The 268,978-nt window shown below is 34.8% G+C and overlaps 48 protein-coding genes, 3 long non-coding RNA genes, 2 other non-coding genes and 16 pseudogenes across 89 annotated transcripts in view; 36 read left to right on the top strand and 33 right to left on the bottom strand.

Annotated features, from left to right (window-relative positions):
* The window catches only part of LOC104746288 (protein LATERAL BRANCHING OXIDOREDUCTASE 1-like), a 1,810-nt gene extending 1,289 nt beyond the window's left edge, over nt 1–521 (top strand). Inside the window, exons 2-3 of the mRNA XM_087488392.1 lie at nt 1–12; nt 111–521. The exon at nt 1–12 is cut by the window's left edge and continues 316 nt beyond it. Coding sequence (XP_087344518.1) covers nt 1–12; nt 111–374 — 276 coding nt within the window. The 3' untranslated portion in view covers nt 375–521. The remainder of the gene's footprint in view (nt 13–110) is intronic.
* Nucleotides 522–13,090: 12,569 nt separating this feature from the next.
* On the top strand, nt 13,091–14,588 carry LOC104746285 (protein LATERAL BRANCHING OXIDOREDUCTASE 1-like). The gene is made up of 3 exons (XM_010467731.3): nt 13,091–13,643; nt 13,754–14,081; nt 14,170–14,588. Exons 1-3 carry the CDS (start codon nt 13,168–13,170, stop codon nt 14,422–14,424), a joined length of 1,059 nt encoding a protein of 352 aa, XP_010466033.1. The 5' UTR covers nt 13,091–13,167; the 3' UTR covers nt 14,425–14,588.
* Nucleotides 14,589–17,144: 2,556 nt separating this feature from the next.
* Nucleotides 17,145–18,662, top strand: LOC104746284 (protein LATERAL BRANCHING OXIDOREDUCTASE 1-like). Its single transcript, XM_010467728.3, has 3 exons — nt 17,145–17,717; nt 17,828–18,155; nt 18,244–18,662. The coding sequence occupies exons 1-3, from the start codon at nt 17,242–17,244 to the stop codon at nt 18,496–18,498; spliced, it is 1,059 nt and encodes a 352-aa protein (XP_010466030.1). The 5' UTR covers nt 17,145–17,241; the 3' UTR covers nt 18,499–18,662.
* A 1,641-nt stretch (nt 18,663–20,303) lies between these two features.
* Nucleotides 20,304–23,830, top strand: LOC104746280 (B3 domain-containing transcription factor VRN1-like). The gene is made up of 5 exons (XM_010467725.3): nt 20,304–21,085; nt 22,218–22,665; nt 22,747–22,815; nt 22,900–23,099; nt 23,199–23,830. The coding sequence occupies exons 1-5, from the start codon at nt 21,026–21,028 to the stop codon at nt 23,445–23,447; spliced, it is 1,026 nt and encodes a 341-aa protein (XP_010466027.1). The 5' UTR covers nt 20,304–21,025; the 3' UTR covers nt 23,448–23,830.
* On the top strand, nt 23,489–25,727 carry LOC104746282 (pentatricopeptide repeat-containing protein At3g18970 pseudogene; annotated as a pseudogene). 2 transcript variants are annotated; one of them, XR_015582225.1, is made up of 3 exons: nt 23,489–24,066; nt 24,231–25,318; nt 25,404–25,727. The product of XR_015582225.1 is annotated as a pentatricopeptide repeat-containing protein At3g18970 pseudogene, transcript variant X2 (transcript). The 2 variants fall into 2 exon arrangements; XR_015582224.1 differs by having other exon boundaries at nt 23,773–25,318.
* Nucleotides 25,252–26,846, bottom strand: LOC104746283 (B3 domain-containing protein At3g18960-like). Its single transcript, XM_010467727.3, has 3 exons — nt 26,249–26,846; nt 25,572–25,998; nt 25,252–25,500 (listed from the first exon to the last, which is right to left on the bottom strand). The coding sequence occupies exons 1-3, from the start codon at nt 26,378–26,380 to the stop codon at nt 25,430–25,432; spliced, it is 630 nt and encodes a 209-aa protein (XP_010466029.2). The 5' UTR covers nt 26,381–26,846; the 3' UTR covers nt 25,252–25,429.
* On the bottom strand, nt 26,767–27,905 carry LOC104746279 (uncharacterized; annotated as a pseudogene).
* A 763-nt stretch (nt 27,906–28,668) lies between these two features.
* On the bottom strand, nt 28,669–28,754 carry TRNAY-GUA (transfer RNA tyrosine (anticodon GUA)). Its single transcript is given in 2 exon segments — nt 28,669–28,704; nt 28,718–28,754. It is a non-coding gene; the product is annotated as a tRNA-Tyr (tRNA).
* A 2,250-nt stretch (nt 28,755–31,004) lies between these two features.
* On the bottom strand, nt 31,005–33,220 carry LOC104746278 (protein JINGUBANG). Its single transcript, XM_010467723.3, has one exon. The coding sequence runs from the start codon at nt 32,795–32,797 to the stop codon at nt 31,352–31,354; it is 1,446 nt and encodes a 481-aa protein (XP_010466025.1). The 5' UTR covers nt 32,798–33,220; the 3' UTR covers nt 31,005–31,351.
* Nucleotides 33,221–39,021: 5,801 nt separating this feature from the next.
* On the top strand, nt 39,022–41,455 carry LOC104746276 (uncharacterized). The gene is made up of 7 exons (XM_010467721.3): nt 39,022–39,361; nt 39,650–39,815; nt 40,057–40,115; nt 40,292–40,410; nt 40,627–40,864; nt 40,972–41,095; nt 41,190–41,455. Exons 1-7 carry the CDS (start codon nt 39,302–39,304, stop codon nt 41,267–41,269), a joined length of 846 nt encoding a protein of 281 aa, XP_010466023.2. The 5' UTR covers nt 39,022–39,301; the 3' UTR covers nt 41,270–41,455.
* LOC147926436 (uncharacterized) lies at nt 41,386–44,214 on the bottom strand. Its single transcript, XR_015582223.1, has 2 exons — nt 42,755–44,214; nt 41,386–41,698 (listed from the first exon to the last, which is right to left on the bottom strand). It is a non-coding gene; the product is annotated as an uncharacterized LOC147926436 (long non-coding RNA).
* Nucleotides 42,833–44,744, top strand: LOC104746277 (RING-H2 finger protein ATL65). Its single transcript, XM_010467722.3, has 2 exons — nt 42,833–44,266; nt 44,479–44,744. The coding sequence occupies exon 1, from the start codon at nt 42,872–42,874 to the stop codon at nt 44,099–44,101; it is 1,230 nt and encodes a 409-aa protein (XP_010466024.1). The 5' UTR covers nt 42,833–42,871; the 3' UTR covers nt 44,102–44,266; nt 44,479–44,744.
* A 382-nt stretch (nt 44,745–45,126) lies between these two features.
* LOC109129329 (F-box protein ETP2 pseudogene) lies at nt 45,127–46,650 on the bottom strand (annotated as a pseudogene). Its single transcript, XR_015582221.1, has one exon. The product of XR_015582221.1 is annotated as an F-box protein ETP2 pseudogene (transcript).
* Nucleotides 46,651–47,189: 539 nt separating this feature from the next.
* Nucleotides 47,190–48,653, bottom strand: LOC104747945 (F-box protein ETP2 pseudogene; annotated as a pseudogene). Its single transcript, XR_015582222.1, has one exon. The product of XR_015582222.1 is annotated as an F-box protein ETP2 pseudogene (transcript).
* Nucleotides 48,654–48,816: 163 nt separating this feature from the next.
* LOC109129085 (mitochondrial import receptor subunit TOM6 homolog pseudogene) lies at nt 48,817–48,981 on the top strand (annotated as a pseudogene).
* Nucleotides 48,982–50,012: 1,031 nt separating this feature from the next.
* Nucleotides 50,013–52,953, bottom strand: LOC104746275 (uncharacterized). The gene is made up of 11 exons (XM_019237188.2): nt 52,582–52,953; nt 52,424–52,499; nt 52,244–52,336; nt 52,037–52,150; nt 51,605–51,940; nt 51,235–51,521; nt 51,049–51,148; nt 50,884–50,943; nt 50,703–50,789; nt 50,495–50,623; nt 50,013–50,404 (listed from the first exon to the last, which is right to left on the bottom strand). Exons 1-11 carry the CDS (start codon nt 52,620–52,622, stop codon nt 50,117–50,119), a joined length of 1,611 nt encoding a protein of 536 aa, XP_019092733.1. The 5' UTR covers nt 52,623–52,953; the 3' UTR covers nt 50,013–50,116.
* A 1,627-nt stretch (nt 52,954–54,580) lies between these two features.
* Nucleotides 54,581–59,078, bottom strand: LOC104746274 (protein TIC 62, chloroplastic). Its single transcript, XM_010467719.3, has 16 exons — nt 58,715–59,078; nt 58,368–58,485; nt 58,205–58,277; nt 58,069–58,114; nt 57,809–57,985; nt 57,642–57,723; nt 57,475–57,547; nt 57,263–57,373; nt 57,013–57,165; nt 56,787–56,914; nt 56,420–56,668; nt 55,940–56,227; nt 55,450–55,767; nt 55,195–55,341; nt 54,984–55,106; nt 54,581–54,890 (listed from the first exon to the last, which is right to left on the bottom strand). The coding sequence occupies exons 1-16, from the start codon at nt 58,896–58,898 to the stop codon at nt 54,833–54,835; spliced, it is 2,328 nt and encodes a 775-aa protein (XP_010466021.1). The 5' UTR covers nt 58,899–59,078; the 3' UTR covers nt 54,581–54,832.
* Nucleotides 59,079–59,333: 255 nt separating this feature from the next.
* Nucleotides 59,334–60,651, bottom strand: LOC104746273 (uncharacterized). The gene is made up of 3 exons (XM_010467718.3): nt 60,391–60,651; nt 59,992–60,163; nt 59,334–59,613 (listed from the first exon to the last, which is right to left on the bottom strand). The coding sequence occupies exons 1-2, from the start codon at nt 60,550–60,552 to the stop codon at nt 59,993–59,995; spliced, it is 333 nt and encodes a 110-aa protein (XP_010466020.1). The 5' UTR covers nt 60,553–60,651; the 3' UTR covers nt 59,334–59,613; nt 59,992.
* A 139-nt stretch (nt 60,652–60,790) lies between these two features.
* On the top strand, nt 60,791–61,757 carry LOC104746270 (transcription termination factor MTEF1, chloroplastic). Its single transcript, XM_010467716.3, has one exon. The coding sequence runs from the start codon at nt 60,791–60,793 to the stop codon at nt 61,646–61,648; it is 858 nt and encodes a 285-aa protein (XP_010466018.2). The 3' UTR covers nt 61,649–61,757.
* LOC104746272 (uncharacterized) lies at nt 61,722–68,449 on the bottom strand. Its single transcript, XM_087488389.1, has 22 exons — nt 68,225–68,449; nt 67,423–67,754; nt 66,991–67,094; nt 66,710–66,778; nt 66,450–66,510; nt 66,080–66,219; nt 65,480–65,669; nt 65,241–65,302; nt 64,952–65,040; nt 64,410–64,482; nt 64,268–64,327; nt 64,026–64,172; nt 63,893–63,931; nt 63,741–63,778; nt 63,577–63,663; nt 63,307–63,472; nt 63,048–63,125; nt 62,811–62,947; nt 62,508–62,584; nt 62,320–62,389; nt 62,059–62,124; nt 61,722–61,973 (listed from the first exon to the last, which is right to left on the bottom strand). The coding sequence occupies exons 1-22, from the start codon at nt 68,282–68,284 to the stop codon at nt 61,842–61,844; spliced, it is 2,277 nt and encodes a 758-aa protein (XP_087344515.1). The 5' UTR covers nt 68,285–68,449; the 3' UTR covers nt 61,722–61,841.
* A 113-nt stretch (nt 68,450–68,562) lies between these two features.
* Nucleotides 68,563–71,986, top strand: LOC104746269 (putative 1-acyl-sn-glycerol-3-phosphate acyltransferase 5). 2 transcript variants are annotated; one of them, XM_019237202.2, is made up of 4 exons: nt 68,563–68,779; nt 69,251–69,905; nt 69,986–70,116; nt 70,224–71,986. In XM_019237202.2, the coding sequence occupies exons 2-4, from the start codon at nt 69,352–69,354 to the stop codon at nt 70,664–70,666; spliced, it is 1,128 nt and encodes a 375-aa protein (XP_019092747.2). In that variant the 5' UTR covers nt 68,563–68,779; nt 69,251–69,351; the 3' UTR covers nt 70,667–71,986. The 2 variants fall into 2 exon arrangements, with proteins under 2 accessions (XP_019092747.2, XP_010466017.2); XM_010467715.3 differs by having other exon boundaries at nt 68,761–68,877.
* LOC104746268 (putative pentatricopeptide repeat-containing protein At3g18840 pseudogene) lies at nt 71,543–74,653 on the bottom strand (annotated as a pseudogene). The gene is made up of 2 exons (XR_015582220.1): nt 72,544–74,653; nt 71,543–72,013 (listed from the first exon to the last, which is right to left on the bottom strand). The product of XR_015582220.1 is annotated as a putative pentatricopeptide repeat-containing protein At3g18840 pseudogene (transcript).
* Nucleotides 74,654–74,809: 156 nt separating this feature from the next.
* Nucleotides 74,810–76,393, top strand: LOC104746267 (F-box/kelch-repeat protein At3g16740). 2 transcript variants are annotated; one of them, XM_010467713.3, is made up of 2 exons: nt 74,821–75,668; nt 75,808–76,393. In XM_010467713.3, exons 1-2 carry the CDS (start codon nt 74,977–74,979, stop codon nt 75,827–75,829), a joined length of 714 nt encoding a protein of 237 aa, XP_010466015.1. In that variant the 5' UTR covers nt 74,821–74,976; the 3' UTR covers nt 75,830–76,393. The 2 variants fall into 2 exon arrangements, with proteins under 2 accessions (XP_087344514.1, XP_010466015.1); XM_087488388.1 differs by having other exon boundaries at nt 74,810–76,393.
* A 2,310-nt stretch (nt 76,394–78,703) lies between these two features.
* LOC104746265 (uncharacterized) lies at nt 78,704–86,725 on the bottom strand. Of its 17 annotated transcripts, none has more exons than XM_087488379.1 (34): nt 86,365–86,725; nt 85,160–85,595; nt 84,984–85,083; nt 84,794–84,892; nt 84,638–84,709; nt 84,428–84,505; nt 84,250–84,333; nt 84,096–84,167; nt 83,860–83,905; nt 83,329–83,486; nt 83,121–83,201; nt 82,918–82,998; nt 82,686–82,793; nt 82,511–82,600; nt 82,326–82,418; nt 82,151–82,222; nt 81,979–82,068; nt 81,799–81,888; nt 81,622–81,711; nt 81,452–81,523; nt 81,320–81,370; nt 81,153–81,242; nt 80,975–81,064; nt 80,789–80,884; nt 80,566–80,598; nt 80,392–80,490; nt 80,247–80,297; nt 80,100–80,170; nt 79,907–80,024; nt 79,736–79,827; nt 79,544–79,643; nt 79,346–79,437; nt 79,098–79,266; nt 78,704–79,001 (listed from the first exon to the last, which is right to left on the bottom strand). In XM_087488379.1, the coding sequence occupies exons 2-33, from the start codon at nt 85,579–85,581 to the stop codon at nt 79,113–79,115; spliced, it is 3,135 nt and encodes a 1,044-aa protein (XP_087344505.1). In that variant the 5' UTR covers nt 85,582–85,595; nt 86,365–86,725; the 3' UTR covers nt 78,704–79,001; nt 79,098–79,112. The 17 variants fall into 17 exon arrangements, with proteins under 17 accessions (XP_087344505.1, XP_087344504.1, XP_087344510.1 ...); XM_087488378.1 differs by having other exon boundaries at nt 84,425–84,505; nt 86,365–86,703; XM_087488384.1 differs by having other exon boundaries at nt 81,153–81,221; nt 86,365–86,682.
* A 130-nt stretch (nt 86,726–86,855) lies between these two features.
* LOC104748308 (putative pentatricopeptide repeat-containing protein At3g18840 pseudogene) lies at nt 86,856–88,468 on the bottom strand (annotated as a pseudogene). Its single transcript, XR_015582901.1, has one exon. The product of XR_015582901.1 is annotated as a putative pentatricopeptide repeat-containing protein At3g18840 pseudogene (transcript).
* Nucleotides 88,469–90,493: 2,025 nt separating this feature from the next.
* Nucleotides 90,494–92,264, top strand: LOC104748307 (F-box/kelch-repeat protein At3g16740 pseudogene; annotated as a pseudogene). The gene has a single exon (XR_015582219.1). The product of XR_015582219.1 is annotated as an F-box/kelch-repeat protein At3g16740 pseudogene (transcript).
* Nucleotides 92,265–93,988: 1,724 nt separating this feature from the next.
* Nucleotides 93,989–95,196, top strand: LOC104746263 (putative F-box protein At3g17620 pseudogene; annotated as a pseudogene).
* A 4,499-nt stretch (nt 95,197–99,695) lies between these two features.
* LOC104746262 (polyol transporter 5) lies at nt 99,696–101,993 on the top strand. Its single transcript, XM_087488377.1, has 4 exons — nt 99,696–100,127; nt 100,220–100,566; nt 100,716–101,015; nt 101,096–101,993. The coding sequence occupies exons 1-4, from the start codon at nt 99,968–99,970 to the stop codon at nt 101,891–101,893; spliced, it is 1,605 nt and encodes a 534-aa protein (XP_087344503.1). The 5' UTR covers nt 99,696–99,967; the 3' UTR covers nt 101,894–101,993.
* Nucleotides 101,994–102,391: 398 nt separating this feature from the next.
* Nucleotides 102,392–104,634, bottom strand: LOC104746261 (ras-related protein RABG3f). Its single transcript, XM_010467695.3, has 6 exons — nt 104,410–104,634; nt 103,597–103,723; nt 103,192–103,338; nt 103,019–103,099; nt 102,784–102,929; nt 102,392–102,691 (listed from the first exon to the last, which is right to left on the bottom strand). The coding sequence occupies exons 1-6, from the start codon at nt 104,460–104,462 to the stop codon at nt 102,622–102,624; spliced, it is 624 nt and encodes a 207-aa protein (XP_010465997.1). The 5' UTR covers nt 104,463–104,634; the 3' UTR covers nt 102,392–102,621.
* Nucleotides 104,635–104,720: 86 nt separating this feature from the next.
* Nucleotides 104,721–104,794, top strand: TRNAT-AGU (transfer RNA threonine (anticodon AGU)). Its single transcript has one exon. It is a non-coding gene; the product is annotated as a tRNA-Thr (tRNA).
* Nucleotides 104,795–104,939: 145 nt separating this feature from the next.
* On the top strand, nt 104,940–108,102 carry LOC104746260 (putative proline-rich receptor-like protein kinase PERK6). The gene is made up of 7 exons (XM_010467693.2): nt 104,940–105,798; nt 106,057–106,722; nt 106,826–106,896; nt 106,983–107,059; nt 107,173–107,317; nt 107,405–107,566; nt 107,657–108,102. Exons 1-7 carry the CDS (start codon nt 105,180–105,182, stop codon nt 107,930–107,932), a joined length of 2,016 nt encoding a protein of 671 aa, XP_010465995.1. The 5' UTR covers nt 104,940–105,179; the 3' UTR covers nt 107,933–108,102.
* Nucleotides 108,103–108,359: 257 nt separating this feature from the next.
* Nucleotides 108,360–109,116, bottom strand: LOC104746259 (uncharacterized). The gene has a single exon (XM_010467692.3). The coding sequence runs from the start codon at nt 108,990–108,992 to the stop codon at nt 108,399–108,401; it is 594 nt and encodes a 197-aa protein (XP_010465994.1). The 5' UTR covers nt 108,993–109,116; the 3' UTR covers nt 108,360–108,398.
* A 1,344-nt stretch (nt 109,117–110,460) lies between these two features.
* On the bottom strand, nt 110,461–111,819 carry LOC104746258 (uncharacterized). Its single transcript, XM_010467691.2, has 2 exons — nt 110,623–111,819; nt 110,461–110,528 (listed from the first exon to the last, which is right to left on the bottom strand). Exon 1 carries the CDS (start codon nt 111,532–111,534, stop codon nt 110,632–110,634), a length of 903 nt encoding a protein of 300 aa, XP_010465993.2. The 5' UTR covers nt 111,535–111,819; the 3' UTR covers nt 110,461–110,528; nt 110,623–110,631.
* Nucleotides 111,820–112,416: 597 nt separating this feature from the next.
* On the bottom strand, nt 112,417–114,814 carry LOC104746256 (actin-2-like). Of its 2 annotated transcripts, XM_010467690.3 has the most exons (4): nt 114,453–114,814; nt 113,568–114,032; nt 112,861–113,474; nt 112,417–112,768 (listed from the first exon to the last, which is right to left on the bottom strand). In XM_010467690.3, the coding sequence occupies exons 2-4, from the start codon at nt 114,019–114,021 to the stop codon at nt 112,703–112,705; spliced, it is 1,134 nt and encodes a 377-aa protein (XP_010465992.2). In that variant the 5' UTR covers nt 114,022–114,032; nt 114,453–114,814; the 3' UTR covers nt 112,417–112,702. The 2 variants fall into 2 exon arrangements, with proteins under 2 accessions (XP_010465992.2, NP_001289901.1); NM_001302972.1 differs by lacking the exon at nt 114,453–114,814 and having other exon boundaries at nt 112,703–112,768; nt 113,568–114,021.
* A 3,060-nt stretch (nt 114,815–117,874) lies between these two features.
* LOC104746255 (uncharacterized) lies at nt 117,875–119,313 on the bottom strand. 2 transcript variants are annotated; one of them, XR_015582217.1, is made up of 4 exons: nt 119,133–119,313; nt 118,868–118,981; nt 118,360–118,478; nt 117,875–118,226 (listed from the first exon to the last, which is right to left on the bottom strand). It is a non-coding gene; the product is annotated as an uncharacterized LOC104746255 (long non-coding RNA). The 2 variants fall into 2 exon arrangements; XR_015582218.1 differs by lacking the exons at nt 118,868–118,981; nt 119,133–119,313 and adding an exon at nt 118,576–118,832.
* A 678-nt stretch (nt 119,314–119,991) lies between these two features.
* On the bottom strand, nt 119,992–120,917 carry LOC104746254 (RING-H2 finger protein ATL78 pseudogene; annotated as a pseudogene). The gene has a single exon (XR_015581583.1). The product of XR_015581583.1 is annotated as an RING-H2 finger protein ATL78 pseudogene (transcript).
* A 2,626-nt stretch (nt 120,918–123,543) lies between these two features.
* On the bottom strand, nt 123,544–124,455 carry LOC104746253 (RING-H2 finger protein ATL77-like). The gene has a single exon (XM_010467688.2). It carries the CDS (start codon nt 124,374–124,376, stop codon nt 123,687–123,689), a length of 690 nt encoding a protein of 229 aa, XP_010465990.1. The 5' UTR covers nt 124,377–124,455; the 3' UTR covers nt 123,544–123,686.
* A 3,174-nt stretch (nt 124,456–127,629) lies between these two features.
* Nucleotides 127,630–128,403, bottom strand: LOC104746248 (large ribosomal subunit protein eL30z). The gene is made up of 2 exons (XM_010467680.3): nt 128,093–128,403; nt 127,630–127,986 (listed from the first exon to the last, which is right to left on the bottom strand). Exons 1-2 carry the CDS (start codon nt 128,217–128,219, stop codon nt 127,775–127,777), a joined length of 339 nt encoding a protein of 112 aa, XP_010465982.1. The 5' UTR covers nt 128,220–128,403; the 3' UTR covers nt 127,630–127,774.
* A 919-nt stretch (nt 128,404–129,322) lies between these two features.
* On the top strand, nt 129,323–132,794 carry LOC104746249 (autophagy-related protein 13b). 2 transcript variants are annotated; one of them, XM_010467681.2, is made up of 4 exons: nt 129,323–129,757; nt 130,041–131,426; nt 131,516–131,697; nt 132,209–132,794. In XM_010467681.2, exons 2-4 carry the CDS (start codon nt 130,080–130,082, stop codon nt 132,573–132,575), a joined length of 1,896 nt encoding a protein of 631 aa, XP_010465983.1. In that variant the 5' UTR covers nt 129,323–129,757; nt 130,041–130,079; the 3' UTR covers nt 132,576–132,794. The 2 variants fall into 2 exon arrangements, with proteins under 2 accessions (XP_010465983.1, XP_087344501.1); XM_087488375.1 differs by having other exon boundaries at nt 129,337–129,757; nt 132,214–132,794.
* A 47-nt stretch (nt 132,795–132,841) lies between these two features.
* LOC104746250 (uncharacterized) lies at nt 132,842–134,415 on the top strand. The gene is made up of 2 exons (XM_010467682.3): nt 132,842–133,232; nt 133,954–134,415. The coding sequence occupies exons 1-2, from the start codon at nt 133,050–133,052 to the stop codon at nt 134,188–134,190; spliced, it is 420 nt and encodes a 139-aa protein (XP_010465984.1). The 5' UTR covers nt 132,842–133,049; the 3' UTR covers nt 134,191–134,415.
* A 118-nt stretch (nt 134,416–134,533) lies between these two features.
* LOC104746251 (putative serine/threonine-protein kinase WNK6) lies at nt 134,534–138,078 on the top strand. Its single transcript, XM_087488376.1, has 8 exons — nt 134,534–134,739; nt 135,316–135,407; nt 135,597–135,634; nt 135,813–136,040; nt 136,135–136,355; nt 136,498–136,655; nt 136,751–137,171; nt 137,254–138,078. The coding sequence occupies exons 2-8, from the start codon at nt 135,321–135,323 to the stop codon at nt 137,805–137,807; spliced, it is 1,707 nt and encodes a 568-aa protein (XP_087344502.1). The 5' UTR covers nt 134,534–134,739; nt 135,316–135,320; the 3' UTR covers nt 137,808–138,078.
* Nucleotides 138,079–138,120: 42 nt separating this feature from the next.
* LOC104746252 (large ribosomal subunit protein eL30z-like) lies at nt 138,121–138,829 on the bottom strand. Its single transcript, XM_010467685.3, has 2 exons — nt 138,581–138,829; nt 138,121–138,474 (listed from the first exon to the last, which is right to left on the bottom strand). The coding sequence occupies exons 1-2, from the start codon at nt 138,705–138,707 to the stop codon at nt 138,263–138,265; spliced, it is 339 nt and encodes a 112-aa protein (XP_010465987.1). The 5' UTR covers nt 138,708–138,829; the 3' UTR covers nt 138,121–138,262.
* LOC104746247 (protein TONSOKU-like) lies at nt 138,810–146,051 on the top strand. The gene is made up of 18 exons (XM_087488374.1): nt 138,810–139,367; nt 139,461–140,261; nt 140,771–140,947; nt 141,150–141,241; nt 141,548–141,646; nt 141,786–142,521; nt 142,643–142,772; nt 142,988–143,104; nt 143,335–143,435; nt 143,512–143,632; nt 143,743–143,855; nt 143,936–144,047; nt 144,176–144,280; nt 144,365–144,431; nt 144,517–144,637; nt 144,728–144,895; nt 145,078–145,195; nt 145,290–146,051. The coding sequence occupies exons 1-18, from the start codon at nt 138,999–139,001 to the stop codon at nt 145,823–145,825; spliced, it is 4,083 nt and encodes a 1,360-aa protein (XP_087344500.1). The 5' UTR covers nt 138,810–138,998; the 3' UTR covers nt 145,826–146,051.
* A 2,349-nt stretch (nt 146,052–148,400) lies between these two features.
* LOC109129215 (protein IDA-LIKE 4) lies at nt 148,401–149,298 on the bottom strand. Its single transcript, XM_019236954.2, has one exon. It carries the CDS (start codon nt 149,036–149,038, stop codon nt 148,760–148,762), a length of 279 nt encoding a protein of 92 aa, XP_019092499.2. The 5' UTR covers nt 149,039–149,298; the 3' UTR covers nt 148,401–148,759.
* Nucleotides 149,299–150,488: 1,190 nt separating this feature from the next.
* Nucleotides 150,489–151,406, top strand: LOC104761858 (uncharacterized protein At4g04775-like). The gene is made up of 2 exons (XM_010485002.3): nt 150,489–150,957; nt 151,058–151,406. Exons 1-2 carry the CDS (start codon nt 150,784–150,786, stop codon nt 151,355–151,357), a joined length of 474 nt encoding a protein of 157 aa, XP_010483304.1. The 5' UTR covers nt 150,489–150,783; the 3' UTR covers nt 151,358–151,406.
* A 9,909-nt stretch (nt 151,407–161,315) lies between these two features.
* LOC147926435 (uncharacterized) lies at nt 161,316–163,935 on the top strand. The gene is made up of 5 exons (XM_087487064.1): nt 161,316–161,802; nt 161,996–162,583; nt 162,784–163,014; nt 163,086–163,175; nt 163,252–163,935. Exons 1-5 carry the CDS (start codon nt 161,371–161,373, stop codon nt 163,933–163,935), a joined length of 2,025 nt encoding a protein of 674 aa, XP_087343190.1. The 5' UTR covers nt 161,316–161,370.
* Nucleotides 163,936–164,367: 432 nt separating this feature from the next.
* LOC104748305 (uncharacterized protein At4g04775 pseudogene) lies at nt 164,368–164,910 on the top strand (annotated as a pseudogene).
* A 327-nt stretch (nt 164,911–165,237) lies between these two features.
* Nucleotides 165,238–166,497, bottom strand: LOC104748304 (uncharacterized). Its single transcript, XM_087486747.1, has one exon. The coding sequence runs from the start codon at nt 166,495–166,497 to the stop codon at nt 165,238–165,240; it is 1,260 nt and encodes a 419-aa protein (XP_087342873.1).
* Nucleotides 166,498–171,456: 4,959 nt separating this feature from the next.
* LOC104746246 (U-box domain-containing protein 29) lies at nt 171,457–173,107 on the top strand. The gene has a single exon (XM_010467678.3). The coding sequence runs from the start codon at nt 171,679–171,681 to the stop codon at nt 172,945–172,947; it is 1,269 nt and encodes a 422-aa protein (XP_010465980.2). The 5' UTR covers nt 171,457–171,678; the 3' UTR covers nt 172,948–173,107.
* Nucleotides 173,108–174,918: 1,811 nt separating this feature from the next.
* On the bottom strand, nt 174,919–176,535 carry LOC104746245 (uncharacterized). Its single transcript, XR_002035408.2, has 5 exons — nt 176,326–176,535; nt 176,087–176,231; nt 175,890–175,993; nt 175,580–175,807; nt 174,919–175,156 (listed from the first exon to the last, which is right to left on the bottom strand). It is a non-coding gene; the product is annotated as an uncharacterized LOC104746245 (long non-coding RNA).
* Nucleotides 176,536–184,166: 7,631 nt separating this feature from the next.
* LOC147926434 (uncharacterized) lies at nt 184,167–186,254 on the bottom strand (annotated as a pseudogene).
* Nucleotides 186,255–196,912: 10,658 nt separating this feature from the next.
* LOC104748303 (MATH domain and coiled-coil domain-containing protein At2g42470-like) lies at nt 196,913–198,395 on the top strand. Its single transcript, XM_019237105.2, has 5 exons — nt 196,913–196,946; nt 197,125–197,230; nt 197,318–197,472; nt 197,575–197,774; nt 197,860–198,395. Exons 1-5 carry the CDS (start codon nt 196,913–196,915, stop codon nt 198,265–198,267), a joined length of 903 nt encoding a protein of 300 aa, XP_019092650.2. The 3' UTR covers nt 198,268–198,395.
* A 9,374-nt stretch (nt 198,396–207,769) lies between these two features.
* Nucleotides 207,770–208,841, top strand: LOC104746242 (protein MKS1 pseudogene; annotated as a pseudogene). The gene has a single exon (XR_015582386.1). The product of XR_015582386.1 is annotated as a protein MKS1 pseudogene (transcript).
* LOC104746243 (uridylate kinase PUMPKIN, chloroplastic) lies at nt 208,791–211,150 on the bottom strand. Of its 2 annotated transcripts, none has more exons than XM_010467677.3 (7): nt 210,776–211,150; nt 210,431–210,572; nt 210,306–210,359; nt 209,805–209,896; nt 209,413–209,639; nt 209,147–209,323; nt 208,791–209,058 (listed from the first exon to the last, which is right to left on the bottom strand). In XM_010467677.3, the coding sequence occupies exons 1-7, from the start codon at nt 210,994–210,996 to the stop codon at nt 208,943–208,945; spliced, it is 1,029 nt and encodes a 342-aa protein (XP_010465979.1). In that variant the 5' UTR covers nt 210,997–211,150; the 3' UTR covers nt 208,791–208,942. The 2 variants fall into 2 exon arrangements, with proteins under 2 accessions (XP_010465979.1, XP_087344893.1); XM_087488767.1 differs by having other exon boundaries at nt 210,431–210,569; nt 210,776–211,135.
* A 603-nt stretch (nt 211,151–211,753) lies between these two features.
* LOC104746241 (uncharacterized) lies at nt 211,754–214,727 on the top strand. Its single transcript, XM_010467675.3, has 5 exons — nt 211,754–212,633; nt 212,747–212,896; nt 213,003–213,125; nt 213,203–213,639; nt 213,806–214,727. The coding sequence occupies exons 1-5, from the start codon at nt 212,006–212,008 to the stop codon at nt 214,442–214,444; spliced, it is 1,977 nt and encodes a 658-aa protein (XP_010465977.1). The 5' UTR covers nt 211,754–212,005; the 3' UTR covers nt 214,445–214,727.
* A 1,618-nt stretch (nt 214,728–216,345) lies between these two features.
* Nucleotides 216,346–219,409, top strand: LOC104746240 (UDP-glucuronate:xylan alpha-glucuronosyltransferase 1-like). Its single transcript, XM_010467674.3, has 5 exons — nt 216,346–216,656; nt 216,733–216,969; nt 217,083–217,705; nt 217,801–218,573; nt 218,998–219,409. Exons 1-5 carry the CDS (start codon nt 216,580–216,582, stop codon nt 219,271–219,273), a joined length of 1,986 nt encoding a protein of 661 aa, XP_010465976.2. The 5' UTR covers nt 216,346–216,579; the 3' UTR covers nt 219,274–219,409.
* A 617-nt stretch (nt 219,410–220,026) lies between these two features.
* Nucleotides 220,027–221,229, top strand: LOC104748302 (agamous-like MADS-box protein AGL103 pseudogene; annotated as a pseudogene).
* A 525-nt stretch (nt 221,230–221,754) lies between these two features.
* Nucleotides 221,755–225,055, top strand: LOC104746239 (zinc finger CCCH domain-containing protein 38-like). The gene is made up of 4 exons (XM_010467673.3): nt 221,755–222,073; nt 222,423–222,711; nt 222,808–224,569; nt 224,668–225,055. Exons 2-4 carry the CDS (start codon nt 222,455–222,457, stop codon nt 224,695–224,697), a joined length of 2,049 nt encoding a protein of 682 aa, XP_010465975.2. The 5' UTR covers nt 221,755–222,073; nt 222,423–222,454; the 3' UTR covers nt 224,698–225,055.
* Nucleotides 225,056–229,348: 4,293 nt separating this feature from the next.
* On the bottom strand, nt 229,349–229,753 carry LOC109129084 (beta-glucuronosyltransferase GlcAT14C pseudogene; annotated as a pseudogene).
* A 2,248-nt stretch (nt 229,754–232,001) lies between these two features.
* On the bottom strand, nt 232,002–233,801 carry LOC104746237 (uncharacterized). The gene is made up of 5 exons (XM_087487063.1): nt 233,728–233,801; nt 232,834–233,102; nt 232,624–232,740; nt 232,432–232,517; nt 232,002–232,332 (listed from the first exon to the last, which is right to left on the bottom strand). Exons 1-5 carry the CDS (start codon nt 233,799–233,801, stop codon nt 232,291–232,293), a joined length of 588 nt encoding a protein of 195 aa, XP_087343189.1. The 3' UTR covers nt 232,002–232,290.
* On the top strand, nt 232,525–236,589 carry LOC104746238 (uracil-DNA glycosylase, mitochondrial). 2 transcript variants are annotated; one of them, XM_010467672.3, is made up of 9 exons: nt 232,525–233,208; nt 233,628–234,037; nt 234,137–234,871; nt 234,974–235,203; nt 235,292–235,450; nt 235,557–235,587; nt 235,689–235,824; nt 235,962–236,045; nt 236,153–236,589. In XM_010467672.3, the coding sequence occupies exons 3-9, from the start codon at nt 234,574–234,576 to the stop codon at nt 236,217–236,219; spliced, it is 1,005 nt and encodes a 334-aa protein (XP_010465974.2). In that variant the 5' UTR covers nt 232,525–233,208; nt 233,628–234,037; nt 234,137–234,573; the 3' UTR covers nt 236,220–236,589. The 2 variants fall into 2 exon arrangements, with proteins under 2 accessions (XP_010465974.2, XP_087345198.1); XM_087489072.1 differs by lacking the exon at nt 232,525–233,208 and having other exon boundaries at nt 233,601–234,037.
* LOC104746236 (protein S-acyltransferase 11-like) lies at nt 236,543–239,256 on the bottom strand. The gene is made up of 4 exons (XM_010467669.3): nt 238,716–239,256; nt 237,990–238,212; nt 237,601–237,899; nt 236,543–237,311 (listed from the first exon to the last, which is right to left on the bottom strand). Exons 1-4 carry the CDS (start codon nt 238,806–238,808, stop codon nt 236,814–236,816), a joined length of 1,113 nt encoding a protein of 370 aa, XP_010465971.2. The 5' UTR covers nt 238,809–239,256; the 3' UTR covers nt 236,543–236,813.
* Nucleotides 239,257–242,166: 2,910 nt separating this feature from the next.
* LOC104746235 (uncharacterized) lies at nt 242,167–246,592 on the top strand. Of its 2 annotated transcripts, none has more exons than XM_010467668.3 (20): nt 242,167–242,409; nt 242,506–242,551; nt 242,918–243,075; nt 243,200–243,325; nt 243,409–243,513; nt 243,603–243,674; nt 243,757–243,846; nt 243,939–244,073; nt 244,160–244,249; nt 244,347–244,442; nt 244,609–244,641; nt 244,718–244,828; nt 244,924–244,974; nt 245,073–245,152; nt 245,230–245,347; nt 245,422–245,510; nt 245,608–245,689; nt 245,789–245,880; nt 245,961–246,250; nt 246,348–246,592. In XM_010467668.3, the coding sequence occupies exons 1-20, from the start codon at nt 242,377–242,379 to the stop codon at nt 246,377–246,379; spliced, it is 1,929 nt and encodes a 642-aa protein (XP_010465970.2). In that variant the 5' UTR covers nt 242,167–242,376; the 3' UTR covers nt 246,380–246,592. The 2 variants fall into 2 exon arrangements, with proteins under 2 accessions (XP_010465970.2, XP_087344705.1); XM_087488579.1 differs by having other exon boundaries at nt 242,263–242,409; nt 243,939–244,042; nt 244,159–244,249.
* Nucleotides 246,593–247,293: 701 nt separating this feature from the next.
* On the top strand, nt 247,294–251,162 carry LOC104746234 (DEAD-box ATP-dependent RNA helicase 51). Its single transcript, XM_010467667.3, has 13 exons — nt 247,294–247,463; nt 247,788–248,158; nt 248,257–248,442; nt 248,689–248,874; nt 249,176–249,259; nt 249,485–249,526; nt 249,610–249,678; nt 249,758–250,057; nt 250,151–250,189; nt 250,283–250,387; nt 250,465–250,533; nt 250,632–250,757; nt 250,856–251,162. The coding sequence occupies exons 2-13, from the start codon at nt 247,814–247,816 to the stop codon at nt 251,003–251,005; spliced, it is 1,701 nt and encodes a 566-aa protein (XP_010465969.1). The 5' UTR covers nt 247,294–247,463; nt 247,788–247,813; the 3' UTR covers nt 251,006–251,162.
* A 66-nt stretch (nt 251,163–251,228) lies between these two features.
* Nucleotides 251,229–252,239, bottom strand: LOC104746233 (early nodulin-like protein 5). The gene is made up of 2 exons (XM_010467666.2): nt 251,963–252,239; nt 251,229–251,866 (listed from the first exon to the last, which is right to left on the bottom strand). The coding sequence occupies exons 1-2, from the start codon at nt 252,150–252,152 to the stop codon at nt 251,496–251,498; spliced, it is 561 nt and encodes a 186-aa protein (XP_010465968.1). The 5' UTR covers nt 252,153–252,239; the 3' UTR covers nt 251,229–251,495.
* A 2,261-nt stretch (nt 252,240–254,500) lies between these two features.
* LOC104746230 (single-stranded DNA-binding protein, mitochondrial) lies at nt 254,501–255,899 on the top strand. 2 transcript variants are annotated; one of them, XM_010467664.3, is made up of 4 exons: nt 254,501–254,867; nt 255,024–255,250; nt 255,430–255,530; nt 255,632–255,899. In XM_010467664.3, the coding sequence occupies exons 1-4, from the start codon at nt 254,622–254,624 to the stop codon at nt 255,709–255,711; spliced, it is 654 nt and encodes a 217-aa protein (XP_010465966.1). In that variant the 5' UTR covers nt 254,501–254,621; the 3' UTR covers nt 255,712–255,899. The 2 variants fall into 2 exon arrangements, 1 of the variants encoding a protein (XP_010465966.1); XR_015582303.1 differs by having other exon boundaries at nt 254,537–254,867; nt 255,435–255,530.
* A 164-nt stretch (nt 255,900–256,063) lies between these two features.
* LOC104746229 (oleosin G pseudogene) lies at nt 256,064–256,873 on the top strand (annotated as a pseudogene). The gene has a single exon (XR_015582304.1). The product of XR_015582304.1 is annotated as an oleosin G pseudogene (transcript).
* A 1,014-nt stretch (nt 256,874–257,887) lies between these two features.
* LOC104746228 (uncharacterized) lies at nt 257,888–258,922 on the bottom strand. The gene has a single exon (XM_010467661.2). The coding sequence runs from the start codon at nt 258,703–258,705 to the stop codon at nt 258,115–258,117; it is 591 nt and encodes a 196-aa protein (XP_010465963.1). The 5' UTR covers nt 258,706–258,922; the 3' UTR covers nt 257,888–258,114.
* Nucleotides 258,923–260,382: 1,460 nt separating this feature from the next.
* On the top strand, nt 260,383–261,974 carry LOC104746227 (uncharacterized). Of its 2 annotated transcripts, XM_010467660.3 has the most exons (4): nt 260,565–260,821; nt 260,891–260,948; nt 261,043–261,155; nt 261,573–261,974. In XM_010467660.3, exons 3-4 carry the CDS (start codon nt 261,050–261,052, stop codon nt 261,728–261,730), a joined length of 264 nt encoding a protein of 87 aa, XP_010465962.1. In that variant the 5' UTR covers nt 260,565–260,821; nt 260,891–260,948; nt 261,043–261,049; the 3' UTR covers nt 261,731–261,974. The 2 variants fall into 2 exon arrangements, with proteins under 2 accessions (XP_010465961.1, XP_010465962.1); XM_010467659.3 differs by lacking the exon at nt 260,891–260,948 and having other exon boundaries at nt 260,383–260,821.
* The last annotated feature ends 7,004 nt before the right edge of the window (nt 261,975–268,978 follow it).

Genomic DNA, 268,978 nt, shown 5'->3' with positions numbered 1-268,978 from the left:
ACCTGTATGGAGGTAATTAATTTCATATATACACAACATTACGAGATTCTAGCTATTATAATTAATGAGTATTACTATTACTATTACTAACAATAAAAATGATAACATAGGTATGGACGAATGATAAGTACTGGAGCGCAGAGCATAGAGTGGTGGTGAACACAACGAGAGAGAGATACTCCATACCATTCTTCTTGTTGTCTTCACATGATGTGGAAGTGAAGCCATTAGAAGAGCTTGTGAGTCCTGAAAACCCTCCAAGGTACAAAGGCTATAAATGGGGTAAGTTCTACGCCAGTAGGAACAGAAGCAATTTTCAAAGACAGGATATCGAAAACATTCAAACTGATGACTTCAAAGTTGTGAAAGAATAGACTATATGTCAATGGTTTTATCTTTTACCAATCATATTAATCAAATAATGTGTGTGAGTGTGGATTTGTGTCAGAACTTATAAATTGGATAACTTCTGTGTATTGGAAGTAGCAGGATTTGTATGTGATTAAGATTTCTTTTCTTCTTTTCTCATGCATTGGCAAAACAGGGAAAAAAACGAAGAAGATGACATTCGTGCATAATAAACCGGTAAAACAAATTATATTAATTGATTTGTGACTAGAGAACCACTGAACATGGTCAGAGGTCACGATTATTTTGGTAGCTAGTGTGACTAGTGAACCACTGAATGTAACTATGTACGTAAGTGTGGACCTCTTTTTATCTGTTCTGTGTTCACAAGTGAGAAATTCGAACTCAAATTCATAATTATGTCATTTATCATGTAGAGAATTTTCATATTAGCTTTCCACTACGACAAAGTCTAATAAATATATACAATTTATTTTGTCTAATGTAAATACTTGATATTTAAGCTACGGAAAACTTTTAAAAAAAAAAGGAAAATAATAAAAAACTCGATGAAGCACACGAACAACATTTAAACTTGGAAATAAATATCAACTTCTTTTTATTAAATTCCGACCAATTTGATGATTTCAGTTGATCATTTGATTCTTACATTCAAATTTGCTAAGAAACTGATAAAAGATCAACATCTGAGATTCCGAATTAATAAATTTCTCTGGTCCCAAGTTGGGACTAGTGTAATTTTGGACACTATTCGATAATATAATAAAATAATAATTTTTTTGAAATTCCTTTGTAAATATATGGTCCCATCAATAATATAAATTAATAATTATATAAAATTATCTAAATATATGTATATATCTACATATTAATTTTTATTAGAATTCATTTTTAATATCTTTACTATATAAAAATCTTTGAGTGATATCTTCAAAATATGATAATTGTTATTTTCATTGTAACTGATTTTATAAAAATATCAGTTATAAAGATTAAATCTTATTTTTAATATTTTTTTACCAAATTAGGAAAGTCTCTCTATAAGCTAATAATTATTAATTTATCGATAAATTAAAACCTCTATAAATTAATAAAATTTCATGGTCCCGACTTTATTAATTTATAGAGGTTTTACTGTATAGGTAACGTTTAAAAGATAAGGAAATCTTTCAATCTAATTAAAACAAGGACAAATTGCATCCTAGCACACTTTTCCAACATTTTATTGCATCCTAGCACACTTGTTGTCCACTAGGCACTTTCTCTATGTCTATTAACTATCATATCCTTTCACTATAACTCTATTTACAACAATGCCATCAAACTATACATCTCTCTCTAGTTATCCAATTCACATGTTTCTTTTTCATTATTTTCTCTCTCTTTCATTGTTTAAATAAATATATAATTTTTGTTAGTTGGAAAGTGTAGGCACAAAAATATATAATTTTTGTTAGAGAAAAGCAGAATTTTTTTCTAAATGAAATAAACAAAATGGTGTATTATGTCATACAAATTATGAACATGTGGACATGTTTAGATGGATAATTTTAGTTAACACTTGGTTATATAATTTTGGGGGTAGGTCAATTTCATGTTTTCTAGTAAAAGATCTTCAAATTTGGTTACATTTGTTAAAATTGCTATAAAATTAAATTTGTGATCATGGTTTATGATCTAAGATTAAGGTCTAAAGTTTAGGATTTAGGCTTTAGGGTTTAGACCCTAGGGTTTATGATTTAAGATTTAGGGTTTAGGGTTTAAGGTTTAGGGTTTAGGGTTCAGGGTTTAGGGTTTAAAGGTTTAGGGTTTGAGGTTTAGGGTTTAGGGTTTGATGTTTAGTATAGGTTAAAATTGCTATGAAATTAAATTTATGATTATTATTATGATCTAAGGTTAAGGATTATAGTTTAGGGTTTAGGGTTTAGGCTTTAGGGTTTAGGGTTTAGGGTTTAGGGACGTGTATAACTCATCGTCCATGTGGACTTGATTTTAGAGTAAGTATAGTATCCACATAATTAGACATTTTTAGTGGACGTGTATAACTTTAGTTTATAGACATAAAATAAGTATCCACATAAATAACAAATAAGTATCCACATAAATAGTTTTTGGTGGACGTGTATAACTCATCGTCCATGTGGACTTGATTTTAGAATAAGTATAGTATCCACATAATTAGACATTTTTAGTGGACGTGTATAACTTTAGTTTATGGACATAAAATAAGTATCCACATAAATAGTTTTTGGTGGACGTGTATAACTCATCGTCCATGTGGACTTGATTTTAAAATAAGTATAGTATCCACAAATAAGTATCCACATAATTAGACATTTTTAGCATCCACATAACAATTAACAAATATTCTATTATAATTGGATAATATATATTGTTTGATAGTTAACAATTATTATTTTACCAAAACACAAGTATAACTCATCTTCCATGTGAACTTGATTTTATGGATATAAAATATTTTATAGATTTGTCACAAATAATAAAAACCATTTCATTGAAACTATTAGTATCCACAAATAAGTATCCACATAATAAGACAGTTTTTGCATCCACATAATTATAGTATATATATTATAATTATTCACTTTAAATATAGTAAAATGGATCTTAAAATGTAGAAAAAATAAAATTATAATGAATCATAAAAACAAAATCAAAAATATATGTCATAATAATTAGATAAAATGATTACAAATAAAAAGAGAAAAAAAGTGAAGAAGGAAGAAGAAAGAATAAGAAGAAGAGAGAGATGCAAATTTTTTTTTGTTTTTTTTTTTCAACCATTCTAAGCCATTAGATCCAAACTAGTAATTGAAATCCAATGGTCTAGGATACCACCAATTACACATTCATCTCTAGCCGTCGGATCAAATTCTTAGTTAGAATCAGACGGACCTTAATACAACTATTTTTTTCTCTCTAGTTAAACATATGTTTACATGATCAGGGCTAAAATAGTCTAAAAATCACAAATGTTGGCCAAAAAGTGTCTCTTGGTCAGAAAGTGTGTCAAATGAACATACTTTTAGTAAAAGTGTGTCTCAGTGCAAATCTCCCTTAAAACAAACAAACATATGTGATTCTTCTTTCATTTTTATTTGATTTTATATTTAAATTATTATATAATATATTTAGTTAATAAAATTTATGATTTTTCTGCATATAATGTAATTTAAACTTTTTTAAACGGACATATATTGCTCAACTGATGAATAAAAAAATGTATAAAATATCTCAACCACATTGCCTAAGAAAACTAAGCAAAGATTCAAAGTCATACTATAAAAAAATGACCAAAATGATTTTGAATACGAATGGACATGAACTTTGATTTATCAGACATGGAAATTATACTATAAAGTCATACTATTAAAACCAATATAAATTGTTCATTCTATAATATATTCAAGCTTTAATAATATTATTCTTTAAAAAATATCTATTCAACTAAAATTTTGATTGTATAACGAGTAAAAATTTGAATATTTAAATTCAATTCCATATATTTCTTTTGTTGAATTGTATAATTTTATATATTATAATAAACTTTGTAAATAATTTAATTTAAAGTATTTAAAACTAATTTAATTTGATATTTTGAAGAATATCATAAGTATATGATAGATCAAAAATTTAAAATTATAAACACTCCAATTTGATTTGTTATAGCACGGATTAATAATATGTCACTATAATATAAAAAAATTTCAAGAAATATGATTTCTTGCTAGAGTACGGGTTGAAATTTCAAGAACTGTGATTTCTCAAATTAAATTAAAGTTTGGAATAATGTTGTTTGGTAGAGGCTTTCTCGGTCAAGATGATTTAATATTTGGTCCTAAAATTAATACGCAGTATATTATGGGTTAAGTCATAGAATTAACAATTATAATATAATATATAATTTTAAAAACTAAATAAATCAAATAAAAATTAATAAACAACAATTATTATTTTTTTAACAAATAACTTAACTCGCAGTGTACCGCGGGTCAAAATCAAATCTACTATACTATTTTACAAAATAGATATTATTTCATAAGTCTTATTTATAACATGATTTCATGACATAATATTTCTCAAAAGAAAAAAACTTTTAAAACAAATAAAACAATCACATATATAATAATTTAAATAAAAGTTACAAAATAAACAGAAAAAAATTTGAACTCATGCTCTAGCACGGATCTAATTCTAGTTGGGTTTTATAATGTAAACTATTATTAGTACTCTTCGTCTAAATCTACGTTCAGCAAGGCCTTAGTAAGATTCGATCGTGACTAACTTGTATGCGAACTCAGTTTAACTTATATGCGTCAGCTAACTTATATATATACGTTGGTCTGGCTAATTATATGCAAAACACGAGTTTCATGTTCAGTTTTTATATTAGCCATGCGCTTGAACTGAAGCAATACTATATAATATTACATGATGGGCGGACCCAAAATTATATTTTAAGAAGGTCAAAATATATATTAAAACCTAATAATATTTTTTTATAAAAAAATGTTTTTGTTTTTTAGTTTTTAACTAGTTAACTAGATTAGGACCCGCAGTACACCGCGGGACAAATTATTTATAACTAAAACATTTCAATTATAAGTTGTATTTGTTGGTTAAATATGTTATAACTATATAATAATTTTTAATTTTATGGTTTAAACCATATAATACCATAATATAATTTATTTTTTACATAATATTTATTTAATCAATATAATTAGATATGTCGATTCTCTGATACCGATAGTGTTAACAAAATAATGAAATGATGTTTTACCAGTGTCACACCAAATTAATGATATTTTAAATTTTGAGAAATATCGATAAAACCCGTCCAGCTATATAACCCTGTCCCGAGATATTTAACTCGCACTATAGCATATTAATTTTTAATATTTATTGTTTTGTATTATAAATATTAGATTGAGTTGATATATTATTTATTAAAAGTATAACCATGTACATTTTATAAGATTGACGCTTCTTATAAAGTTTAAATATTATAATACTTAGAATTCTTAAAATGGTTGTGTATTTCTTATATTTGAAGTTTCGTAAAAGTTTCAATATATTATTAATATTTTAAAGGTCTTCTAACTTTTTAAAAAGTTGAAATATTTATAATAGTTAAACTTTTTATAAAGTTTAAATATTTATAATATTTGAAACTTCATAAACGTTTAAATATTATTAATATTTTTAACATTTTAAGAACCGGAATAAACTAAATAAATTTTTTTTTAATTTTGAATGTCTGATAAATCAAGATTTCTACTAATTTATATTATGAATCATTTTGGTCTCTTTTATAGTATGACTCCGAACTATTGCCCATTTTTTTTAGGCGATGTGGAATATTGTACCCGTATTTTTATTTATCTATTGAGTAATATATGTCCGTTTTTAAAAATTTGTATTACGTCATATGCAGGAAAAAATTACAATTTTTCTTAACTAAATGTATTATAGAATAATTCAAGATTAATTAAATCTAAATTTAAATAAAAATGAAAGAGAAGCATATATTTATGTTTGGATAAGATAGAGAGATTTCTATATTTTTTAAATCTTACCTTTAATTAATTTTGAAAATTTTGGTAACTAATATTAAAGACAATGCATTAAATGCTAATTGTTTTCAAAATGATTTTTTGAGCAAAAACTGCTGCAAAAATACTAGTATAGATTTTTTTTAAAGAAACTTATACAAACAGGTGCAAATCAACAATCAAGATGGGATCAATAATCGTAGTAACTACATACTCCCTCTGTTTCATATTAAGTGTCATTTTAGACTGATTATTTTGTTATAAAATAAGTGTCACTTTATATTTCTAATGTAGATGTTTGGTAAATTTTCCAATTTTATCCCTACTAATTTAATGTATACACCAATAGAAAAAATTGATTAATATATTAATAAGGGGTAAAATAGAAAATTTAATGATTTTCTTAATATGTGTGAGAAACTCTAAAATGACACTTAATATGAAACCGAGGGAGTACTAAACAACTTTCCAAATTTAGGGGAATCAGCTGACGCCTTCAACTACACGTGGGTCCGCCATTCATCGGTCTAGTTTGAACTACGATGTTTAAATATCTTAAAAATTGCATACAACAATCATTAAGCAACCTACCCCACAATGACTATGAAAGATGTTTTATTTCACCATATCGTATTCTACAAAAACATCACAGCTTTAATTGACCCAGTGTTGCTTCTTGAAGACAAAAACAAAACAAAAACTAGATCACTAGCGTGGTAAACTATAAAAATAAACTAACGGTGTACAGAGGTTGTCTAGATACATTTAGAGATTTGTCTAACGGTCTACAGAGATTGTCTAGATACATTTAGAGATTTGTCTAGATACATTTTTCATGTGACGGCATTTCATTACTATAAAGGCAACACCAAACAAACCATCCACACCATCGACAAACAAAAAGAGGATTTACGTTTTTCAATTTCGGCACCACTCATATAACTGCGTCCAGATTCAGATTTAAAATCGTTTTGTCTTGTGGTCCTTCTCTCTTGACCACCTAACTATCGCTGCAAATTGTAGTTCTCTGTGTTCTAAGTTTAGTTATTGTTATACATACTCAGTTTCATTAATATGTATTTCTTGCTTAGTTGATCATACTTCTGTTTTAATAAATTCCAACATTATATTGTACCAAAAACAAATTTATTATTTTTACCAATTTCTTAGCTAGCTGAATTTGCTACAAATCATTTGCATCAAAATCGTTTCCTTGATTTTTTTTTTTTCAAGCATATACACATATATGTGATATAGCGACACTTATTTGTTTGTCAACACTAAATAGAAATAAATACAAAGAGCCCAGGAACAACATATAAAGTTGGAAATAAATTTTCAATGTATTCTTTGTAAGATCCCACCACTCTTATGATGTTAGTTGTGTGATTATTTGAATCTCCCGTTCAATTTTTTATGAAACTAATTTCCAAAATTCTGAATTGGTGTTGATACGTACCGAATATATGAGAAATTTTTTCACACAATGACAATAGAAAGGTGTTATGTCACCATATCTTAAAAGGATCTTAGCAAACTACGATGTTAGATACCTTTAAAAATGCATAGAGCAATCATTAAGCCACTTACCACACAATAACGATGAAAGATGTTTTTTTTTTGTCAAACAAGTTTTGCATTAAACTTAAACCTCAAAGAGCAGAATTCATACAAATGAAAACTTAAAGGGTTAACAAGATTACAAAGCATAGATAGATATTGATTCCATGAGTTTTTAAAGGAGGTGCAAGTTTTTGGGAGGCTAGCAAGACTTGAAAGATCTGTTGGGACCATGGTGGAAGTGCCTTTGAAAACATGCTCCGCAACTTCCTTGATCAGCAAGTGATCAACAATGGCTCTTACAAAATATGCATCGGAGCGTTGAGAAAAGAGGTACGATAGGGAACTGAGGGTGGCACAATTAATCAAAGATTGCTAGATATTCTGGCACAAATCTCCTAACAGGTGGTAAAGCTACCAAGACTCGTAAGAGGTAAATACAATGTCGTAACAGAGCAGGTGGGTCCTCCCTCGCATGAAGTCCTTGGCCATGGATGTTAAGGAGTCTCACATAAAGCTTGTAGCCGAGACTGCATTGTAGAAGAAGAAATAATCTGAGCTTACACATTAATGGCAGTTGAAAGGGGTAGAGGGATAAGGTTGTTCTGAGGTTAAGGCAAGTAAGATGCAAGCAAAGCCGTAACATAGCAGGTGGGTCTTCCCTCACATGAAGCTCATAGCCATGGAGGTTAAGGAGTCCCACACAAAGCTTGTAGTGGGCTTTGGCTTGAGACTTTATAAGCAACACTAGGTTAGTATTAAGAACCAAGTGGTAAAGGTAACGTTTAGGGATTTCAGTGATCTTTTGATACATACTATTAAGCTGATCTTGATAAAGTTGATGAACTACCCAACCTATAGAGGCTTTTACAACGCTATTACGGTTTCTATGGCCAGTAAAACTAGACGCAGAGGAAACTGGTAGGGTTGTACTCGATACTCTACTAGGGGGTCTAAAAAACTTCAAACTCAAATATGTAACAAAAACAAGCCAAGATACTCTATCTACCAGGATTCGCAAGTGTGATTTGGGCTCAAACCTGGATCGAGAAGACATAGAAGAATTAGATCTGGTTTGGTTTGTGGATTCAAACTGCAACGGATGAAACGGAAGATCGATGGGATTTAAGAGCAGACCCACAAACTGAAATGGCCAGAGATGCAGGAGGAGGTAAAGGGGTCGCCAGGGTTAAAGCTTTTCCCGTCAACATCTCGCTCAGTTTCGGCGTCAAGACAAAGCTCCCTTCAGACATCAACCAAGTAGAACACTTGGTGATTGGGGATGAGCCCAAGGAGAAAGGAGGTGATAAGGATGACTTCGAGTGGATCTGGTAAGATAGGCGGAAAGCAGGAACCATAGGGCGCCCAGAGATCTCAGATTTGTCGTCAAAATGCTAGGGTCTCGAGAGAATCACCTCACCAAGACGACCCACCAGATGAGCTGAAGGGGGGGGAGAGGAATTGAAGCTGTAGCATGGCCGGAGTAACTTGGCGAACCGGTGAACCTCCGGTGGCTTCGAAATCAGTCCAGAACAGAGTTTGGTAACAGAGGAGAGGACGGCGGTGGCGGAGTAGTGGTCCAGTGGCACCGATCTGATTTGATGCCGCCGGGAAGAGAAGTATTGAAGGTTGTGCCAGAGAGAAACGGCTAGGGCGAACACGTTTTTAACGATGAAAGGTGTTATGTCACCAAATCTTATCGTACAAAACATCATCACAACTTTAATTGACATAGTGTTGCTACTTGAAGAAACTAGATCATATTGGGTTGTGTCGTATGTTAAAGTGTGTATATGGGCTTTAGCCTTTGCGTATCTTTGACGGTATTGTAGAACCCTAAAGCTATGTGCATATAAACTGTTGTATGAGAAATTAATAAAGTTGAGGCATGCGCTACAGTCACTTTACCTCTGCCGCGTCCAGCTCCTCTTCCTCCCTGTCCACGACCACTACCTCTGCCTTGACCACGATTGCTTTACCAGTCAGGAAACCCAACATTTTGCCAGCAATCCCATTTTGTATGACTTGTTCTCCTGCAATGCGAACAAATCATTCTATTTCCTGATTTCAAAATCGATGGAGAGTCAAATTTATTGCCACCCTGATGATCAGATCTACTCACGTATCCAACAGCTTCAGTCGAAGCTTCTTTGACTGACAAGCCACCAAATCATGTGAATCCCAATGAGCAACAAAACCAATTACATCATGCACTTGTTCACGAACTCAAGCAGAGGACAGTTGTTGTTCCTCTTGGATGACTTTTGAATAAGCTTCCCCAAGAGAAGGCAATGGTTTTGTGCCAACCAAATTCATGCAAAGACCACCAAACTGGGCATCATCAAGCCCCAACAAAAACTGATGAAGCTTCTCTTTCTCTGTTTCTTTGGCATACTTATCGATCAAGCCACACGAATAACCTCCACAAGAACACACTAGAGGAGGAAAATAATTACGCAACTCATCCCACAAGGTACACAATTTACCATAATAATCCAAGACGTTTTATCCATCTTGTCGACACGATGCAAGTTAAGCCTTAAGCTGATGAACACAAACTTCGTTTCCTACGCTGCTTCAAATCTTCCCATAATTGATATGAGTTGGAGACAAAAGTTACAGTAGACTTGACCTTCGACTCGATGGACGAACGAATCCATCCCACAGTCATTGAGTTAATTGTTTTCCAGTTCTCATAATCAGGATCACCAATAGGAAGCTACACGATCGTACCGTTGATAAACCTTGTCTTGCGTTTTGCTTGGAGTGCATTCAACATCTCCTCAGCCCACTCATTATTATTGACTCCATTCAAAGTAACAGAAGAAATCGATGTTCCCGGATTGTCTGAACTGGACAACAAGTATGTTGACACCGCCACCGTTTGAACTGTATGTTCAATCATCTTCCCCGATGCTTTGGTCTCTGTTTCCACCATCGTTGAACAAGAGGAAAACCGAAGAAGAAAGAAAGAACTCTTAACTAAAGAGACAAAGAACAATTGAAACTATCGATAGAAAACAAAAATTAGGTTTTTTTTAGGTGTTTAGATATTTTGCTCTGCTACCATATAGAATTGGTTATCAACCTGCCTCAACTTTATTAATTCCTCATACAACAGTTTATATACACATTGCTTTAGGGTTTTACAATACCGCAAACTAAAGCCCATATACACAATTTAACATACGACACAGCCCAATAGATCACTAGCATGGTAAAATATAAAATTAGAAAAATAAACTTAATGGTGCTGGTGCAGAGATTTATCTAGATATTTTCAATTTTCATGTGACAGGATTTTTTACTATAAAGGCAACAACAAATGAACCATCGACAACACACTACAAACTAGATCAGTTTATTATTTGTAAGATCCTACCATTCTTATGGTTTCAGTTGTGATCATTTGATTATCTCGTTTAATTTTTCTACGAAGTTGATGATCTAATATCCGAAATTCCGAATTATTGTTGATACCAAACATATGAGAAAATTTTCATCAAGAACATCTTAAAAGGACCTTATCAAACTACGATATTAAGAGGAGGCATTGAACTTCATATTACAAAGGATTTTAGAGTATTTTTAAATCATTTGTTATTCAAGTGAGGATTTTTAAAAATATTATGAAAGCCTATGTTATTCAATTAGGATTTATGTAAAATCCTTTAAAATAATTGAGAATATGTTGTTATTCAATAAACAATTAATAAAACCAACTTTAAATCTTTTGTTATTCAGAATATCACAATTTTTTTTTAGAATGATTCTAGGAGAATTTCTTTTGTTTTTTAGTTGAGAAACACCCCTCTAAAAATCATTCCCTTTAAAGTAGAATTTTGAAGGATCTAAAAGAAAATAATAAAAAAACTGTCGGGGAAGAGATTGATCGATTTTTTTTGTAAACCTTTAATCAACATATACTTTTCTAGGAAATCAAGATTTGGAGAGAATGATTAACTGCAACAGTCCTGAAGCTTAATTCGTCTCTTCGCGTGAATCAAACCACCACCATCTCTGTAAGCTGGCTTCATTCGCCGCTTTGGATGCGTATTCTCTCTCGCTCTCACACGCTAATGAGAATTTTTTGTGAAGGACTTAGATACTCCTTTGGGTTTTGATTATTGCAAAGCCCTCAGAGATGGAACCCAAACCGACATATGGTGTTATACATCGCATCTGTCCATCATCATTCAAATAATATCCATACGCCACGGGGTCAATGATGTTACTCTCTTGTCCCTTCCCTTCTGCTAGCTTGAACACTGGCTTCTTGTATTTTTGTATTTTAGAGGAGAGTTTTGAACTTATAAATTTTTGTAATTTATAAAAGGCTCAGTTTTCTTTTTGATAGGAACTCTTAGAGTTGTGTTGATGTATGTGTCTTGGCTTGGATATATTTTTTTTATATACACACAATCAACAAGGAGGAAAAGACTGTTGAAACCAAGAGCAAAGAGCAAAAAGTTTCATCACAAAAGCTTCATAGAAAAGGTTCAAAGCGAAGAAAAAGGGGATCATGTTCTTGATCATACCTCCAACAATGGTTCTTGACATGGGAAAGAAAGATGCATCAGAGATGGAGCCTATAGAATATGGTTTGTAAAGATGTTGATGGTACTTACAGAGAAATCAAAGAATGATAAGAAGAAGATTTCAGGTGAGAATAAGATAGTTATATGTCTCAAGGTTGATTATGTCTTCTTCGTTTTATTTGGGTACAGACCTCGGAATTGAGCTCTAAAAGATGTTCTAGAAACGTTAAGAAATATCTTTCCAATGATAGAAATATCATCTACTGATTCCTTGTGGTTTGATGGGAAATTGATCTCAAAGTTGACTACTTGCAGGTTGCATAATTCTGGATCTGTTCTGGGAAAGTGGCTGTAACTTTTAAACTATACACCCAAATTGTTATCTGTTTTTTTTCCTGTGTCATACGACTGTTGTTGATATTTACACCAATTTTTATAATTTTTTGGGTTGGTTTGCTACTCCATTTGTGCTATGCATTAAAACTGATAAAAAAGCACAATTTTAGTTGAATGGTAAATTTGCTCCAAACTTAAATATATTATCATATGCAAGTTAGGTGACGTCGAAAAGATTGGAGTCAAATTCTCCTTTTATGTTGTGAAATATTCTAAAATCATTTAAAGTTTATAATAAAATCTTACAGCATCACATTTCATTTTTTTTCTTTAATATAAAAACTCTAAAGTAATCAAATCTTCTAAAAACTCATTCAAATCTTTCAAAATATTAAAGTCTTACAAAATCTTTTAAAAATCAAGTTCAATACCCTTCTAAATATCTTAAAAATTGCATACAGCAATAATTAAGCTACTTACCATACAATGAAAGGTGTAAATGTCACCATATCTTATCATACAAAGCTTCATATCACAGCTTTAATTGACCTAGTGTTGCTAAGACAAAACAAAAACAAAAACTAGATCATTAGCGCGTGGCAAAATATAAATCTACAAAAATAAACTAATGGTGTACAGAAATATGTCTAGATACATTTTTCATGTCACGGCTTTTTATTACTATAAAGGCAACAACAAGCAAACCATCCACAGCACACCGCAAACAAAACAAGAAAAGCGATATCTCCAAAAGCCTAAGCATCACCGCTAAAAAAAAAAAAACTGCCATGGGAGATCTCGGAGAAGCTTTTATCCAAGCTCCAGAACACAGACCCAACACACACCTCATTAACTCCGGTGATCTCATTTCCCCCGACGAGATCCCGACCATCGACCTCTCTTTCCTCGGACATCCAGATCATGACAAGACGGCCATCGCCAAGGAGATTGCAGAGGCATGCCAGAGATGGGGATTTTTCCAGGTGGTCAACCACGGCTTGCCTTCGGATTTAAGGCGTCGTGTAGATGAGACAATGGCTGAGTTTTTCAACCTAACGACGGAAGAGAAGAGGAAAGTGAAAAGAGACGAAGTGAATCCTATGGGTTACCATGACGAGGAACACACCAAGAACATTAGAGACTGGAAAGAGATTTTTGATTACTTTTTACAGGATTCGACGATAGCTCCGGCGACAACCGAGCCGGAAGATACTGATCTCAGAAAGCTCACCAACCAGTGGCCTCAAAACCCTTCTCAATTCAGGTGACCATCTTGATTGTTCATCACGATACCTAGAGTTTAGGGCCCATTGGGCCTCATAATAATTTATTATTTAATTATCCTGAAAAGTGAATTTTTATCGTGTGTGGTAGAGAGATATGCCAAGAATATGCAAGAGAAGTTGAGAAGTTAGCTTTTAAGCTCTTGGAACTTATCTCCATTAGTTTGGGTCTACCTGGTGATCGCTTAGCCGGCTTCTTCAATGACCAAACTAGTTTTGTGCGGTTTAACCATTACCCTCCTTGCCCGAACCCCGAGCTAGCATTAGGTGTTGGACGCCACAAAGACGCAGGAGCAATAACCGTCCTCGCCCAAGATAGTGTAGGTGGGTTACAAGTGAGTCGTAGATCCGATGGACAATGGTTCCCCGTGACACCGAACCCGGACGCTTTGATCATTAACATTGGCAATTGTATTCAGGTAAATAAACCAATACGATCAATATTAATTTGATGTATTATTCTAAGGAACCAATGATGAATGAATATAAAATTTTCTTGTGGTGTAGGTTTGGACAAATGATAAGTATTGGAGTGCAGAGCATAGAGTGGTGGTGAACTCAAGCAAAGAGAGGTTCTCAATACCCTTCTTCTTTTTCCCGTCACATGAAGTCAACATTGAACCATTGGAAGAGCTTATAAGTGAAGACAACCCGCCTTGTTACAAAATGTACAATTGGGGAAAGTTCTTTGTTTCAAGAAACAGAAGTGATTACAAGAAGCTCGAGGTTGAGAACATCCAGATTGATCACTTCAAGGCTTAGTTAAGCACATTAATAATATCTAAGTCGTATGTTAATTTCTCGTGGTTCTTTATATATATTTGGTCAATCAAGTTCAGATTTGTTTTTTTCTCTAAAACAAATATGCAGTTGTATCTTCCTAATAAATGTTTAATAAAAATGCAAGCGTGACTTTTCATGTTTAATATTAAATTGAAATTGGTTTATGAGGAACTGCCTCTATCAAAAACTGTATCATTTGCGATCATTTCATTCCAAAATATTAAGTCTCATGTTAGTCAATCAAGTTCAGATTTTTTTTTTTCTTCCTAATAAATGAATTTTTAATAAAAAAATGTAAGCGTGACTTTTCATGTTTAATATTAAATTGAAATTGTTTTGAAAGGAACTGTGTCTATCAAAAACTGTATCATTTGCGATCATTTCATTCCCAAATATTATTATTTTTGGTGAGAACATTTCCAAATATACATTGACCTACAATTTTGATAAATGAGAAACTAATTACGTACGTCTTTAGGCTATATTTGTATTAACAATTTCACATGTTTACAAATTGAATTGGAATTGGAGAAAACCTCTCATCAAATATTTTATCATTTGAGTTTGTTACAAAAATAATAAGATTGATTAGTGTACTGTATATGGGTGATTTACAGTTTTTATCCTATAGAACAAACGGATCTGAAAAAAAGTTGACATATGCGTTGTCAAAAGACAAAAATAAAAACACAAATATCCAAACGCATCAGCACAATCTCCTCCAGTCATTCCTTATTCGTTACAACTTTCAACTCTCGGTCCACTCACTATGGCGGGAACGAAATGAGAGAAAGCATAGTCAGCCGCCAACTTCTGCAACCAACCTCATCGCCTGGCTCGATAATCAAATTCGGGACAAGCTTTTAGTCATTCAACGAGAAGGTGATCGACGGTACGAAGCAGCCTACAGGCTTGGTTTGCATCACGAGCTCGTCTGTAAATTTATGCCATTTTAACCTCTAAATACCTTCTGAAACTTTTGCATCTAATGTAAGTAAACGTTATTTTTCTTGAATTAATTTAGCATTATGTTCAAAAAAGAAAAAATCGATCGTGACTGATTATGTATTCGTCAGTATAAACGTTGGTCTGGCTAATATATGCAAAACACGAGTTTCATGTTCAGTTTTTTTGATTAGCCATGCATTTGAACTGTGAAGCAATACTATATAATATAACATGGGGCGCATGTCATCGGTACAGTTTGAACTACGATGGTTAATACCTTAAAAATTAGGGAAGGGGGTCCTCTCATCCTCATTAAAAATTGCATAAATCAATCATTAAGCCACCTACCTCACAATGACGATGAAAGATGTTTTATGTCACCATATCTTACCCTACAAAAAAATCACAGCTTTAGTTGACCTTATTGCTACTTTGAAGACAAAAACAAAAACAAAGTCTAGATCGCTAGCGTGGTTAAGTCTAAAACTACAAAAATAAACTAATATTCTGCAGAGATTTGTCTAGATACATTTTCATTACAAACCATCCACCCCACAAACAAACAAAACGAAGATTTACGTACGTTTTTCAATTTCGGCACCAATCACAAAACTGCGTCCAGGTTCAGATTTAAAATTGTCACGTGGTCCTCCTCTCTTGACCACCTAACTAACGCTGCAAATTGTTGTTCTTTGTGTTCTAATTTTAGTTATTATTATACATACTCAGTTTCAATATCTATTTCTTTCTTAGTTGATCATACTTCTGTTTTAATAAAATCCAACATTAAGTAACTTTATTACTTTTAAGAATTTCTTAGCTCAATTTGCTACAAAACCCTTACAAATCATTTGCATCAAAATGGCTTTCTTTGAAAAGATTACTTTATTCCGAATTTTCTTTCAAGCATATATATATGTGATATAACGACCATTCTTATGATTTCAGTTGTGATCATTCGATTCTCCCGTTCAATTTTTCTAAGAAACTGATGAAACTAATATGCAAAATTCTGAATTATTGTTTGATACCGAACATATGATGTTGGGTACGGGTTTTACCCTGCCTTAAAAAGTCTCCTGCTCAGCTCACAGTCAGAGCTTCTAGAAGGGTTGACCAACCAAATAAAATCTATTGGGCCAGCAGAGCTTTTAGAAGGCCCGATAAAACGTTCGGCCCGCTAAGCGACGGTTGGAGTAAAAACGACTGCCACCTATACTTTGAGGTAGTACAATATCGATCCTGAGGTACGAAGATGGAACGTCCCATCAACTATAAATAAAGAGAGCTCTGAGCAAGAGAGGGACAAGTCAATTGGAGTAGGAATCAGGATACAGTCCCATTCTAATTCTAAGTACTAAAAGTCATATTAGCGAGCATATAGTTTTGTAACTGTTTTGTAACTAGCCGACCGGCTTTAAGTCGTAACATTGTTGTAATCTCGCTGATCTTCGATTATCTCAATAAAAGTCATTTGTATCGTCATGTTTCGTATTATTATTATCTTGTCAGTTTACTCGATCAACATATGAGAATTTTCATCAAGAACATCTTAAAAGGCCTTAGAAAACTACACCAAAACATCATCACAGCTTTAATTGACCTAGTGTTGGTAAGACAAAACAAAAACAAAAACAAAAACTAGATCACTAGCGCGTGGCAAAAATATAAAACTACAAAAATAAACTAATGGTCTACAGAAATATGTCTAGATACATTTTTCATGTCACGGCTTTTTATTACTATAAAGGCAACAACAAGCAAACCATCCACAGCACACCGCAAACAAAACAAGAAAAGCGATATCTCCAAAGCCTAAGCATCACCGCTAAAAAAAAAAAAACTGCCATGGGAGATCTCGGAGAAGCTTTTATCCAAGCTCCAGAACACAGACCCAACACACACCTCATTAACTCCGGTGATCTCATTTCCCCCGACGAGATCCCGACCATCGACCTCTCTTTCCTCGGACATCCAGATCATGACAAGACGGCCATCGCCAAGGAGATTGCAGAGGCATGCCAGAGATGGGGATTTTTCCAGGTGGTCAACCACGGCTTGCCTTCGGATTTAAGGCGTCGTGTAGATGAGACAATGGCTGAGTTTTTCAACCTAACGACGGAAGAGAAGAGGAAAGTGAAAAGAGACGAAGTGAATCCTATGGGTTACCATGACGAGGAACACACCAAGAACATTAGAGACTGGAAAGAGATTTTTGATTACTTTTTACAGGATTCGACGATAGCTCCGGCGACAACCGAGCCGGAAGATACTGATCTCAGAAAGCTCACCAACCAGTGGCCTCAAAACCCTTCTCAATTCAGGTGACCATCTTGATTGTTCATCACGATACCTAGAGTTTAGGGCCCATTGGGCCTCATAATAATTTATTATTTAATTATCCTGAAAAGTGAATTTTTATCGTGTGTGGTAGAGAGATATGCCAAGAATATGCAAGAGAAGTTGAGAAGTTAGCTTTTAAGCTCTTGGAACTTATCTCCATTAGTTTGGGTCTACCTGGTGATCGCTTAGCCGGCTTCTTCAATGACCAAACTAGTTTTGTGCGGTTTAACCATTACCCTCCTTGCCCGAACCCCGAGCTAGCATTAGGTGTTGGACGCCACAAAGACGCAGGAGCAATAACCGTCCTCGCCCAAGATAGTGTAGGTGGGTTACAAGTGAGTCGTAGATCCGATGGACAATGGTTCCCCGTGACACCGAACCCGGACGCTTTGATCATTAACATTGGCAATTGTATTCAGGTAAATAAACCAATACGATCAATATTAATTTGATGTATTATTCTAAGGAACCAATGATGAATGAATATAAAATTTTCTTGTGGTGTAGGTTTGGACAAATGATAAGTATTGGAGTGCAGAGCATAGAGTGGTGGTGAACTCAAGCAAAGAGAGGTTCTCAATACCCTTCTTCTTTTTCCCGTCACATGAAGTCAACATTGAACCATTGGAAGAGCTTATAAGTGAAGACAACCCGCCTTGTTACAAAATGTACAATTGGGGAAAGTTCTTTGTTTCAAGAAACAGAAGTGATTACAAGAAGCTCGAGGTTGAGAACATCCAGATTGATCACTTCAAGGCTTAGTTAAGCACATTAATAATATCTAAGTCGTATGTTAATTTCTCGTGGTTCTTTATATATATTTGGTCAATCAAGTTCAGATTTGTTTTTTTCTCTAAAACAAATATGCAGTTGTATCTTCCTAATAAATGTTTAATAAAAATGCAAGCGTGACTTTTCATGTTTAATATTAAATTGAAATTGGTTTATGAGGAACTGCCTCTATCAAAAACTGTATCATTTGCGATCATTTCATTCCAAAATATTATTTTTTTGGTGAGAACATTCCCGAATATACATTGACCTACAATTTTGATAAATGAGAAACTAATTACGTACGTCTTTAGGCTATATTTGTATTAATAATTTCACATGTTTACAAATTAAATTGGAATTGGAGAAAACCTCCCATCAAATATTTTATCATTTGAGTTTGTTACAAAAATAATAATAAGATTGATTAGTGTACTGTATATCGGTGATTTACTATTTTTATCCTATAGAACAAACGGATCTGAAAAAAAGTTGAGATATGCGTTGTCAAAAGACAAAACCAAAAACACAAATATCCAAACAAATCACGTGATATTGCCTCTAGCTAACTTGCCAGCTGCCACGGTAAAAAGAATTAGCAAAGTTTCAAAAATAACACTTTTAACCCACAAAATTAATACAAGAAGCTTTACACAGAGTGGTGATGAATACATGTGATGATTCAGATGAGATTTTCAATACCATTCTTCTCCCTTCCATCACAAGAAGCCATTGGAGGAGGTTTAAAAACCGACAAAACGTGCTTAGATACAAAGATTACTAAATTTGGGGTGAGGAACTTTGTCTTTCAAACATAACTGATTTCAAGAAGTGTTTAATTAGAGCGATAAATTGAGAGCTTAATTATTTTTCTATCCACATTCATACCGTAAAATAGTTTTATGTGTATGCAATTATGCATACACTGCAAATTAAATCTCATTCATTATACTTCCTCACCCCCAAATTTAGAGAGCGATACATACATTCATACCCTAAAAAAAAAAAAGAATCTCCTTCATTATACTTGAATGCTTTTGGACATGCATGCATGCGACATTGGATCTACTTTTTTGGTTTTTTTTTATAAGAAAACAGCGAGTTTCTTCCTAATTGTGGTAATTAATAATTAGGCATCAAGAATTTCTAATATGCACGCGAACTGGTGAAAAGAGGAATATTTTTACCACCACTTTTTAAGTTTTTTACATATATTCTACATTAAATATTCAGAAAATCTGTCAGAAGTCAGAACAAAGCAATGGGCCATTCAAAAATAACGCCGCGCGACCACCCGATGGGCAATGGCCAATAGTAAAGCCCAAACCAACTGTAAGTCAAAGTTTTCCTTTTTTTTGTTTCTTATTTTTTCTGTGTAACCCCGTTGCAAATATTTGCGAGACCATTACAGAGATTCATGGGAACAAAAAAAAAAAAAAAAAAAAAGACCGGAATCTACGAAAGCAACAACAACAAACACTGTTTAAACACAAATCACTATACCAACATGAATAACAAAGTAAGACGGAGCAAGCTTAAATTGGACTTAAAATTGAAACGAATGTTGATCTCCACGAAGCCCTAGGCCATCCCTTGATCCTTGAAATCTTAGATTGGGTAAATCTCACAGCTAAACATAGGTTAAAACTTCGTTTTGCTATGTAGGTAGCTAGGTACATATGTACATTATACATGTTAAAATCGTGTTGTGAGGAATATTATACATGTTAAAATCGTGTTGACTCCTCAGTCCTATATGTGTAATACACTAATACCACTCCAATTTTGGTCTTGACATTTTCAATGAGAGTTTTTTTTTTGTTTTTTTTTTTGCAGAATGAGGAAGTAACAGAATATCAAATCAAATCAAATAATGTACTAATTTCATAAGGCAATAATATATTGTTGTGTGATATTGCGTGCAATAAAAAAGAAACAAATATGAATTTTTTTATATCTGTTATTAAAAAAAAAAAAATGGTCGAAAAAGAGGAGTAGGTGGAGGGGCAAGTCGGCTTTTGATTTGTTAAAATTAAATTAAAAAAAAAAAAAACCACACGAGTGACCAACCGATTCGACTCACCGAGTCAACCGAGATAACACACAGATTCAGAGCGAGGTTTACAAGTTGTTTTTTTTTTTTTTTTTTCATCTTCTTGGCCTCTTGGGTTTGTTTGGTTGGGTCACTCCCCAGATCAGGTGTAAAAAAAAAAAGAGAAAAGAGAGAGACAGTAGTAGTGTTGTAACACCCCCCCTTTGACTAATATAATCAAAAAAAGCTTTTTTACACAACACAAACTCTCTTCAGATCTGAAAGAAAAAGGCTTCTCTCTCTCTCTCTCTCTCTCTCAGTCTCTGTCCTTTTATTCTCCGTCGTCGTTTCATGATCTGACTCTCTCTCTCTCTCTCTCTCTCTCTCTCTCTCTCTCTCTGGGAGTCGTCTCTTCTTCTTCTTCTTCTTCTTCTTCTTTTTTTCTTTTTTTTTTTTCTTACTTGGTCACTGTTGTTGTGTCTGAACATGCCACGCCCTTTCTTCCATAAATTGATTTTCTCATCTACTATCCAAGAAAAGCGTCTGGTAAACTACCCTACTCTCTCTACTCCTCCCCTCTTCCTATTTCTGGGATTTCAAAAAGTTTTGATTTTTGTGCGCAATTGAGATGTTTTCAAGGGTTGTGACACACACTTGTTTGATTTCTTGCAGTTTAGAATTGTCTTTGATTCTTGGTAGGAATAATCGAGTTAATGATTTGGTGCTGAAAAGTTCCATTTTTTTTAAGCTTGTATTGTGTTGTTATTGGTCAAATGTGAATTTGTGAATTTCGAATTCGGAAGTCTGCAAAGACAGTTTCTTTTATGATCATTGTTTGGGTTTTTTTGGGTGGAAAATTGGGGGTTGCAAGATCGTGAATGGCATATATATGTTCTCTGACAGCTAAATTGTGTCTAGTTTGGGAATGTTTTTTTTTTTTTTTTTTGAGTGATTTGACTTTTGAAGATGATTTGATTCTGTCAGATTGATGCCAATTTCCGAGTAATAAAAGCTGAGATCTGTTTATTATGGTTTCTCTAATTGTAATTCTATGTTTTTGTTTTACTCCTATTTTGACTGTCTTTCTCAGTTTGACTTGGGAGCTCTGAGATTGTTAGTTAGACTCCTTATTGGTAATAGAGTAATTGTGGCTTGTGAGTGAAATCCCTCAAACTGAGTGTAGTTGACTTGTTTTTTGAAGGTCTCTGTATTATGTATGTTTGTGTGTTTTAAAGTTATCTGCTTTATGTTCCCACCACATATGATACAGTGATTAGTCATCACTTATGCAGATTTCCCCCAAGAAAAGCTTGTGCATTGTTTTGAACAAACCCACTTACTGTTTAGCTCTCCATTTGACATCTAAGTGAATAATGCTTTCGATTAACACATGCATTTAACTTCACCCATAAGTTTAGAAGCATATGGTTAATGTACCATGTTACATGTGTGGTAATGGACTGTGTCTCCTTGTTCATGCCTTCTAAACTGATATATAGCCTGTTGGATTGTCTTTTTAAAATTAGATGAAACCGTCTTTTCTTCAGCAACTGTGTTTATTGGATGTTTTTTTCTGTCAAACATGTACATTTTGATTTTATGTTCTCGCAATATTTTGTGTCATTCTTGTGGACCATTATATGCTTCTTTATATCTCATACCGGTATGCTATGTGCAGAGAGTCCCAGATAAGTTTGTGAGTAAATTCAAGGATGAGCTATCGGTTGCTGTTGCACTCACAGTACCTGATGGTCATGTTTGGCGTGTAGGACTAAGGAAAGCTGACAACAAAATTTGGTTTCAAGATGGTTGGCAAGAGTTTGTTGACCGTTACTCCATTCGCATTGGTTACCTTTTGATTTTTAGATACGAAGGCAACTCTGCCTTCAGCGTCTACATTTTCAACTTATCACACTCTGAGATCAATTACCATTCCACCGGTCTCATGGATTCCGCTCACAACCACTTCAAACGCGCCCGTTTGTTTGAAGACCTTGAAGATGAAGATGCCGAGGTCATCTATCCTTCTTCCTTGTACCCTTCAACAGTTCCTGAGTCTACAGTACCAGCCAATAAAGGGTATACTAGTTCAGCCATCCAAAGCTTGTTCACTGGATCTGTTAAAGGTGATACTATGACCAACTGCTTGCCTTTATCTTTTGCGGATTGGATCACCCGTTGATGGTTGATATTTTCCTTTTCTCCAGCTGAGGAGTCAATGGCAACCCCAAAAGTTCCGAAAAAGAGAGGGAGGAAGAAGAAGAATGCTGATCCTGGTAAGCATTTCCCTCCTTTTAAATGCTTCAGAGGATTGACAGATTCTTCCTCATGATATGATCCTTCCTTTTTGATCCTTACAGAGGAAATAAACTCATCTGCTCCGCGGGATGATGACCCTGAGAACCGTTCAAAGTTCTACGAGAGTGCTTCTGCGAGAAAGAGAACCGTGACTGCGGAAGAAAGAGAGAGGGCTATTAATGCAGCCAAAACGTTCGAGCCAACAAACCCTTTCTTCAGAGTTGTCCTTCGACCATCTTATCTATACAGAGGATGCATCATGGTAATAAAAACATCATAGGAAAGACTTAATCTTATAGGTCTTCTCTGCTTACTGATCTCTAAAGAAGAAGTCTTATGTTTCTGTTTCTTTTTTAAACAGTATCTTCCTTCAGGGTTTGCTGAGAAGTACCTAAGTGGGATCTCAGGGTTCATCAAAGTCCAGCTCGCGGAGAAACAATGGCCTGTACGATGTCTCTACAAAGCTGGGAGAGCTAAATTCAGTCAAGGGTGGTACGAGTTTACTCTGGAGAACAACCTAGGAGAAGGAGACGTATGTGTGTTCGAACTGCTCAGAACCAGAGATTTCGTTCTGAAAGTAACTGCCTTTCGAGTCAGCGAGTACGTCTGAACAAAGTATCATGGTGTGATCATAATGCAGTGGGGGTTTCCAAGTACAATTTCGTGTAGGGTATCTTAATTTTAAAAAACAACTAAAAAAGCACTCTCTCTGTCTGTGTCATTGCGTCAGTGTCTCGTTATTTTTTTCTCGGGTTTACTTGTGTTTTCGATGTGGATAAGTTAAGTTGTTTTTTACCCCATTATATATAACCTCAAATTGTTTGAGTAGAACAAGTTAGGGTTTTAAGAAGTTTTTTAGAAGTTTGTAAATACCCTAATCTCCATCAATTTGGTATCTAAAACTTGTGACCATGATGATGATATGATGAAGATGGGTTTGTGTTTGTATTGTGGATTCTTCGAATTTTCTTTATCTCATTGCTTTTGTTTCTCCTTCGCTTTGCCTTGACCCATTACAGAACCAGAGTTTGGTGCTTATGAGCTCTGTTTTTCCCGGACCAAGATTCTTGTCCTTGCTGCATCAGAACTCGAAAACTCTGTTTCAGGCTAAGCAAATCCATGCTCAATTGGTAATCAATGGCTGCCAAGATAATTCTCTTCTCGGCAAACTTATAAGCCACTACTGTTCAAAGTCATCTACAGAAAGCTCAAAGCTTGCTCATTTACTGGTATTTCCTCGATTTGGTCATCCTGACAAGTTTCTCTTCAACACTTTGCTTAAATGTAGCAAACCAGAGGACTCGATTCAAATTTTTGCCAATTGGGCATCAAAAAGTTCGTTGCTTTATCTCAATGAGCGCACGTTTGTTTTCGTTTTGGGCGCTTGTGCTAGGTGGTCAGCTTCGTCGTCGGCGTTACGGGTTGGTAGAATTGTTCATGGTATGGTGAAAAAGCTTGGGTTTCTCGATGAATCTGAACTGATTGGAACCACTCTACTCCATTTCTACGCTAAGAATGGGGATTTACATTACGCGAGGAAGGTGTTTGATGAAATGCCTGAGAGAACCTCTGTTACATGGAACGCAATGATCGGTGGATATTGTTCACATAAGGACAAAGGGAATCATAATGCTAGAAAGGCTATGGTTTTGTTTCGGAGATTCACTTGGTGCGGTAATGGAGTTAGACCTACTGATACAACCGTGGTTTGTGTTCTTTCAGCCGTTTCTCAGATGGGTTTGCTCGAAATTGGTTGTTTGGTTCATGGTTACATAGAAAAACTCGGTTTCACTCCCCAAGTTGATGTCTTTATTGGTACTGGACTTGTCGACATGTACTCAAAGTGCGGCTGCTTAAACAGCGCATTCGCCGTGTTCGAGCTAATGAAAGTGAAGAATGTCTTGACATGGACTTCAATGGCAACAGGGCTAGCTCTCAATGGAAGTGGTTACGAAACACCGAATCTTCTAAACCGAATGGCTGAATCTGGGATTAAACCAAACGAAATCACTTTCACTAGCTTGCTATCGGCTTATCGTCATATAGGTCTTGTTCAAGAAGGAATCGAGTTGTTCAAAACCATGCAGACAAGATTTGGTGTCAAACCGGCCATTCAACACTATGGATGCATAGTAGATCTTCTTGGTAAAGCAGGGCGGATACAAGAAGCTTATGAGTTTGTTTTAGGTATGCCTATAAAACCTGACGCTATCTTGTTAAGAAGTCTCTGCAATGCCTGCAGTATTTATGGAGAGACTGTATTGGGTGAAGAGATTGGAAAGACTCTCCTCGAGATGGAACAAGAGGAGAATAAGAAGCTTTCGTTTTCAAGTTCTGAATGCGAAGATTATGTGGCTTTATCGAATGTGTTAGCTCATAAAGGGAAATGGGTAGAAGTAGAGAAGCTGAGGAACGAGATGAAAGAAAGAAGAATAAAAACAAGACCAGGTTACAGTTTTGTTTCAACATAGCTTGTTACAGGTCAGGATCAAAACACTACTTGTTGTGCGATTTTTAGTTTCATCAAGTCAATACTTTTAACATTACACAACAAATACACTTGCAGGTCTCGGTTCTGTTAAAAGCTCCCTGTTATCCCCTGAAGACTCTAATGTCTTCTTCTTCTTCCTTGGGCACATGGATTGAACTGATCACATCAACATCTACAACATAGATAGATATTCAGATCCTAATCTTCTTAATCATAATGGTATTAAGAACAAAGTCTTCTTACCGTGTAGAATCTTGTCAAACTCAATGTCACTTGGTCTCTTCTTGGGGTTGTGTTCTGTATCACCACCATTAACAGATTGATTATTCCCCCTTGTAACTTGAGTTCCAACAAACCTTTCGTCTGTAATATCGATTATATCATCGTCACTGTCACTGATATGAACTGCATCAAGTGGATATTCAATCTCGCAAGCCGAAACATTGAAGATTATTACACGGAAACTCGAAATCTCGTAGTATTGGAACAAGAGAAAGTGGCCTTCCTTGATGGAATGAGCCTCAGCAAACTCGCTCCAACCCTTATGGAACCAAATCTCTTGACCTATCCGTTTGAGCTTTATGGAACGTTTGAATCCCACAGGAGTTTTCAATGTAACAACATCAGGCAGGTTAGACCCTTGCAGCTTCACGAATGTTGGCGGTATCCTCTGCTTAAAGTTGAAAAAAAAACATTATCGACATTTCCAAAAACAGCTAAGCAACATGTCACTTGTCAGATCTGCATGTCTTAAGAACAGATAATCAAATTTAATATCCCTTCTAGATCTCTAAAACAAGAAGATGGAGACCTGTCTAGTGAAATCTGTTGATATTATCCCTAGAAATTAGCAAAGCAACAACGAATTGAACCAATAACAAAACATGCAAACAGTTACTTTTAGAGTGTTGATAAATTACCATCATGTCTTTCTTCATTGTTGAAGGTAAGACCAACTTGAAGAACGTCTTCACCGGCGACTCAGGATCTTGCGGTGGTCGGCGGTGAGAGGAGGAGGTGACTCTGGCCTTCGTTCTTCGGGTTGTAACCATTTTTTTTTATTTTCTTGCCCAATGAAGAGAAGGAGAGAAAGTGGAGAGCGAGGAGTGAGTGGGAGAGAGTTAAGCCGTAAAAGAGAAACCGAGAAGGCAGATAAGTTTTTTTGTCGTTATGTTAGTAAGATTTTATCTGACAAAGTGACTTTGTCACTTTAAAGTCTTTGTAGTTTTCAAAGACTCTTTTTCCTATGCAGCTCACTTCCCTCCACTCAAAATACTACTACTATTGGAACTTGAAAGGCTTTGAAGCTTTTTTAACTACAAGACGTAAAAGGTAAAATTTACCAAAGTATTGAAGTCACAGCACAAGCACAAGAAAGAAAATTCAGGTGAAAATCGGAAAGAAATTACACTAGTGAAACTGGAAAAACAGTATAACCTTTGTATACAAGGAAGGCTCGCTTTATACCATTGTATACTTCGTTGCTACATACAATACATAAAAAAGCTTGTCATAATCAAGATGGATACATGTTTGACAAAAAAAATAAAATCAAGATGGAAACATCAAATAGTAAAAGTTTACATACAGCTAACAAAATAGTATATTATCTAGATTATCATATTAAGATGTAAACGAGGCCAAATAGATTAATGCTGATGAAGGAATCGGCGAGGCTTCCACCGTTCCAAGACAGTAGAACGATCACCTCCTTGTCGAAAACTACGTTCATACTCTAACGATGACGACTGGCAATTGGGCAACACGGCGACTTTCTCCGAAAATTTTGAGACACAATACACATGTAAAGATCAATATTGCTGACAAAATCCAGCTAAACTCCAAATTTGCTAACGCTTGTGCCATAATTTCTGTACAAGGAGACTCATAAACAAGCGCACTGTGATCAAGACCAATACTATTGTTACTTGATGTATAGGTCACGCAACCTCTATGGACATGATTTGGAACCAAAAGCATGAACTCCATCCCCATGTTCAAGAACCAACATCCTTGAAACATGACCGAAACCGAGAATACAATAGACGCATAAAAAGATTTAGGGTAAAGTGTCGACACAAGAGCCGAAAAGAAGGAGACAAAGGCAGCGAGTTCAAGGAGGAAATAGTACTGGCTTTCAAGAACTAAGTGATCAGTGGAGTGAGAATCAAGAAGGAAGAGTACTTCTTGCATGAAAACCAAGGTTGCATGAACCCCAATAAAACCAGAATCTTCATCAGAAGGATTCAAAAAGTCAAAGATGAGAGTGGAAAATGCAAACATAACGAGTTGGAAGAACATTAAGACGTGGTTGATTTTTGGTTTGAAGGAGGATAATTTAAAGGAAGGGAAATATGGGTTTAATAGGTAAATGGATAAGAAGGAAACGATCATAATAAAGATGAGCTCAAGATGTCTAAGTTTTTTATTATAATAAGGGAAAGGGAACCAGAATCTTGAGGTGAAATTTGGGTTTGGGAAATTCAGAGAGTAAGATTGTATGGTATTGATTATATGCCAGAGACCGAGAATTGCAAGTGAGAGACCGGGCACGAAGTATCCTAAGAAGGTTCCCATGTTTTTCTGATAAAGCTTTGAATCTTTGTTTAAGCTTGTAGGTTTTTATGTTGGTGAATAATATGGTCGATGTTTGTCAAAGAATGTATTTATATATATCACAAGCAAAATGAAAGATTTGCGTGACATGATAAACTACCAGTCAAAAGCATAAAATAAAGTAACATGATACATACAATGTATGTAGTTTTAGATTCGCTATTTTCCATTAAACTTTTGATTATAAGTAAGTCTACTAAACCTAAACGCAATTAGTCTAATCGATCAAAATACTGTTTTCGTTAAATACTTTAATTAAGAGATCATATGTATATCAAATGTGTCAGTGTGGCTAACCTTTTATATATAGAAAAAGAAAGTATCTGATGAACCACTTCTTTTGGTGCAATGTCGACTGTAACTTTCACGAATCTAAAAATTTAAAGACAACACGACTCATCAAAATATGAGTATACCATTTTTTACGAAAGACACCACTATACAGCTTTAATTAAACCAGTTGATCAAAGAGTTTTGTATCACTTTACTTACCTTCATGATTTTAAGTAAAGCTTTTATCTTCCAAGTTCTAACTTTTTTTCATTTTTGCATAGCAAAATTTGATTATTCGATTAACAATAATTATTTTGTTTTTTTTAAATCTCGGAAAATTTTGGATTTTGTTTATAAACGGATGATCTAGGCTTTTTGAACATAAGCAAAATATGGGCTGGGTTTTATCTTTCTGAAGCCCATTTATGTGTTAAAAGGTTTAAAAAAAAATTCCGACCTGCCGGAATCGAACCAGCGACCTAAAGATTGTCTGCAAACTATTACAGTCTTCCGCTCTACCAACTGAGCTAAGGTCGGTTACATTAATCATGTTAACAAATTAATATAAATTAATATTTAATCAAAATTAAGAAACAACCAAAATGCTCTTCTCCTCACGCCTCGTCGTCTGAAGTGTTACGAACCAAAGTCTCAAAATTTATCCAAAGTAGATAATTCTATTACATGATTGTCTACTTTGTAAGCAAATTATGATTGTCTAATTCTGATAAATTATAAGCAAGTGAACGCTTTCTGACCTCTTTTGCGGATTTTATATGCAAATTATGTTATCTATCTATATATGCACATACAGTACTTTTATTACTCTTTAATTTAGCATCGTTGAAACGTATATACTAAACTCTGTTAGAGTAGATCGAGCTACCTATAATTCCATTGAGTGCTGGATGCGTGTGTGAACGTAAAATTAATTGAATCGAAAACGTGCTTTACAAATTATCTACATGCATGCCTACAGTTTAAGAGAAAATTTAATATTGAAAAAGAAAAGTGGAGTATATGAGTTATGATTACCTTAACAAGACCTATATATAATAGTCTACCATATGACAGTATTAATTTATAGCATAGAAAAATAAAATAGTCAAGATTATGGGCATAATCATTCTTAATTAACTAAAGTCAAATGGACAAGAAACTAGTGGGCCTTTGCCTAACTACGGTGGCGCACGGTAATTAACCTCGATGTTTGTTGTTGTAACCTTAATCATCAAGAGAAAACCACAGAGACCATACGGTCCATAACCTCAATTCAAATAGTTTTGAGATGTTGCGTTTAATTTCGATGCAGTTTGAACTGAATGTCAATGTGTCAAGGGTACCAAGTACATTATGCGAATATTAGTTTCCAATTTCATATCCAAAATTAAAGTGTAGCACTAATAAATAAAGAACCCATGAAATTATTGTTTGGGGTACGAATATTTCATCACAATCTTTCAGTCTTTTTTTTTTTTTTTATATGGTCCGATCCTAAGAAGTAAGAACAGAAAACAGACACTCAAAATGACCAATAAAATTTAAAAGCGAAAAACTGTAGACATCATTGTTGATATTACATAATCCATGTCTACAGAGCTTTTTAAAAAAAGCAAAGCATATATCTACTATAGAAAATTTAGGAACTTGTCATCCCAATGATCATTATGAATTTTACAATTTTACAAACTAACTCAAACTCTTTTAACTTAATTATAATTTGCTAGCTTGATAAGTATAATACTGGCGGTTCAAGATTTACCAGCTTTTCGTCCTAGTTTAATGAAAATATAAACAGAAGGGTGTCTATATACTTTTAGTATTCATAGATGCAATGCAACATATACGTATGTAGCTTTACATAGATTTGTATCACTTAAATCCAACGAAAGTGAGACTTTTTACATACGTTCATGAAGACAGCAATAAAATATTACATCTCCTCTTCATTTTTCCAATATAATGGCTACATCTTTTTTCAACAAACTGAACCAACAAATCAACCTAACATACGAACAATATATAAACCTTAAATTTATTTTTCGATTTTCTACTAGCGATCAGTTTAGAAATAATCCAAAAACGTATGAGATCTCATCTAGTGACCTATCTATTGTGGCACATAGTTTAGGTTTTGATGTGTTTAATGTATTCGTCTCATCGTCTGTTGTTTTTTTTTCTTTTCAAAAGCAACGATTATTGGTTATAGGGTTTAGTCTTTGATCATTGTATACTAATACTGTAGTGCCATTTATTAGCCACTAAATAATCGTCTTTTCAACATTCTCGTACGTTCGTTCGTGAAAATTTTGCAATAGATATATACTTACGAGTCATGACTAGTACTAGTGGTCATATTTTTCTGAGTATAATACAAATGCAACCAATCAATCATACGGCAGGACCGGCAGGTACAAACGGATTGTATTCCTACTTCTGTAAAAACAAAATTATGTTGTTTGATAATATCTAGAAACCAAGATCTATTAGATTCTTATGTTCTTAATTTGAAATTTATTAGAAACAAAAAGGGCGTGTTTAGATGTCAATACACATTCATATACATGTATAAATGTGTACCAAACTTCTTAGATCCCACGAAAATGAGACTTTTGACATAAGCTCGTGAAGCTTTATTAAATCCCAATTTTCAACTGACTTTCTTCCTTTTCAACAAAACTGAACTAACAAATCAACCTATAACGTACGTATTACTAATCTTCGATTCCAGTTTTTATAAGACAACAACATTTGTAAAATAATAACAAGGAAAAAAAAAGCTGAATATGTTTAAACGAATTCCATAAAATAATAAGTATATGAACAAAATGATTTAATACAATGAAACAATATTTTTCTGAAACGTAACTCAAAAATATGTGCAGTTACACTTACAAAAGAAAGATCGAATAAACTAATGGAACTTTCTATAAAAAAAAAACCATTTTAGATACTTTACAGGACGTGGCAGTTCCCTATTGGTTGTATGAACTGCTTCTTTTAGCCGGCCATAAAAACTCTGCCTTGACCACAACGGCACGAATCACATGGGCCGCGGAACATTCCCCTTTACCATAGTCCGCATCTCCACGCGCTCAAGCCGGCGCGTGCTCTCTCCTCCCTCAAAACACTTCTCAGCCGATAACCGTAGACGCCGTCTCCGTCACGCGCCACACTTTCACCGATTTATCCAAGCTCCCGCTATACACTATCCATCTCTGATCTCCTTTCTCAACTCCGTCGCCGTCTTCTTCGGCCTCTTCCACCGCCGTCAAACACTTAACAGGTCCCACGTGGTCCATCAACACCGAGAGACACGAGTGTGTCCCATCGACGTTTCTCCTCCACACACAAATGTTCTTATCCGCTCCCCCGCTTAAAACAAGACTCCCGGCGGCGGCGAGGCAGAGCACCGCCATACGATGGCCGCGTAGAGTCCCGCCGTGAGAAAGAAATTTCTGCCCTTCCCAGAAATTAACGCTGCCGTCAGAAGAACCGCAGTAAACAACAGCCGCCGTTAAGTTAACCGCTAACGCCGTTACAGCGTTCTCTTGCTTCATCAGCACATTAACCAAGAAATGCTTCGTCCCTTTGCCTTGAAGCCCACGTTTCCACACTTTCAAAGTTCCGTCGGCGGATCCGGTGAAAAGCAAATCGTCGAAACCAGCAGCCACCGTGTTGATGGCGTCGTCGTGAGCTTGAATCGATTCTAAACATTTCGAATCGGATAGTCTCCAGACTTTGAGAGTCTTGTCCCACGAACCGGAGTAGAGTAAACCGAGCTCTTCGTTCAAGCTAAGACACGAAACGGCGTCGTAGTGGCGGATCTTGAGAACATTTTTCCGGCGACGAACCTCGACGTAGTTCTTCGGGTTCACTGACTTTGTCAAAAACTCTTTCAACGTCGGCAAGCTTCCGACTCGTGAATAGCTTCCGGTTCTGCTTTTAGAACCTCTCCAAACCCGGATTTTACCGTCTTGATGACCGGTGAAAATCCGGTTATCTCCGGTTATTACAATAGCTTTAACCAATCCACTTGTTGATTTAAACCCGGTGAAGTCCTTGAGATCTTTCCAAACACGAATGTTCTTGGAATCGGATCCAGTGAATAAAAGATCTCCAGAAGCAGCCAACGAATAGACATGACCGTCTTGTCTAACGATCGTGCCGACCAAACCGTTGTCGGTACCATCATCATCCATGTTACGTCTCTGGTAGATCCAAGGAGACTTGTAGTACGGAGAGTAAGTTTGGTTCCACGGGGAGGGAGACATGGACGGAGTCGTTGTTGTGTCGGTGTAGTAAGGAGAGTAAGTTTGATTCCATGGAGATAAAACCTGATTAGGAGACGACTCGCCGCTAGTAGTCGAAGCATTGCTTTGACGTTGTTGGTAATAATGAACCTCCTTGTTCATGTTCATGTTGTTGTTGTTGCTAGTAGTGGGATTGATGGCATCAACATCAACACCATGGCTCCGTTGTTCTTCTTCTTCGGCTGCGGGATCGGAGTTTAAGAAGGCGGCGAAAGTGAGTCTCCGGTGATGACTACCACCACTGGTGGTTTCTGTAGCTATAACCATATTTTTCAAGATTACCCAAAATAATAATAAATCGAGCAGTTGGAAGGTTTTTTTATTTCTCTGTCAAGAAATTATGAGGTTTAAATTTCCTTGTCGTGTGGGAAAAAAGAAAGATTAGGAAAAAGTATATTATTTCTAGGATATTGAGAGAAAACTTTTAGTATGTGTTTGGTAAGAAAGATATAAAGAGTGGAGAAGGAGGACGTTGGGATGTATATATAGAGAGAAAAATAAAAAAATAAGGTTGTTGAACGGACGACGTGGGAAAGAATGACACGTGGCGTTTAAGACTGAAGACGTGACCGTCAGATACCGGGAGCGCCAGTTTTCACATTAGAGATCCGTGTATTAAGAAAGATTAATTAAGAAAACAATTGTAATTTATATGCAACTTTGGAAATTAAAGAAAAGTGTTGAATGAAAAGCTCAATGGACGGTCGTCGAAAAATAGAAAGAAAACTAAATGGACGGTCTCAAAACTGTATGTGTGCCTCAAATAAGGAGATGTGGTTTTTTTTGTTTGTTTTATCTATTGGTTTAATGTTTTAAGAGTAATTCATTTTACATGATTTTGAGCAATGTGAAAATAATTCAACATGAGATGCGTCCGTACGAAGATTCGGTTTTTTTCTTGTTTTTACGAGTTGGTTGAATATAAAGAAAATTAAGATAACGCGTGTGTGGCTGTGTTGGCGGCTGATCATCTTCACACGTTGCATATATAAACATTACGTGACGATTAAACTATTGTCCAAGCGGAGTTTTGATTTTTGTTACTTGGTTTCTATGTTTTGATTAGTTTTATTTCAGTTTCGACATGTGAAAGAAAAAAGTTTTCTTCCAGATGTTTTGACTTTTCTGACTCCTTCCTTTCCATGAAGGCATGAAACGATAAGGAACGTCTTTCTGGACTAGACCGATGGACCATATTTGCTTTTAATCCGCTTCGATTGAATTTATAAAACTTAATTAGCTAGGATAGTTGTGAAATTACTAAATTAATATAACGTCCATGTGGTATAAGATAATAGAAACTATATAAGATATCTTTAAGAATGTGTACGAGACCAACTTCAAGATTTGTCGGATACATGTATTATGTTATATCTTATGAATTGTTTGTAGAAAATTATTGTTGTTGTTAAATACTGTATTTTCTGTGAATACGGATCGACTGTTGGAAGACGAACATGATTCAACTTACTGTAATTTCTTCTTCTTTCCCAGCTTCCAAAATAACATTTCATATACTCTAACCAATGTGACTGGTCAAAAAGGTCGAAAAAATGGGAGGCGAAAAAGAGTTGGTCTAGTTTTGGATATGGTCAAGATGTGATATGAACTCCAATATTGGGTTTTAGTTTGAGTTAGAAAATGGTATATATATGTATGTATATATACATACCAAAATATCTTAACAAGGAAACAGAGAAATGTGATACTCGCTCTACGTAGTAAGGTTATAACGTGAATTCTGTACTTGCAATTGTGTGGATGACTTAGCTTAGATTCATGTGTATGCGCATTAGAGTTGTTTTTTTTTTTTTTTTTTGTCGTCTTCATTAGAGTTGGATTTCTTGAAGTACTTTTTTCTATCAATTTACTCGTCCTCTTTCAATTTATCCATCCTTAGAACACAAAATGGAACACGAGTACCATAAAATAGAGATATTAAAAAAAACGATATTTGGTCTACACCATATATATTTACATATTTTTCTTTTTCCATATTTACAACGTATATATTAGTGTTACATTTAAGAATAAAGAATGATTGAGTGGTCTTTATTTTAATTAATAAATTTGTTGAATATATTTGTATAAATTTGATGTTATTAGTTAACACATCACATATAAACTGATAATTATATAAATGTTTGTCTAATAATACAGCATCGTGAAAATTTTCCACAGGTACGGATCAAAACGCCGACAAAGAAGAGCACAAGTTGCAACACATTTTCTTTTGTGTATTTATTTTAAAATGAAGGAGGACAATCGAAATAAAATTTCATACAAGTTGATTGACTTTCATTACTATAAAGAAAAAATGACCTTTTCATGTCGATTGACTTTCATTACTAGTTAGAAAAAAAAGATAATTTGTAAAGTACAATTTTGGATAGCTATGGCTTAAGATCTTCTCTAATCATATATAGTATCAAGATGTTAATTTTTAAAAGCTTTGGATCATATCATGCCTAGACTTTAAAAAAAAAAAATTGCTGTTGATAAAAGTGTTCAATTCAGTATTATAGTTAAGTAATAAAATTATGTTCTTAAACAAATAGTGATTCCACACATATAAATTCTCTAATTTTAAAAATCATAAAATTCATTTATATTTAAATTCTAAATTCTGGTCTATCTTGAGTCTTGAGAATATATATAATTAAAACCCGTGGGATTCCAATATAAATTTATGTAAATAAAAAAACTGATCCGACCTCAAATGTCAAACCCTAATTAAATGAAAACGATTGTTGACAGCTAGCCGAGTTTTGACATTTTTAGGGTTTCGTATAAAATACTCGTTTACCTTTTCTCCCTATCTTAAAATTTGTTGGAACAAAACATTTGGGAATTGTCGATGGCCATGGACTCCAACTATGGAACGACGGCGTTTTAAGATCCGAAGCCATGGTCAGTTATCGAATCCTATAGCTTTTCACACTCACGCGACTATCGTACTTGCCAATGGACAATGGTCCACAAATGACATCTATGATCTATCCATTTCAGACGTATTTATTACGATATCAATACGACACAAATTCATATTTGTCTGATAATTAAACTGAATAATACGGGGTTGCTACTTGCTAAAGAAAACGAAATATAAGAGTGCAAAATAAGGTATGCTCATATTTAATAACATTTTGCACCCCAATAAGAAAGCATTGCCCAAAAACAAATTACCATACCTTTTTCACATTTAAAAAACTGAAATATCACTATATTTTTAAAAAATTCGTCAACTGTAGTATCAATATATATTTTGATCTATTACTATTTTTGCTGCTATCTATTGGTTGTATTTTACTGCTTTGCCTTCGTTCTAATTGTTATGATTTCTATTGACTTTTCCGAAAAAATTATGACCACTAGCTAGATGGTCTTAGTCTAGATCGACCTTAATGATTCTAAGTGATATTGTCACTTTCGGTAACCAGAACTAAGCTATCGTTTAATCAGACAAATTTTCATTTTTATTGTTCATTAGATAGGAGTAGTTTGCACTTTACACGCCGTTCATTTGAGACGACATGCATGCATTATTATGTGATAAGTTTTGAATTATTACACGATCAATCGTTGTCTGATGTAATTACATCTCCAAACACAAACAAAAAAAAATCGTTGTCTCAAATACCAATAGGAAATGGTACGTACATTTTAATTAACAAAAGAAAAAGGGAAAAATACCAATGCATGGTATGTACGCATGCCGGCACAAGTATGGCAAACGTACAAGCCCCATATATACCAATTACAGAAATGCTAATGATACTATAATAATTCCTACGCCATACATAATATCAAATATCATATTTGCAAAAAAAAAAAAAAGCGCCACTATATCCTTTGAAGTCCCACACATCACTACCAAAGCAATGAACAAAGAAACAAGTTTTTGTTACCCAACAAGCAAGGAGTTCTGAAATAATTATATAAAGGCGGAGAAAATTATTTTATGGGTGGCTTAACTGATCCCACTCGGCACTCGCTGCATGGTCCGAATAGAATCTGAGCTTTCTTCATATGATGAAAAATAAGATACATTATTTAAGAATAAAGTTAGACTCATGTAAACACAGTTTCTATACATGTACACGTTATAATTAAATTATAGCTCTCACGACGACATCATCGATTAATTAGTCACTAATACGATATAGGTACGGAAGTCAAAGATTTGGTAGATTGAAACGAGCTAATTTCACTTTTTTCGTTATAATATAACTTACGCTATGATTATATTTGACTTCATATTAGTGTCATTGAATTAGTACTATTAATCAAAAGTTAAATTGAAAACGTATGCAATATCAAATTTACTTCTTTATATATAGACGATGCATGATATAGTAGTACGTGAGATTTCCTAAGCATTTTCATTTTTTGGGATGTAAACAGAGAAAAATATCTCCATTTGTATCACTAAAGATCGTGATTCGTGTTACAGCAGGATCAACATAAAATAGACATTGTTCGGACAAGAAGTTTATACAATCTTTAAATAAAAAGAAATAACGATAAAGAAAATGTTTTGTTGACTTCGTGCCATATCGTAAAATTTGATACTTTTGTGCGCCATCGGTTATTAAAATCTTAGTTGTCTGTGTGCAGGTTTATAGTTTTCTACAAATATAGATGAAAAATAATTAATACTAACAGCGATGTGCCGATGTGTACTATAGTATAATGTTCAATGTATCTTTACGATATATGTATAATTATATTTTAAGTTATTTATCAACAATCGAAATGGTAGGTTTTGAAATGTAGAAAACGTCCACGCTGACTTTTGCAGAAGTGATCCATTTGTTTCGTTTATATGATAGCAAAATACTCATGTACACGTATTAGTAATTAGTAATACACGTAAAAGTGACATCACCATGTACATATGAAAACTAGTCCAAGTATATATTTGTTAGGTGAGTACTATATAATCGTATCGAGAAAAAATAATATATATGTAATCGCCTAAATTCATTCAATATTAATTCATCATGGACCGTTGCTGATTTTTATCTTTTGTACTCAGTTAAGTATCATTATAATATTTGCTTCTCTCAAACATTGTATCAGGATCATGCAACACATTTGGCCCTCTTCGACGGAGCAAAAGCGTGACCTGATATCTCTTTGAATAAACTAAACAAAATCACGATCTTTAGGGACACATCACCATGAATTAAGACTATCGCATAGACGTGTGTGATAACAAAAAGAAAGTTTTCTTAATTAGAAATTGGTGGCAACTTGTCCTGTGGGAAAGTTGTTAAAAGGTGAGGATCAGGGTTCGAGGAACGTCTGGCGCACTAATAACCTACTGGTGAATTGGGATATCCACAGTAATGGGTTAGCATCGATGTCCTGCAGGGCCAGCTTGGAGTCCGTTGGGACGGCTAGCAGTGGGCTAGCAGGGTCTACGGACGGTCCATTGGAGCAGCTAGTGGTGGACTAGTGGGGTTCGCGGGACGGGTTGTTACATAAGATTTTTATGTAACAACCCGTCCCGCGGATCCCACTAGCCCACCGCTAGCTGCCCCAATGGACCGTCCGTGGACCCTGCTAGCCCACTGCTAGCCGTCCCAACAGACCACAAGCTGGCCCTGCAGGGCATCGATCCTAACCCCTCACCGTGGCAAATGGAACTATTCATCCAACTCCACAGTAGGTTATTGGTGCGCCAGGCGTTCCTCGAACGTCCCCATCCTTTAACAACTTTCCCACAGGACAAGTTGCCATCAATTGGTGACAGCTTGTCCTGTGGAAAGGTTGTTAAAGGATGGGAAAGTTGTTAAAGGACGGGTTGTCACATAAAAATAACCTTTTGTTGGTTGAGTTTTTGTTTGGAATTTTAAGTTAAGCTAATTAATTGACTCTAAAACTAATCAGAATTTTCAAATAGAGGATAAGATTTGATTTCATAATATATATCATTGAATATGGACTAATTTGGTCGCCACCACTCCTTGACAGACCTCCGGGTGTCCTTCAATTTTTTAAAATCAACTCCATAAAAATCTATTTTTGTTACGTTCTACAACAATACATTGAAAGAGCACCTAAATGGTTTCTTCTCATATATTAAAAATCAACTTAATTCAGTTTAATCGTAATATAAGTTGTATAATTGGTTTTGATATGTCAATCTCATTGTAATTACCCGATTGGGTTTAATATTTTACTTGCGGAATCAGTTTTTAATCACGATTATAATGCAAGCCAAAAAGAGAGCGATCAAGGAACAGCGTGTACCCAAACGGAAGAGACAGCCAACATCACAAAGTCTTTGCATCTCGTTTTTTAAATGATTCACTCATTCATTTGATTTGAATTATCATCTTTTATTTTGTCATCATATATAGTATGATCTGGATCACTCCGGATAATAATTGTCTAATCAATCACTTTCAAAGTTTAAAATATGTGTCATATTACACGTTTTTGGTATTGTTCAACTATTTGTCACTGTAATGTTTTTTCTTGCTAATCTTATTCTTTGACTCACTCGATTTAACAGTGTTTAGTTTCGTCATTACTAGTTTGCATTAGTACTTCTATAGTCCATAAATATATTGAGTTTTAAACTTTTAAGGCCCAAAATAGGCCCAAATTAGTCACTGGCTTGCTCTTCAAGCTCGCCCAAAAGAGAAGAAGCGTTCTTAAACTTACTGAAGCACACAGATTCTTCCAAATTGATCTTAGAGAAACTTGCAATCAGATTCTGTAACCCACTCTGTTTTTTTTTGTGCCTTCTTCGATTCAAACATGGACTTTGTTGTTGAAGAAGGGAAGCGAGTAAACGAAGACTGCTCAACTTTGATTCTCGTAAGTTGTTGTTTCGTGTCCTTTGCTTTTCAGATTTCGATCTGTTCTCTGCTTACTGGGTCTGGGTATCTCTTCCTTTTGGGTAATTTAGCTTAAAAACTGTAGCTTTCTCGAGAAATTAAGCTGTAGTTGACGAGAATATAGAAATTAGAAAGTTCCCAACTTTCTTGGGAGCTTTGACATGAAGAAAAGGGTTTAGGGTTTAGGAAGCATTGATCTTTCTGATTAAAGCAATTGTCTTAGAGATTTCTCATTGAAGAAATTATTGTTTTTGTTTTCCCCAACCAGCCTGCATTGTCAATTGGGAATGTAGGGCAGCTCGCTGTTGATCTTCTAGTGTCATCTACTGATGCTGATAGAGTTGGTTATCTCGATGATACAAATCTGCTTCCTTGTGTTGGCAATGACGCTTATGGCCCTCTTCCTTGTGGCGAGATCGCTCTTCCTCTCGAGGGTTCGTTTTTCTCAAACTATCTGTTTCATTAATGTTTTGATTAGGATTTGTTGTAATGAGGGGAGGTTTGTTTCATTAGATGAAGTATCCTCTGGTTTATATGATTAAGGTGCTATTATAAGACATTAGTTGCTATTAAATTGTGTGATTCCTTGATCTATGCCACTTTATCTTGGTAGAATCAGCCCTTTATCATTGTGAAACCTCATTCTTTCCTCCCTTTGGGGTTTGTGTGTTTCAGTTTATGAGTCATCTTCAACCGCTACTACTCTTGCTCAGCAAAGGTCTCCAGTTGCAAAGGTATTTTTACATTTTTGGAAGCAGCTTTGCTTCCTTGTTATTTCCAGGGTCCTATTTGGTTATAGGATTGCATTCACTGATTGTTGAGTTGGGACAATGAAAAGCCAATTAGCTGGAGTGGAGCGAATTGGGAATTTAGTGAGTCATTTTAAACTTACAATGTTCATTTAAAACAGGGAATGATGATTAATTTTGCGGAGAATATAGCCAATTTTGCTGCTTCAAGTGGAAAGAAGCATGTTATTGTGCTATCCAGTTTAGACTTCCAAAGGCTGCATAACTTGGATATGTCTAGGTAAACTATAACGCCTCCTTTTATATGTTTTTGCTCTCATTTTTTTTTCATTTGGCTTCAATGCGAAAATTGACATGGATTTGTTCAATTAGCATCATAGGTAACCACAGATGTGATTGATAAATGAGCACCACTTGCACGCTTTTCTTTTGTCATAGTTACTAATAGTAATCTCTTCACAAGTTAATTCTAAGTCCTCTTTGGCAATTACTTTAGAGGCCCGCAGGTGTATTATCTGTCTAACGCGGGATCGGATGGAAGAGATGATCACTGTGAGAAACTCGGATTTGGAAGATTGAACGAGTATGATTCAGAAGGAAGATGTTGGAAGTACCTTAGCTCCGTCTTTGAGAAGAAGAGTGAAGACGAGTTGAGTTTCCCTTCAGAAGATGAACTCGAAGACATAGACTACTACCCAAGCTTGCCATTTGCAGCTCTTTTCTCAGCTTTTAAGGTGAAAAAAATGCCTCATAATGAAAAATTTATACATACGCAGACTCATTTTACATGATTGAAACACTTACATGGCCTGCGTGGGGTTTATCTTGTTTTTGGGGTTAGGCAAAAGGCTTGAAGGTGACATGCCTTCTATGTTACTGTTCTGAAGGAGACAACATTCCTGAAGCATTTATTCTAGCAGAGGCTGCATCTAAGCTTACTGGTCTGAGTCCTGACAAATTCCATGGTAAATAACAGCTCTCTTCTTTCAAGGTTAATAACGTCTCGAGCAATCAATGATGGAAGCGCATGAAACATACTATAAATTTTATTGTCTGCAGGGGAAGAGGGTGGGAAGTGGCGGATACCGTATTCCTGGAAGAGTATGTATGGAGGTCCTCCAGATATGTCCATGTTTTAAGACTGTTGTTGGAGCTCACAGAGTAACAGACACAGAGGTTGTAGTAGTAAAAGTATGATCCAACGAGAAGTTTATGAACATCTGATCAGAGAGACCTTTCTTTGTTTGTTCCTGGGTTTGTTTCATCATAAAATCTTGTACTGTATAACAAACTTAACAAATCAATACAATGCCTCTAGGAGACCATCAAGAGTCATAGAATAAGAGATCCCAATCAGATTCTGAATATATGAGTGACGAGAACTAGTACTACTATTCTTAAACGTTGTTGGGTGTTTTACAAGTGGAAGGCCCATTGGGATAACAAGACGATGATAAGACGCTAAACCAAAATCCGTACCGTGTCTTAAACTGTACATCAGTTGAACTCAAGACTTAGGCCGGAATGCATAATGTATCTGATGTGACCGGGGTTATTATGCGGTTTACCTGTGGATGCAAACAAATGTTATAATTTTGCATGAACAATAATGTAAAGAAGAAATATCTTCTCCGGGACTCAGAAAGGAAGTAGTTGAGCAATAAATTCTGGAGTCATTGTGTTTTTTTTTCTTTCTTTCTTATTGTACAGATAGGCCAAGGCAAGTACTTCTGACCGGTTTTTAATTGCACTTTTATTGCCACCACCCGAAATAATTATAGTATACGAGATGGAGTCTCATATATATATATATTTGTAAGTAATTCCTGACCAAGACAAAATACTTGGAAAAGTAATATTTGTTCAACTGATGATGAATGGGGACCTAACTTGTGTACATGTAATTTAAATCTGATAAGGGACTACTTCTTTTTCTGCTATTTTGAAGACTAGTAGTAGTAGTACAAAGTATATCTATAAAAATTACAGAGTCTGACTTTGACTATTATGAAATCTTGATTCTTGAACTTTTATCGTATTACTGTATTAGTAAACCTGAAAATTCAAATATGATGTCATAATCTTAAGGTCTAATAAGAAGGAAAAAAAACATTAGACTGAAGAAGTGAAGTAGAAATTTCCTTATAATCACCGGAAAATGGAAAAATACAAGTTCAGTGGATGATCACCCAATATGAACATATGGGAGATAAAAAGACTGAAAAAAGTCGCAAAAATCCACTTACTAATAAAAAAAAAAGTGCACAAAACCATTAGTATCAGAGTGGGTCACCACATCAAATCCACATTAAAATCAAACAACCCTAAAGCAGAGCACTATCCCTCCTTTCTCATTCTCTTTTTTTTTTAATCCTCTCATTCCATTTTGCTAATCTCTTCTTTCCTATCTAAAATTATGATAATACTATCTACAGTTACTTATCTATAGAACACTAATTACCCAAATTAGTGTACGATCCAAGGACTTCACGATTTGATTGCTTCCAAATTTGCAATTATTTGATTAATTATGACTCAGTTTTTGATCATCGTGTAATTTCTTTGAACCCAACAAAAAAAAAAAACACTGACGTGTAAATTTGAGTCTTCCCAATATGGTTTACCTTTTAGTCAACGCTTCTCTTTGTTTTTTGCTCCACCAAAGTCCCCAAATACTCATTTTACGTTTAAACCTTTCACTTGAAGCTCTGTTTTAGACTCTCTTTATTTCTTTAACCACCATGCGATTCGTCGCGGCACCGCCTCGTTCAGGCGATATTTCACCGTCTCCTTCACCATCCTCCGGTGTATCAGAGGAGATTCTTTCAAGTTCGTCGGATCCTCCTTTGGAGTTTAGTCCTCCATTGATCGCTATGGTTGTTGTTTTAGCCGCCGCTTTTCTTTTCGTGACCTACTCTCGTCTCATCTCCCGCCGTTTTCTCTCACCTCTTTTCCGTCGTTTTAGACGGTGGCGTTCCCGTCGGCGTCGTCTCCTTCACTTATCTTCAGCTTCCTCTGCTTCAACTTCATCATCCGATCTCCGATCTTTCTCCCCTTTCCCTTTCGACTCTTTTCATTACTCTTCTTACTCTCCCTACGGATTAGACGATTCCGTCATCAAAACGCTACCGTTATTTCTCTACTCCGCCGCGTCTTGCACCGGGAAAACCACGGTGGGGAAAACCTCCGCCGCTGATTGCGCCGTTTGTTTGTTGGAATTCGAGGATGGTGATTATTTACGAACACTTCCGTTATGCTTCCATGCTTTTCACCTTGAATGCATCGATGAATGGCTCCGATCTCACCCTAACTGTCCGTTATGCCGTACGGCGATTCTCGGATCCGCCGTCGTCGCGGCCGCCCCTGTGTCGCCGTTCGTTCCGTTGATGGCTCCACGGATTCGTCCGATCCTCGATGATGATGATGACGAGAGCAACGCGATCATCATCCGCGGCGAATTCACACCGTCGCGGAGCAATTGGAACACTGATACGGCGGTTACGACGACGAACGATCAGGAGATCACAGCGTCGATGGAAGAGCAATCATCACCGGCGATATCTCGGTTCCGTGAGCTGAAGAGATCGTACTCATTCGAATCTGAATCAGAGAGAGTAACGATGGATGAACCAGCGACGGTGTCTCCGTGGAGGTACCGGAGATCTACGTGGAACAAACGTCAATCACCGTTCGGTAACCTAATCTCGAAATCGAGAGTGTTCTCGTTCCGTTACTACAGAAGCACGAAGTCACCGTTCTTCCGGCGGAGATCATCGGCGGGAGTGTTTTTTCCGATATCGGAACGGATTACAGCGACGGGAAGCTCATCGCGGCGGACGAAATCGATGACGAGTCCGATGTTTTTCAGAACAGCACCGCACTCGTCGAGCCGGTTAAGATGTGGAGATCCAGAGGCACTGTTATCGCCGGAGAGATGGAGGAGGAGGGACACGTGTAGGGGAGAGATGTGAGATGAAAATTGGACGGTGGTGATGATGATAAAAAAAAAATTGAAGTGGAAGGAGAGAGAGCATTAATGGATTGTGGGGTTTAAAGCATTTAATGGAATTAAAATGCACGAAACAGAGAAGATAGAGAGAGTTTCAGAACTTGCTCTGCTCAGCTCACTCAGCAAGGTTCGTTTTTTTTTTTTTTTTTTTTTTTTTTGCTATAAATTAAATAAATAAATAACAGCCATACCTTTATTTCACCTCTCTTATTTAATGCTGCTAAAATACGGATTTCATTTATGAATTATATAACGTATGGTCATTGAAATATTTCAATAATGTATATATACTTTTGAATTTTCCTGACTACTATACACTTTGTTTTACTCTCTCCATAGTCCATAGACCAGAGACGCCAAAGACGATGAAGGTTTTGAAGCATGTTGCGACGACGTTTTGGCTGATTCGTTTTTTTTTTTTCTTCTTTCTCTTGGAGTTATCAAATGCATTAACTTCCAAAGCTGCCAAAGTTATTATAGAAACGAAGTCAACAAACCCATTTAAATTTCGTTTCTATACTAACTTTATTATATCGTCGGTGGCTTATTGTTTTTTGTTACCGGGACTTTATGTTCGCTTATATTAGCTGTCGATTTCTCTTCAATTTTTGTCCAAAATAACTGATACTAGTTTATTACATTTTTGATGAAATGACATAAACACTGAGAAGATCTGGAGCTAACATGAGTCCCTGTTGTTCAGTAAGATTTTAATATTATGGACTGTTTAGTATTGTTATTCGGTTTTTTTTTTAAGTAAGAATTACAGAACAAGGTTTAGGAGATCGCTGAACGTTACTTAAGGTCATTGTAGTCTTGCTGGTGCTTGATCTTAAGCTCATGTTACCTTACTCAGCGATATCTCTTCATCCTTGCCTCGCAAGTTACAATATACATACGAAACAAGCAAAGTTGTGGTTTCGAGTAATTTGGGGGCTGTTTTCTGGTCCAATATTTGCAACTTTTAAGGAGTGTATTTGTAAGATATTGAGAAAACACCAATTGGTGGTATATTTGCAAAATACCATGCTTGGCTTAATTGGTACAACTTGGAAGGTGAATTGGGTGAAAAAGAAAACTCAAAGAAGAGACCAGGTGAAAGAAAGCTTAGTACATGTTTTTTCTCTGTATCACCTTATCTCATTGAATTAGAAAAGCTTGAAACTGAAAGAACATGACCAAGACAACTTAAGAGAAACACAAACTCAAAGGAAAGAGATTACATGTAGACGGTGTTTTAGTTACCTCTTATCCTGTTTCCCTCCAGCTTGCTCGATTTGAACCAGACTTGGAACATAATTAAGAAGAGTTGGGCGACATCCATCAATTTCATTTACTCCCAGTTTCACATGAGTGACCACATTATCCTCCCCAACAATGTAGATCATGTCTCTGGATATGTCCACATCTACCTCCACGTCAATTGCGGTCTCACAACAAACGACGACTTTCTTCTCCTCCCCTAACAAGAAAGTTACATCATGCCAAATCTGAAGATCAGGGCTCAAATCCAATGCTAAGACCTTGCTCCAAGACACCACTGAGGTGGTCTCCTCATCAATCACATTTGACACCCATATCTCAGTCTTGGAACGTCTATCTCGCTGCAACAACACAGAAAGTTTCTCTTCTCTAACAACGGAAAGACTAGTAGCTTCAAAACGACGACTCTGATAAGGAAGAGGCACAGGCACAGATCTCTCCTTTGTAAAATCAAACTTGAGTAAAGATATGATCCGAGTCGTTTTTGTTACATCTCTGACGAACCAGTAAGCATTCCCCTTCAAAGACACGCTGAGTTCAGAGTATGCAGTGCTCCCCCCTGGAGCCATGTTATCATCATCATCAAGGCTCTTCCACGAGTCAGACTTAAAATCGTAGATATCAAAATACTTGGTACCACTATAAAAGCTCAACACCTTGTATCTCTTATTATTCCAGGATTTGTTGTTGCCATCTTGGTAGTAGCAGTACCCGAGTTCAAAGTTGCGGCGGCCTTCTTTGCGAAAAGCGCCGGTTCTGATCCACCTTGTTTCACCCATCAAAGGGTTCCAAACCAAGACTGTATATTCGTAGACTTCGGAGGTGCATAACAACAAGCCATCGCAGTGAAAGATTCGAGTTACATAAAATCGAGCTGCTGATGAGTTCTTAGAATCAGCAGGATCGATTAGCTCAGTTTTCAATTCTACAGATGGACTACTACTTCCATGGAGATTGATGCTAACCGGAAAAATGTTGTTGTCATTTCTCAACAAAAGAGGCATAAACTGTTTTGTGGAATTATCGAAATGCTTACTTGCGAATCTCCGATCATCTTTGATTAAAAGGTTCCATGCTTTGCAAGTAGATCGTAAGCGTTTCAGAGACGTTGCTGGAACGCGACAGAGTATCTCCTCTACCAAATCCGTCGGAAGCAGCTCCGGTACCGTCACTGCCATCTCTGAACCAAATCTAGGGTTTCCTCTCCTCCCCAATTTAGTAATATCGAACAGTGAGTGATATGGACTTGATAATAATCTAACAAAGCCCAGTTTAAAGCCCATATATTCGGTTGATTCACACAGTAAAGAAAACAGAACAAGGTTTAGACAAAGCCGTGGCACTCAAGGAATTGAAGAGCCATGTTGCTTTACTCGGCGCTTGTGTCGTTCTGATCCGTTCTGCTACATACGTCCTCTCTTATATCTCTGATTCCATGGAAGAGCTCAGATCGACCTCTAAGTTTCCATTCAACTTGTATTTAGTTTTTTCAGGTCAGTTAATTTTGCTGATTGTGTCTCTGACTCTCTTTCAAGTTTCAATTCGCATATTGAGTTTAATAATAAGTTAATTAGTAATTGCAATGTGATAACTTAAATGGATACGTATACTATGTGATGAGATCATGAGAGTTTAGTTTGAAAATTGAGTTGTAGAAAAAATCATCTTGTATGTTCTTGGCAGTTTCAAGTTTCCATCTTTGCATAGAAACCTTAGGCAACCAAAATTTTTCCCTGTTTCGTTTCCCATGAGATCATCGAAGTTCTTGTAATAGCTTATTCAACTTGTTTGAGTTCTAAACTTAATTGAATCTCATAACTGTAAAAATTGACACAATATAAAGTTCTTGGATTCAACTCTCACATCACATCAGATGAAAAAAAAAAGGAAAACAATAACCTCTGTTCATGACTCACGTTTTCTTCTCAGAGAAGTAACCCGAATCTGAAATCATGTGCGACCCAATCTATGGAGAATCTTCCATGCTTCTTGTTTCGACACTGCTGGATTCTGTCTCTTACAACACAAGAACACACACTCAAAGGAAAGAGATAACATGTAGACGGTGTTTTAGTTGCCTCCAGCTTGCTCGATTTGAACCAAACTTGGAACATAATTAAGAAGAGCTGGGCGACATTCATAATTTTTATATACTTTCAAATTCAAATTCAGATGAGTGACTACATTATCCTCCCCAACAATGTAGATCATGTCCACGTCTACCTCCACGTCAATTGCGGTCTCACAACAAATGACGACTTTCTTCTCCTCCCCTAACAAGAAAGATACATCATACCAAATGTGAAGATGAGGGCTCAAATCCAATACTAAGACCTTGCTCCAAGACACCACTTTGGTGGTCTCCTCATCAATCACATTTGACACCCATATCTCAGTCTTGGAATTTCTATCTCGCTGCGACAACATAGAAAGTTTCTCTTCTTTAACAAGCGAAAGACTAGTAGTCTCAAAACGACGAGTCTGTTCAGGAAGAGGCACAGATACAGATCTCTCCTTTGAAAAATCAAATGTGAGCAAGGATGTGATCCAAGTCGTTTCTTCTGTTACATCTCTAACTAACCAGTAAGTATTCCCCTTCAAAGACACGCAGAGTTCAGGAAATCCAATGTTCCCGCCTGTAGCCATGTTATCATCATCAAGAACCTTCCACGAGTCAGACCTAAAATCGTAGATTTCAAAATACTTGGTACCACGATAATAGCTCAAGACTTTGTATCTCCTCTTATTATTGCCGTAGTAGCAGTACCCGAGATCAAAGCTGCGGCCTTCTCTGCGAAATTTACCGGTTCTGATCCACCTGGTTTCACCCATCAAAGGGTTCCAAACCAAGACTCTAGATTCGTCGAATCGAGAGGAGCATAACAACAAGCCATCGCAGTGAAAGACTCGAGTTATATCGAATCGAGCTGCTGATGATTTCTTAGAAATAGGATCAATCAGCTCAGTTTTCAACTCTATAGATGGACTACCAATTCCATGGAGATTGATGCTAACCGGAAAAATCTTGTTGTCAGTTCTCACCAATAGAGGTATCAATTGTTTTGTGGATTTATCGATATGCTTACTTGCGAATCTCCGATCATCTTTGATTAAACGGTTCCACGCTTTGCATGTTGATCGTAATCGTTTCAGAGAGGTCGCGGGAACGCGACACAGTATCTCCTCTACCAAATCCTTTGGAAGCAGCTCCGGTATCGTCACTGCCATCTCTGAATTTGACCAAATCTAGGGTTTCCTCTCCTCCCCAATTTAGTAATATCGAACAGTTTGAGTGATAATAATCTAACAAGGCCCAATCTAAAGCCCATATGTTCGGTTGATTCCCAAAATAATATTACAGTAAGAAAAACAGAACAAGGTTTAAGGGTTTTGGAGAAGGGAACGCAGAGAGACATGTTTCCAGGAGTGTTCATGCAAAAGCCAGACAAAGCCGTGGCACTCAAGGAATTGAAGAGCCATGTTACTTTATTCGGCGCCTGTGTCGTTCTTGTCCGTTCTGCTACATACGTCCTCTCTTATTTCTCTGATTCCATGGAAGATCTCAAGATCAACCTTTAAGTTTCCATTCAACAATTTTTGGTTTTCAGGTCAGTTCTGAGTCTCGCTTTCAGTTCGCATGGTATCATACGAATATAAGATTTGATGATAGCATTCGATTGCTTAGTAATTGCAATGTGATAATTACTCCTACACATAGATAGATGAAATTTTTAGATGGATACGTCTACTATGTGATGAGATCAGATGATTGCTTGATACGTATACAATGTGATGAGATCATGAGAGTTTAGTTTAAAGATTGAGTTGTAGAAAGAATCATCCTGAATTTTCTTGGCAGCTTCAAGTTTCCATCTTTGCGTAGAAACCTTAGGCAACCAAATTTTCCCCCGTCTCGTTTCCCATGAGATCATATTGAGCATCGATGGTCTTGTAATAGCTTATTAGATTGAATATATGTGATAATTATCTCATCTGGAGCTAGTACTTAGAACTGTTAAAGCTTTCCTCTGGTGTTGAATATAATCAAAGCATGTATAACCTTGATTTTTCTCTGTTTCTTTTTTTTGTTTTTACCTTTTGTGTTGCTAGCTTGCTAAGCTTTGTTATTCCTCTTTGTGTAGCGGTTTCTTGATGTCCTGCGTTCATTTACATAATCTTGTTTAGAATTTGTTTTGCCAAAATGAGACATGGTAATAGAAAATATATTTTGTGTTCTCATGGATTGTGACTTCTGATCTTACTTAATTTAAACAATCTGATGATCAAACAATGGCAATGATTCTCATTGATTAATAGTTTTGAGTGGAAGAAGTCTAGTGGATAAATCAACAACAAGGTCACTAGCTTCTTCTTCCTCTGTGACTGTGAGGTGTGAGTCTTCTCACTATTAGTTTCAGCTCTCTAGTTTTGTTCTCTCCTATGTTCTTTGAATTTACAGTTAAGCCCCACACTCTGTAACAGGTGTTTTTTTTTTAACCCAAGGGAGTTAAGTCTTTGGAGTCTGACATTCTGTTCTGTCACAGTTCTTGGGTTCAATGATTCAACTTGTTTGAGTTCTAAACCTAATTTAAATCTGATAACTGGATAAATTGACACAATAGGAAGTTCTTCGATTCATCTCTCACATCACATTACATCACATCAGATGAAAAAAGGAAAACAAAAACCTCTGTTCATGACTCACATTTTCTTCTCAGAGAAGTAACCCGAATCTGAAATCATGTGCGATCCAGTCTATGGAGAATCTACCGTGTTTCTTGTTCCGACACTGCTGGATTCTATCTCTTGCTTCACAAGGCAAAAATTTACCGATCATGTCGAGAACACCGACGTTGCAAAGTCCAGTATCCTTGGCATATAATTCAACGAGCTTCGGCAAAAGAATCTTGTTGTCTTTGGAGATTCCTAGGTTTGATAATACATACTCTTCTCTACCATATTCTAGCTCCATCATCACGTTCTTGGGCGTATATATACGAACCTAAAAGAAGACTGTTGCTTTAAAACGTAATCTTTCAATATGAATAGCGTGTAATATAAGAAACGATGTTGAGTCAGGGGATTCGCTTACTGATGGATCTGACATGTTCCCTGAGCAAAGAGCAAGATGAAGAAGAGGCTCAGGGTGAGTTATAGCATAATCTCTTCCCAAATCTCCAGCTTTACCCTTTGATCTTGAAGCAAACAAGAACCTAAATACCTGCAAATACACATTAATCCTTATTAGCCCTTATCAAGTCAATTGGAAGTTGTAGAACCGAAACCAGTCTTGGACTTGCCTGTCCTGGACGAGAGACACGACAACCAAGGGTTGAAGTCTGAATGGTATCTAAGTTCAAGCTTCGACCTCCAACGTTGTACGCTGCCTTTATTACACAATATATTAACCCTAGTCATTGTTAATTTGACCTATGACTTGTGCCTCAAGTAAGTCTGCACTGTAAGTATGATCACCCCTACCTTCAGCAACCCAGATACCCTTTTCATGCTGTTTTTAGGGTTCCCATAGACAAGTAACGACTGCAAAAGAGAAACAACAAAAATCCAAAGTAGCTAATTAATGTCTATAGAGATTTATCAGCAAGATCGTGGTAAAAGAAGTTTAGTTCGAGAAAGTAACATTACATGCATAACCAGAGAGTTGTGAATGTTAATCCAGAAAGCTAGCTTTTCTTCATGATTTAACCTCCTTGGATTCACTCCTTCTAACTTATTAACAAGTGACCTAAACATTGTGAATTGATTAAATAACAGAGTTAACTTATATAAACCAAAAGAAATTGATATTGTAACAGCCTGAGATAGAAAAACCTGAAATGTTTCAAAGCAGGTTCAACTGCATTTAACTTCTCCGTGTCTCTACATATCGATTTCACCATTAATAATTTGTCGTAAGGTCGGCTAATGATCTTCAGAGGCTCTTTCCCGCGGAAAGGGCTGCTTGATTCTCGATCATCGTCGACTACTAGTGATTTTGGATCTGTGAGTTGACGAATTACTTCCGAGATGCACTTGACCATCTCTTCAGACAAACTATTCGGTGATTCATGAACGTTTTCAGAAACATATGTCCCGATCAACGCATTGATATCAGATTGCTGCAAGCGTGAAAATGTAAATCACCATCTAACTTAAGAATGTCAACCAAGAATTTTTAACTGTCTAACACAGTTTCGTTTACCTCAAGCATTGAGAAAGGAAGAGACCGATGATATGATGAGTCCATTGCTTGGGGAGACATTCTAAAGGAATAGCCTGAACAATGAGACAACGATGAGTGGCTCCGGAATATTCCAGAGTCATCTATAACTTTCTGAGGGCTGGAAACTGAGTTTTTGGGTGAATGAATGTGTTTAGAAGCCGCTAGAACATCCTCTGATCCCTCCTTCTCTTCTGATTCAAACTTGGATGTAATTTTGTTGTTGAATAGTCTCCGGTATAACAAAAGAAGATATGTTTCTAAGTACATCACTTGCTGCTCCAACCCCGCGATTTCCCTGACCAGTTTCTTTGCTTCCTAAATCAAGAATTCATAGAAGCATTCTCTTATTGTCTCAGAGAAGATATTCACACAGGGTAGTAACGCTTACTTGTCTTCTAAGATAACACAAACCTTGGGGATAGAGGAATCTTCATTTTTAGAATATTCTAAGAACAGTTTGCGTCGAAGGACTGTCTCCATTTCACGCCGTACTAATACTTCATCTTCTTGAAGCAACAAATCAATCTGCAGAGAGTATACAGTAAGAGATTTGAGATCTGTTTTGAATAATATTCTTAGAAAACTTAAGAAAATCTTGTGAGAAAACTTGATTAAAACCTCATCACTTGAGACTCTCCTGGCACTAGGATGTAATTTTCTGGACTTTAGAAGAGATTTTAGCTGCTCTATCTCTCTCTGCAAAAGTTCATCCTAAAAGAACAAATAAGAACTAATTAAGCTGATTTGATAAACATAGAGACTAAGAAAAAGATTTAAACCATTTTGAAGATTCCTTACCATGTGAAATTGGTTGATGTTGTAAAGGGCCTCACTTGATTTCTTGTTTTTGAGAGCTTTTCTTGGGACCGGATCACTGGAAAAAAAAACCCAAACTAGGTAAGAAGAGACAGAACCTTAAAGTTAATATAAACTTATGAAAGAAGAAGAGACAGAACCTTCGAGAACGTTTGTGATTCGAAGTTGTTGCCGACGTCATGAGTGTTTGACGAAGAGTCTTCTCTCTGCTTTGTGTGAAAAATCTTGAAATCCCCCGCCTAATGTATTTTAAAGAGTTTTGTGTTGTGTGACAAAAATCAGAAGTAAAAACTAAAAACCACTGGAAACAGAGTATTAAATGAGAGATATAAAAACAATTTAGATAGTGACAAAAGAAAAGTTACTGAAGAAGAAGAAGAAAGGAAAGGTTTAAAGAACAGAAGAAAATTGCAGTGAAAAGCACTATACCACGAATGGAATGAGACTACTCCCTAGAAATAAGAATCATATATACACAAAGTGTACAATATTTTTTTTCCCCAAGAAAGTTTGATTAAAAAATTGTGAAAAAATATATAACTGTGATATTTATAAATTTTCTATCTGTTCTTTTACCTAACATCTTTGTGTTACAATAAATGACTTTTTTTACAAGCAATACATATTTTTAGGATTTAGATCTTATATGTATCTAACTTGTTATTGGATGATAAAATCATCTGCATGGTCGTTAAGTTTGGTTATCTGATTATTTCATCATTAATAAACTAGTCCGATCTTGGAAAGAAAATGCATTTGATTGACACACTTTAATGAAATAATGTAAAGTATCCTAAAATAAAACAAAATATGTGTCTCTTTTTGGGGTATTTTGCATCAAAAGAAACAAACATTATGTAATTATTGGTTTGACATCGGGTCTGATGTTTTTTGTAAAGGCTACTTTTTCTATGGCAACATCACATACGGAGGACAGCTTACAAATCGAAGATTTACTGTTTCTCTTCGTGTTAGTTCTTAAATCGGATTCTCTTTACGCTAGCTAGATTCTAAATTTAAATTATTTGGAAGTTGGAACATCCATGGTTGTATTCGTACGCTAATCTTATGTTGTAGTGACAAAAATGATACAATATGTACTCATAGACTGCTGCTCATAGTACTTTCCGAGGGAGAGCTATTAACATTTGGAACAGTTAATTTATAAGGATATATATGTAGTAGATTTTTTTAAGGATATATATGTAGTTCCAATTTCCACGTTATTTATATGGGTTGCATACTAGTCAAGTGGACCATTATATTTTCTAAACCTCCACTAAAATTCAAATCATATAATCGCATTTCACGAGTATATAAAAAACATCTTTTGACAAAGCATTATCCGGAAAGAGTTACTAATGGTAAACAAGAAAAGGTATTTAGTGGATGTCTTTTGGTTAAAGAGATGGAGTGGCAAGCACCAAGGCACTTGATTGAAATGGTAAAGAAAGGCCTTAAAAGCGATGAAAGGTGAGAAGGTGCAAAAACCCTTTTTCTATAAGAAAGCTACCATACGTAACATGGAGAATTAGAGATTCATATTTAATAACTAAAGCCCGTACTTATATATAAAATATTTAGATAGTACTCATTATTCAATGCTCTTAACTGACTAGTCTTCAATTGCCAAGGACACAACACAAGTTTTTTGGCGATTGGATCAATCAAACATTATTTAAAGAAAAACATCTATACAAAATGTTGTTAGAGTTGGTTTTGTTTGGAAGTGTTCCATATATGTGACTAAACGTAAATTCCAAGTGTTTTCAGGGAAATAAATAAAGAGAATCCAAGAGAGATGATTTAGCTAATAGAAGATTCATTTTTGGGATTGTGCTTTTCGTTGTGACTTCCGAAATTTCTGTTCCGTAGTTTTCGCTCCAAGACATAAGCGACAACTCTTCTGTCTTCTCAGTTCTTGTCTCGATCGCCACAAGTTTCAACACAACTAAGAGACTATGACTAAGAGTATTGACACTTATTACCATGCAGAGTAATTTAGTATACATGCATGAATGGTTATTACCAGTAAACATACACTTCGAAAACTTCCCCAAATTTTTAATACTAAATCTGTATACAAACACAAAGTTGATTGAATAAGAATACAGAAGAAAGATATATGAAAACCTAAAGTAACGTTAAGAAATTTGGGTCATATAATATATGAGAAAAGGAAACAAATGGGTTACCACATATGATAGTTGGACAGGAGAAATAAAAGTAGAACTCATAAGGCATATTGTATTACTCTACAAATAAGCTCACTGATTCATACCTGCAAAACTGAATTGCCCCATCTCTCTCTCACTCACTGTTTAGAATCTGTAATTAACAACAAGAAGAAGAATCTCCAGGATTTAAGAGGCCAATTCTCGTTTCACATAACTAATGATTGATGACTGGAGATGGAAGTGGTGAAGTTGGAGGCTTCATGTCCTCGTACCTGCAAACATTTACGTCTCTCAGGTCACATAAGAAGAAGTAATTAAAATGGACACACTTAGAACCAGCAGGCTACTCTCTCTGTATCTCTTACATTGTGTAAGGTGATAAAGGTCTTGGCTTTGGCTGAGCTGGATTGTCTCCTGAAGCAAGGGAAGTGTCTACATTGCTAACAACAGGTACTGCTTCCGGTGCAGAAGAAGATGGAGTAGTGTTCCTGACAAAACAAAGCGAGAAAACCCTTAATATTGAAGTGATTGATTACTTAACTATACACACTTTAAATTTGGTATCTAGATACTTACACACTTCCATCAACTGTTTCCAGCATATCATTATTGCCTGCAGGCAACTCTGAGTTGTCTTCTGCATCTGCTGTTATCTCAGATGCTGCTTCCTTGGGACCGGTTGATGCAGGGGTTGGTGAGGTTGGTGGTTTCAGGTCAGCGTAGCTGCAAAACACAGTATAGATTCATTGAAGAAAAAACGGATCACAAGCAAATTAGATATATACATAGAGGATATACATAACAGATTAACAGAAGACGAAAAGTTGTTACACTGCATAAGGAGAAAGAGGCCTCATTTTTGGTGTGGCTGGTGTTGCTGTCTCGGTAACACTTGTTGCAACTGCTGTCTCAGGGGCACTAGTCGCAACTGCTGTCTCAGGGGGACTTGTCGCAACTGCTGTCTCAGGGGCACTTGTTGCAACTGCTGTCTCAGTGACACTTGGTGCAACTGCTGTCTCAGTGACACTTGGTGCAACTGTTGAGCTTTTATCAGTATCAGAATCGGCTGGACCAGGCAACAAAGAATCAGTTTTTCTGGTACCCGAAGCTTTAGGACAGGGTGATGAAGGTGGTTTCAGATTTTCATAGCTGCATCACACAAGACCAAGTAGAAAAAGCATCAAACTTTTGAAATTAGTACCTGCTCACACATTTATTACTCGGACTGTAATGATAGCAGTAGAAACTGCAAGCGCGCATAACCATTTTCAATCTAGTGGCTTTTGAGTAGAATAAAGCTGCAAAGTTAATAAGGTTTTACCAGGCATAAGGGGAAAGGGGCCTCTCTTTCTTTTCCTCAGCTTGCTTTACTTCTTCTTCTTCTTCTACAGCTTGCTTTACTTCTTCTACTGGGGCATTTGAGATACTATCTGGCACTACATTGGCCTCAACAGGAACCTGAGCTTCTACTGGGGCATTTGAGATACTATCTGGCACTAGATTGGCCTCAACAGGAACCTGAGTGGCATCCACCTCCTTAGATTTGGCAGGAGCGAGTGATTTGGTCGAACTTGGAATAGGAGATGTTGGAGGTTTCAAGTCTTCGTAACTATATTATATTCACAAAACAAAAGGGAACAACACAAGCCGAAAACAATCAATGTCATGTCAACAAGTCATTTTGAAATTTATACCTGCTCACACATTTATTACTCCGTGTGTAATGATAGCAATAGAAACTGTAGGTTCAATCTAGTGACACCTGAACAGAATAAAGCCGCAAAGTTTTTTAAGGTTTTACCAGGCATACGGGGAAAGGGGCCTCTCTTTCTTTTCCTCAGTTTGCTTTACTTCTTCTTCTTCTACAGCTTGCTTTACTTCTAATTCTTCTACAGCTTGCTTTACTTCTTCTTCCTCTTCTACTAGGACATTTGAGATACTATCTGGCACTAGATTGGCCTCAACAGGAACCTGAGTGGCATCTACCTCCTTCGATTTTGCTGTGGTCGAACTTGGAATAGGAGATGTTGGAGGTTTCAAGTCTTCATAGCTATATTATATTCACAAAACAAACAGGAACAATACAAGCCGAAAACAATCAATGTTATGTCAACAAGTCATTTTGGTTACATATTTGAATTTTCCCGTTGAGAAACAAGTTGTCTTACGCTGCATAAGGAGACAGCGGCCTAGGTTTCACATCTTTCTCTTTTGGAGGTGCTTCATCCTCCTTGGGAGCTGTTGGCTCTTGAGTGACAGGCTTAGTTGGTACTGGTTTGACCTCTTTGGCTGCAACCTGTCCACAAGGGTAATGAAGAGAAAAAAAGATAATCATCATATCAGAAGAGAGCGATGATCAAGATGAAAAACGAGAAGAAATATGCAATATATAACCTTTGGTGGAGGCACATAAGGACGTTTGGAAGGAATCTTTTCGAGAAGCTTTTCCATTGGAGTTAATGGAGCAGTTGTTTCAGCAACCACTTCCACAATCTTGGAGCAAGAAAGTTGAGGATTCTTTGCCATACAAGCGAGCAATTCTGCAACCTGTAGATCAATAACAAGGAAGCAGAAAACAAATCAAAGCCCTTCTTCATAATGTGGTCATATCACTGTGTCAGAGATAAGGGAAAAATATGAATACCTGTAGATTTGAGACCTGACCACCAAACAATGTATCGTCTAGAGAAAGAGTTAGATTATGAGTTTTTTTGTATGCATCGGTGGGCCTCTCCATTCCTCCAGGCCTGACTATCTGATAAAATAAGACGGAAAGACAAAAATTTCAGACATGATACAATAGAAAGAGTCTCTGAGATAAGAGGTTTGGTTTAAGATTATTTGTGAATCACTCACTGCGTAATTGAGACCACTTTCAATCAATGCTTCTTCAGCTTTTCTCTTCCAGCAAAGCACTCCCCAGAATAGGCTTCATATACGAGATGTTTAGAAGAAGTTATATATATACCAACAACATGCCATTAAGTAAGTGTGTAATGAATGAAAAACATTTACAGACTTACTTGAGAATCGCAGCGGGAAATCCAAATTTATTTGTCCCCAAGGATGTCACCAAAAGGAAGCTATTAACTTTTGCAGATTTTGCTGCTCATGATACCATAAGAGGCAATGATGAAACAAGATAGAGAGAATAGACAAATAAACCGCTTTGAGCTATATTTTTTCTTACCAGCATCAACAAGGTTTTTGGTGGCAAGGTAATCAATCCTGTAAGGGCCTGTAATATCAGAGATCTCTTTCTCGCTAGCACCAATACAGCATATAATCACCGATGCTTTTCCCAATGCAGGCTTTATTGAATCTTTCTTCTCCAAGTCACATTCCACAATTTCAAGCTTTTCTACAGCTGGGCTAAAGACACAGACACTGCCTGTTACTTTTTCTACAACAACATCATTTGCAAGTAAATCAAAAACATTCTGCTCTTACGTTGAGTTCCTTCATCAGTGTTCTGGAGCTTCATTTCCTTAACACTCTGCAAAGAGTTAAATTGCGTTATAAACATCACTAAACATGATGAATCAATTGACTGTAACATACATTTAAGTATTAATGTAAGTCATACTTGTACAAGACTTCCTGCTCTCTGAGCACTTCGAACTCCAGCTCTAACCCGAAATCCGAGCTTCAGTAGCTCTCTGAGTGAATAAGGACATTGGATAAGACTCTTTAACCAACCAGCATTGTGAATTATATTATTCAGACTTAAAGGAAGCAAAGAAACTAACCTCACAGTTCTAGAACCAACTTTACCAGTAGCACCGGCTACAAAGACAAGGTCTTCTTCTTTGGAATTTAAATTCGTAGGGCTTGCTTCTGTTACTGCAGAGCTTGCTCTTATGGGACCTTAGTTCAATAACAAACAGGAAAATGAGTAAGATCATCAATACCAGGTTTTGAAGGAGATCAAAAGGTCAAAAAGATGAGAACTTTGAAACCATCAGCAACAAACAACAAGAAAAAAAGAGATAAATTTAAGAGAAACATATCGAATCATAATCGAGCTAAACTTTCCCATCACAAACAAAGCTGCGGAAGAAAAAAAGCTTGAAAACTGAATTGCAGAGAGTAGTACCTGAAGCCGAAGCCCTGAGGCTAAGATCGAAAGACAACGACTTTCCAGAATCTGAGTGATTCTTTAAACCAGATAATCTGACAATCCGATTGGTCTTCCATCTTTGGAGATGAAACCCTTTTCTTGGAAGAGAATGTATTGTTGTGACGAGAGGTTGCCCACGGAGAAAACAAGTTCCTTCCATTGTTGGTTTTAAGTCTTTGTTCTTCTTCTTCGCTAGACACTAGCTAATTAGTATGCACATTAACTTGCATTTTTATTTCTCTTTCTCAACCGGACAGGAGGAAAGAAACAAATTTTATCTTCTGAATACAAAGAAGAAGAGACTCAGCAGCAAGAGTTCTTCTGCGTCTGCCACCGCATCCTGATATGATGGGACCCACATAACATTGCAAGAGACCAATCAAATAATCAATGTTTGATTGGGAGTATGCTGACATGGCATGGCTGATTCGGTTTGGTTTGGTCCAAATCCAAACCAGAATTTTATTTCATAAGACACATTTGGATTTGAATAATTCTGGCGTTGGATTCTTATATACATTGTGAACTTTCTCCAAATGTTTATATCCAATTAGATGTGGAAGTTTGATCTTTTTTAACTTCATTTATGAAAAGATTTGACTAACACAATCATCTCTATAAACTTGTTCTTTCTGAATTACAGCTTCTTTTCCTATAGAGTGAGAATTATTCATCAACCTTCAATAGAATATCTTCAACTTAAGATTCATTGATTACACAGCTAATCAGGATTTTAAATTCCGATCAACATCACCTACACTACAGGTCTCAGTTACCATATTCTCTGTTTATGATGCATGCTACTCTAGTATCAGCTACCAGTGTGTGAAACACATTTTTCGAGCCTGCCTGAGTTTTGCTCCTGAACTGCAAAACTGCAGCAAGAGGAACATAGATTTAAATCCTAACCAACCGAAAAGGTAAGGATATTAGAGACTACGATAGATGGACACGAAGATGCCTACCAAGCTATATAATTTCGTAGTGGGTATGACAAAGAAAATGTAGCAGCACAAAATGGGTTCCAAGAGCTTAAGAATGGAAGCTCAAGATGCCTAACAAGCTTAGACCGTAAGATACAGAACTATCAAATATCAAATGTGGATGATTTATTTCAGAAACACATCAAAGTCAATTTCTCACGCAGTTCGACAAAAACTAGCTAAAACGTACAAAAGAACACTACTCTGAACTAGCAAGTGAAACAAAATCTGATACAATTAACCACAAAAAGCAATAACTAAATCAATCACCTTAGGAAGAAGAAACAGGGGACTTCTCAGCAATGGAGGCTGAGGAGGAGGAGGAGTTGAGAGCAGCAGCAGCAGCAGCAGCCTGTGCAGAATAAATGCGTGCTTTCTTTATGATTTCTGAAACAATCCAATGCTTATGCTTGCTCAAAGGCCTTGAAGGATCCAATTTCACCTGTACCATTCAAGTTTCCTTTTTTTAAAACCAGCCTAATAACAAGGAAACACAAACAGGCAAGTCTACTTCCAAATGGTTTTGAGTCCAAACCAGTCCTAAGATGTAAAGATCGATAACAAAACGCAAAGCTTCCCTAAATCGAGCTCTTAATCAAATGTATCTCAAATTCACCACAATACAGCTAACAAATTTGAGAGTACAAGTCCAAAATGAAGGGAAATTACTCGATCGCCGATGTTACAGGAGTCCTTTTCATCGTGAGCCATGAACTTGGAAGTACGTTTGACATAACGATTGTAGAGCTTGTTGTGAAAGAGTCTATCGACGGCCACAACCACCGACTTTTGCATTTTGTTGGACACCACAGTGCCTATCACTGGCTTCATCTTTTTCTCCCAACGAGCTCTGGATTTGAGTCAGAGAGAAGACTCTCACACAACATCGAAGACAAGAGAGAAACGGTGAAAGAGCTTCTTCTTCTCTGGGTCTTAGGTTTTTTTTTTTTAATTGATGGGCTTTGATCTTAGCCCAATATACTAGCTAACCAAACCGGCCTCATACTGAACCGGTTTAAAAAATAATTTCTGGTTTATTAATTATAGAAATAGATAAAATCGAACCGGGATGAGAAGAAAGAGTGAAGAATCGGAGGATATGGCTGTTATTGCTTCACTTCATCTTCAACCTCTCCCCTCTTTCTCATCGTCGTCTTCTTCTCCTCCTTCTAGCTCTAAACCTCTCTATCTCAAATTCCAAACCTCGCACCGTGAAAACCTTAGACACCTCTCTTCTCTCGGAATCGTTCCACAGAATCCCCGACTCGCTCCTCCGGCTAATGATCTTCCCGTTATCCTCTCCGCCGTGAACTTCCTAAAATCGAGAGGAATCTCCGACGAAGATTTCCCGCGCCTCGTCTTCCTCTGCCCACAGCTCTTCTCTCCCACTTTCGACATTTCTAAACTCGTTCCCGTCTTCGATTTTCTCACCGGCGAGCTCGGAGCTTCAGCGGAAGAATCCAGGGGCTTAATCGTAAATTGCCCCAACATCCTCCTCTCCGACGTAGAGTATTGCTTGAGACCGACGCTTGTTTACCTAAAGGAGCTAGGGTTACGGAATCTGAACAAAGCGAGCAAGACGAACGCTCACGTGCTGAACACGAGAGTTGAGAAGCTAAGAGCTAAGATGAGATTCCTAAAGAGCATAGGGTTCGAACACGAGGAAGCAGCTAGAGTCTGTGGGAGAATCCCCGCGATATTTGGATACAGCGTTGAAGATAACTTGAGACCCAAGTTTGAGTTTCTGGTTTATGACATGGAAAGAGAATTGGAAGAGCTCAAGAAGTTTCCGCAGTACTTTGGTTTTAGCTTGGGGAAGAGGATAAAGCCAAGGCATTGGCATTTGAAGAAGAAGAACGTTAATGTTTCGCTTAGTAGAATGTTAATGTGGGGTGATCAAAAGTTCTACTCTAAATGGAAGCCATGATAGCAGAGTAGAGTTACTACTACTCTTCCCTTGTTTTCACATCTGTTAATATTCAAATCTGTATTCAGAAATCTGAAAGAAATAAAAGTGAATTGCATTTCAAGGAAAAGTGATTCTGAGTCATATGGAAAAATGTTGGGAGAATCAAAGAATATCTAAATCCTCGGGTTCCATCACAAACTCTCATTTAAAGTTACTGACGAATTACAAGATCGATATCGGCACCAACTTCTGCAATCTTGGCTTCCTTAGAGGCTTTTGCTGATTTCGCGATGCTCTCCACATCAAAGTCTATAGCTATCTTCTTCACGAGACCTTCAAGCATCTGTTGTTTCAGAAACACACACCGATCAATATTATGTTAATTAACAAGAAGATATATTACTCTCTACTTGTTTGCGGAAACTAACCAGTGACCCGATTGCTACCAAACTCCGGAACTTGGAATCGACATCTGAAGCTTCCTCTTCTGCAACCTGTATTAACTTAAATCTTTTAGTACAGAAATGATAGTAAACTATTTGGTACATTGGTCCCTCTCCCATTTTATTTTGATCTAAGAGATTTGTGCAAAGTACTATAGACAAACAAAACAGATGAGATTCAACTAATTGGCGAGATATGAACTGGTTATATGTAATGATGGTTAAAAGCACCAAGTTTAGACGCACCTGCAATGCTGCTGAAAGGACTTGAGCTTGACCTTCTTGATCCTTCTTCTCTATTAATAGCACTGCATAACTGAGGAAAAACAAAAACATAGATTACGGTCTGATCTTCTCACAGAGAGTATAATATAATTTAGCTACAATTTGGCATGAGTCTAAGTAGAACAAAAATTTACTAAGAGAGATCTTACTTGAGAAGCAATGTCGAATATGCCAACTGCAGATTCTTATTTGGGGATGAATAACAGTTTGAGAAGGCATCAAGAATCTGTATTGATGGACACCACATAAAATAAGATGAGTACCCATACCCATGGAACCACTTCTTTAATATAGTCATAATAAAACACACAAACACAGATGTCCTGGCACTATGACAGATGTATTCATTCAGCTATGGATACTAGACACAGGAACCAAAAACTCCTCCTCAAGATCATCACAGATTCTAATTATTATGATATAAAACCATATATAAATGAAATAGCACTTACTTGACTGTGATGCGTCTGTAGCCAGTAATGAAATGAAGAATTCTTGAATAGATTAACCAGGACACGAACAGTTGTTAAGAGATTTGCAGGAAGAGCTGAATTTTCTGTGACTTTCTTTATCAAATCCAAAAGCAGGTCTGATTGAATAATAGTAACAGAAAGATACAAGTTAATAAAGGACATTAGCTGGTACTCTCCTTGATGTTGAGAAAGCATAGCTCTACGAGAGATAATTACCATTGTTGTTTTCGACATGCTTAATAAGTAGACTTGCTCCGTGAGGATGCAAGACAAGCATTCTGACTATATCAGTGGCTGCATATTCAAAAATCATATATGTAAGCGCTTGACCCAAAAGCAAAACAAAAGGCTATATCAACAATAGACACAATAATAAAGTGGCTTCATAATATTAAGAAACGTATGGCTACCCTCAGGTGCTCAGCATGTAATAAATTGGTCTGTTTGACTAATTGATTGACAAAAGAAGACTAACCAGGAAACATCATTGCAGGTGGCCATGCTTGTAGCACTTTCAAAAGTAAAGCAATATCCATGTCAGCAAAATTGGTGGAGTGGTAGTGTGATGTGTCCTTGAGTATAGTAATGATTGCGCCTACTCTGGATACTTCGACTTCTGTCAGGGACTTGTCACTATTTACCTTCAAAAGATGGAAACGTTGTAGAAACATAAAAACCAACCATAGTATAAGTAAAATAATCACTAAATCATTTTGTGTGCCAAACGTTAATACTAAAAGCTTACCGAGTCAGATCGTAAAGTAGTATTAAATTCTGTCATCTTTTTCAGAATCCCGTCATATTGAGCAACATCGAAAAAAAGCACACCTTTCTGGAGAACATAAGTAAAGAAACAAGGATCAAAAGCTAGAAACATTAAACTGTAATGAAGAAAGAATTCCGGCGTACTTTCGGAATGTGCTTGTATAAAGGTTTTGCCGAAGTTGCTGCAAGAGAGAAGAGTCAAAGCATGAGGCAACAAAAAATATTACGAGAAACAGAGATCCTTTATGGAAATTTAAGTAATATGTGAAAAATAACACAGATAGTGTTGTTCATACCAGCTGTATGTGATGCTTGCCCAGGCACATAAGCATTTGCTGTTACACAAAAATGGCAAACACACAAAATTAAAACAAAATCTTAAAACCAAACTTTCAGACCAAATATTTTCAAAAACATGTGATTTTTTACCGCCAGTGAAGGGATCACGAAACGATGGATTAAAGTTGAAGTCTTTCTGCCCAGAATTTTGTAAAATAAATTCAACAATCTGCTGCCGATATGCAAAGGGAAGATTCTCTTTCAGAAGCCACTTGTCAGCTGCATCATAAGGATTGTCTGCAAACAAGAAAAGATTTAAGTATCATAAACTGAAGCAGTTAACTGTGGTTGCACTTGGAATCAAAACAAGGCCAGTAAGAGCATTCAGGTACCTGATCGATTGTAAGGTAGCTTGCGGATAGGTTCCCCATCACCAATGTCAACATCGAAAACTGAGATAAGAAGAAAAAGACGAATTCTATTCAATTCGATTTTACGAGAATCTGAAGTTTCAGTAATATGTCAGAATCTAACCAAAATCATATTGAACTCCATCGAAAATTGGACGGTCAGCCACACCATCTGGGCCATCAACAACCTCGCCAATCTGAAAAAGGCATGCAGTGAGAACTCAAATCCACTCTACCACATAAGGACAACCTCACCAATCCGTTCATATGCAACCAAATGTTAGAGAGAAATCTATCTCATATCATATCCTGGCTATCCACTTAAGAGATACTGGTATTCCTACTTCAAAAGAAGGACTAGAATTCTAAATCAGAGCCCATTTTTCTCCCAGGTTTTGGGACTTAAGAGATACTGGTATTCCTACTTCAAAAGAAGGACTAGAATTCTAAATCAGAGCCCATTTTTCTCCCAGGTTTTGGGTGCCACACTAGATCAAGCACTCTTTAAATTCATTTAAAACCCTCGCTACTAGCACTGATTGACGATTTCTGGCAGTATATGCTATCATTTTATGATCGGACAGCATGCTCATTCATGGAAACTTACAAGCCTTCATCCGATGGTAACTTTTCAAAAAAAGATAAAAGTTCATTCTCTGGACTTACTTTGTCCCATCTCTGCTCTTTCATACTCCATGCATAAGCAACACCATTGTCTCCTTCCCTTACTACTTTTGTCTGGCCATCACTGGTACCTGAGAATATACATCAAATACGAGAAGATGATGTTACAACTTACCAGAATGCCCAGCTTAATCTATTCAACTTTAATTGCCAGACATTATCAATTACAGCTGGGAAATTATATATGTATTCTCTTGAGATCTCTTTAAAACTTAACCCTTCTACTATATGATAAAAGTCAATAATACAATAAATGGATAATAAGTGGTACCTGGTGACGTCAGAGAATCAAGTCCCGGCAGCTCGTCAAGTTTCACCCCGCCAACCTTTTTCCTGAGATAAAGAACAGCACGCATATACTTTGCAGTTATATTTTGAGTACAAAAGAAGTGAAATCGTACCCCGTAAGCAGGTCATATAATTAAAAAAACATAATTGCCACATGAAAATACTCAATGGACACAAAATTTAATCGATAAGAGTTGAGACAACCATAAATGATCAGATTACCTGCTCAATTTGTACTCAGAAATTTGGGAATCGTAAGCATCAATCTCCATCTGATCTGCAATCACGCCTTGACGTACTGTCCAAACACGAACCACTCCATCTGAACATGCTGTCACAATATCCCCGCTTTCCAAAAACTTGGCATCCCAGACACAGCCTGGGTGTTCCAAACTCTGAACGCAGACTCCATCTGTAACAGACAACAGCAACAAAGTAAGAACAACATCTCAACCTATAATAAATAAACATGCTCTAAAACCATAATATTGGTCTCTTTTCGCTAGTGATATCAATAATAAAATTTATAGCAGACCAATCTTTGTAGCATTTCAAATGGGTTTCTGATCACTTGATACTGTCTGAAATGCTAACAACTAACTTTCCATAGGCAGTAACTAAGTAATCACATTTATAACACGTCTTCCATATAAGAGACATCTTTAATATTCAAAGAAAGCTTTAAGAGCGAGGATCATACTGAAAATTGGAGAGATATTTTCTAAATTAAAACATCTCAGACCTCAGAAAACCTAGAAAACTGTAAAACACAAGTGAAGAACAGCCAAGACATCAATAGATACAAAAGGAACTCATTATCACCTTTCCATATCTTGGCATGGCGATCTTCACTGCCACTAACAATAAGACCAGATGAATGTGCGTCAACTGAATAAACAATGGAGGTGTGGCCAACCATCTCCAGAAGAACTTCCCCACTTAGTGCCCATAACCTGATTAAACTGTTAGGAAAAAAAAAATAGTGATTTACAACCTTTGCTGTGTACAAAGGTATGAAAGACTGAAAAGGAGAAAACCTAAACATCACATTAAAGATCAACACATATAATCCTCAGATCCAAAACTTATCCAGGTCATGCAAAATACAACACAATTCGAGTTAAGCACATAAGGATTCACTTGGACAATGGAATTCAGTAAGGCATGAGTTTGTTGGAATCAAATAACTCACCCATCATGTGATGCGGAAAGAAATCCTAAATCAGGCATCACAGCTAACCCTCTAACAGTATCTGCATCGCAAAAATAAAATTAATTGCATAAGACAATAGTTTCTCCAATAAAAAGGAATTCCTGACAACACGCACTTTACAAGATAGCTATCTGAGTGCAGCTAGTATCATATTCTATCTCATTTTCGATATGTGGTTTCTCATACTGTCAAGGAATTTCGAGAGATACGGAAATTTGAGAGAGGCCAACGAAATTCACCTGTATGCCCTGAAAGAGTTCGCAGACTAGTTTTTCCCTTCCAGAGTTTGAGACTGGCGTCACTTGAACCTGGTTATAGCAAAAATGACTTCAGTGAAAACTATGCTATCAAGCATGATCAAGGAGAAGTCTATGCATCTTAAGACCAACCGAAAAATCATTAACATAAGCTTGCAGAACAATCAAATTAGATAAAAACAATTGATTAAGGAAATATTTGACATCAATGAACTAAAAGAAAAACAGAAAAATCAAATGACAGCTTTAGCTGGATGATGTACCTGATACAAGCTCACCAGATGGCAACTTTATCACCGCCTGGATAGGCGACTGGTGTGCCTCCCAAGATTCAACGAGCTGCCCATTTCTCCATCGTTTCAGAGTTCTTCAGATAACAAAAATAAACGGGAACTTAAGTTACACTACACAACAGTAGAGAGTAAATCATATTTTGATAGATCTCTTTAGCCCCGTATTACTAAAGCGAGTAAGCTACTTAAGACAATGCACACAGCTAACACTCGTAAACCCCTTAAGAGTTATGGTTAAAAATCATAATATAATATCCCATATGGGAGATTAAATTACTGGGAAACAGTGAAGGAAAACTCAGGCTTAATACACTCACTGGATACTAAGCAAGAAACATTATACTCTGAACAGTTAAGTAAGTTTCATACTAAAGAAATTACATGAACAGGAGAGGGACTTACTGGTCAACCGAAGAGGACACTATATCCTCGTTATCAAGAGTAACACCAGTGACTTGCATCTGATGACCCTTCAATGTCTGAATATTCTCTCCATTAATCAGGTTCCAAACAAAGACGAAAGTATCCATACTCCCAGAGACAAGTCTTCCTTCAGGGTAATCATCAGTTGGTGGAATCCATGCAAGTGGGCCAACGAAGCTAGTATGACCCAACAGAATCTTAGAAGATGTATACTTGCGCTTGTCAGATGGATCCAGCGACCAAACCCTTATGGTCCTATCTCTTGATGAAGTAGCTATATTCTCATCACTACAGACACATATCCCACGAACCTGAAGATGTTGATAACCCATAAGTTGCAATTAAAATTACATTAGCTCAATAGCATAAGATACAGTTTGAATGAATTTAGAAACAAAGAACGAATCACACCACACCCGAAAAATTTGTATAAAATAATTTCAATGTTCATCAGAATTGTACATGTTAATGCCATTGGCAAGAAAGGTTAAAACATCTAACCCTAATAGATACAATTCTCAAATCCAGTACCCAGTGTCAAATTATATCTGAAAACTTCGCAGATACATTAACCTAATAAGTAAAAACTAATCGAAAACACACTAATTAAATCAGCTCATAGGGTTGAAAGAAAAAAAAAAATTGGATGCAAAGCGGAAGAAGGAAATCGAAATCACGAGGGTGAATACTAAAAACCCTTACAAATATAAGACTTAATTCTGGATAGAATTGATCAAGGAAGAAGCAGATTTTTCTGGGAAAAAAGAAAAGAAGATCTTACATCATCATCGTGGCCACGAAGCTCGCACCTGAGCTTGTACGCGTTGAAATCGATATCCATGACTGAGGAAGGAGCAGTAGATTGAGAGCGAGAGAGAGAGAGAGATACCAAATTGCTGCGCGACTCAAAAGTGACTTGACGAAGGGAGAAAGAAGAACTGATGAGTTTAGAGAGAAGAAACTAATTTCATTTCCTTTTCTTTTTTTTTCGTTTTTATAATAAAACACGTTTAATAATAACCTTTGTGGGCTTTAAAAGCCCGGCCCATTTCAGACAGACTGAGTTTTATTTTTTTTGGTAAGATGATAATAATGAATGGGAAACAGACATGGTGACGTGTAGGATTTAATAATCACGAAAAAGGAGGGGACAGTGGTTTAAATTTCCTCATCTTCCCTTTAGTACTACTTTTCTACGAGAGATACGAGAGAGAGAACAAGTGGCATAAACCGTAATTACACACCACCTCTGAACCCTTTTTCCACAAAACCATCGTAGTCCTTCATGATATTTTATTTTCCTCGGCCATTAATAACCTGGAAGCTCAGTTCTCTGGTAACCTGTCTTCTTCTATCTGGTCTTATTTCTATCAAAAAATTTTATTTTTCCAACAGTGGAGTCTTTTCACAACAGCATTGCCCACTTGTAAAATTGTAATACTCTGTGTTCTTTTTTTTTTTTTTTTAATCCTAACTGGGATTTTAGCTTAGTCTTTGATTATCATGGTGGGCAGTTTTTGTTTTAGACAATGTATCTCTATCTATGTTATGTGTGATGTGTCTGAGAATAAAGCTTCTTCTTTTTTACTTCAAGTCAGATCCTTCGATTCTGTTTTTCAATTTTTTAATCTATACAAATCTTTTCTAACCTCTAGTGTTTTACTATTTATATATAAAGTTTTTCAAAGGAATCCTCAGCTGAATTCGACTTCTATTAGAGATTCTAGACATGGTTTTCATATTCTGTTGATAACTACTTTGCAATCGATTCTTTAATTTAATAAGTCTTGATCATTTTTACCTGCAGGTGACTCTTATAAGTTAATGAAACTTGCGATTCATTGCATCATCGAATAATAGACAACAATAGGAGGGAGGTTAAATAGATTTGTCTTTAAGGTTTATAAAATGGAAAAAAAGAGTGTACCAAACTCTCATACATTGTCTCTGGTTAGAGTGTTGAGAGGAATAATCTGTCTGATGGTGTTAGTTTCAACAGCTTTTATGATGTTGGTATTCTGGGGGTTCTTATCAGCTGTAGTGTTGAGGCTTTTCAGCGTACACTATAGCCGTAAATGCGTTTCCTTCTTCTTTGGTTCGTGGCTCGCCTTGTGGCCTTTCCTCTTTGAGAAGATTAACAGAACCAAAGTTATCTTCTCTGGCGATAAGGTTCCTTGCGAGGAACGAGTGTTGCTCATTGCCAATCACCGAACAGAAGTTGATTGGATGTACTTTTGGGATCTCGCACTGCGTAAAGGACAGATTGGGAATATCAAATATGTGCTTAAGAGCAGTTTGATGAGATTACCTCTCTTTGGTTGGGCGTTTCACCTCTTCGAGTTTATTCCTGTTGAGCGGAAATGGGAAGTCGATGAAGCAAACTTGAGGCAAATAGTTTCGAGTTTTAAGGATCCCCGAGACGCTTTATGGCTTGCTCTTTTCCCCGAGGGCACAGATTACACGTAAGCTTTCCTTCTTCCGAGTATCATTCTTGTTTAGAGACCTTTTCGTTTAAAGCATTTTACCTTGGAACTTTGTGCAGAGAAGCTAAATGCGAAAGGAGTAAGAAATTTGCAGCTGAAAATGGCCTTCCTGTACTGAACAACGTGCTACTTCCCAGGACAAAAGGTTTCGTCTCCTGCTTGCAAGAATTGAGTTGCTCACTTGATGCAGGTTTGTCTTTACTTTTTTTTCTGGTTTGCATCAGTGATTTAACGATACCTGATCCTTTCTTTCCCACTTTAACAAAGAAAACTCTTACGCAACACTTGCACTTGCAGTTTATGATGTGACCATCGGTTACAAAACCCGCTGCCCTTCTTTCTTAGACAATGTCTATGGTATTGAGCCATCAGAAGTTCACATTCACATTCGTCGTATCAAACTAACCCAAATCCCAAATCAAGAAAAAGACATCAATGCTTGGTTAATGAACACATTCCAGATTAAAGACCAACTGCTCAATGATTTCTACTCCAGTGGCCATTTCCTTAACGAAGGAACAGAAAAAGAGTTCAACACAAAGAAGCACCTCCTAAACTGCTTGGCAGTGGTTGCCTTCACCACCATCTGTACGCATCTCACCTTCTTCTCATCAATGATTTGGTTCAAGATTTATGTCTCTTTGGTCTGTGCCTACCTGACCACTGCTACACATTTTAATCTTCGTTCTGTTCCACTTGTTGAGACTGCAAAAAAAAACCTCAAATTAGTTTACAAATAAACTTTCATTGTTCTCAATCCAGATGATGGAATCGTTTTACTTGTGTATTTCGGGGTTGAGAACCAATCCACTTTCTACTTATGAAATGTAAGCTCAAGCTGCAATATATGACTAGCTATCTATTTAAGAATGTCTTCATACATTCATCTACACATGTTACATCATAGCCTGGCAGATTGAGATAATAAAACACAAAATACAATCATAAGAACAATTGACCGCTACATAACTCACAGAGCCACTACAATTTTACCAACCAAAGACAGGATAAAAGACCAACTATTCACATTAATAAATTGTCAAATTGGGATAATGCATCCAAGATATATCAAGTACAAGAAATTACATACTGTATTGTTTTTGTTGCATATGAAAGCAATTAAATTGAATTTGAGGCCACCAAAGAACACCCGTGACAAGTTAGCACATTGGAACATAGTAATGCCAATGTCTCACGGGTCTTCTTACTCTGATAGTATATACTTATATTATATTTAAGTATCATAAGACAGCAAATTAAGAATATTAGATTCATTTTTTATATTTTTAGTATAGACTACCTTCGACATTCGATACTTCCCCTACACATGCTCATGAATGTGGATATTGAATAATATCAAAAGCACATGAAATTAGTTGTGAGATTAATCACAAGAGTACTGTCTTATATGATGCGAGGGACCCATGTTTTCATGTTAAAATGATAAATTTGTAGATCTAAGCTCAGTAGTAAAGTGCCTATCCTCTCTATATAAACCCTATGAAGCAGGTAGCATAGCCTATCCTAAGCTAAGAAAAGAGCAATCCCATCCACTAGTTGCAAAACAATTGGTTAAAAACTCTCTTAAAGTACTCAAAGCCATGGAGCCAAACACTAAGCTTGTTGTTATTACCTTGATTCTTGCCTTGACACTCACGGCAGCAACCGGACAGAACACCTGCGGTATGACCATAGCTGGTCTGTACTCTTGCAAGCCCTATGTGCAGACTAAGAACCCATTGACCACCGACATTGATCCCTTGGGCCCTTGCTGCACTGCCCTGTCTAAGGCCGACTTCCCGTGTCTCTGCAAGGAGAAAAACAAATTCAATCCCTTTCTCAGTGGGATCGACTTTGGCCTTGCTGCTAAACTCCCAGAGAAATGTAAATTACCTGCTGCAACTTGCTAAGACAGGTTTTGTTTTGGAAGGTTTTCGCTTTGTGTTTTGATTTCTTCATGAATTCATGTTTCTTGTACTGGTTTCTGTTGCTGTGTTTTGTTTTGTGTTGGTTTGACGTTGTATCAGTTGTTGTTATCTTAACTGCTTTGTGTTGGTGTTCTTGGTCTCTTCCCAGCTTACTTCAAACTAAATAAAACAAAAAAAAAAAAAAATTAGTAAGAGTGATTGCGGAAAGGAAACATACAGTATACAGTTCACTTCAAATCTAAAACATGTTACAGAGACGATGAGAGATGAATAAAAAGACCAGAGATTCTATTGGTACGCACATGACCTTGTTATCTGGTTGATCACAGGCCCTTCTATCAATGGAAGAAGTTTTCAACAACCAATTTGGATAAGAAAACTTGGGTTTTCTGTTTCTGAATCTAAAACTTTTGAAATACAAATCATATTGCAATACAAGAGAAGAACTATGGGTCATTAGCTTATGCAACAGCTTTAGTTATCCTCCAACAGAAGCAAGTAAAAACAGGTCGAGTTGATTTCCAAAATAAGCAAAAACCTAACTGTGAAATACAATCTATGTACCCAAAAATTAGTGAAACGACATTGCTGACCGTAAATGGCAAACGAAACCTTTAACGCACAAAGACAGAGATCATAAAACCTTGGGTCATGTGAGTATTCTATAATAATGTACAGAAACTTGATACCTCTCTCTTAAATCTTGATTTCAGCTATTTCAGACAAATCCTTGGTCACAAAATGGATCATGGCATATATAGCTTCTGTTTTGGAATGAGAAACATCAGAGGAAGTAAACATATGAACTTGATTATCGATATATGCCTTGCTGCAACCAGAAAATTTTCCTAGCTCCTTCCCTCTCATAAGATTCCGTATACGTTTCATATCATCCCATCTACCAGATGAGGCATATGCATTAGCTAGTTGAATATAACGAGACCCATTAGATCCTTCAATGAATAGCAACTTCTCTTCCACTCCCTTCACAAGCTCTGTATTCTTATTCCAGTTACAAGCATTTAAAAACGCACCAAGAATAACAGCATCTTCATCAACTTGATCAATACTTTCCATAAGTGCTACGGCTTTGTCCAACCTATTGGCCTTTCCATACAAATCTATCATGCAGGTATAGTGACCAACCTCGGGGGATATGTTGTAAACCTCTCTCATCAACTTGAAGTATTTCTCACCTTCTAGGACTAAGCCGCGGTGACGACAAGCTGACAGGAGGGCTATAAACGTGATTTCATCCGGCTTGAATCCACCCCCAGTCATGTCTTCAAAAAGCTGGAAAGATTTGGCTTCATGGCCATGATGAGCACAACCAGCTAGCATGGCGTTGTACATAACTGTGTCTCTCTCGAAGCTACTGTCAAAGACCTTTCCAGCATACTCAACATTTCCGCATTTTGAATACATGTCAACAAACGCAGTAACAAGTTTTTTATCCATGAAAATGCCTGTTCTCAAGCTGTGACCGTGAATCTCCTTCCCAAGTTCCATAGAAGCTTGTAAAGAGCATGCACCAAGGATGCTAACCATGACCAAAGAATCAGGAATTTTGTTCTCCTTGGCTATAATAAATTCACGAGCAAGATCAAGCACAGAACCAGGTTGACCTGAATTGAGATATCCCAAGAACATGGCAGTCCAGACCACAAGATTCTTTTCAGTTAAAGAATCAAATAACCGTTTTGCTTCCACCATCTTGCCCTGAGAAGAGTAACCAACGATCATTGAAGAAGTCGAATACAAGTTTCCAAAACCATATAACAAATGGACAGACTCCGCGTACTTCATGTTTCCACACTTGCAGTAAACATCAACAATTCCACTGCTTACAAACTTATTAGAATATGATCCATCCTTCAATACCCGAGCATGTACTTCTTTCCCAATCTTCAGGCTCTTCAAACTACTCAGAACATTTAGTACAGCTGCGATAGTGTGTTCATCCCATTTCAACCCATGTTTCTCCATACTAACAGCCATCTTCAAAGCTTCTTCTTCATAACCATTCTGTGAATACCCTGAAATCAATGTATTCCACGAAATTGTATCATTCAGTTCTGGATTTCTCCAGAATATACTCAAAGCTCTTTCAATGTCACCTTCTCTACAGTAAGCTGCAATCATTGCATTCCTAGCCACACTATCAACAAAATCAACACGCGATCCGTTAAATACATTACAAACTTCCTTAAACTTCCCACATTTCGAATACATGTGAATGAGAGAACTAATGGCAAACTTAGTTGCATCATTCCCTGTTTTCACCATAACGCCATGCAACTGTTGGCCATAAAACGCATTGGTCAACTTGGCAGAAAGCTTAAGCATAGTAGTGACAGTAAAATCATCTATCCAAATCCCATCATTCTCCTTCCTATGCATCTCACCAAACATCTCAATAGCTTCACTCTCACACCCATCAGTTTTGGCAAACCCTGAAAGCAAAGTGTTGTACGTGATCAAATCTCGTTCACAATTGGCACTTTTGAACAACTCACGTGCTTCCTTTAAGTTGTTGAACTTTAAATAGGCAGAGATCACCGCGTTCCACGAGTAAACGTTCCTCTCAGGCATTTCGTCGAACACGTTCCGAGCTTCCCGCAATAAGCCATTTTTTGAGTAAAGGTTAACGAGCTGGTTCGATGAGATTGCGCTCAAGGCTGAACCAGTTTTAATGGAGCGAATGTGATGCAAAAACCCGTCCTTTAAGCACTTCATGTCCAGTGTCAGAATCTTAAACTCGGGAAAATTCTCTAGGACAGGGGGAGCGACAACTCCAACTTTATTACTGTCTTTAGTTGATGTACTAAATACATCTATAAACTATTGGGCTGAATTTTCTAATTCGAATTATTTTGGGCCACATTAAACGCCCACTAGATTAAATTTTAAAGCCAGCCCAACTTCAGCTAGGGTTTCTGTTATTTCTTCAGATCGGTCGGTAGGCGAAACAAATTTGCAACCACAAAGAGGCAGAACAGAGTGTTGTCTGATTTTTCAAGCTTTAACCCAGAAAAAAAAAAAACCACAAAGAGGAGACTTTCTTCTGACGCTTTAACCCTAAATTATTTGTGTTACATCACGACCCTTGCTTGCTGAAGAAGATGCTGTCTGATCTACCAAGGGATTTGGCAGAGGATGTGCTGATTAGGCTTCCAATGACATCTATGAGAGCTGTGCGATCTGTTTGCATAAAGTGGAACACTTTATGCAAAGGTCGGAGCTTTACAAAGAAGCACCTTGCTCAAGCTAAAGCAGCAGCCACAAGCGAGTTTATGTCGGTTATGGTGATTAATAATCGGGTTTATCTGATGAGCGTCAACCTCCACGGAATTCACAACAACGTTGAACCATCAATAAGCCATCTAGGTAAACTCGTTAGCCTAACCAATTCAGATGGAGACGATTACGATATATCTGTAGTCTATCACTGCGATGGTTTGTTGTTATGCATCACGGAAGACCCCCCTAGGTTCGTTGTTTGGAATCCTTATTGCGGCCAAACCCGGTGGTTCGAACCAATACGCAGACCTAATCCTAGATACGCTATAGGATACGAGAATAGCAAATCATGCCGCAGCTACAAAGTGTTGAGATTCTGTGAACCTTCTCCCGGATACGTTCGGTATGAATTGTACTACATCAACTCTAAATCACCTAGTGATATCATGTCTATCCCTGTTACTATCTTTCCAGATTGGGATATAGAGTTTTATGCACGTGGCGTGTCTCTCAAGGGAAACACTTATTGGTTTGCTCAAGAAAATTGTGTAGGAGACGACGGAACAGAAACAGGGTACCAAGATTTTTTAATCGCTTTTGATTTTACAAAAGAGAGATTTGGACCGCGTCTAAGTCTACCGTTTCACTCAATTATGGAAGATACTGTGACTCTATCTAGTGTTAGAGATGAGCAACTTGCAGTGTTATTTCAGGAAGAGGATACGTTACATTTAGAGATATGGATTACGACTAAGATTGAGCCCGAAGCGGTGTCATGGGGCAAGAAGGTCTTCTTAGCTGTGAATATGAAACCACTCGATGATTATGCATTTGATGTTACAGCAGGGAGTTTCTTTGTTGACGAGGAGAAGAAAGTTGCAGTGGTTTCTGATATTGACAGACGTACGGAGATGGGCTGCTTCGCTTATATCATTGGAGAGGATGGATATTTCAAAAAAGTGGATCTCGGAGACCCTTCAGAAGAGTCTTCTTTCCCACTTATGTGCTCTTATGTTCCAAGTTTAGTGCAAATTGAACGACCTACACGAGGTGGCAAAAGGAAAAGACGAGAAAAAAAAAAAAAAAAACCAGATTCTCGACGACCTCTAATTTATTGATTTCTTTGTTTCCTTTTGTTTTTCATATCTTGTTTGCAATTTGAAGCGGAAAGTATTCTCTTATATATATCCAACTCGCGGATAAGGACGTTTAGTTTGTTTCTCCTCTGTGGATTACTTTCAGTTCAACCAAAATGGTGTTTGCAATAAACGCTTCAAACAAAAGAAGGTGTTGCTATCACGAAAATGTGTTTTTGTTAGTACTGAAAGAAAAATATTATTGACTTGATTGGGAACTACATCCGGAAATCCATTCTCATTTGTTCCCAAGGATGTTTCCAAGATAAAGCTGTAAACTTTTGTAGATGTTGCTGTTCATACCAAATACTAATTACCACATGACATAATGGTAACTAAACGCGCATCAGTAATGTTCTTGTCGGCTTTGGTAGTTTCATCTCGCAAGCACCTGTGCTACATGTAGTCACCAATGCATTTCCCGGTTAGGGATAACTAGCAGCACCTTACTTATGTTATCTTCACGTATTCACAGTTAGGATTTGGCGATTGAGGTAGATTGTCATCTTCATGTTAATAGATTTCATTCATTCCATAAGTTACGTGTCCTGGAGCTTTTATTCTTAGGTTGATTTGCAACAAATTGTTGACTTGCAAAACCAATTTGCAGGGCTCCGGGTTGCCAAAAGGAGTATGAAAGTGTTGCCGCAGTTAACACAGTTGTTTTACACCCAAATCAAGTACATCAACTAGTCAAGCCCTCTGTCACTGTTTTGCTGTAACAATCAGCTTCATTGTTTGTAAAGAGAGTTGTGCTTGTTTTTCTGGTAGTTATACCAGTTGTTATCACCACCTTTTCAGTGTACAGACTGAAGTGATATCTGGAGACCAAAATGGCTGTATCTCAGAGCAAATTCGTGTAGCTGTGAACTGGTATCTCGTGATTGAGATCAGCCATACGAAGCGTTTTGGGACGGTGGAATCAGGAATCACTTGCGGCTGAGCTGAGCCAAACTTTGGAGATACGGTTCAAGTGTACGACGCAATGATAAGGGGTTTATTTTCATAGCCGCACATGGGCTGCTCGATGCAATACACTTATCAACGCTAGTTTTAAATCTGGTGGATTGACTCCGAGTCTGGCTGTTGAGCTGTTAGATATGGTGAGAAATCTGGGTCTTATAGGCCTTATGCTATCACTTGCAACACTCTTCTTAGTACCTGTTGTTCACGGGATTCCAATTTGAAGGGTGCAGTGAAGGTTTTAAGGACATGGAGGCTCATTGATCTCAGCCTGACTTGTAGAAACTTATAATGATGATTTTCTGTTTAGAGCCTGATTTTCTGGATGATGTAATGCTAAAGCCACGGAGCTAGAGCTTAGAGCCTTAGAGGTTATATCCCTGATGCAGTGACATACGGAGAACGACAGAGGTGTACCAAACAAATGTGGAAAATGGGGTTTGGGAAAGAGATGACGTACTCACGTACAACACAATCGTTCACATGTGGCAAGGAGGAACCCACCCCGATGCTATTATTTACACTGTTATGACCGGTTCACTTGGAAAAGGAAACAGAAATGTGGAAGCGCAGCTCGTAGGAGGCTAAAAATACTTTCTTGGTTTTTATATCGTGTGATATGATTTCTGATGGACTTATGAAGGAAAGCAGGTCAGAAAACCATCAGAGATATGGAAGGATTGTCTGGCATGAACCCCACTAGAGATTTCATCAGTTCTTGTTAAAGATGAATGGTTTGATCTTACTGCTAGACAATTGAAAGTGGTTGTAGCCAATGGCTATGAATTGGAAAACGACACTCTATTGTCTATCCTTGGTTCCTACTTCCTACAGATCATCATTCAGGCATTAAGAAGCGTTTGAGTTTCTTGAATTTTTAAAAGAACACGCCAGTAGATCTAGGAGACTCATAAATGAAGCACGCATTGTTCTGCATTGCAAGGTTAACAATATAAGCGCTGCCCCATGAGTTAATGGCTGGTGTTTTTGCAGTTCCACCTTGCATTACTCTGCTGTGTAGCAAATGAACATTATGCTGAAGCTTCTCAGGTTTTCTCTGACTTGAGACTACCTGGCTGCAAAGTGTCTGTAAAAGCATGGTTGGTGTGTATTGCAAGCTTGGCTTTCCAGGGACAGCTCATAAAGTGGATAATCATGGTGAGACAAAAGGTTTCCATTTTGCTTGTTCGCCTTTGTATACTGATAACGTTGAAAGCGGAGAGTGTGGTAAGACAAAGTGGACGAACACCTGATCCGAAGACATGGAACAGTTTGAGTGTGGCTGTTACGAGAGGGCAAGGGCTATATATATTTGACACTATGATGAGGGATGGTTCATTTCCTACTGCTGAAATATCTTTGAGATAAAGAAGATATACTATAGCATGAAAGCAAAGATGGTTAACAGCGTGAGCTTCTATGCTGCTTGGCTCTGGTTGAAGACCGAAGAGATAAGCGAAGATGGTTAACAGCGTGAGCTTTTTCACTAGTTAAGACATTTTAATACGAATAGCAGCAACTAAATGTTGTTACTAATCATTCAAAGTTCAAAGAGAGTCTACATACAAAGTGTAACCAGGGCAGAAGAACCACTACTGAATATAAGGGATTTCTTCAAATTTTGAGCAGAAGAGCACTCTTAGCCAAATTAACCAACATATATCTTGGCTCTCTTAAGGAACAGTTAACTCTCAACTAACAAAGAAAAAAAAAACTAGGCCAGAAAAGCTATAAGGGATAGAAGAAAAACAAGAGCCCTCTTCAACAGAAGACTTTCTACTCATCACCAATAAAGACGGTCTTCTTCCCTGCAAAGACCATACAAAAACAAGTTTATAAGAAGGCTGATTGATTCTACAATGCACACACACACAAAAAAACAAAAAAGAGAAGAAAATACAAACCTTAGGCTGATGCAATCAAACATGGTTTGCTGAGAAACGACCAACACTACCATCACCAGCCTCTCCTCTCGGTCTAGCCTCTTGCACCACAATTTTCCATCCTCTAATTTCACTTCCATTCAGTTGCAATGCCTTTGTAAATCCATCCTTCAAATCTATGAAAGCAATCCTGAAAGAATAAGAAAGCCTATGTTACATGAGTTTCATCATCGTCAACATCCACCAATGCACGAAAGAAAAATACAAACCCCTTGATAGCACCAGTCTCACGATCTGTTGGAATAGAAATCCATGCCACTTCTCCACAAGTACTAAAATGAGTTCTCAAGGCACGCCTGATCTGATCATGTTCACAACATATTTTTTGTTGTTTGCATCAGCCACTTACGAATAACTACTATAACATGTCGAATTGGTTTTAAGAAAGTCGAGGACGAGAATTTTACTTCAGTTTCGTCAAGAGAATAATCAAATCCTTTAACAAAAATCCTTTGACCCCGGCTTCCTCCTCTTATGCCGCCACTCTGGTAGTTGTCACCAGCATTGCTGTAAATATTCCAGCGATACAATATTAGCCTGGAAACAAACATCCATAATCAACTTTCACAGCATGCTCATATCGCAAGTAAGAAAAATACCTGCTTCGTGGAGTATTGTATACAACCCTCTCGGAAGCAAGATCAAGATGAACTATGCGACCTAGTAATGATTTACCGTTCAGTTGCAATGCCTACATCCAAAATAGATTGAATCATCATCGTAGTTCCAATACCACTTCAATGATTCCAAAATAACCAACACGAACTTGCCTTATGAGCTGCATCTGCAGAAGCAAATTCAACATGCCCAAATCCCTTTAAAGTACCATCTTCACGTAAAGCAATTCTAACATCGACAACTTCACCAGCTTCTTTGAAGAAATTCTCTCTGTATATTGGGTTATAAATATCATACAACTAACACTTAAATCGGAAGAACCAAAAAAAAATGTTATATACTTACATGTCAGATCTCTTAATTCTGAAGGAAAGATTTCCAGCAAAAAGCGTCTTTGATCCTCCCTGCTTCTTTGGCTGTAATATAAACAAAAACACATTACACAGAACTAAAGGAAGAAAATTCATTACAAGCATTTACAGGAGTTTTTACCTGTTTTGCATTTGATTTCTGCTCTGCATTCACCATTTTAATATCAGAATCCTGGATTTCGATCAAAAGATAGAACAAAAATTATTATCAGACATTAAGCAAGTAAATACTATAGAGAATGAGTTGAAGACAACATTAATGGTACCTTTTTCTTTCGGGTCACTTTTTCATCTTTACTCTCCTCCTCATCAGATTCGTCACTAGAGCTTTCTTGTTTAGAAGTTTTTGTTGATGAAACTTTCGCCTGCAAAAGAAAGTTTAACTGTCACTTCTATAACATAAAACTAATGAGAACAACTTTGTGGAAGAATGTAACTACCTTCTTCGTGGGAGGTTTTTCATCATTGCTTTCCTGCAAGTGGGACAATAATATGAAATATTAAGTGTATATACGGAAGTTGAGAAACTATCACAAATCATAAAAATGATCCAAACTTGAGAAATAACAAATAAAAAGATACGGAAGTTGTCATGTTTTAATAGTGTATATATATATATATATATAATATATGAAGACATAGAGAAACTGTATCAAAACAAACCTCATCATCAGAATGTTCCTCTGAGGATGATGAGTCTTTTGCAGCTGATTTGACATTCTTGACAACTGTTGGCTGCTTCTTGGTAGATGTGGGTTCCTAATTATGTTTTACAAAAAAAACGAATCGCAAAGTAACTATGTGATATTAGTTTACCATTGAGCTAACAATGTATAACGCAATTCTTACCTTGTCCGAAGAAGATTCTTCTTCTGATGAACTGCTCACGGCTTTGGCATTCTTAAGGACTGCAGGTTGCTGCTTCACAGGGGAACATTCCTATTATGTTTTCTCAAAACAAAAAATGAAAATCAAACATATGAAAATCCTCCAACAGTGAGATAACGTGTAATGGCACAATTTTTACCTCGTCTGAAGAAGATTCGTCCTCAGAGGAGCCGCTTTCTGCCTTGGGCTTTTCAACAACTGTTGGTTGCTTCTTTGCAGGGGAGGGTTCCTAATTATGTTTTATCCAAAATAAAAATAAAAATATCCTTGTAACATTAAGCTAACATGTAAAAACGCAATGTTTACCTCGTCAGATGAACTACTGTCTGCCATGACATTCTTAACTGGGGCAGTTTCCTAACAAAGTTTTATTAAACAAACAAATTTCAAATTAAGCTTTCACATTCTTCTAACATGTAATGATGCAACAACCCATACCTCATCTGAAGAAGATTCATCCTCGGATGAGCTGACTTTCTTAACAGGTTGCTTCTTTGCAGGGGCAGGTTCCTAATCAAGTTATATAGAAGGAAAAAAAAAACGAATTTCAGCTAAGCATATGATATTAGGTTGTAATTATGAGCTAACATGTGTAACACAACTCCTACCTCGTCTGAAGAAGAATCATCCTCTGATGAAGAGCTCTCGACCTTTGAATTCTTAAAAGGTTCTGGTTTCTTCTTCACAGGGGCAGATTCCTATATTTTTTTTATCAAAATAGTTTAAAAAACAAACATATGGCATTCCTCCAACATTGAGATAATGTGTAATGATGTGATTTCTACCTCGTCTGAAGATGTTTCGTCCTCAGATGATCCGCTTTCTGCCTTGGGTTTTTGAACACCTGCTGGTTTCTTCTTTGCAGGGGCAGGTTCCTAATTATGATTATTTAATAGAAAAAAAATCAAAATAAGCTTATGATATTCTTGTAACATTAAGCTAACATGTAAAAACGCAATGTTTACCTTGTCAGATGAAGATCCATCATCAGATGAACTGCTGTCTGCCTTGGCCTTCTTAGTAACTGACGGTACCTTCTTCACAGGGGCAGTTTCCTAACAAATTTTTATTAAACAAAACAAATTTCAGATTAAGCTTTCACATTCATCTAACATGTAATGATGCAACAACTCATACCTCATCTGAAGAAGAATCATCCTCGGATGAGCTGTCTTTCTTAACAGGTTGCTTCTTTGCAGGGGCAGGTTCCTAATCAAGTTATATAAAAGGAAAAAAAACGAATTTTAGCTAAGCATATGATATTAGGTTGTAATTATCAATTATGAGCTAACATGTGTAACACAACTCCTACCTCGTCTGAAGAAGAATCATCCTCTGATGAACTGCTCCCGACCTTTGAACTCTTAAGAGCTTTTGCTGTTTGCTTCTTCACAGGGGCGGTTTCCTAACAATGTTTAATAAGACACAATTGCAAACTAAGCTGATGACATCTCCCTCTAACATTGAGCTAACGTGTAATGATGCAGCAAAACACACCTCGTCTGGAGAAGAATCATCCTCTGATGAGCTGCTATCTACCTTGTCTTTCTTAAGAGGTTCAGGTTGCTTCTTTGCAGGGGCAGTTTCCTATATGTATAAATCAATATTATTAAAAAAAAAAAAAAGTGGCAATGTAATAGCATTGAGAGAAGTTTGGTAATGCAATCCCTACCTCATCCGAAGAAGAATCATCCTCATCCGACGAAGAAGAATCATCATCGTCTTCAGAAGAGTCATCCTTCAGCTTAGATGGAGGTTCCTTTGCAGTAACTTTCTTAGTCTAAAAAGCAAATAAAAGAGACAAGATGAGTATAGACAGAAACATAGTACTCAGTTTAAACTCAACTTAACTAAATTTTTCACGTTGCTTTATACAAATTACACAACAAGGTTGAAGTTTTTACCTTCTGCACTTCCTCAGAATCAGAAGAGTCAGAACTGCTAGTTTCTACCTTCTTCGGTATTTTTTTCGCAGCTTTCTCCTTCTGAACAGCAGAAAATTAAAGAGACAAGATGAGTATAGACAGAACATTGTACTCAGTTTAAACTCAACTTAACTTAAATTTGTCACATTGCTTTATACAAACAACGAGATTGAAGTTTTTACCTTCTGCTCTTCCTCAGAATCAGATGAGTCAGAACTGCTAGTTTCTACCTTCTTTGGTATTTTTTTCGCAGCTTTCTCCTTCTGAACAACAGCAAATCAAAGAGATGAGATGAGTATAGACAGAACATTGGACTCAGTTTAAACTCAACTTAAACGAAATTCATCACATTGCTACATACAAATTACACAACGAGATTGAAGTTTTTACCTTCTGCTCTTCCTCAGAATCAGATGAGTCAGAACTGCTAGTCTCTAGCTTCTTTGGTATCTTCTTCGCAGCTTTCTCCTTCTGAACAGCAGCAATCAAGTCTTTCTTCTGCTTCTTCGAAACTTGGATGTCCAAATCCTGTTCCGCATCTCTCTTACCTAACAAACAAATTATAAGAAAATAGAACATAATTGCTGAGAAGCTAGTTCTTGACAATTGATTTGTAATCACACTCGTTCAACACGACATAATAACAATGATTCAATCAAAAAACAAATCCCCAATCGTCCAAGCAGAAAAGTAATGAGCCAGAGTCAGATTCCAAGAAAAAATTGGGACTCTTAACAAAACTGAAGATGATGAATTAACCAAACAAATCATTAAGTGCATGTGAGATTGTGATGAGAGTATGTAATTAAATCATGGAATTGCTTCACGACACAATAATTCCAGTTTTTGAGCTTTGGTGAATGAAACACAATTAAGAGAAACCACAGATTTTTACACAGTATATATAAAAAAAAATAGTACCTTTCTTGAGTGGCTTTGTGATTGAAGCAGGTGGTGCGGCTTCAACCTAGAGAATCAAAGATAAAAAAAAAACACAGAATTCATAATTGTCTTCACAGACAAAACAGAGTGAGAAGAAGAAGGAGAAAGATCGCTACTTTGGTGTCGGATTTTTTTGCTAGACTTGCTCATGGTATTCTTGTAAGCTTATGATATTCTTGTAACATTAAGCTAACATGTAAAAACGCAATGTTTACCTCGTCAGATGAACTGCTGTCTGCCTCGGCCTTATTAGGAACTGATGGTACCTTCTTCATAGGGGCAGTTTCCTAACAAAGTTTTATTAAACAAAACAAAATTCAAATTAAGCTTTCACTTTCTTCTAACATGTAATGACGCAACAACCCATACCTCATCTGAAGAAGATTCATCCTCGGATGAGCTGTCTTTCTTAACAACTGCAGGTTGCTTTTGCTTCTTTGCAGGGGCAGGTTCCTAGTCAAGTTTAATAAAAGGAAATTACGAATTTCAGCTAAGCATATGATATTATGTTGTAACATTGAGCTAACATGTGTAACACAACTACTACCTCGTCTGAAGAAGATTCATCCTCGGATGAACTATCTTTCTTGACAACTGCAGGTTTCTTCGCTGCAGGGGCGGGTTCCTAATCATGTTTTATCAAACAAAACTGAGTTTTAAAATAAGCATACGATATTAGGTTGCATAAAGAAAGAAAAAAACTAAGATCACAAAAGACATAAAAGTGCTCTTAGTTACGTTTTAATGTGAGTTATACCTCGTATGAATCAGAATCATTCTTCAGTGAACTGTTCTCCTGGCTAAGCGAAGTTTCGTCTGAATTAGCCTCCTGTTGATGTTGACGTCTAGGTCATTTTAAATTAAGTAACCAATGTGGTAACTTATTAATACTTATAATGATGGTTGAGCTAACCACGCATGAATCAGAATTATCAAGTGATGAATTGTTATCACGGGTCCCTCTTTTCATAACCAGATTCTCGTCTGAATCATACTCCAATGCAGCATTCTCCTGTTGATGTTGTTTATAATATGTTATTTGACATTTAGTAAAATGATGGCCTAACTACTTATTGGTATATAAAATTGTTTGCAGAGCTAACCTCATCAAAATCAGCTTCAGGAGAATCCAGATGATTCGTCTTCTCCGCAATAGGATTTTCATGTACTCTAAGGTAGTGGATACAAGCTAGTTTGTTGAATCTGGAAAATATCAAAAGTATAATCCATTAATGAAATGAGTATCTAAAACATTCAAAACAATTAACTAGATACTCACTGACGTCGGAGCCGTATATTCCTGCGGATGTACAACAAATTACTCCGTTTATCCTTAAGTTTGGCCTCCGTGAACTTGAATTTACCAAAGGGACGTCCTGATTGTGTGTAACGACCGTCATTCACAATTTCATAATGGGTCCCATCTGAGTATGCATGGGAAACTACGAAGAAGAGGCCCTCTTGGTTTATCCCCGGTTTTGTTGGAGAAATTGGTAAATGACCTTCTGAAGCTTTGACAAACAGAAGTCGAGTGTCAGATTCCGTCAGAAAGTTCACCTGCGAGGCTCGAAGCACATGTCCAACATCTGGATGTTCATCCGCCAAAGTTTGTAAATTTGTGAAAGTGTCTCCGATGACCAACTTTGCTACCCATGGGGTACCGTCAGGGTGGCACATATTCAATTCTTTTTGCTGCGGCATGATTTCAGACAGACCTAAATAGCAGACAAGAAAACAATCATGAGCGAGCAACGTGATAGCTTCTATAACAAAGAATAACTCTAAGACTCTAAGGAAAGAAAGAATCAGCAACACTCATCTAATTGTAAGTTATAGCATAAAACGTATCTAAAGTTCTATCATAGTCACAAGCAGGATCAGTAACAAGCTGAACGAATCAAACGGATAAACAAAATAAGAAAAAAGGAACTAACATGATAGCTTCTTTAACAAAGAGTAACTCTAACCTAACGAAAGATTCAGCAACATTCATCAAAGAAGAAGTTATAGCCTACAACGTAACTAGAAGTTCTTGATTCCGAGAAATAAACCGAATCAGAGAAAGTCACAATCTCCTAAAGGACCGTAACAAACCAAAACAAGCTAAGCGAATCAAACTACCGGAGACTGAGTGAGAAAACAACGGCGGGGTGAGAAGTAGCGGTGGTGACAGTCGCAATTGCCGACGAATCAGAGAGAAGGTATCCAAATCAGAGAAAGTCGCAATTTCCGCAACAAACCAAAACAAGCTAAGCGAATCAAACTGATTAACCATCAAAGAAACATCGAGAAAATTACCAGAGAGACTGAGTGAAAAAGCAACGGCGGAGGGAGACGCAGCGGTGGCGACAGTCGCAATCGCCGAGAAATCAGAGAGAAGGTTTCCAAATCAGAGAAATTCGCAATTTCCGCAACAAACCAAAACAAGCCAAGCGAATAAAACTGATCAGTGATCAACAATCAAAGAAAAATCGAGAAATTTACCAGAGATAGTGAGTGAGAAAGCAACGGCGGAGTGAGAAAGCAACGGTGAAACGGCGGAGTGAGAAAGAAACGGCGGAGTGAGAAAGCAACGGCGGAGTGAGACGCGGTGGTGGTGACAGTCGCAATCGCCGACTTATCAGAGAGAATTGAGAAAGTTTCCGAATCTTGAAGCCCACGCAAACCCCAATGTTTCCAATCTTTTCCTCAGATGACTACTGGCTCGAGATTTTATAAGTAGACTGTAGACACCACACCACTGCTGGGCACGGATCGGGTACCCTTTACTCGACCCGACCCGACCCGCGAGCTAGGAAAAGTGAAAACAGAGGAAGGGGTCTCGAGTTTTATGCAAAATTTATGTACGCAAATATAAAACGACATCGTTTCTTATGCAAATTTAATAATTGGGCTTGCTTTAAGATATTTGTATTGGATGTTAAATGTTATTGGATTTAATAAAATCTCTGGGCTTTTAAGATATATGAGTTGGGTTGGAGAAAGAAATAAATCTATTATTTAACCTAAGCAGACAAACAACACACCACACAAATCTATTTTCATCTTGGTAAGAAAATCAAACGAGAAACTTAGATAAAAGATAAATTACAGCGACACTTTTTACTGAGGCTGCAACAGAGGAATTCAACCAGCAGATGCAAATGCAGTTTTCTTTTGTTAAACCAACCCTTATTAAGCATGGTGAGTTTGCCGCTTTCCGTGTCAGAGTTTACTTGAGCCAAGGCAGTAAGTTCATACAAGTAAGTAACGAACAGAGTTGGTGCTTTCTTCACTTGACCCAGTTGCCCACATATAGCACAAGCTAAACCTCATACAGTCACAACAAGCTGATAGGAGGTCTATAAACGTGATTTCATCCGGCTTGAATCCAACCCCAGTCATGTCTTCAAAAAGCTGGAAAGATTTGGCTTCATGGCCATGATGAGCACAACCAGCTAACATGGCGTTGTACATAACCGTGTCTCTCTCCAAGCTACTGTCAAAGACCTTTCCAGCATACTCAACATTTCCGCATTGTGAATACATGTCAACAAACGCAGTAACAAGTTTTTTATCCATTAAAATGCCTGTTCTCAAGCTGTGGCCGTGAATCTCCTTCCCAAGTTCCATAAAAGCTTGAAAGAGCATGCACCAAGGATGCTAACCATGACCAAAGAATCAGGAATTTTGGTCTTCTTGGCTATAATAAAGTCACGTGCAAGATCAAGCACAGAACCAGGTTGACCTGAATTGAGATATCCCAAGAACATGGCAGTCCAGACCACTAGATTCTTTTCAGTTAAAGAATCAAATAACCTTTTTGCCTCAACCATCTTTCCGTGAGAAGAGTAACCAACGATCATTGAAGAAGTCGAATACAAGTTTCCAAAACCATATAACAAATGGACAGACTCCGCGTACTTCATATTTCCACACTTGCAGTAAACATCAACAATTCCACTGCTTACAAACTTACTAGAATATGATCCATCCTTCAATACCCGAGCATGTACTTCTTTCCCAATCTTCAGGCTCTTTAAACTACTCAGAACATTTAGTACAGCCATAAAACGCATTGGTCAACTTGGCAGAAAGCTTAAGCATACTAGTGACAGTAAAATCATCTATCCAAATCCCAGCCTTCTCCTTCCTATGCATCTCACCAAACATCTCAATAGCTTCACTCTCACACCCATCAGTTTTGGCAAACCCTGAAAGCAAAGTGTTGTACGTGATCAAATCTCGTTCACAATTGGCACTTTTGAACAACTCACGCGCTTTCTTTAAGTTGTTGAACTTTAAATAGGCCGAGATCACCGCGTTCCACGAGTAGACGTTTCTCTCAGGCATTTCGTCGAACACTTTCCGAGCTTCCCGCAATAAGCCATTATTTGAGTACTTCATGCCCACTTTCAGAATCTTAAACTCGGGAAAATTCTAGGACAGGGGAGTCCCGCGAGCCGCGACAACTCCCAACTTTATTACTGTCTTTAAAATATTGGGCTGAATTCTTATTTGAATTATATTGGGCCACACTAAAATCCCACTAGATTATATTCTAAAGCCTGTGATTTTTGAAGAAGAATCATCCTCAGATAAGCTGCTCTCTACCTTCTCTTTCATTAAGAGGTTCTAGTTGTTTCTTTGCAGGAGCAGGTTCCTATATATGTGATACGTGATCATGGTTTGGTAGATTAGAGTATGGTTAGGACATTTTAATTAATTAGTTTTGGTGGTTTACTTTATGAATTTGGTTTAAGTATTTTCCTTCATGGATTGGGGTTATGATTTAAGTTGTATGAAAACCTATGTATAAGGTTCTCTATTGATTAATAAGAGAGGAAGCCCCAAGAATTAAACTTAATCTCTAAAAGAGAATTAAGGTTAAGAGGGAGCTAAGGTCATCTCCACTGGTTGTTACTTCCCAAAAAGAGAACATTGCTTAAATTCTCCAAATTCCCCAAATTCTTTTTATTAAAAACTAATAAAATAATGCAAAAAGAAGAGAGAAGAAGAGAGAATGTTGCTTAAAGTGCTTAGAGTATAATTATTACTTAGTTTATTTTTACATTTGTCCGTTTCTCATTAGTTAAATATTAAAATATTAATTTTTTTCTTTTAGCAACGCTGAAAAATTTATCTGATGCTCTAAGCATTCCTATCCTTCTTAATGCATTAGCAATAAAAGAGGTTCATAACACATTGATCTAACAATAAAATAATGTTTAGATTAAAAGATAGACCAAAGAACTTTTATCAAACATAAGCAAATACATTCTATATAGAGAACTATCCTAAAACAGAAAGGATGTGGCACCTTATTTGTTTGGGTTACTCTCTCATTCTCATGGGCGTAAGCAATCTCCATAAAATGCCTTCGTAAAGGTTGAATTGGCCACCAAAGAAGATGATTTTGCCTCATATCTATGTATATATATACGTTAATTTAATTACAATGATGTCAAAACCAAGTGCTTAACTATCTGCGGTGCTCGAATTTTTGAATGTTTTTATGTTAATGTTATTTCTTATTATATAGTTGCAAAAATATTTTTGTAACCAAATTAATATTTTATAATTATTCGATACACACATATCTATTAATCTATATGGTATTTATTTCAAATTTTAAATAGCTTAATTGGGATTTTAATTGGATTTTTTTTTTCATTATCCACTTCCCTACTTCCCTTAGGTAATCTCAAACCCTAGAAAGTGCTCACACTAACATGATAGTGCTTTAGACAATTGAACAAATAAAGCACAACCTCATCAATTGGTTAATCAATTCAACAAGCTGATCATATATTATTGGCTTTAATTAGCAAGACTATTTTTACTGGGTAAATGAAATTAGTGAATGTTTTTGTGTTACTGTTATTTCTTATTATATATAGTTGCATAAATATTTTTGTAAAGAAATTAATATTTTATAAATATTCGATAAACACATATCTATTAATTTATATGGTATGTATTTCAAATTTTAAATATAAAGAGCTTTTTCCATTATTCTAACTTTTGTAAGAAATTTAACTTAAATAACATGTTTAACTGTTTAAGGTAGTGAATACACTTGAGTGTGCTGAATCTGGGGAAAACAAAAAAAAACAGAAATACTATCCATTAATGCAATGATGTATGCGCAAATATCACTACAAAAAAGGTATATATGTTGTATCACTTAAATCATATCATAAAACTAGATGATATAATATTAAATTATTTATTGATAATTGAAACAAATATATAGGATTTAGCATCAATTATTCAACTGATATTATAATTATTTATTTTGGCATCAATTAATTAAAGTTGATTCACATTCTATTATATATTTACATCATTTAGATAATTGATCTATCTATTCATTTTTAGTAAAATTATTTTCTTAAACAATACAATATTTACATCAATCATAACTGATGTTAAAATAAATTTTATTAATAAATTATATATATATATATATATTGAAAAAAATCTAACGTAATTAAGAAGATAATATATATATAAAATAAATCTTAATTATTATACAAGAAAATAATTATTACATGTCTAATCAAATTAATATATATATATATATATATTGTTTGTATTGATTCTTTATCTTGAGATGATCACAAATTAAATCTTAAGCTAGCCTTATAATTGAGTTTCTCATTTATAAACGTAGATTGTTTTAGATATTGACTTTTAAATATAATAAGTTTATAACTGTCAACACTAATTATATGATTTTTCTGATTTGTTTCTTTTCTCACCCACAATCTTTGTTTTTTTGCCCACAAGGCCACAACTTTCCTTAATTCCTTAATGCTACTATATTCTCTCCAAAAATATTTCTTGTAACAAATCTCTCTCAATTCTTTCAGCCTCCGTAAACATATATTCTACCCTATATTCTAACTATATTAGATTCTAAAGGGGTGTCTTCAAATTTGTAACCACCGGAAAGCAGAGGAGACTTTCTTCTTACGCTAGCTTAAACCCTAACTTATTTGTGTTACATAATCGATCCTTGCTTGCTGAATAAGATATGCTGTCCGATCTTCCGAGGGATGTGGCAGAGGATGTGCTCAATAGGCTTCCAATTACATCTATGAGAGCAGTGCGATTCGTATGCAAAAATTGGAACGCTTTATCCAAAGATGAGAGTTTTACAAAGAAGCACCTTGCTCAGGCCAAAGCAGCAGCAGGAGCAAGGGAGTTTATAACGGTTATGGTGATTAATTATCGGGTTTATTTGATGAGTGTCAACCTCCATGGAATCCACAACAACGTTGACCCATCAATAAACCATCTAGGTAAACTCGTTAGCCTAACCGATTCAGATCGAGTCGATATATCTGTTGTGTATCACTGCGACGGTTTATTGTTATGCATCACCAGAAACATCCCTAGGTTCGTTGTTTGGAATCCTTATTGCGGCCAAACCCGGTGGTTCGAAACAATACGCAGACCTAACCCTAGATATGCTATAGGATACGAGAATAGCAAATCATGCCGCAGCTACAAAGTATTGAGATTCTGTGAACCTTCTCGCGGATACGTTCGGTATGAATTGTACCACATCAACTCTAAATCACCTAGTGATGTCATGTCTATCCCTATTACTATCTTTCCAGATTGGGATATAGAGTTTTATGCACGTGGCGTGTCTCTCAAGGGAAACACTTATTGGTTTGCTCAAGAAAATTGTGCAGGAGACGACGGAACAGAAATAGGGTACCAAGATTTTTTGATCTGTTTTGATTTTACAAAAGAGAGATTTGGACGGCGTCTAAGTCTACCGTTTCACTCAATTATGGAAGATACTGTGACTCTATCTAGTGTTAGAGATGAGCAACTTGCAGTCTTGTTTCAGGAAGAGGATACGTTACATTTGGAGATATGGATTACGACTAAGATTGAGCCTGAAGCAGTGTCATGGGGCAAGAAGGTGTTCTTAGCGGTGAATATGAAACCACTCGATGATTATGCATTTGATGTTACATCAGGGAGTTTCTTTGTTGACGAGGAGAAGAAAGTTGCCGTAGTTTTTGATATTGACAGAGGTACGGGGATGGTCACGGGGATGGACTGCTTCGCTTATATCATTGGAAAGGATGGATATTTCAAAAAAGTGGATCTCGGAGACCCTTCAGAAGATTGTTCTTTCCCACTTATGTGCTCTTATGTTCCAAGTTTAGTGCAAATTGAACGACCTACACGAAGTGGCAAAAGGAAAAGACAGGGAAAAAAATAGAAAAACAAATTATGATGATGTTCTTGTTTTCCATACCTTGTTGTGATGTTTTATTTCTTTCTTTGTTTCCTTTTGTTGTGATGTGTTCTTGTTTCTCATATCTTGCTAGTGCAATTTGAAGCGGAAACTCATATTTCCTAGGAAGTTATTTTTATCACAAGATCACAAACACACACAAAAATGTGTATTATTGTTAATAATCCAAGAATGATATTACTGACTTGCTTGGGAACTGCATCTGGATATCCAAATTTATTTGTTCCTAAGGATGTTACCAAGATTAAGCGATAAACTTTTGCAGATGTTGCTGCTCATACACTAATACCACAAGAGGTAGGGATGAAATTTCACAATATCAAGGGAGAACCAAACCGAACTACTTTTCTGAATTATGGGTATCATTAGAGTACCTTATCGAGTAATATATAAGACAAAAACTTTTTTTTAGCGTTATCTAGCAGCAGCTTAATTATGCCATCGTCAAGTATTCAGCTTGCAAAAGAAGCACATATAGGATTTGGGGCTTGAGGTAGATTATGAGGTTCCATTGATAGTTCAAAGTATTGAGGTTCCATCTATTTTATAATTCAAAAAAATACAAAACTAAAATTTTAGAAACTTCTAAATTTGAGATAGTCCATTGAAGGTTCTAAAAATTGTGTATATCACTTGACTATCTTTATTTGACACACAATCTCCAACACTTGCTTCAAGAAACACAAACAAATACATGTCAAAGCAACTTCTTGTTCTTGTATGATTCTCTAAGAGCAGACTGCTTCAATTTAGAATCCGACACACCAAATCTAGAAATGAATAAAGCTAAAATTTTCATCTAAAAGTTTCTCAATACATACATTTTGGAGAGCTTGTTTGGAGCACCACCGATAACTTTGGCGACACGGAGGAGAGCCACCGAGCAGAACGGGTTGAACACGTTGAAGTTGAAATGAAGAACGGGTTTTTGGGATTTTCAAGATACGTTTGCTTTGTTAACCACACAAATCGATGCGTCTTCATCATCATCATCACCACTGCTTCCCAGAGAAAGAGAAACGATCATGTTCTCATGGCTATCTCCTTCTTCGATATGATGATCACGGCCATCACCAACTGTCCCAATTTCATCATCCGATATTTCTTGTATCTTGATGGGACTGCTTGGTTCCAGAGGGAGGCCATCTTGGTGGATGCATACCCAAAAGCTCTGAGAGCCATCATAAGTGAACAAGAGTAAGTCTCTGTCAATGAGACCAAGACTTCAGTCAGAACCAAACTCTAATAGTCAGAACCAGATGAATCCAGGAAGATCTAGTCTAGAATACATGAATCAAACTATATAAAACAGAGGATTCAAACTAAAAAGTTAAACAGAAACAAAGCTAAGAGAAGACAAAGAGTAGAGTAATCAAATATTTCAAGTTGTACAGGGAAAACAAAGATGGCATTTTTTTTTTGTCAGTTTAACTAAAACTAACGTAACATGAACACGAACTACACAAATAAACCATTCAAAAATTGTGTATATATCATTCTACAACCTAGCAAGACGTGATTTGGAGAAGATAAACAGAGAGAGAGAGAGAAAGATGATAATCTGAGACTGCCTATCTACCAAAATCAAGTAAAAAGTGATTTGATAAAACTGTCTTCATTCATGCCTAATAACAAATAAATAACCCTAATCTACATCAATAAGAACCCTAAAAAATTTACAAAAATCAGAAAACCTATTTTATTCTTAGGTTTATTTGCAACTCTATAGTTGGGCCTGGTTCAAGTTCATTAATAAAACGTTTTCTTTTTTCTTTTTTTTTTGCTATAAAGTAAAGTACAAAACTTTTTCCCTATAAGGAGGTCAGAAGATAGAATTTCTTCTGATTTCTGAAGCTTTTTACCCTAACTTACTTGTGTTAAGTCACGATCCTTGCTTGCTGAAGAAGATGCTGTCTGATCTTCCAAGGGATTTGGCAGAGGATGTGCTCATTAGGATTCCTGTGACATCTATGAGAGCAGTCCGATTCGTTTGCAAAAGTTGGAACGCTTTATCCAAAGATGAGAGTTTTACAAAGAAGCGCCTTACTCAAGCTAAAGCAGCAGCCTCAACTGAGTTTTTGGCGGTTATGGTGATTAATGATCGGGTTTACCTGATAAGCGTCAACCTCCAGGGAATTCACAACCACGTTGAACCATCAATAAACCATCTAGGTAAACTCGTTAGCCTAACCAATTCAGATGGAGACGATATATCTGTAGTCTATCACTGCGATGGTTTACTGTTATGCATCACGGAAGACCCCCATAGGTTCGTCGTTTGGAATCCTTACTGCGGCCAAACCCTGTGGTTCGAGCCAATAAGCAGACCAAATTGGGGAAATTATGCTATAGGATACGAGAATAGCAAATCATGCCGCAGCTACAAAGTTTTGGGACTTATTGAATCTTCTGGATACGTTCGGTATGAATTGTACTACATCAACTCTAAATCACCTAGTGATATGACTATCCCGATTACTATCTTTCCAGATTGGGATATAGAGTTTTATGCACGTGGCGTGTCTCTCAAGGGAAACACTTATTGGTTTGCTCAAGAAAATGGTGTAGGAGACGACGGAACAGAAATAGGGGACCAAGATTTTTTGATCTGTTTTGATTTTACAAAAGAGAGATATGGACCGCGTCTAAGTCTACCGTTTCACTCAATTATGGATGATACTGTGACTCTATCTAGTGTTAGAGATGAGCAACTTGCAGTGTTATTTCAGCAAGTGGATACGTTACATTTGGAGATATGGATTACGACTAAGATTGAGCCCGAAGCGGTGTCGTGGAGCAACAAGGTGTTCTTAGCGGTGGAAATGGAACCACTCGATGATTATCCATTTGAAGTTACATCAGGGAGTTTCTTTGTTGACGAGGAGAAGAAAATTGCCGTGGTTTTTGATGTTGAAAGACGTAAGCAGATGGGCTACTTCGCTTATATCATTGGAGAGGATGGATATTTCAAAAAAATTGATATCATAGACCCTTCAGAAGAGTGTTTTTTCCCACGTATGTGCTCTTATGTTCCTTTAAGCACTTATGTCTAGTTTCAGATATCAAATAAACTCGGCATATTCTAGGACAGGGGAACGAGTACTCCAACTCTATCACAGTCACTGTCAGAGAAATCTATCTCTATGAGCTTCTCGTCATCATTGTGTTCGAATGGTCTGTCTTGCTTTCTATATCATATTCGGGTTCAAATTTTCAGCACGATCTGTTTACATTGCAGTCATGAGAAAGACGCCTAATTATGTTAACCGTTGAGATATTTATTTATTTTTGTGGTTTTTTGTGAAGACTTTTACCCTAATGGAGAACATGTTACATATTATATAGTTTTTTCTAAGCTCGATTCTATAATTTAGTTCATATTATATACTGATACGAGTCGCGTGGAAATCGTGCTTTACAGCTTTATCATATTCTATGAATATGCCCACTTTGTATTACATTTTTAGATTAATATATCCACAAAAGTTTACAATATAACTTTTTGAAGATATAGTGCTCAACCATGCCAAAAACAACTTAAAAGTTATTAATTATGTTTGTGCTTATCTCCCAATCGTTAAGAAAATAATCACCGAATGATTATTTTACATTTTAACTCACTTTCTCATAGGAGATCCTAGTAGCCAAGGAATGCAAAGATCGACCAAAAAAAAGCAACTAGTAAAGTGCTATCGAATTATTCTAAAATATATATATTTGACATGTTTTCTTTTTCTTTTTTTTTTATATCACCATTTGCATTTTATTATTGATGTAAATGTTTCTTTATATGAGTAACGTTTGCTTCTATGATTTCAAACACGAATTTACAGATTTATTATTATATAGCACCCATATATTGATCCACAATAAATTGAAAACATATTTTTGGTAAACAGTCTGCATTCTGCAATAGTTCTGAAACCTATCGGCCGTTACTTGAATACATTACATTTCAAATAATTTACGTGGATCAAATCAGAAGTGATCTGTATCCACTTATAAAAGCAATCATTTTGTTCATAATGATGATACTCAAGCAAACATGCATACACATGATTAACTGATTGGTGTGATGTCGAATCTCACATAGACAATAAAATTCTAAGAACTCTTAGATTTGTTTGTCTGGATGTAGTATTAGATAAAACTACAACTTCACTTTAACTGGTCCACAAATCCACCCATCTAGGGGTTAGGACCTTTTCTTTCACGTACAGCACATGCGAACATGCCTGCTGCTTATGTAATAATTTTTATTTGTACAAAATATTTCACATCAATATTTCATTAGGCCTGATTACTATTGCCTTTAATTTGGGTTTTTATATATTACTATGCAAATTCAATATCAGTGAAAATAGAAAATACATATCCTCAAACCCCGCTTTTGCTTTATTAAAAATTAAAATATTGCATGACTTTCATTTTTCTTAAAAAACTTCTAACATTTTATCTAAGTTTGTTTGATAATATCGACTAAAAATGTTACGGTAATATGTTTTTTTGTTTGTATCAATGTTAAGTATGTTACTAATATGTTAGTACTAAACAACAATTCATCTACTGTTCCTTCTGAATTTACGTTTATATATATATATCATATAATAAAAATAGGTGGATATGGAAATTTTATTCAACATTCTTTGTGGTGATTAATCTGAAAGGACATTGAGTTTTAAGTCAATAGAAACCACAGAGAGAGCTTTATGAATTTGTGGTATGTTTTTCAAGTGATTGGAACAGTTGTTTTGTTTTGATTTAAGTCGTGGCCCAACGATTCCCCTATAAATTGTATTGTGATTGATTGCGGACGTGACACCATTTGCTTTATTCAACGTGAACAATTTTTCCTTTTATTCGTTCTGGTAGAAACTCAGATTTAAGATAAATATGTATTATACGTATAGTCGTATACCATGCACAGAAAATATGTATATTATGAGGATATATAATTTCTTATAAATTCCAATCACCGTAACAAAACCAATGTTACAAATTTGATGGATATATGTATAATGAGTTTGTTTGGAAATATAATAACTTTTTTTCGATAATAGCTATAGCTGTTCCAGAGCATTTTAAGTTGTCAGAAACTTGGATTCAGGTATATATTATTCAGATGCGGAATCCATATATTATAACTCAAGCCGGCCCTGTAGTTTCCACTCTCCAGAACAAATATGTTTTAAAAATAAAATCAACGTTTATACGAAATGTAATTGTTTAAGGCCTCAGACAACATAAACCATCTTTCTTACCAAGATTGCTTAGAAAAAGTATACAATATTCATTTTCACTTGTATTATGTTGTTCAACAAATGTCTTAAGTCCTCTCATGACTCATCATCTTCATGATCTAGTTAGCATATGCAAATTCGAAACGTAATAAATAGAGACATATACTTTTCAGATAAAAAAAGAATTAGCACAGAAATTCAAAAGCACGTGGTGAGACTTTTCTAAGTATATAAATTGTTAAGTACGTAGACTCTACACACCTTGCTTAAGGACCCATACATCTCCTATAACTCTATGAACTAACTAAATCAGTCACCCAAGTTAACACAAATCAAAATGTGTGATTGTAATTAGCTCTTTACAAAATGTTCCAAACTAATTCATTATTATGCTGACAAAAGAGTTGAATATCTAGAGTACGCCAAAGTTTAAAAAACATAATAAGTACTCTCAACTGCGTAGATATTACTTTGAAGTCAACGGATTTTGTATACCGACGGCTTTCTTTATAGGGTGCATGATGCATTAAATGATAGATAAGATATTTTGCTGATGTCTATCTGATGCATTAGTTGATTCTGAAATTAGTTTATTTCCGACTATAAGTTGATTACACTAATATGAGAATGAGTCACAAATATATACTACTATACGAAATACGATTGATGTGTGTTGTAAAATGAGATCACATTGGAAATGCGAAAGTGGGGTCATCATAATATCATAATAGGAAGTCCAAAATTACGAGCTGCCCGATATTATGGTCACCTATGATGGCTGCCTTTTCTGCTAGTACTTTGGCCCACTTCACTCACCATTTTGCAACTTTTTTCAATTATTGGATTTCGTTTCTTTCTAATATGATAGGTTGACAACTAAAATAATTAGGTGATAATGGAAAATGTGGTTCATAGTTGATATAAATATGAAATTGTTTACCATAACATATGATATACATGCTCTCTAATATATCATAGTGAGAACCACGATTTATGATGGAAGCACTGATAAAAGAAGTAATAGTAAATTAGATGGAAAGATCCCAAAAGCTAGCTTTTGACCAAAGGTAGATAAGTTGAGAAACTGATTTCTTCATAAATCGTGCTTCTTATGTCATCCGGAAGAAACCAAAAGGGTATAGAAAGTTAAGAACTTGATGTCATCCCGAATGAACCAAAGGGATGGGTTATGTAATGTCTATCAATATAGTTATTTTTTTGTGGCAACAAAATTCTTACTATAGTTTGTTATTAATTTCCTTGATATTAAAATTAAACGAGTGTTTATTATATAGTCATTAAATTTAATAATTGAGGATGGAATTAAACGAGTCTTTGACCTCTAAAGAGGACGAAATAGTTTTGATAATCACATAGTTTTGTTTTTCCGTAAAATTCAACCAAAAGAAAAGAGTCCACAAGTAGAGAAGCAAGTTGTTTTGACAATTCATATAGTCTTCATAACAGCGATTGCTCTCGTAAGCCAACGACTGACTTCTCTACTGATTGTTTCTTGCAAGTAAGTATACAGAAGACTATTATATTACAATGTTTTTGAAGGAATCTTATGATATTATTATTATTAGAGTGATTTATTACCTCTTATCGTCTTCAAGAATCAAGACATGTGGTCTTGGACTGTTGTGTGTGTTGACCCGGCTTCTCCAATGAACCTTCATTAATATATGCATTTCTTTTTTTATACATTATACAGTCATTGTTGGCTAAGGCTCTGTTCCCACAAGGCACGCAGAGTGAAATGCACTTGCGGACTTGTAAAGAAACATACTAGGCAAATTAATACGGATATGTTTATCAGAATAATACTGTTTTATATTGTAGCCAGTTCGTGATCCGAATCTTAATGTAAAACTAATGGTAGTGTGCATGTATAAACCATCGGCGTGTATTATAATAGCAAATATCATATCATCTCAAACAGATATAGATTAATTATCTTGATAAGTGTGTATTACCATTAGGTTACTCGCTATTTGAAATAAAGAAGTACACTATCTGAGCTGTTTTATGCGTTCAATCCTCAAGATCAAGTCGACAACAGCAGTCAACAAGCTCACATGGAGAGTCATGGCACAACAAGTAGACTTTTCCTAGTTTACCTTTTAACCCCTCCGATTTTATTTTTATTTATTGTGGTCTTCCTTTTTGTTGGTAAATTAATAAATTATGAGTAATCCAAAAAAAATTCAATGCAAAATATCATCAGTTTGACCAAAAATTAACAAAAATTCAATGAAAATAATACACATGTTTACATAGTATTAAAATGAAAATTTTGTATCGAATAAGTTGTCGTTTTTTGGTTTCTACTGATATTCTGTTTTGTCTCTAATATAAACATGCAAATGTAATGAAATGAAATGATGATACATGACCATAGTTTTGGACAGCTTTCCCATTTGCTCGGACGATTATGCCCTTATCTTATTGGACTCTGAAGTCTGAACAACACACGTCTATATAACTCACACACCTCATAACCACAACTTGTTGTTAGAATACTCAAATCCTCACAACTCTCTCTCTCTCTCTCTCTCTACCTCACGCCCCATACCTTCTCGAAATGACAGGTTCCGTTCCGGAAAACCAAACAGCTCCGCCGCCGCCACCGGTGAAGCATGTGCCGTCGGAGTTAGGTGTCCCGGCGAAACCACCAAAGAAGAACAGATATGCATTCGCGTGTGCAATCTTAGCTTCCATGACTTCAATCCTCCTTGGCTATGGTTAGCTTTCTCGTTGTTTATCTCTCCTTTAATTATGATTCTCTCAAGTAAGAGACTTGGTTAACAAAAACAAGCTTGTTTTGGTTTTGCAGATATAGGAGTGATGAGTGGAGCAATGATTTACATAAAGAGAGACTTAGATATTACCGATACACAAATCGGTATCCTCGCTGGATCACTCAACATCTATTCTCTTATAGGTTCTTGCGCCGCCGGAAAAACCTCCGACTGGATTGGTCGGCGTTACACTATCGTGTTGGCTGGAGCCATATTCTTCGCCGGAGCTATCCTCATGGGATTAGCCCCTAACTACGCTTTCCTCATGTTCGGAAGATTCATCGCCGGTATCGGCGTCGGATATGCTCTCATGATTGCACCAGTTTATACCGCCGAAGTCGCTCCGGCCTCATCCCGTGGCTTCCTCAACTCCTTCCCTGAGGTACACATTTGTTATATAATAAGATTACACTCTCGGTTATTATTTTTTACCTTTTTACTATTTAGAATTTTTACATCGGGCTATTTTGACTTTTCGCCGTATTAGAATTATTATCTGACGTGGCAGAGCGGTTATGATGACGTGTACAGGTGTTCATAAACGCCGGGATAATGCTCGGGTACGTATCGAACCTGGCCTTCTCGAAGTTTCCGTTGAAGCTGGGATGGAGACTCATGCTCGGGATCGGAGCCGTACCTTCAGTGGTGCTCGCCATCGGTGTTCTAGCTATGCCGGAATCTCCACGGTGGCTCGTTATGCAAGGCCGTCTCGGCGAAGCCAAACGCGTTCTCGACAAAACCTCTGATTCCCTCGCCGAATCAGCTCTCCGTCTCGAAGACATTAAACACGCCGCCGGTATTCCCGCCGATTGCCACGACGACGTCGTTCAGGTTCGCGTTTTCGACCTAATTTCTCAATTCGCGATTTCTCCGGCGAGACTTTGACCTAATTTCGCCTGTAAAATTTTCAGGTGTCGAGGAAGAACAGTCATGGAGAAGGAGTATGGAGAGAGCTATTAATCCGTCCGATTCCAGCCGTGCGTCGTGTTATGATCGCCGCAATCGGAATCCATTTCTTCCAGCAAGCTTCAGGAATCGACGCGGTGGTTCTCTTCTCACCTCGGATCTTCGAAAAAGCCGGACTCAAGACCGATCACCAACAGCTTCTAGCAACCGTAGCAGTAGGAGTGGTGAAGACGTTGTTCATACTAGTCGCCACTTTCTTACTCGACCGAATCGGAAGACGACCGTTGCTTCTAACCAGCGTCGGAGGAATGGTAATCTCTCTAATAGCGTTAGGAACTTCTCTAACCATTATAGACCACACGAAGAAGAAAGTGACGTGGGCTGTGGTGTTAGCTATAGCTACGGTGATGACTTATGTAGCTACGTTTTCGATAGGAGCTGGACCTATCACTTGGGTTTACAGCTCTGAGATATTCCCCTTGAGGTTGAGATCACAGGGTTCGAGTATGGGTGTGGTTGTGAACAGAGTGACGAGTGGTGTGATCTCGATGACGTTTCTTCCCATGTCGAAAAAGATGACTACAGGAGGAGCGTTTTACTTGTTTGGTGGGATTGCGACGGTGGCTTGGCTTTTCTTCTACACTTTCTTGCCTGAGACGCAAGGGAGGATGCTTGAGGATATGGAGGAGCTTTTCAATGGTTTTAGGTGGAGAGATTCCAAGAATAAGCCTAAAGGGAACCCAGAGAAGACGATTGCGAATCCGGAGGTTGAGATTGTATCGAACAAGCAGTATAGAGAATGAGTGAGGTGGTTTATTAATGTATCTAAAAAAAATGGTAATTGGGTTTTTATGATAAGGAATGATAATATTGGGAAACCAACAAATGTGGTATTAACAAAAACATGTTTATTTTGTGCATGTGAGAGTTGCAATAACAAAACAAATTGCTAAAAGAACTTGATTAACTTAACATGCTTTAACTAAAAATGAAAATCATAGTTCCTTCTAGTGATTAGTCCTTAGCTTTCACACCTGTTGATTCTGATGTATGCATTCGAAACCAAACAAAAGAAACACAAGCTGATAAGTTTTAGAGTTTTTTTTCTTTACTGTTCCATTTAAATGATGTATTCAAATTTGAAGTAAAAATGTAAATTTATTTGACTTTTGTGACCACTAGTATTTTGCAATGTGAATTCTTATTGGTAGAATTGATTGTTCATACTTAATGAATGGAGTTTCTATGCAAACAAGATACAATGGGATTGAACTTTGAGATAATTTTTAAATCTTGGATCATTCAACTAAAACATCACTTAAAATAAAAAGCCCACAAATAACTTACTAAAACAATTCTCGTTTTTTTTCAAGGGTTCCTTCTTTTGTTTTTTTGTTTTTGTTCGCTCACTCATCCCTCATCCACACGAAAGAAAAATTTACAGCATGTAATAATTTAGAGATAAACTTTTGAAAAGAGATAATGAAAGGAGAAGCCTCGTTTCCTTCTGGTGGTGATTGATAGTCCTTACTTAGCATTCACACCCTGTAGAAGACCTCTGCTGATTGCTCGTCCCAACATCGATTGTGTCTGGCAAGTATCTATTGAAAAGGTAAAAGACAAGAAAATCTTAAGACCAAACCCCGCAATATAAAAGATGTATGAGGTATAAAAGTATTGTTTAGAAACTTACAACTCTTCTTCTTCTCCACTCTTCAACGCGTTCTTGGCAATGCATTGGAAAGCTTCCTCCACGTTAGTGCCTTCCTTGGCAGAGGTCTCAAAGTAAGGAATGTTCCCCTTTGAAGCACACCAAGCTTTAGCCTTTTTCTCTGAAACCTGCCATCAAACGAGAGTTTGTATTTGGACGTTACATCACCTTAGAAAAGATTCATGAACAATGGAAAATCACGCAAGCAAGCACATACCACTCTGCTGTTTCCACCATCTACGTCAACCTTATTACCGATAAGAACAAATGGAAAATTCTCTGGATCTGATGGACTCGCCTGCAAGACATATTATTACACTCGTGTTACAGATTTGCTTATCGTGAAGAATCTGTGTACAGGGGTGAAGACAAGCATGAATTATGGTTTACCTGGATCAGAAATTCTTCCCTCCAGTTGTTCAGATTGTCAAATGACTTCATGGAGTTGACATCATATACAAGAACACAGCAATCAGCACCACGGTAAAAGGCTACACCAAGGCTCTGAAACCTTTCCTGTCCAGCTGTATCCCAGATCTGTAATAGAACCATTGACAAAGAAAAGACAGGAACAACAAGTAAGTTTTGTTTTGCAGCTCAATTAAGTAAGGCAGTACACACCAAATTTAACCACAAACAAGGTTAGCCTGAAAGATTCTGGCAGAAACTTATTAGTTAATACATTCTGCTCAGAGTCAGCAACTATCTCTCTTGAATACAACTAGAAGCGCCATTGAGCTTAGCACATGCATCTTACATTAAAAGAAAACTGAGTAATAAAGCACTAGTAAGAACCTGTAAAGTGAAAAGGCGATCTTCAAACTGTACTTCCTTGGTCAAAAAGTCAGCTCCGATGGTAGCCTTGTACTGGTTGCTGAACTTTTTATTAACATACTGATTCATCAAAGAGGTTTTTCCTACCCTGCAATAACCAAACGTTAGACAAGTCCAAAATTAGTTATACTCAAATAACAATAGATGATCAAGAAGAATACACACCAATTTCATGTACTCGTTAAAGAAACAATTTTTTTGATAACCACGAAAAAAAGAGAGTCCAAACGAGTGCATATTAAAACCAACATGAAATTGATTATTAAATGACAGATTCAGTACCAGCAAATCAGATGCAGAGAAAAGAACATGCAAAAAAGAAACCAAAACCTCAGATCATAAGTAAGTTTAGCAACTTCATGTTGTCGGAGAACCAACAAGTATAGACTAAAACCGTGTGGTATAGTGAAACTCAAGTTATTTGGGTTTTGAGACTATTGTCATCTCAATTTTTAACCAAAGAAGAAAATATCAGATTTTTTGGATAATGAAAAAAAAAAAAGCTAACCTAACATCAGATCAAATTCAATTCAATTATGGGTTCTTAAATTAATTAATAAGAGAAAAGAAAACAAAATTGCAGCAGTAACCTAAGGGATTGATCAACAAAATTAAGCAAATCACACAGTTCAAAGGAAACGAATTAGACAAAAATCCGACTTAAATCTCAAAACCCCAAAATAAGAAACACCGAATCACTCATCAGAAAACTCAAGTAATCACATGTAGGACAAATATACAAATTAACATAAAAAAGAAAGAGAGAAAACAAACCCGCTATCACCGAGGATGATGACTTTGAGGAGGGTACGTCTACGTGACGGCATCGTATCGGATCTTCTCTTAGAGAAGAAAAAAGAGAGGTTGAACAAAGCTGAGAGAGATCTCTGGTAAATTTTTGTGGAAGAAAGGGTGTTTTCTCTGTTCTTCTAAGCTGTTCCTGATCTGTCTTCTGATTGATTTCTCTTGGGGCGACTAGTAGTATTTTGTCTTCTTATTAAAAAGGGCTGAGAGAATTATTATTATGTTTAATAATTATATCAAAAAACTATATTTATTCACATATTTTAATTAACGAACAAGCAGCTCTCGTAGCTCAGTTGGTTAGAGCACCCGTTTAGTAAGCGGGAGGTCTTGAGTTCAACTCTCAACGAGAGCAATTTGCTTTGTTTAATTTTTTTGGGTTTGCTCTTTTCATAAGTTTTGTAATAAATCATTCCTTTTTACAACTGTGTTTTTTTTTTCTTTTTACAAATTTAGTTCTAGCCTAGGTACATAAATTGCATGGCTGTATTAATACCCCAAATATAGACCCTACAAAAAGAAGACATTACCAATGTAGCAACAACAACAAAGATTTGAAAAGCAATCTTTAAAAATAGATTTTGAAACACACAAAGAGGTTTTGTGTTTCTTCTCTTTGTTTTTTTGTTCATCTCTCTCTCTCTCCCTCCCTCTCTTTCTTGTAAAAAACCAAAAGAGGAGAGAGCTTCACGATTAAAAAAAAAGAACATATACAAAAAGAAGACACCAAAAGAGAGATTATGGCGGAGGGGCAATCCCCGGAGAATTCACCGCCGTCCCCTACACCTCCATCTCCGTCATCATCCGACAATCAACAACAATCCTCTCCTCCGCCTCCTGATGATTCCTCCTCCCCCCCAGCTCCTCCTACCCCTGCGGATTCCTCTTCCTCTCCTCCACCGCCTTCTTCAGGCGGCTCACAATCTCCACCTTCTCCTCAAGGAAACAATAACAACGATGGCAACAATGGTAACAACAACAACAACAACAATGGTAATGGCAACAATGGTAATAACAACAATGGTAATAACAACAACGGCAATAACAACGGCGGGAATAACAACAATGGCAATAACAACAATGGAAATAACAACAACAACAACGGCGGAGGAAACAACAATCGTTCACCTCCGCCTCCTTCAAGAAGCTCCGACCGTAACTCTCCTTCCCCACCTAAAGCGCTGGCTCCACCTAAATCAAGCGGTGGTGGCTCCAAGTCCTCACGAAACAATGAACCGAACACGGCTGCTATCGTTGGGATTGTGGCTGGTGCTGGACTCTTGTTTCTTGTTATGATATTGTTCTGCGTCTGTTGTTGTCGCAAGAAGAAAAAGAAGCATCAAATGCCTTATTATTCAGGTAACGGTTTAGCCACCGGCATAGGCACAAATAGAACCCATCAAACCTAACCCTATATATCCTACCCCAGTTTCTAATTTAGAACCATTTCTTGTTCATCAAGCTAATTAATATTCTAATTCGTGAAAATGGACTTAAGAACCTCTAAATCACCTTCCACAATATTTTTGAGATATCATGTCCTAGGTAAAGTTTTTGAATATGGTTTTCTTGTTACTCAAGCAACAAGGTAAAACTCAAGTCTCTGTTTTATTTCAGGTGATCAATACCAACAGCAGCAATACAATAACCAGAGCGACCACGTAATGAATCTGTCTCATCAGTATCCTGGATCAAACGGGAATAGTAACTGGATGAATTCACCGCCTCCACCACCACCTGGAAGCTGGCAACCGTCCCCGCCACCACCACCACCGCTCGTCTCAGGGGGTATGAACAACGGAAACAGCAGTGACATGAGCTCAAACTACTCAGGTCCACATGGTCCGTCTCTACCACCACCTCACCCTTCAGTGGCTTTAGGTTTCAACAAGAGCACATTCACTTACGACGAGCTAGCTGCTGCAACTCAAGGCTTCTCTCAAGCAAGATTGTTAGGTCAAGGCGGGTTCGGGTATGTTCACAAGGGAATACTTCCCAATGGGAAAGAGATTGCGGTGAAGAGTCTGAAAGCGGGAAGTGGACAAGGAGAGCGCGAGTTTCAGGCTGAGGTTGATATCATTAGTCGAGTTCATCATCGGTTTCTTGTGTCTCTTGTTGGGTATTGTATTGCAGGAGGACAGAGGATGTTGGTTTATGAGTTCTTACCTAATGACACACTTGAGTTCCATCTCCATGGTAAAAGTGGCAATGTTCTTGATTGGCCTACAAGGCTCAGGATTGCTTTGGGATCAGCTAAAGGTCTTGCTTACTTACATGAAGACTGTGAGTCATAACAAAAATCTAAACTCTTCCATCTTATTGGGAAACTCGAGTGGTTTAATCAGTGATGTGATCAAACTTTGCTTTATTGACTTTGTTGACTTAGGTCATCCCAAAATCATTCATAGAGACATTAAAGCTTCAAACATTCTTCTTGACGAGTCCTTTGAAGCCAAGGTAAGCTAATGATTTTGACTCCTAATGCTTTCAGTTTCTTTGGCATTTCTTTATTTCATTAAAACTGAACTGCCTCAACTCTGCAGGTTGCAGACTTTGGGTTAGCGAAGCTATCTCAAGACAATGTTACACATGTCTCCACTCGTATCATGGGAACTTTCGGGTAATAACAAGAATAACTGTTCATGCAAATTCCAGTAGCCCTTGCTTCTATATTAGAAACGTTCTTGGTTTATAATCTCATTCAAGAATCTCAAATTGTGAATCATGTGACAGGTACTTGGCTCCAGAGTATGCGTCAAGCGGTAAACTGACAGACAGGTCAGACGTTTTCTCCTTCGGAGTGATGCTTCTTGAGCTTATTACCGGACGCCGACCTGTTGATCTCACTGGTGAAATGGAAGACAGTTTGGTCGATTGGGTTCGTAACCATATCATCATATTAATGGTTCCCTCTGTTAGTATCTTGTGTGCTTAATGCAAACTTGGTTACTTTTTTGTTACACAGGCAAGACCCTTATGCATAAACGCAGCTCAAGACGGAGATTACAGCGAACTAGTTGATCCACGGCTCGAGAACCAATACGAGCCTCATGAGATGGCACAAATGGTGGCTTGTGCCGCTGCAGCCATCAGGCACTCAGCTAGACGCAGGCCTAAGATGAGCCAGGCAAGTTTTACTTTAGAACATGACTACTCTTTGAAACATATAACATTACATAAACAAGAAAATGATCATGATGGTCCAATGTTTAAACAGATTGTGCGGGCTCTTGAGGGAGATGCAACGCTAGACGATCTAAACGAAGCAGGGAAGCAAGGGCAGAGCTCATATCTCGGGAGGGGATCAAGCTCGGACTATGACTCGAGCACTTACAGTGCAGATATGAAGAAGTTCAGGAAAGTGGCCTTGGATAGCCATGAGTACGGTGCAAGCAGCGAGTACGGGAACACGAGCGAGTACGGGCTTGACAGCGAGGAGAATCGTAGAGGAGGGCCTAACAACAACAAAACAACTCCTCACCGAGAGTTTTGATTTAGCTGTGTTTTGTTTCCCTTAATGACATTTTTTTAAAACTCTTTTTTATCTTTCTTTCTTTTTCTTGTCACCGTTGGATTTGTGTTCGTCTGTGAAAAAACCAAAAAATCAAAACTTTTGGTTGTGATTAATTGATTGATTTATTAATGCTAATTGTCTCCTACTAATGTTACAATTGTGATTTCCATTTCTTGTATCTAAGTAACTTGGGAATTGCATAAATGACAAGAATTGAACAACTCCATATTGAATCCAAATTACAAAGTTTCCATCTTTTTAGTGATCCCTTTCGATTTCAATATCATTGCAACTCCAGATGGAATCAAAATCTCAAAGATTCTAACTTTATAAATCTATTTCAATCTCCTTTATGACCCTTCTAAAGCTGAAGTGAAGACTAATGGATGATAAGAGACACAAGGGGTTTTGTGGAATTTTACGAAAATGCCATTCTAGAGAAATCTCAGAAACAGAGGATAACAACAGAGAAGGAGATCATGAAAGTGTAAAGAAGGATCAAGAAACCAAAATAGAGAGCCCAATTTCTCTTAAACTTGCCAAAGTAGCTATCTGGTGGTTCTTGATAAGGTACTTCCAGATCCCAAGCAGCAGCCGAGGCCTCGTCACCATCGCCGCCGCTTAGGAAATCACCAGCGGCGATTCTTGACTTGATGAAACGGAGCTTATGAGTGGCGAGACCGAGAGTGAGCTTGTGGCAGCGACGCTGGTACTTGAAGCCGTTGATGCAACGGAGGGTTTGAGCGACGGAGACGTAGAAGAAGAGGTGGGAGAAGGAGAGGAGGCAGATGGGTGCCCAACAATGACGGCAGCGGAGACGACCTGAGGGTTGGGAGAGAGAGAAGAAGACTATGGCGAGGAAGATGAAAAAGAGCTGAAAGAGCTTGTGGAGCTTCTTCTTCTGGTGGTCAATGGCTCGTTTTTTCTCGAGGGTTTTCTCGAAGTGGAGCTGGATTATGGAGTTGAGGGCTTGTAGTGCTGTTTCTTTTGGGATGAATGGTTGGTTATGGTGGTCGATTTCGTCTTCGTAGTCCGCCATTGAAATGGGGACTGAGAAGAGAAAAAAAGTGTTCTTTTTTTTTTTTTGTTTCTTTTGGTTAAGAGAGAAATGGTTTGGTGATTGTGTCAAGGAGAGAGAACATGTGGGTGTGGTTCGTATCTCCAGACATAAGTATTATCCATCTCAACGGTCATTCATATTTTGGATGTTTTGTCCTTATTCAATAAATATTTTCATTTATTGACACAGTAAAATAATGCGGTTCGTGGTTGAAACAGCTTATGTCTCTACATAGCCACCAATCTAGTTAGTGCCGATGCATAAACCTCGACAATGAGCATTACATTCAGTGATCAAAATCTCAATTACCTACAGTAGAAAGCCTCCTGACATCCTCTATCCTCTAGGACACGAAAGAGGCGAATGCAAAGGAAACTTATCAGTTAGCGGTATACCATTTTGATGAGATTGCCAAATTAGTCCCAAAACTTTGCTCTCTAGAAAGACTAATCCCACTTTTTCACACATTTAAAGAGATCACATTTCTTTTTATTTTATATGATTATTTATATTTAAAGACATTCTCATATATAGGATGACCAATGAGGATGGTTAATGGTTGAGTTCCTCAATTTATGGATATAGTATGTGTCAAGTTCACAAAAAGCATTGAGTTGCATGTCTAGTCATGTTTATGGTGTTCAGCTTCCATAAAAGATTACAATAACTTGATAATGATCATCATCATCATACTACAAATTCTTATTTTTTTCCTTTAAAATTTAAAGGTTTCTTTTCAATATTTGCAAAAATATATATATTTTTAAGAAATCTATTTCACATGTTTAATTAGAACAGTGACATTAATGTTAAATACATTTGATAGGGTTAAAAAAGCCATAACATATCACAATTTTAATCAAAAGAACAACTAGAGGAATACAATTTTATTTATCGAGTAAGAAGAAAGAAAGAGTATCTTGTTAGTATCACAAGAAACGAAATATATGTTTACGTACGTTCATTTTATTGGATTATATATAGAACGTAGATGAAGTCATTAGAATGTAAGGGTACTAAATAACAATCTCAATACTAATGCATGCCACTAGCCACACATAGTTCTATACAGTATTTGCCCAACGAAAGATCAGTTGCCGCAAATCCACATGTAAGGGGCACTAATAACAATCTCAAATCTCAATACAAGGTCAAAATACTCAAGTCAGTAAACTCCTGATTGATTGATGAGAAAGGATCATGCACCTCAATGTAAATTCCTATAGACTGATCATGCTATATGACATTACTCGACAAAAAGCCTTATCATACTCTCTGGAAAGACCACCTCACAAAAGACTTGGCTGACCGTCAACTCACGGTCTCTAAGCTAATGATGTTATTGAAAAAGATAGATAACCAGGACTAAAGAAATATAAATCAAGATCTAGAGCAAATTCTCTAGGAACAAAATCTAGGGTGTAAGAAGATATGAAACATCAATAAGTTTTCAGAAAAAAACTGATCAAAATTTCTTAAAACACACAACAAGTCAGCCAATTTCTTGATCAAGAACTGCAAGAAAAAGAAAAAAAAAAAAAACTAAAGATACAGATAGAGAGTCACATATCATGGTATGATTAAAACCTCACAAGAAAAAGATGATCACCTTTCTATCTTATCTATGAATATTGAGCATAGCTTTAGCTTCAGTCTGCTGCTCAACCAAATCTTCACTAGCATACTTACTAAGCAGATCCATCTTCTTCTTCTCCAACACCATCTTCTCAATCTCCTTCTCATCAGGCAACGGAACATGCACAACAAACTCCCTCTCTTTCTCCTCTTCTTTCTCCCTCTCCCTCCTCTCCTCCTCAACAACATCCTCTTCCTCCTCAAACAACACCTCCTTAGCCGCAGCAGCAGCAGCTCCAACACTCACAACCTCAGTAGCACCTTTCCTAGCTTCCTTCCTAACCTCATCTAATCTCCTCCACTCCTCAACCGATCTTTTCCTCATCTCTCCTTCAGCATTCCTCTCTAAACTCTCCAAAATCCCATCTTCATCATCTCTATAACCGTAATAGCTAGCATCTATCCTCTTGTAAATATCATACCTAGTTTTACGCTTCCTCAGCTCAGGAGGCTTCTCGAAAAGCTCTCTAACTCCAGGAAGCTTCTTAGCAGCACCGAAATAACGATACCCAGGACCACGTCCACTAGGGTTCGGTACATCGATGATGTTACCTTCTAGATCCGTCATCTTCGCTCCGTGTCTCGAGTGATTCGGACCTCCTAGCTCAACGATTCGTCGCTCCCAGTGATATCTTTCCCTGAGAAGCTTGTTAATCTCGTCGTTTAGATCTCGGAGTCGGTGCTCGCCTAATCCTTCGTTCTGAATCTCAGCGACTTTGCTACCGATCTCTCTCATGATTTGTTGTCTCCATTTGTCAGCTTCGGCTAGATCTCGGCATTCAGATGCTAAGTAAGGTCGACGCTCTCTGGGCTTCTTCTTCTCGGATTCTTTCATGGTGATAAACCTGTTGAGCATCGACTGCGCTTTCTCTTCATTACGAGCCATCTTGGATCTTCCGAGGTTACGATTCCACTATTAATCAAAGATAAAGCAAGAACTAACAGAAGAAATCGACACTTCTCTAGCTTTTGCTTGCTTAAACCCTAATTTGCAGAAACTGTAAATTAGATAGAGACGCGAAGGAGAAAGGGGATTGGGGTTGATTGGAGATATTTCGAGTTGTAGTATTTCCATTATTATATTATTATATATTCTGTATTTAAATAATTGTTTTCTGTTTACGCCTTGCTTTTAATACTAAGGCGGCCTTAGTAAGGCCCAATCTATCGGCCCAAACTTGTCACTTGAGATACACAGCTTCGTTCCTGCAATTTTTTTATGTTGTGCAATGTGCAATTGTGCATCATGTAAAAGGACTATTAAGCAAAATAGTAACGAAAGTATAAAATTGAAACATTTATAATTGACTGTTGGAGTTGTTTAAAATGATGCTATCTCAATTATCTGACTTTGTTGTGTGCTATTTGAAGTTTAATTGTGAAGGGAAAATATGTAACGCTTAAACTGTTTATTCAGAATAACAATTCCAAGATGAAGATGGAGGTTGCAAAGTAACACTAAAACCCAAATCTGTGATACAACTCCAACAGTCAATTCTAATGTTTCAATTTTACACCTCAACCATTACGAGTTATATCCAGAAAGACATGTGATATAGAATGATGCCATATTAATTATCTATCTTTTTGTGCTAGTTAAAGTTCATTTGTGAATGGAAAAACATCTAACGCTTTAACTATTATCAAGAATTAACAATTCGAAGATGAAGATGGAGGACTCAAAGTAATACTAAAACCCAAATCAATAAAATCTTTATCTCATACAATACTTATATTAACATTGCAAAGAGTTTCAAGGTTCTTCTTCTTGAGTTTTGAAAGAAATTTATAAGGAATAAAGAGGCATCAATTCGATCACTCAGAGCTACAAAACAATGGACTAAAACGCAAAACGAAAGCGGTTTTTGTTTGAAACGCAGACGCAAGTAAAACCCAGAGAGTTTGTCACACACCAAGTGCATCATAGAAACAAAAACAAAAAAAAAAAAAAGGAAATGAAACAAACAAATGGAGAAGCAAATAGAAAGTAAAAAAAGAAACTTTTGATCCCATTCATAAAACCCAAGCTTGTTAAGCCTTTGATCTTGAAGAGCTTAGAAGCATTTTCTGTGAACAATTCCTGGACCTGCCTCGTCATACTCAGCCTTGGAGATCCACATCTACAGAACACAAAACACACAATACTCAGCATTTGAATTAATTTGCAAACTAAGCAAGGAGAAATCCAAAAAGGCTCCGGGTCAATTTTTACCTGCTGGAATGTGCTGAGGGAAGCAAGAATGGAACCACCGATCCAGACACTGTACTTCCTTTCAGGTGGTGCAACGACCTTAATCTTCATGCTGCTTGGTGCAAGTGCTGTGATTTCTTTGCTCATACGGTCAGCGATACCAGAGAACATAGTTGTTCCACCACTGAGCACAATGTTACCGTACAGATCCTTCCTGATATCCACATCACACTTCATGATTGAGTTGTAGGTTGTCTCGTGGATTCCAGCAGCTTCCATTCCCACAAATGAGGGCTGGAACAAGACTTCTGGGCATCTGAATCTCTCAGCACCGATTGTGATGACTTGCCCATCGGGTAATTCGTAGTTCTTCTCGATGGAAGAGCTGGTCTTTGAGGTCTCCATCTCCTGCTCGTAGTCAACAGCGACAAAGGAGAGCTTCTCCTTGATGTCTCTTACAATTTCCCGCTCTGCTGTTGTGGTGAACATGTAACCTCTCTCGGTAAGGATCTTCATGAGGTAATCAGTGAGATCACGACCAGCAAGGTCGAGACGGAGGATGGCATGTGGAAGAGAGAAACCCTCGTAGATTGGCACGGTGTGAGATACACCATCACCAGAATCCAGCACAATACCTGTTCAAGAAAATACAATCAGAGCTCAGTTTCAAAATACCAAATGAGTATAGTATAATAAACACAGAGAGAAAAGCCTAAAAATGCACTAACCGGTTGTACGACCACTGGCGTACAGGGAGAGAACAGCTTGGATGGCGACATACATAGCTGGAGAATTAAAGGTCTCGAACATGATTTGGGTCATCTTCTCTCTGTTGGCCTTTGGGTTAAGAGGAGCTTCGGTAAGAAGAACCGGGTGCTCTTCAGGAGCAATACGAAGCTCATTGTAGAAAGTGTGATGCCAGATCTTTTCCATATCATCCCAGTTGCTAACAACACCATGCTCAATCGGATACTTCAAAGTAAGAATACCTCTCTTGGATTGTGCTTCGTCACCAACATAGGCATCCTTCTGGTTCATCCCAACCATGACACCATGATGTCTTGGCCTACCAACAACACTAGGGAAAACAGCCCTGGGAGCATCATCTCCAGCAAATCCAGCCTTCACCATTCCAGTACCATTGTCACAGACGATTGGTTGAATATCATCAGCCTCAGCCATTTTATATGAAGCTGCAGCACAAACACACACACACACACACACACAAAAAAAACTCAATACTGTGAAACGAATCCTGATTGATTCATGTTAAGATGAACACATACTATTCCGTAGCATCTCTCAATCAATAGATTCAATTACTCAAAAACTACATCTAACCTTAATCAGTTCAGATTTCAATTGGCGTCTACAAATCATTTCCTAGATAATTAGAAAAACACAAACCTAACTGTAATCAGACTATGGATCTATCCCTAATCAGGTCAAGGTCAAGTAAAAATCTCCGATGATCGGGTCAACTGAAATAAATTCAAGTCAAAATCAAAAGAATCATAGATCCAAATTCAATCAATTCCAGATCTCTACGAAATTGAACAGTTCCAGATCGAGATCCAGCAGATATAAAAGTAGATCCAGAAAGTTCCTTTTACCTTGAAAGAAAGATGGAAAGAAACTGAAGAAGACGAGATTGAGGAAGAGAACAAGGCGATCTACAAGAGATAGAGCCTTGGCTTATTCTCTCTCTTTTAATCTTCTTCCTTTCTCTCTCTTACTTCTTCTTCGAAGTCGCCGGAGATAAACAGAATCGGCCGATGAAACTGAGGAGACAATTCAAAGAGGAGGAAAATATATGAATTTATATAGGCGGGTTGTTATCTCTTTACTCACTTTTTTTTTCGTCCTTTCAAAAAAAAAATTTAATAATAATAAAATCGACAGAGATGAATCATTTCGACCACAGGAAAAGATAACGTGACCTGGCTGTCAGACAGCCTTTTCCCTCGTGTTAACTGATTAATTGTGATTTAATACCCTTAATTAAAGATCTCAGCCGTTGGTTTTTTTTTCTTATTCAGATTAATCTGTTTTTTGCTGAGATGGCTTCATGACTGTGACCGGCTCGGCGTAAAATGACAGCTCCATTATTTTAAAAGGGCTGTAGTGTTAAAACTTAAACCGAGTCAAATTAGGGGCTAACGATAGTCGTGGTTGGCTTGTTGTTATATTAGGAATTTTCATAAAATTCAACGTATTAATTCGTTTTATATTTTGTGTCATAATTAATTCGTGTGTAAGTGGTATTTAATATATCAGACCGTGAAAGAAAGTGACTTTCATGTTGTGCTTACGGATATATATTATATACTATAGTATAAGAAGATATTATTTCATCGTATTCATATTCACTATTCACGATTATATTTGTATTAATCAAATGGCTACTACATCCGAACTCGTCAAAACAATATTGTGATGAATTCATTATTATAATATATATATATATGCTGACACACACATAATAGTTGTTAATCTTAGTATATAGTTGTATTGTATAAACATTGTCTAACTAATGTTTGGATATAAAGACTATAAGTAATGATGAGTTGAGGTACCAATGTACATTGAGTCTCTAGCCATTTTGTTGTGCCATATCTTTCTAATAACGTCACAACTTTCTTACATAATGATAACCTACATGAGATATATCATATATGTGTCTATATATTTGAGGTTATACTAACAAGTTCTTTCTAGCTAAATTTTGACGTTGATACCTAATAGTTTTTCTTTTTGGGGGCTATATATGTTTTGGGACTTTTGGCATCGAGCCATATGTATATAGTGAAATATATTTAACCATTTGCAATATGAAACATTTGAGGTAACGGATGTGATTTGTAGAAAGTGGAAAGACGCATATATTTTGTCTAAATTGAGGATTCCCATAGCTTACAAAACATATGAACGTACGTATGGCGTAGTTAAGATCGAATCATCGTGGGCTTCGTAAGTGAAAGTTATGACTTATGAGTAATAAACATTACGATTCTCATGTCCTAACAAAGAGAAAAAAAGCAAACTGAATCATTCATCATCATCATCATCATAAACTTTTTCTTTTTTTAAAAAAAAATATGTTTGTTGAGAGATTCAAAACTCAAAAAGTCAACTTTTTGAAGATGCACGTGAATGGCACGTGCCGGTAACAATCGTACCCAGGTGAGAGAGAGAAAGGGAGAGAATGTGGGAAGGTGAAGGCTGGCACCTACGAAAAACGTTGTGTCCATCATTACGAAACTACTTGTGATTTACATAACATTGCTACTATTATGATTACATTTAATTCTCACTATTTATTATATAGGGGTTATGGGTTATGTAAGGCAGGCCAGACCACGTTCATGTTTTTTTTTTTTTTTTTAATAATAAAAGAATACATATAAATGGCAGGCCACGTTCATATCTTTTGTTGGAGAAAAGTCAATTAAGGTTAGTTTTTCTTGATTTGGTATGTAATTAATAAGTTTGCTTGCTTGATCCCAGAGATCTAAAGCTTTTTCTCCACCCCTCAACTTTACTAGTAGTGGTACACCACAATCCACCCATAAAGTTTCTATTTCTTTTCTGGAATATGGGAAATTCATACTGTTAAACCCTACATGCAAATTGTTGCTAGACAAATTCATCAAACCATAAAGTTCTTTTACTCACATTATTTAACCTTCAAATTCTGAATAAGTTACAACCATTTTTTCACTTACACAATAGTAAAAACAATTCTACTATTTACTAAAAGTTCATCCATGAAGGAAAATATATTAGACAAATAAAAAACAAGAAATGGTTCCAAAATAAAAATCTGATAATAAATTAAACAACCAATATTACTTGTCTACTTTGAGGTACGGTGCACTTTTTAGATAATGAATGATAATATAGCTGAATTATTAAAGTTAGTCAATTATTACATGGATCAAAAACTTAGTAGGAGCTAAGCTAATCATTTTTATTTGTTTTTAGGTAGGTGAATTACATTTAGATTTTAGACTAACCACCATCTAAATATCAACAATGGAGTTTTATAACAACGCTATCATTATGGGCTTTGTATATAGGCCCAAATCGACATGACCCGGAAACAAACTAAATGGTCCAGAAAAAAGGCAAAATCGCTGTTTAAAAATTCAACCGCCGCCTCTCTGGAAATTTTCCTCCTCTGTTCATCTCCGTCTGAACGTACGATGTCCCAAGATTTTCAGTAAGATCTCTATTCAGTTGTTTTTTTTACGTTTCGGGAATTTTTTTGTTTAGTTTACGTTGTGTTGTGTTTTTGGTTTGTGAAACACTCCCAGATGCTAACACAAGCGTGTTCTGTTGAACTAAAATTGAAAGGCTAAACCAGAGTTGGTTTCTTGTGTATCAAGATTAGGTTTTTTATTGAATTAAAAAAATTGAAAGGATAAACCAGAGTTAGATTCAACTACGTAATTTGATCCATTCATCGTTTATGTGCAATATATACACCGACTAATTGACAAATGCCTCTTACCCTTCCACAGCCGCCACAGTTCTAAAATAACCCTAAAATTGTTATTTTTGCTCTCCTAATCTTTCACTTTTCGTATTCTCCATCTCCGTCGAAACCATGTACGGTAGGATATATATATATATCTCTCTGTTGCTCGACGTTATTTAATTAATCTGCATTAGATTTTCTTCGTTGTTGATGAATCTCTGATTGTCTTCTGTTACGTTTCGTTTGGTGAATATTAACAGGTTATAGTGAAACACGCGCGCGTCTACTGGGACGTTGAGGATTTCCCACCCCCTCTTGGTTATGATTATGATGTGGTTGTTGATAATATCAAAAAAGCTATTAAGAATGAGTTGTTTGATGGCTTTGTGTCCTTCTATGCCTATGGTTCGCTGGCAACGGAGGAAGAGGACAATTTATTACGGTACGCCGGAGTCTTGTTCGTAAATTATAAAGCGGAAGATAAACGTGCGAGACTTAATCAGATGTTAGTGGACATGGTTTTCTCTGGGCATACGAACGTCCTTCGAGACCCGATAGGAAGAAATTTATAATATTAATATGATGGTAATTTCAAAAGGCATCCCAGAAGAAGGAGTTTCCGCGTGGTACAGGGCTCTTGAAGGGTTGGATAAAATGGGTTACAATCTTTTCTTAGTAGATCCTGATGACTGCGCACCAGGAAGGTTACCTCTTAGTGAGACCTGCCAAGCGAAAGAGCTGCTTCCTCTTTCATTCTTTATATGGCGTTGGGGAAACCTATTACATACTTGGTGAAGAACCTATCCTAGATCCTGTAACTGAGGCTGCTATTGCGGAGGAGGCGAGGTCACTAAGTGCTACTTCCGACAACTAGCTTCGCTTCGTTTTATATGATAACTGTCTGTCTCTGTCCAAAAAGAAAAAGCTTTGGTTTGATGTATGAAAACAAAATCATAACCAAAGTTTTGATAAGCTATTTATTTATTGAACCGATTCCTTCTTCAATGGAGAATCCCAAGTGTCAGGGTTCTTGAACTTACCGAGAACAACCAAACTCAGCCTTCTTACTGAACAAGCTTCCATCTATGTCCCACTCCATTCAAACAACTTGCAAGAATACATATGCAGCCAAATCATTCAAACCTTTTCATCCGGTTACCTTGTGTTTATTGGATGCAGAAGCCAAAATTTTACTTGATTAGTAGATATCATACGAAATAAACAGAAAATATTTCTGGAAATTTCAACTAATCTACTTTTTAGTACTCTGTTTATGTTGTCCTTTTGAAGAAGCTAGTTCAATTTTGACAAGGAGGAGGTTGATGCTTATTGGTGCCAGTAACCCCTTTGACAAGGAGGTTGCCGCCTTATTTGATTATTGGCTATAGCAGTGTACTAGCATAATAATTTTGACTTTTAAACAATTCTTGAGGGATGGGTGAGAGTATACATGAAGTAGCAGATAAACGAAAAGAAGATAATATCAATAATACTAAGGCACTATTAATTAAGTAGAGGAAAAGAGCTCTAGAAAGGTAAATAAAAAACCTTTGTAAGATATGTCTTGTGAGGGATCATTAAGCTCATAGTGCCAGCCCTCTTGATGAAAAGTGTACACGTCATCCAAACACTTGGGGAAGAAGACAGCATCCAAGTATACATCTGACAAGATAGTAAAAATCATACATGGGTAGCAATTGAAGTGTGATGAGAAAAGCACTAAAGTTAAGAGATAACAATATCAGAAAGAAAGCTAGGGAGTTAGCTCCTCGGGGACAACAAAAGGAGGACTCTATTATTTGGCTTATTTTACCTTTGTGGAAGCTTTTACAAACCATATCAATTGTGGAGTACTGTTATATTATGACCTTTGTATATTTGTGGAAGCTGTTATATTTGGCCAGTAACCACATCAATTTTGGAGTAGTGTTACATTTACTGTTTCTTTTTTGGCTCTCAATTGTTCAGATTCTGTGACCTCTGTTTGGTAGGATATTTGACAGCACCAACACTGGTTGTGAATTTATCGTACCATTTTACTTTGTATGATTAGTACAATATATCTTAAACCACTCGTTTTGTTATCATCTGATTTGACTCTACGGTGGTTTCATGCTCAGATTCCATTTTTACTTTATGCCGACGTTTGTTCTAGGTGTAACCTATATATATCTTTTCTCAATCTACGCCGTGTTCTCATTTTGGGTGGATTATATCAAAAGCCTTTTAATCTTGTGGGTTATTGACAATTCTCTGTTGCTTGATTAGTTAATTTGTCACGTTTTTTATATTGTCTCATCATCATCACTGCCTACTCAATATACTTATAGGTCGGTAAAGAATAAGAAGAAAGGTCTTCTTCTATGATGGAGGGCTAATTTATTTATTGTACATATATAGCTTGGTATTAATCAATATGATTATCACTAGTATTAAACAAGAAACTAGTGGCGTATCATGTTTTAATAACCTTGGAATGTCTTAAAGCTTGGAGTATTAAGGAATTCTCTTAGTTGACCAAGTTGATTAGTGCGCCCACTTAATTCGTCGACGTTGGTTTGGTTTCAAGTGTTTTGCCTTCTCAGCTTCCTTATTTGAGTTGTTTATAGTTTCATTCACTCACGTGAGTCTAAGATCTTCTATTGGAATGTACACTTTCAGGCAACAAAGAGTGAAGAAAACAACATGTCATAACGTTTGAAACTTTACACTGGAAATGATAACAGTTTGGGATCTCGACTAACTCTAAAACCGTGGCAGTACATACATATCAGCTTTTATAACATAACTGCACCTAAGCCTAGTCAAGCGGAGTTGACTCTGTTCAGCTAAAACCGCGCATCAATGATTCCGGTCCTAGTGGTGCCATATGCATGTTCTGTTGTGGTTGATTAGATGATGGGGTTGTCGTCTCACTACTGCAGCCAGCTATCTTTTTGCAAGTCTGAATGAGGCACTGCCTGCAGGTGGGACATGATGAGTGTGAACTGAGCCATTTGTCTATACACCGGACATGGAATCCATGGTGGCACTTTGGCAGAAGCTTGACTCGCTCTCCGGATACAAACTCCGAGAGACATATGGCACACTCTGTATCTAGGCCAGGCAGCTTCAGTTCTGCAGTGTAACTTACCGTCTGGAAACTCTTCAAGGCATTTTGTTTCACTCCTGTGTTGGCCAAGCGTACTGCGAGCTCCTCACTAGCTTCTGATGATAGTAAATTGGAGTACCTCAGTGCACATCTTATGATAGAATGCAGTCCAAGGGAGCAAACTAGTGCACATAAGAGAACTGATAGGACCATGACAACATTTGCATCAAAGCTCATATGATTCTCAGAGGACTGTGATGCTTCTGCAAACGGGGGTGATGCCGTGGTAGGTGGTTGATAAGCTGTGTGAAGCAGTAGTCTTCTTGAATAAAAATTTACACGAATATCTTGGAAGAGCTCATGAGTTGGTTTGGTAATGGGAGCAGAAGTTGCAGTAGTCGACATGATAACCTAGTTTGTAGAGTTGAATAGATAGATCTAGCTACTAGGTTTTTGCTGCAGGTTCCATATATAGTGGAAAGGTAAAGGTTTCCACATACTTTTAAAAAAAAATTAATGGGAAATTATTTTAGTTATATTTTCTGAATTATAGTTGGTGGACTATGCCAGCAAAATTAGCAAGGTTCTGTAGTGTTTTATTTTATTTTTATTGTCTGCATCTTACATGGATTCTCCACTGAATTTGTAAAATCTTAGTGTGCCCATCATACCATTTGCAGCTATGGTAGTGCCATGTGGCAGTGTCTTTGCTTACAGGGACCCATGAGCTTTAGCTAGAGCAGCCATGAACGGTTCCATCTTTGTGATAGCATTCAGATAATACATCTCTTAGGTCTTGGTTCATGTCACTGGCCTCTCTTTGTTCATTCCTCAGTCACCTCAAAACAGGAGACCTGTCTCGTCAGTAATAAAACCAAAGTTGTTAGCTGCCAGAAGAGAAAAAGCCCCATCCATGATTCTTGTTAAAGGCTACTTTTATCAATAAAGATCACTCTAAATTAGTGTCCAGCTCCGCTCCTTTCTCTAAGCCAGTCTCGTACATATGATTTTAATCATAGCTAAAGCAGGTGATTTATATAATTTCCTTTTTCCCTACTTTATGATATGTTGTCTTTTACTGCAAATTGCCAGTGCACACTATACATGAGTCTAGAATGAAACGTTTTTACTGTGGATCGTAACTAAAGCAAGAGTTTTTGAATGAAGAGATATATAGTTACTTTTAGTCTTTTTACTTGATATTTTCGGCAAGAAAAGTTGATGTTGCAAAGCAGGATCGGAGAGATCCATCCTTTCTCACCAGTCTCTCTCTCTGAAAGAAAATAGCAGAAAGGCTGTAAGGCTATCTGAAAATGATTTTTGTATTGTCTTTTGTTTGTGCCACTAGGTTCCATATAGCTGGTAAGAACATATAGTGGTCTGTTTTTTTATCCCTTCATGAAAGTGATAAACTTTGCCTTTATTGCTTTATGTTGCTTGGAAGACCATGTGATACTCGTGCGTTCTTTGGTTGACATTCTTGATTTGGTGGTTTTCTTACCCTGTGTGATTATTATGTAAAGGAATATAAAAAGAGCATTATTAAGATCGTGAGTACTTGAAAGCCTGAAGCGCATTAGTTAAGTTGTATTTCATTAATATACTGTATATCTCCAAATGAGTCTGACATGGTAAGTAGTATTTTTGAACACTTTCTTCTGGATGCATTTGAATTCTGAAATTGTTTGGCCGCAGCCACGTGAAGTAACTAATTTCAGGAGCACATGCACTAATTCTATCTCTTCTTGTGCTATGCAGTTCTCTAATACAGAGATTTTCTCTCTTTTAATTATTTGTCTAACTTCATTGTTGATGTTCACTCCTCTGACTTGTCTATGACGGGACTTCTGTATGTGCTTGGATGTGTTGGCGCAACCATTTGTGTCCACCTTTATCCTCAACAATGGGATGTCGACAGACTTTTTCCATTTTTTATTTGCATGGTTCTGTATTATCTGAATCTCTAAAATCCAAAAGTTTAGTCCTGCAAGAGGGTATTTGCATAAAGCTCTATGATACTATTTAGAACCATCTCCTTCACAGTTACCATCGGATTTTACTTTGTGCCTAGTAATGCTTCTCTTTTACATAGTCCTGCTTCTTACATTTTGTTGCAATTTTCCCACGGATAATGGTATATTACAAAATATGATTTGAAACATCTTATATCTCTCAGATGCATAGTGGACTTATATTACCTGTAAATTACATTCTTATGTTGTTAACCAATGAAACTTCTTTTCAAAATGCAAAGCCTCGTTCGCTCTTATAAGCTCCCACTTCTTACTAGGGCAGCAAGGTGTAAAATATATTTCTGCCTGGCACTTTATCTATTTTACATCGAAATATCCAATCACAAGTGACTAGGATCTAGGAGCTTTATCTGGAGCTCCTTTTGTTTATAACTAGGCAACTAGCCATGAACTTGATCACTAGTTACTCTGTTCAAGTTACTATAAAAGGAAATCTACCCATGTTCGTTTAATTGGATGGAAATGTTTTGTACGTCTCTTTATTCGGTTTTAAATAACTATTGTTTGGATTTTTGAGTATGGTATTTGTGGATCAATGCCAGTAGACACGCCTTAGCAATAGCATACGTGCATGTATATGCCAATGGACATGTGTTATTGTGTTGATCACTTTGGCAGCTCCTTCTTTGCTATAAAAAATTGAGAGATTGTTAAAGTGGAGATTTCCATTATGATCCCATACCATGTTGGTGTTGCCCTGACTGATATCTTAAAATACTATAAGCATTCCTCAAAGTAGCTTTTAGGTTTGACTATTAACCACTGCACTTAGGTGGATTAGTTTGACCTTGTTACGTGTTGGGTCCATTTTCCTTTTCCAAACACACCGAGTTTTATTTCTTCATCATTGCGAGGAAGAATCCCTTATTTAGCTGGTGTTAATGTACCAAGTTGGTGAGTGAATCTAACCGATTAGACCAGTTCAATATCGCGCGCATTTGTAGTTTTTGGTACTGCTTTTTCATGACTGTGGTTTTGGACTTCGGTGCCACATGAGCTTCATCGAAACCATTTCTTTTGTTACTTACTTTTATACTCTGTGATTGTGATTTGAATATGCAGAGGAATTCTCAAACTTGAAAAACCATATGAACTTATGATTCCTCTCGGAAAGCTTAAAGTATATTTGATTTTGAAATCCTAAGGCTAGAGACATAAATTATGTTCACATCTAAAAAAAAAAATCTATAATCTTGCTGGTGAAACCAAATTCTTGAAATATGATTTTATTTGTTGGCACACCCTAGCTGCTTTCTCTAAAAGTGGCTACTCTTGCTTCAGGTTCTAGAGGAGCAATTCTGATTTCTATGCTCTCACTTGTTGTTGCTGCTGCCACTTGCTCAGCTTCATCGCAGTCACCTAAGATCTTTTGGCATGTCTCAACTAGACAGTGTCTACATTTCGGACAAGTCATATGTTGCTTAAGCCACTTGTCGATGCAGCGAACGTGGAACCCGTGGTTGCATTTGGGAAGCAGACGTAGCTGTTCTCCAGAAGCAAAATCAGACAAACAGATGACACACTCCTCGCCGAGCCCTGACAGGTTCATTTCTGGTGAGTAATTCACTACTGGGAACATCTTGAGAGCTTTCTTCTTGATCCCTTTGTTTGTTACTTCTGAACCTCGTGGTGTGGACGAGGGGCTAGAGATGGGATCAGAGATCATGAAACTTCGAGAACGTGTGAATGCACAACGAATTATGTAATGCAACCCGAGGGAGCAGATGATACCACATAAAAGGACAGAGAGTAGGAGGAGAACGTTGCCGCTCAAGTTGTTCTTGTCAGGGTCATGAGCTTGTTGAGCAGTGGTGTGATCAAATGGGAGTTGCTGAAGCAATTTTCTAGAGACAAAACTGTCCATGAAGTGTTCTTGGAAGTCTAAAGATGAAGAAGAAGAAGAAGAAGAAGAAGGTAAGTGGTCTGAAAACATCTTTACTCTGTTTTGTTTTTTTGGCTTTGTTTGTTATGTAAATGCTGTTTTGGTTTGGTTTCTTGCCTTGGGTGATTCAAAGTGGAGTTTATATATAGCTTTAGGTAGTGGGGACTAGGAATATTATTATATTTTGAGATGATTAATTGTTGTTTTTTTTTTGGAAACTTCTTTCTCTGCCACTCTCTAATCTCTGGAAAATGAAATGAGGAATTTGGGACCCATAAGAGAGAGAGCTTATCCAATTCCATGACTCCTTTCCTTTGTGAAGAGATTGTGCTTCTGACCATATCTTTTCCCAAATTATACAAATGCTTTGTAGGGACAACATTCATTTCCTCCTTAGCAATAATTTTGATTTCTTTAATTTTTTCTTGAAGAAAAATAATTACAACAGAATATGTAATTATTATATAAATTGTCATTTTAATCAAAGAGGACCTTGTCGAGTTGTATCTCTCTATTATGATGGTTTGGCCCAGTGCCGGCTTAATAGGGAGGGCGGGCAGTGCGACCGCCCCGGGTACATAGATTAAAGAGGCATATACGTATCAGAAAAGGGGCACAAATTTTTTTTTCTGTAAGTTAAAAGGCACAAAAAATATATTTTTAATTTAAAGGGGCACAAAAAAAAAATTTGTAAGCTAAAAATGGACACAAAAAAAATTTTATAAACCAAAAAGACTTTAAAAAAAAAATCAATAAGTTTTTCTATAGGTTAAGGGGCATTTTTTTTTGTTTGCCCAGGGGGACATAATATGTTTAAGCCGGCACTGGTTTGGCCACACTATGGAGAGTTGTTAAGTAGTCTTGTGTGAGTGTTTTGTTTTGCTCTATAATTCTGTGTGTATTATTGCTCTCTTTTTTCCATGTGTCGTGTCGCCTCATAATTCTCTATAATTTGGAAAAATACTTATTTTTATTTGTCTGGATTGAAGCTGTTGAAAACTTGAGTAAATTTTCCTAATTATTTTTTTGCTGAGAAAATGATTGTAACTAAAGTCACAGAAATCACTAAATAATCCTACACATGCGTACTTTTTGAGTAACGATCATAATAGTGACAGTAAAAAAGAGATAAGATCTATGTTGTTCTTTTTTCATTTCTTTATCTCTTTAGTCTTTACTGGTAATATATGCAAAATCTCTTTTGATATTTGTAATGATTCCACAAGATCTAAACTATAACCTTGTCTGCATATTTGTGATCCTTCCTTTGTATTATTAAGTTGTTTATTCAATTTTTTTTTTGGCAAAAAGGCAAAACAAAAAAAGAAAGGAGAAAACGAAACAGATGTAATCTGCTCTATAGAGCCCTTTTTTTTTTTTTGGCTTCTACTCCACAAACGTTATCGTCTGGATTTAAGTTTTGTCTTTTTTCGTCGACATATAATCTTCCCTAACCTTAATCTCTGGTCCTGTGTTTACTAGCTTTTTAATCAAGTTTTTTCCTTTCAAGATTTTTGTTTTTGTCTAATGTAAATTATATAAACTCCAACCTGATTTGTTTTGCAGTGCTTGTTAAAAAAGTTGCAAACTTATCTTCTATCAACTTTGGTTAATATAAGCATATACCATTACATATTCCTTTTACGTTAACAGTCGCAACAACATATTTTGACTGAATATTCAATTTGAAAGGGAATTTAGTGTATAAATTAACTTTATAATTTGTATATTATATATAGTGTGATTCAATTCTAGACAGAGACTTGGAGATAGAGATATGGTTGAATTTTGTGGTTGTGGACATGCATTAGAGCACCGCCAAAAAAAAATCCACAAGTGGGATACTTTGCTTTTTTAACCATATTTTTCTTGCCCATCTTTAAATTTATTTATTTAATGAGCTATTGATGAGAAAGCTATTGAGAGATATACATACTCCTAGGATTTATATATCTAGTAGCTTGGGAAATATTTTGCATGCTAGTATCCCTAATGATAAATTAGTACTAGAATTTGATTATTTTAAATTCTTATAGTGATATACCCATTACCAAAAATAAAAGAATATCTTGTAGTGCGTTTACGTTACAAGAGATTTGAAGATGAAGACGATTTTCCACATCGAAACTAATAGTCATTGTTAATAGTATATTCTCAAAAAGGGTGATATTGATATACATGCAGGCAGCATCATAAAATATGTTAAGAAATATTTGTATTGCTTTCAAAAATCAAAAGTATAGAGTCTTTGAGTTGATTTTTATTTTTTTCAAGGAAAGATAAATCTACTATTGTGTGCAGGTTTTGAAGTTCAGACTTTGGCTCAAGTAACTCAAAACACTAATGTGTCGCGATTCTTCCAAGAGTAAATAAGAATAGTGAGCGTTTTAGTTCAGCTCCAGCTACATACATATCTCTATCACTTTCGCATTCGAGTAGGACGTGTGACTGTGTGAGGAACATTCATCTCCTGTTCTATCAAGAAGGTGACACTGCTTCTAAGATGTCGAGTGAAATGGTTGAGCAATTCGAATTAACTGACCAGGATGTCACGTTCATAGCCGAACTGATTAATATAATACTTGTCAACATGATACCTTCCGCTTTCTTATAGATAATTGAGATTTAGTTTAGTCGGTTATCTGAACTACCGTTTTATTGGCTCTGGTATTTACTGGCTTCCAAGGACTGGAGGAATCCAAGTAGCCACTGGGAAGCCTTTGATACCGGAAAACAATTTTCAGCATATTTCATCTATGAACAGGTGCTACTAGAATGCTGAAGTGCCTTTGCAATTCTTATGGACGAAACTACATGGACTTCACACTTCTACACTTTTAGTTTACATTATCTTTCTACTTTATGCTATCTTTCACATAACATTACTGCTTTATTGGTCAAGGCTAGCATGAAAATAACCTCCCCTCTCCCTTCTCCCATAGTCACTTCTCAGTCTTTCGCGTGCCTTACACCCCAAAACCACTACTCACACCCAATGCTTACCAGATTGCCTCACACATCTACTTGAGGAGCTTGACTTGAGGGTACGATGATGATCTTAATCTGAATTGAGTTACTAAATACGGAACAAGGATGGAACAAACAGACACACCTTCCTCTGCTATGTTCTTCTACTTCACTCTCAAATACCAGTTTCTTCCACTACCTCAAAACCACTACTACTCACACCCCCATGCTTACCAGATCAAACTATTACTACCACCAGAACAATAATCTAGTTACTAATCAAGCGTTGGCATAAATAAATTCAAACCTTTCCAAACATGTAACAAATCCACAAACAGAGACGAAATGTTGTAATAATTAGACCATTGAGGAGTTTTAGAAACCAAATAAAACCTAACATTTAGTCTTTGAAGAAGAACACATTCGCATAATAAAGCATAGAGAGAAGAACAAGGCAAAATCATAGTCAAAATGAGAATCAATCACTGATCACTAGGGAGTGCCTTGATGATGTCAGAATCACCAGGATCAACGATGCTGAGGCAAGAAACTCGGAAGTATTTACCACAAGCAGTACCCAAATCAACGTTGTTGCCATTGTAGTGATGAACTCCAACTTTGGCAAGCATAGCGTAGTACTCAATCTCTGATCTCCTCAACGGTGGGCAATTGGTTGAGATCAATATCAGCTTACCTAAACAACCCCCAACAACAATCATTCAAACAATTACTACTCATCCTTAACTACGAAGATTGATCTAATCTCTCACAAAATCTAAAGGGTTTTTGAAAATTTGTACCTTTGGAGCTGCGAAGGGATTTGAGAACAGATTTGTACCCAAGAGTGTACTTTCCACTCTTCATCACAAGAGCCAATCGGCTGTTGATTCCTTCATGGGACTTCTTTGTCTTCTTTGCCGCAACCATTTTCACGCCGCCGGGAAAAATCAGATCGCCGGATTCTCAAGAAGGGAGTCTTCGAGTTCAACAAGCAGAAAGCTTTGGGGCGGCGTAAAATGAGAGCTTAAATGGAGAGAGAGACTTCGAAACCCTTAGGGTTTGTTTTTTTTTTTTTTTTTCCTTACAAGTCAGAATATGAAGCCCAAGGCCCAATAAAAACTCGACCCAAGGCCTGATAATAAAAACACATATAAATTGGAGACGATTAGTCTTACCTGCCGAGTTAACTAATAGTATTAATGGGTAAATGGGACCAGAGCAGTAAATGAGTATTATTAATGAACATTAGAAAATTGATTTGTTTGTTCTCTCGAGTCGAGCTCTTAATCGTCTTGTCCCTTAACCATTCAAGAGAACATAACCACCAAGGAAATGACTAAAGCTTCTCGGATATTTTTTTACTCTGTATTTTACAAACTTTAACTTTAGTTATACGCAAAACAAATCACCCTTACTTTAGTCAAAAAAAAATCACCCTTACTTTGCAGGTAAAAGATTTTGTCATTTTTGGATCGTAAAAGCTGTGAGATATGATAATCTTTTAGCACGACTGATTTAACCATAATTTAATTAGCTTTTGGTTTACATTCAGCTTTAAAAATATATATATATATATATATATTTGACGCTATCTCATATCTAAAAAGATATATTTAATAATTTCTTTGTTATTTGTTGCATATTTACATTTTTTTCTCCATGGCACATTAAAAAACTTGTTTATCTAACAAAATCATTTAGTATATATCCTCACATCTGATGAAAATGTCAAAAAAAAAAAAATTGCAACAATTTCTTGTAGTCAGCTGGCAGTTGCCACAAAATTTTCTTTAAATTATTTTGCTAAATAACATTAAGCATTTCATATATTAATAAAAACTCTAAATATAAACAAATTTTAATTTTCGATAAGGAAAAGAGTAAAATTTTATTTATTTATGGATAGTAAGTTAATAACATTCGACACATAATAAATTTCTGTATATTCCTAACTTCCCTTACCTACGAAGGACCTGGCTTATGGGTCCCACTAACAAAGTTAAAAAAAGTTATATACTATTAAATTTTGAAAAAACAAAAAATTAAAACAAAATCGGTAGAAGAAAATTTAAGTAATATTAAAGTGTGTATCGAACGAGTCACGAAGGAAGAAGAAGATATCAAAATCATCGTCTCTGAAAAAAAAATAAAAAACTAGAAAAGTAATGAAATTTTTTAGAATGAACATAATCTGATATTAATGATGAAAAACCTCGTTTGATTTTTTTTTGAGAAATCATGGGTTTGTTTCTGTTTCGTCTTCCATAGTTTTGATTTCAAGTCTGAAAGACGAAAGCTTTCTTTTGTAATCCAAAGTTTTGTCCTTTTTTTGCTTTTTTCGTCTTTAGGGTTCTTTCAATTTTGCCGTTATTAAAAAAAAAAACCAAAAAAACAAAAACAGTGAACAAGTTCGAAGAAGACGAAGTTAATAAGCAGCGACACAAGCTAACGAAGGAGACGATAAGGTACTAATGATACTTACTACTGTACAAGTTTTTGTATACTACTACTTGCTCTGTTCTGGGTTTTAGGTTTTTTTTTATTTTTTATATAAAGTTTTTACTCTTTGATTTTTGTTAATTTAGATGGATTTGATGATCGAGAACTACATAGATGATTTCTGGGTTAATCCTCGAATTATGTGTTTTTTTTTTTACTTGAGATTTTGTTCGATTTGATCAAATGCGTAATTTTAGTAAAGGTTACTGATTTTTGTATCAATCTTTGTTTATGGTTTTGAAATTTCAGGAACAGTTCGCTCAATTGATTGGTTTGTCTAAAAGAAAGATGTCATCTTCACACAACAGGAGTAGCAACAACAACAATTCAGAAGGTGCTAAAGCAGAACAGATCATATTTGAGTTCTTTGCTAAAAGCCTTCACATTATTCTAGAATCAAGGACTCCTTTTATGTCTTCAAGGAATTTTAGTGGTGAGCAGATGATGTGTTCCCCTTCCTCATCTTCTTCATCTTCCTCCAGTGTGAGGCCTCGTGACAAATGGTTCAATCTAGCTCTCAGGGAGTGTCCTGCTGCGTTAGAGAGTTTCGATATAGGTCGTAGAAGCACTCTTGAACCTTTGGTTGTTGATGTGGTTCTTGTTGTGAGGCCACTTGTTGGTGGTGATCAGATGAACTTGTCTGGTAAAAGAGAGCTTATCAGGAATTTTTCAGGGAAAGAGTATCAGTCGTCTGGTTGGAATTCTGATCAAGATGAATTGGGATTTGAGACTAAGAACGAGCAGATAATTGAGAGATGGGTGGTTCAGTACGATAATAGGAAGATCAGGGAATCTGCTACTACCAGCAGCAGGAGGTCAAGCAGTAATAAGTTGCAAGTGATGTATAAGAAAGCAACTCTGCTGCTCAGGTCATTGTTTGTGATGGTTAGGCTTTTACCTGCTTATAAGATTTTCAGGGAACTCAATTCCTCTGGGCAGATTTTCAAGTTTAAGCTTGTTCCTAGGGTCCCTTCTATAGTTGAGCCATTCACTCGCAGAGAAGAAGCAGAAATGCAGAAGTTTTCTTTCACCCCGGTTGAGACTATCTGTGGTAGACTTTGCTTATCGGTCTTATACCGTTCTCTCTCAGATGTCAGTTGCGAACACTCAACTCCTATGTCTCCAACGTTTATAACAGATTATGTTGGAAGTCCCCTTGCTGATCCTTTAAAGAGGTTCCCTTCCCTTCCTCTTTCATATGGCTCGCCTCCTTTGCTGCCATTTCAAAGGCGCCATAGCTGGAGTTTTGATCGTCACAAGGCGTCTCCACCTTCTGTTTCTTGCTCACCATCGCCTACACGCTCGGATTCACATGCATTGGTTTCACATCCTTGTTCCCGTAACCTTCCTCCTCACCCTTCTGAGATGCCCACTGGTCGTAGAAAGGAAAGCTACGCAGAAGAGTATTCTCCTTATCAAGATTTCTCCCCTCCTCCTTCTCCTTCAGCACCTATACAGGCCGTCTCAAGAGGCATCACACGTACTGAAAGTGCTCCAGTGAGAATCCCAGCTCCGACTTTCCAGACCAAACAAAACATTGTGGCGCCTTCTCCTCATCTAAAATTGTCGAGACACACTTCTTTGAAGCCTGTGAGAAACTTTGGTCCTGGTGAATCTGGATCAGCAATAGACAAGGTAAACGTACTCCACATGTCTTATCTTTTTATCTTCTCTGTGGATCATGTGACTGAACGAGTAAAATTGTAAATTCATTTTTCTTCCAGCTGTTTCTTTGTGGAAAAGATGACTTTAGGAAGCATTCTGGAATGAGGCTGTCTTCCAACAGCTCACCGCGGATATCATTTTCCCGGAGTTCCAGTAGATCTTACCAAGACGATTTTGATGATCCTGATTTCCCTTGCCCATTTGATGTTGAGTATGATGATATTACAGATCGTAGTAGCAGGTATTGTCTTAAAAACCTTACATCTCTCATTGTGTCTTTTCCACTTTATCTACAGCCCAAGCATATGATATGTAGTTCTATGGCGTTTGGTTCCCACTGTTCTTTCGAAGTGCTTCCTTCGAAACCAATTGAGTTTCTACATAAGTGATTTGCTACCCCTGGCCTCTATATACTAATCAATACGGCTTGAGAAGCTTGTTTGTGTGTTTTTTTTGCTTTGAGCTTTAAACAGCCATTAAACGCAAATGATTATCGTAGTGCTTCTGTATTCGTGTAGCTTCTATCAGTTTTGGCATATTCGTCTGCTGATCTTGTACAAAGAAGATATAGAACTGTTCTGTAGAGAAACCAAGAAATCTAAACTATTCACTATTACTAGTATCATGATTTTTTGTTGGAAATAATCACTTGAATGGTTTGCTCTCCGGGATCCTGATCCAGTTCTTAAGACTTTTGTTTTGTAACTGTTTCCAGTAGAAGAAACTGATTTTGCTTAACTGCCTTGTTTAAGACCAGGGTCGTTCGACCACAGAGGAGACATACATGAGCCACTCGAGTCAAGCGGGTCATTCCCAAAGAAGTCCCAAGATGCTGCAGTTGGTGCCCTTGTGAGAATGCTGAAGAAAGCTCCACCTCTGAGACAAGACGTCTCTGAATCTTCCATACCTGAAATCTGTTGGAACAACAACAAACCAGCACGGGCTCAGGAGATAGCAGTCACGTCAATCACAGCGTCGGGGATTGCTCTGGCCTCAAAGACAACAGCTGATGCTATGGAAGAGTTGAGGACTTACAAAGAAATGAAGAACCATTTGTTGCTTAGTCAATCCACATCAAACCCTTCCTCGGTTACTGCTACTTCACCCTTTGATGCTTGATGTTTCAAAACCTTGACCCATTTTGGGTTTCGTTATTGGTTTTGGATTTGGGTTTTCATATAATGTGCGTATATGTAAATAATATTAAGCTCTCTCTCTACTCTTTGGATGATATTGTGGTCCATGTAAATAAACTTTTGTACCCATAAGCAGAAAATTCCATGTAAATAAATGGTAAACATATACTAATGATAATGATGACTTTAATGATTGTAAACATTAGAAAATCTTTTACAGTATTTGGTTGTTAACTTCTATGAAAATATAAAGCTTTTTACAATTTTCTCTTTGTGTTTATATGAAAATAAAATTAAAACACGACGTCGTTTGAGGAAATGTGAACTTTGGTGGTTACTCGACGGCGAAGTTGTGAAGAGTAAAAACCCTAATAAACCAACGAAACGAGAGAGAGAGAGAGAGAGAGAGAGAGTCCAAATCTAATCTCTTTGTCGTCGGAAGAGGAAGATCAGAAAAATGCCGCTCTACGACTGTATGCTGCTGTTTAAGCCAATCATCAGGAAGGAAGGACTTATCGAACTCGTTGCGCGCATCGGGAAACACGTTTACAGCAGAAATGGTGTCCTCACGGAGGTCAAATCCTTTGGCAAGGTCGAATTGGGTTACGGTATTAGGAAGCTCGACGGAAGACACTATCAGGTTATTCAATTGCCTTAGGGTTCTTACTCAATTGATGATTTTTATTATGAGTCCCGTAGTGTTTGCCTAGATCAAAGTGTTTCTCAGGCCGATTAGGATTTAGGTTTTGCCTTTCGAAACCTTATCAATGCTCTGTGTTTCACATCTTTCTGATTGATTCATATTGATAGCTAGATTTGAGGAAAACTATGCAGTCATTGTACTTCAAATGCTAGCTACGATCCTAGAGTGATACTTGTTTCGCCTTAGATAGTATTGAATCAAAATTCTTCAGATTTTGTTGAGACACTATGATTCTCGTTTCTTTTGAGAGCTTGATTGGCTTTGGATCTTCACATTGGAATAATAAAGCTTGATTTGAATTTTGTGATTTCCACAGTAACTTAGTACAAACAGTCGCAGCTTCCGCTTCAAACTGCTTCTGTTCATAGACAATTTGGTTATTTGTAGAAACATATATTTGAGCTACGAAGGAGGATATAGGATGTAAGTATGTAACCATATGTTTTTGAGAGTATCTGTACTAGCTTTAAACATTAATCTCCTAATGTCTCTTTGATAGAATCTGTAGATAGTGAAAACTTGAGCATGCTTCTTTGTTAGCTTCTCTTTCTCTCTCACTAATCTGTAGAGTTACTGGTTTGCTTTGTAACATTGTCTGCCCTGGAGCTTTGAGGTGTGTGTATATGACATAATGATATATGGGGTGAAATACTTGCAGGGACAATTGATGCAGATAACAATGATGGCAACTCCAAACATGAACAAGGAGCTTCACTACCTCAACAAGGAAGACAAACTGCTGCGTTGGCTCCTAGTTAAACACCGAGACATCACGATCGGACAATCAGAAAAGGAAGTTAATCTGACTGATCCTAGCAGACTTACTAATGGGAGCTTCTACGATGAATCCTCAACAGACGAAGATGACGACAATATTTTAGGGTTATCTCGATGAGGAGAAAGATCATTTTCGTTGTAATGTCTGTCTACTCAGAGACCAAATCTTCATGAGAGTCTACTTCAATGGTTATTTTGACTTTTGGTTTACAAGAAGTGTGTGGTAATGCGTTTTTGCGCAGGCAATGAAATAAAATTATTGACTTATGTAATACTAGTGTTTAGGTAAATTGAACTAAAATTTTCATTTTCATGTTGTTATAAAGATTGGCTATTTTTCCTAGTGGATATTTCAACGTCAGCAATTGCGTTGAGAAACGCAAAAAATTAAATGCCACGTGTATTGACACGTCATGTTTCGCGTTTCTCTGTTTTTAGAAAAAGGACTTGAAAACAAATTTAGTTTTGGGAAAAAAAAAAGGGTGGTGGGTGGTGTTGTTTCGTAAATAAGCTTAGAACAAACACTTGTTGTATTTTCCCGTGTCGCTGCATCTTCCCTTCATCAATCGATTTCTCTCAATTAGGGTTCTAAATTTTTTTCCGTGTCATTGTTGTTCATCCTTGTCCGTCTCGTCTCAATTACAGAACCAAAGCTCTGTTTCTCCAGGTAGAAATCAATACGTCAGAATCATATAAATAAAAATAAGTTTTACGCGATTTCATTACGCTTTTTTTCGGGCGAGAAAATAATATTTTCATGGTGTGTTTTTCTATGTTCTTCATATGAATGTATGCATTGACGTGAATCGGTCTCCCTTTTTGAATATGCTCATGTGTGTATTTTTGTTTTTTTCTCCTATCAAATTTTTGAAATAGTTCATATGGTAATTGTTTATGCTTGTGTCTAATGTAATTGTTGAGGGAATTTAATCTGGGAAGAAGAGTATTACCTTATTGGATTGTGTTTTATGCAAATGATGTCATGATCCTAAATTTTGACAAGCTTCTTCACTTGGATATGATTGTGTTTTGTTTTTTTTTGTTGTTGTTGTTTGGTCTGAGCTGATTAATAAGTTTCACAAAAAAAGGTTTCCAGCTGAAATTAGATTGAAGGTTGTATTAGCGTGTGGATATCTTTTTTTGTCATTGAATATTCTCATGTTGCACTCGAAAAGAATCCATGGAGTTTTTTAAAGATTCTTTGTTTTTTGTTTTTTGGGTTGTTTCTGCTGTATGCTTTTAGAAAGAATGGATGGTTCAGACGATGCTTCCACACTTCATGAGCCTCCTGACCCTGAAGTGCTTGAAGTTGATCCAACTTTTCGATATATACGGGTATGAGACTGATCTCTGTAATTATATTTTTTTCTCTATCTGTTTAGTGTTTTACCTTTCAATCGGTACATAGTTGATACTATAAGGGGAATTAAGATTCACATCCCCTTTGGCTTGTTTTACTTCTCAAATGTTAAGTTTTGAGTCATATTGTGTGGTTTAACCAATAATAAACTGTGGACCTTTCAGTATAAAGAGGTTATTGGAAAAGGCGCATTCAAGACTGTGTATCCTTTTCTGTTTGTTTCATTATTAGTTTCTGAGACTAAGAGTATTTTTGATGTAACAAGCTTCCTAGGAATATACTCATATCATGTCAGTGAAGTTGCTTTTAGGAGAGAAAGAATATATATTTCTGTGTTCTGTATAATTTCTTGGTTTATTACCTTAACTTAAGGACATCAGTTATAAGGCATTCGATGAAGTAGATGGGATTGAAGTCGCGTGGAACCAAGTACGAATAGATGATGTTTTGCAGTCTCCGAATTGCCTAGAGAGGCTGTATTCCGAAGTGCGTCTGCTGAAATCATTGAAGCACAGTAATATCATTAGGTTCTATAACTCATGGATAGATGATAAGAACAAGACAGTTAACATAATTACTGAGCTATTCACTTCAGGGAGCCTCCGACAGTATGTAACTCTTGTCTTCTGTGCTTGTTTCCCGTTCTTTTTTGTTTATTGTGGTGATCACTGCTGTGGATTTTTAAGCAATCTTTTGTTTCAGCTACCGTAAGAAACACAGGAAGGTGAACATGAAGGCAGTGAAGAATTGGGCGAGGCAGATTTTGATGGGTTTGAGATATCTTCACGGTCAAGAGCCACCAATTATACATCGGGATCTCAAATGCGATAACATTTTTATCAATGGAAACCATGGAGAAGTGAAAATAGGAGATCTTGGTCTAGCTACTGTCATGGAGCAAGCTAATGCCAAAAGTGTCATTGGTATAGTTTTTATTTCCTGCTTCTTGATGTTGCTTACCTGTTCACATTTTCTGCAGTTATGATCACGCTATGTTCTTTGTCTGTTACATTTTGATTCGTCCTTCTTTTGGGTTAAACTGAAGTGTTACTATGTTACCAACAGGAACACCAGAGTTTATGGCACCCGAACTTTATGATGAGAACTACAACGAACTGGCTGATATTTATTCATTTGGGATGTGTATGTTGGAGATGGTGACATTTGAATACCCATACTGTGAATGCAAAAACTCTGCTCAGATATACAAGAAAGTTTCATCGGTGAGTTAGCAACAAAGTGTATATTTCACATAATTCCTGTGGTGAGCTTATTGACAAGATTTTATTAACCAAATGTGGTTCTTGGTGATTTCTAGGGAATAAAACCTGCTTCACTCTCTAGGGTTCTAGACCCAGAAGTAAAACAGTTTATTGAGAAATGCTTGCTTCCTGCAACGGAGAGGTTATCAGCAAAAGAGCTTCTGCTGGACCCTTTTCTTCATGTCAATGGTTTAACAATGCACAACCCTTTGCCACTTCCAGACATTGTAATGCCCAAAGATGGTGCGTTTGGAGATCGTTGCCTTATGTCTGAAGGCCCCCCTACAGCACGGCGTAGTAAACCCATGTCTATAGATCTCGATGAAGACAACCTGCCTATTGTTACTTTTTGCGACACCTCAGGATCCAGGTGTATTGAGGTTAGACGAGCAAAGAGAGGGAACTTCTTTGTCCTCAAGGGTGAAGAAAACGATGAACAGTCTGTGTCGCTAATTCTTAGAATAGTAGATGAGAATGGTGAGCGGTTTGGTTCAGCTCCAGTTACATATCTATCACTTTTGCGTTCTGAGACTTAAATATAACTTGTTTTGCGTTGTAGGACGTGTGAGGAACATTCATTTCCTGTTCTATCAAGAAGGTGACACTGCTTCTAAGGTGTCGAGTGAAATGGTTGAGCAACTCGAGTTGACTGACCAGAACGTCACGTTTATAGCCGAACTGATTGATATATTACTTGTCAACATGATACCGACCTGGAAAACTGATGTCACAGTCGATCATCTCATCCACTCGCAACTAAATCATAACTCAAGAAGTCAGCAGCACGAAGCCAAGACCGCCCAGAGACAAGAGGAGACTACTTTTCATGATGCCAGTGAGTCGATTAGTCACTCGTTGAACTCGGATTTCCCACGATCTGAAGATGAAGATAAGCAGCAATGTGTCGATTCTACCAATGGAGAAAACGGGAGCTCCAAACAAGAAGCAGAAGAGGCAACCGAACCAGTAAGTTTGGAGGAAGAAGAAAGGTTAAGACAGGAACTGGAGGAGATAGAAGCTAAGTATCAGGAAGAGATGAAAGAGGTAACAAAGAAAAGAGAAGAAGCTATAATGGAGACGAAGAAGAAGTTGTCTGTGATGAAGTTGAAGTAAGCCAAAAAGCACAACAATTCATTACTTCTTGTTTTTTCACCTCTGTTATTTTGTTGGTTGTTGAAGAAGAAGCTCTTCGCTCCCTGAAAGTGTAGAAAGTTTGCTACAGGATGAAGGGTTTCTTTTTGATAATTGAGTTTTAGTTTGGTCGGTCGTTTGATCATATGATGTTAGAAAATGTCGATATTACTGTCAAGTTCATTTGAAATTAAACAAATGTGTAGTATGAACATTTATCTAGTTACTAACCAAGCATTGGAACAAGACCAAATTAAGCATTTCACATGTAACAAATCCACAAAGAGAGACGAAATGATGTAATAATTTGACCATTGAGGAGTTTTAGAAACCAAAGAAACCTAACATTGAGTCTTTGAAGAAGAACACATTGCATAAGAAAGCAGAGGTAGAACAACATGGCAACATCATAAAGAAATCGTCAAAATGAGAATCAATCACTGATCACTAGGGAGTGCCTTGATGATGTCAGAATCACCAGGATCGACGATGCTGAGGCAAGAGACTCGGAAGTATTTACCACAAGCAGTGCCCAAATCAACGTTGTTGCCATTGTAGTGATGAACTCCAACTTTGGCAAGCATAGCGTAGTACTCAATCTCTGATCTCCTCAACGGTGGGCAATTGGCTGAGATCAATATCAGCTTACCTAAACAACCCCCAACAACAATAATTCAAACCATTACTACTCATCCTTAACTACGAAGATTGATCTAATCTCTCACAAAATCTAAAGGGTTTTTGAAAATTTGTACCTTTGGAGATGCGAAGGGATTTGAGAACAGATTTGTACCCGAGAGTGTACTTTCCACTCTTCATCACAAGAGCCAATCGGCTGTTGATTCCCTCATGGGACTTCTTCGTCTTCTTTGCCGCAACCATTTTCTCTCCACCGGGATGATTCAATTCGCCGGAATCTTCAAGAAGAGCTCTTCAAGTTCAACAAGCAGAAGCGATGCGGCCGCGTGAAATGAGAAGTTATATAACCGAGAGACTTCGAAACCCTTAGGGTTCTTTCTTTTTTGCTACATGTCTGGATTCAAAGCCCAAGGCCCAATCTAAACTCCGACCCAAGCCCTAAAAAACTCATCAGATTCAGGGTTTAGGGTAATAATTGTCTGAGATTACCAAATTTACCCTTGACTTTTTTTGGCGGCATTTCTAAGGATTTTGATGGCATTGGCACCAAAAAAAAATGGATTAGCGAAATTGGAGAAAATCAAAATCATTAAAACTTCGAGAAATCTGAAAATTTGGAGAAATCAACAATCGATGATGGGTCGAATGGATTTAGCAGCGGCGAAGAGAGCGTACCGGAAAGCGAAGGAAGTGGGTAACAGAAGCGAAGAAGCGAAATGGGCGAACAATGTCGGCGATATACTCAAGAATCAAGGAGAGTACGTTGAAGCTCGCAAATGGTTTCGGATCGATTACGATATCTCCGTCAAGTATCTACCTGGGAAGGATCTGTTACCTACTTGTCAGTGTCTCGGCGAGATTTATCTCCGTCTCGAGGAATTCGAAGAAGCATTGATTTATCAGGTAAAGCCCTCTTTTGATTTCATCTTATTAATTTTGAGTTTCAATTGGGAATCGAGGAATTAAAAAATGCTGCAAAAATTGGGAAAATTACAGAAGAAGCATTTAGAGCTTGCGAAAGAAGCTGATGACACTGTGGAAAAGCAACGAGCTTGTACTCAACTTGGTCGTACCTATTATGAAATACTTTTGAGGTCTGAGGATGATTGTGATGCCATCCAGAGTGCTAAAAAGTACTTTAAGAAAGCCATGGAACTTGCTCAGGTTCTCAAGGAGAAACCACCACCTGGACAGTCTAGTGGGTTTCTTGAGGAGTATATTAATGCACATAACAACATTGGTATGCTTGACCTTGAGCTTGATAACCCTGAGGCGGCTCGTAGTATTCTCAAGAAAGGGCTGCAGATTTGCGATGAGGAGGAGGTTAGAGAGTATGATGCTGCTCGTAGTAGGCTTCATCATAACCTTGGAAACGTTTTTATGGAGCTGAGAAGTTGGGATGAGGCAAAGAAACATATTGAGATGGATATCAATATCTGCCATAAAATTAATCATCCTCAAGGAGAAGCCAAGGGGTATATCAATCTCGCTGAATTACACAACAGGACGCATAAGTACGACAATGCACTTTTGTGTTATGGTAAAGCTTCTACTCTAGCGAAATCTATGCAAGACGAGAGTGCGTTGGTTGAACAGATTGAGCAAAATATCAAGATTGTCAAGAAATCTATTAAAGTTATGGAAGAATTGAGAGATGAAGAGCTTGTGCTTAAGAAGTTGTCTGCAGAAATGACTGACGCCAAAGGCACTTCGGAGGAACGAAAGTCTATGCTTCAAGTGCATGCTTGTCTTGAACGTCTTATTGAGAAGTCTAGCATTGTATTTGCATGGCTGAAGGTTAGTTTTATTTCTTTATCATTCCTTGCTTTTCAATCCCAACTCTCCATACCATGTTTACATTGTTTGAAAAGTTTGCTGTAGTTAGAGTTGTTCATCTTAGTGTTTTTTAATGATGAGTAAGTACTGTGAGGTTTTCCAGACTTCAGAAGGGTATGGAGTAGGATAGATATGCTATTCTCTTAAACAAAGTCAAGTTTTGTGAAGTTCGGCTATTGACACTGTCTTTTCAGATCAGTCATGAAGACTATATTATCCAAGGATTACTAAAGTTTTGTCTCTCAAGAAACATATCTTTTAAATGGTGAATCATATTTTAGTTCTAAACTTGCTAAAATAAATTTATTATGTTTATTCTTTATCATACGGATATTGGGCAATGTATGATCCAAGTCTCTGCGCCACAGTTCCAGTGACAAATAATATAGTTCTGAAAGTTGAAGTAGGAAACTACTACTTAATCTCTGTATGCAACTAATAGGTCGCTACTTATTCTTTGAATGTCTTAGCATCTTGAATTTTCAAAAAGGAAGAAGAAAATATCAGACGAACTCTGTGACAAGGAAAAGCTGAGTGATGCCTTCTTGGTTGTTGGAGAGTCTTACCATAAGCTCAGAAATTTCAGAAAGTCCCTGAAGTGGTTTAATAGAGGTTATGAGGGATACGAAGCAATCGGTAATCTGGAGGTAAGATTTGTTTGCTTGCACGATTAATTGGAAATTGTTATATTTCACTATTTTTATCATAATTTGTTCACAGCACCATAAATAATTGATGAGGCCTCTACTAGATATATTTGGTGTGAAAGGGGAACACTAATTGTTCCTATTTTGGGATTTGTCAATATTATAGCTTTTCTTCGTTCTCACTTATGGTGGTCTCTTGTAGGGTCAAGCACTAGCGAAAATCAATATAGGTAATGGTTTGGACAGTATTGGCGAATGGACAGGAGCACTCCAAGCATTCGAAGAGGCGTACAGGTAGATCCAATTATTAGTAATCTATATAAGAGAGCCCTTTATCAAAGTTTGCATTTTAAACTGCTGAGTAATTATGTTTGTGATTCAAGTAGTAAAACCCCTACTTATGAATCTTCCTTAAGAAAATGACAATTCCGTTTAACATATGAATGAAGATTTAATCATCGTTAAAATTTGAAGGAACGCTTAAAGCAGAGAAAATGTAAATGTGAACGCTCATATAGACGTGAATGCACACATATCTCATGCTAATGCTAAGTACTTAACTAATGGTCTTTTTGGATTTGTTCTCATGTGATCCTGCAGAATTGCTTCAAAAGCTAATCTTCCTTCAGTTCAGCTTTCTGCACTGGAACTAATGCATTATAGCCATATGATGAGATTTGGGAATGCTCAAAAAGCCAGGTAACCTTCACTATGGACTATGTAGCCACTGGGTAGAATATATATATATATATATATATATATATATAGAAACCAAATATGGTGTAAGGTTTGCAGTTTCAAATATTTTATTTGTCTCATAGATTATTCTACTGTTTAGGGATTTAAAGGACAAAATACAAGATCTGAAGGAGTCAGAGCATGCTGAGAGAGCCGAATGTGGTACACAAGAAGAATGCTCTGAAACCGACTCAGAAGGGCATGGGAACATATCAAATAATAGGCCAAATGCATGTAGCTCACCAGAACCCCAAACATCAAATTCACTTAGATTAGAACCGTTAGCAGATTTAGATGAAGCGAATGATGACGTGCCACTAATTTCATTTCTCCAGCCTGGAAAACGTCTGTTTAAAAGGAAACAAGTTTCAGGAAAACAAGATGTTGATACTGATGAGACTAAGAAAGATTGCTCTGCAGTAGCAGACTCTCAGCAAACAGTTGTTGGTCGCAAGCGTATTCGTGTAATCCTCTCTGATGATGAAAGTGAAACCGAATATGAGTTGGGATGCCCTAAAGACAATTTTCACAAAGTTCCAACGCAGAATGAGGAGGTTTCTGAGGAAAGTATGTATTTTGATGGTGCTGTTAATTATACGAATAATCCTTCCATCCAAGATAATGTAGAAGAAGGTTCTTGCTCGTATACACCTCTCAATCCCAATAAGGTGGCTCCAAATGTCAGAAATTGTAGATCTTTGAGCAATAATATAGCTGCTGAAACTACTGGTTGTAGTAAAAGAGGATCTCAATCTGATGTTGGTGACTCCAACGGCTCGCATTGCAAAACTGGAGCTTCTCTCGTGAACTTACACGCTTACTCAAAAACTGAGGATGTGAGCAACTGTGATCTGGTTTTGAGTTATCACTGATTATTCTAGATTGGATAGGGTTGCATTTATTTATTCTACTTCGTCCATTCTTCTTTATGATATCTATATTTTTTACTTGTTGCAGCAAAAAATAAGAGTTGAAATTGAAAATGAACACATTGCTTTAGACTCCTGTTCTCGCAATGATGAGTCTGTGAAGGTGGAACTAACTTGCTTATACTATTTACAACTTCCTGACGATGAGAAATCAAAAGGTATGTGCACATTTTTGTTTCCTCAGCAAAAGTTTAGCTTGAATGCATGATCTCAGATCCCCAGTTAGGATCAATCTCTATAACTCTTATCTCATGATTAATAAAAGTTTTTTTTGCATTTTAGTATCATTTTCCTTGTTCCCTAGCACATTTTTCAGTAAATTTTTCGGCTGTAAAAGTTGTTTGAATCTTTGAACATCCAATTTGCTATTTAGGTCTGTTGCCGATCATTCATCATTTGGAATATGGTGGAAAAGTTCTGAAACCATTGGATCTACATGCGGTTCTCAGAGGTGCTTCTGGAAATGTTGTTATTGAAGCTTCTGTTAAAGGTAAGTATATTCTTGGTACAAATGGGATCTCATGATATTTGACTGAATGATTATCAAGCTGATCATCACAATTTTTTTTTTTTTTTGCAACAATTTCATCACAAGTTTGTTCTCACTTTTTAAATGATTGTGGCTGAACCGCTGTATTGGTTTTATAGATTATGATCATTGATTATCTCCTCTTATTTATTTAATAAGGCTGAATCAGCTATGTAATTAACTTGTTTCAGGTTGGGTTCACAAGCGCCTGATGAAACTATACATGGACTGTTGCCAGAAGTTTTCAGAGAAACCCAGTATAAAATTGCTTAAGAAATTATATATTTCGGAGGTGAGAATAATTTCCCAAATTTGCCGGTTAATGGACAAAATAGTTTTAAAATGGTTATTTCGTTGTTTGTTATCAGGTAGAGGATGATATCAATGTGTCAGAATGTGAACTGCAAGACATATCAGCTGCTCCGTTATTGTGTGCTCTCCATGTCCACAATACAGTTGCTATGTTGGATCTCTCTCACAATATGCTAGGTGAAAGTTGTTCTTTGACGTCTTACTTAGTTTAAGTGAGTTAGTTGGTTATATCATTAAAAAGTACTAGGAAATTTGAAAGTTTTATATTTCGTCTTATTGGTTGTTAGGGAATGGTACAATGGAGAAACTGAAACAACTTTTTGCCTCGTCAAGCCAGATGTACGGTGCTTTAATTTTGGATTTGCACTGCAATCGATTCGGTCCAACTGCTTTGTTTCAGGTACACTACTAGGCTCAAAGCTAGAAAGTTTCACATATTCATGGGTTATTCGTATTGTTTAATATACTCCTCTCTACCAGATCTGTGAATGTCCTGTGCTGTTCACTCGGCTTGAAGTCCTCAATATGTCCAGGAATCGACTTACAGATGCATGTGGATCATACCTGTCAACTATTTTGAAAAATTGCCGGGGTAGAGTTTCTTTTATTATTTTGCTAATTGCTCTGATGGTATAAAACCAGTCTAGTGTTAGATTAACACTATTAACTCTTATCTTCCATTCACTGGCTTACCGTAATGTGTCCCCTTTTGCTTTTTAGCACTTTACAGCTTGAATGTGGAACATTGTTCACTTACATCAAGAACAATCCAAAAGGTTGCTGATGCTTTGGATTCAGAGTCAGGACTTTCGCAACTCTGTATAGGTAAACTCTATAATTTGTTGTGTACATTCAATTTTTTTTTCTCTCTTTTGAGGTCGCTTAAGTTGATGTATCCATATATGGCAGGTTATAATAGTCCTGTTTCGGGGAGTACTATTCAAAACCTCTTGGCTAAATTGGCTTCTCTAAGCAGGTTAAAAAAACAAAGCTGTTTTTTTGTGTTATCTTTTCCACTAACGTAAATCGATCTAACACCATCATATGTTAAACCACTTCAGCTTTGCAGAACTGAGCATGAATGGCATAAAGCTTAGTAGCCAAGTTGTTGATAGCCTTTCTGCATTTGTCAAGACTCCATCTTTGTCAAAACTTTTGGTTGGCAGCAGTGGAATAGGAACGGTGATGATATGCTAAACACTCAAATTGAATTCTTATATTATGATATCTGCATCCTTTTTCATCTGACGACGCTGTACAAATTTATTCTAGGACGGAGCTATAAAAGTCACTAAATCGCTATGTTATCAGAAGGAAGAAACTGTGAAACTCGACCTTTCATGTTGTGGACTAGCATCTCCTTTCTTTCTTAACCTCGCCCAAGATCTAACATCTTGCATTCTTGAACTCAATGTTGGAGGAAATTCAATCACCGAAGAGGTATGTTTTTGATGACCTCAGCATCTTAAAGCTCTTTTTTTTTCAAGTAGTTCCATCTAACTAAAACTCTGTTGAGGATGGAGATAGACCATGCTAAAGAATTTTGCAATCAGTAGTCGTGATTCTGTAAATCACCTTCATCCAAATTCCTGTCTTCTCAATGTATAACAATATTGAAACAGGGAATCAGTGCATTGGGGATGCTGCTTATGAATCCTTGTTCAAACATAAAAGTTCTGACTCTAAACAAGTGTCATCTAAAGCTCTCAGGAGTTCTATGCATAATCCAAGCACTTTCAGGTCTGAACTAAAATATTCCATAAAATCTCTTGCTGTAATTGCTATTAAACCAAAATTTTTCCCAATTTTGAACCATCAACTACACGTTCTGCAGGTAATAAGAATCTTGAAGAGCTTAATCTTTCCGAGAATGCTAAGATAGATGAGACTTTCTTTGGCCAACCTGTGAAGGAAAGCTTAAAACTAGGGCAGCATTTACAAGGAACATCTGAATCTGTCACTTCCATGGACAAACCTCAGACAGTTGAAACCAGACACCATTGCCAGAACCCGGGCAAAGAACAAGAGTTATGTGAAACCAATATGGAGTGTGATGATCTCGAAGTTGCAGACAGCGAAGATGAGCAACCAGAGGAACAAACTGCAGCCTCTAGCAGTCTAAGTTTACCACGCAGGAACCATATCATCAGCGAACTTTCAACCGCTCTTGCAATGGCTAACCAGTTGCAGATTCTGGACCTAAGCAACAATGGGTTCTCAGTTGAAGCCTTGGAAACATTATACATGTCATGGTCGTCATCAAGCTCGCGAACTGACATCGCCCGAAAGCATGTGAAAGACGAGATTGTCCATTTTTATGTCGAAGGAAAGATCTGTTGTGGAGTCGAATCATGCTGCAGAAAGGACTAAAGATCTTCCTTGTCTGAAACTTTATTTACCAAAATAATTGAGTATTCAGAGCGTGTCAGTATCTTGTACATATTGATATGACACATTTGGGATATCGGCTCTCTTGTGATGTGTAAATGCTGAAGTTTAAGAGTGTATTGTATTCTTTTATCTGCTCATATAATTACTGATGTTAATTATAAAAGTGTGGAACTTTAGAGAAATATTTATAAATTTACAAGGCAAAGATTGCTTTTGTTTACGTTTACATTTTGGTTGTGTGAGATGTACTCATCCTCCTTAGTCCTTACACTACCTATTTGTCTATCTGCAGTGCTTGGCTGCAGCCGCCACCGCAACCTCACAACAACCTTAGTTTGTGACTTCATCTTAAGTGCTTTTGTCTTTTGAAATTTTTGTTTGCACAAAAAATAAAATACCTTCTTAAGTTGTTAATTAAACAAACAATTTGTATGATTGAATTAGTTGCAAAGTCTTTTTATGCATTGTAGCACGGATACTCTCTATGGACGGGATCAAGCTTCTTTTAAGCCAATGCCTACTCTTTAGGAGTTGAGACACAACAAGTGTTTCAATATGATTCTAATTCTAGTTCTCTTGACTATTTAAATGTTGCGGTAGATTATTCTTAGGAAGGTCTTATGTCAAATCCTCGGAAAAATCGTTTCTCTGTTAGAATCTTCATAAACCCATCTGCTTGTACATGTTTCTAAGACAACACTGGTGAGTTTATTTGTTTGATACTGTGAACAATGAAGAGTGTACAGAGTTTGTGAGCTCAAATCGACGCAACCAATCTTTTTTGTTGCAGGGATTTGTCAAACAAAATATCAAAAAGGAAATGAACTCGATTGCTTCACATTACAGAGTTTAACTGATTTTTTAAGTATTTGCCCAACAAAAAAAAAAAAAACTGATTTTATAAGTCATGCCAACTCGACCGTACAAATCATTTTTTACTCTCTGGTCCGGATTTCTACTAAATTTACAATGGGGAATGTAGAAATCTTAGGAATGAACTTTTCATAACCAAAATGAAGAATTATAGATTCTAATCACTTAAACATTACAACTTGATAACTTCTGTTGTAGTTTAACATCGATTATATGTTAAAAGATTTGGTGGATACGAGGCACATATAGGAGTGATCATCTTTATATCTATTGTATGTAGCAAATTTAAAATTTGTGTTATTAAGAAAAGCAGTGATTAAATAAGGTAAAGTTTAAAGAAAAGCAGTGGTTAATATTTCTCTTAGTAAAGTGATATAATAATGTTAATAATTGAGAAGGGTACACATACGTGTATTTGTAATTTTAGAATCGATTGCGGAATTATCGGATAATAATATGCTATTTCTTTTAGTAAAACGTGTAATAATACCATTATCCTCATCATATTCTACAAATCATGCGGTGTTGGCCATTTTCTCTTCCAATTAAAAGAGTCATCATTTTTCATAATTGTTCGAGATATAACTAGATGGTGATATTTGTAAACGTAATTTAAGATAACAAGATAATTAATAAACTAATTTTATGCAAACAAAAAAAAAAAGAAATCGTAATCTTGGTTAAAACTTTAATTATAGAGTTTTGGTGTACCTTTTCATTGTAGAGAGGGAAAAAGTAGGATTTTTAACATTTTTATGCATAAGAACCTTCGACGAAAAATTAAGCCTAACTTTTTTGTTAAAAACGGCACATCTTTCGGCTCCGTATCTTTTGTTGTATATGATCTTTATGACTCTATGATATACTATACTTAATCTTAATCATGTTCTCCATTAAACCATTAAAAAACCTTAAAGTGAAAAATGTATTTTACACCATACATCTAAAAATTTTACGAAATTAACTTCAATTTTAGTTGGTAAAAAAGGTCAAATGTAGTTTTTTTTTTTTCTTAATTAGGAGTTTGTGTTTTGTCCAGTATAATTCAATGTAATTTTAATGTAACGTTAGTCTAGCTGAGAAAATAAAAGTTGTCACAAAAAAAGAATATATAGATATCACTGTAGAAAATTGAAAACGAGTGTCAAATCAATCCCCGGGCGTGGCGGGATGGGTTATTGGACACTCTTTACATGACGAAGGCTATTATTATTTTTACGTTTTTTACGTTAATAACCCAACCTTGCGTGACTTTTTGGACTATCTTTTTCACTCTTTCTATCTTTGTTTTATTATTCAATATTTGACAATATAAATAGTAGCTTCATGCACTGCCTATATATATTTAGCTATCATTTGATAGTGTAGTATTTAGTATATTATATATTCTTTATATAAAGTAGTGTGACAAAACAAAACAAAAAAATAGTAGTCTTAACAAATTTTTTAGAGACATATTTTTCTTCTTTTCATATCTCATTGGTTGAACAAGTAAAAGATGACCCATGGTGTTCTCTAGACGGTAATGAAGTTGTTGGTCTTTCTTTTTGGACTTTATAAAAGACGATGATTTTCCATTTTTAACCAATTAAACTTTATAAAATGAGTCTTATCAACAGCTTTGATATAATTAGAAATCAATAAAATGATTAATTAAATGAAGTGGGGAAAAAAAAACAGATAACAAATTAATTAGGCATTGATGAAGTAACGAGATTGTTGCATCTAATATCCCGTCTCGTAAACTTGATCATTTACATATACAAAACAACAACAGCAAAAATGGAAGAGTGAGAATAATTAACAAAGCACAAACCTAATCACAATATCTCTCACTTCTACTCCAAAATAGATTACATGCAAACCAAAAGATCGAGGAACAATTAAAGGGGTCAAACATCTGAAACCCTAATTTCATGTTAAAAGCAAACATCAGAGACCGAGATGAATGGTCTTGTACTCCTTTTAATTTGTGTATGAGTGCATAGATTACATATATTGTAGATATAGTAGCAGGTATATATGAGAAAGATCGAGTGATCATGGAGACAACCATGCTTGAATACCAATGTCGTTGTGCTTTCGTGAAGGAGCAGAAGCTGGAACAGGGAAGTGTCTTGGAAATAATCCTAAGAAATGGCCTCTCCTCATCGTGTTGTTGTTGTGATCATAATTAGGGTTTCTGTAGAAAACGCTTGATGACGAGAATCTCGAGGCGTCACAGTGGTGGACAAAGAAGAAGCAGAGTATCAGAAGAAGAAGAGATTGTGGGTTTATTGATAATCTTCTTCTCCAATATTGTGGACGCGTAGGAAACATTTCTTGGTTACAAATCTGAATTCCAGAGAAGGAGATCAATAGAGATGTTTTTGTTTGGTTTCAGTTTTGGGGAAGTGGGTTTTTGTTTTTGTTTTTGTTTTTGGAGTGTTGTTGAGGATTTTGGATGGAGTAAAAGATGGTAAGTAGTGATGAGATCAGCAAGCAGGCTGAGACTTGAGAAAGAAAGAGAGAGATGAGCTTTTGAAAGCAACCCCTTTTGAATAAGTCTAACTTTGGCTGGAACAATTATAATGGCCAATAAAAGTAAATAAAGGTAAGGCAAAACTGAACATTTCATTTATTGTATCTTATATGATCATCCATAACCATAAAGAGAGAGCAAATAAACTAAAAGTTTCTTCTTTTGCGTGGAAATTGTATATTTTCTTTATTTCAAAATTTTTGAATATATATGTTATATGGATTTGGAGTTTATTCTTTTTTATACATGCAGTGTCAGGTGGACCGGGGGACATGAAACAACAGATTATAATTTTCAAACATTAAAGGGAGAATAGTTTTAGTTACTTTATCATTTATTTCCCTTGCAATATGATACAGTTTTTTTTATATTTAAAAAAACTATTTTTATTAACAAGTTTTTGAAAAGTAAATGTCCACAATCTCTCTTATTAGGTCTGAAGTTAATATTTGATAAATAAAAAGAAGCAATATTCTGTGAAACTCCACAGAATATTTTTTTACAAAAACAAAAACAAAATTCTAGCTAGTACCCGATGCATACGTTAATTACACAACGGTTTATAATACAGTATATATAAAAAGAAAAATGTTGATGTAATGCATTGAAAGGAGGAGTGATTTATTAAGAAAAGCAAAATATATATGGGATGGTCAATGAAGAAGGTTTTTGGGTCCCCAATTCCCCAAAGTTCAGGTGAAGAAGATGGAAAGTGGGAACAACTTCCTTTGTACTTTGATATATTATATTCTCAGTAGTCAGCATTGCTTTCTTCATTGTCTTTCGATTTTGTTATTAATTGACGTTTTCTCATATGGTTAGTGTCACTTGTAGAGAGACTGGTGCAAGCCAACCATTTGTCCAAATTACTTTATTCATCAAGTTTGCGGTTTGAAGAATGCTACGTTTTGTATTCTATACTCTACAGATAAAGCTGGCAAGTTATATATAAATACGACATCCATGTGCGTAATCAATCTTCGTCTAAATATGTATACGAAAAGATGGAAATTAAAAGCATAATTGCTTGCACTGTATTTTTTGCTTTTTAAAAAATTGCCATCAACATAATTGCACTGCTTTGACAAGAAAAAAGCATAATTGCCATGCTTTTGTAATCATCAGATATATCAAGCCCATTCGAATGGGCTTGTATAGTTCCCATTATGGTTACTTACATGACTTTCGTAATAAAAATTTCCATTCTTTTTATGGCACTTTACTAAAAGTTTTTTGGGAAAACGTCCTGGTTCCCCATGAGAACTATGATATCGTACCAGATGGAGCCCGATCTTTACCCCCGTCCCAGATGGCTCTCATGAAATTCTTCTCAATCTATATACCCATATATCGGGATGTTATCGGTTTAAAGAGTGAACCGATACGATACCGTTCATACCAAATAGAAAACCAAAAATAAAACCTGACTGATGTTAATAATCCGACCCGAGACGATACATCTATAACACATCTATAACTCCATTAAAATCCCCAAATCCTCAAACCCTAAAAGCATAAAATTCTTAAATCGATCTTTGCAACCATGAGTACCGTTTCTGGAGGTTCGAGTGGTTCATCAAATGTTCGACAAAGAGGATTCGTCGTTGGCGTGCCTAAGAGATGCTGGTGTGGGGAACACATCGTGGCAAAGAATTCCAAATCCGAGCCTAATCCTTCTCGGAGATACTTTCGATGTCGAGAAGCAGCAGCAAAGAAGGTACTATGTTATGCTTTGTTTGATGTAGACATCGACCTAATCCAAATCCGAGCCTAATCCTTCTCATCAATTTTCATTGTATTCTATGATATAATGTTAGCTTGTGAACGATAACCACATCTTTAAGTGGGTCGATGAGGCATTGTTGGACGAGGTAGCAACATTGGGTGTTCAATTTGAGAGAGTAAAAGAAGAGATGAAAGAGCGTACAATAGAGACATTGCAAGAACAGAAGCTGAAATTTGAGAAGATGCAAATGGAGTTCGAAAAAGAGCTTTGTGAGAGGGTTGAAGAAGTTTTGTTGGAAGCAAAAGCTGAATTGCAATGTAGGATGAATAAGAGTATAATTGTATGTGTTTTCGGTTTTATGATCTTGTTTGCTCTGTTTAAGCTTGTATGATGAGCTATTGTAAACTATTGTTCGGTTGTAATCTATTGTTGTTCGGTTGTATGCTCTGCTTTATGCTCTTGTTTGTTTTGGTGTTGAGTGTGAACTCCTGTTGGTGTTGCTATTGCATTTAATAAGATAAGACATTCCACATTTCATAAAAGGCAGAACATGATGAACACATGTTCTGAAAACAAGCAGAATGATAACGTTTTGAAATCATGTTCTCAACATGATCACAGACCAAAAACATAACCCTACTAGTCTATTCGACCAAAATACAGATCCAACTAGTCTCTTAAACCAAAAAACAGACCCCTACTACCATAATCTTCAATATTCAGGCTTGTGAAAGTCCTCCACCACCTTGAGATAGTCCTCCACCACCCTGAACAACTTCTCCTCCACCAGATTGAGAAAGTCCACCACCATCTTGAGAAAGTCCACCACCTTGAACAACTTCTCCTCCACCACCCTGAGAAGCCTGAAAAACCGCAAATTTCAAAAAATGAGAACAAGAGACTCATCTTGAGAAATAAAATGAGAAAAAACCGATTAAGCATATCGACGTGAAATTCATCTCGATCCTCTCCTTCTTCATCGTACTCTCGTTCTCCAACACCATCTCTTTGCCCAATACCATCTTGTTGCCCAAAACCAGATCGGATTATTAAATCCATCGATTCAATTTGAGAAATCGATGGTGAAATTTGATTTTCTAGGGTTCGTCGCGAGAGAAAACAAAAAAGAGGTTAAAATGTGATTTTAGGGATTTCTCGGTTGAGGGTTATGTTTCTAATCGGGTCAAAATCAGGTTTTAATCGGGTCGAAATCAGGTTTATTTTGGTTTGTAAACTTCGTCACTCGGTTAATCAAATAGTAAACCAATTAAACCTATAGCAATGGTGAAATAGATGATATCTTCTATTCTCATGGAGATACAAAACGTAAATTACAGATATATGGGTATATAGATTGAAAAGAATTTCAGGAGAGCCATCTGGGACGGGGGTAAAGATCGGGCTCCATCTGGTACGATATCATAGTTCTCATGGGAAACCAGGACGTTTTCCCAAGTTTTTTCATCCAAAGTATCACAAATGTTAATATACTCATGAATGTCTTGTATTTTTTTCATAATTATTATCAGCATTTCTTTTTGATACAAGTAACATGAAATTCCGCATCGTTTGAGATGTTTTGTTTCAACTAGCAGAATTTAACTTAAATGCATATCGATACCTTTCTTCTCTCCAGAATCTAAACATTATTAATCTAGATCCAAATTTTTTTATTTTTACCAAAAAATCAACTTAGATAGACACAAAGTAAGTACAAGACACTCCTCGTGTTTTGATATACACAGTATAGGATTAAAACGTGTTTACTAAGACGATATTTTATAAAAATATCATTTTACATTTAGTTAATAAGAGTTTAACCAATCATAAAAGAATGTGCACAACACAAATAGTTACAATATATTTAACACATTTAATTTTGCATACAAACTTGCAAAACATCCTGTAAAACAAAACATAATAAAAACTCTACAACTTTCTATATAATGAAACCTGAGGGATCCGTCCACGGAGTGCCAATGCGTACAACACGTTTACTCAAAAACTTGTAGTAGTATTAGTATGTATATCCCACATGAGCAAATACCTTCTCCTACGTTCGAAATCTTGTTTTATTTTATTGTCAATAATCCTTACAATTATATAACTCGAATCTCTTGATTAGTTGATTATGTAAATGTAATCCAAATCTTCCCGTATATTGAGGAACAAAAGGATGATCCTGATTCCATGATACAAAACAAAAGTAAATTGTTATGAAATTATATGTAGTCGCACGCGAATGAAAATGAATTATCATTATTCCTATGTTACTTTGCGGTTCCTCATTTTACTCTCATCATCTTCCTTAATTACCCGTAGCGTGTGAAAAATCTTCATCATTAGCATTTTATTATCATTATTCCTCCTTTTATTAGTAGTAATGAGTATAAGTCCCATGAGTATAATACCGTCTTTAATTACTCTTTGAAGTGCGAAAAAAATTACTAATAAATTTGAATGCATAGCATTCGAATATTTCAGTCCACTTTGTAGATTAGGTTTTAATCAATATTCAGAAAGAACATGTTATATACTTATATGGATGTTCGGAGACTAAAGTTTGTTTAGTCAATAAATCATCAATGTAAATCACTTTACTTAATGTTATATCTTCATACAGAACAAATACAAAAAACATTATTCTTATGTATATTTATGAAAAATAAATAATTTCTTGCATTTTAGAAATTAGATTGATACATATATAAACACTATAATGTCTAGCCATTACAACAGATCACTAGCTCCATTGTATATGCAAACACATATTTTATCATCAAAACAAAAAAAGATGTCTAACAAATTATCCCTTAAATATTAATAGAGAAATACACTCCTGAAAAAAATCGATGTGTTTCTGTGCACTTTTTAGCAAAATGCCCTTAAATTTAAAATTTAATTATATTACCATGCCACTATATTTTTAAATAGAATATTTAACTAAATAAGAATTAGATATGTCATCATTTTCACACAAATTTAAATATCACATAGTAAAACTAATTAAATAATTACATACTATTTTAACGTAAAATTTCAGTAAAATATACTTACAAATATACAAGTCAAAGTTATATTTATTTCTTAAAATCAATATAAGTAAAATATTTGAAAAGGCTATAAAAACATATCATTTAATATAAAATTATTAAAAAATATAGAACATATAGCTTATTAACAAAATCATATAAAATTGAAATGTTCTTTTTATGTTAGTATTATTACCATACTAATTTAAATAGTAAGCTTTCGATAGTTATTATAATTAATTATAAAAAATAGTATATTACCCTTGAATTATCTACTCATTAAAAGAAACTTAATTCCCAATAAATATAGATTTATATATATTCATAAATAAAAATAAAAATAACAACAAATAAGGAGATATTGTGATGTGTGATTATTTTAATATATCTGAGTATTTAAACTAATTAATCTCAACATTTAGTGTGATTCTTGATTAAAAAAATGGAAATATTGATAACCGAATAGGAATCCTCTATATATTAATAGAAAATCATTCTTGAAAAAATGATGATATGCCGTCACCAGAGAGCTCGAAGCATATTTTAGCAAATAACTCTCATTGATTATACTAATTAGATGCCACTATAGATTTAAATCAAAATTAATTACATAAACTAAAACTATTTGTAGCCATTTAATTTGAATCTATATTACTATTCTTTAAAAAAACAACAAATTATTATTTTTTAATTGATAATCATTCATATTTTATTAAAATAAAGTTCATACAAATTTTTCCATCACGTTAAAATTCTTTTCTACATTTATATATTTCACGGGTGAAATGTATTTTTACACAAAATAGTCACAAATTTGGATAATAATAAAAAATTAGTTACATATTTTGTTTTATACAAACGAATCTTATATCTCAAATAATAATTTTACTCATTATAATTTTATTGAATCAATTTATCGGCACTATGTGCGGGTTGTTTACTTAGTATTTTGTTATATACAAACATTTTTATCTTAAATAATAATTTTATTTAAATCGATTTATCCCGCACATAATGCGAGTTGGTAGTATCTAGTATACATTATAATTGTATATTCATCTGTGTACTTAGTCCTAGGCATTCGGGTATTCGGTTCGGTTCTGGTTATATCCATTCGGTTCCGGATATTTCGGATATAGGAGTTTAGGATCCATTCGGTTAATTTACTATTTCGGTTCGGGTTCAGTTTGGTATCGGTTATTTTCGGTTCGGTTCCGGGTATCCACAAAAATATAACTTTCTCTAAACTTGTTAAATCTGAATAAAAATGTGATGAAATTTTGTCAAATATATCTAAAATTTTCTGGATATTTTGGTTATTTGAAATATTTTAATATTTTGGTCTAAATTTATATGATATTGGTTCAGTTCTAGTTTCAGTTTTTTAGCTTAAACGTTATTCTCTTATTAATATAAAAATGCATTGAGTTGTCAAAATATTTTGGTGGTGTAGTAGTTGCAACATTCCTTTAATGCTGAGAGATCTCTGGTTTTAGTCCCGAAAATAACAGTTTTAACATGAATTTAATTTTATTCGGGTATATTCGGATAACCGAATGGATATCTTTTTAAAAATGCCCCTTTTTCCATATCTCTTTTTAAAAATACCCCTTCATGTTGACCATTTTTAAAACTACCCCTCTTTATATACAAAATGACCAAATTACCCTTTTGAGTGACAGCAAGAATGTACAGTCATCAAAATCGAAAATATTTTCCCGCCAAAATTTTTTTTTCCGCCAAAATCGAAAATTTTTCCCGAAAAAATTATTTTTTCCCGCCAAAAAAAAAAATTTTCCCGCCAAAATCGTAAAATTTTCCCGCCAAAAATATTGAAATTTATACCTTTTAAAAACCTTGTAAATGCTTTTAAAAAACTTTTAAAAGCGTTTACAAGGTTTTTAAAAGGTTTTTAAACACATTGTAAACGCTTTTAAAAACCTTGTAAATGCTTTTAAAAAGCTTGTAAATGCTTTAAAAGGTTTTTAAAAACTTTTACAAGGTTTTTAAAAACATTGTAAAAGGGTTTAGAAGGTGTTTAAAACCTTTTAAAAACCATTTGAAAACCTTTTAAAAACCTTTTAAAAACCTTTTAAAACCTTTTAAAAATCTTGTAAAAGCGTTTACAAGTTGTTTAAAAAACCTTTTAAAACTCTTTAAAAAATCTTGTAAAAGCCTTTACAAGGTGTTTATAAGGCTTTTATAAGGTAGAAACCTTATAAAACCTTTTAAAAACCTTGTAAATTTTTTTTGGCGGGAAAATTTTTTTTTTCGAAATTTTTTATCAAAAGTTTTTTGACAAAAAAATTTTTGGCGGGAAAATTTTTTCGAAAATATTTTGGCGGGAAAATATGTCGGAAATTTTTTGGCGGAAAAATTTTGTTTTTCTTTTTATTGAATAAAATAATTTTCATCTAAGGGTAAAATGGTCATTAAAAATTAAAAGAGGGCATAAATAAAAATAGCCAGAAAAGAGGGTATTTTTGAAAAGGGGTATATCAAAAGGGGCATTTTTAACAAATTCTCAAATATTTTGATGGTGTAGTAGTTGCAACATTCCTTTAATGCTGAGAGATCTCTGGTTTTAGTCCCGAAAATAACAGTTTTAACATAAATTTAATTTTATTCGGGTTTATTCGGATAACCGAATGGATATCGGTTCGGTTCGGTTAATAACCGATATCCATGGATACTTCAAACACTATCCATTCGGTTATTTCCCTCTAACCGAACCGGAACCGAAATTTCGGTTCGATTAATCTGTCCAGGACTATGTGTACTATTAAAAAAGAATGAGACATAACCCTTATCATTATAAATAAATTTAGTATCCAAAAAAAGTATAATATATTTAAAATGAGTGATTATTAGATTATGTAAAATTGTTATAGTTATTCGATAAACCATAAATACAAATTTCATTTTTTACACACACAAAAATATATATTGTCATAAATTGTAACATTTTACAAATATTTTCTTTACCATGTTCACATATGTCACGGATGAAATGTATTTTTACACAAATACGTTGATTTGGAATTTCATTAATTTTTCCACAATGGTTTTTTTGGTAATAATTCATCATTTATAGAAAATATTAACAATCTGACTAACTCAAAAGATTTAAATAGCCTAATCAAAAATATTAGTTTAGAATCTGAATGTTACTAACATATAATAAAATTAAATAATTAAATTACCGAATAATTTAATATATATTATTATGGTTACATAAGAAACATGCAAAATTGTTATGATTACACGATAAAACATAAGAAAATATAAATTTTATTTTTAAACCACAAAAAGACATGTTGTAATAAATAGTACTCCCTCCGTTTCAAAATATAGGATGTTTTGGAGAAGTTTGTTGTTTCATAATATAGAATGCTTTCAAATTTCAATGCAACTTTTAGATTAGTTTAGTATTTTATATTATGCAGTATTGTTTCTGATTGGTTGAACTTGTTAAAAGTTAAAATTTCTTAATCTGCGTGCTTTACTTAAAACATCCTATATTTTGAAACGGAGGGAGTAACATTTTATCAATACTTTTTCTTCCATAAAATCTTTTGCACATTCATAAAATTTTACTGGTGAAACATATTTTTTACATGAAAGAAATGCAGATTTGAATTTAAAAAAACTTTAGTTACATAATAATATTAATAATTTTACTTATAACAATTTTCTTTAATTTTATTTATAATAATTTTTTTAAAATCGATTTATCACGCACATAGTGCAGGTTGTTACCTAGTTTGTTAGCAAATCTCAACCACATAAAATTCTATCACTTCTTTTGTAGTGATAATAAACTTTAATTTAAATAAATACTAGACTAGTGGAATTTGATGAAAAAAATCTATATCAATCTCCCACAGAATTAGCAAACCTTTAATGTGTGTGCATGTAAACTGTATACACAAACACCCACATACATGCTAGGTAGTAACTGTTGCCAAATCTGTGTTGGAGAAGATAAGCTAGTCAAATCTAATAAATTAATCCCTTACAAATATTCTAGAAAACTCCTCATAAATGAGTCACTAAGAATTGAATGATGTTGACTTCGAACGGGAACATGACATTGGATATGTTTTTTTTTTGGGAAAATTATAAATTAAGGATCTTTTTCCAAAAATTTGGCCAACTACACCTTTTTTTCAAAAGTTTGGCCAAATAGGTTTTATGATATAAAATTAGCCAATTATGCCCTTAATTGTTTTTTCAGATATATTTTGTAGATTTTTTGTCTCCTGAAATTAAAAAAACATAAATTAATCGGGATATATTTCTCTCCTGTTTTTTCTTCTTCATAAAACCGAAACCAAAAAAAAGGTTTTGGGCTTCATCGAGTGGGCCTAAATTGTTGTTTTGGGTTATGACAAAATAAGGTTTAATTTCACGATTGGAAACTAATTAAGGTAATCGCGACAAACCCTTCCGCCGTATCTCACCATCGTGACAATCTCGTCGTCACCATCTCACCGTCGTCTCTCACCATTGTCACCATCTCACCGTCGTCTCTCACCATCGTCACCATCGTCACCATCTCACCGTCGTCTCTCACCATCGTCACCATCTCACCGTCGTTCCATCTTGACCATCTCACCGTCGTCTTTCTCAATCGTCACCATCTCTCTCCATCTTCACCATCCTCCGCCGATTTCTTCACCGTCTTCCGCCGTCTATCCATCTGCTTCTTAGTCGTTTTGGTGGTCTCCTCTTCACTATCTCAAGCTCAATCCGGTTGAATTTCTCTTCTCTATTGCTCCTTGTCGATCGAATTGGGTAAGTTAATTTGTGTATTTTTTTTTTGCATGTTTAAATTTTGTCCTTGTTTAATCTCGATTTCAATCTAGAATTGTCCAATGATAAGTAAATTATCAAATGTTCAGTTTGGATTTCTCTTAATCATGACTCCATATTTATCGAATTTGGTATGTTTAATTGTGGAATTTTTTTGCTAATTTATAACTTTTTTCTTTTGTAATCTCTATTTCAATCCAGAATTCAAATGAACATCAAAGGTTTTTATAGAACATCATAGTTTTAGATCCGTTTAGCATATTGACCATATAATTCTTGATTTTTTTAGCTTGTGGATTATTATTTTTTGTTTTCTATTGACTTTAAAGTGTAAATTGTGTACCAGGGTTGATGAAACAAGATCGATAAAGCTAGTTAACAAGAACAAGAGTGATGATGGGAACAATAGTGAACATTTTTTGTGAACGATAAGGTTAGTGAAAAAGTTTGCTTCAATCTCTTGCTTTTTCTTATGAGTTCTTCATTTTTTCTTTTTCTTAGTTTGTTTGATTCTAAGTAGGGTGATATGAGCTTAGATATGAGTGATTAGTAGGCCTGGGCACTAATACCCGTTACCCGTACTCGACCCGTTACTCGGCTCGTAGCCGTCCCAAAAAAAAGGGTACCCGCAGCTTTAGGGTCGAGTAAAGGATATTATATTTATATTACCCGTGAGTAAGGGACGAGTATAGGGTATTAGTTTAGTTTTCAATACCCGTCCCGTTACTCGGTCCTTTACCTGTTTTGCTACCCGACCCGTAAATACCCGTTAATATTTTGTATTATTATTATTATTATTTGTTATTAATTTATAGAGTTAGAGTTAAAACCTAAGTTCAACTTAGCCTAACTGAATTAATATATTATTTTTATTTTCAAAATTCGTAATTTTATAATTTTGGAACTATATATTGCATAAATTTATAACATTTTTTTATCGTGTACTCGTTTTCCGGGTAATAATAAAGGGTCGGGACGAGTAAAGGGTCAACTATTTTTTACCGGGTACCCGTTTCTCCGGGTACCCGTTATTTAAGGGTCAAGTATGAGTAAATTTTTTCTGTTACCCGTTAGAGTCGGGACGAGTAAAGGGTCGGAGAAAATTCAAGGGTACCCGTCCCGTGCCCAGCACTAGTGATTAGGGTGTTGATTGAAGCGTATCCACACTTGTAGCAGCAACATATTGTAACATTGTTTTGTTTTTATCATCATTTAGTTAAAAAGTTTGCATACATCTCTTGATTTTAGCTGTGTTTGAGAAAGTTTGCATTAATCATATGGATTTATTGACTTCTTCTCTATATCAGTCATGACCCTCTTTATATTCTCTTTGCAGTCAATTATATTTGTCAGAGATTGACCTTGGCTGAGAGCAGAATTGGAACATAAGGAGCTTTTGTCAATGTCCTCAACAAAAGCACCATCAGATTCTGGTACAAGTAAGAACCGTGTTTTTTTTTTTAAAAATCGTATCTCGCTTGTTCCTGTCTTTTTTTATTTCAAGTTCCTGTTTGCATCTTAATGATTAGTAGTCTTAGTTTTCATTTTTTGCCAGATAAAAAAGGTTTGTGTATGTTACTTGTGAATCATTTTATTCAACTGTGAATTATCTTTTGGGTTTTATATATCTGGAATCACGGTTTGGTTCCTTTTTCCAAATGTTTTTGTTTTTAAAATCATGTGTTGCATCTAAATGATTAATAAACAAAGTTTTTTTGTTCTTAAATCATAGCTTTAGTAATCTGTATTTTCTTAAACTAAATGCTTGTTTGGTAGAAATTATATCTTGTTTGTTGACCTTATAAGCATTATATTTACACAAATACACTATCTCAAGAAATTGAGTAAGCATCATCTCACGGTTTGCTTCCTTTTTGCGTATGTTGCATCTAAATGATTAATAAAAATAAACAGATTTTTTTCTTCTTAAATCATAGCTTTAGTAATCTTTAGTGTTTGACTCTATTGGTTTTATTGGGCTTATGGATTGACTCTATTGGTTCTATGGACTTATAAATCATACTTTTAGTAATCTGTTTTTTTTGTTTTGCAAAATTGAAGTCTCATATCTTTGTTGATTTATTTCAGTTTTGGCTAATTTATACTAATTCATTTTTTACTTTTCTCGGCAGGAATGGAAAAGAAGTACCCTAAACGGCTTATGGAAGATGGAAGCGAGCCACAAGTTGGGCAGATAAATAACATTTGTCGAATGTCAATCTTACACAAAATCAAGAAGGCATTACCAGAAGAGTATGAGATTGTGAAGGGTGATCCAGTTTTCGCATCTGTATTTGCATTGTATGAGAATGGTCTTGGGTACTCAGCTCGGTTGATACACAGCATCATGTGTAGGCAGTTGGTGACTAAGAGAAGACATGAGCTGTGGTTTGTGTTTGGTAAGAAGCCGCTTAGATTCTCAATGCAAGAATTCCATGCAGTTACTGGTCTTAAGTACTCAGCCGATTTCAGTCATGATTCAGAGATTTGGACAGATGATAATGGGTTTTGGAGCAAATTGTTGAAGAGAGGTGGTATCATTACCATTCAAAACTTGATGAAGACCCACCTTGAAGCAGCTCCATCATGGAGAAAACAAGAAGATAGAATTCGGTTTGTGTATGTTTGTGTGATTGCTGGGCTGGTAGTGGCTAAGGATGAGAAGAAAGCTATACCACATTCATACATCAAGCTGGTCATGGATCTAGAGAAGGTTAGGACTTATCCTTGGGGTCTTGTAGCTTTTGACCATTTAGTTAGCTCTATAGTGGAAGCAAGAAAGAAACTGAAGAACCCCATTAGTTACATCCTCAATGGTTTCTCATATGCTCTTCAAGTTTGGGTTATGGAAGCCATTCCTCTCATTGGACAACTTATGGGAGAGAAGATTGACACAGAGATTACACATAGCCGAATCTCTAATTGGAAAGGTGCTGCTAAAGTATCATATGATGAGCTCCTCCTTTTAGAGAAATCAATTGGAAACAAGGTTAGTTGACTTCTTCTTTTTTCTTTTAAGTTTAAATTCGAATACATTGAGTTTTTTTTTTGAATTGGTGAATACGTTTTTGAATGGTGACGACGTTTTTGAATACATTTTTTTTGAATTGGTGATTACGGTTTTGAATGGTGAATACATTGAGTTTTTTTTTGAATTGGTTTCTTTGTTTTTGTTTTGTCAGGATGTTGGTTATCCATGCATTTCCTCCACTGGAAACTTTGATATATTGGAGTCCATTGAATTTTTGAGGGGTGATGAAATTGAAGATTGTGAAGTGGACAACTTGGAAGCTTTGATCAGATCTGACTATGATTTTGGAGATTTTATTTGGGAGAGTGTTGAAGGATATGGTGTGGAAGATGATAACATTGAGGATGCTGGTGTGGAACAATCTCAGACTGTTGGAGGGGACAATGAAGTTTCGGTTGGAGAGGAGAGTGGTCAGAAGCAAGCTGATATCCCAGAAGTGTCTAGCTTGAAGAAGAGGAAGAAGAAGCTAGTTGACCATGGAGCAGAGACACGGAAAAGAATGGTCTTAAATCAGAGAGCATCAACTTCACATTGTTCTTGTGGAGATGATATGAAGCGGTTCTTTAAGGAGTTGATTGACTCTTCTTTCAAGAGCTTCACAGAGACCTTTGGGGAACGTTTGCTAACTTTGGAGAAAGATGTATCAGATATCAAGGCCTTGATATCCAGACCAGCAGCAGTGGATCCTAAGCCACCAGTAGTGGATCCTAGTCCATCACGAGTGAAGCCCAAAACTTCGGTACGTAAGAAGTAGCTCAATGCCTTGTTCGATTGTAATATGTTGTGTGTTCTTTCGTTTTTGTTGTATCCTTGTTTGTATGTGTATGTTGTAAACATAATTTATGTGTTGTAACTTATGTTACGTAAAATTATGTGTCATAATTTATGTGTTGTAACTTTAACTAAAGCCTTTCATATTATTATATTTTTTTTTGACAGGTTGAACCGTTTGATTTAGATAAGCTGTTGATAGACCTCAATGTAGATACACAAGACTATCTAAAGAACACAGTAGGACACTTATCTCAAAAGTCTATTGTGTCCGGATTTGATCCTACACTGAGTCCCAAAGACGCGGGTAAAGATGAACCGGATGCGGTATTGACTTTTGTTTCTGATGATCTATGGAATGCTTTTGAAGAGTGGAGTAGGATCCACTACAAGTACGTGATTCAAACATTTTTATATACATGTTATGATTTATCAATTTTTTTTGTTTTGTAATCTTACAATTGTTTTACTTTTACAAAAGCATTCAACTGGGTCCAACTTTACTTGATCGAGAATTGTTTGAGCGAGTCATGATGGGTGGCAAATGGCTTGGAAACGAGGTACGTGTCAATCTTTTGAAATATTATAATTTATATTATTAAAGTATGACAAACTTTAGTCTTTAAATATTTACAGGAAATGGATGCAACGATGTATATTTTTCGGGAGCATACATCTTTAGGCCGCCTAGAGTTGGATCGTGTAGGTTTCATGAATTGTCAGTTTAGCAAGCACGTCAAGGCCGACTACAATAAGTTTAGATCGACAGGACGAACCCACACTTGGAATCACCTCTTGTTAGAGTATGCCAAACGTGAACTGCCATCTCATGGAAAGACAGGAAAAAGTTGGGCTGTAGATTTGGACAGAATTTATGCACCGGTCTTCATTAACGGTAATCACTGGATCTCAGTTTGCATTAACTTCAGTCTTAGAACAATTGAAGTCTTCGACTGCAACCAATACCAAAACAGAAGACACGTTGAGCCATTCGCTAATGTCATCCCTCGTCTCGTGAAGGAGATTCACAAAAAGGTTGATGGAAAAGCTCCCTTGTTGACTCCATACGAGATCATCCCGGTTCGTATGCCCACTAAATTAAATAAGTCAAGTTGTGATTGTGGAGTTTATGCCCTGAAGTATATCGAGTGTCACATGCGTGGTCTATCTTATGAGTTGATTGACGATGAAAATATCAAGCGTGCTCGTTTGAAGTTGGCAGTCGATCTTTGGTCAGCAGCAAAGGATCCTGTGCTAGTGGAACGAATGAAAAATTATGTGCGTCCAGTGTATGCGGCTGAGTTTGTAGACCTTGGCTAATTTTTAAGTTTCTTTATGATTGTTTTGTAAATGATGGTTTTTGATGCTTTTACTTGTTAGACTAATATAAGAGTCATTAGTATTAATCCTTGATGTATATTTGCTTTAGGACTGACTAAAATGAGACTCAATAACATAACGTCATAAGCATAAGAACACAAAAACATACACGATTTAAGCATACCGATGACCCGGATTAAACATACACGATTTAAGCATACCGATTTAAGCATACCGATTTAAACATACACGATTTAAACATACCGATGACCGATGTAAGCATACCGATGACCCGGTTTTTAATTTTAATATTTAAGGAAAAAAATAAAATTAGGGATCTTCTTTTCCAATACTTGATCTTCTTCTCCAATACTCTCTTATTCTTCTTTCCCGATACTTTCTTCTTCTTCATCGTAAAAACTGATAGGAGCCATGAGCCAACGTTCTTCGGCTGGTTCTTCAGGGTTACCGTCGAGAAGTTCTCAGTTTGGAGTTCCGTGTAGATGCTGGTGTGGTGGAGAGATTAGAACCTACACCTCAAAGACGGAAGAGAATCCCTGTAGAAGATTTTACAGATGTGTTGTTGGTGTGAAGGTAATTTACTTTTATCAGTCGTTATTCATCACAATAGCTGCAATTTATTAAATATTGTTATCCAAACAATGATTTTAGGAGAAGAAGGAGAAACACATGTTCCGTTGGGTTGATGATGCTGTACTAGAGGAGATTAGGATGGTTGAAAGCAAACAAAACCAACTCTTAGAGGATCTAAAAAAGATGGTAACAAACAATGTGGAGCTCCAAAAGGAGATGGTGAAGGAGATGGAAGAAAAGATGGAGAAGCATATGATTGAGATCATCAGGCAAGAGCTAATGGTTGCAAAAGAGAGTATGGAGAAGTCGAACAAGCAGAGGATTTGTGTACTAGTCGTATTGGCAGTTTCAATGGCGTGGCTTTATAAGAAGATGATATGATGTCTTTGCTTTCTGTATTTTGTTGTTATGCTTAACACTTTTTGTTAGTCTTGTTTTTTGTACTCTGGTTTTAATGAAAGTTTGATTGAAAGAAAACTCCAACAAGGAATTACAAAAGACATGAGTGAAAGTTTGATTGAAAGAAAACACCATCAATGAATTTCAAAACAAATGAGTCTACTAATCGAAAATAAAAACCATCAAACACCATCATTCATCACAAAGGTCCTGCCGTGAAACACAACCCACGAATTTCAAAACAAATTAGTCTATTAATCGAAAATAAAAACCATCAAACACCATCATGAGTTGATGCACTAACCATTGTTATATCACGATATCACAGGTCGTTCTGTTATGCCCTTCTTTGCCACACCGCGCACACTTATGTCTCTTTGACCCTTGTGAGTTTTGTGATGATTTTATCTTGTCTTCAGCGGATTCATATCTTCTTTTTCTTCGCCGTCCTGGATGTCTTCTTGTTTCAGGTGGTCGAACTTTTGCATCTTCAACATGCTGTGGGACTTGCCATTCTTCTTCAGGAACACCTATTGGATTAACAGTTTCCTCATATTGCGATCTCCATGCAGTTGTGGTATACACATCATCAGCATAAGGATATAGATCCTTGCCTATATCAAAAGCTCCTTTTATAGCATGTCTACAAGGGAGTTTTTGGATGCTGAACTTTCCACATGAACAAGTCCTTCTTTCTAAGTCAACAATGTAGTCTACTCCATTACCTTTAACCTGGATCTGCGATCTGCTCATCAAATAACCGTTCATGAATTTACCTTTCACTATTCTTCTTGAAATCTTTTTCTCCACCTCAACAGTTAAAGGATCTTTATGCTTTGCACTTAACTCTCTACTCTCATAAAACCAGCGTGTCATCATTTCTCTGATGCTGTCTAACAAAGGAATTATTGGATACTCTCTTGGTGTCCTCAAAGCAGCATTGATTGATTCAGCTGCATTGTTGGTGTTAATATCATACCTATAACCCGGAAAATGACAGCGAGCCCATTTTGTCACATCGGCTTCCTCTAGATAACTTCCAATAGCAGGACTAATATTATTAATTCGCCCAAACTCTTTCTCAAACTCAGCAACTCTATAAGCTTTTGATGCTTTTGCAACCTTACCAGCGACACCTCTGCCCTTATGATATGTTATCACATTACTAATCAAGTGGTGGATGCAAATACCATGTTTAGCCAATGGATAGATGTTTCCAATTGCTTTAGCAATCGATGTAGCTCTATCTGACACAAATGCTAAACCTTCTTCATCAGCTATAACCATCTTAAGTTGCATAAAAAACCACTCCCATGAACAATCATTCTCAGAATCAGCAATTCCAAATGCGATTGGATACAAATTGGAGTTACCATCTACAGCTGTAGCAACTAGGAGAACCCCTTTGTATTTATTCTTCAAAAATGTACCATCAACTACTATCACTTTCCGCATTGATTTGTAGAACCCTCTTGTTGATTGACCAAAAGAAATAAATAGATATTTAAATCTTCCCTCAAAGTCAATTTCATAATTCGTGAACGTACCAGGATTCGCTTCTTGTAGCATGTGCAAGTATTTTGGAATCTTACCATAACTTTTCTCAGGAATTCCTCTAACTTCGTTAACTGCATACTCCCGAGACTCCCAAGCTTGGTGATATGTTAGCTCGCAGCCGTACCTTGAACGAATAATATTAACTATATCATTCGGTTTAGGACCTTCCTTCACACCCTCATAGCTTTGCTTAATGAGATGTCCAATTGTTCTTGCAGATGGAGTCCTACAAAAGGAGTTTTTTTTTGAAGGGGCACATGTATGGTTACCCACAAACTTGTTGATTTTGAAATATGTAGACGCTTGTAAACACTCAGCCCGGAGACGCCAGTTACAAACACTATCAATGCAGCGTATACACCACCATCTCTTATCAGATTTTGTAATCCTGTAGTCGCAGTTATATTTCATTGCATAAATTTCCATAGTAGCCTTTAAAGCTTCCTTACTGCTGAAATATTCACCCTTTTTTACCATTGAATCTTCCAACTTAAAACCAGCAGCATCAACAAGATTAGCATCAGTATGCTTTTCTAATACATCATTAGTCGGCTTTGGTGAATTCCTTGAAATAACACATACTGATTTTCCCACATCAACTTCCACATTACAACCATCGCTACTATCAACTGGGAACTTATTCAGATCGAACTGGACTTTACTCCTATCACCTTCATCAACTACTCTTTTGAAAGTAACACACAACCGAATCATGTTTATCTTTTTCAGATATGCAAGAAAATTCTTCATACCTCTATCATTTGTCACAACAACAGGAGGACATCAACTTTAACCTCTGTGGGTAGATAACTGAATTCCACATCAAACATATTTTGCTCTATTTCATAGTCTTCTGAAACCATAACCTTCAACTCTTCAAGAGATGTAGTGGGTTGCAAAGTCAGTAATCTAGCACGTTTTTCTTCATCATCAATAAATCTCCACTCCTTCTTGGCATCCAGTGTCCATACACCACAAGTAACATAGATTTGCATCATAAACAGGTAAGTGAAAGCTTTTGTGGAAGGTGGAAGAGATGGAGATCGATCACGTTGAGGTATAATGTCAATTTTTCTTAATTTGTTTATCTTCTAAATAATGTAGAATACGCATTCTAAAATGTATTAGAACAAATCTAAACAATAATTACGAAATCTTAACCATAAATTAAGAATATTTAAAAAATATTTAAAATTATTCACTTTCCTTATTTAATTTATTTTCTTTCTATTTTAGGGTATTCTAAGGTTTACAGATTACAAATTCTAAAAATTTCTATGATATATCTTCTACTTCTTTTAGTATATAGGGTAAAACGTAGAAAACGAATTCTGAATTGATGTAGAATGAAGAAAAACGTAGAATACATATTCTTAATTTTGTAGAACATACAAAATTGAGGTTCTGAAATTTTTAGAACAAATTTTCCGTCTAAACTTCTTAGAACATGTACAAACTGTAGAATGAACAATCTAAATGTTTCAGAAAGAGAAAAAATCGTAGAAAGTCTATTCTAAACAATTTAGACCAGAAATCAGCAATTTACAAACTGATTTTTGACACCCAAAACATTTTTTTTTCAATTTTTTTTTTAACAGTTGTATACTAACATGGGTTTTCTGTTTGTTTATTGGTTCAAATTTTTCAAAACTTCACTATTTCTACTAGTAGGGGCATTTTCGTCACAATTAACAATCTTGAAAAAAAGGTGTAGATAGCCAAATTTTTGGAAAAAGATCTTTTATTTATAATTTTCCCTTTTTTTTTCATGTGATGCAAACGAGTTGCCTCTGCCAATGGAAACCTCAACAATACAACCCCACACTTTCGGAACTCGATTCTTCTTCATATCTCTATCTTCATCCAAAAAAAATTTGGAACTATTTGCACCACAAATTTGTGGAGAAATAATTTTGAATATGCCTCATTACAAATTTGTCGTTGCCGTTTAACCACCAGACTAAAACTCTAAAAGTTTGTGATCTTCATCGAATATGTTATCTCACTTTATAATATTCAATCTCACGGTAAACAAATATAACTACTCATGTATATTAAGTTATTAACTAATACATCATTCTCGGATGAATTTCATGGTTTACATTTATACAATAATAAAAATAGTTTTCAAGTTGTACGTTTGTGTTAAACTAAAATATATCATCAAATGACAATACTGGCTAGCTAGAAGAAAATAGAACGTAGAATCTTGTATTTTTAAAAAATCCGTTTAGCATAATACATTTAGAATTACATGTTCGACTTGATTACTAATTAGAAATATTTAAGTAGAAAAAAAAAAAAAAAGGAAAAACAAAAAGAAGAGAAAAATTGCCAATAGTATCCTTACATATGATGACAAATGGAAATAATTGTCCACCAAGAACAATAATGGATGGATCAGACGATGAGTGAGGTAATTTATTAAAAGGTGAGATAATAGGAATTGGCGTAGATATTTTTTCCGATTTGGCATAATTGCTAATTGTAGACAATATGATGCACGTTCGCATCATTATAGTTTTATTTTTTCTTTCGGTGCAATTTACCCTATTATATATTACCCACCCTATTATCAAATTATATGCTCACGAGTTAATATACATATATACTCAATTCATTCGTCTGCCGTTAGAATGATGATAGATAACAAATAAATCGAGAAAAAAGTTTTTAAAGTTTTATAAAATGCTACTTAATTACCATTCATTTCTCTTTAATACATGGACGTGTATATATCTTCTTTCAATTAAAGAGATGCTTGATCGATATCTATTATAAAAAGGTTGATAAGATCTTACGCTCGTTTTAACGGCTATTATTCGTTTAATTATGCTAAACCTAATTGAAAGTTAAACCTAACTATAAGAAAACTCAACTGTCACAATAATATTCAAAGTAAATGATTCACGAGTCAGCAAGCATTTCATCCTACTCCTCCTACCTCTCTCACCTCTGAATAACTGAAATATTTTCAGCACCTAAGTTTGATTTTACTATTTAGGCCAACAACTTTCGGTCACCCGTGCCTTTTATCACATACGGATCAACAAAAATTTCAACTTTAGCTGTTTTCCTTAAATTCAAAGAAAGAAACCGCATATACTATTCAAAATAATTAATTATGCATGCAACAAATACAGTAATGGATGAATGAAGAGACGATAAACCAAATGCTGTTTTTGAAAGAAGAAATAATAAACTAAATGGCACAACCCACCCTTAGCCCTTAGGCATTAGTATATATCATCAAAAGTGATGTATTTATACTTAATAGTTATAATATAAACAAATAACACAACCGTGAGCAACTAAAGCAATGATTATTAAAATAAAACTAGGACCAAACTCAAATCCATTGAATATGAATAATAATTATAATGCAACTCCTAATTTTTGTTAACTTCATTAGACAATTAGGCAGTCCAACCATACTTTTCAGACAATGAGACAACTAAAATGTATCTGCGAATACTTTTATAGTTTGTATACGTTATTGTTCCTCACAAAAAAAAATAAAAAAGGTTAAAATGTATATGTAACAAACAAACATTATAGTGACCAGAAAGAAGAGAAGATGACAATCTCAGAAAAAAAGAAACGCTTTTGCTTTTTCTCCCCCCGGCATCAAAAACACTTCTTCGCTAGCTTGCTCGAATAATATAATCCATCAGTTTCTCTTTCTCCGTAGTGGAAGCCAACACACTCTTTATTTATTAACAACATTAAACATATATATATAAACTATATACAAAATATAAATGTCAAAATATTATAATCCGCCCATGACCAATTTCAGCTTGTATATATAATCTGTTGCTTTTGGTTTCTGATTATTAGAAAAGAAAACATATATACATTTTTACATTATAGTTCATCAAAAATGTACTAAAAATAGGACATGAGATGGACCAAGGCCATGTGGCTGTGGGACGCGACCAAAATAGACCCCCTCGTGCAGATATGAGAGATCTCAACAATCCCACACGCTTCTAACTCACACACGAGTAATGGTCACTCTACGCTGTTGGTTCTGGTCAAAGTCCTCCCCATCAACAAAACAACACATCAAAACGGTTACGACTTGACCCAATCCACATACGACCTTACTACTACTCATTCATCCAGAAACGTTCTTTGATTTGTTTTGACCCCTGATCAAAACTTAATTGAATCTTTCAATCTTTTTTTTCTAGAATTTCCGACTTGTCCTCAAGATTATTCAAATACTATATGAAAATTATTGGGTTAATTAAATAAATACCACAATTCTAAAAGTTATTTAAGAGAATAGCACAACAATTTTTTTTAATAGGAGAATACCATGGGACCCACGTTTTTTGGGAGTAAAAAGACAAAATCACCCTTTTCTTATTTTATTGTAATGTAAAAATAAAAGATTACGTGAAATTTTTTAAAATAGCATGTAATATTTATATTTTACATCTCATTTATGAACCCAAACTGACATATAATTTCGTTCTAATTGTAAAATCTAAACCCTAACCATCTCATTTGTGAACCCAAACCGATATATAATTTCGTTCTAATTGTAAAATTTAAACTCTAACCATCTTATTTGTGAACCCAAACCGACATATAATTTCGTTCTAATTGTAAAATCTAAACCCTAACCATCTTATTTGTGAACCCAAACCGACATATAATTTCGTTCTAATTGTAAAATCTAAACCTTAACAATCTCATTTGTGAACCCAAACCGACATATAATTTCGTTTTAATTGTAAACTTTAAACCCTAACTATTTCATTTGTGAACCCAAACTGATATATAATTTCGTTCAAAAAACAAAAATAACATGATATTTAAACAAATAACATGTAATATATGTAATTGGTATAAAAGTAATTGTATATGAAGAAAGAGAATAGATTGTGGGTTCCATGGTAGTTTGTTAAATACTTTCCATTTTTATGGTATGTAGTGCATATACTCAAAATTATTATGTTTTGGGAATATTATTACTCAAAAAAAAATGTTATAATGAATTAGGTTAAAAAAAAGGGTGACGCAAGCGTGCGTTTGACTCTCTCTCTATATCTTAAAAGTTTAAAACCCATCAAACTCTCCACTCACTTTGTTTCATTCTTCATTCTTCTTCTTCACCTTCCACACTTACGCATCTCTCATCTTCTTTTATTTTTTCCCGCATTTTCTTCTTTTTAACTCGAGATGGGGAGACACGATGATGAAACAGAGACATCGTACATTACAGTCCCTAGCTTCTTCAAATGTCCTATATCTCTAGACGTCATGACATCTCCCGTTAGCCTCTGCACTGGCGTAACCTACGATCGAGCCAGCATCCAACGATGGCTCGATGGAGGTAACAACACTTGTCCCGCTACTATGCAACTCCTCAAAACTCAAGATCTCGTTCCTAACCTCACTCTCCAACGTCTCATCAAACTCTGGTCCGACTCTTCTGGTACCGGTTCTTCTCCGGTTCCGCCGTCTGGTCAAAAAGTTCCGACCAAGGAAGAAGTTAACGAGTCGTTAAACAGACTGATGACGACTCGAGAGAGAGACGACGACGTTCGTATTGAGATTTTGACTAGGATCGTTCGGTTCTTGAAGGACTCTGATTCGAACAGAGAGTTTCTCAAGAAGAAGAAGATGGAGTTTATAACAATGCTCGTTGATATCATACGCATAAAGACGACGACGAAGAAGAAGATGGAGTTAGTTCTAATGGCGGTTAAGATTTTGAATACGATCAAACCAGATCGTGAAACGTTATCGAATCTGATGCTCAACGACGACGGAGGAGATTGTTTAACGGCGATGCTCTTAACGATCCGACGAGGGGATCAAGAATCAAAGATCGAAGCCGTTAGGGTTTTAGATTGGATCTCATACGACGCTAGATCAAAGCTCTTGGTCGCGGAATACGACGGCGTTTTAACAGAGACGATCAAATCGATCAGCGTCACCGAGTCAGATCCGAGTTTGATCGAAGTGAGTTTATCTTTTCTAATCACAATCTCTAAATCGAAACGAGTCAGATCGAAACTAATCGCCGCTAAAGTAATCTCCAAGATCAAAGACATTCTCATGACCACGGAGATGACGAGCGTTTCCGTGACGGAGAAGTCACTGAAGCTGTTGGAGACTCTGTCATCGAAGCGAGAAGGGAGAGCAGAGATATGCGGGGAAGACAACGGGAGATGCGTCGAAGGAGTTGTGAATAAGCTTTTGAAAGTGTCGACGGCGGCGACGGAGCACGCGGTGACGATACTGTGGTGTTTGTGTTATGTTTTCAGGGAAGGTACGACGGCGGTGGAGAGGAGTAACGGAGTGACGAAGCTGTTGGTGGTGATACAGAGCAACTGCTCGGCGATGGTGAGACAAATGGCTAAAGATCTCATTAAAGTGTTGAAGATTAACTCTTCTGTTTTGTCTGCTTATGAGACCAAGACCACTCATATTATGCCTTTTTGATTTTTATATTTTTGTTATTACTATAAGATAAGAAACAAAAATATGTTACTGTCAAACTATTTTGAAACCTAGTAGAGATATTTGTAAATCATCGTAAGGCAAGTTTTGTTATAGTGTAATCGATTTTACTACTAATGAATGGTTCTTGTAATTGTGCTGATTTAAGCGATTAAAACTCATAGCAACAATTCAAGACTCGAGGAGTTGTAAAAGTTGGATTTTGTTTATTCATCTTGTGAGATTATGCTCTTTTTCTAGTGCCTATTGCTGAATAGTATTGTCAATTTGTGACAAGATTAGATGTTAGGGGAAGGGATCAAAGTGACTACTTAATTAGTTTGATTTGTTAGCTAAGGCTATATTTAAGAAATCTATATTTTTAGTTAGACACACTCTTTGGTACAAAATAATTCAAATGACAGCTTCATGTACTTAGATAGATTAAGCTAACGTATGTATGGTTCACTGAATCTGGCTACAAGTTGTACGTACTAATATGAATCTGGCTACAAGTTGTACGTACTAAACCAGATATAAAAAAAAGAGGAATAAGGTTCCTTTAGATTGAAGTGACAAACGAAGTATGGTCTCTCATGTCTAAATCTTGGAAACTTATATTGTCTTTTTCTTTCTTGTTAGAGGAGGTTGCAACATTTCATGGTCATGCCTCTCTCACACCCACTCGCTTTTAAGTATTATTATTCTATCCTTTGTTCGAATTTTGATTTGAATGGTACTTGCTTCAACATTTGAATTGAAACCTATTCTCTTTTTATTAATTGTAAGATAAAGGCAATACTATTTGAAAAAGAGCACGAAAGTTTTTATCCTTTTGAATAGTAGGAATCTATACACGTAACTGCGTAAGTTTACAGGTTGTATGAATCTTTTAAATGTTTTATGATATTTTATACCACATGATGACATGACAAAATCATAGGTGTTTTATTGTCTTATTGATCGTATAATATATATTACATCATCGATCGTAATCGTTAGAAGATATTAACATTCGGTATAAGTTTTACTTGAAGAAAGTTAAAGGCTACATTCCAATTTTTTACCATACGGTGACCATTTCGAACCACCAAACAATATTTTTAATTTGACAGAATTTTTTTCATATATATTTGCTTGTAGCCGGCTCTGTTTCGAATTTCGATCAAGACATCTCATATCGCTATCGTTACAAGGTATACATAAATTACCCCATAAACCCTATACAGAAACTCTAAATTCCTCTGAATCGCAAGTAAAATTTGCTTTTCTTTTTATTTGTACTTCCCGCTGCTATACCAAGAAAGAGTTCAGAATCTTCTCTTATGCTGGAAAAGAATCATTGAATAGATGTTTAATGGAGTCTTCACCGCCCTCGCCATTTTCTTCCTCTGCAAGGAACCTCTAAAACACCAACTCTATCACCCTAAGAGCAAGATTATGGTAGTATCATAATTGGAGATTCTTAAACACTGTTTGATTTTTTAATAAATTAATTGTGTATTGTTTTGAATATAAGAACCCATGATCTCTTAGTTAAAATTTTCTTCTCCAATGGTAGGTTCTAATTTTGGGTCTATTATTTTTGAAAATATTGTTTTTTGAAATTTAAAAATTTTAAGTAGAATAGAAGTGGTATAAATGTGTAAACATTTAAGATTTTATAAAAAATAGAAAATATTGCATTTAATTAATTTTTAAACATACAACTGCTGCTTCTTGTTCTAATGGCATTCTTCTTGTGTTGTCTGATGATGAAAGTAGCTCAGACGAAAAAGAAAACTTCTTAGTCACAATAACGTATCAGGCCAACAAACAAAACTTTGCTCACTCACTCGAGTTATGGCTGCAGCTCTACAACATTCACATAGTAGACAGTCACCAATCATTAGTACCAAATCAGACTAAAGATACTCAAGACAATGATCATAACCAAAACTGCAACAAAAACAGAGAAGCCATATCCTAATTCACCTTTTTAAAAGCCATATACTTCACATTGTAGCAGCAATATCCTAATTCACTTTTTTTAAACTGTATGATGTATCTTCCCTGACCTGTACATTATATAGCTGTAGGAGGTGCTTTCTCCTTGACCAAGATACGAGTATTTCCCTGGCGATGTTCCATATTCGACAAATGAAGGATATGATTTGTCGCTGGTAATCCAAGTCACTCGCATATGTTTATCTCCAGCCAATGAGATATGCACCTGCAAGTATGAAATCTCGGTATAAGAAACAGGACCAAAATATCTGAAAAAACAGAACCTATGATGAATGGTGTTTAATATCAATTGAATCATGCACTCCATAGCTATAGTTTCACTCAAACATCAATCTTTACTTCAGAATGGAACATCATTCTAGGAATTGTGTCCACAGTCGTATGAAAGAGAGACATGCTCTACTACCAAACCCAACAGCCTCTTACAAAACTGAAGAAGCTAAAAGTGAAATCAAATGAAGAGAGAGAGAGAGAGAGAGAGAGAGAGAGAGAGAGAGAGAGAGAGAGTGAATGAGAAAGAGATACCTTGAGAGAGGATCAAAAATCAAACAACCCTAATCAAAACATTTAGAATTGTTTCTCATCTCACTTAACTACAGTAAGATCTCACAAATAATGATATAGATACCTAGAATATGCAGTCTTGTTGTTGATCTCTGCATCCTTGTTGGCTTGATACTCGGGAATCAAACAACCCTAATCATAAAACACTAATCGCGATCCAAACTCTTAATGAAGAAAACTTACAGTCTTCGATAGTCCCATCAATGCAACCTTCAACGAGCAGTGTATGAAATGGGCTTCCTTTAATTCCTTCACGGTACATAACATGGCAATCTTCATCATCATGTTTCAACTGTAACCACGAAAACACTTTGTGAAAATTCTGTTTCAAGTAAACTCAAGAAAATAATCACAAAAGCTATACAAAAACATACTTTCCAATCACCATAAGATGCATCATTACAAAAACATACTTCTCAATTGATAATTGTACTGGATAAAACAGCTACTCTCTGATCCAATATATCCACATTACACTCTGTGAAGAAACATGAAAATAAAAATATTAACAGCAAAGGTAAAATTAAGAGTATATATATAGCAAACATCAACGACCACAACAAACAAAAACCTTCATTGAGCTGTTTCTTGACAAGGGTTTCAAGAGTTTGGTCATTAGAGAGCTCAGGATACGACAAGGTCTCGTTAAGCCTCTCTCTGTACTCAGAAAATTCCTGTTTCTTCTGCATATTCAATTGAATCCGTAGAGACACCTCCTTTGGAGAACAAATTAACACTCAAATCAAAGGCCAAAGAGAATCAAAACAGAACACAGAAATTTTTTTTTGATTAAGAATCTGAGAAACTTACCTTGTGATTCCAATTGATTCAATCTCTTCCGATTATTTCGACTCCAACTTGAAATCGTATCCATCTCCAAATCCCGGACTCGATTTTGTCTATCGCCAAAACATCCACATACGTAATTTATAAAATTAACGATAGTCCGCCGTTTTGCCACTGAGAGAGAGGGTCATATAAACGTAAGTTACCACTTTTGACATGTTTTTTTCCCAAGTTGAGAATGTTTTCTTTCTCCGACTTCTTTCTTTTACAGGCAATAACAAATCAATCAATTAATCTTGCAGTACAGAGTCGTGTTTTAGCTTATTTAAATACAATAATTAAGAAACAAGAAGGGACTAATTATTCTAAAGTTTAGATTTCTATAAATTATATAAAGTTTAGAGTTACAAAAAAAAGCAGCAGCTTTCGAAAACTACCTGCAGCGTACGGCCGTACAGTATATACCAAATGATGAAGCATGTTTCCTCAATTTATCATCAGTTTGTAAAAAATTTCCAAGAGAGGTAAATCAAGTACTTTTTTTTTTTTTTTTTTTTTTTGACAAAAAGTTTTTTCATTAATGGATTAAAAGTCGCTTACAATACTTCAAAGAGAGCCTTTTGCAAGGGCATCTGCCTCTTGTTTTTCTTCTCTTTGGGATAAACTTAAAAGAGAGTTTGCTGAAATTAAACGATAGAATCAAGATATCTTGGAGAATCCCGTGGAGCTCCGTCGATGGCTGCTCCGAGTTGGTGGTTTCGATTACCTGTTTGGAATCTGAAGCGATTAAAAGGTTTGTGATCCCTATGGTAAGGGCTTGTTGGATTGCTTTGCGGAGGTTGAGTCCATTTCCTTCTAGGCGATAGCCTGTCGTTCGATTGGAGATCACCTAACCGTAACCCGCTGCTTTGTGAGACTGGTTCCAAGCCGCATCCGTACAACATATGTCGCCTTGCTCTGTCACCAAGATCTGGGACTCCGTTAGGGAAAATATAAACCTTCGCCTACGGCCCTTTTTTAAAAAGTAAATCATTCAAGGTGCAATCCCATAATGTTTCTATATTGTAATTTCTTAATGTGAAAGAAATGTTATAATACAATCAGGATGGTTCCTGATTGCTTGATATCATAACCGTTTGGTTTATTCATATTTGTGGATGTAATTTTTTCTTGATCTTTTAAAATGAAATGAATCTTAGACGAAACCCAAAATTTATCCCCATAACTTATAAAAATTTGTATTCTTTTACCACTAAAAACGCTGATGAGTGGCTCAGTTGTGAGATGAAATATTTTCCTAAGGCGTTTGGTTTATACATATTGTTATTTTCTAACCATATACCGCCTCAGCTCTGGCCACTAAATACCTTGGCACGGCTCTGGTAATCAGCATGGATATCCTGTATGGAATTTATCTATTTATGTAATTTCCAAGAGAAGATTTATGTATTACATAAGTAGATAAATTCCATTTTATGGTAAAAAATAAAAATTGGGTAAAATAAAAAAATTGGTTGGCCAATGTTCCGTTTTAATAGAATATCATGTACTTTAGTGGCTTTTATGTCTTTTAAACTAAAATAAAGAGTCTTTGTCCAAAAAAAAAAATTAAAATAAAGAGTTTGTTTTATGCAACTTCTTTTTTTTTTTTGGTCAGTTAGTTTTATGCAACTCTTTCTCTATGTTTTTTAAAGAAATTTTGTTCCTTTCTTCTTACAAAAAAATTAAGGCAAAGCCTTTGTTGTGGAGAAAGAACTTGTGTTGAAGATAAATCAAATCAGATCGAATGTCAAAGGTGAATTTTTTTTGTTTTTTTTTTGACAATTTTATGCAACAATTTGCTATGTTTTTTAATAAAAAACATTTGTTCCTTTCTTTTTTAAAAATACTAGGACTCAGACCCCGCAGTGTCACGGAGGAAGTAGTTTAAAAAAAATAAATTAAATTTCAAATTTTAGAATTATATATTATAAATCATTTGAAAGTAATAAAATAGTTTTAAAATATATGTAAAATAATAAAACTAAAAATGTTCTCAAAAGAAGAAAAATAATAAGTAGGTCTAAAGTTACACAATCATCAGAATGAAAACTTATAACAAAAAATTATAATGGAAAAATACTCAACTCTAAGTTAAAAAGTATTAAACGAAAAGTCATAATGAATCGAGGCAACCTTAAATTTTTTTTTGTATGTATTATAAGTATAAGATATTTTATAAAAAAATATTTAAAGAGTAACAAGCATCATACCAATTATTAATATTTCTATTACTCATAAACAAATATTATGACAAAGTGATCCTAAGTGAGAATATCAATGAACGATTATAATAATTAAATGCAACTTTCTGATAAAATAATTTTAAAAATAAGATAAATTATATCTTGAGTCAAAATTTATCAACCAATAATTATAATAAAATATACAACTTCTTGAAATAAAATATAAATAGTTAAATTTTTTAAAAATACATATTTTACGAAGAGTTACGGTAAATAAAGACAACTGTAAATTATATAATTAAAGTTGATTAAATTTCTATATTACTATAATCATTTCTAAAATCTTTAGTTAGATTACAGAATAATGTTGGATATTTAATATTAAAACTCATATTATTTAGATTCCATATGAAACAAAAAAATTTGTCAGCGAACAATGATTTGTTAGTTATCTAAGAAAAGACAAATATATATATATATAGAGTTCAAAAGACATAAACATAACTATTGGAACGAATTGTGAATAAGATATGGTGAAAAGACACAACTCTCCGATGAACATAAGCAACCATATGATTTTATATCATTGTAAAAGACACAACTCTACAATGAACATATGCAACTGTACTATTTTTATAAAAAAATAAACAAAATTATTTAACGAAAATGTACGACGAAAAATCGCAATTGTTGTTGTCTTTTATTGAGATTATTATAAATCTAGTAAGTTATAAAGTGAAAATATTTCAGGCATGTTGATTTTTTGATTTTTTTATTTATAATATAACTGATTCGACAGTTTTTTTAACTTAAATTTAAGTTGGAAAGAGTTTTAATTATTGTAAAAATTTCATGCACCAAACATAATTGTTTATTCGTTTCTTTTTTTATTGTGTTCAAATAAATATTAAAAATTTATTAAACGAAAAGGTACGACGAAAAATCGCAACTGTTATTTATACAAATTGTTATTATTATATAGATTTGAAAAAGCACTTCTTGTGAGGGAGAGAAGTTGGATTGAAGGCTAGGAATATCAAGTCTCATGTGGAAGGTAACTTTTATGTTTATTTAATAATTTATTCAAAATTTTCTATGATTTTTTTTGTAAGAACCGTGCCAAATTATTTATTTGCTTGGTTTATCTCTGTTTATCTGTTTATTTGTTTGCTTCGTGCCAAATTATTTATCTGATAAGTGATAATCTCCAATGTAAAGTATCCCAATGTTAAGTTGGTTAGTGGAGCATTGCTCTTTCAAACATTTCGTTTTATCTGTTTCGTGTGCTTAAAGCAAAACAAACATTTCGTTTTTTTTTTTTGTAAGAACCGTGCCAAGTTATTTGTTTGCTTTGTTTATCTGTATATTTGTTTGCTTCGTGCCAAATCATTTATCTGTTTCGTTTGCATGAAGCAGAGCAAATAAACAGAGACAAAAAATCTCCCACCGATAAATTTTTACCTGCCAAATAATATCCCAATGTGAATTTGTTTGCTTACATGGTTAATCTTTTATTTGATTTTTCAGATTTTGACTGAGACAAAGTAGCAGCGTCTACACTCGATCTGGGTTATGGCACTCGACGACCATGGCAGAGCAGTTTATACATGACCACGTCGGCGTCATCTCCTGGCACCCGGACGATATGGAGTAGCTAACTCATATCGATTGAACCAGACCACTTTGGGATATTATATAGTCTTTGATCTGGTTAAGGTCAACGTTTTATCATATTGTACACGTTTTGCATTTGTTTCTTTGGAATATTTCTCTGAGTTTTGCTGCTTATTTGGAATCATTTTTTGAGTTTTTCCAAGTTTTCTTTTTCTCAGTAAACACATTTGGCATTTCTCAGCCCAAAATCTAATAATGTTACGTCTCCAACAAGAAATCTCATCTTCTCGAAATGGATAGACCATCCGATTCTAGCCAAGACAACAAATGTAATTCCCAAACCAAAACACGAAATGCATCGTAAATCTTTCCTCAAATACTAGTGCAAATATGACATCACCAAAAATAAAACATGAAATGCATCATAAATCTTTCACCGAGACTATATATATAACCATCTTTCTTTCTTATTTGAGGATCTAAATATTAACATATATGCATATATATATATATATATATATATATATCTTATTATATAAAGTTTGATGTCAAAATTACTAATTAACAAGATTGTGACATGTGTCAAATATATTGATTAGATGTTGCCATATGTCAAATTTTTTTTTAAAACATAAGACAGCTAATTATATTTACAGAATTTTACATGTTTATATTTTAAAACATTTATTTCCCTAAATCAAAAAGAAAAACTAACAAAACTTATTATATAAAGCTTCATGTCAAATTTACTCATTAACAAGATTGTGACATGTGTCAAATATATTGATTAGATATTGACACATGTCAATATTTTTTTTTAATAAATGTAGTAGGACAGCTAATTATATTTACAGAATTTTACATGTTTATTTTCCTAAATCAAAAAGGAAAACTAACAAAATAAATATATTTTTTATTGTATGCTAATTATATCATACGTGGTTTCTCAATAAATTTGACAAGTGTAAGCAAAAACTTAATTTATTAAGCATGTATATTAATCAATAAATAATGAATAACAGAGTTAAAAAGAATAACATAAGTTATTTTTTTTTAAACATAAGACAGCTAATTATATTTACAGAATTTTACATGTTTATATTTTAAAACATTTATTTCCCTAAATCAAAAAGAAAAACTAACAAAATTTATTATATAAAGCTTCATGTCAAATTTACTCATCAACAAGATTGTGACATGTGTCAAATATATTGATTAGATGTTGACACATGTCAATATTTTTTTTTAATAAATGTAGTAGGACAGCTAATTATATTTACAGAATTTTACATGTTTATTTTCCTAAATCAAAAAGGAAAACTAACAAAATAAATATATTTTTTATTGTATGCAAATTATATTATACGTGGTTTCTCAATAAATTTGACAAGTGTAAGCAAAAACTTAATTTATTAAGCATGTATATTAATCAATAAATAATGAATAACAGAGTTAAAAAGAATAACATAAGTTATTTAACATAATTTTAGTCGGATATAAATTGTATTTATCGTTGTAATATAATTCTTTATTGTAAGTAAGTAGACAAAACCTTGAAAGAATAAATAAAAAAATAAAAAAAATTCAATACATGATTTGTATAAGTATAGTTTTACATGTTTTATTTTAAATTTTAAATGTAGTAATATGAGAAACATGAAAAAAAAAAATAGAAAAATGGGTTTGTATGAATGAATTTTTGGTTAATTGATTAAAATTGACAAAAATATTACTTATGAAACTATGACATATAGAAGAATAATATTTAGGATATTTTCGGATTTTCAAAAATTTTGTGGATGTTAACTGATTTTTTTACTGATTATTTTTATTGTTAAATTTAAAATACTAACCAATATACATATTATCTCATATGTGCTCATATTATTTTTGTTATTAAAATTTTTAACTAATCCATGAAGAAGTGAATTATGGTTTTACGATGAAATATATAATTAAATGTGATTACTAAACTAAATGTCTAACGATGAAATTTATTTTAGATTAAATAGATAAAAAAGTTTTCAAATATTAATATGTATCATTTAAAAAATTTTCATTCAAGAATATTAGTAATTTTTAATGTTTAATTTTATAATTTTAACACATGTATTTATGTAATGCATATATCAAAACATAAGATAATTTATTATAGGAATAAATCTTTAGTTATTGAGAATTTCTCTTTATCTTTATATATGTTTTTATTTTATAAATTTTACTCATTTTTAAAATTGATTATGACATGAGGTAAAATTAGTACTTATGAGATAACAACATAAAAAATATATCTTAAATAATGTTGATTGAGATTTTTTTTGCAAATTATATTTTGTTAATTTTTATTTATATTTTCAGTTCTTACTAAGATATAGATTTGATATGATGTATTAATTGTGTTTGATATAAAATATTTAGTTCTATGCATTAAGATGACATGTGTAATTAAACTTAAAATATTAACTATTATGATGGTATATATATTTAAATGGTACTTCCTGTCCTATAAGAGTTTTTGGGTAAAAGCACAAAAATTAATAAACAATAAATGTTATGTCATTTATAAAACTTCTACCAATAGGAAATATACTGCATAATTCAAATAGTCATAAATTGTTATATTAATTAAAATTGTACATAGAAATTTGAGAAAATCTTATAAAACTCTTATATAATGAAATTGAGAGAGTATTAAATGAAATATGAGAGGTTCGTATTCAATATTAAAATGTTACAAGATAAAATCTAAAAACATGTATGTTACTACTTAACTATTTTCAATTATTTTTTTAATATTTACCCGTGTAATAACGCGGGCCTTATCTAGTATATATATATATTTATATTTATTTTTCCTAGTTTGGTTAACCTAATGTGCACTTATATATATGCCTCTCTGGCTTGCGATTTGTGAAATAAACACCTTCCACAAACTCTTGACAATCCTCTCTTCGATATATTTATATCCTTGTTGGGGCTCTTTTTCTGTTGCTTTCGAGAGAAATTAACTAACAAGCAGGGGCCAATGTTATGGCTAGTTTTTGGATTACTTAAGAGTTTTTCTTTCATATGCATGATGTCTATGGATTGGTCACAAAGAGTTTGAGAAAATGCCAAGGTACGTTCCATTATCGCGGAGTGTGGCTTGAAATGGGTACTTATATATGGAGATGTGACTTGTGTTCCTGCGAATGTTGAGTACATGCTCAAAACTAACTTTCAAGAACTTCCCCAAGGATACCTTCTTTTAAAAGCCGCTTCCGTGATCTGCTCGAGGATGGTATCTTTAATGCTGATGACAATTCTTGGAAGTGGCCTCGACGGATCATCATAACCGAAATGCATTCAACCTGGTTAGTGGATCATTGCTCTTTCAAACAATGCAAACATTTGGTAAGGAAGAGCCGTTGAAGGTGATGGAGAGTTTTGCGAGGTCACAAGAAGCTTTCGATCTTCAAGACGTGCTCCTGCGCTTGACATTTGAGATATCACTACAAAAAACCATGGAATTGCCGACAACAAAAACAGTCACTAAACAGTCGCAAATACCTAGTAACGACTGTTTGGCGACTGAAAACCGTAGTCGCTAAACAGAGCGTCGCTAAAATAATCAATCGCTAAAGAGTCGGCAAATAACTACGAATTGGCGACTGATAGTTTTGGTCATTGTTCCCTCGCGAAACAGTCGCTAAAATGGCGACTGAGTTGGCAACGCTTTAGTGACTGATTTGGTTACTCATTTGCGACTGTTTTGGTTACTGATCCGTGTACGTTTTCGTGACTGTTTAATTATCGATTTATCAGGTTTTTTTCTTGTAAATCTGGTCAAATTGAATTATTTGATTTTGTAATACCAAAACAGATTATGAAAACTATAACTAAAACTTAACAAACATGAAATTAAACAAAAAAGTCTCAACATACATAAGTTCTAAAAAGAACATCCAAACACAAATTCCAAATGTTTAAGTACAACCATTACAAATGTTAAGGTCATGAGGGAAGGAGGGATAGTGAAGGAACCACCTAACTTTGAACATCAGCAGGGTCGGGGTTATTCGTTTCAGACTCGAGAAAAGCAACATAGTTTGGGTTAGTCTTGAGGAAGCTCACCAAGCGTTTGATCTCTGCTTGTTGCTCAGCTGCAACCCGGGAAGCCTCAGCTTCAAGCTCTGCTTGTAGAGCTGCTTGTTGCTCTATTTTGTGGTTAGATTCTTCAAGCTGTTGTTGCAGGCTTGCGAAAGAAGAAGAGCTTCCAGGGAACTTCCGCTTGCCGTTGATGAAACTCCCTAGGCTTCCAACTCCAAAGTATGTTCCTCTATCGCTTATGAAAGTAGACTGCATAACAAAACAGAAAAAAGTTAAAATCATTACTTACCAATGAAAAACTTAATAGCATATTAGAAAGAAGCAACATTACCTGAAGAAAGAGCTCATCCCTCCTCGTGAGATAGCTCCGATCGACGTGATGTACCATCGGAAGACTCGTCATTGTCCAGAGCAGCCAACTTAGCTTCCCTTTTTTCTTATATGCCTCATGAACTGCTTGCACCTTCTTATCCACAAAAGTCCCATCTTTTTGGTATGAGTCCTGATGAAAACTTCAGGAATAGTTGGCGGTCTTCCCAATTCCACTTCCTGAAAAGTTAGACAATGAAAAGGTTAGATAATGAACCATCTGATGTAACTTATTAAACAATGAAAAGGATAACTCACAATCTCTTGTTCGATTTGTAAGTAAGACTTCGGCCCTGATACATGCTTGTGAGGGTCAAGACCATTACGGTCAGACATTCGAGCTGCTGAAGTGGTTGCACTCTTTGCCATGGCTTCTTCTGTGTTCCAATAGTCACACATTTCTTTCCAAAGAGTTTTCTCAATCCAACTCGGTTTTGCTTGATCTCGCTGAGCTGCTGCCTTGGAAACCATGTCTTTCATACGGTTTTGACAAATGGTATAGAACTTTTCTTGAACCACACCGGTTAGTGAGGGATCCCAGGTGTGTGTTTTCTACAAAAGAAGACTAGTGTTAATATCAATCATTCCAAAAAAAAAACTATAAATAAAGAAATCAAATTGAAAGGAGTAGAAGTTTACCGCAAATTCCAAGAAGTATTTTTCTCTTCTTTGATTAGGAACACAACCCCAACTGTAATATGGCCCATCAAACTTGTTTGTAAACACTTTTGTAATCTTTCGGGTAATCTTACCGTTGTCCTTACCAAACCTTAAAACACAAACAAATCGAAAGTTAAATTATAATCAACAACAAACCTACTAATCTAATCAAAAACAAATCGACTAAAACGAAAACAAATCGACTAAAAAAATCTAATCAAACACAAACAAATCAAAAGTTAAATTATAATCAACAACAAAGCTACAAATCTAATCAACAACAAATCGACAACAACAACAACAAACCTACTAATCTAATCAACAAACCTACTAATCTAATCAACAACAAACCTACTAATCTAATCAACAACAAATCAACAACAACAAACCTTCTAATCCAATGAAACAAACCTACTAAAACAATAAAACAATCCTTTCAATTCTAATCATTCTAATCACTCTAATCACTCTAATCAATCTAATCTACGCAAACAATCCTTACCAAGTAGTTCCACGCTCTAATGTGGGAGAGAGGACAGTGGTGTACAACTCACGGCCTGGCTCGACGAGCATGGCATGTAAAGAAGCGAGTACATCAGCTGGGAAATGTGAGTCCCTTAAACCGTCATCCTCAAAATCAGCTTGGTCTTCTTCTTCCTGATGCGAGTTCTGCGCTTGAGAACTGTGGTGCGATCCAAAGCCAGCTCGAGATTGAGAAGACGGTAGACGATGATTTGAGATGTGAGGAGACTGTCGAGGTAGCGGAGACTGTCGAGGTAGAGTCGAGACCTGAGGAACCTGTCGAGGATGATTCGTGACTGAAGGTTGAGGAGACTGTCGAAGTGGACTCGAGAATTCTGGTGGATCCGTCGTAGAGGCGAGAGGTTAAGGAAAAGGACTCCTGATTGGAGCTTCACCGGAAGGGGATGCTCCTGGAAAGCTCCTCGAGTTCTGGAACAGGTTTGTCGGAGGTGGATAGCCTCCGTAATTAGGCATCGGTCTCGCTGGAGGCTGGAGGATTGAGACAGAAATTCCCTGAGAATCAGTGTCTGGGTCTCGCTGGTTCGCCGGCGTGAAGGCATATTGGCTGGGAAGATTCACGGGTCTTCGATTCGCCGGTTGTGAGGTTCCATGGATTTGAGGAGTTTCTTCTTCCTCCTCCTCTTTTCTTTACTTCGGCCATCAACAACAAAAGAGAAACAAGAACGAGATGAAGATTTAGGGTTCTCGATTGAGAGCAATTGAGATCTAGGGTTTTCTCGGGGAAGAAGAGAAATGAGGGACTAGGGTTTTCTCGGGATGAAGATGAGATCGATTTGGGTTTGGACCATTTTCTTACGGACCAAATTTGGTTTAAGGCCCAAATTAAATAAATCAGTCGCTAAATAGTAGCTGCTTAGTCGCAACTATTGGCGACTGAAAAACCGGTCGCCAAATTAGTCGCAAATTGGCGACTACAATGCGACATTATACATTAGTATCGAATTAGCGTCTATTTGGCGACTGATTTATTTGTGTAGATATTGAGTAGCAAAACAATCGCAATTCAGTCGCTAAATTTAGCGACTGTGTTTTAAGTCGCAAATTGCAGTCGGCAATTCCATGTTTTCTTGTAATGTGTATAGTACTAATTTGCTTTTTATGGTAGTATTGCTAATTATTAGTCAATATATATATATATATATATATATATATAATACTAACAGATTAACATTCTAACTAGATTAAGTACATTTTGTGTTATATCTTTTTAGTTTTACTTATTTAAAATTTTAGTTTGCAACTTTGATCCCTAAACATTTACTGCCATTCGATTAATACAATATAAGAAATCAAGCTACATTATGATATTTTATTGCCATAATCCTTCCCATTCGATTACTACAATATGTTCAAATCTCGATGGTACAATGGAGTAAAGACTATTACTAAAGTCGAGTGCATAATTATCAGCCTATTAAATGCATATTTCCAAAGACGTCTATAACACCACCAAGATAAACATTTAATTGTCTATATATCTTATTTGTAAAGTAAATATTGACCATAACACATTGATTGCCGAAATCTATCTTTAAATGAGTACATAACTTAAATAATAAAAACTAAAATATACCTTAAATCTTTCACGTTTTGAAAGATCCTTCATGACATTTTAAATGATTTTTTGCTTGCTCTCGGCTCACCAATTTAGTCTTAATTTCATATCACACCTAATGCATTTTCAAAACACTATAAATAATCTCTCACTACCTAAAGGAGAATGCACCAAACATACTTACACCTTACAGTAGTCTCTTTTTTTTTTTTTTGTCAGTAAACATTACAGTAATATATGAAAACTCTTTTGTGTTTTCTTTATCTTTTTTTTCTTGCTTTTGATGTTATTTAATATTCGTTGTAAGTAAGTTACTCTCATCTTTAAGAGATGAATCCATGTTCTATCATGATGTATATAGTTTTTCTTATTATATCAATATAATTAAGTTTTCTGTTTCGTTTTTTTTTTCAGCAGTACATCTTATTTTGTTCGTTTTATAATATACCAATTATTATAACAACCAAACATACTAACCAAAAAGGCAAAAAGTTTAAAATTGTATTTGCCTTTTCACTAAGTTTTACGGTTGTCTATTATTTGAAAAGGAATTGTCCTTATATAAACCACAAAATAGGCATACTCTCTTTAATACTATATCATTATTTTTCTATTTAATTATTTACACAACAAGAATTATCTTTAATACTAATTATTAAGATTAAAACAACACAACTAGAATTAAGAGATCTCAAAAATCTGCATCTATACCGATAATGATTTTTAAAAATAAATTTAGAATACATATTTTTTTTTTTAGTTTAGGATAAGAAAAAATAGTCATATCATATTGAAAATTTCGAATTAAAATAAAGATGGGAATTAAATATATCAACCAATCTAAATCACAATTAATATATATTTCTTTTGGAATGCTACTCTTTCTCTCTCTCTTCACAAAATATTTTGATTAGCATAATATCACAATCATATTAATTATTATTTATTAATTATAACTACATATCTATATTAACATTTTTGAAGTACATTTTGATTTATTCTCTTTAAATTTTACTTATTTAATTTTTTTATAACATTAACTTTTAAAACAATTTCATAAATAACATTGCAGAGAAACCTAAATACTAAACTTTCTTAAATTGATCAACATTTGTTACATTTCTTACCATAAAATCTTAACAACATCTATAAATTCCGAATTTTCTAAAAATAACTTTACTCATTAAAGTTTTAACCCATTAAATCTCTAAAACTATTTTTATGGATGATAGAATCTCTCAAATTTAAATAATATACAACAGATTTTCCATAACAAAAGTTTACAATATCCATAATTATATTAATATTAATAAATTTCCTAAACCGAAAATCCAATTATAAAATGTCACATTAAATATATTGAAAACCACCATATAATTTGGTTTATTTTTTATTTTTTGAGGAATTACCAAAAAAGTAAAATTCTATTAATTATCATAAGCTATATATATTGACATGGAAAAATTATAAACTATAAAAATATGCTAATTTGGTAAAACAATTAACATAATTAAACTTGATAAAAAACTTATTTTGATTATTTTTTACGCAAAAACTTATTTTGATTTTGGTGAGATGGGTTGGCATTAATCCCATATAGGAATTAAGTGGAATTGTTTTTTTTTTTTTAACACTTTTAAATATGTACCAGGAGATAAATGTATTACTAGACTATACATATACCACACGGATTAAAACCTTGAAAACACTACAAAAATCCTATATTTTGAATACTTATATCAAATTCCTGTAAAATTTTATATTTTTAAAATTAATAAAACAATAATAAAATAACATATAAATACAAAAACTTATTTTGATTATTTTTTACGCAAAAACTTGTTTTGATTTTGGTGAGATGGATTGGCATTAATCCCATATAGGAAGTTAAGTGGAATTGTGTTTTTTTAACACTTTTAAATGTGTACCAGGAGATAAATGTATTACTAGACTATACATATACCACACGGATTAAAACCTTGAAAACACTACAAAAATTCTATATTTTGAATACTTATATAAAATTCCTGTAAAATTTTATATTTTTAAAATTAATAAAATAACATATAAATATAATATAATTTTAAATTTTTAAAATTAAAATTATTGTTCCGCGGTAGTATACCGCGGGTTAAATCCTAGTTTATAACATATTTGTAACTATTTGTAATTATGTATTAAAAATAGAAAGTTTACAAAAACTATGTTGTGTATTTTCTTTTTATTAAAAAGAGGATCTAAGATATGATATGAATATAAATCCGCATCTATTACAATATCTTGTCTAGAAATGGTAAACTGAGCGGTGTTCGGTGAGTTCTGTAGTGTTTTTTTTATTAGCCCTATTTGTCCCAAATTTATTAAAACAGTCATCTTGTTATATTCTAGTCTTCTTGTTTTTAACTCATTTTATCGATGTGTCGGCGAGGACGTAGAGGAGACAGGAAGTGTTATTGTTTTTCGCACACGAAATAAATTGAATAAAAGGGTATAAATGTGTAACGACGGAGAAGTGTTACCAAAGTCGACGTTCTTCGATCATGCTGTTGATTTTCATATATCATTTGTTAATTTGAAAATCAAAATATTTACCCGCAACAGTATTATTACTATCATATTATATGAATAAACTACATAGTACATTCATACAAAGTGTTAATCCATTCAATATTTCGCATATTCTTCACCAGAATTTTGTTATTGACAAGTCAACCTATCTGTGCTTCAATCTACACGATAAAAATCTAACCAAATATATAACTCACGTGATGATGTTTCGTAATCACGTTACTAAGGGGTTATTATTAATTTTATTTCATTAGTCTTAATTTGGTAAAATTAAGACTAACTTTGTTTCATTACTCCCTTACAAATTATTTTCTTAGATAGTGTATAAATATATAGGCATGATAAAATTTGGTAAAATACAGATATTAACAAATTATAGACACTGATTTGTGACATGTCCAGATAGGGGATTCCTTCGAATAGGGGATCAAGTGCTTCCGAGAGGACGGACTATCGGGCCACTGGCAAAAGAGGATACCCGACGCGTCGGTGGAAAATACTCAGTACGTCTTTTAATATAACTAACCCATGTTACTACAAATTTCCTGTTTTACATGGATAGATTACTATTAATTTACCATAATCAATAAAACTAAATTATCTGGAAAACTTTTATAAAAACACCAATTCTTTGGAAGAAAAAAAAGCTTAAACTTACATAAATCCTTAGGAGTTAATTGTGGTAGTAGTAGTTTTTATCTATACTAGTATTTTTTTTTTTTTGTCAACCATTGGGCCACAACTAGCCGGCCCATTAGCCAAATTCCTACATTCGTAGGAACCGGGACTCGATCCCGAGTGTGATGGTGCCTTCTACAAATGGACTTACCTCCTGCTACTGCACTAAAGTCACTTCACATCTATACTAGTATTTATACAGCACTTTTTGCTTAAAAATATGGTTTTGAAAATATTTACCATCAAATACTATTAAATGCTTATATTCATTTCCTAACAAGTTTAGTTAACTATCTTTATAACCAAACACAATTAAAATATTAAAATATCCATATATATAATTTCTACAATTAATATAGATATTTAGAAGATTTATTTCACAATTAAAAAAATTATTCTCCTATCATATCTTTTTGATTTTAAATTTTAAATGTAGTGAATCATCATATAATACATAAAGTTAATAAAAATATATATTTTTCTTCATATATCGTGATTGAATTTTTTTTAAAGAACATATACTACTCAATTAATATAAAAAGTGTGTGTTCAACATACATATATTGTAAATTTACCGTATATAGTAAATTATAAAATTTTAAGAAGTTTATAATCCATAACTGATATATCTAAACTTAATAAAAAATTTAAAATTATGAATATTTAAACATATTAAATTTTCAAAATAACACAAACGAGTTATATTACATGACGAGTTATATGACATGACATAATTGAATTGATAATATTAGAATTTTTTTTATTAATATGATATTTCAATGACTTCAATACGGGTTAAATACTCATTTTACTATTTTAACAACACAAATATAAAATATGTCGAATCAAACTGATTTAATTAAAATTGTATTAAATAATAATTGTTGTGCGGTATATTGTGGATTGTATATTAAATTACTAAAATTAACAAAAGAATACATTAGTAGAATTAGTATTAAAATAGTACATTGACAAAAATATTAAATAAAAATTTATTCCGCGGTATACCGCGAGTCATAATCTAGTTTATTTATTATGGATGAGAGATATCAAAGTTTAAAAAAATAAGTAACTTTTCTGTTAGCACAGTGATGTTTGAAAAAAGATATCGAGAGACTTAAAGAATCATATTTTACCAATCTTTTGTTTTCTTTCATACTGCCGTGGGTGTAGATAGCTCGACGAGATATTGTATCTATCTAGCTCGTATCTCAGTTCGAGAAGAATTAAGGACAAGAAACCAAGTGTATCCACTGGTCTTTCTATCCACTTATTCACCTATTCTGTTAGTCATTGGCCCAAGTGTTTATAAATAAAAAGATTATAGGGCAAGATTATAATCGACGTTTTGACATTATAATGTCAAACCATGATCTTAAAAATTAAAATGATTATATACTCTAAATCAAAAAAAAAAATTTAAAGTGCCTGTAAAAATAATAGTCAGCCTACACATTCTTGTAAACCCAAATAACTAAAAATAATGTTTTCACTATATTAAAGATAAAAAGGCATGTAAATCGTAAAGTATACAATTCTTAAGCAGATTTAAAAGCATACTCCTCTGTATTTGACTATTAGAGTTGTAAAAGAATTAATTTTTTATTTATTTAGTAAGGGAAAAATAAGATAATATTCTACTAAAAATTAGGCATAGAATAACAAGTATTTTAAAATGGAGGGAGTATTAGGCAAATTTATATTTAGTTTGTGCTAACATATTTATGCAAATTTGACATCATTATTTTAATGTCATACTTTACTTTATTAGCTTGAAACAGATATTACATAGTTATTTTACCATACTAAATAGCATACTTATATTTAGTATACTAAACTTGATAAACATGTAAAAAGTCTGCTTATTTTTTATATAGACTTTAAAAGCCTATATAGCTAGTCTATTGTTGTTAGTATTCATAAGATCTTGTTTATAAATTAACATTAAAATGATGATCACATACAAATTTTTTCCTATACATTGTTACATTCTTTGGAATCTATGAAATTATTGATAGAGAGTTTTTGTATTGAACGAAGAAATTTAAGTGATCAACTGTTTGATTGGGCCAAAATAGATTCCATATGTGGGCTTTTGGATAAACAAATGAAAGCGTGTTTCATCTGGACTTCCAAGCTTAATCGAATATGAAGATTTATCAATCACAATAACTGATTTACAGAATTAGCCAAACTAAACACCCTAAGAAATTTCTAACAGAGGTTTCCTGATTACTGTCTGGCAAATAAAAAAAATTCTATAAAGAGTTAAAGGTTCGTGCGTAAGATAATACACTGACGAATCTATCACACAACAGTCAAATTAATAGCAGAAAAATAAAAATCATTGAAAAAAATATAGAACAATAAACCAAAAGTAGCACATTTATTAATTATTTAAACGAAAGGTTTATCGAAATCCACTGAGTGGTTTGAACCAATCACAATACCCTCGAGCTATGTATGCATGTTGAATGTATATTTTGGTAACAGTGTGAGGCAAAGGATTTGGCAACTTTGTTTGCCGAAGATGCCAATAACATTTTATTCTTTTTCTTGTTGAAAACCATATAGGAAAGGATCGTCTTGATGTTGAATATTTAACTATGAGAGGGCAATTGCTAAGTCCTTCGAATCTGTCTCACACTCGATTATAGGATATGTTTTCTACATCGTAACAAAACATCACTAGTTTTAAATCCAAGTATCCGGGTTTAGAAACAAACGATCGCGTTAAAGTATGTAATAACAGATTAAATTCATTTTTTTATCAAAAATATGTTTGAGCTTTTATGTAATTTAATATTTTTTGTCTAATTGAAAAGAAACAGATTTATATTAAAAAAATATTTGAAAGAAATTAATTCAACTGTATATTTAAATTTTCTTCGACAACTCATTATAGGTCTTATTAGGTTTGTTACTTCTATTATAGTGCAGTAGGAAGACAAAAATTTATTAATTTATAGAGGTTTTAATTTATCGAGTCTCTTTCATTTTCATAATTTTAAATATTTTTTATTAAATTTAAGATACTTTTGTTATAATTCACACTTTTTTGTAGATTTTTTTTCATTTATAATTTTGGCTATCGTAATATGATGAATGTCAATAGTTTACTAGATTATTCAGCTGAAAATGATAAATGTTTAGAAGTTCTAGAAGAAATTGTTGTTATTATCCTTCATGATGAAATCTAAGAAGATATTGCAGTGTCTTTAAAACTAATTACACGTAAGGAAACAACTATCGCTTCTAAGACGCTCCATAATTTTTGGATGCCATTTGAGGAAAACCAACACAAAAAGTTTTTGATGCAATGAGAAATATTATAGATGAGCTCCAACAAGAATGCAAATTCAAAAATAAGTAAACAAAAATAGAGTCATATTTCACAAAATTTTCTTAGAGATATATATATATATGTATATATGTAATTTATATCATTGTTAATTTATGATATTTATGGGATTATATTTTTACATAGGATCTCAAAAAAAGTATTATCTTATTATTTTATCGAATTGTGTTATTTTTTACACTGCCCCAACTTGAAACCGGAAAACCGTCCCAACTTGAAACCGGAAAAATTTATTAATTTATAGCAAATATTAATTCAAAGAGTATCTTATTATATAAAGTTCAATGACAAAATTACTAATTAACGAGATCGTGACATGTGTCAATTGTATCATTCAGATGTTGACACATGTCAATTTTAAATTTATAAAAAATAGAAATGTAAAAGTTCAAAACCTACCATAAAAAAATTTATATAAAAGTAAAATAGAGAAAAGAAAATCTAATTTTATTTAAAATATTTAAACAGTTTAAAAATTTAGAAAAAATCATTATAAGGAAATTATATATATATATATATCATAAAATTTGAAATTATAATATTGTTTACTTATTTTAATTTTAAGTTGCTAATTTTACAAGAAAAGTTATTACTTTTTATATAAGAAAAAAATGATTGTGAAAATTATACAATTAATTACTATTTCTAAAAAAAGGTAAATACTCACCTTTTACACAAAGAAAAATATTGTTGAAAAAAAAATATAAAAAAAAATAGATTGTCTCATATTTTTTTCACCAATCAAATAATTTATTCAAAAAGACTGCTATTGTAATATATAAGATAGGAGTATGTAAGATTAACATATGTGTTTTTGTATCTACACAAATATTAAAGTAAAGAGACATCTTATTATATAAAATTATATCTTTTGCATAACTTTTTTCCTCTAACAAGATCGTGACACCTGTCAAATATATTGATTAGATGTTGACACATGTCAAAATAAAATATTTTTTTTTATAAAACAGCTAATTATATTTATAGAATTTTACATGTTTATATTTAAAAAAAATTCTAAATCAAAAAGGAAAACTAACAAAATCAATATATTTTCTATTGTATGCTAATAATATTATACATGTATTCTCAATAAAATTTTGACATGTGTAAGCAAAAACTTAATTTATTAAGCATGTATATTAATCAATAATTAATGAATAAAAAAGTTAAAAAGAATAATATAAGTTATTTAACATAATTTTTGTATATTAATCAATAATTAGTAAATAACAAAGTTAAAAAGAATAATATAAGTTATTTAAAATAATTTTAGTCGGATATAAATTGTATTTATCGTTGCAATATAATTTTTTTATTGTAAGTAAGTACACAAAACCTTGAAAGAATAATGTACTTTATAAAAAGAAAATTTCAATACATGATGTGTATTAGTATAGTTTTACATGTTTTATTTTAAATATTTTAATGCATGCAGTAATATGAGAAACCTGGAAAAAAAATGAGTTTGTAGGAATGAATTTTTGGTTAATTGTTGAAAATTGACAAAAACATTACTTATGAAATTGTGACATATAGAAGAATAATATTGAGGATATTTTTGGATTTCCAAAAATTTTGTGGATGTTAACTGACTTTTTTACTGATTATTTTTATTGTTAAATTTAAAATACTAACCAATATACATATTATCTCATATGATGCTCATATTATTTTTATTATTAAAATTTCAACTTTAATTCATGAAGAAGTGAATTATGGTTTTACGATGAAATAGATAGTTAAACTTAAATGTGATTACTAAACTGAATGTCTAACGAGAAAATTTATTTTAGATTTAAAAAATTTCAAATATTAATAAGTATCATTTATTAAAAAATCATTTAAGAATATTAGTAATTTTTTCTTATGATTGATTTTATAATTTCAACACATGTATTTTTGTAACGCATATGTCAAAACATAAGATAATTCGAAATAAATTATAATTTATATAAATGAATCTTCAGTTATTTGATGAGAATGTCTCTATATCTTTATATATGTTTTTATTTTATAATTTTCACTCATTTAAAATTGATTAAGATATGAGGTAAAATTAGTACTTATGAGATAACAACATAACAAATATGTCTTAAATAATGTTTGATTTATTTTTTGAGAATTATATTTTGTTAATTTTTGTTTGTATTTTCAATTGTTACTAAGATATAGATTTGATATGATCTATTAATTGTGTTTGATATAAAATATTTAGTTCTATGCATTAAGATGAAATGTGTAATTAAACTTAAAATATGGTTTATTATGATGGTATAGATATTTAAATAGTACTCCCTGTCCTATAAGAGTTTTTGGGTAAAAAAACACAAAGATTAATAAACAATAAAAATTATATTATTTATTAAATTTCAACCAATAGGAAAATATATTGTATAGCTCAAATAGTCATATATTTTTTTTTCTCATAGTCATATATTGTTATATTAATAAAAATTGTACATAAAAGTTTGAGAGAATATTATAAAATAGAACCAAAAAAGCCTTAAAACTCTTATATTATGTAACTGAGAAAGTATTAAATGAAATATGAGAAGTTTATATTCAATATTAAAATGTTATAAGATAAAATCTAAAAACATGTATATTACTATTTAGTTATTCTTAATATTTTTTTTTTAATTTTACCGCGTTATAACGCGAGCCTTATCTAGTTAATTTATAAAACTGTATATGCCTAAACAGTTATGAGAAATTTTCCAATTTTTTTTTTCAAAACTGTTTAGTTTTTTTTTTTTCTTTTCTTTTCTTTTATTTGGTTTATAGGGCCCACTTTTTACCATTATTAATTTACGCAGAACGTATCCAACTTTGTATAATAGGGTTTTCGTCTAGCACTCCAAAATCCTTCTTAATTACAAATTCTCTGCAAGAACTTTTGTCTTTTGGTTGAGGAAGTAAAAGCCTAAGAAAGCGTTTTGATAAGATATGGGGAATCAAGTGCAGAAGAGTACTAATTCGGGTAAGTCGTTGGTTCTTCTGATTTCTTTTGGTTTAAGTTTTGTTTGTTTGCTCTTTTGGTCTCCGAGTAGCCAAACAAAAAAAAAAAAAAAGTTGATGAGAAATTTCTTTGTCGTCTCTCCTATGTAGATAATAATAATTAAAAAAAAGCTAAGAAAGCGTTTTAATCAATATATCAGATATAGGGAATTCTGAGTTGCAAACGAGTTTCTCGTTTGAGATAAATAACTTCTCCGAGAAGAAAAAGGGGTCGTCTCCAACGTTCTTAGGCTGTGGATGGGAATGGTAAGTGAGTATAATCAATGTTTAGTGTTAAAAAGTAAGTATGGTTATAATCTTATACTTTTGTAATAATTTAAAATATTATCTTAGGTTTGTTGTATTTCATCACAAGGAAAACGATGATGACTTGCGTCTGTACCTGTGCGTTCACAATTTTAGAACACTTCTAACTGGATGGAAAACGCGAGTTCGTCATCGCTTCATTTTGTTGAATCAATCCAGAAAAGAGCTCTACAGAGCAGCTGGTAATGATATGATATCGTATCGTAATTAATACATCATATATAATATCTCACTGATAAAGAAGATAAGTTTATATATATATACATATCTGTTTTGTCTTACAGAAACAACAAGCATGTTCTGCGCTAAAACCCCAGCGTGGGGTAGTATGACACTCCCTCTTAGCAAGCTTAAAGAGGAAGGATTTCTGGAGAATAACAAATTGATCATTAAAGTCGAAGTTAAAGTAGCTGAAGAAGAAGGACGACATGTAACTGGGAAGGATATGTTTGAAATCGAAGGTTTTCAGGTTCTTTCTACTCAGGTATGCTTATACATATATAGGAGCTTCCTCATTTCTTTTTCTTTCTTTCTTTCTGGATAACCTGATCTTGTTGTTTGTTTGGCAGGCTTTTCCTGTTAGCCGGCTATTCATGAAACACCCAGACATTGCAATTGATTTCAAACTAAATTGCAAAGGTCTGAAAACAGCATACATGAATACTATCATCAGCCTCATCGAGACATTGTGCAGGCCTCCTAAGAGCTTTTCTGAGACTGAGCTATGCAGCATTGACAGCGATTTGAGAGAGCTAACAGAAGCGGGTTTTAAGCTGGATTGGTTAAAGACAAAGCTTGAGGAGGTTTCCTTGGTGAGGAAGAAAGAAATTGCTGATGATCTCCGAGTCCAAAAATTGGAGGAACGGGTCAAGAGTGTGCAGCTGACTTTGTCGGATATCATAGTTGAACTGGAAACTGAAAAGGCTAAATCTGCTGCTGCTGCTTCTAAACTTTTATCTTTTTCCGACATTATTTGATGCCAAAATCATCTGGAGTATTGTAAATTTGTGACAAGATTAGATTTTGATGGTAGGGAAGGGGTCAAAGTGAATATTATCTGATTTGTTAGTTGAGGCTATGATTAAAAAACTTATATATTTAGCTATACACACACTCTCGGCACGTACAAATTAAAGAAATTTAAAAGACAGCTTTGTGTGCTTAGATATATATGTATGGTTCAATGAATCTGACTACAAGCTGTACGTACTAATAAGGAGGAATAAGGTTCCTTTAGATTGGATACAACAAATTCGATAAGATACAACAAATTAAAACTAATACTAAAATGCTAACGATCGATGATGTAATAATATAGGATTTAATAACACGGCTATGATTTTTCATGTGGCATAAAATATCATAAAAGAGTCATAGAATATGAAAACTTACGTGCAAAGATTCTCCTACTATTCAATAGGATAAAAGTTTGGTGCCCTTTTTACAAATAGTATTTAGTTTGATAGTTTATGCAACATTTACAAATAGTATTAGGTTTGTTTATTTGTTTATGGCTTTATGCAACATTTTTTTCCTATTTTTTTCAAAAAACTTTTCTTTATTTCGTTATTAGAATTTTTAAACAAAGCATTGGTTGTGGAGAAACAAGTTAGGTTGAAGGTTTTTATGCAACATTTTTCTCTGTAAAAAAAAAAAGAAAACAACTTTTGTTCATTTTTTGTTAAAAAAAAATTGTAGTCAAAGCATTTGTTGTGGAGAAAGAAGTTGGGTTGAAGGATAATCAAATCAAATCTTATGTGGAAGGTGAATTTTTTTGTTTGTTTGATAGTTTATGCAACATTAATTTTTCTCTGTTTTTTTGAATTTTTTTTTTTACTTTTGTTCATTTTGTTATTAAAATTTTTACACAAAGTATCGAATATGGGGAAATAAGTTGAGTTGAAGGTTGGTCAAATTAAATATCATGTTTGTTTGATAGTTTATGGAACATTTTCTCTGTTTTTTAAAAAACTTTTGTTCATTTTGTTATTAAAAATTTTAGACAAAGCATTGGTTATGACTTATGGGGAAAGAAGTTGAGTTAAAGGTTGATCATATCAAATCTCATGTAAAAGGTGAATTTTTATTGTTTTTTTGATGTTTATGCAATATTTTCTCTATTTCTAAAAAAAAAAAACTTTTGCTTATTTGGTTATTAAAATTTTTAGACAAAGCATTGGTTATGGGGAAAAAGTTGGGTTAAAAGTTGAGCAAATCAAATCTCATGTGAAAGATGAAATTTTTTGTTTGTTTGATAGTTTATGTAAAAAAATTTCTATGTTTTTGTTTAAAAATATTTTTGTTCATTTCATTATTTAAAAAATTAGACAAATCATTGGTTGTGGAGAAAGAATTTGGGTTGAAGGTTGAGCAAATCAAATCTCAGGCTGAAGGTAAATTTTTTGTTTGTCCGACTCGAACGACGAAGTGGCATTAGACCCTAGTTGCTAAATTTCCAACGATTCCCCCCACATTATACGCTACGTTAGAGTAATCTGTTAGACCCTGAATTATTAAACGAAAAATCGTCTAAAGAATCTAACTAGTCTTTGTTTAACCATCCTAGATTGTTTTTAGATAATCTTTGATTATATCCGATTAAGGTCAAACATTATAATATCTTATATCTTATATAATAAGAGAAGGTTTTTCTCAATATCTGCTTAAAACATGACATCTGGCTTATTATATAACTGACACATGTCCTCTCTTATTCTTAAAGGCCATTGTTTTTACATTTTCAAATTGGGCCTAACAAAATAAAATCAGTTACAAGTCCAGCAAATATAATTGACAGTCCTTACACCCATCAGGAGGATATGAACCAAACGACGTCAAATTCACCTATACTCACTTTCTCACAACCATCGTTCCCAGCAGCTACCACCTCTGATGTACCTTCACAAAAATCTCCTAATTCTTGGGTTTATTTGGTTTAATTTTCCTACTCCACCACCAAATTCTAAATCATTCTAAATTCTAAATTATAATAAGAGAAGGTTTTTCTCAATATCTGCTTAAAACATGACATCTGGCTTATTATATAACTGACACATGTCCTCTCTTATTCTTAAAGGCCATTGTTTTTACATTTTCAAATTGGGCCTAACAAAATAAAATCAGTTACAAGTCCAGCAAATATAATTGACAGTCCTTACACCCATCAGGAGGATATGAACCAAACGACGTCAAATTCACCTATACTCACTTTCTCACAACCATCGTTCCCAGCAGCTACCACCTCTGATGTACCTTCACAAAAATCTCCTAATTCTTGGGTTTATTTGGTTTAATTTTCCTACTCCACCACCAAATTCTAAATCATTTCCGGTTTAATGTCTGTGTCAAGATCTCGAACACCTATTTGAAGTTCCGAATTGTATGTAACATTAATCCTGTCCAAAATTGTTTTTAAATTGCCTGGTATCAAATTTAGAAATATTAAGAAAGAGGTTTAGATCTTCACTACCAATTAGAATCATATAAACCATTATTATGACGTTATTTGTATTACTTATTACAATCTTTAAGGTAATTAAAGAATTCCATTGAAGTATATCCTTCATTTTCATCTTTACGTTTACCACCCAATTATAACGTAATGAAAATAATACCAAAAACCTATGATTTCATGGTCATTAACATTTCATTCCAATCCCTGATTACTCTCCCTCAACCATTGCATTAAGTTTTTTTTTAAATAACAACCTTTGACGACACTCATCTTCTCTCTCACACACCATGAGTAAAACTAAAACAATAGCACCCTACTCTACCCTTGATTCAACTTCCAACGAAATACACAACACTGGTATCAATAGGATTGTTGTTTGGGTCATCCATATTTGGGAAGTTCGAGACTTTTGAAGAAACAATATGTTACTTATTGTTCCTGATGAAAATGTCTCCTTATTGATGAAAATGTATATTATCTCTATTATTGTTCTTCTTGACCCCTAATTTACCTCCATTTTAACACATTCATTTTGCCTTTGTTTCAGGATTGTGCTACACAAGCTTCAGTTGTTCCTAAGCGTGTGTCTAATTTTCTAGATCAATTGGTTAAAGGCCAGTTGTACAACATCAATGATTTCGATGTTGTTGCATCCTCCAACCGTTATCGTCGCACCAAGCACAAGTGGAGAATTGTTTTCACGGAGAAAACGTCTTTGGAGACTGTTAAAAAATGACAATGCTCTATTGGATTTGATAATTTTAGGTTCTCTACTTTTTCAGACTTGCTTGATATGGTAAACAAGGGTGAGGAGCTTCCAGGTAACAACCTTTTTTGCACTGTTCGTATTTCTGGTCTCATAGCTTCCACTTTGTTCTTCAGCATATAATTTATATCTACATTTACCCACTCACCAGATGTTGTTGGCCAAATATCCTCGTCTCGAACATTTGAAAACAAAGATCAGAAACCACCCTTCAAAGACAACTTTCAGTTTAATACTGACTTGTATTTTAGAAAGGTATTGGGTTTTTTTTTTTTCAGATTCCTTCTACACTTTGTAAGTCTGTGACTGTGTAACATTTATGGTGTTTGTTGTAGTGGTGACAACGTATACATATCTCTTTGGAGAACTTGCGGTCGATGTCCATGCCAAACTTTTAACCCTAAAAGATGAAACAGTTATTGTCATTGCAACCCATGTAAACCCAGAAAAAGTTAGGCGTAAGTGTTTTGTTTTTAACGTTCTACTTTCTATTAAATATTAATTGGTTCAACGTTTTAGTGTTCTAAAACTTAAAACCAATGTATATGAGCCTATGAATGAATATAATGCTAACAATGGGCCATATGTATTCTTGACAATTTCAAAATTAGAGCATGGGTTGACAATTTCAAAATTAGAGCATGGTTTTTCTGTTTATGATTCGATGTTCTTCATCTTCATCTTCATCTTCAATTCAATAATTTCTACAATTAATATAGATATTTAGAAGATTTATTTCACAATTAAAAAAATTATTCTCCTATCATATCTTTTTGATTTTAAATTTTAAATGTAGTGAATCATCATATAATACATAAAGTTAATAAAAATATATATTTTTCTTCATATATCGTGATTGAATTTTTTTTAAAGAACATATACTACTCAATTAATATAAAAAGTGTGTGTTCAACATACATATATTGTAAATTTACCGTATATAGTAAATTATAAAATTTTAAGAAGTTTATAATCCATAACTGATATATCTAAACTTAATAAAAAATTTAAAATTATGAATATTTAAACATATTAAATTTTCAAAATAACACAAACGAGTTATATTACATGACGAGTTATATGACATGACATAATTGAATTGATAATATTAGAATTTTTTTTATTAATATGATATTTCAATGACTTCAATACGGGTTAAATACTCATTTTACTATTTTAACAACACAAATATAAAATATGTCGAATCAAACTGATTTAATTAAAATTGTATTAAATAATAATTGTTGTGCGGTATATTGTGGATTGTATATTAAATTACTAAAATTAACAAAAGAATACATTAGTAGAATTAGTATTAAAATAGTACATTGACAAAAATATTAAATAAAAATTTATTCCGCGGTATACCGCGAGTCATAATCTAGTTTATTTATTATGGATGAGAGATATCAAAGTTTAAAAAAATAAGTAACTTTTCTGTTAGCACAGTGATGTTTGAAAAAAGATATCGAGAGACTTAAAGAATCATATTTTACCAATCTTTTGTTTTCTTTCATACTGCCGTGGGTGTAGATAGCTCGACGAGATATTGTATCTATCTAGCTCGTATCTCAGTTCGAGAAGAATTAAGGACAAGAAACCAAGTGTATCCACTGGTCTTTCTATCCACTTATTCACCTATTCTGTTAGTCATTGGCCCAAGTGTTTATAAATAAAAAGATTATAGGGCAAGATTATAATCGACGTTTTGACATTATAATGTCAAACCATGATCTTAAAAATTAAAATGATTATATACTCTAAATCAAAAAAAAAAATTTAAAGTGCCTGTAAAAATAATAGTCAGCCTACACATTCTTGTAAACCCAAATAACTAAAAATAATGTTTTCACTATATTAAAGATAAAAAGGCATGTAAATCGTAAAGTATACAATTCTTAAGCAGATTTAAAAGCATACTCCTCTGTATTTGACTATTAGAGTTGTAAAAGAATTAATTTTTTATTTATTTAGTAAGGGAAAAATAAGATAATATTCTACTAAAAATTAGGCATAGAATAACAAGTATTTTAAAATGGAGGGAGTATTAGGCAAATTTATATTTAGTTTGTGCTAACATATTTATGCAAATTTGACATCATTATTTTAATGTCATACTTTACTTTATTAGCTTGAAACAGATATTACATAGTTATTTTACCATACTAAATAGCATACTTATATTTAGTATACTAAACTTGATAAACATGTAAAAAGTCTGCTTATTTTTTATATAGACTTTAAAAGCCTATATAGCTAGTCTATTGTTGTTAGTATTCATAAGATCTTGTTTATAAATTAACATTAAAATGATGATCACATACAAATTTTTTCCTATACATTGTTACATTCTTTGGAATCTATGAAATTATTGATAGAGAGTTTTTGTATTGAACGAAGAAATTTAAGTGATCAACTGTTTGATTGGGCCAAAATAGATTCCATATGTGGGCTTTTGGATAAACAAATGAAAGCGTGTTTCATCTGGACTTCCAAGCTTAATCGAATATGAAGATTTATCAATCACAATAACTGATTTACAGAATTAGCCAAACTAAACACCCTAAGAAATTTCTAACAGAGGTTTCCTGATTACTGTCTGGCAAATAAAAAAAATTCTATAAAGAGTTAAAGGTTCGTGCGTAAGATAATACACTGACGAATCTATCACACAACAGTCAAATTAATAGCAGAAAAATAAAAATCATTGAAAAAAATATAGAACAATAAACCAAAAGTAGCACATTTATTAATTATTTAAACGAAAGGTTTATCGAAATCCACTGAGTGGTTTGAACCAATCACAATACCCTCGAGCTATGTATGCATGTTGAATGTATATTTTGGTAACAGTGTGAGGCAAAGGATTTGGCAACTTTGTTTGCCGAAGATGCCAATAACATTTTATTCTTTTTCTTGTTGAAAACCATATAGGAAAGGATCGTCTTGATGTTGAATATTTAACTATGAGAGGGCAATTGCTAAGTCCTTCGAATCTGTCTCACACTCGATTATAGGATATGTTTTCTACATCGTAACAAAACATCACTAGTTTTAAATCCAAGTATCCGGGTTTAGAAACAAACGATCGCGTTAAAGTATGTAATAACAGATTAAATTCATTTTTTTATCAAAAATTATTCTACTCAAATTATTGTTATGATTCGAGGAAAGTTCTAATGACTTTGAAACATTTTTCCTTTAGATCACGTAAATGATTTGCTCATTGCACATATAATTTTTAAATCCTATTATCACCTTTAAAATCTCAATAAATTAGCTTAAATTTATATCAAAAAATTAAATTCAATGTTTAGTCATAAATTTATACATTCCAATCTCTTATTTCTCTTTGACTAAAATTCTATATTGTCCTAATTTTAAACGGCCAAATTCTTCTACTATAATGGTTGACTGGCTGGTTTCTTAATATGTATATTTCATGTGATGTACTCTACTTCATACTCAAATTATTGTTATGATTCGAGGAAAGTTCTAATGTCTCTAAAACATTTTTCCTTTAGATCATGTAAATGATTTGCTCATTGCACAATTTATTTTTAAAGGAAAATGGAGGATTTAAGATCTCAGACAAGGAACTAAAGTTTATGCAAGCATGTAAGGTAGTAGTCTGGACTGGTGGTTAGGTGGAGGAGAAAACCTTTACGGAATGACCAAATAATCAAATAAAAAATTTAGTTACTCTTATTTTCTCCTTTAAGTTTTTTTCTATTGCCATATTGAGTAAGGTTTTCTATTAAGTTATGGAGACACCATGAGCCTACGTGCATGTACACTACGACATATTCATAAAGTTAAAACAATGCAGCTTAGCCTAAGATATATATCACACAACGGTATAATTGTGTTAGAAAATGATTTTTTGAGTTTAAAATTTAATAATACATTCTTTTATTTATATATTATTCTAACTTGGATATTTGTTAAGATTACTACGGATAGGGAGACCTAAAGCTTAAAATAGATGATCAGATCTCTATTATATATATATATATATCGAAGGAAAACATTAGAAGAAACAACGTTAGACGAGGTGATTTGTAATTGATTTCAGTTAACTTGTGATATGGAACTTCAATTTCAACTTTCGCTTATGTCTTCATGTAACAACAAAATAAAGATGATGAGGATTTGCCTTAATCAATGTCGAAGTGAATAAAATCACCAAAAGGTGATCTTTATTTTATTTTATTTTTGGTTTAAAGCCACTGAATAGGCTTTGAAGTTTGAAGGATTCATATCATTTTCCATCTTGTGTTGACAGGACAAAAAAGGTGCTTTTGATGTTAGCGGTTACCAACAGTTAAAAGAGAAATAAATTACACATTATCTGAATCTGAGGATGAAAAATGTACAATATTAAGGAATATAATATTTATTTTATATCTCTAAACTTCACCATATTTAATAAAAGATTACTCATGGGATAAATTCAAAACTCAACAATGATGGTAGATCTCGGCTATTTCTATAAAGCCACAACGGAAACAACGTCCAAACAAGTTATTGTCGTAGTTTAAAAGTGACATGTATTAATATGACTATATGAGTCTATAATTTTTAGTTGACAAATTACGTTTTGACCCAACAGAAAATACAAAGACGATGATCATTTACCCATACAGCTTACATCAAGCATGTTAGTATTCTGGAAGTTGTTTAAATATTGATTGACCATTTTAATGTTAAATATCATTTCAATGTTTACAAATACATTACATAAATCATCTATTTTGTAATCACAAAATTTGCCTTAAGTGTATTGCAAAATGGTTACATCGCAAAACAACATGTCCTAAAAGAGAATCAGTCTAAGCTTTAAAACATTTTGTTATTCAAAAAAGTAAACATGATTAATAAAATTCATTATACATGAGGGTGTAGTTTAATTACTTAAGATACATACTCTTCCCCTAAAAATTTATATAATTTTTATCAATTAAAAAAATCCAATTAAGAAAGCAAAATACAGAAATATAAAAATCTAACAGTTAAAAAAATTGCCAATGGAACAAATACTAAGATAAGCTCGTGCGTAGCACGGGGCAACTCCTAGTTAATTTATATGTTTTCTCATATTTGTGTATAATGTTTTCAAAGAGTTTTTGTGTCGAACAAAAGAAAAGTTAAGTAGTCAACTGATTGATTGGGCCAAACTAATTTCCTTATGTGGGCTTTGGATAAACCAACGAAAGTGTGTTTTCATCCGTACTTCCAAGCTCAATCCGTCAATCGAATATGATTTAATAATATCAATCACAATATGGACCTTTTCACACAACATGAGGTTTCTGATCTTCTGGCAAATAAGAAATTCTAGGAGTTAAAGGTTCGGACCTAGCTTTCACACAACATGAGAGACAAGTAGAAGAAAACAAGAAGTTCAAGAACCCATTGAAGAAAGAACGAAAAAAAACAGAGAACAATTAACCAAAAGTAGTACATTTGTTAATTATGAAAAATCCAATGAGTGGTTTGAACCAATCACAATACCCTCGAGCTCGAGCTATGTATGCATGTTGAATGTAAGACTATGACTCTATGAGGCATAACATTTGATTCGTTTTTTTTTTAATGTTAAAAACCATATGAGGAAGGATCATCTTGATATTGATTTAACAACGAGGACAATTGCTAAGAGCTTTAAAAAGCGGGTTCGACGCTGTCTCACGCTTGACCCCTGTATACTTTAGGACACATCTTAACAACATACTAGAAGTAGAAGCCCGGTTTTATATCCAAGTCTTCGGGTTTAGGAAACAAATCTTTCATGTAAGATCGCAGTACGTAATAACAAATTAATTTTTTGTTTTAATGTTTGAGCTTTTATGTTATTTAATACTGTTTTCCTAGTTTGGATTTGTATTAAAATGTTTGAAAGAAACTAGTTCAATTGTATTAGTAGTATTTTTCTTCGACAACTCATTATAGGTCTTATTAGGTTTGTTACTTCTATTATAGTGCAGTAGCAGTCTAGCAGACATCAATTAGCTTAGAGTAAGGTACGAAAAGAAAGCAAGAATTGATCTATGATACCATACATATTGACATATTTTGTAACTTCAAGTCTTCTAGAACATGTAAATTAAACTGAAGTTTCACGGCCCAATAATAGTATGCGTTAATTGTATTGCAGAGAGTCAGAGAGACTGAGAGAGAGAGAGAGAGAGAGAGAGAGAGAGAGAGAGGTAATCATTGAAGACATTATTAAAATTGTGTGCTGATTCCTTGATAAAATAAAGTAAGATCTTTCCTACTAATTTTCCAAGAATGGGGAGGTTTCCTCAATGAGGAATGTGCTGTACAGCTTTGGTTGGACACACAAAAAGTCAACATTTCTATAAAGTCAAACTAATCCTTCTGTTCTGTTCTGTTTTTTTTGGTCAATTTACTCAGTCGCCCAAACAATTTAATTCTCAAACCAAACAGAGAAGAACAAAACTCAATTCTGAGAAGAAGAAGTGAGAACTTTAATAAATCCCCAAATTTTTATGGATCCGTCGGAGTATTTCGCCGGCGGCGATCAACAGAACCAAAAACGGCAGCTTCAGATCTGTGGTCCTCGTCCTTCACCTCTCAGCGTCCACAAAGACTCACACAAAATCATCAAGAAACCACCTAAACACCCTGCGCCGCCTCAGAACCGTGACCAACCCCAGCAGCCTTATGTTCCTAGAGAGCCGGTGGTCATCTACGCCGTTTCCCCCAAGGTCGTACACGCCACCGCGTCTGAGTTCATGAACGTAGTCCAGCGCCTCACCGGGATCTCCTCTGAAGTTTTCCTCGAATCTGGCGGTGGTGGTGGTAACGTTTCACCGGCGGCGAGGCTAGCGTCGACGGAAAATGCTAGCCCGAGAGGAGGTAAAGAACCTCCGGTGGTGGTGGCTACAGATGATGAAATCCCCACGGCCATGGAAGAAGCAGCTGAGTTTGGTGGTTATGCTCCGGGGATACTCTCTCCTTCTCCGGCCATGTTGCCGACAGCTTCTGCCGGGATTTTCTCCCAAGGTGGGATGTTCTCGCCGGCTATACCGCCGGGAATGTTTTCGCCGGCGGGATTGATGAGCCCGTTTCTAATGTTTAGTCCTGGTTGTACTAGTTTGGTTGCTTCTCCAACTTTTGCTGATGTCTTTAGTAGTCATTTATGGGATCTTTAGTAACGATTATATTTATGTGTTTTGCTCTGTAATTTTTTTTGTATTGTATCTTTTTAACATATCCAATGTTGTAACCCAAAGGGTTTAAAAATGAGCTTCATGTAAAAAAAAAAACTAAATTTAACTTTCAAAAATGTCAGACAGATTCCTAAACGTTGTCTGCAAACTATATATATATATATATATATAGGAGTTACAAGATTCTCCTGACCTAAGATACTCTGTTAAGTTTTGTGTTTTTGAGAAAGAGGACTTCATGTAGTAGTAGTTGTAACAACAGAGTTCCAGGTTCCTCCTATCAATGTACCGACTCTCTCTCCTTTGATTGCTTTCGCGATGTTTCCAGGTTCCGATAGATTGAATACCACAACTGCCAAAATCAATACAGACCAAGTAAGCATTCTGTTGATGATCATGTAATGTGGTTGAGGTTTGAGAGAGTGTTTTGAAATAAAGACCTGGGATGTTGTTTTCTTGGCAAAGAGTGATAGCAGTCATATCCATTACAGAGAGGTCCTTTGAGGTTACTTCTTGGTAAGTTAGTGATTCGAGAAGGCGAGCGTTGGGGTTTCGTTTAGGATCATCGTCGAACACTCCATCAACATTTGTTGCTTTTAGCACTACTTCTGCGTTAACTGTGTCCAATGCGAAAAGATTTTTTTATTTAATGATGCTAATGGAAGCACTGGAGAACACTTTAAAACAGAAACCATCTCTGACTTACTTTCAGCACATCGAAGAGCTGCTGCAGTATCGGTGGTGAAAAATGGATTGCCTGTTCCAGCTGCAAATATAACAACCCTGCCTTTTTCTAGATGTCTAATTGCTCGTCTTCTAATGTAGGGCTCTGCTACTTCCGACATGCGGAAAGCGGTTTGGACACGGGTTGGGATGCCGATACTCTCCATTGTCGCTTGAAGAAATATTGCATTCATCACAGTTGCCAGCATTCTGTCAAATTTTCAGATGAACCAAATGAGACAAAACAAAAAAAACCCCAATAGACGAAATTTAAAGGTCTTATTGGCGCAAGGGGAACAAGATAAGTTCATACAGAAGGAGTAAAGTTCAGAAAAACAAATTGTGTGCACTAGAGTCATGAGTGGATATAATTACCCGATATAATCAGCAGAGGAGCGATCAAGGCCACTGCACCCAGCCCAGGTAGATCCACGAAAGATATTTCCTCCTCCAACAACAATAGCAACCTATTGCAAAGGTTGTAAGATCAGGACAGAACACACAGAACATTGCAACGGGTATGCTCAATGACCCAACCCATCATCTATTACATGTATAGTTCCTTTAAAAGCTTAAAAAATCAACTGGAATTCTCTGTTCAGCTTGTATACTCTCCCATACATCTCCGCCCCATGACTTAAGCACCCGTTTCTTGTAAGTTTAAACTAAATGATTTTCCGCATAGTTTCTTACTTCAATATAGGCAATCATCAAATACTTAGGGTACTAAACAATTGCATTTACCATACTCTATTATCAATCAACATGTCTACGAAAGAACACAAAAAGCTTAATACCTAACCACGAAGAAGTGTCACAGTAAACACAATTTACAACTAGAACAAAAATGTATGAATGTAGTGTTTCGAGAATAACCTCAATACCAAGTCGAGTTACTGCTGCAACTTCCCTTGCAATCGCCATAGTAACCTAATTAATGGGAAACTGAATGAGACTTCTGTAGTAGGAAACACAGAACAAAGAAAAGCAAAAACAAAAACCTTAGGATCTATATTCTGCTCCTCGTCTCCAGCAAGAGCTTCTCCACTGACTTTGAGTAAAACCCTTCTCCATTTAAGCGGTGGTTTAGACGTTCCGTCAAACGAAGGCATTCTTGGAAAAGACGATTGCCCGTTTAAGCTACTAAAAAGTTCCAACTTTAACAAAATCAGCGAAAGTTCCAAACTTCACGAATGGGTATAGTTTACTTCAACCAAAACAATTAAAAATCAGATTTAAAGAATATTTATAATGAAGTCTTAAACCCTAAACCGAAAAGTGTCTTCATTGACGAATTTTCACAAACATGTTATAGGCGTAAAGATTGAAAATTGAATAATTCATACCTCCCGTTACCGTTCCCGTTCATGGACTCTGGAGTCGAACCGTTGTCTGAGGACAAAGACGAAGAGCAGCTGAGAAGTACACGCCTACTACAATTCTGTGCGGAGAAGAAACTACGATGAAGAGGAGTGAGAGGGACGAAAGAGATTCGGGAAATAGAAGAAGAAGAGGAAGAAGAAGCTGAGATTGGAGAGTAAGAGGTGAGAGGCAACGGAATCGCCATTGCCGGAGAGAAGAATTGAGAGATCTTACTGAAATAATTCAGTAGAGAGAAGCGTCGCCGGCAAAAAAAAGGGGTTTGAGTTTTGGGAAGATAAGGTCTGGTTCGATTGTAATTTATTCATTAATCTTTGCCGTTATATATTTAAAACTGCCCCAAATAATTCACTATATTTAATGTTATCTTTATCTTACAAAATCGAATTTCATTAAATTAATATATATATATATTTTTTTTTATAAGATTTTGATATACATGTCAAAATGTTGTCTTTAGATTTTAATATTTGCTTTATATACTTATTAGAAAATGTAATATTTAATCAAATCCAATTAAATATGTATAGAAAACCAATTTTGGGGCACTACATTTAACAAATAGCTACAGATTACAGACACTTTCTTATATTTAAATAATCACACTATTTTATATGTATTTATTATTGATTAATAGGTTTTGAAACATTTACATCCTACAAGAGAAGTGAAGAACCACAAAGCAGTCCTATCTTCATTTTTTTTTTCAATGACTTGTTGTAAAATTATGAGTTTTCTTACCAAGTTCAAGTATATAAGTATATTTAAAAGTTTACTTACAATGAAGTGAAATTAAATTCCTTACTTTGCAACGACGTAAAATTGTTTAACACTAAAGCTCAATCTTTAAACCAAAAAAAAAAATCTCAATCTTTTAAATATTCCCTGTAAAAGTTGAAAGTAACAAACACAAATATAGAAAGAAGTAAAAAGAAGATGAATCTAAATCTTGAAATAGTTCTTGAATCAATTACACAGTATAAATGTTAATTCTTTGAATCCTTTCTCTCTTTCCTTTGTCCTTTAAAAAACCTTCCTTCAAAGAGAAGCCACCACTCTTTTAACACTTTACTCATGTCTCTCTCTGTTCGAGTAACGGAAAGCTCTGTTTGCTTTTAAAATTTTTATAAAAAGAACATTATTATACTTAAACAAAACACATACCATCACGTTTCTTGCCGGGAAGCTACCGGCAAATGGATACTGAAAAAGGTTATCCCAGAGGTTTCAGAGCCGACAGTATACGATCCGAAACAGGCCGGAGCAGTTTCAGGTCAGATAGTATGCAAATCGATGAAGCAGCCGAGCTACCACAAAACAAGATAGGACAAGAGAACTCGACCTATCTTGTCCTCTTCAAGAACATAGACAGTGGAAACTTAGAAGCCACGAAAGCGTTCTTGGACCGAAACCCTGAGGCTTTAACCGCAAGCTTAACCTCTAATGGAGACCGACCGATCCATAAAGCTGTTTTGTCGGGTCACATCAAGATCGTGGAAGAGGTCATAAGAAGAATTCAAGATCCAGAGCAAGTGTTGAAGATCAAGAATGATAATGGTTACACTGCGCTTACTTATGCTGCGACCGGTGGGATTGTGAGGATTGCAGAGTGTTTGGTGAAGAAATGTCCCAGTTTGGTTAGTGTCCGGAACGAGAAAGAGCATATACCAATCGTGGTGGCTTCATTGTATGGTCACAAACATCTTGTTCGGTATCTTTACAATCACACACCTCTCAGTGATCTTGATCCTGATGGTTCAGATGATCACAATGGCAAGAATGGAGCGATGCTTGTGACTAATTGTATTGTCGATGGATTATATGGTAAGTTCCTTATTAATTTTCGTATATTATACTTTATGCTGTATGTTCATATAACTTTTGTTGGCAACTATATTATATGTTCACAAGATGGCTAATGTGGCGCATATATAAAGGTATTGCTTTGGATCTGATTCAGAGATATCCTAAGCTGGCTTATACTCGAGACAGCGACAACGATACAGCGATCATCGCGCTTGCTCAAACACCTTGTGCGTTCCCTAGCGGTACCCGTCTTGCGTTTTGGCAACGGTGGATATATCATTGTGAGTATACTTACTTAGCTTATGCTTGCTTATTAGACGAAGACTAAATATAACTTTTTTTTAATTATTATAACTTTATAAGGAAGTTCATGGTTTTCTCTTGCAGGTATTCACATAGAGAAAGTTAATAACCCTCACGAAGTTCTGAATCATCATGACCATCAATACAGGAAAGCAGAAGATCATAGTTGGATTCAAGACAAGTTGTGGAAATACCTTAAAGTTCTTTGTAAGCAGTAAAACTCATCTCAAATAGTGAGCCATGTCGATGATTGTGATCAGTTTTAGATGATTTTTAATTGACAGTTCCACATATAAGACGGGTATACAAACTGAAGTTAGGACATGCTCAAGCCAAAGAGATACTAGAATGTATCTGCCAAGAGATACCTAACTTTGACATGACCCAACAGAAGAACAGCGGTCTACACCAAGCTCTCTTTAAGGCGGTAGAGAATGGTATTGTAGAGTATATCGAGGAAGTAATGAGGCATTATCCTGATATCGTATGGCTGAAAGATAGTTATGGTCTTAACCTCTTCTTTTACGCCGTGAGTCAGCGACAAGAGAAGATCTTTAGCCTGATTTACAATATGGGTGCTAAGAAGAACATCCTCGCTACAGCTTGGGACAAACTCCATAACAATATGCTTCATCATGCCGCGTATCGAGCCCCGGCTTCGCGTCTTAACCTTATCCCCGGTGCAGCTCTTCAGATGCAAAGGGAACTGCAATGGTTTAAGGTGATACATAGTTAATATATATGTCTAACTACTACTTGCTACACAAGAAACTAGACATGTTTATGTACTGCACGAACCTAGGATTATAACTCTGTATTTTAACATCTACAAATCATTTCCTCCGACCATAATCCTAGGAGTTTTTAATTGCTGTCTTTGAAACCAGGAAGTGGAGAGGCTAGTGCAACCGAAGCATAGAAAAATGGTTAACTTGAAGCAGAAGAAAACTCCAAAAGCTCTGTTTACAGATCAACACAAGGATCTCGTGGAGCTAGGAGAGAAATGGATGAAAGACACAGCTACTTCTTGCACAGTTGTAGCCGCTCTAATCACCACAATGATGTTTTCCTCGGCGTTTACTGTCCCCGGAGGTTATCGCTCAGACAATGGTTTGCCACTCTACATGCGAAAGCACATTTTCAAGATTTTCATCATCTCCGATGCTATCTCTCTTTTCACCTCATGCATGTCTCTCCTCATGTTCCTCGGCATTCTCAAGTCTCGTTACCGTGAAGAGGATTTTCTTCGATCACTTCCGACGAAACTGATCGTTGGTCTTTTGTCTTTGTTTCTCTCGATGGCGACAATGATGGTGACTTTTGTCGTGACGCTCATGACTCTGGTTGGAAATAAATTTTCTTGGGTTTCGGCTCAGTTTATGTTGCTCGCGGTGATTCCGCTGGGGATGTTCGTTGTTCTTCAGTTCCCGGTGTTACTTGAGATCTTCTGCTCGACTTATTTTCCTAGGGTTTTTGAAAAGCCTCGCCAGTCTCGGCGAATATTTAAACTTTGCTCTAGAAACTAATGATGATGATCAAGTTAATAACTCTAGCCAATGTTGTGAAACATAGCCGCGGCTGCTACTTCACCAGTGATGTTTGATCAGAGAGTTGGTCGGCCGAGAGTTTTCTATTCGTTTGTTAGAAGCAAGTTTTTTCTCGCGGACTTGCTGAGATGATGTAGAAATAAAAAATATCTTCTTTTAGTATATCATAGACTGCTTATATAGGCAATGCTTTCAAAAGTTCGAAGCGAGCCTCAAGAAAAAAAGAAAAAAAAAAATTGAATATTGTTTGGTGTTTAAGAAATGTGATGGCCTCTCTTGATTAATAATAATGCAGTCAAATTCAGCTCAGCTAATTTATTATTTGCAAACAACTGTACCGATGTTTAAGTTAACTTTTTAGTTATAATATTTCATTTTTTTTATACCAATAGTCAACAAGAAAAGAGTGTTTGGTGAAAGTGTTTGTCCTCGGAAAGAAAAGATGTACAAGATACGAAAATACCTTTGCTTCGCTTTGCTTCCAATACAATGCCATTTGTCAACAACATGTTCATTCGAAAATTTGAACGTACAAAAATGTGTATGTGCGTAAAGATTATTACGGCCGGTCCGAACACAGATTAATTAAGAAACTCTTGTTTAGTATTGGGGATTTTTATGTTCAGATTAATACTAGATATTTCCAATAATAAATGTGTTATTCAATAGTATATCTGGAATCATACGTACCGATGGGTGCAAGGCTCTTATCAAAAGCAAATTTGATCTTTCTAGTCCCCACCTTCTCCTATGTGCAATTTAGCTACTCCTTTCAGTCCTCTGATTGACACATGTCCTTGCCTGTCTTTGTTTTCCATGTCTTAATGAAGCTTAGAAGTTAATTAATTAATTCATCTAATCTCATACCCTTTTTTGTGTTTTATCAATTCCTATATTTTTCCTTCATCTAAACCATAACTAAACTTTGTTTCATATAAATTAAACCATAATAATCTTTCCTCACGTATACAATTTTCTTTTACTTTATTTGATTCTGAATTACAAAAAGAATAAAATGTTGTTGTCTAAAGAAATATAAGTAGAACAACAAATGTGAACATTTAATATTTTTCTAGGATTAAAATTAGTGATTTAATCTCTGATCTGGATCATATGATCATATGATCATAGGATACAATATGTTACACTGATTAAGTGGTGGTTATCTCTATACTAATCTGAGTTAGTTAAACCACAAAATCAAGACTAGTGTGTTTAGAATAATCAATAAATAAATACAAATTCAAAACACATAAAGTTTGGTGGAAGCAGTTCTTGAAAGGACCTCTAAACCTTGCAAGTTGCAAGCAAAGCATATGAATCAATGTACTATGCTTACCTGTCTTGTTATGTTACCTTATCTTCACCTTACTTTGCCACAAAGGTTTTACACGTTATATATTCTTTCTTTTTTAGTATTATCAACTTTCAATTGTTAAAATAGTAACGGTTGCTTTGTTATTAAAATATGTCATTGATATATTTGGACATTTGGTCATGTTCCAAATTACCCAAAACAAGAAAAAGTTATTCTAATACTATTGATTAATTATAATAAATGTTAACGAATCATAGGTATTCATGGATGCATGCGTACATCATTGTTTCTCTCCATCTGACCGACCATCTGTATATGCGGAAACACTAAAACATAAACATATCTGAATTCATTGACTTTAACTTTTCAGCATTTTTGTTTTGTTCTTAATCAAGTGAGTTATTATAAAACTATATCTTCGTTTTTAAAACTTCATCATACTCGAAAATAAATTATGGTTGTCTTTTCAAAGAAATGATCAAAGTTTGGTGGACATATGTCCATCAAACTCACAAACTGAGTTTAGACTAAAGTGTTACAATATTATCCACAATGAAAAATCATGTAAAAGTAAAAGAATCACGATAAATTAGAAAGAGAAAATCAAAAATAACACTATTAAAAAAAGGTGGGTGTGCAAAATACATTTTTTCTTATTTCCACAAATAAAAATAAAAAATTAGGAACAAAAGAAATGTGATAGATATAAGAAGATTAAAAGAGACGTTATGTCTCACCTATATTTGCTCCATCGTCTTCCTTGTCTAATTCTACTGTCTCAATCCATCAGTTTTATATGGCAAATTCTCCCGCTGCTGCTGCAGCCACCACCGCTACCGGCGGTGACTCCCGGCACCGTCTCTCCGCTTCCATGTAAGTGTACATTACTACCTTCCAATTTATTATTAAAAAATCATCTAATTTTGGTTTTGTGTATATGTCTAAGCAGAGAAGCAATATGCAAAAGGAGATTCCGGAGAAATAGTAAAGGAGGTGGCAGATCGGATATGGTGAAACCGTTTAATATCATAAATTTTCCGACACAAGACAAAAACAGTAGTTGTTGTTGTTGCAGCAAGATTCAGATCGTGAAGCTTCTCTTGTTTATCCTTCTCTCTGCTACTCTCTTCACCATCATCTATTCTCCTGAAGCTTATCATCATTCTCTTTCCCACTCTTCTTCTCGGTAAAACATTATGTTTTTATAGCCAAAATTAGCATACTTGTCTTCTTGACCTCACATTGTTAAAATACAAAATTATATCTCTCTTACAATATTTCTTAAAAAATTGAAATTAGATGGATATGGAGAAGACAAGATCCACGTTACGTCTCGGATCTCGACATAAACTGGGACGATGTGACCAAAACCGTTGAGAGCGTCCAAGAAGGCCATACGATCGGTGTCCTAAATTTCAATTCGAACGAGATCCAACGATGGAGAGAAGAAGTATCCAAAAGAAAGAAAAATGAGGATGAAGAAAACGTTGTCTCATTGAATCTAGACTACGCAGACAAGAACGTGACTTGGGACGCACTCTATCCAGAGTGGATCGATGAGGAGCAAGAAACAGAGGTCCCTGTTTGTCCTAATCTCCCGAATATCAAAGTACCTACAAGAAGACTCGATCTGATCGTCGTGAAGCTTCCTTGTCGAAAAGAAGGAAACTGGTCGAGAGACGTCGGAAGATTGCATCTCCAGTTCGCGGCTGCAACAGTGGCGGCTTCGGCTAAAGGGTTTTTCAGGGGTCACGTGTTGTTTGTCTCTAGATGCTTCCCGATTCCGAATCTGTTTCGGTGTAAGGATCTCGTGTCTCGGAGAGGCGATGTTTGGTTGTATAAACCTAATCTTGATATCTTGAGAGACAAGCTTCAGCTTCCTGTAGGTTCTTGTGAGCTCTCTCTTCCTCTTGGCATCAAAGGTAAACAAAAAAACTGAATCCCAAAATTGCTAGTTTAGGTTTGAAAATCATCGCTTAAGTTAACGAGATTCTGTATTCCTCCTTGAATTTTACAGAGAGGCCAAGCTTAGGAAACCCTAAAAGAGAAGCTTACGCGACAATTCTTCACTCCGCTCACGTTTACGTCTGTGGTGCAATCGCGGCAGCTCAGAGCATAAGACAGTCTGGTTCGACGAGAGACCTTGTTATCCTCGTCGATGACAACATCAGCGGTTATCACCGCAGTGGACTCGAAGCTGCGGGCTGGCAAATCCGGACGATACAAAGAATTCGAAACCCTAAAGCAGAGAAAGATGCTTACAACGAGTGGAATTACAGCAAGTTCCGGCTATGGCAGCTGACTGATTACGACAAAATCATCTTTATCGACGCGGATCTACTAATCTTGAGAAACATCGATTTCTTGTTCTCGATGCCTGAGATCTCAGCTACAGGAAACAATGGAACTCTGTTTAATTCAGGAGTTATGGTGATCGAGCCTTGCAACTGTACGTTCGAGCTTCTTATGGAGCATATAAACGAGATTGAGTCTTACAATGGTGGAGATCAAGGTTACTTAAACGAGGTATTCACATGGTGGCATCGGATTCCGAAACATATGAATTTCTTGAAGCATTTTTGGGTTGGTGATGAAGATGACGTGAGGCGTAAGAAAACAGAGCTTTTTGGAGCAGAGCCTCCTATTCTTTATGTTCTTCATTACCTTGGAATGAAACCGTGGCTATGTTACCGTGACTACGACTGTAACTTCAACTCCGACATATTCGTAGAGTTTGCTACTGATATCGCTCACCGGAAATGGTGGATGGTCCACGACGCCATGCCACAGGTATTTCACTCCCTCCTAAAACCTTCATTGAACTCAAAAGAGTCATAACGTTTAATCTTAATCTTAACTAAATAAATTAATTAAAAGTACTTGCTGTCCAAGTTAAGATTAACCATTTATAAAAAAAAAAAAAAAAAAAGATTAACCATTTATCTCCATATATACGAAAATCTTGACGGGTTAATAAATTTGGAAGTTAGGTGCGTAGGCTTCAAGTTATGGTTTGCATTACTTGTTACATTAGCTCAATGTATTATTATTTTTAAAAAAATATTCTTACATTTAAAATAACATTTTAAGGTTGATTTCTTTATGATTTTTTTTTTCTAAAAATTAGTTGGTAGAAATATCAAAAAGAACAGACGGTTTCCGAATTATTCTAAATTGTGATGGTTTGGTAATTTGAATAAATGATATTTTGTAGGAACTTCACCAATTCTGTCATTTGAGATCTAAGCAAAAGGCACAGCTGGAATATGATCGTCGGCAAGCCGAGGCCGCCAATTATACCGACGGTCACTGGAAGCTAAGAGTAAAGGATCCAAGATTCAAGATTTGCATTGATAAATTGTGTAATTGGAAAAGTATGTTGCGGCATTGGGGTGAATCAAATTGGACCGACTACGAGTCTTTTGTTCCCACCCCACCAGCCATCACCTCCGCCGGGAGATCATTGTCACTTCCCCGCCATAATTTGTGACGCAATTATATATTAAACACACATATTGATGGATTTCATGAGTTTTTTGTTTTGTTTAAAATGTTGCTGCGAGATTAGGTAATATCAACTGTGTAACTATCAATTGGAATAAAACAATTTTTTGTTTGCAGATTAATTAACATAAAATGGAACACAAGTCGTCTATTTACATGCCATTTTTTAATACATACATAGATTCAATAATGTTAGGAAATACTATTTTTTGTTGGTCTAAAATGTTTGGAAATAATACTTATATAAATTCAAATAATTTTTACAAAATGATAGATTATAGAATTATAGCTGAATAACACAAATTAATCGATGTAAGTACTAAGTGCAACATCTACTTTCTATAATTCAAAGCTTAATTAGTCGGCTCATTGTGTCGTATGCTTACATGTATGCGGCATATTATGTATTTGTCTACGTATGTATCTACGTATTTGAAAAGAATCTTTACTAGTGATTTCCTTAATATTTAATCAGAAAACAAAATTTTCCTAATTAGTAAATTTACATTCTCGTTTACCATGAAATTTAACTCAATGTGAAAAAAGTATATCAAAAAAGGGAATAAAATCTTTACAGCTATCATTATTGATTCGACATTAATTACTGAGAGAGAAAGAGGTACACCAGAAATAGAAATTCTTGAACTAAGATTTTTATATATTCGCAAACATTGATCAACACCTCTTCATTCAATTAAATTTCACAAAGAATACACAGAGAGAGAGAGAGAAGATCACCATGGTTTCTTTTTCATCTTGCTCTCCTTCGACTTCATCATCGACGAAGAAGGATTCAATGAGGTTTCCCCAAACTCAACAAACCGTTTTCAAGAAACCTTATTCTGCTTCTTCTTCTGCGAGAGCTACCAGCTTAATCAAAAGACGAGAGACCGTCTTTAAGAAAGCTAACGAGCTTTCAGTTCTGTGTGGTATCGATGTTTGTGTCATCTATTACGGACCAGATGGAGAGCTGAAAACATGGCCAAAAGAGAGGGAGAAGGTCACAGCCCTCGCTCTAAGGTACTGTGGATTAAGCGAGAGGAAACGACGCAAAGGATGCGTCGATCTTTACGAATTTATCGACAAGATCAATAAGGATGATTCCAAGAAGAAGCAGAAGAAGCCGAAGAAGGAGAAGCCAGTGAGACGTGTGGCGAAAGTCAAGTATCCAGTTTGGGACCCTAGGTTTGATAATTACTCTGCGGAACAACTCTCGGGACTTGTTCAGTCCTTGGAACGTAACCTAACCAGACTCCAGCAAAGGGTTCGCGCTGTTGTTGAAGGTCACGGACAGAGGAAGATACAGTACTTGAACATGGCTAGTCAAGGACCGATGATGCCTAGTACGATGAATCAATACTTTCAACAACAACCAAACCAGCATGTTTCCATGTTTCTGTATAACCATGGGAACGGGAATGTCTCGCAGATCCCAGTCTCTGCATCAGCTTTGAACCAAGGGCAATCTCTGGCTCCGGTTCCGTCTGAACTGATGATTCACCCGAATCAGGATGTGGGAAACTACTCGGGGTCACTTGGGGGACAAGGAACTGGGATCAATGGGTTTCAGAACATGAACATGTTAACCTACAACAACATCAACAGCTTCAATGGTTTCTCTAAACCAATTGACCAGAATTCCAGAGTGGGGAGTTACTCTAGCTTACTCGAGGATGGAATCGATGAGTTTGAGGACAGCCACAACAACTTCAATGCGGAAGACTATTCAGGGTTTCTTGGGGCGCAAGGAACGGTGACTAACGGGATGCAGAACATGAACATGCACGACTACAACAACAACAACTACAACAGCGTCAACGCTAATGGTCATTCGCATCAGTTTGGTCAGTTTCAAACACAACAGCAGCACGGAACATTCAATTGGGATCAACCTGGAAGCAACTTTAGGTCTCTCTATGACCTCCCACAACCTCTCCAATAACTTCATATTGGGTTTATAATTATCTTTTACATAACTAAGAAGCATATATAATTAATTTTGGTTAGTGTGCAATTATCAGTTTTGAGACATTATCATATATCTATCTCTGTGTTTTTTGATTATGTCTGGTTTTTAAAAGCTAAATAAGTGTAATATGACTCTTCATGAGAATATGACTCTTTTCCTATACTTCCTCTTTTAATTTTGCTAGCTATTCTGAGATTTTTGTTTCTTGTTATGCTTATTTCTGCTTATTTCTGAGAATTATACCATAAGCAAGCTTTTAAGTTTTAAAGAAGGGTACGTAAAAAAAAAGACAATCAGAAATTATTTACTTTTTTAATTTTAACATCTCTCTCCGATCATCTGTTTCACTAAAAAAGGGAAAAAAATATATAATGAGATGAAAATTGGAGAAAAGTAGAAAATATCTGATTGGGGAAAATAATCAACGGATGGGATTAAAAGTATATAAATCAACGGTTGGATCTGAACTAAAGAGTACTTACCTACGTGGGACCTATTAGCGAAAGAATTGTGGATTTTCTCCCCAAACAAAAAAAAAAAAAAAAAACACAGAGAACATTGAGAGAGAGTTTGGTAAATTCGAAGAACCAGAGTTTAAAAAACTCGTTGTCGTTCTTCTTCTTCTTTGTTTCGTACATTCGGACAGAGTTAAACTCGTTGTCGTTCTTCTCTTAGGAGCCAAAAAGAGGAAGAAGAAGCTGCACTTACTACTTTACTAGACGGTTTTTTGTCAATTGGTGGTGAAGAATTAAGCTTGGTGTTAGGGTTTTTGTTTGTCTCTTTTTGGTTGTTGATGAAGAGCCCTTTTCGAATTTAAGTGAGTTCTGTTTCTCTCTTCTTGTCTAATTTTGATTTTAGTTTTTTTTTTTTTCTTTTTGGGTTCCCATTAGTTTGTTTTTGCTCAATTAAGGTTTTGTGAGAATTTAAGAGTTTAATTTTCATTGAAGAATTGGTACCAATTTCAATTTTTTGTTTGTGGAATCTTTTTGATATGAATGGTTTCACATTGTTGCACTGTGAGTATGAGCTATATAAACTCGTAGACTATGATGTAATGTGACAAAGAAATTGGATGGTGCTTTCAAGAAACTTGATAGAATAACATCAATTCCACTTAAAGAGGTTTAAATCTTTTACTTCTTTAGCTAATTTTTTCTTCTCTGCAGATTTTGTTTAGTGCTTAAACTGGTTTGTGAACATGAGTGGTTTGGAAAGAACATGTGTTTCAAAGCGGGGCTCTAAGGAAGAGACGCACCATCATCATCCTAGCCTAAATGCAAACTCTTCTTCTTATAACCATGACAAAGAGTCCGAGTTCAATGCAGAGAGTAATGGTTGCAGGAGGTCGGACGACCATCACCCTGGTGAAGCTAGGACTAGAAGCAGAGTTTCACATAATAACGAGAACAGTTATTATTCTGAACAAGATGATACTAGGCAACAGTTTTTCCCTAGGTTAGTGTTTGAGTTGTTATAAGTTATAACAGTTTAGAAGGTAGACACTCTTATTGATTTGTTCTTCAGTTCTTACTTTATGCCTCTTTTTTTCAGGAGTGGAAGTAGAAGTAATAGCAGGAGTAGAAGCCGTAGCAGAAGCCCCATCTATAGAGCTAGACGAGATGCAGGATCTTATGACAGACAACATAAGACCAGAACTCTAGTTTCTCCTACACCAATAAGGGAATTCAATAAGAGAGGCAGTGGTCATCAGTTTGATCAAAGCAACGGTTATGGTTGGGAATATAATACTAGAAAGCCAAGGGAGTCTAAATATCACACCGATGATTTCAGAGGAAAGGCGATGATGAAAGGCTCGAGGTCTTTTGAGTATGATACTGAGTTTCCCGAGGATTATTCGAGAAATGGCTTCTCAGACTCGAGATTGAGAAGGCACAGAAGCGGATATACGGGAGAGAAAGAAACTCAAAGAAGGGATGGTGATGGTGGAAGAGAATTCCACAGGAGTTACAATATCCCTTGCAAGTTTTTGGCTGCAGGGTTCTGTCGTAATGGTAAGTATTGCAGGTTTTCTCATGATGGTGCTGATAGAAAGCAGCTTCAAGACAACAACTTTTATAGACAGGACCGTAACTATCATAGTGGTGGTCATAATAAATGGAATGATGTTGAAAGATTGGATGATAGAAGATTAGGTGGGATGGAAGTATCTCGTGCAAGTAAGGGAGTTACTGAATCTAAAGGGAACGGAAGCTGGATTGATGATATGGAGATGTCCCCTGATTGGAATTATGGAGTTCAATCTTTAAAGAACCCTGTGAAGGAAGAGCATGGTGTTGTTATTATTGGTCAGAGTTCTCAATCTAGAGTTCAGAGTAATGGTATGTTTCCACATGGTGACAAAACTGTGGTTGAGAAACCTATAGCTGCTTCACATCAGAGTCATGTTCACCCAGTGAACGTCACTCCTGTTCAAGGTTTCAGTCAGAATCATAATGTATTGCCGCCGTACCTAAGCTCACCAACTCCTGGAGGAAGTCAACAGGTGCTAGCTACTGCTGCTATAGATCTCTCAGTAGGCTCGAACTTGAGCAATCTTGAGAGTGGAAAAGTTAATCAAAATAATCATCAATCGACTGTAGAGAAATCTGTTTTGGTCCAAAATACCGTGAGTAAGGAACAACTCGATAAGATCACCAACATCTCAGCAAGTATTGCGCAGTTTCTTGCAAATAGGCAGCCCATTCCACAGCTTAATCAGGCATTACAGATGCCTCCGTATTCAGAATCTTCCATGGCTGTTCAACCAAACCAGGCTACTACCACCGCTGTGCATACTCAAAGTAATGTAATGAGTAGTAATCCAACTCAGCTAATGAGCACTGGCGCCGAAGGAGTCCCAGCGGTAACTGCATTGCAGGTAAGCAATGTTGACGGGATCCAGGATCTTACGCTAAATCCGAAGGGTTGTGAGGAAAAAGGGAGCAAAAAGACTGATGAAGCTAGCAAAGAAGAAGAGGAGGGTAAGAAAACTGGAGAAGACACCAATGATGCTGAGAATATTGTAGATGAAGATGTTAATGATGATGGTGAAGGAAGTGACGAAGAAAACAAGAAAGGTAAAGACCCAAAAGAAATGCGGGCGTTTAAGTTTGCGCTTGTTGAGGTTGTAAAGGAGCTTCTAAAACCAGCTTGGAAAGAAGGTAAGATGGACAAAGATGTTTACAAAAACATAGTGAAGAAGGTAGTTGAGAAAGTGACTGTTACAATGCAAAGTGGAAACGTTCCTCAAACACAAGAGAAGATTGACCAATATCTATCTGCTTCAAAACCAAAACTTACCAAGCTCGTTCAGGTTCATTCATATATAACCCTTACCTTATGCTTCTAAAACTTAATCAACTGCAAACATAATGTTCCTAACCATTGTTTTGTGTCTGTTTTCAACTCCAGGCATATATCAGCAAAATCAAGAAGACCTAAATTGAATAGGACTACCATATTTTCTAAATACAGTTCCATTCTTTCTTCCATCTTAAAGCTTGAGAGCTGCATTGGAAAATGTTGTTTACTTTTATTCTTACCTGCTTGGAGGAAGATGAGAAGCTTTGTTGTCCCCATTAATTTCAGTCACTGTTCGAAAAAGCGTTCTAGGCGTCCGCCTCCACCCCGTCTAGGCGCTAGGCGCTATAGCACCGCCTAGACGACCGCTTTGACCGCCTAAAATTGTAGTATCATCATTTTAGTGTATTTTTAAAATTATAATTGCACAAATTTAAAATATTTAAAGTTTACTTCTATAAACATAATTATAAATGTTTAATATGTTATTTAAAATAAATTAAAATAATGTTTTTATTTATTTTTCTGTTTTTGATTTAATATTTTTATTATTTTTATATATATTTTGTATATAATATCAGGTATATAATAGTTTATAATATAAACGCCTAAACCGCCTAAAACCGTCTAAATTCCGATTAGGCTTTCTAGGCGCTAGGCGTTGCATCACCGCCTAGTTAACGCCTAGCGCTTTCTTGAACACTGATTTCAGTTCTGTAGATATTACCTAGAGATTTTGTCCCAAATTACCTAGAGATTCTCTCCATTCAAAGCTCAACAGAGACACAAAAAGATCATTCATCTAATTTTTTTATACAAATTATCCTTGAAGACAAAAACAACTTCAAACAACTTCATGTGAACCTCCTACTGCTGATCCCAACCTCCTACGACTGCGCTGATCCCAACCTCCTACGACTGCGGTAACACAAACAAAAAACAAAAGTCACAAAAGTCAATGCTCTCGGACTATCACAAACTACAAACTATCAATTTCATCCCTCTCACAATATGTCTCACAAATACCTCCACTGGTACTACCAAAAAGTCTCATGCTTACATTACTGTTATTGATGGTTTGATTATTTTAGACTACGATTTGCTAAAACAAAGGGGAGTATGTTTTATACACCATACCTTCATTGGTGGTGTTGGTGGTGGTGACCGCTTCATTACCACCTTTTGCACGATTGATTCAATGTTTGAATCTCCTAAATTCTTCAATAGATTAATATATTACATAATCACTATTCTATTTTGAAAAATAATATAAATTAACATGTTACTAGGTAATTAGCTCACGCTACGCGTGAGTTCATAATCGCTATTCTATTTTGAAAAAATAATATAAATTAATATATTATTATTATTATTTTTTTTTTTGGTGTACATCAAAATCTAAAAACTGCCTAATATGAATTTAAATAAAACAAAGAAATCAAACTTTTTTTTGAAGATAATATATTTAGTTAGATATATGTCTTTCTTTTAATAGATAATACATAAATCAATGTATTAAAAGTAACTATTTAAGAGTTACAAAAATGCAATTAAATATATACTAATACATTTTTAACTGTTTTATTATATTAAATTAAATTCATTGAGAACACTACTATGATATCATTGTGGGAGTTACGTACACACAAACTTTTACACTTTTCCAACTCCTAAAATTAAAACCCATTTAATTTAAAAGTGAGTGTTGGTAGATCCATAATTTGATTCAAAAGTATAAAATATTACACATTGATCGTTTAAAAGAAATAGGAACATCTAATTCTCAAATAAACATGATTTTCTGTTAAAACATACATATGTGAATTTATATTTAACTATGGAAATTTAAGAAATAAATATGAATAGATTAGAAATGCAAGAAATATAAAAGAAATATTTTATTTTTATATAAATAAAATAAAAATTGAAAACAATGTTAAATATATATAATACTTTCTAAATTACAATATAGAATGAAACTCTTACAACACATATGAGATATAACAACATTTGATATTGGTGGGAGAGGAGGAGAGAATGATTACTTATAAAATGATAATCTAAATTAGATAATGGAGATGGATCTTTAAAAATTAGAACAATGTAAAATATATATCATGTAGTCTCTAAAATTAAAATTTAATATTAAAAATTTACAATGATTTTCATTTGTTTTTTTGTAACCTATACAAAATAAATAAGAAATAAAAAAAAAATGTGAAAATGTGAAACTAAAAGAATGCCAATATGAGAGAATGAGAGAATGCTTATTTATATGATAAGAATTGATGGAAGTTACATTTAGAATTATGGAGTTACAATAATGATTTATTGTGTTTGAATAAAATTTATGATTAATGCATAATTTAATTTATTTTCAGTTATAATTTTATTTTCAGTTATAACTTTATTTTAATGTGTGAGTTAATATTTATTGTGTTAATTGAGTATTAAATATTGTTTAAAGCAATTAAACAATTAGAAAGCAGATAAAAAATAAAAAAATTAGAAAGCATTAAATAAAAATCAACCAATAAGGAGAGACCAAAACCTTACTTTTATGTATATGATTATCTTTTTGTTTTTTCGGTGTACATCAAAACTTAAAGACTACATAGTATGAATTTAAATAAAGTAAAGAAATCAAATTTCCTTTTGATGATAATATATTTAGTACAATTAAATCATTTGTATCTTACATGCCATATGCCATATATTTTTGTAGTTGTAGTCATATTTCAAAATCATTGTGATATATATTTTCATAAAATTTATTTTGTGGTGTTAGTTATGCATATTTTTTTATTTTTTAATGGTGATAGCTTAAAGAGATTTAAAATATTTTAATTAAGAAAATTTCATAAAAATAAACAGTAGGTTTACAATGTCTCATACATATATAACTAAGTGAATCTAACCATAGATTATTAGACTAATACATTTTCTATATAAATAAAATAAGAAAAACAGCAACTACTTTATTAGGTTATTATCTTAAAGTCTTTAATTATGTCTGGACTTTGATTTATATGAAATGATAATGTTTCATATAGAAAAAAAAAATTAAACTATATATCATATATTACATGTATATCCTATTCAAATAAACTAAACTTTTATTAAGTTAAGATATCATTGGTTAAATGAAGAAAAAATAATGATATTGTAGAATTTATAAAATTATATAAGATTTGAAATATGAGGTGATGAGAGTTATAGTGAGATATGTGACTTTTAATAGATAATACAAAAATCAATGTATCAAAAGTAAATATTTGAGAGTTACAAAACAGCTTAAGTGCATACTAATATACTTTTAACATGTTCTATTATATTAAATTAAATTCATTGAGAACACTACTATGATATTATTATGGGAGTTACAAATAAACTTTTATACTTTTCCAACTCCTAAAATTAAACCCGTTTAATTAAAAGTGAATGTTGGTGAATCCATAATTTGATTCAAAAGTAGAATATGTTACACATTGATCGTTAAAAAGGAATATGAACATCTAATTCTCAAATAAATTTGATTTTTTTTATTAAAACCAACATATGTGAAGTTAAATTTAACTATGAAAATTTTAAAAATAAATATGAATAGATTAGAAAGGCAAGAAATACAAAAGAAATATTTTATTTTGAAAACAATGTTAAATATATATAATAATTTCTAAATTAAAATATAGAATCAAATTCTTACAACACATATGAGATATAACAACATTTGATATTGTTGGGAGAGGATGAGAGAATAATTACTTATAGATGATAATCCAAATTAGATAATAGAGATGAATCTTTAAAAATAAAAACAATGTAAAATATATATATATATATATATAATACTTTCTAAATTAAAATATAGAATCAAACTCTTACAACACATATGAGATATAACAACATTTGATAATGGTGGGAGAGGAGAGAGTGATTACTTATAAAATGATAATCCATATTAGATAATGGTGATGAATCTTTAAAAATAAGAACAATGTAAAATATATATTATGCAGTCTCTAAAATCATTAAAATTTTACAATGATATCTCATTTGGTTTTTTGTAACCCATACAACAAAATTAAGAAATCAAAAACAAAAAAAAATTAAAAATGATTTGAGGTATTGTGGAAGAGTATGAGAGAATGTGAAAATGAGAAAGTAAAAGAATGCTAATATGAGAGAATGAGAGAAATTTATTTATATGATAAGAATTGATGAAAGTTATATTTAGAATTATGGGAGTTACAATTATAATTTATTGTGTTTGAATAAAATTGAGTGGTGAAATATGATTAATATATAATTTATTTTATTTCAGTTATAATTTTATTTTAATGTGTGAGTTATTGTATTGTGTTAATTGAGTTTTAAATATTGTTTAAAGTACAAATAAAAAATTAGAAAACATTAAATGAAAATCAACCAATAATGAGAGAGTGAAACCTTGTTTTTATATATATATTAAAAATAGATAACCCGTTGTTATCACCAAAATCAATGCCTAAACCGATCGCAACAAGTGCGTTTATCATGTATCACGAAACTAATCCTGACCATTATTGCATCCTTATCATAATTCCAAAATCTAAACTAAAATGTAAATATTTATGAATCATCATCAGTAAGTTTAGAAGCAAAGAAAGAAACACACAGACTTTAACTTGGAATGGTACGTCCTTTGATCAATCCATTCCTAATAGACTAATCCAAAAAAAAAAAATTCTAAATAAAGATGTCAAATTAAACGAACGAACCAAATAGGAAACTTTTGGTTAATCAACTAATTTAGTTAATTCAGTTTAAATAATCAATAATCACTCACCGTACCGTCTTGTGTGACGAGAGGGTGGGTAATCAGAAGCACTGAGGTTGATGATGAACCAATCCCACCGACAACATCTCAAGAGCAAAGCCATTGCGTGAAGCGTCGTCGCAAGCATCGTCGGTCCTCTGTGAGTCACGAGATTCGGTTTTCCGACGTATCATCACATTACCCTCCGGCTGAAACAGAGGCTCTCCGGCTACGAACCTTGCCATCTCCAGATGCTCTTCCTCGGGCGCCTCCAGGTCAAGATGGATCAAATAGTGGTTTCTTCGGTGGTAGAGAGATCGGAGGAGGCGTTTGAGTTTACCGGCGTCGCCTTTTGGAGGCGGAGATTAGGTAGGCGAAACAGGGGAGGGTAGAGTTGATATATTATATAGCAACATCTCTGTATACTATAAGGGATCAGCTTTATGGCTTTATGAAATAAACAGTATGCATGACTGTATTTTGGAACTAGATTTATTCGTATGGTTAGCAATATATACACTGTTGGATTGCGATACGTGAAGGGGTGAATATATGTTTTGAAGGCAAGTCCTTTTAGTTACCTTTTTCGTATATGTTCTCACCAGATTTTGGTTGAGATATACAGAATCTATTTGTGTTTACCATTGCATTCGCTCTATTGGTAATTGTTGAATCAATGAATATTATTTTTTCTCTGTCTTTACTAAATGAATATTATATCATACTACTAAATCTGTATATTATGCCAGTATCTATTGGTATTGAACGTTTAGAATTATAGTTCTGTCTGTATTGAAGAATGATAGAGAGTTTCCTTGTCAGATGGTGACCCTATAATCATATGATTTTTTTTTGGATTCTAAGCATGCATTCTCTGTTGGGCATGTGGTGATTTTAGAACCCTTGTTCTGTGAACCTAACATTTTCTTAACAATAATAAAGTTCAGTACTTAGATATCAATTAAAAAAAAAAGTACTTAAAGATTGATGAACTATAAGCGCTCTCTAATGTTAAATCTGGGGGATAAGAGTTGGTGGATGCAAGTTGATATAGTTGATCTTCATTTGAGTGGGTCTACCTAGTTCTTACTTAAAATTTTGGCTTGTGAGTTTCATTGTGTATGTCGGAACTATGGCTGATCTCTTGATTTATATATTCTATTCAAGTGTCGCCTACATGAGCTGGCAAACAAGAGAAGAATCTCTGTCTCCGGAGCTTCAAAACTTCTTGCAAACATGCTCTATTCATACCGTGGAATGGGACTTTCTGTCGGGACAATGATTATTGCTGGATGGGACGAAACTGCCAGTAAAGCCAACTTCATATCTTGAACACTAGCTGTTATTTTCTTCTCACTCAAACGAATGCTAAATCCTTTTCTTGTATATAGGGTCCTGGACTATACTATGTTGACAACGAAGGTGGACGACTCAAGGGAGACAGGTTTTCCGTCGGCCTTACGGTGGTGTACTCGACAGCGGGTAAGTCATCGCCCCAACGACATCTTCATAATTTTTGTCCAAATCCCAAAATCTAAAATCCAATACCTAATGATGTTAGCTAAGTTACCAGTTCATATTTGTGATTTTGCTTGTACCATTAGGTACAAATATGAAATGTCTGTTGAAGAAGCTTCTGAGTTAGCAAGGAGATCAATTTACCATGCGACATTCCGTGATGGAGTTGCTAGCGGTTAGTAGTCAATGCATTTTGTGGTCCAAATGTGACTTCAAACTTTAAAGATTCTGATTCTTATTTAGCTCATAATATTGGTCTCTTCTCATATGATCAGTGTACCACGTCGGTCCTGAAGGATGGACAAAACAAAACTATCTGGAGATGATGTTGGGGAGCTACACTATCACTACTACCCCGTGCCACCAGCCATTTCAGAACAAGTCATGGAGGAAGCAACCGCCGAGTAACAAACCTGTTTAGTTTTGTTATGTTCACCCTTTTTCTGTTCAGACGTTATGTGGTAATATATACTGAGTTATCTCGAACTTAAGCCTTGGTATTTCTATTTTAGTAATCTGAAATGTTGCTCGCAAATTATTCTCTATAAGATTCTCTTTTTCCTGCAATAACATCTCAATGCTACCAAGTCATATTTTACAAACATGATTTTTTTGCAAAAAGACTTGATTGAGCATATCTTGGTGCAACTGCATAATAAATCTTATTCCAAATTCTGTTTAAAATGTTTAATATTCCGAATTTTATAAAATATGTTTACTATTCCAAATTTTGTAAAATATATTTAATATTCTAAAGTTTGTAAAATATTGTTTTCTATTTTATGTAATATAAAAAATTTAAATAATTGTTTTATCATCTTAGGTAATTAAAGTTTGATAATTAATAAACACAAATTAAACATAACCTTTTTGATTAATTTAATATTAATTATATAATTAATTAATATGAGAGTAACTTAGAGAGTACCCACCACTAATGATGGTCTTAGACATTAGAGTGACCCACAAACATTAGAAAGGCCCTTAACATATCATAGGCTTGCTTTCTTTTACTAAAGCAAGCTACAAATTAAGAGCAAAATATCGAGAAGTGTTGAAATTTCAGGTTCTTACTCTCACTTGTAAAATCAGATTCTCTCATCTCTCAATCTCTGTTTAGGACACTCTGTTTTGGTCAGGAACATAAGAACACTTTCACTTGAAAGGCTACATTGTATTTTCGGATATCAAGGATAGTTTCTTACAACACACACATCATACTTATACTAACTACTTCTACATGCTCCCATACTTAAGAGCATCACATTAGAAAGGCCCGGCTTGCTTTCTTACACACAAGCCACACTACAACAACAACTCTCAACAACCACTCGTACACACTTATTAGACTCTTTACAACAAAACACAAAAGTCCATGTTGACATTGCTCTTCTCCTTCTCCATTGTCGTTGATTCATTCATTCATCTAACACACCTGCATCACGCATCACCTTGGATACCTGAAAGGCAGATGAACATTTCTGGTTTAGATGTTGAGGTTTGAAGCATAGCCTGCAAGAAAAAAAATAAACATTCCTTATTGAAAAAACAATACATACCATGTCGTTATGAAGTTGTGCCCGGATATCCAATTCTTCCTGAGCTCTCTTCGAAATCATATATTCGTTAAAGACCCTAATCAGTTCTGAGGTGAGGAAAAAAAAAAGAAGGGAAACAATCACTAAAATATTGAAATATATGAATAATAAATCTCACATAGTGACACACGGAATTCTCAGTATTACTATTACCGTAACCAGTGTAACAACCAGATCCAACAAGAAACCCATCGAATAAAGTAACACTATTCCACCATGCCGCTGCCGCGGAGAAAAATCTTCCTCTTCCGGCTTCATTGAAGCCTGCAACTGAACGAAACGAAACCCCCACATCATCTGATCTTATCCGCTCGCAGATTTGATAAAATTGAAATTAAAACCCGTGACATGTTTACCACTTACCGTTGCTAGAACAGAAATTGCGGGATTGGCGAGACACCTCTGATCTCCCACCTCGGTAGATGTAACCCTGTAAAGATATTTCGTCAACCAACGGTGATCGGAATAGAGAGAGAGATAGAGAGAGAGAGAGAGAGAGAGAGAGGGATAGAAGTCGATGAGATAGCTTTAACGAGTAGATGGGTGATGGAGTGAGTGTGTTAAAACGAGGGACCAACAACGGTTGAGTAACCCTCTTTGAGCGTAGAGGAGGATAACCAACCAGTCTAAGCCTTCATAGAGCCCATCTCACATGTTCCTTGTATATGCCATTTCCTGTTCTTTTGAGATCTCAAGTAAGCCAAGACATGGCCGATGCCTCTCAAATCTCTTGAGATTGTAAGTCTTTTGTTGCCTGCCTTGTCCTTTCTTTAGATTTTTGTTCCGATAGTATTCTCAGTAGTATGTATTGTTGCAATCTATTCGAGATCCTCACGTCTTTGCTTACTGAAATTGAGAAATTTTGGGCGTTTGCTAGAGTATTTGATGATAGTGACGAATCCTCTCCAAGTGGTTTCAGATGATGCTTAATTGCAATTGGATCGTATTCTAAGATCTGGTTAATCAAACAAGTTTTTGAATGCCTTATTGCTCGTAGATTCGCCTCCAATTTGATCTTAACATTTGTTGATGGGTGATAGGCCTTTATACAATCAATAGTCACATTAGCTTTGCTTGTGAGTTTACAATTTTGTAATTATACTAGATGATCCATCATACATATTACATAGTCTGACCATTTTATGATTTGATGATAGGTTGAAGGTATTGATGACTTCATGAATCAGTCTCCAACCATCAAACTACTCAGGAAAAGGCCACCAAAGATGATGATACTCAGTCATCAGATTTAGTCACCCCTTCTTCTTCTTGTTATGTGGGTAAGTCCCTCGCTGGAGAAAACAGAGACACGAATATGCTCCTACATCCATCAGTACCTCAAGGCCGTAGAAGAGCAGCGGCGACCTCGGTTGTTGCTGTAAAGTTAGACGTCGCCGATGCCATCCCTGAGGTCAACGTGTAGTCGGTTCAGCGGGTGTACAGCACCAGAAGGTCTGTCAGATTGCTTGAAGAATCTATGGCTGACCTGAGTGAGTTTGTTGAAATCCCAAATTGTACCTGCAAAGAAGCACGAAGATGCTGAAAGAGAAGATTCATTCTCCAGCAGGTATGCAATGCCTCGTTTATTAAAACAGATGTTTTTTTTGTAATTTGGATAGAGTTTGTAAATCAAGTTTAGTTGTGAATTGCCGGTTCCAAATTCCAGGCAAAAAAAAATCAGATGAAAACTCAGAGAAAGTAAAGGAGGCTGCAGAAGTTGTGTCAGTGAGAGATTTGAATGATTCAATGGACAAGGAATGGGATGGTTCAGAGAATGGATTCTTCTGATCTTGACATATTATATGGTGGTGATCTTGGTGATATCACTTTCTTTGATGCGTCCACTAGTAAGGAACAGATGAATGGAACAAAACAATGATGTGTGCGTTTGGTATTTTAACCGATTCAAACCGGCCTGAAGAGTTGCCTTAACCGGCCTGTACCACCGTTTTTCCCGCCATTTAACTCTCTTCTCTTCTCTGTAAATTTTCTGAGAAAATAAATAATAAACAAAATTGGGAATTTGGTAAGAAAATAAAAAAAAGTTAGGATCTTTTCATCTTCTCATAGACTCAGAGTGACTGATACACTTCTGAAACGGAGATGGCTTCGTCAACACCTAAAACCCTAATGGATTTTTTTCAACCTGCCAACAAACGCCTCAAAGCTTCCCCTTCTTCTTCTTCCTCCTCCTCTTTCCCCGCCGTCTCCGTCGCCGGAGGATCCCGCGGTTCGGGTTCTGCAGAAATCTCGCCGCCTCGTTTAACCGTTGCAAGTTCCGCCGCCGATGACTCATCTGGCCTTACACCTGACCAGCTCGCTCGCGCCGAGTTCAACAAGTTCGTCGCCAAATCCAAGCGTAACCTCGCCGTCTGCTCCGAGAAGGTCACAAAAGCGAAAGGTTTGAACTTTTTTTTTCTCTATCTTCTTTTAATTTGTTGAACATTACAGTTCCCTTAAGGGTTATACGAATCTGAATTGGTTTTGGGGATGGCAATTACAGCTGAAGGAAGATGCTATGTGCCGTTGAGTGAGCTTTTAGTGGAAGAGTCATGGCTTAAAGCACTTCCTGGTGAATTGCATAAACCTTACGCCAAAACCCTTTCTGATTTCCTTGAAAGTGAGATCATTGCTGACGGTAAAAGCCCTCCGATTTATCCACCGCAGCATTTGGTTTTCAATGCCCTCAATACAACTCCTTTTGATCGAGTCAAGGTTGTTATTATTGGACAGGTACATACAGCATTTGGACTCAAAAAATTTTGGTTTCTTTGAGGATTTTGTTTATGAGTTAACTAAGTTTTTGACTATGTTTGATTAGGATCCTTACCATGGACCTGGTCAAGCTATGGGTTTGTCTTTCTCTGTACCTGAAGGAGAAAAGCTTCCTTCTAGTTTGTTGAACATATTTAAGGAGCTTCAGAAAGATGTTGGCTGTTCCATCCCACGTCATGGTAATCTACAGAAATGGGCTGTGCAGGTAAATTGAGTTTCTTTATGACATCTCTCTACTTATTTGTGTCATCGGTTCTCAGTTTACTTGGAGAAGATCAAACAATTCACTTTTGAATTTTTTTTTTTTTTAGGGTGTGTTGCTGCTGAATGCTGTTCTTACAGGTAATGTCTCCTATGGCTTGACGACCTTTATGAGTTTAAAACTGTCAAAAATACTGCAATTCTTGTCATAATTATGTCGGTTACCTTGGCTTCTAATTCAGTAAGGAGTAAACAGCCTAATTCACATGCAAAGAAAGGATGGGAACAATTCACTGATGCTGTTATTCAAAGCATCTCACAGCAGAAGGAAGGTGTTGTTTTTCTCCTCTGGGGAAGATACGCTCAAGAGAAATCCAAGTAGGTTTGGTTTTATGAATATGATACAGCTTATGAGAAGATTAGCTCATTTTGACTTCCAACACACTAGACTTGTAGATTTCGCAGCCTATGCATCTTCATTGTTTTTATATTGTTTTTATCTTGTATGAATACAGGTTAATAGATGCGACTAAACATCATATACTCACAGCAGCGCATCCATCTGGTTTGTCGGCACATAGAGGCTTCTTCGACTGCAGGTTAGCTCAAGTCCAGTACACCTTTTTGCAAGATATGACATGACCTGCAATTATCTGCATGTTGTCCCAACTGCTGAATTTAACATTAATGTTCTACCTTTTGACAGGCATTTCTCTCGCGCAAACCAGATATTTGAGCAAATGGGGATTCCTCCCATCGACTGGCAACTTTAACATCTTAACCTCAGGTTTAAGGCCAAGACGAAGGTGTAATATTTATCGGGAAGCTTAGCATTTTTTGCAGTCCTTTTTTGTGAAGAAAGCTTCAAGTTCTTAACAGTTGTAATGCCTTTTTTTGTTGTGATTTATGTTATCACGGAACCTAGCATAGGCTGTTGAAGTAGTTGTATCTGAGTATGGCTCAGTAGTGGAACACTGTCTCCTCATTTTGTAGCTTAAAGAATGGTGTTCAACTGTGTATTATATATGTATGGCACGCAAGAAGCTGTAAGTTCTATAATTGACGACTAAAGTCATTGGCGACTGCTAAAAATATATTTTTATGTAACCCCTTTGAATTGATAATGTTATTCTTGAGTCCAAAGGCATGTCAGGGAAACAACAAATTTACAATCTTGAAAGAAAATTTACAGGAGCAACTGCTCCTATACTCTATAATCATGAATTTCACAAAAGGTACACACTCTGCTAATCTGCATTACCTGTTAGCTCCACGTATGATGATTTTTCTGAATTGACCAAAACAAGCTCCAAACCGAAGGAGGAAACATAGAGAACATATTCAGCTAAGATTATCTTTTGTTCTTTTCATGTCTTATGTCTCTTCCTCAATTTCCTTATAGTTGGCAATTGCCATTCAATTGAATCTGGACATCCGAAAAACAACAAAAGATTCCGGCAGCTCTTTTCACCATCTTCTTCTGTTCCTTGAGAACTTAAATGGCTTAAGTAAGTCTTGCCTTCATAGATATAGCTAAGCTGTTGCCACAACAAAACACTTAGCCCAATCGCCACAGAAACACTTGCCACAAAGAGATAGACTAGAACAAGGCCTCGAACAGAGATGAAGACAGCGTTGGCTAAGTAAGCAAAAGAGATATTCTTCACTGCTCTCAGAACCGATAAACTATTACCATGCGCCACATGGGCCATCTCAGATGCATACGCAGCTCCATTTTCCATAGGTGGCAAGATGTGAATCACAGAATACACACACATAACAGCAGCATAGATTGTGCTAATTACGGCTGAGATAAGAAATGCTATGAATTGTTTATGATTGCCCGCACCAACACAGTTCCCAATCTGCAAATACAAGACACAGAGATCCTTAGCCAGTAAATAAGAACAATGCGCTTTAAGGTATTGAAGAAAAAGTCTACATGATTGGGGAAGATTAGAGGGTCGTATGAAATGGAATGATAAACTTGGTACAAGTCTATGTGGTTTATGTAAACGCTAAATTTGAAAAGTAATCATCCATAGTGTATCACCACACAACGTACACTAAAAAAGCCACTCTATATTCAGCCCTTTATGTGAAAATGATACTGTAATAACCAAAGAGAAACCTGAAAAAACCATGAAGACTTACAAAGGGGCAATGGTGATCCATGTCCAAGACACACATGCGACACGTGCGGCAGTGATGGGTTCTAGGTGACTTGGGTTTGGAGCAGTAGTTACAAAAGGTATAGTTGTTAAGTGCGCCATTCCCTACTCCAGGGTGGGTTCCATAAAGAATATTTGGTGGTATCCCGGCGCATTTAAAAGCAACAAGAATAAATGTTGAGAGCGTTGATATCGCCAGACATGCTGTTGTAACACAATGAAAAATTCCGCAAGCCAAGCTGATTGAAAACAAGACAGGATATGCAGCCCAAATCCCACCACCTGAAGTATTTTTCCAAAAGAGTATTAAACATAGAAACGGAAAAGTATAATTTTTCAACATAATGTTAATTCTTATTTAGAGAGACTTACATATCACAAAGAGCATAAAAACTGCCAGAATAACGACAAAACACCGGTCACGGAAACGTCTCAACCCAAAGCTTTTGGTTTCAGGTCTGACTGGATTCTGATTCGTGATTGCACCACACCATCCACACTTGAAAACAGGTGCATATGATGGAAGAACAAGGTTTAGCCCACATCCCCAACAAACTGCTTCGTAATCCTCATTTATGGTTGTAACAAAACTCCCCTAGAGAAAAAAAAAAAAAACAGTTATACTAATTGTTACAGCCTATCACTATTTCACAGTTCTCTCTTTCAAACCTATTCTCCAAGAGAACAGTCCCACTATATCAAGGGTCACTCAACTATCGGATTGCCTCAATGCATAAACACTGTCCCCTAACACTAACACAATTCAGCTTCATGATTTCCTAGACAGTATTATGTTATGAAAAGAGAAAGGTCAAGTATAATGCCAGATTTGATAAAAAGTTCCATTCTTTGTCAATCATAAATTATAGTCTGCAAACTAGTTCACAAGACCCTATTGACATTCATAACCTTTTCCAAAACCCACACTGTAAGCAAACCAGCTAAATCTCCTAAACCAGTACGAAAAGGCAAACACGAACCATATGTGGAAGCTTGCCAAAACTCAGAGATTGTATTCATACAGGCATCACAAGATGAAATCTTTAAAGCCTATGCAAGTGAAAGATAAAGTCAAAGAGAGGAGAAGGATCCACTAACCTGAGAAGACTCTTCCATAGGTATCCGAGATACAAGAAAATCGAGGTTTCTTCTTAAGAAATCCCAGATGATTGATGACAGTTCAACAATCATAAACTCAAAGAGAACACAAAAAGCTCTGAATCAGTCATCTGCTAATCAAAGGAGTTGAATTTATAGGCTCAATCTGATGAAGAAAACACGTCTCGCTGAATCATCCGTCAGATAATATTCGAAATCTCTAATCTTGGGCGACGACCAGAACTACCAAGCTCCCTTTAAAGCTACGGTCTTTTCACAAAGATCTGATTAACCCTCAATTTGCTTGACCACGACACAAGGCATCTGAAAGATTATTGAGAAATTCAAAAAAAGGCCAATTCCTCTATAGATCAATTCACCGTTGGTCGTCGACGGCGATTGCGACACAGTAAACACCGTGAATTTTATGATCGGAGGTTTGAGAAGAAGAAGAGGAGAAGCATGAACTCAGGCGGCGAAGAAAATGATATTAATTCTTGTTAATTTACATATCTCTCCCTCCCCATTATTATTTTAATTCTTAGTTTTGGTCTATTCTATAATCTTATATAATAAAGTAATTTTTTCATACTTATGCTCTAATAAGTAAATATTTTAATATAGTTATCATAATTATTATCATGGGAAGTAAATAATATAGAATTAATAAAAATTTGTGCGAAAAAAATCAATTAATTTCATTCTAAAATAATATCAAGATATAAAAATATGGAAAAAATCAATTAATTTCATTCTAAAATAATATCAAGATATAAAAAATATGGAAAATATAATTTTTTTTGTTGTTAAATGTTTTCTAATATTTAGTTCAAAATTATATTATTTACTTCCTAACAAATAATAATATTATGGTAACTATATAAAATATTGATAAATGATACCTCATTAGAAAATATATAATTTACTAGTTGGGTAATAAAAAATGATAGAATATTTTTTAGTATAAAAGTAATTAAATTTATTAAATATGAAAATAATATACTCCCTCCGTTTCAAAATATAAGATGTTTTGAGTAAAGCACGTAGATTAAGAAATAATCACTTTAAAAAAGTTTAACCAATTACAAACAAGACTGCATAATAGAAAGTATTAAACTAATCTAAAAGTTACATAGAAACTTGAAAACATCCTATATTATGAAACAACAAAAGTTCTCTAAACATCCTATATTATGAAACAGAGGAAGTATTTAAATTTGAGAAAATAACACATGTGAACAGAATAGAGTGCCATTTTTCAGCTTATTAGAGTATAAGTTTGAGAAAACCTTATTTTATTATATAAAATATTATCAATTCATTTTATTTTAAAATAATTTAAAGATATAGAATATGATATTTCTTTATTTGTTGAGAAAATATAATTTTTCTGGTATGATCAAATTATTTATTAGATAAAGTAAAATTATTGGATAAGTAAACAGCTTAACCACGGATTGGTTAATCATAATAATAATTTATTGTGTATTAATTCATTAAAATATAATTTCCGTGATACATTTTAATGTATTAATTGTCATACAATTTATGTTTTACAATAAAGATGAAAAACACAATCAAAACATAAATATTATTATATAAACAAAACATACAACATGTTGACCAAAAAAACAAAACAAAACATAATGCAAAACAAAATTCTCTATAAATATCAAGACAAAGTTTTCATCAAACATCATATTTTAAACCTCACATAATATTTATGATAATTATTATTGAATTTATTTTAAAATAACTAAATATATTTCAATATATATTAGTTATAAAATATATATTAGTTATAAAATATTATTATATAAGCATTAGTTTTAAAATTTAGTAATTCATATAATCTCGACATGTGTTAAGTATATCGATAATATTTTGACATGTGTGAAATAAATTTTATATAATAATTATAGGAAAATTAAAAAATTCTAAATAAAAAAGGATTACAATTAATATTTTTGAAAAGTATATACAACCAAAAGTAGTCTATTATTATATCACCAATTCTAGTAGAAAAGTTATCTATTAAATTACTAATTTCAAGAGGAAAATATGTGCAATTAATAAGGAAAATATTTGCAATTTAATTGTACTTATTATTCATTATAATCATATAGTAGTAAAAAGAAAGTTATACAGAAAATTGATTAAAGTCTAAAAAGGTTTAACGTGTTTAAATTAGTGATTAACATAGTATAAGAAAAATAAGATAATCGAAATAAGAAATTAATGTAATTTTCTTAAATTTTCAATAGGTGAATGATTTGATAGCGTATTCAATATTATGTTATTATATAAATCTTGGTTTTCAAATTTAATAACACATGTGATTGCGACACTTGTCAATTAAGGATTTTGTCATGTGTTATACAAAAAGCTTTGTTTTAACATATTTGTAAATTATAAGAAATTAAACATTTAAACAATTTAATAACTATAAAAATATAGTTCATATGTGTATATAAAAACAATAGTAATTCTAATTTTAAATTACTAATTCTATAAGAAAAATAATTAAGAAAATTATACAATTAATACTATAATAAAACCATAATTAAATTAATTATACTGTCAATTATTAATCCTAAAAGAAAAAGGATTGTAGATAATCACCTTTACATAAACAAATAATTTCTCAAAATAATATCTTTGAATTTTTGATTAATTTATGATAATGTTAGTATAGTTTATTTAAAATTAGTTGGACAAGTAGTAAAACTATTACGTATAAGATTACAAAATATGAGACAAATATATCTAAGATATTGTTACTTTTTCAAATATGAGATAAAATTTGTTTTCATTTTTTTTTTTAGAATTATGTTTATTAATTTTTAGTTTTTTATTATAAATGTTTGGGATTTAAGTGCATAAAATTATATTCATGTAATATACAAAGAAATTGTATTGTAAGATGGAGTCTATGAACTCTAAATCCGGTTTTAAAAAAATCAAATAAAACAAAATTAATATTTTGAATACAACTAAAAATTTCACATATTTTTCTTATATCTGTTTTAATACGCAAACCTAATCTAGTTTCCTCTTTTCTTAATAGTTTGATGTTTAGGATTTTTCACACATATTAAGACAATTGATGTTTATGATTAATTTATTATTATTTTTTTTTTATGATTTAATTTTTATTTTTGTCATAATGTATGTAATGATTTATTTTCCTAACATTTTCTCTAATTTTTTATTTTTCTATTTTTTAGTATTAAAAATATTTAATACATAAATCAGAGGGAGTATAATTTATTGCGTTTACCAACACACTTTTTCTAGTTTCAACCAAAAAAAAACACACTTTTTCTAGTTAATGATATTTTTGCTGCAAATAATACCAAAAATTTCGACACTTGTAAAACTTGGGAGTCAAGTGTCGTAAGTCAACCCAAATCACACAATTAATGGTAAGATTAACATCAGCCTGTGAGATGTACGGTTCAGATTTACAAAGAAAAAAAAAAGTAAAGAAAAAAATAAATAAGACAAGACCGACTCTTCAATATTCCCAAAACCAGAACCAAAAGGATCTATATAAATTACAAATCTCCTGTATATATATATAAAAAAAAACCCTAAACCTTTTAAGATTCTCGTTAAAACCTAGCTGTAGCAGCAATCTCTCTCGTTTCTGATCGGAGCCATGAGCAAGTCTAGCAAAAAATCCGACACCAAAGTAGCGATCTTTCTCCTTCTTCTTCTTCTCACTCTGTTTTGTCTGTGAAGACAATTATGAACTCTGTGTGTTTTTTTTTTATCTTTGATTTTCTAGGTTGAAGCCGCACCACCTGCTTCAATGACAAAGCCACTCAAGAAAGGTACTGTTTTTATTGTGTGAAAATCTGTGGTTTCTCTTAATTGTGTTTCATTCACCAAAGCTCAAAAACTGGAATTATTGTGTCGTGAAGCAATTCTATGATTTTGTTACATACTCTCATCACAATCTCACATGCACTTAATAGATTTGTTTGGTTAATTCTTCATCTTCAATTTTGTTAAGAGTCCCAACTTTTTCTTGGAATCTGACTCTGGCTCATTAGTTTTCTGCTTGGACGATTTGGGGATTTGTTTGTTGATTGAATCATTGTTATTATGTTGTGTTAAACGAGTGTGATTACAAATCAATTGTCAAGAACTAGCTTCTCAAGAATTATGTTCTATTTTAAAAAAAAATTGTTTGTTAGGTAAGAGAGATGCGGAACAGGATTTGGACATCCAAGTTTCGAAGAAGCAGAAGAAAGATTTGATTGCTACTGTTCAGAAGGAGAAAGCTGCGAAGAAGATACCAAAGAAGGTAGAAACTAGCAGTTCTGAATCTTCTGATTCTGAGGAAGAGCAGAAGGTAAAAACTTCAATCTCGTTGTGTAATTTGTATAAAGCAATGTGACAAATTTAGTTTAAGTTGAGTTTAAACTGAGTACAGTGTTCTGTCTATACTCATCTTGTCTCTTTAATTTGCTTTTTAGACTAAGAAGACTAAGAAAGTTACTGCCAAGGAACCTCCATCTAAGCTGAAGGATGACTCTTCTTCTTCTTCTTCTTCTGAGGATGACTCTTCTTCTTCTTCTGAGGATGATTCTTCTTCGGATGAGGTAGGGATTGCATTACCAAACTTCTCTCAATCCTACTGCATTGCCACTTTTTTTTTGTTTTTTAATTGATTTATTACATATAGAAACCTGCCCCTGCGAAGAAGCAACCTGAACCTCTTAAGAAAGAAAAGGTAGAGAGCAGCTCAGCAGAGGATGATTCATCAGAGGATGATTCTTCTTCAGACGAGGTATGAGTTGGGTTACACATGTTAGCTCATAATTACAACCTAATGCTTAGCTGAAAATCGTTTTTTTTCCTTTTATATAACTTGATTAGGAACCTGCCCCTGCAAAGAAGCAACCTGTTAAGAAAGACAGCTCATCCGAGGATGATTCTTCTTCGGATGAGGTATGAGTTGTTGCATCATTACATGTTAGAGGAATGTGAAAGCTTAATTTGAAATTTTTTTTGTTTAATTAAAATTTGTTAGAAAACTGCCCCTGTGAAGAAGGTAGCGTCAGTTCCTAAGAAGGCCAAGGCAGACAGCACTTCATCTGATGATGGATCTTCATCTGACGAGGTAAACATTGCGTTTTTACATGTTAGCTTAATGTTACAAGAATATCATAAGCTTATTTTGATTTTGATTTTTTAAAAATAAATCATAATTAGGAACCTGCCCCTGCAAAGAAGCAACCAGCAGGTGTTGAAAAACCCAAGGCAGAAAGCGGATCATCTGAGGACGAAACATCTGAGGACGAAACATCTTCAGACGAAACATCTGAGGACGAAACATCTTCAGACGAGGTAGAAATCACATCATTACACATTATCTCAATGTTGGAGGAATGTCATGTTTGATTTTTAAACTCTTTTGAATAAAAACATTATAGGAATCTGCCCCTGTGAAGAAGCAACCTGCAGCCTCTAAGAATGCCAAAGCAGCGAGCAGTTCATCAGAAGGAGAATCTTCTTCCGACGAGGTAAGAATTGTGTTATACATGGTTAGCTCAATGTCAATGGTAAAGTAATATCATATTACTTACTTGGAGATTCGATTTTTATAAAAAACATAATTAGGAACCCACACCTGCCAAGAAGAAGCCAACAGTTGGTAAGAAAGCCAAAGCAGCTGCAAAAGATTCATCATCCTCAGAGGAAGATTCTGATGATGAGGTTTGTTTTGATACAGTTTCTACGACTTCATATATATACTAATTAAAACATGATGATGACCGTGTCTCTCTATATTTGTTATTTCTTAAGATTGGATCATTTAAATGATTTGTGATAGTTTTATATTCTATACACTTAACATTCCCTACTATTTTTCCGCTTGCAGGAAAGTGATGATGAAAAACCTCCTACGAAGAAGGTTGTTACATTCTTCCACAAGGTTGTTCTCAGTAGTTTTATGCTCTGTGGAAGTGACAATAAAACTTTTTTTGCAGCCTAAAGTTTCATCAACAAAAACTTCTAAACAAGAAACCTCTAGTGATGAATCTAGTGAGGAGTCTGATGAGGAGGAGAGTGAAGATGAGAAAGTGACCCCGAAGAAAAAGGTACCATTATTGTTGTCTTCAAATCCTTCTCTATAGAATATACTTGCTAATGTTTTGATAATAATTTTTAATCTATCTTTTGATCAAAAATCCAGGATTCTGATATTGAAATGGTGGATGCAGAGCAGAAATCAAATGCAAAACAGGTAAAAACTCTTGTAAATGTTTGTTATAAGTTTATTCCTTTAGTTATGATCATTTGAACGTTTTGTGTAATGTGTAATGTGTTTTTTTTATACTACAGCCAAAAAAACCAACAAGTCAGGGAGGATCAAAGACATTATTTGCCGGAAATCTTTCCTATGCAGTTCAGAGATCTGACATGTAAGTATATAACATTTTTTTTTCTGTTTCTTCCAATTTAAGTGTTAGTTGTATGATATTTATAACCCAATGTACAGAGAGAATTTCTTCAAAGAAGCTGGTGAAGTTGTCGATGTTAGAATTGCTTCACATGAAGATGGGAGTGCTAAGGGATATGGGCATGTTGAATTCGTTTCTGCAGAAGCAGCTCAGAAGGTTAGTTCATATTTGGTTATTTTGGAAAGTGGTTTTGGAAATTTCGATGATGATTGGATCTGTTTTGATTGTAGGCAATGGAACTGAATGGTAAACCCTTACTAGGCCGCGATGTTCGTCTTGATCTTGCTAACGAGATGGGAAACAGAACTCCACGAAGCAGGTAGGTTTCTTATCTGCCATATATGAGCATGTTGTGAAAGTTGATTATTCATGTTTGTTTCCAAGCTAATATCGTTTTTTCTCTTGAATATATGCAGCAATCCTGTTTCCTATGGAGTAGGAAGCCAATTTCGAAAGCTTTATGTTAGAGGATTTGATACTTCTCTTGGAGAAGATGAAGTAAAACTCTTGTCCTCATTTTTCTTGAAACCAGTATTACTGTGTTTGTGTAAATTCTTCTGATGCAAACCGCTAAAAATCTGTTTTGAACATGATCAGCTCAAGGATGCCTTTAGAAATCACTTTAGTACTTGTGGAGAAGTGGGAAGGATTTCTCTTCCAACTGATCGTGAGAGTGGTGTCATGAGGGGGTTTGTAACTCGTCTCTCCTGCATCGGCGAATGATGGTAATGACTACGACGCTTACGGAAGTTTTTTCTTATTCTTTCAGGATGGCTTACATAGATATGAAGAGTGGATTCGATGAGGCGTTGCAACTGAGCGGAAGTGAAATGGGAGGAGGATATTTAACGGTGGAAGAGGCTAGACCAAGAGATAGTGATGGCAGTGGTTCAAATGACAGACCTCCAAGGGACAATGGTGGCCGTTTCTCGAATAGAAGAGGTAGAGGGGCACCTGGTAGAGGACCACCTGGTAGAGGGCCACCTGGTAGAGGACGTGGCCGTTTCAGTAACGCTGGAAGAGGACCCAGCAAACCAAGTCTAATTGCATCTGCCCAAGGTTTGTTTCTTCTTCATTCATCTTCCCCTTTTTTTGTTGTTGTACATTGTAGGAATTTGTGTTCGTATAAACTTGTGTTTTTGTATTGATCTTGCAGGGAAGAAGACCGTCTTTAATGATGAAGAGTAGAAAGCTTTTTTGTGGTTGGGGATGGCTCTTGTTTTTGTTCTATCTTTTATTTAGCTCTTTTTTTTGGCCTTGGTTTATTTTGTTTCCTATTGAGAAAAGCATTAAACTTTCAATATGTGATGATGAGTTACTCTTCTTAAGATATTTGTGTTGGCTTTTCTTAAACTAAGAGCACTTTGCTGCTTAAAATTTTGAATTAATCCTTTACCTTTATTGATTGTTGCATTACTACTACCTTTGCTGCTTACAGTTTCTCTTCAATTAGTGAAAATAGTTCACAAGCTGTAAAATCTCTCGTCTCTTTTCTCATCTTTTCTCTCTTCAATTAGCTGAAAAGAGTTCATATTTGTGTTTCTCTTCTCTTGTCAATGTTGTCATCTTTGCTCATACCAAACTGTTCAATCTCTTTTCTGTTCAAGACACGATTGTTAATTATTTTTTTGCTTTTGACTTTTGACTTTTTAGACTAGTTCTAGAGCGTATACTGTAAACAATCAAATTAATAAACCCTTTATATAAAAAAATAACAATCAAAATATTCAAACAGATAAAAAAGAGTTTTTTTTTTTATTGAACCAAAGTGAAAAACACATCATAAATAAATAAATAGATCAAAGTTTTCCTCATGTTACATAAAAAATAACACATTTACAAACAAACAAAAAATCAAAATATTTAAACCTTGTAGTTAAAAAAAAAGTTGCTTTATTGATTGAAAAAAATGAAAAACATATCATAAATAAATAAAAATATATCATATTTTTGCTCATGTTACATAAAAAAAAAAACACATTAACACACAAAAAAAAAAAAAAAACCTTTTTACAAATTTTGGTGTTCCAAAAAAAACACATTTTACAAGATTTTTTTGCCTGATATATATTTATAGATTAGGTTATATGGAATAAATAAATAAATAAATAAATGGCTACGAATATATACGAGTTACAAAAACACTCGTTAAACCCTAAAGACCTTTAAACCTTGTGTCCGCGCCGCGTTATTACTCTGACCTCTCTCTCTCTCTCAAGTTCTTCAATTTCTGCTCTCTAGCATCATCCTTCGAGTGGTTTCGTTTCTCAAAGTAAGTTTTTTTTTATTTTCCTTTACCCTTTCTCTTCCTGTGTTTGTTCTTCGAAAAGCTCTGTACCCAAAATGGATTTGCGTACAGCGGTTGATAAGGCTCGTAGAAACTTCAACTAGATCAATTCGTATATATTCGTTAAGTTTTGGATTGAAAGTCGAAATTTTTACGGTTTTAGTGATTGATGTTTGGGTATGGACTCGTTTGATGTTAGAAACCCTAATTTCGAAGTGATTGCTCTGTTTCCTACTCCCTCAGAGGTTTAAAATTACTCTCAAGTTTGTTTTTTTACTTTAATTCATAGATTCTGTAATTTTGTTGCAGGATTGATTGGTTGAGAAAGAGCAAACATGGTTGAATCAGAGAAGACGTCCGTTGATGAGCTGAAGAAGAGGATAAGGAAAAGGAATCGTGGGAAGAAGAATGAGCAGCAAAAACCGGAAGAAGAAGAAGTCCACAATGTAGAAGAGGAAGATGAAATGCAGAAGAAGAGTGAAAAGAAGGTTAAGAAAGTGAAGTTGCAAGGGAGAGGCAAAGTCGAGGAAGAGGTGGAAGCAAAGGAGGAAGGCGAAGAAGAGAAGAATATTTCGATTGTTGGGAAAGGGATTATGACTAATGAGACTTTTGAATCCCTGAACTTAACTGAGCAAACTTCCCAGGCTATCAAGGAGATGGGATTTTCTTACATGACTCAAGTACGTATATCTGAACCTTCTTCTCATGTTTGTAATTGAAAACATGGTGTTGTGGCAGAGTGAGTTTCTAAGTCTCGTAACTGTTTGTTATCATTCAGATTCAAGCCGGATCAATAAAGCCTCTTTTGGAGGGAAAAGATGTTCTTGGTGCTGCCAGGACTGGTTCTGGTAAAACCCTTGCTTTTCTCATACCGGCTGTAGAATTGCTGTATAAAGAGAATTTCTCCCCTCGCAATGGGAGTGGTGTGATTGTTATTTGCCCCACAAGAGAACTTGCTATTCAGGTAAATTCTCTTTTTTTTTTTTTATCTACCTATGGCGACATTTCAACTTAGCAGCTATCATACTGTCGTTGCGAGTAGATGAGTCATGTAGTTCTTGCAATGCATTAGGTAGAACAAAATCTCTGAGGTTATCATCTCTCATGTAGATGATTCGTTGCAATTGCGTTGTATATTTTATGTATGAACATTGCTGTATATTGCTGCGGCCTCTCGTTCCTATTTTTAATGGTACTATTTTGATTTCAGACCAAGAATGTGGCGGAGGAGCTACTTAAGCATCATTCACAGACAGTTGGCATGGTTATTGGTGGCAATAACAGAAGGTCAGAAGCACAACGCCTTGCAAATGGTGCAAACTTGTTGATAGCAACTCCTGGACGTCTTCTTGACCACCTTCACAATACAAAGGGTTTCATTTATAAACATCTGAAGGTACTTTCCTTTTCATGCTTCCATCTGTTTTCTTTTAGTAAAGCAGATACTAAAAGCTCTGTGTTGAGCTACATGGGTACCATTTTCAATAAACAAACAATATTATGTAAAAGAGGCCATCGATGAATATCTGAATTGTAGACAGCAGCTTATGCTTTATTCGTTTTTGTTGCATAAATGGCAGAATTACAAAAGTAATACTATGGATGTGATCCACACATCTTCCATGGTATATATAGGTTTATGCTATAGATGATCCTAATGAATGTTAATTGCTCTATATATTCCCTAAAAATTGCAGTGCCTTGTGATCGATGAAGCTGATAGGATACTGGAAGAGAATTTCGAGGAAGACATGAATAAGATTCTAAAGATTTTACCAAAGGTACATCATCTTTGGGGTCCTAATTAATTTCTATTCAAACCATGTATTGGATCAGTATCATAGATTTCTTATTTTCCCTTTATGTTTCCTTTATAGAAACATGCCATTATCATGTGAATTTGATTTAGGTACTGTTATTATCCTCGAAAAACCACTACCGAAGTAGTAGTATTGGAATTTGTATATACAAATGCACTGATTGAAGTTATTACCATGTTTCTGCAGACTAGGCAAACTGCGTTATTCTCTGCCACCCAGACTTCTAAGGTAAATTTCTGTTGGCTATGGTCTTGTCATTATTAGCATTGCATGTTTCTAAATGAAGCATTTTTATGGTGAACCTCTTTCAGGTTAAAGATCTTGCTCGGGTGTCATTGACATCTCCTGTTCCTGTTGATGTCGATGAAGGTAGACGCAAGGTATGAATAAAATAAAATACTCTGGAATGATTATTTAAGGAGCATGGAGATTTTCTTATCAAGTTTCTAAAACTGTTAGGTGACGAATGAAGGATTGGAGCAAGGCTACTGTGTTATTCCGAGCGAAAAAAGACTTCTCCTTCTAATTACCTTTTTGAAAAAGAACCTCAAGAAGAAAATTATGGTCTTTTTCTCGACTTGTAAGTCGGTACAATTCCATGCAGAGATCATGAAAATAATGAGTGTGGATTTTTGTGATATCCATGGAGGACTGGATCAGACCAGAAGAACTAAAACCTTTTTTGACTTTATGGACGCACAAAAAGGTGTCTTGTTATGTACTGATGTTGCTGCTCGTGGTCTGGATATTCCTTCTGTGGTACGTCTCCTCATCCATGTTCTTGCATTTTTTTATGTACGCTTTTACTTACTCAGTGGTTTTATTGATGTCATATTGTTTTATTATCCGTAGGACTGGATTGTACAGTATGATCCTCCGGACAAGCCAACGGTAGGACAAACACTTGCTCCTGATTGGTTTTCTATATCTCTTTGGCTATTTGTGTGTGTATCTTAAATAGTTCTTTGGTGCTGTTGTCTTCAGGAATATATTCATAGGGTTGGTCGAACAGCCCGTGGAGAAGGAGCAAAGGGAAAGGCATTGCTTGTCTTGATTCCTGAAGAGCTTCAGTTTATTCGGTACCTTAAGGTAAGAATGGTTTTTGAATTTTTTTTGGTGGGTTAACCAACCAACTTGTGTGTTTTAATTTGTAATTTAACCTGCAGGCTGAAAAAGTACCTGTTAAAGAGCTTGATTTCAATGAGAAGAAGCTTCTGAATGTTCGATCTGCGTTGGTAAGAGTTCTGATTTAGTAATGTTGTGGGTTATGTAACTTTCCATTTGCGATTGGGCTCGCTGTGTAATAACAGTATTTCTTGTTCTGTTCCCACAGGAGCAATGTGTTGCTGAAAACTATAGCCTGAATATGTTAGCCAAGGATGCATACCGAGCGTATATCTCAGCATACAATTCACACTCTTTGAAAGACATCTTCAATGTTCACCGACTCGATCTCCAGGTAAAAGAAACAAAAAAAATCGAATGTTCTTCCAAAAGATTATGTTCATGGGATGGATATATAGCTGATATCTCTGGTTTTGACGTTCAATGTCACAGGCGGTTGCAGCATCGTTCTGCTTCTCTTCGCCACCTAAAGTGAATCTGAACATAGAAAGTGGAGCTGGGAAGGTCAGGAAAGCAAGGAATCAGCAAGGTCGCAATGGCTTCAGTCCTTATAGTCCCTATGGCAAGTCCACACCTAAATAGGCGTAATGTGTCTCGATCGGCTTACGACATTTCTATTTGCTCCTTGGACACTTGTTTTTGATTAAAATTACCACCAAGTTTTGTTTGAAGAGTAAACAGTGCATCTAATTTATATGAAATGTTATTTATAAATGATAATACTTGGCTTACTATTTTAGTTCAGTGGGTTATACAACATTTTAAAATTGCTGATATCGTCTGCATATAGTAAAAAGTTAAAAACTGACATGAAAATGGAATGATCATATTAAAAACCAAGAATAACTTTCTTAAGTGATAACGGATTACATGAAATGAGCATATCATTGAAGCTAGTTCGGAAACTAAACTCCTAATCGAAACATGGGGCTTATTATGTTAATGAAGTTTTTATTCAGAATACTGCTTAAGAACGAAACAGAACAGCCTAATATGATTGGATGATATCTAAAGAGATCAAAAACGCTAAATCGACCTAAAATCTTCAGCTAAAAGTCTAAAACCGCTGGAACTAAACCAGACCAAAAACCGAAACAACCAGAACCGCAAAGGTAACAAAACCGGAGCTACTGAACTGGACTGCGGTTTTGAAGGCATTGCTCTTCTTGGCCTTTGGAGTTGACGCCGGAAGAGATGAAGAGGAAGAAGAAGAAGATGGTGGAGGAGACTCTGTGGAGGACTCCGTCTCCATAACTTTTACGATCATCTTCTGACCCTTTTCGCAGTGGCCCGAGACACCGCTGATGAAGTAAAACAAACCGGGTCGATCTAGTTTGAAAACCGTGTCTTCGTTGTTTGAGTAGAGTTGCGGTTTGGTGGCTTTGCATTTCTTGTACTCCTCTTCTGACACCATTAACACTGAGTCTTTCGAGTACTTGAAACCTTCACCAAAATCCAAAAAAAAACACCACAGAAGAGTTAAATATATCTTTAAAGATGAAAACACTAGCATACAAAGATATTCAACATTATACTTACGGAGAGTGTCGCCAACTTTAAAACGGTTATCTGAAGCCCATTGGTTAAACGCATCTCCACGAGTCTTAGACGTTGGTACGATCCAACCATCTTCTCCTCCAACTTCAAATTCAGTGCTTGAAACACATGAAAACATATACAACGATACAATGATCGCAACAAGAGTGATCTTCTTGTTCGATGAACCCATTTGTTGTGTTTGGATTGATATCAAAGGAGCTCCAACCAAAGTTAAGGAGATTGTTTCTTTCTTTTTTTGTCTTTGTTCTTATGACTTGTGAGTGCTTGAGGTTTTGAGTTTATAAAGAATGAGACTTTGGAGACCGTTAGACTCGTCCACTTCTTGAGGGATAATTAATGGATATCTCTTTGACTTGGTATTTTATTTTCTTGATTCAAAAATTCAATTTTGTCGAAAACAACATGACTTGAAGTTGTTGAGGAAATATCAGATTTTGTGGGATACTTACTAGTTCATATTCTTGAATTACAAAATTTATATGGACGTCTGGACGATGTTTTCCAAAAGAAAATTTGGGAAAAATATATATGAACCATTTACGCGTAGCTTGCTCTAGAATCAACAGATACGTAGGAGTGTGAGTTGTATTTTTGGTGACGACAAAAGCAATTTTTTCCTTCTCATTGACCATTTCTACCCGGACTTTCAATTTTTAGTTGAAATTGTCAATTCCGAAAGTTTTGGTAAACATATTATTGATTTTTGGAATAATTGAGTCACTTTGTCCCAAAATGTTCCAATCTCTTTATCTCTTTAGGGACGTTAAACCCATAATCCAACATTCGTCTAAGTGAAGATCGGAAATAGCGAATTCAATGACTACAACATTTTGTCATATCCATTGGAAGTGTTATCCATTTTTGTTGTTTATCCTGAATCGATTTTTGTAGCCTTGCCCTATAGTATGATCAGTTGGTCATTTTGTGAATATCATCGGATTCTCGTCCCGGTTAGGCGGTTAGGTTTATTATAGGCTCATTTTTTTCTATGTCATTTATCTTATTCTTATGTCGTTATGGATAAAGCACTGTAAAGTTTAAACTTTACACATGAAAAGCTAATGGGTGTTCAAAGTTTGCAAACAAATATTTTTAAAACAGGAAATATATATGAAAACAACAAAAACAAACAAACTCTTTTTATTAGGCCAAATGTGGCCAGACAGCAAAATCATTCGAAACACTCTCATAAGGTTTATGTATTCAACAAAATCACAATTAAAATTAGACTATTAAAATTCTTTGTTAAGAGGACTGTAAAGAGGAGCAGATATGATACTTCTAGTATAATGTAACCCATCTCACAACTTTCTTGTAAGAGACAAATAAAATCATTCTTCTTGTATGAAAAATTCAATTCAAATAAAGTCCACATGTTCAGGAGAAAAGAGCCAAAAATGGATAGTTAAATTTCACAAATGATACAAGAAAAATGATTATAAACGACTAATTACGACTAAATTCGTACGGTTGAGGCTCTAAGATTATCCATGAGTAACCCTTCTATATGTCGAAGAATGAGCAATCCAAGAAGATTGGCGAATTATTCCTTCAAATTTCAAAAATGAAAAACTCAAAGATCTAAAATGTTTGAAATATCTAAAAAGTAAACCATCATTCAAGGATATAAAATGCTTGTAAAAAATAATACTTTAAAAATCTAAAATTTTTGTCACTCAACCATATATATACATGAAAATATGAAAAATTAAACTCAAATAAAATCCACAAGTTCCTTTCAATTTCACAAATGATACAAAAAAAATGATTATACTACTTGACTTACCACTAAACTATTGAGTAATTCTCTTATACATCTGATCATCATCGAGGAGTAGGACATCAAGTGTCTACAATAACAAAATCCTCGATTAGAGAGTTTTCAATGATTTTGTAGATTATTTTCACATGGAAAATTTTCCAAATGTTGGTGATGTGAGATAATACTCTACAAAATCAAATCAAATGATATTTCGTAAAAAGATCAATGAATTATTCCTTCAAATGAAAAATTCAAAAATCTAAAATGCTCTGAGGATCTAAAACTCAACCATCGTTCAAAAATCTAAAATTTTTAGCTTAATCATACACATGAAAAAATGAAAAAATTATATTCAAAAAATCCAAAAATTTCATTCAATTTCACAAATGATACAAAGGAAAAATAATTATGAAGGACAAAAAAATATTATCTTAAAGGTTTAAAAAGGTAAAATAAACTGCTAAACCTTTTACCAAATCTATCTTTTCCCAACCCTTCACCACCCATAAATTTTCTTTTATGCAAATATGAATTATAGTATTATTATCTTTCACATATTTAAAAAAGATTCTCCATTTTCTTTCTCCAATTTTTCTTTTCATGTGTCATTAGTTTATATTTTGTTATTCGACTTTTATCACCAGAATTTTTACAGATCTCTGGTTTATTAAATTGACTTTTCAATTCAAGGTTGAAAATGTCATTTAAGAAACTATTGGTGAAAATTATTAGATTTACAATAATTGAGGCACTTTGTCCCAAAATGTTCCAATCACTTTCTCCGCTCTTTACCCCTTTAGGGTTTAAGGATAAACCCAGAATCCAACATTCATCGTTCGATTCGATTTCGAAAAATCTCAGTGAAAGATAAAAAAAATGGCGAATTCAATGACTACCCTTTCGAGAAGACTCTACAGATCTCTTCTCTCAAACCCTAGATTTTCTCAAGCTTCCATGTCCTTCTGCACCAACAACATCTCTTCCCGAGAAGACTCCGATTTCGACGAGTTATCTCCTAACTCAGACACTGAATCACCCATTGAACCCAAGGCTTCAGACCCAGGTTCTCGATTCTCTGGAGAGCGTCCACTCGAAAATGGCCTTGACTCTGGCGTTTTCAAGGTTAAATCAAACTTAGTTTGTAATTCCCAATTGATACTTATGGTTTTGATTCCTGTTTTTGCTGAATTGATCATTTCAATTTTGTGAATATCATTTGATTGTCGTATCTGGTTAGGTTTATTAGTGAAGTTTTTTTACTGATTTATGTGTATTTAGGCAATATTGGTGGGGCAAGTTGGTCAGCTTCCTTTGCAGAAGAAGCTGAAGAGTGGAAGAACAGTTACTCTCTTCTCTGTTGGAACTGGTGGGATTAGGAACAATCGGAGACCGTTGATTAACGAAGATCCGAGGGAGTATGCGAGCCGGTCTGCAGTGCAGTGGCACCGTGTATCTGTTTACCCTGAACGATTGGCTGATCTTGTGTTGAAGACTGTTGAACCAGGGTTAGTATTTCTTTTCTGTGAATCATATTATTAGCTTTTGAGGTTATCTGATGATAGAGTATGGATCCTTGGTGAGAAAGGATGAAACTTTAAGTGAATCTTACTTGCTAGAATCAATATTGTTGCTTGCGTTAGTGTATGTGTTATTGAATAGCATGTTTGGTGTTTTGATACGACAGTACAGTTGTCTATTTGGAGGGTAATCTAGAGACGAAGATTTTCACTGATCCTGTCACTGGTTTGGTTCGACGTATAAGAGAAGTTGCTATTCGTAGAAACGGTATACATGGCTCAACTCCATTTGTTCACTCAGATTTAGCATTTCTTATATATTTGATTAGAAAAAAATCAGATCTTGAGCTCTGTTTTTTCTCTCTGCAGGGCGAGTTGTGTTTTTAGGAAAAGCTGGTGATATGCAGCAACCAAGTTCTGCTGAGCTTAGAGGCGTTGGCTACTACTGATTTTTTAACTGATAAAATTGTCATAAAGGTACACTATCTGCTATTGTAGCTTCACTTCTGTTGTCTCTTCTTGTAACTTGAAGGTTTGGTTTAGTGTGTCTTGTCTTCTATTGCCATTTGGCTCTTTTACATTGTGTTTTTTGGCAAATAAATCGAACCAAACCCAACCAAATACATTTACAATTAAACCGATATCTCAATTCAAGACAATATGAAACAAAGACCATTCTCCACGTGTTTGCAAACATTGCATGAATGACACCTCAAATCTGAATCTGTCCTCCATTTGTTTTACTCTTCCTCTTTATGTTCTCGGTCACACACACAAGAAAAACAACAATCGCTCTCTACAATGGCGGAAAGGTTCTCTAGCGGCGAGGCTCAATATTGGCCCATGTACGGTAGCTCCCCTACCAGCACCAACGTTAGCAATGGCGGCCCCATCGCGTCGTTTGTCCATCAGCTCCGATCTCATTCACCAACCTCCTCGCAGCTCTTTGGTTACCTCGCTCTCCTCATTTCCAGCGGAATCCTCCTCTTCCTCCTTGGCGTAAGCGTCACCGCAGCCGTGCTCGGTTTCATCGTGTTTCTTCCATTGATCGTCATCTCGAGTCCCATCTGGATTCCCGTTTTTGTCCTCGTTGGCGGGTTCTTAACGGTCTCGGGATTTCTTGTCGGAACGGTGGCGGTAGTGTCGTGGACGTACCGCTATTTCCGAGGAATGCACCCGGTTGGATCAAACCAGATGGATTATGCACGTAGTCGGATCTATGACACGGCCTCCCACGTTAAAGATTACGCTAGAGAATACGGTGGTTACTTCCATGGCAGGGCTAAAGATGCGGCACCTGGTGCTTGACCTGAACCGGTTGGTATAGTCTGGTTCAGGGTAGAATTAACAGATCCGGGTTCAATTTATGGAGGAGTAACACGGTTAATTAATGGTAAGAGATTACATTTTGTTTTTTTTTTGTTTCCGTTTTTATAAGAAGAAAAAGAATATCTGGTAATGTACAAGCTTTTGTGTCCGTAATAACTTGAAATGTAATATTTTGTTTGCGAGTTTTTTTTTCCACATTTTTTTGGGGAGACGTTTGTATAATCAAATGTCTTTCAGTTATGTTTGAATAATTTATTTCGATAAATGACGAGTATATGACTACTGAGTGCTGACTACACAAGTTCACGATTTTAAGCAATGCATGATAGGAGTATCTTCCTTGCTTATTTCAGACGATATGGAAGAACATGCATGTTACATCCTTTTTGTGTTCTTTTTCTATTAATGAAAACCTTTCTTTATTGTTTTGAAATAGTCGTGTACTCGTGTTCAAAGTTTGAAAAGAGAATCAGTTTATAAACTTTTCTTCTTATACCAATAAATTAATAACCCTATTACGTTTGATGAACATGAGAATTCTCTATCTTTGTATTGTCGTTAGATTGAATCTAAAGATAGTATCCTACGGTATTGGTAAAGATTTAAAAGCCTTTCTTCATTTGTCTAAAACTATGTTCACTGGTCCAGTATTGTTTTGGCGGGTGGGAAAGATCCAAAATTTTATTAAGAAAACCTTAATTTGAACTTTTACCAATTATAGTAGCTAATTAATGATTCACTGTGTGTTGTCGATGCATGAACTGAAACAATTTATTGTAACAGAGAGCCTATATTGCACTCTGTAGCTACAAGCTAGTTCATTAACATTGAGTAACATCAGTCATTGTAGATTCAGAATTGGCACTGAATTCGCATATTTTACAATGGTTACACGCTCGAACGTAACATTATGGATAAAAAAAACAATTAAGCATACATAACTTAAGAACGTAATCAGACAGTTGGAATCTTCTTAACCCCTACTTTTTGTTTTGTTGACTTCTTTGTGTTTTGATTTGAAGTCAAAGCCAGCCAGACAAAAACAAAAGCCTCAAGTCAACACCAAAATTTGGCTGTGAACGTCAACCGTTGATTTGGTCTTTAAGTAATTAAAATATTTTGGCGTTTGTAATCATTAACTCGGCCAATTAAAGGCCATCATCGGAGCCTTTTTACCGCATAGACGTGGATTCAAATTCTAATTACTCCATGTATAAAAATAGAAAAGTATAAGTTCAACCACATGTAATCGCTTTTTTCTGTGATCCTTTTTGGAATGGTAATGGACGGTTGATATGGAAAAATTATTTATTGTATTGGATTTTTTGAAAATTACTAAACTTTAAAATTTTGCCAAGCGCAATTATATAAGTACATAAATTTAAATTACACAACTACATGCATAATAAGACATGTCATGCGCATCTACCAATAACAAGAGAACAACCAAAGATCCTAGAGAACTTTGACCACTCAACTGATGACACTGCAAATTATACCAATCAAACTCTCAAAACTAAATTTTAAATTTCTTTTTCCGTCGGGTTTAACAGTGACCCAACATAAGAACGGGTCGGGCGCTCAGGAACCAAACTAGCACGTGGCGACCTTGGAGGCACTTCCTTTAGCTGATGTCCACTACAATCGTAGTAGATCACGCCGGAGTAATCCAACGGCTCACATTTACCTCCCATCAAAATCTCCCTCTGCCAAACGCCGTACTCCTCCTCATCCTCCTCCACAATCATCTCCACCGCCGTCTTCTTCACGGCACCACCGTCGTAAGGTTTAGTTTTCCGGCCAACCATAGTCATCGCCTTGTTGCTCAAGGTCGTCATGAGCTCCTTAGGACGCACCCTCATCGGCGAAAAAGACCGTGCCGGACTCCATCCAAACCTTCCTCCTCCTCCGCCTTCTTCACGGCCTTTATTGCCGTTAGGCTTAGGGCTTTCAAGATAGTCTTCGAGATGAGTTTGCTTTCGATTCGTCTTGAGTTTGAGCTTCTTGGAGACTCGGTTTGCGTGTCTAGCACAAAGTACCATGAGAGAGACGAGGAAACTCACGCTAAGGCGCTTGTGTGCGGAGGTGACATGTTCTGGTGTTGATCTCTCCATTTGCTCCGTCGTTTTCTCCGGAAAGGGTTTAAACTCAAAAGATTCGTTTCTTTTTCCTTAATGTGATTTCTCTCTCTATCTCTCTTGTCTGAAAGACTGAAATGGTTGGGTTACGTGTATTTATATTAATACACGCGTTAATGTATAAGTCCCTTCATATAAAAAGGGAGTTAGGTTACCGGCTGATTCGGTAGCCTTTGCGTTGACATATATTATGTTGACATTTTCTTTGATTTTGTGTTATGATCTTGTGTATTATAATATGATATCAATGAATAATTACATTCAAAATATTTATAATTTATGTTCTGTGTATGAAACCTAACGAGCATGCGAGAGACATGCATCAACGATCTCTTGATTAAACTCTTACGTGTTTGATCGATTCATTCCTTGATAAGCATTATTTGTTTCAATACATGCTTTCTATTAGAAAATATATTATTGTAGCAACATAATTCGTCAGCGATTCTCCTTAACAAATATATTTGTCAATTGTTTTCCATTTGTCAATTTTTGCATAATTGGAAAGTTTAATGTTTTAATCTTTTTTTTTCTATTTTGGTTCGTTGGTTCGTGTATATCAAGACGATGAAGCACTAGTGGGTGGGGCAAATATCAGCAACGCAATCAATGAGGTGAAAAACCCACTCAAATTTTAGGTGATGACCGATCGATATGCAATAATTTTTTTTTCATATGTTTATCACAATAAAACATGCGTCATCTATTATAATATCATAGTTCAAAACCACAAATAATTAAGGCTGATTAAGAGTATCGAATATTTCAACAGGCTGGTTTCGGCTTTAACAAAAAGGAGTGAGAGGCTAATTCAACCAAACTCGATTTGGTTTTGTTAGGTTTATACGGAACTAACTACAAGAGTAGAGGTCTTTCATGCAATTAACCGCCTAATTAGTTATACATAGCAAACCTTGATGGATTTGATAAATTCAGACCATTCTGACTTTTTCTCTTCTTTTTTTTCAGCTACAAAAAGAAAAAAAGAACAGGCGTGTTGAGAAAAGAAATGATATATACGAGATCTTTTCAGCTCCTTCCTAATGTAAATTTGTATAGTGCTTAGTTTTAATGTGTTTCGGATTTATATCCTAGTCACGCAATTAAAAGTGCTGGTTCATGATCACGTCTTGCATTATCTCAATACCCTACGTGTTGCGAAACACGTGTCTAAAAATCTAAGCCTAAGTCTGACTCTGACATAAGATAAAATGGATCGGGTTAACTTGGGTCGGGTCGGGTTAGTGATAGTGGACCTATTATGAGGCTTTCTCATCAACTTGATGATCTTTGTCACTGAGCATCAACAAAACACAACAAGACGGTGACCGGTAAAAGGGCCCATTGAAGTTTTTTTTCTATTTTTGTTGTTTTCGCTTGTGAAACGATGACTTGGTCTCTCTCGATCGTCGTTTTATATTTCTTACGATAATTTAATAAAGTAGTTGCTTATGCGTTTACGGTTGATATAATAACCCAATTATTTACTTAGCCTAATGTTTTTTCGCGTAACCACACTCTATAAGATAATCGTTTTTTAAGACACTTTAGTTTTACACTTCTATGTAACAGTAACCATCAACTAATTCCATTTAGTCCGAAAGTCTTCTTGTTTCTATATTTAAAAATGAACTATCTATCATTCACATCCAGAAAAAAAATATACAGTATATAATTAAGACCATGTTTATCGGAGGTTTTAAGAGAGATTTTAAGAGAGGTTTTAAGGAAAAGTAGGTAAAAAATAAATCAGAAAGAAAAGAAAAAAGGAAGAGTTCCCCTTATATAGTATACTCGTTTTTATATAAGAGACGCTGAAGTGTCAGCGCGTGGTTGGTTAAATAATTGTATTGAGAACAAAATTTTTTTTGGCCCGATCGTGTTTTTCTCTTCCTCTCTCTCTCGCTCTCTGTCGCAAACCTCTCAATCCAAGGAGATTGAATCGGTCGGAATCGTTGGAGATGGAATCGGAGGAGTCTGAAGGAGATTGAACTTGGCCGAGATTGAATTCGGAGTCTAATCAATTGGAGGAGATTGAATCGATTGGAATCAGAGGAGATTGAATCGGTGGAGCTTGAACCTATCTCTAATGGTAAGTTTCTCATTCTGATAGTAAGAATTTGCGACAGATTGAGGCTTTAAACGTTGTTGTGTTTCTTAGAGAAAGATCCTAAGAAAAATATCAAACTCTTTATCAATTCCCCTGGTGGTTCCCTCAGGTTATAATCTTGATTTGTTTGTAATAATGTTTGATTGGGTTTAGTTTCTGGCTCAGATGATCTAACTTGATGTTCTTTTTGTTTGTTTGGTTAGTGCAACCATGGCTATATACGATGTGGTTCAGCTTGTGAGAGCTGATGTTTCGACGATTGCTCTTGGAATTGCTGCATCAACAGCTTCAATTATTCTTGGTGCGGGAAGTAAAGGTAAGCGTTTTGCTATGCCCAACACGAGGATAATGATTCATCAACCTCTTTATCAGTGCTTGTTATTCATCAACAATATAGATTGTGATATTGTTTATTGTTACTGGAATATCACCTTATGCTAAGTTTATCTGATTATGTCTTTCATTCTTTATCAGTTCATTTGTTATATTTTGAATTTCTAGGTAGAATTAATCTAGATAGAAAAAAATTTATTTCAAGCACTTTTTGGCTAATTGCAAGACCTATGATATGTTTGTGTATGTCTATGCATTGACACTGTTGCTTCCAAATTGCTGGACTTTTCTAACATGCAGAATGAGTAATTGTTGCTAAACATTGCACTTAAAGGGTCTACCTGCAAGTTGTTTCCTACAGACATATGATGTTCTTTCTCTTTTTGATTTATATTTGCAGGAAAGCAACTGATGCAGAACATTGCAGAGTTGGTATCAAGCATAAGAGCAGCGAAGAAGCAGGAATCTCAGAAAGCGAAGAAGCAGGAACCTCAGGCCCCAACTGCAACCTCTGGAACTTCTTCAAAGTCAGGCAAAGGTGGCAAGAAGAAGAGATAAACAAGCCCTATTTTCTCCCCCTGTCGTTTATTTTTTTCTCCTCGCATCAGGTTCTATCTCTTAAACTTACTGAGAAGAACACAAAGGTGTTTGCAGGTGTAACAATGTTTCAAATAGAAGATAGTCTCTTCACCACTAAGCTATTTTGGTTTAATCACTCTGCTTGGTTTAAAAAAGAACAGAAAGTATTAAAATTGTTATACTTTTGCGATAGGAGTTTGGATGCATAAGCTTTTGCGTTTTACTTATCCTTCAAAAACATTGTTTAACATCAAATATCCAAACAGTACATTTAAGGTCTTGTCAATAACAAAAACTATTTATGAATGTTGGTCGTTATAAGCCTTTGTGTCAGTCCGATCCAACATCGACCCCTTTGTCCTTGAAGAATTCTTGTTATTGATTCATCAACCTCTTTATCAGTGCTTTGTTTTGTTTTATGTTAATCTCTTTATCAGTGCTTGTTATTTGTAAGATTTGGTTTGGTTCTCAACCATTCTTGATGATACCTGCAGCCAGGTAAGAGAAACAGTCTGTGATGTTGCATTCTTGCACAATGAGCAATTTTTTTGTTTTATGTTAATGTTTTTATTATGTTTTGTAAGTTTGAAAATTAATTAAAATGCAATATTTTCTAATTTTATAAAATCTTAAATGTTTACACATTTATACCACTTCTATTCTATTTAAAATTTAAAAAATTTTAAAAAACAATATTTTCAAAAATAAGAGATCCAAAATAAGAACCTACCAATAAAAGAGAAAATTTTATCTAAGAGATCATAGATTCTTATATTCTAAACAGTACACAATTAATTCATAAAAAATTTAAGAACTCCCCTTATATGAACCCCCAATAAACTTGCCCTTAACACTTACAATATGCTCAATAGCCATGTTGATAAAGGCTCATTTATTAGAACATTAAGAGACGCTAAATGTAGTTGACCAGCACGATCAGTATTCTTTTATTAACCCCACTTTCAAGTTTCATTTATTTATTTGTAGTTTCTAAGATGTAATGTATAAATTCTCGAAGTCGTTACAAAGTCATAACCCTGTCATATCACCAAGAGCTATTAAATGCGATATACTGTAGTACTAGTACTACTAGGTGCTTCCCCACGCAACGCGTGGGTTATGGTGTAGTTGGCACTTTCTTGTTTTTTTTGGTCTTTTTCATTTTCTCTTTTGTATTATTTCGTTTTAATTAGGCATATACGGGGTTTGCCATCACTTTTATTTATAAACTATATGTTTATACCATTTCGTTCAGATGTGTATAATTGTGGCGTTTACTTTTTATGAATTATGAAGATGTTGTTTCTTACTTTTGAGGATCCAATCTTATCATTGTATAATATTGTTTCCAATACATTTATTGTATTATATATTTTCTAATTAACTGCTTATGTAAACCCTTCATACGTTGATGTTGCAATAATAAGTTATTTTTTTAAAATATCTTCCGTGTAAGTGATTATGTTTGTATGCCCATGTTTTGGTCTAATATCAATAAGATCGTTTATGTTTTTCTTTAGTTGGCTTTGAAACCAATATTGAGTTAAGCAAATAATGGGTCGAATTATGGTGTTAATAAGTAATATAAATTCTTATGTATATATATTGTATATATGTGACTATAAATTTAGCTAACTAAAAATTATGTAATATTTAAATACAATATTACAATAGGAGGAATGAATTAATGTACAATTATTGGATAGGAGAATGTTTACTATAAGATGGTAATCCAAATTAGATAATGGAGATGAATCTTTAAAAAATAGAACAATGTAATATCTATATATATATAATACTTTCTAAATTAAAATATAGAATCAAACTCTTACAACACATATGAGATATAACAACATTTGATATTGGTGGGAGAGGAAGAGAGAATGATTACTTATAAGATAATAATCCAAATTAGATAAAGGAGATAAATCTTTTAAAATAAGAACAATGTAAAATATATATCATGTAGTCTCTAAAATTAAAATTTAGCATTAACAATTTACAATGATATTTCATTTTTTTTTTACAACCCATACAACAAAAATAAGAAATCAAAAATAACCAAAAAAAATGAAAAATGATTTGAGGTATTGTTAAAGAGAATGAGAGAATGTGAAAATGAGATAGTAAAAGAATGACAATATGAGAGAATGATAGATTGAGAGAATGCTTATTTATATGATAAGAAATGATGGAAGTTACATTTAGAACTATGGAGTTACAATAGTAATTTATTGTGTTTGAATAGAATTGAGTGGTAGAATATGATTAATGCATAATTTATTTTATTTTCAGTTATAATTTTATTTTAATGTGTAAGTTAAATGTATTGTGTCTATTGGATCTTAAATATTGTTTAAAGCAATTAGAAAGCAAATAAAAAAATAAAAAAAATTAGAAAACATTAAATGAAAATCAACCAATAAGGAGAGACCAAAACCTTACTTTTATATATATGATATATTGCTTTAAACTTTGAAATGAGAAATATATTATAAACAATAATTTTACATGAGAAATATATTAATTTTCTCTTGAAAGATAATAAGTTAGTAGGAGGAATGAATTAATGTATAATTATTGGATAGGAGTTACATTTGAGTTAAATGGAGTTACATATCTTTAATTATAAATAAATATTTTAATTTTTTATAACCTAAAATAAAAGGAATACCAAGTGGCTGAATCAAAATTCACATGATTTGGTTGTTTGTTGATATAAACTCAACACTTACACATAATATTTCAAAATAAAAAATATTACTTTTTAAGTGACAAACTAAATTAGTTTTCTTATAAAATTATATGATTTTCTTCAATCTCAATAATTTTTAAAATCCCAAGGATAACTTATATTTTTTTGGTTTTCACTCATCAATTTAATTTATAGTGCTAGATTTCATACTAATGGTTTCATCTTTAGAGAATTTAGTGAAATGATATTTTTAAAATTATATTTTATTTTTATATTTAAGTTCCAGTTGAATATGTTTTGTTTTTTGGATCATTTTTTATTTTGATTAAAGACACAAAAAAACCAATTGTTTAATTATGTTCTTTTTGTTTTCAAAAACCTCAAATCATAAAAAATATATATAGATATATTATATTGATCTCTGCAGATTTAACAATTGGATCACAAAACAAAATAGTCTTTATAAATGGATAAATGAATAATTATATCGATCTTTAAATATTATATTGATCTTTATAAATTATTTAAAATGATACATGAATATGTGAGATAACCAGAGACATAATAGATAATTACATATGGATCATTTCAACTTCACGATCTTATTGTGTGGTGAATATTGTAAGGAAGTATGAAAATAATGACTTATAAGATGTTAATATAAAATAGAAAATGGAGATAAACATTTTAAAAGATTAAAATAAATATATAAGATATACATATCATACAAACTCTAAAACTAAGCTTTTACAATGATATTTGATTTGATTTTTTATAATCCATACAACAACAACAATAACAAAAAAAATACAAAACAAAAAAGAGATTTGAGAGTAGTGGAAGAAGATGAGAGAATGAAAGAGTGATAGACTAAGAGAATAAGATAATGAGTATTTATAGGAAGAGAAATGATGAAAATTACATTTAGAAAAATGAGAGTTACAATTCTAATTTATTGTTTTGTTTTAATACAATTGATTAATACAACTTAGTGGAGAAATAAAGTTAATGCATAATTTATAGGGAGAAGCTATAAAGATTTCAGTTTTATATTAAGTGAGTTAAATGTAAAAATTAATTGTTTTAAATTTGTGTTTTAATATAATTTTTTTTTCCTTATAAAATTATATGAATTCTTCAATCTCAATAATTTTAAAATCCCAAGGATAACTTATATTTTTTGGTTTTCACTCATCAATTTAATTTATAGTGCTAGATTTCATACTAATGGTTTCATCTTTAGAGAATTTAGTGAAATGATATTTTAAAATTATATTTTATTTTTATATTTAAGTTCCAGTTGAATATGTTTTGTTTTTTGGATCATTTTTTATTTTGATTAAAGACACAAAAAAACCAATTGTTTAATTATGTTATTTTTGTTTTCAAAAACCTCAAATCATAAAAATATATATATATATATATATATATATATATTATATTGATCTCTGCAGATTTAACAATTGGATCACAAAACAAAATAGTCTTTATAAATGGATAAATGGATAATTATATTGATTTTTAAATATTATATTGATCTTTATAAATTATTTAAAATGATACATGAATATGTGAGATAACCAGAGACATAATAGATAATTATATATGGATCATTTCAACTTTATGATCTTATTATGTGGTGAATATTGTAAGGAAGTATAAAAATAATGACTTATAAGATGTTAATATAAAATAGAAAATGGAGATAAATATTTTAAAAGATTAAAATAAATATATAAGATATACATATCATACAAACTCTAAAACTAAGCTTTTACAATGATATTTGATTTGATTTTTTATAACCCATACAACAACAATAACAAAAAAATACAAAACAAAACAAAACAAAACAAAAAAAAGATTTGAGAGTAGTGGAAGAAGATGAGAGAATGAAAGAGTGATAGACTAAGAGAATAAGATAATGAGTATTTATAGGAAGAGAAATGATGAAAAATTACATTTAGAAAAATGAGAGTTACAATTCTAATTTATTGTTTTGTTTTAATACAATTGATTAATACAACTTAGTGGAGAAATAAAGTTAATGCATAATTTATAGGGAGAAGCTATAAAGATTTCAGTTTTATATTATGTGAGTTAAATGTGAAAATTAATTGTTTAAATTTGTGTTTTAATATAATTTTTTTTTTGTTAAAATTGCATTGCCAAGTGAACCAATAAGGAGAGACTGAAACTCTACTTTTATATATATGATTAGTTAATAAGACCATCATTACTGCAGTAACGACGACATCGTTACTTTAAAAAATATATATATATTATTTTAATCATATATATATATTGTTATATTTTTATTAGTGGTAACCATTAGAAATATGACATGTGGCTATTTGCTAAGAGTACTGATACTTCAGCAAGTAATTGAAGTATCGATTCTTTTGTTTTTTTCATCTCTCTTATTGTTATATATTATTTTTAAAGCAACTCTCTTCCTGAGTAACCTTCACTAATGATGCTCTAACAATTTCAACAAATTTGGTGGAAGAGGAATTTTAAAGAATTATACCTTAAAATTCAAATACTAGTTCGGTACAAATAATTAACAAGAAGACTCAGTGTTGAAAGGGAGGTAAGAAGCACGATATCCAGGAGTGTTAGGTAGCCTCCCTCTAAAATTAAATAAAATTTACTAAAATAACAAAACATTAATTCAAATTAATACTAATGTTTTATCCCATTTGCGCATGGTTTAGTCGAGTTAGTTCATTTCGCAACAAACTCACATTTTATAAATCACTTACTTCATTTAAATGCATAGACAACTAATCTAAAATTAGCAAATACGTTATCTATTCACTACGTGGTTCCAAGAAAAAGTTGACCGTATTGCACGTTTGTATCATTGTACACAATAAAAGGAAAAGGGCCAATGCCTACCCTCTCGGCCCACTATGATATGGATGTACAGTATTTCATTTTCAGATTAAATGGGCTTTGCAAAATAAACCTGGCTTTTTTTATGGCAGTTCAATTTGGTTATCCTTATCCCTCAACAGTGAAATTAGTAAAAAAAAATTAAGCTCTACATAAAATTTTGATACAGTATCCCATAACAAATTAGTGGAATTTAGATTATTCGTAATAATCAGATATGAAAGTAATGTACTAATGTAGATATCATCAAAAGTATAAGTCATCAAAAGTCAAAACATATCTATGAAGGGTTCGGTTTCATAAAGTATAAGTCGCTAATTATAGCTCTCTCTTTTTTTTTTTGGTCATCAAATCTTAAATGAAGTGTTCGTGTTCGTATTTTATTATTTTAAACTGCATAAAATTTAGATTCTTTACTGAGGAGGTCTTTCTGGGCTTTACTCTTTAGTACGATACTTTTGCAGTTTTGTTTCATGATCTTGTGAAAATTTTGAGAACTTGTGTGTAAGAAATTTAGACGCTTAGGTACCAAGTTGAATCATGATGCATTAATTAATTTCTCCAAAGAGAACCATGAGCAACTATTTTGGCTGGTCGATTCGGTTCATATACATCCTGTATCATAAAGTTTCCAGCTGAAAAGAGCATAAAGTAAATTTAAAAGGAAAAATAGAACATATCGATCATGATCACTATCGTATATATTGATATTCTCTTTTTCATGCAAAGTGTGCGGCAATGAATACAGCTACAAAACTTCATCCAGAAAAATATGAAATACATTAATGAAACATACGTATATATGGTAAATTTATATAAATTTCAAATTCAATAACACAAGATTTCAGATGATTTTTAAAAATCATTGATTCAATAACAGTGGATTTTAAGAATACTCCAAAATCTTCTAAAATGTCAAGTTCAATACACCTTCCTAAGACTCACTAGTGTCACATACTTAGACGAATATGTAGTTTGAAGATGAAAACAGTAAAATAAGACTAACGTAGATAAAATATAATTAAAATAAAACTATGTAGTTGAAGATGAAAAATGAAAAATTATGAAACAATTTTATTATACTTCTTATATATCAACTTAATGTTACTTCTGGTTAAGTTTTTCGCACTTAAGGGTAATCAATTTAATCATATATGAACTTAATTTGCCTTATAATTTAGGAATATATATGACTGGTATTATGTAGTGAACAATAAAAAAAAAATCCAACTTATTTCAAAGTCAAAAATTGCGTGCAGTGCACAGGTAATAATGAAAGTAAAAAAAAAAGATCTAAAAATTATATGCAATGCTGGAAAGAAAACCATGAACATTTGATAGATCTCACTGTGAATAAAGAAAGGTTGCTTTCCAAAATCTATTTTAAGAAATTATGTTTAAAATTATATTTAGAAACTGGCTATGAGGCACTCTGCTGGGTTTCAACCAAACAACAATAACAAAAAAAAAAAAAAAAAAAAAAACAAATCAAAGAAAGAAAAAAAAAACCAACAAGATTTTCCAGAAACCCTAAAAATCCGCCATTGATACCGGACGCGTACAGTTCTCTCTACTCCTACATCTTCTAGGGTTGGTATCTGTAGCCACACTCTCTCACTAGCTAGCTAGGGCTT

Source organism: Camelina sativa, chromosome 15, assembly GCF_030686135.1.
Source record: "Camelina sativa cultivar CO46 ecotype springtype chromosome 15, ASM3068613v1".
Lineage (NCBI taxonomy): Eukaryota > Viridiplantae > Streptophyta > Magnoliopsida > Brassicales > Brassicaceae > Camelina > Camelina sativa.
This window is presented reverse-complemented; position numbering and strand designations above follow the sequence as displayed.

What these genes read in the sequence shown, in the direction of transcription:
- LOC104746285 (XM_010467731.3), top strand. Translation starts at nt 13,168, where the DNA reads ATGGGAGATCTCGGAGAAGCTTTTATCCAAGCTCCAGAACACAGACCC. An exon ending in CAAAACCCTTCTCAATTCAG is followed by an intron (nt 13,644 to 13,753) that starts GTGACCATCTTG and finishes CGTGTGTGGTAG; the next exon opens with AGAGATATGCCAAGAATATG. An exon ending in ACATTGGCAATTGTATTCAG is followed by an intron (nt 14,082 to 14,169) that starts GTAAATAAACCA and finishes CTTGTGGTGTAG; the next exon opens with GTTTGGACAAATGATAAGTA.
- LOC104746284 (XM_010467728.3), top strand. Translation starts at nt 17,242, where the DNA reads ATGGGAGATCTCGGAGAAGCTTTTATCCAAGCTCCAGAACACAGACCC. An exon ending in CAAAACCCTTCTCAATTCAG is followed by an intron (nt 17,718 to 17,827) that starts GTGACCATCTTG and finishes CGTGTGTGGTAG; the next exon opens with AGAGATATGCCAAGAATATG. An exon ending in ACATTGGCAATTGTATTCAG is followed by an intron (nt 18,156 to 18,243) that starts GTAAATAAACCA and finishes CTTGTGGTGTAG; the next exon opens with GTTTGGACAAATGATAAGTA.
- LOC104746280 (XM_010467725.3), top strand. Translation starts at nt 21,026, where the DNA reads ATGCCACGCCCTTTCTTCCATAAATTGATTTTCTCATCTACTATCCAA. An exon ending in CTATCCAAGAAAAGCGTCTG is followed by an intron (nt 21,086 to 22,217) that starts GTAAACTACCCT and finishes TGCTATGTGCAG; the next exon opens with AGAGTCCCAGATAAGTTTGT. An exon ending in GAAGAAGAATGCTGATCCTG is followed by an intron (nt 22,816 to 22,899) that starts GTAAGCATTTCC and finishes TGATCCTTACAG; the next exon opens with AGGAAATAAACTCATCTGCT.
- LOC104746283 (XM_010467727.3), bottom strand. Translation starts at nt 26,380, where the DNA reads ATGGTTACAACCCGAAGAACGAAGGCCAGAGTCACCTCCTCCTCTCAC. An exon ending in CAATGAAGAAAGACATGATG is followed by an intron (nt 25,999 to 26,248) that starts GTAATTTATCAA and finishes AACTTTAAGCAG; the next exon opens with AGGATACCGCCAACATTCGT. An exon ending in GTTTGACAAGATTCTACACG is followed by an intron (nt 25,501 to 25,571) that starts GTAAGAAGACTT and finishes TCTATGTTGTAG; the next exon opens with ATGTTGATGTGATCAGTTCA.
- LOC104746278 (XM_010467723.3), bottom strand. Translation starts at nt 32,797, where the DNA reads ATGGTTATAGCTACAGAAACCACCAGTGGTGGTAGTCATCACCGGAGA.
- LOC104746276 (XM_010467721.3), top strand. Translation starts at nt 39,302, where the DNA reads ATGGACTTTGTTGTTGAAGAAGGGAAGCGAGTAAACGAAGACTGCTCA. An exon ending in GATCGCTCTTCCTCTCGAGG is followed by an intron (nt 39,816 to 40,056) that starts GTTCGTTTTTCT and finishes TGTGTGTTTCAG; the next exon opens with TTTATGAGTCATCTTCAACC. An exon ending in GAGTCCTGACAAATTCCATG is followed by an intron (nt 41,096 to 41,189) that starts GTAAATAACAGC and finishes TATTGTCTGCAG; the next exon opens with GGGAAGAGGGTGGGAAGTGG.
- LOC104746277 (XM_010467722.3), top strand. Translation starts at nt 42,872, where the DNA reads ATGCGATTCGTCGCGGCACCGCCTCGTTCAGGCGATATTTCACCGTCT.
- LOC104746275 (XM_019237188.2), bottom strand. Translation starts at nt 52,622, where the DNA reads ATGACGTCGGCAACAACTTCGAATCACAAACGTTCTCGAAG. An exon ending in TTCCTTTCTCAATGCTTGAG is followed by an intron (nt 51,522 to 51,604) that starts GTAAACGAAACT and finishes TCACGCTTGCAG; the next exon opens with CAATCTGATATCAATGCGTT. An exon ending in ACAACTCTCTGGTTATGCAT is followed by an intron (nt 50,944 to 51,048) that starts GTAATGTTACTT and finishes TCTCTTTTGCAG; the next exon opens with TCGTTACTTGTCTATGGGAA.
- LOC104746274 (XM_010467719.3), bottom strand. Translation starts at nt 58,898, where the DNA reads ATGGAAGGAACTTGTTTTCTCCGTGGGCAACCTCTCGTCACAACAATA. An exon ending in CAAAAACCTTGTTGATGCTG is followed by an intron (nt 57,724 to 57,808) that starts GTAAGAAAAAAT and finishes TATCATGAGCAG; the next exon opens with CAAAATCTGCAAAAGTTAAT. An exon ending in TTTCCCGCTGCGATTCTCAA is followed by an intron (nt 57,548 to 57,641) that starts GTAAGTCTGTAA and finishes TCGTATATGAAG; the next exon opens with CCTATTCTGGGGAGTGCTTT.
- LOC104746273 (XM_010467718.3), bottom strand. Translation starts at nt 60,552, where the DNA reads ATGAAGCCAGTGATAGGCACTGTGGTGTCCAACAAAATGCAAAAGTCG. An exon ending in CCTGTAACATCGGCGATCGA is followed by an intron (nt 60,164 to 60,390) that starts GTAATTTCCCTT and finishes TGAATGGTACAG; the next exon opens with GTGAAATTGGATCCTTCAAG.
- LOC104746270 (XM_010467716.3), top strand. Translation starts at nt 60,791, where the DNA reads ATGAGAAGAAAGAGTGAAGAATCGGAGGATATGGCTGTTATTGCTTCA.
- LOC104746272 (XM_087488389.1), bottom strand. Translation starts at nt 68,284, where the DNA reads ATGGATATCGATTTCAACGCGTACAAGCTCAGGTGCGAGCTTCGTGGC. An exon ending in GTGTCCTCTTCGGTTGACCA is followed by an intron (nt 67,095 to 67,422) that starts GTAAGTCCCTCT and finishes TGTTATCTGAAG; the next exon opens with AACTCTGAAACGATGGAGAA. An exon ending in CTTTCCGCATCACATGATGG is followed by an intron (nt 66,220 to 66,449) that starts GTGAGTTATTTG and finishes TTTTCCTAACAG; the next exon opens with TTTAATCAGGTTATGGGCAC.
- LOC104746269 (XM_019237202.2), top strand. Translation starts at nt 69,352, where the DNA reads ATGGAAAAAAAGAGTGTACCAAACTCTCATACATTGTCTCTGGTTAGA. An exon ending in CCCGAGGGCACAGATTACAC is followed by an intron (nt 69,906 to 69,985) that starts GTAAGCTTTCCT and finishes AACTTTGTGCAG; the next exon opens with AGAAGCTAAATGCGAAAGGA. An exon ending in GAGTTGCTCACTTGATGCAG is followed by an intron (nt 70,117 to 70,223) that starts GTTTGTCTTTAC and finishes TTGCACTTGCAG; the next exon opens with TTTATGATGTGACCATCGGT.
- LOC104746267 (XM_087488388.1), top strand. Translation starts at nt 74,977, where the DNA reads ATGCTGTCTGATCTACCAAGGGATTTGGCAGAGGATGTGCTGATTAGG.
- LOC104746265 (XM_087488378.1), bottom strand. Translation starts at nt 85,581, where the DNA reads ATGCCGCAGCAAAAAGAATTGAATATGTGCCACCCTGACGGTACCCCA. An exon ending in ACGAATCTTCTTCAGACGAG is followed by an intron (nt 81,065 to 81,152) that starts GTAAAAATTGTG and finishes AAAACATAATAG; the next exon opens with GAATGTTCCCCTGTGAAGCA. An exon ending in AGAAATCAAATGCAAAACAG is followed by an intron (nt 80,171 to 80,246) that starts GTAAAAACTCCT and finishes TTTATATTACAG; the next exon opens with CCAAAGAAGCAGGGAGGATC.
- LOC104746262 (XM_087488377.1), top strand. Translation starts at nt 99,968, where the DNA reads ATGACAGGTTCCGTTCCGGAAAACCAAACAGCTCCGCCGCCGCCACCG. An exon ending in TCCTCAACTCCTTCCCTGAG is followed by an intron (nt 100,567 to 100,715) that starts GTACACATTTGT and finishes TGACGTGTACAG; the next exon opens with GTGTTCATAAACGCCGGGAT. An exon ending in GCCACGACGACGTCGTTCAG is followed by an intron (nt 101,016 to 101,095) that starts GTTCGCGTTTTC and finishes TAAAATTTTCAG; the next exon opens with GTGTCGAGGAAGAACAGTCA.
- LOC104746261 (XM_010467695.3), bottom strand. Translation starts at nt 104,462, where the DNA reads ATGCCGTCACGTAGACGTACCCTCCTCAAAGTCATCATCCTCGGTGAT. An exon ending in GGGAAGAATTTCTGATCCAG is followed by an intron (nt 103,100 to 103,191) that starts GTAAACCATAAT and finishes TATGTCTTGCAG; the next exon opens with GCGAGTCCATCAGATCCAGA. An exon ending in ATGGTGGAAACAGCAGAGTG is followed by an intron (nt 102,930 to 103,018) that starts GTATGTGCTTGC and finishes GTTTGATGGCAG; the next exon opens with GTTTCAGAGAAAAAGGCTAA.
- LOC104746260 (XM_010467693.2), top strand. Translation starts at nt 105,180, where the DNA reads ATGGCGGAGGGGCAATCCCCGGAGAATTCACCGCCGTCCCCTACACCT. An exon ending in TCAAATGCCTTATTATTCAG is followed by an intron (nt 105,799 to 106,056) that starts GTAACGGTTTAG and finishes GTTTTATTTCAG; the next exon opens with GTGATCAATACCAACAGCAG. An exon ending in ACGAGTCCTTTGAAGCCAAG is followed by an intron (nt 106,897 to 106,982) that starts GTAAGCTAATGA and finishes TCAACTCTGCAG; the next exon opens with GTTGCAGACTTTGGGTTAGC.
- LOC104746259 (XM_010467692.3), bottom strand. Translation starts at nt 108,992, where the DNA reads ATGGCGGACTACGAAGACGAAATCGACCACCATAACCAACCATTCATC.
- LOC104746258 (XM_010467691.2), bottom strand. Translation starts at nt 111,534, where the DNA reads ATGGCTCGTAATGAAGAGAAAGCGCAGTCGATGCTCAACAGGTTTATC.
- LOC104746256 (XM_010467690.3), bottom strand. Translation starts at nt 114,021, where the DNA reads ATGGCTGAGGCTGATGATATTCAACCAATCGTCTGTGACAATGGTACT. An exon ending in CGCCAGTGGTCGTACAACCG is followed by an intron (nt 113,475 to 113,567) that starts GTTAGTGCATTT and finishes TTTCTTGAACAG; the next exon opens with GTATTGTGCTGGATTCTGGT. An exon ending in CCCTCAGCACATTCCAGCAG is followed by an intron (nt 112,769 to 112,860) that starts GTAAAAATTGAC and finishes TGTGTTCTGTAG; the next exon opens with ATGTGGATCTCCAAGGCTGA.
- LOC104746253 (XM_010467688.2), bottom strand. Translation starts at nt 124,376, where the DNA reads ATGTTTTCAGACCACTTACCTTCTTCTTCTTCTTCTTCTTCTTCATCT.
- LOC104746248 (XM_010467680.3), bottom strand. Translation starts at nt 128,219, where the DNA reads ATGGTTGCGGCAAAGAAGACAAAGAAGTCCCATGAAGGAATCAACAGC. An exon ending in ATCCCTTCGCAGCTCCAAAG is followed by an intron (nt 127,987 to 128,092) that starts GTACAAATTTTC and finishes GGGGTTGTTTAG; the next exon opens with GTAAGCTGATATTGATCTCA.
- LOC104746249 (XM_010467681.2), top strand. Translation starts at nt 130,080, where the DNA reads ATGTCATCTTCACACAACAGGAGTAGCAACAACAACAATTCAGAAGGT. An exon ending in CTGGATCAGCAATAGACAAG is followed by an intron (nt 131,427 to 131,515) that starts GTAAACGTACTC and finishes TTTTTCTTCCAG; the next exon opens with CTGTTTCTTTGTGGAAAAGA. An exon ending in ATTACAGATCGTAGTAGCAG is followed by an intron (nt 131,698 to 132,208) that starts GTATTGTCTTAA and finishes GCCTTGTTTAAG; the next exon opens with ACCAGGGTCGTTCGACCACA.
- LOC104746250 (XM_010467682.3), top strand. Translation starts at nt 133,050, where the DNA reads ATGCCGCTCTACGACTGTATGCTGCTGTTTAAGCCAATCATCAGGAAG. An exon ending in TCGACGGAAGACACTATCAG is followed by an intron (nt 133,233 to 133,953) that starts GTTATTCAATTG and finishes AAATACTTGCAG; the next exon opens with GGACAATTGATGCAGATAAC.
- LOC104746251 (XM_087488376.1), top strand. Translation starts at nt 135,321, where the DNA reads ATGGATGGTTCAGACGATGCTTCCACACTTCATGAGCCTCCTGACCCT. An exon ending in CAACTTTTCGATATATACGG is followed by an intron (nt 135,408 to 135,596) that starts GTATGAGACTGA and finishes TGGACCTTTCAG; the next exon opens with TATAAAGAGGTTATTGGAAA. An exon ending in TATACAAGAAAGTTTCATCG is followed by an intron (nt 136,656 to 136,750) that starts GTGAGTTAGCAA and finishes GGTGATTTCTAG; the next exon opens with GGAATAAAACCTGCTTCACT.
- LOC104746252 (XM_010467685.3), bottom strand. Translation starts at nt 138,707, where the DNA reads ATGGTTGCGGCAAAGAAGACGAAGAAGTCCCATGAGGGAATCAACAGC. An exon ending in ATCCCTTCGCATCTCCAAAG is followed by an intron (nt 138,475 to 138,580) that starts GTACAAATTTTC and finishes GGGGTTGTTTAG; the next exon opens with GTAAGCTGATATTGATCTCA.
- LOC104746247 (XM_087488374.1), top strand. Translation starts at nt 138,999, where the DNA reads ATGGCATTGGCACCAAAAAAAAATGGATTAGCGAAATTGGAGAAAATC. An exon ending in AGAAATTATATATTTCGGAG is followed by an intron (nt 143,436 to 143,511) that starts GTGAGAATAATT and finishes GTTTGTTATCAG; the next exon opens with GTAGAGGATGATATCAATGT. An exon ending in AAATTGGCTTCTCTAAGCAG is followed by an intron (nt 144,432 to 144,516) that starts GTTAAAAAAACA and finishes AAACCACTTCAG; the next exon opens with CTTTGCAGAACTGAGCATGA.
- LOC109129215 (XM_019236954.2), bottom strand. Translation starts at nt 149,038, where the DNA reads ATGTTTCCTACGCGTCCACAATATTGGAGAAGAAGATTATCAATAAAC.
- LOC104761858 (XM_010485002.3), top strand. Translation starts at nt 150,784, where the DNA reads ATGAGTACCGTTTCTGGAGGTTCGAGTGGTTCATCAAATGTTCGACAA. An exon ending in GAGAAGCAGCAGCAAAGAAG is followed by an intron (nt 150,958 to 151,057) that starts GTACTATGTTAT and finishes ATATAATGTTAG; the next exon opens with CTTGTGAACGATAACCACAT.
- LOC147926435 (XM_087487064.1), top strand. Translation starts at nt 161,371, where the DNA reads ATGAAGACCCACCTTGAAGCAGCTCCATCATGGAGAAAACAAGAAGAT. An exon ending in AGAAATCAATTGGAAACAAG is followed by an intron (nt 161,803 to 161,995) that starts GTTAGTTGACTT and finishes TTGTTTTGTCAG; the next exon opens with GATGTTGGTTATCCATGCAT. An exon ending in GGATCCACTACAAGTACGTG is followed by an intron (nt 163,015 to 163,085) that starts ATTCAAACATTT and finishes CAATTGTTTTAC; the next exon opens with TTTTACAAAAGCATTCAACT.
- LOC104748304 (XM_087486747.1), bottom strand. Translation starts at nt 166,497, where the DNA reads ATGCTACAAGAAGCGAATCCTGGTACGTTCACGAATTATGAAATTGAC.
- LOC104746246 (XM_010467678.3), top strand. Translation starts at nt 171,679, where the DNA reads ATGGGGAGACACGATGATGAAACAGAGACATCGTACATTACAGTCCCT.
- LOC104748303 (XM_019237105.2), top strand. Translation starts at nt 196,913, where the DNA reads ATGGGGAATCAAGTGCAGAAGAGTACTAATTCGG. An exon ending in GCAGAAGAGTACTAATTCGG is followed by an intron (nt 196,947 to 197,124) that starts GTAAGTCGTTGG and finishes TCAATATATCAG; the next exon opens with ATATAGGGAATTCTGAGTTG. An exon ending in TTAGGCTGTGGATGGGAATG is followed by an intron (nt 197,231 to 197,317) that starts GTAAGTGAGTAT and finishes ATATTATCTTAG; the next exon opens with GTTTGTTGTATTTCATCACA.
- LOC104746243 (XM_010467677.3), bottom strand. Translation starts at nt 210,996, where the DNA reads ATGGCGATTCCGTTGCCTCTCACCTCTTACTCTCCAATCTCAGCTTCT. An exon ending in TAACTCGACTTGGTATTGAG is followed by an intron (nt 209,897 to 210,305) that starts GTTATTCTCGAA and finishes CCTTTGCAATAG; the next exon opens with GTTGCTATTGTTGTTGGAGG. An exon ending in CCAAGAAAACAACATCCCAG is followed by an intron (nt 209,059 to 209,146) that starts GTCTTTATTTCA and finishes TGATTTTGGCAG; the next exon opens with TTGTGGTATTCAATCTATCG.
- LOC104746241 (XM_010467675.3), top strand. Translation starts at nt 212,006, where the DNA reads ATGGATACTGAAAAAGGTTATCCCAGAGGTTTCAGAGCCGACAGTATA. An exon ending in TATTGTCGATGGATTATATG is followed by an intron (nt 212,634 to 212,746) that starts GTAAGTTCCTTA and finishes GCATATATAAAG; the next exon opens with GTATTGCTTTGGATCTGATT. An exon ending in GCAACGGTGGATATATCATT is followed by an intron (nt 212,897 to 213,002) that starts GTGAGTATACTT and finishes TTTCTCTTGCAG; the next exon opens with GTATTCACATAGAGAAAGTT.
- LOC104746240 (XM_010467674.3), top strand. Translation starts at nt 216,580, where the DNA reads ATGGCAAATTCTCCCGCTGCTGCTGCAGCCACCACCGCTACCGGCGGT. An exon ending in CACCGTCTCTCCGCTTCCAT is followed by an intron (nt 216,657 to 216,732) that starts GTAAGTGTACAT and finishes ATGTCTAAGCAG; the next exon opens with AGAAGCAATATGCAAAAGGA. An exon ending in TCTTCCTCTTGGCATCAAAG is followed by an intron (nt 217,706 to 217,800) that starts GTAAACAAAAAA and finishes TGAATTTTACAG; the next exon opens with AGAGGCCAAGCTTAGGAAAC.
- LOC104746239 (XM_010467673.3), top strand. Translation starts at nt 222,455, where the DNA reads ATGAGTGGTTTGGAAAGAACATGTGTTTCAAAGCGGGGCTCTAAGGAA. An exon ending in AGGCAACAGTTTTTCCCTAG is followed by an intron (nt 222,712 to 222,807) that starts GTTAGTGTTTGA and finishes TCTTTTTTTCAG; the next exon opens with GAGTGGAAGTAGAAGTAATA. An exon ending in AACTTACCAAGCTCGTTCAG is followed by an intron (nt 224,570 to 224,667) that starts GTTCATTCATAT and finishes TTTCAACTCCAG; the next exon opens with GCATATATCAGCAAAATCAA.
- LOC104746237 (XM_087487063.1), bottom strand. Translation starts at nt 233,801, where the DNA reads ATGGATGTAGGAGCATATTCGTGTCTCTGTTTTCTCCAGCGAGGGACT. An exon ending in TGGTTGTTACACTGGTTACG is followed by an intron (nt 232,518 to 232,623) that starts GTAATAGTAATA and finishes TCCTCACCTCAG; the next exon opens with AACTGATTAGGGTCTTTAAC. An exon ending in CACAACTTCATAACGACATG is followed by an intron (nt 232,333 to 232,431) that starts GTATGTATTGTT and finishes TCTGCCTTTCAG; the next exon opens with GTATCCAAGGTGATGCGTGA.
- LOC104746238 (XM_010467672.3), top strand. Translation starts at nt 234,574, where the DNA reads ATGGCTTCGTCAACACCTAAAACCCTAATGGATTTTTTTCAACCTGCC. An exon ending in GCTGAATGCTGTTCTTACAG is followed by an intron (nt 235,588 to 235,688) that starts GTAATGTCTCCT and finishes CTTCTAATTCAG; the next exon opens with TAAGGAGTAAACAGCCTAAT. An exon ending in AGAGGCTTCTTCGACTGCAG is followed by an intron (nt 236,046 to 236,152) that starts GTTAGCTCAAGT and finishes ACCTTTTGACAG; the next exon opens with GCATTTCTCTCGCGCAAACC.
- LOC104746236 (XM_010467669.3), bottom strand. Translation starts at nt 238,808, where the DNA reads ATGATTGTTGAACTGTCATCAATCATCTGGGATTTCTTAAGAAGAAAC. An exon ending in TTTTATGCTCTTTGTGATAT is followed by an intron (nt 237,900 to 237,989) that starts GTAAGTCTCTCT and finishes AAAATACTTCAG; the next exon opens with GTGGTGGGATTTGGGCTGCA. An exon ending in TGGATCACCATTGCCCCTTT is followed by an intron (nt 237,312 to 237,600) that starts GTAAGTCTTCAT and finishes TTGTATTTGCAG; the next exon opens with ATTGGGAACTGTGTTGGTGC.
- LOC104746235 (XM_010467668.3), top strand. Translation starts at nt 242,377, where the DNA reads ATGAGCAAGTCTAGCAAAAAATCCGACACCAAA. An exon ending in ATTCTGAGGAAGAGCAGAAG is followed by an intron (nt 243,076 to 243,199) that starts GTAAAAACTTCA and finishes TTTGCTTTTTAG; the next exon opens with ACTAAGAAGACTAAGAAAGT. An exon ending in ATGATTCTTCTTCGGATGAG is followed by an intron (nt 243,675 to 243,756) that starts GTATGAGTTGTT and finishes AAAATTTGTTAG; the next exon opens with AAAACTGCCCCTGTGAAGAA.
- LOC104746234 (XM_010467667.3), top strand. Translation starts at nt 247,814, where the DNA reads ATGGTTGAATCAGAGAAGACGTCCGTTGATGAGCTGAAGAAGAGGATA. An exon ending in ATCCTCCGGACAAGCCAACG is followed by an intron (nt 250,190 to 250,282) that starts GTAGGACAAACA and finishes TGTTGTCTTCAG; the next exon opens with GAATATATTCATAGGGTTGG. An exon ending in TTCACCGACTCGATCTCCAG is followed by an intron (nt 250,758 to 250,855) that starts GTAAAAGAAACA and finishes TCAATGTCACAG; the next exon opens with GCGGTTGCAGCATCGTTCTG.
- LOC104746233 (XM_010467666.2), bottom strand. Translation starts at nt 252,152, where the DNA reads ATGGGTTCATCGAACAAGAAGATCACTCTTGTTGCGATCATTGTATCG. An exon ending in TAAAGTTGGCGACACTCTCC is followed by an intron (nt 251,867 to 251,962) that starts GTAAGTATAATG and finishes ATTTTGGTGAAG; the next exon opens with GTTTCAAGTACTCGAAAGAC.
- LOC104746230 (XM_010467664.3), top strand. Translation starts at nt 254,622, where the DNA reads ATGGCGAATTCAATGACTACCCTTTCGAGAAGACTCTACAGATCTCTT. An exon ending in TTGACTCTGGCGTTTTCAAG is followed by an intron (nt 254,868 to 255,023) that starts GTTAAATCAAAC and finishes ATGTGTATTTAG; the next exon opens with GCAATATTGGTGGGGCAAGT. An exon ending in AGTTGCTATTCGTAGAAACG is followed by an intron (nt 255,531 to 255,631) that starts GTATACATGGCT and finishes TTCTCTCTGCAG; the next exon opens with GGCGAGTTGTGTTTTTAGGA.
- LOC104746228 (XM_010467661.2), bottom strand. Translation starts at nt 258,705, where the DNA reads ATGGAGAGATCAACACCAGAACATGTCACCTCCGCACACAAGCGCCTT.
- LOC104746227 (XM_010467659.3), top strand. Translation starts at nt 261,050, where the DNA reads ATGGCTATATACGATGTGGTTCAGCTTGTGAGAGCTGATGTTTCGACG. An exon ending in TCTTGGTGCGGGAAGTAAAG is followed by an intron (nt 261,156 to 261,572) that starts GTAAGCGTTTTG and finishes TTATATTTGCAG; the next exon opens with GAAAGCAACTGATGCAGAAC.